Raw genomic sequence first — 202,561 nt, 5'->3', positions numbered from 1 at the left:
TAGTAAAGTGTTCATTCTTTTAAAGCCAAGAACTACTCCTGGACTTCCAGTTAAAGAGAGGAGAGTGTACATACCTTCATTCCCTCATGTAAGCCTCTAAAAAGAAAATAAAGAGATATTTCCAGATGGATTCAACCAATGGAGTTCAAAAGATCGGAAGAAGAGACAAGAGCAACAAAAAATTGAAACTGAAAAGTGATAGCTGATTGGTAACTGAATGAACAGATCTGGAAAAGCTGACTCCTAAGCCTGCAGTGTGGAAAATTGAGAAACAACCAGATTTATGTGACAGAACCATCAAAAGGCTCAGTAGCTACTCTGGAAATGAATGGGAAGATGAGGCTAAGATTAGGAGGACAAGCTTAAAGTCTATGTAAGAAGCAGTTAGAATTCCAGGTCCCCTTCCTTACTCTGTGTAACTGAATACCATCCTTTCCCAATCTCAGCAAAAGATCAGAAGTTTATTTTCTGGAGACAGGGAAAAAGAGAGTCTCTGGTTGAAGTCCAACAGCACGTACACAGTTGACATTAGAAATACCACACGGTGATACATGCCTGTAATCCCAGCACTTTGGGAGGTTGAGGAGGGCAGATTGCTTGATCTCAGGAGTTAGAGAACAGCCTGGGCAACATGGCAAACCCTGTCTCTGTAAAAAATATAAAAATTAGCTGGGCATGGTGGTGTGTACCTGTGGTCCCAGCTACTCGGGAGGCTGAGTTGGGAGGATCATGTTTGAGCCTGGGAGGTCAAGGCTGCAGTGAGTTGAGATTGTTCCACTGCACAGCAGCCTGGGTGAAGAGTGACACCCTGAATAAGAAAAGAAAGATAAGAAAAGAAAAGAAACAAAAAAGAAAAGAAAGGCCATGCTGAAAAAGTGAAACCATGCTTAAAGAGTGTTGAGATTCCCTATCCTTCTCTCCCAGCTTGGCTCTCGGAATACTGGCAGCTAGGCATATGTTCTCCAGGCAGAAGCTCAGTGTTTCTGGGGAATCTTATAAGCCTGAAATAAAATTCTAAAAATATTAACATGGTAGTTCCCCAAAGAAATGGCCCAACAAAGCGATCTGCAATGAAGATGGCATCTCAAGCCACACCAGGCACCCAGAAAGCTCAGTCAGCTTTCTGTAGCTTACTCTCACACATGAGCTGTTACCAAGGAGCACCAGAATTTTGGAGAAAACATCTAATATTAAAGTCAGGGACTACAAAAAACAGGAAAAAGTACCTTGACAGAAAAGAAACTGCTTAGATAAGGAAACTTTCTCTAATAAGGGTCACCAATACCCTCAGTAAGGTAAGAGGAGATGGTATATCTATAAAGCAAGAACACAATGCCAGGATAAAAAGGAACATATAGAGAACACCTGAAAAAGAAGCTTTTAAAAATGTAAACGTGAGAGCACAAATTTAAAAATAAACCTCACAGAAGGTTTGCAAAATAAAGTTAAAGAAATACCCTCAGAAATAGAGCAAAAGTGGCCGGGCGCGGTGGCTCAAGCCTGTAATCCCAGCACTTTGGGAGGCCGAGACGGGCGGATCACGAGGTCAGGAGATCGAGACCATCCTGGCAAACACCGTGAAACCCGGTCTCTCCTAAAAAATACAAAAAACTAGCCGGGCGAGGTGGCGGGCGCCTGTAGTCCCAGCTACTCGGGAGGCTGAGGCAGGAGAATGGCATAAACCTGGGAGGCGGAGCTTGCAGTGAGCTGAGATCCGGCCACTGCACTCCAGCCCGGGCTACAGAGCGAGACTCCGTCTGAAAAAAAAAAAAAAAAAAAAAAAGAAATAGAGCAAAAGCAAAGAAATGGAAACAGAGGGGGAATACATTGGGAAGATTGGCACCTGGTCCAGCAAATTTAACATGCAAATGCTGTAATAAAAGTCACAGGGAGAGAAAACAAATAGGAAGAAATCATCCAAGAAAAAAAATCAAGAAAATTTCTCAGAACTTTAAAACATGAATATCTTGACTAAAGACAAGGTGAGTACTTAGTAAAATGAATAAAAACAGACCCACACTAATGCATATTATCTTAAAAATTCATGACACCTGGGGCAAAGAAATGATCCTATGAATATCTAGAAAGGAAAAATACATATATGGCGGATCAACAATCAGAATGGAATCAGATTTCTCAACAGCCACATTGGAAGATAGAATACTGTGAAACAGTGCCTCGAAATTCTGAAAGAATTATTTCCAAGCTAGAATTCTAACTTGTTAAACTGCAAATTAAGTATAATGATGGAATAAAGACATTTTAGGTAATCATAGTCTCCAAACCTGCTCACCCATTCACAGGCAACTCCCAAAGGATGTACTCCATCAAAACAAGGGAGTTACCAAGAGAGGAGAGGACATGAGTTTCAGAAAACAAAGTAGAAGGAGTTCTTAAGGTGATGACATAGGGAGATCCCAAGATGACAGCTGTACAGCAGGTTTAGAGAACAATTAAAGTTGGAGTACTGACTAATAATTAAAACAATCAATGTTTTGCTTTTATTGACTACTAATTAAAAAGAAAATTATTTTTTGTTATATTCATTAACTACTGATGCATTAAAAACTGTTCCAAAATTAGTTGCTTAAAATAAAAAGCATGTATTTATTTCTTATCCATCCACCAGTTAACTGAGTGCTTCTGCTGATCTTGGCAAGACTCACTTGAGCATGATGGGACTCATGCATTTGGGTGTGTGATTAACAAACAGGTCAGCTGGAATCTGTCTGATCTCGGATGGCTTCATCTGGGATGATTGGGGCCTTTTTCCATCTGACTCTCACCTGCCTCCAGCTGGCTGGTCCAGGCCTGGCAGGGTTCCAAGTAAGAGCACATGCTCACAGGTCCTCTTGAGGCCTAGGCTCAGAACTGGTGCTCTGTCATTCCACCATATTCTATTGACCAATCAAATTACAAGAGCAGCCCAGATTTTAAAAGAAGAGAAATAGATTCTATCTCCTAATGGGAGAAGCTGCAAAGTCACATTGAAAAGAGTGTGGTTACCAAAAAGCCAACTATCAGGGCCATTAATGCAATCAAGATCTATGATAGACATGTTGAAAGATTCTTGTGCTCAAGGGCACCTCTCATGTTTATGCTTAAAATACACTCACCATGTGAGCCATATTGGCAATAGCATTAACTTAGAAAACCATAAACAACTTTATAAACCCCATGCTTTTAGAAAAGGAAGGAGCACAGTCATGTGTAAATGTGTTTGGGAGATTGCTTGGTATGGTAGAAACAACATGAGCTTTGAGATCAGACAAATTTTGAGTTTTAATACTGATTCTACCACTTACTTAACTATGCAACCCTGTTCACACATCTTAAATATTTTGAGTCAGTAAAGAGACAGTAAAACCTTCATAGGGTGGCTATGAGGATTAAATTTAATAAGCACCTGGCAGTGCTTACGGTATATTAGGTCCTCAAAAATATTAATTTCTACTTGCCATTGCCCACATATGCACAGTAGGTACTTAACTTCTTCCTTCACCATTTCCTCCAATGTTCTGAACTCTAACCAGCTTTTAAGTGTGAGTTGCTTTTAACTTACAGTGGCTGGAGACAGATTATTTCAGCATCTGAAGCTCCCCATGAAGAAAGCCCTTCAATTTTAGTCGAAAGGTTTTTGCTTTCAAAGCAAGGCTAACAAGCAGGGAGTCCTGGAAGCAAATAGCTGACATTCGTTGATCAAATCTTGGCCATCCAAGTTGTGGCTGCAGGTTAACCAAAGTTGGGCATCCACCCATGGCTTTGATTGTCACCTCCAAGAAGTTGTCTTGCCCCACCCCTACCCACAATGAGCTCATTTCTCCCTTTGTGGGTATACATCTTACCTTGTCCATATGTCATTGTAGTTCTTACTCTGCAATTTCATTAATCTGCCCATGAACCTGTCTCTTCTACTATATGATGAGCCTCTTCATAGCAGGATCTGCTTTGTGTATCCTATGTGCAACAGAAAACTCATCTCAACAATAGCCTCAAAAGTTACTGAGCACTTAATGAATGTCCGGGTTTACACATCTTTGAATTTCCCTTACAACCAATGAGGAAGAAATTCTTACCTGTTTTTAACAGGAGGGTCATCTGAGGGTACAGAGAAATTCATTATGGTCCCCCAAACCAAGTAAGCAGAAAGTGGTGGAACCAGGAATAGACCTCAGCTGTTTCCAAAGTCTCTGGCTTAATATGCCTGAATTGTCTATTGTCAGAAGTTTGGTAAACTGAATTTGCTGAAGTTAAGACATCATCTCCAAATGTTGCAAACCAGGTCTGTATTCCAGAGCTCTCTGTGCCTGGTGGAGCCAAAGGAGGCTTTCACAAACCACTGAAAAGATTTGGGGATGAGTACACTCACGATTTAGACCATATTAGCAATGGAATTAATTTAGGAAACCATAAACAACTTCATAGATGCTGTGTTTATTGGAAAGGGAAGAATCAGTCATGTGTAAATGTGATTTTTGCTGTGATGCCCTGGGCAAAGAAGGCTCAGTGGAGAAGAAAGTCTGGCTGGGCATCCTGGCCTCAAGCCCCATTTCGTGCCTGTGTTGACACCTGGTCTTGAACACCAGTAGTTTGCCTGTAAGGGCCGCCCAAAACCTGCCTCCTCAATCCTGCCCCATTAGGCTTCTAGACTGCTGATGTCATTACGTGGTGACTACTATTTTCCAGAAGTCTTGTTTAAACCACTTCCTCCTTCCTCTCTCCCTAAAGAGGAATAATAACCACCTCAGAAAAGGAGGCTAAGGTTTAGCTTTTAAAAGGTGATTTTTAAAATAAGACTCTCAGTTCAAATTCAACCTCTGCCATTTACTTATGTATAACCTTACGCAAATTATTGAACAGTTCTGTGCCTCAGTTTCCTCATCTGTAAAGTGGGAATAATAATCTCTACCAGAAAGAATGCTGGGAGGTTAAATGAGATAATATCTGTAAAATGATGGAATATAGTAGACCTACATAGGTTTCCCTCCCTCATTTCTGCCATCTTCAACACTTTCCTTGTGTGAATACACAGTAGGGACATAGATAGAATATGAACCATGATTTGGGAGAAATCAGAGGTGTTCCGAAAATTTCTGAACCTCTCCCAAACGCTTTTAAGCATTGGGGTCTGAAAAGCCTACCCTCTCCCACCCTAAGATTTCCAAATAGCATCAGAAAGAAAAAGAGATTCCCCCTCCTGTTTTCTGGGGGAAGGGTGGGATATGCAGGTTTATTATTGCCAACATCTGTAACACAAAGGCTCTGCCAGAGCCAGCCTTCAAGGTGGCCCCTTGATAGGGAGAGAGAAGAAATGAGATTGAAATTCCAAGGGCCTAGCTCTGGAGATTCTGAAGATCCTATACCTTGGGAACTCACCCACGCAGAAGTGGAGAGACAGGTTTTCAATAATAAAGGCTTAAGGGCTTCAAATTTCAGCTTGGGTTACTAGAGTTCAGTAAGAGCTTTACTTTTTATTTTCTCCTCCTCCAGGATTCTTTAAATCTCATTAAGAAATGAAGAGAGAAAGATGAAGAAAAGCTGTCAGAGGGGTAAACATTGTCAGAGGGATGCAAAGAAGAGTAAGATTTCAAACAATTGTTCTGAAAGAAAGTTAGTAGCTATTTAATAAGGACTGTCTATGCATATAGCAGATATTTAAATCACAATAGGTATAAAGTAACCTCAAAAGTGTCTCAATAAGGACAGCATCTCTCTTCCAAACCTCAGTGGGTTTTGTTGGCTGCATTTCCAGGGCAAGTTGTCTTGGCCACACTTGACTTCTCTTCCACTCTCTGAACCCCTTTCACTGGGCTGGGAGGCACAGCAGCTCAGAAGTACAAAGTCTGGCCCGGGCAGCAGAGTCATTGGCCGCGCTGTACTCTCCCTCAGGTCAGGTAGAGCCGGGATCTTTCTCAACAGGCGAGGGACCTCCGACTCCCTGTTTTAGATCACTTCCCCCTTAGACAAAATTTAGACCTTTGTGCAAAAGCTGACTGAGAAAAGTGCAATGTGTTCATCTGTCAAGCTAAGGATGAGAGTAATGGAAATTTTCCCATCAACGTTCACGTCCCTTGCAGAACCTTCGTTTTCACCCATCTTGTTGGCCTTCTCCGGCCCGTTGATAATGCGCCCCCTAGTGGATGCTTTACAACATCCCCTTTGTCTCTGTAGAAATTGAGTCCTTCCGCCTGACTTCAGTCCTGGAATCCTCAAGGTAAAACCAGAAAGAAGAGGGTAAAGGTGGGTATCCTTGCACTCAAGGCTTACTGGGGAGTGGGAATGGGAGTGGAACTGGGTTGCCTGAGTTGGAACAAAGGGTTGGGGAACAACTGAGGGTCCACGTTTTCTTTTTAATCAACATTTTGTGTTTTGAAAAGGATTTATAGATCATGAAGAGAGGGAAACGTTCATTAGTTGCAATTTAAACATCATTTACTGATTATCTACTATATGCCAGACATTGCACCATTGCTGCGCTACAGATACTTGTCTGAAGGACACTGATAATTGTAGCCAAGAACCTGCTATGACAGAGGGATAGGTAGAGTATTGATCTATAATGGCTGAAACTGAGCATTTGCTATCTACTTAGGTGCTGTCTTAAGCATGTTGCATGTGTTAACTAAATTATTTAACCTCTCTGCGGTTTAACAGGTAATCGTAGAACACAGCTTACAGAGTTATCAGAACTAAACAAGATAATATCTGAAAGATCTTAAACAGTGCCTGGTACAGACATGCTAAAATAAGAAAACGAAAATGATACTCTGCACAACCTTGTGATATAAAGTACCATATTATCTTGCATCTACAGATGGGGAAACTAAGGCAGAGGAAGCATAGTCACTCTGCTAGTAACTGGCAGAGCAGTCTGCCAATGTGAACAGCCCAGAGCTAGAACATGCTGTCTTAACTCCTATGCCACACTGCTTCTGCCTGAACATACTGACTCTTTAAACAGGAATAGTTTTCATTTCAGTTCTTAAAGAAGGCTGGCATCAACATTGGTGAGCTATTAAACAAGTGTCAAAATTATTGGGGACTCTAAATCACTTTATGTCTATTAGTTGATTCTAAGTGTGGCACAGATTACTTGTTCATTTGGTGTTTGAGGAAAAGTTCAATAATATGCCAAACCTTGGTTCTCAGTTTTCACTTATGATGAACTTCTTGGCTAACTAAATTTCCTGAAAGAATCTAAGACTACTCAAAGAAGAGACTGGCTTATTTTCTGCCTTTTATTGCTCCTTAAAAAGAATTCAACATTAAAAATACGAAAGTAATGGTCTACTTCATTTCTATAGAAAGGTAGACAACAAGACATCTGCTTTCTAGAAAATTCTTTATTCCCAGAAATTTTACACTGGAAATGTTTTCTGTTCCAAAAAATATCATCTAATCTTGTTAACAAACCACACAAAGGGATTACATTTTAAGTCTTATCGTTGTGACTGAATGAACTGAGACTTCCCCTCAGCCTCCAGGGTTTAGGGAGGTGCAACTTGGACATTCTTTATTGTCAAATAACAATGAGGTGTCTGATAAATTATCTCAAAGGCAAGGTGGAAGTGAATGCTCTTTTAGCATAATAAGTCCAGGTTATTTAATTCTGCTAGTAAGATTGTCAAAATGAGTAGGAGAAAATGGTATATGTCATACAGGTTAGAACAGAGTGTTTCTGAAAGAAATTAATCCTGGAGGTGGTGAGATGTGCTTGATTTTAGGTAACCCAGGGGAAAGCCAGTACAACCCAGGGTGGTAGTATCTTTTTGATGCAGCACCCCGCCCCCTGCCCCCAGTTCCCAGAGACAAACTCTCACCCTTGTGGACTCAAGTTATCTCTTCTCCCTGTAGAGTGACTATCACTTGAAGGAGGAGAAAAGCAGTTGGCATCCAATGTGGAAGGCTGGGAAAGCTGAGGGGACCGAAAAAGCTGAGACAGGCATGAGCTGGTTATAGAGGCTCCTGGACTTACAATGGGGCCATATTCCTATAACACATCATAAGAAGTCAAGAATACATTTAATACTGGCATAAACCCATCATAAAGTCAAAAAAAATTAAGTAAAACCATCATTAAGTTGGGGACTATCTGTATTTCTGTGGGAAGGGGTCGTGGGTATAAGGAGAAAGGGAGGGTTGTGGGGATACCAGAGATAGAAGAGATTAAAGGAAGAAAGATGCGGGTCAAGAATTAAAAGGAGAAGGATCGGACACGGTGGCTCACACCTGTAATCCCAACACTTTGGGAGGCCGAGGCAGGTGGATCACTTGAGGCCAGGAGTTCGAGATGAGCCTGGCAAACGTGGTGAAACACCATCTCCACTAAAAATATAAAAATTAGCTAGGTATGGTGGTGCACATCTGTAATTCCAGCTACATGGGAGGCTGAGGCATGAGAATTACTTGAAGCTGGGATATGGAGCTTGCAGTGAGCCAAGATTGCGCCACTTAACTTCAGCCTGGGCAACAGAGCAGGAGCAAGGCTGTCTCAAAAAAAAAAAAAAAAAAAAAAAGGAGAGGAATACCTCCTGGAAAGGTATGCACACACACACACACACCAGCTTGTGTGACTCAGGGGTAAGAAAACCTCGTCCCTTCCCCCTATTTCACCATCACTGTCATTATGCAAGGCTTTACAAAATCAGTAACTGAGTCTATAATTTTCACCTTCCCTGTAATGTCTTCTGCATCTGGAAGAGCACCTGGCACATGGATGCTCAGTCATGTATGTTGAACAAATGCACAAATAATAATAGTAAGAGATCCCGTAAGTGATCAAAAAAAGGAATTAACTCACTGGCTGTATCCCAGGGGCTCTTCCAGGGTATTTGAATGGAGATAAAATGTCTGCTTACTTCCTGTCTAAGTCATAGCCTAGAACTAGAGCTGATAATATATTCCTCAAGCCAGCTGCTAAATAGCTAGTAGAATGGTACCAAGGTGCCAACATGGACCTAGCCAGGATGTATATGAGTTTCTTCTAATGAGAGGGGGTTACTGGAGGCAGTTAAGCATTGGCCTGGAGCTGCTTGCTGGGAAGCAGCGTGAAGTGCTGCTTCCAGTTGAGAATGAATATTCCATCACAGAATTCCAGTTAAAGTCAACAGATTGAATATACTCATTATGTATTTTCCTTCCTAACACTCAAACGATCACAAATGCATCAAAAGAATGTAGACTCATGAAGAGATTGGAAGAAGGGACCTTAGCAGAAAAAGATACCAAGAGATTTTGGAAAACAGTAAATGGCAGAGGAATTCATGATCTAGCAGGTGTAGGAAGATGTCACCTAAGTATGAGCAGAGTGACAGCCTCTGAGTAGAGAGCCAGTTGCTCCAGCAGAACCTTGGAGATGCTTATGCCTTAGAGGCACCAAGCAGGCAGAGACAGGGATGAGGAACACAAAGAATTCTCCTGTCCAGGGCTTTGAATCTTGAGCAAATCACACACAGACAAGTGAGAGATGAAGAGAGATTCACAGCGGTAGTGACACAATGACTGTGTCCAGTGGCATAGCTACTGAATGGCAACTGTGGTGGCTACATCCTGGCAAAACTAATCTGCCTCCTAAACTCTACATATCTAAGAAAAATAGAGGCAGGCCGGCCTTACTTACTTACTGGACGCTATGCCTGAGGGCATTGTACTTGATATATTTAGACCTCAGTTTCTTCACTTGTAGAAATATGTATAAAGATGTGTAAATATATATAAAAATACACATAGACCAGTGCCTGGCACCTAATACATGTTCAATAACTGTTGAACAAGAGCGTCCTCAACTAGGCATTTCCCCGTTGCAAGAACCCAGCTGGACAATGGAGATTTCCATCTCTTCAGGGGATAGCTAGAGATCTATCCCATGGGGGTGGAAATAAACACGTAACATTAGTTTTTGGTCATTTCTAATCAACCAGTCCATTGTTTAACTTCCAACAACATAGCTATTTAAAAACCTCACTTTTAATTTGAAATTGGTGCCAAAAAAATGTTTTGCGATTCTGAAACTCTCTAGCCTCACTCTTAAGGAAACTATCATAACATTCTATCTTCAGAGATTGACTTTACGTATTCTGTCATTTCCTTCATCCTGCCTTTGGAAGTCTTCTTTAATGATCAAAGTCTTCACTCTTCAGGACAGTTAAACATCATTTTCATAGGGACAGTTTGTTACTAGCATATAAGAAGGGTTTTATTTTATTCCCAACTGAGGTTACACCAGAGAAGAAATATCTAAGCTGAAACACCAGAGCAGGACATAAATTTGCTTAATGTTTTCAGGCAGTTGTTTGCAGTACAAACAACTGCAAATTCTGAATGGCCTAAAATAATAAAAGTTTATTGCTCATTCAGGCTATATGCTCCTCACAGGCCACAGACAGGTTCTATCATCATAGTCACTCGGAGACCCTGACTAATGGCACAACTGTGATCTAAAAATGTCTCTATTACCTGCCAGAGGGGAAGAGCGACTTAAGAAATATAAATAGTTGTAGAGCTGGAAGAGACAATTGCTTCTTAATCCCCAACAATACAAGATGAAATAGAGAGATGCTTTATGCAATAAAAGCCAACTTAACCTCAGAGGCAAAATCAACTCAAGTGCTTGGTCATTACATACATTGTTAAAGCCTCTGCATGAACTAATGTGGCATCCAGGATATTCTTTCATTTTAAAAAATGGCCAAGGGAAAAATAAATCTAGGAATACGTCTCTCTGCCTTAAGCCTGATTGACTCAAGGTACCCACAATTAAGAAAAAGGAACATGTTTTTAAAAGGGCTGTGGTTATGACTGTTGGCATATATGGCTAATTAGAGTCAAAAACATAAAGGCCAGCAGAGATGTTAAGAGTTGTGATTGCAAAAAACTATGGAACTTAATTAGAAAACTCTGTAACTGTTCAAGTCTGAAAATGAACCTTAACTTTCTGTGAGCATAAAGCAGAGGATGTTGCTGAAGAAGAGATTATTTCCTAGTCTTCTCTTTGGATGCATCAACAAAGTATAATGGAAAAAGAAGGACTTCCTAGAAGGTAATATTAAGGGCCATGGGGGAAGACAGGGAGATGGACTGCGGAAGCCCTCCCAGGAGGCCAGATCAGAATCTAATAAAAGCATTTTCCTTATTGGCTGGGTGCAGTGGCTCACACTTGTAATCCCAGCACTTTGGGAGGCTGAAGCAGTTGAAGGGATCACTTGAGGCCAGGAGTTCGAGACCAGCCAGGCCAACATGATGAAACCCTGTCACTACTAAAAATACAAAAAATTAGCTGGGTGTGGTAGTGTACACCTGTAGTCTCAACTACTCGGGAGGCTGAGGCATGAGAATCACTTGAATCCAGGAGGTGGAAGTTGTAGTGATCTGAGATTGTGCCACTGCACTCCAGCCTGGGTGACAGTGAGACTCGGTCTCAAACAAGCAAAAGAATTCCTTATGTATAGTGTAAGGGTTCTGTAATGTCTGCCCATCAGGATTTCTGAAATGCTATGGCTCAGTGACTCATAAGTCTTCCAGGGGTCCCCTTTCCAGACAGGAGTATTTATGGTAACTGAACTCTTCCTGTTCCACCATTGGAGTGTGTGTACCAGGGAAAAGGAGGGAACGGGGCTGCAGAAAACATGTTATTTTCTGTTCATAAATTTTTGAGTCAATGGAAGCCACATCTGAACCATATGTGAAACCTTCTATTCATCTTGCCAAGTTCTTGGACTTTCACCTTGATGTCATGACTGGATGAAACTTTTATGTGGTGTCTTTGAAGAATTTTGCATGTGGGAAACAGTTACCGAATACTAGGTGATCAGAGAAGTAGACTGTGGTATCATATTTGTGCTGTTCACCAAATGTTTCTGGATCTCTCTCTCTCTCTACTCTCCAGTCCCTCAACATTCCCAATTCCCATTCTGAGAATGTGGTAGAATTGCATTTCACTATCCTTGAAGCTGGGTGGGATTATGTGGCTAGATTTGACGAGGCTAGTGGGTTGTAAGCTGAGGCGACATTTAACTGCTCAGGTAAGGACTTTACTAGAGCTCTTTCTCTCCACTGGCACATCAACAAAAGCCTGTTTAAAAATAGTAGTTGGTTGTCATCTAGGGTCCCTGAGTAACTACAGAGAGCAGAACCTTCTATTGACCTACAGTGGGACTGTGATGAGAGTCAATAATAAACTTATCTTGTTGAGACCATTGAGATTTTGATATTGTTTGTCACTGCAGCACAACTGAGCCCATCCTGATTGATATCTGCAAGGATGGCAGATATAAGACAAATATTAGTCACTCCCTCTTCCTTCTTCCTTTGCAGTCATTTATGATCATTTTGAATTCTTTCCTAATCTGCCCAAATAGTTTCTAAGAAACTTCCTCACTCCCAGTTGATTAGAGTTGACACTCAAGATGACACTCCTTGGCCTATTGACTTAGCAAATTCTTTAGGGAAAAGAATTTGTCCTAACTGGCTGGGGCCAACCAGTATGGGTACATCTATGGGTTCCAGTTATTTTTTGAGATCTCCTCTTTACCATACATGGATTTCATGATTCTAGGGGTCAGGCAAGTAGATAATGCAGGACCCTATGGGATAACAAGCATGACCAATCTTCTTTGAATGCCCTAAAGCCCCATGCATAATTAGGACTCCAAAATTAGATATCAAGGGAAGTTGCACCCAGCACAGAGGTTCAACCAACATAAGAAACTGATAATGTGACAATATATACTCTCTGGGTCATTTGAGAAAACAGAGGGAGTATAGTAGGAAGCATTGAAACTAGAAAGACTTTCAGGTCAGCTTCTTCTTAGGTGTGCATGTTTCCTTCTCTGAATCTCAATTTCCTTATCTTCAAAATGGGGAGAGTAATAGTAACTACTTCACAGAGCTGTTTTGAAGACTAAAGAACCTACATAAGAGCCTGCCACATAGCAGGCATGTGGGGAATGGGATATTTAGGAGATGCTGTTGGTGCTCTGCCCAGACATCCTTCCTGTATTGGTGCACTCATGGCCTAACTGCTGTGTTGACAGCTAACAACTTGCAGCTGGCCCCTCTCCAGCAAACGGCTTTCTGCAGATGGGAGCTGCCTCACCCTGGAGGTTATGCCTCCTTCCCATAGGTAGCCCACAGCCAATGACTGACTGATAATGAGTGCTCAAAGATAAGCCTCGTTTCCTCAAGGGGACAACTCAAAGTTATATTTTTCCTGAGACTGTCTTCCTGTACAGCTCTTTCCCTTCCCTGTCCTGCTCTCCTTGTGCCCTTACAGGCCCTCCTGAGAAATACTCCCTCAAGAAAATCTTGTGAATTTGAATTTTGTCACAGGGATCCCCACCTAAGACAATTAATAATTGCATTATTATTAATATTATTATTAATTGATTTACTATTAATAGTAAATAGCAGTCTTAAGGTTGTGGTGATGCCTTGAGCTGCTGAAAACTACAGAAGGCACCATTTTGAGATGATTCTAGCATAGCCACAGAGAAGCTCCCTCAACCTAAAAGCTCCCAGAAGTTCCTCCTGAGATCTGCTCTTGGAAGAGCAAGAACATTTGTGAAAGAACACAGGGCAAAGAATAAAGGGATGATGGGAAGGAGAGCTGCTGGGAATTGATCAGCTAAGGGCATTCTGGAGGGTCCTTCTGGGTGGGTACATTCCACAGAAATGGCCTTTCTCACGGAGTCCATCCAAGGCTGTGAGCTGGGGACTCCCCGAGGGACTCCACCAGTGAGTAAAAGAATTCTGGATGTCCTGTTTCCCATTGGAAGGGTCAGCTCAGGCTCCCATCTCAGTGAGAGGCCACTTGGGCCAGGCTGAAACTCACTTCATTTCCCTGAAGAAATGCAGTGCCTTCTCTCACTGCTAAGCCTCAAAAACTTGGCAAGTAACTGAAGACATTTGGAACATCAGATAATGCAAACTTGTAATGACCATGAAGCTCCTCTAGATGAAAGGTGGGGTTATCTCAGGCTAGGTCAAGAAAGCTCATGGTCTACTAACAAAGCTCAGATTGGGGGGAGGGCAGCTGAACTATGGGTTACATGCTGGTGTCCATGATATGGTTGAGAAAAAGGCCAAATTGGGAGAGAGGAGGCATGACTTCTTCCAGCTTGGTCACAAAGAGGTGGTGATTGGTAATGTTAAGGATGAAAACAGTGATGATGAGGAGGATGATGAGGATGATGGTGGTAACTATCACTGACTGAGCCCTTATTATGTGCCAAGTACTGCACTAACTACTTTATGAATATTCTCATATGAAAATCTCTATCTCATAGGCATGACTAGCCCCATTCCACAGATGAAGCAATTGAGGCTAAGTTAACAATCCAATCACCCACAGCTAGGAAAGGGATGGAACCAGGACTTAACCTTGGTTTGTAACTGAGTTACCTCTAGTTCATTTAAACTAAGATATCTGCTTCCTCATCTGCAAAAAAAAAGCACAGGCTGACAATCTGGCTTTACAATCTGGAATGATCTCTGCTCTCATCACCATGATGAAAGGAAAGTTTAGGATCAGGTGGAGAAGGAAGATGGTGTTCTGATGGAACTGTTCATTCAGAGGAAAGCAGTTGGGAAATTCTGCGGCTCCTCCCTTTGTGAGCAATGTGTTATTCAGGCCTGGAAAACATCTGAGAAGTGACAGAAGCTGTTCAAGAATTCCAGGGGAGTCAGGTCACTCAACAAAAGGAGTGAGGAACAGATGACTGCAATTCTAAATTTGTCTTTTTTTCCTTAACTGGAAGCCACTAGATTTTTCCAGACAATATTTGGAAGGCTAAATCTGATTACCCCAAATAACAGACATAAAAAGATGTTGAGATTTTACATATTCATTCAGTTGGTAAAAAGGAAAGGGAGAACCGTGAAATAATGTTTTATTTATCTGCTTCATGGAATTCTTCAGAGTTTAATGTCGCTGCTTTTAAATGTTTGAGAGTAAAAACAGGATTTGCATTGGATGGCTTTATTCTTTTTATATTCTTTTTGGATAAGCTGTGTAGACCCAGTCTACCCTCTGGAATTTGAGCCTGACTCTGTGGCTCAGTTTTTCTTAGGACAACATGGGAATTAAATATGGTCTTTCACTGCCTCGGTGGAAGAATGAATTAATTGAACTTTGAAAACTACCAGGGCGAAGAATTATTGAGCTAAAAACATTTGTGTTGTTGCCAGGGACTCCACAGTCTTCTCTCCTTGCTCAACCCATGTCAAACGTGTGGGCATCTCCACCCACACCTTCCTGTCTGGGCTGAAATGTGACAAGTGGGGAAAGCTTCTGATGAAAGCTTTCCTGGAGGTGCCGGAACCCTCTGTCACCTGTGGTTCTTTGCTATACAGAACACTGGCATCCTGTTTACGTCATTGTGCCTGGAAGGAGATGTCCACACTGGGGCCAGTGCCTTAGCTGGCAGGCCTCATAGTTCACCCTCTTTACAGGTATTGCCCTTTGTGGTTCTATAGTCCTCCATCACAGGGCAGGGGGTTGCATTGGACTGAATGTTTGTTTTTACCCCAAAATTTATAAGTTGAAATCCAAACCCTCAAGGTGATAGTATTAAGAGGTGGGGCCTTTCGGAAGTGATTAGGTCATGAGGATAGATTCCTCATGAATGGGATTAGAGCCCTTATAAAAATGACCTCAGATAGCTCCCCTGCCCTCTTTCTGCCATGTGAGGATATAAGGAGAAACTCAGAAGAGGGCCCTCCCCAGAAAACACCATGCTGCCACGCTGAGCTCACACTGCAAGCCTCCTCAACTGCAAGGCATCAATTTCTGTACCTGATAAAGCACTCAGCCTATAGGGTTCTCACAGCCAGAACTAAGTTGGGGATGTGGCTGAAGGGGCTCCTGGTGGTTCTTGCGATAGGTGGAGAGACCTTTTTGTGACTTCCTGTAACTTCCTCTGTTAACTGACAATTCACATCAAAGCAAATAGCCCACTGATGTCTGGTGGAGGCTGCTGGGCCTCACACATTATCGGTCAAAGAAGAGATCAAAGATGAAGTGGGCCCTGTTTTGCTCCCATTAGATTTGTGCTCAAAGGCCTCACCATTTGAGCCTGAGGAAAGAAGGCTTCAGCCTTGCAACTTACACTCCTCTCCTAAAAATGGTCTGGTTTTGCTTGTCTCAGTATCCATGTTGGGAAGATGGACCCATAATACAGCCAGTAATGTATGGATCACTAGGAGATTACTAGCAATGCATGGATCACTAGGGGACTAGTAGCGGTGCATGGATCACCAGGGTACTACTAGCAGTGCATGAATCACCAGGGGATTACTAGCAGTGCATGGATTATTAGGGGATTATTAGCAGTGCATGGATCAACAGGGGATTACTAGCAGTGCATGGATTACTAGCGGATTACTAGCAGTGCATGGATCAACAGGGAATTATTAGCAGTGTGTGGCTCACTTGGGGAATACTAGCAGTGCACGAATTACTAGGAGTGTCAAATGGTTCACAAGTGGACTCACTGATGGGGCTAAGGACAAATGGGCAGAAGATTTGAACAGGAACTTTTCAGTCACATACACATACTTTTTAAAAATTAGGACCACATGCACTAAAGCCTCCTGGGTCATACACACAGGAGACACAGATGACAATGTTCATAGCAGCCCTGCTCGACATAGAAAAACACCTGGAAAAGAGCACACACCCACTGTCCAAAAAAATGAATAAACAAAACATGACATATTCCACATGCTATCATATTATTACACAACCGTGTAATGAACAAACCACAGTTACTTGAAACAACATGGATGGACTGAGAAACAATGTTAAATAGAAAAAGAGCAGTTCAAAAAGACTACATGTGGTATTGCACTCTTTTTTAAAAAAAGCTCAAAAATAAGCAAAGCTGGTTTGGGTACACCTATGTTGGGGGTAGAACTATTTTTTTTAAAAAAATCAACAGGGGAATGATAAACACAAAATTGTAAGTAGCAGCTTCCTCCGGGGAGTAAAGCACAAGAACAAGGTAAGGGAGGAGCATGGGGTGAAGGAAGGCTCTATAGCTCTTGCACTGGGCTTTTGGGCTAGTATCTCATGTGGCATAAGACCCAGACACAGGTTACAGAGATTCTTTTGTAGGTATGAGATGTTATATTAAGACAGTAAGATTAGAAAATAAAAGTGAATCTGTAGCCATGATGACTTACCTAGGTAAGATCATTCAAATTTCACAGTCCAAAAGCTTAGAAGTAATCTACATGAAACCCCTAATTTTATGTACGCCAAGATGACTTCCAAACTGCAAAGACATTTGGCCACATTCGTATGACCCTTCAGTGACTGAGTAGAGACCGGAATTCCTGGGTCATAACTCTCAGTCCACAATTACACTTTCCCTACTTACCCCTGTAAATTCTTTTTTTTATTTTTCCTTTTCACGCAGTGGTAATTAAAAGCAACACTTAGCGGGCCCTCACAAAAGGATGGATTAAACACCTCTGATCCAGAAGAGCAGGGAAATCACATTCCCTAAGCAAGCAAAGTCAAGTCTCTCTCTGGCTGTGTTGCCTTTGGCAGGAGTGGCTGGTTTGGACCTAAGAGTATACATACTAAAGCATTAAGAAGTTTACCTTAACTCTGATTTGTGGCTATTTGCTATCTTAAAATAAAATGGCAGCTCAGATATTTACTAATGAGCATATTTTCCGTAATTAAGATCTTAAAAACATTTTGAATGTGGATAGGATGTAGACCTGGCTCCAAGGGAAGAATAAAACATGTCTTTTCAAATGAAGAGTCCATTTTCAATATTTTAAGAAATTACCAACAGTGGTGAAAAAAATTGTGATGTATTACATCTATGTACTTTACTTACTTAAAATAAAATATTTGCCTTCTTTTCCCCCAAAATAGAATAAGAGAAAACAATTCAACTAATCCAAGCCATCTACCAGTGGGTGTCCTAGAGTGTGACACAAGAGTCTGCCACTCTTTCTGTGGGTCTCTGTTCCTGGACATATACCTTTCAGTGCATCAGAATCTCACCATGCTGAGTGTGACCCTACTGTTGAAGAGCATGCATTTTATTTCTACAGCATCACCACTTAAGGCTTGCCCCTTACTTCCATGGTCATTATTTTCCCAATACTGGAGGAAAAACTTGCTATGTTGAACTTGTTGAGAAATGATATGTTTGTATACTATCCTTTATGAATGATTTAAGGGATTTCCATGGACTGATAGTCATTAGAGCTATTCACCAACTAGTTCCAGTTTTCTTCCTGTGAATCTGGTGAGGTTACACCTCCTTCATTTCTTGAAGTTAGATGGAGCTGTGTGAATTGCTTTGGCCCTTGAAATATGAGCAGAAGTGAGGTACATACATTCAGGGGAAGCTGTAAGAGCCCACGTAAGATTTGTTATGTTCCTCTTCCTGCACTGGCAGCTGCAAAAGCATGGAGATGGAGCCTCCCACATACATCCTGAGTGAGGACAGAACACAGCAGAGTCTCCCAGCCAACTGGTAACAGACATGTCACATGAATAAGAAATACACTTTGGTTGTTTTAAGGCCCTGAGATTTGGGGGCTACCCCATATTGACTGATTCATTGACAATATACCATTTTGTTCAACTTACTAATTTAGACTGCAAGATGTAACTCCAATATATATTTAGGCTTCCTAGAAAATATTCATTTTAACATTGTAGCCATCAATTCATAAGTTTCTGCAAAAGGAACACTACTATGCCACCAACAATTAGTCTAAAATGGGAATTAAAGAAGAGGCAACAACCAAAATAAATTGAAATCCACATTTATTGATGAAAGATATATACACGAAAGTTAAAACACTTAGTGAAATATTGGATTCACAGGTTATTTCCAGTATATAAAGAATATCCAGTTATTTTACACATGAAATGTTACAGTAATCAGTCCACATTGTAAGAAAGCTTAGAAAGCTAAAGGCGAAAACAAAAGACCTCAACTACCCAAAATGTGCTTCATCAACAAGGCATTTTTCTAGTACCATATATGAGAAACAATTCAAAAATTAGCTGAAGAATTTATCTTTTTGCATTCATTAGTCTTTAAACACTATGTGCTATAGATGCTCTGTGCTACATGACTTCAGACCAACGGGGATTGTGAATGTGAGGAATACAATTATTTTTATCTTTCATTCTGGACATACAAGAATTTTCAAAGAGAATCCTGCATAAAGCCCAGTTTTATTTCAGGAAGTATTCCATCCTAAATTTGAAAGGAGTTGAAAAAGTCACATTTTCAAGGAAAAATTAGCCTGTCCACCATATCTCTTCATATGAAGAAGCCACTGCAAATTAATGTGCTTCATGCCCCCTGATGATATTGTAGGCTTTACCCTTCTTGGGAAAAGAGTAGGGCACTCAGGGTTCCCTATAGCAATGACTAGTTCTTTTCTGTCCTTGGGGAGGAGAAAGGGGTTACAGAAATTATAGACCTCACAGCATTGTATTTAGTGACAATTATACAGAATGTATGTTTTAGGAGGCAAGTGTATATTTGCAACAGTTAATACCATCTTCAATAATTCAAAACATGCACACAGAACGTATTAGGTAGAGGAGGTCATACTCCCTCATATATGTGGGACCTGTGCTTCATCAGTTGCTCCTCTACAACCCCCTAAGCTGTACACTGACTATTCCTGTGCTTCTAGTGTTCTACATTGTTTTACAGAGAACTGTGAAGTTTATAGCCAGAACTGTGCTTTTGTGGGGTTTCACCTGCATGTTCGTTTGCAGTTAGTTAGTCAGCAATGTTTTTCCTGTACCCTGACTCAAAAATTCAAGGGCGACAAGGCTCTTCAGAACCTTTAAGTCATGAGCATCATGAGGAGTATTTGGCAACCAGAGAGACTGACCTTTCTCTAAAGACATGATGCTAATATGCACAGGGGCAGACTAACTTTTTGTCTCTCTGAGCCCAATCCACCAAGCAAAGGACTGTAGATGGACATTCTCATTCTAAACCTACCTAAGTCTAGGTAACCAAAAGTTCCACAGTTGTATTCACCATGTATTATACAGACATGAGATGACCTTTCACTAAGAACCAGGACACACACCCAGCCCATCCCTGCTCTGAATTGTGTATTTACAAAGGTGCTGGACACACACAGACTTTCAAACAATTATCAGTACAAAGGATTCACAGATAAATTCTTCACTCATATATATTCCCAAACCACATTGAGAAAGAGGAGAAATGATTCACGACTAGTTATCTAAGAAGGAAAAGAAGGATTTGCAAAACACCGATCAACGTGTCTACTGCATTTAGATGAATAGCCAAAAATAACATATACATTAAATTACAATACATCTATACACCATTTCACTGAAATTACACCTAGATCCCTACATTATAGCTACACAAAGTGCATAGGCACTGTTCTTCATGCGTGAACCAAGTGTCAGTGTGTATACACAAGAGCTTCATGCTTTGACAGCTAGCTGTACTTGAAAATAGATACAATTATTGCCAGTTGAGGGTACATCTAATCTGTTTGCTTAATGAAGAGCAGGTTCAAATACATACCAATACACTTTCTATGTAACTGACTACTTTTTAAACCATGGTAAAAATACTAGCCCTACAACCATCTCAGAAAGTGTATTTGGTGGAAGTAAGACACCTCGTCTTTGCAGTGGCTATTGTTTTACCTTTCGGGAAAGTTACATAGTCCGTTATTCACCTGAGGACAGAAACTACCTGGGCTTCTTCTTCAGTACGATTCTAAGCCCCTACTTCCAGCCCCCAGTGATACAGTATAGCCTCATAGCTGGTTCTAAAATTTTTTTCAAACTTTCTTTAAAAATATGTACTCAATTCACATAACAATGTGACATTTACCACCAATTTGCTTGACAAGAATTAACTGCAACAAATCTGTCCTGATTTCATCTCTAGCACTCATCCTCAGTCTCTGCTACTCCAAGTTTTCCTAAGCCAATTTTCACATAAACCTTCAGGAAGGTATGAAATATTCTGATCTAGAAATAATCCTACTATTAATACCTTGCCTTTGATAGTCTTAGAGAAAAGCAAAATTAGAATGCTCAGCTGGAAAAACAAGGCCTGGTGTCAAAAATTTTAAAAACCAGCACCATTCCTTGAGTTAAAAAGGTGAATTATTTAGATGCATATCCTCACCAGCTAAGGGATTTGAGCAATTCCTTGTTCTTAATGGTTCATTTTGTTTATTGCATCACTAAGGACTGGGTTCTTAAATTTGTCAAATGTGACTATATAGTCAAGAAACAATTGATCGCTCTAAATTGCTGAAGAAACTTCTTGTGCTCTAATTAGTTATAATTCTACATGTGTGGTTACATAGAAAATACTGTAAGAAAATATGTCTGCAAAATTACAGATACTAAATAGATTAATTCAGTCTACACTGAGTTCTTTATAATTTCTGAAGAATAGTTACAAACCTATAACATTATTAAAGGCTAAATTAATATTAAACATATAATATCCAGGTCTATAAATACATTTTCTAATGCTCTTTATAAATAATAGCAAACAAGCTAGGGGATTTGTTTAAAAAAATGTAAGACTGGGCTGGAGGAATTTGTGGATTTAGGGTGCAATACTGATCAGAGGGCAATATATTGTCCCTGGTAACACAGACTCTTACCAGGAAGCCAAAATATATCTGCTGGCAACAAGATCAAGTTAGATTCACAGTTTGCCAGCTCTTTCCTCAAGCTGTAGAAAACAAATAGAAAAACAATATACAAAATCCTCAAAAAAGTAGTTTTTTTATATACAAATCTCTATAGTGACCAGATAATCTGATCTGTGTTGTGCAACATGGAGATGCAATGTTGAGGTTTTTCCAGGAGAAGGAGAAAGGGAGGGAGTTAAGGTGATTTGTAGAAAAATCTAGATGCCAAAGGATGAGTTTCTATAACGGAAGTAACTTATGGAGTATCAAACCACCAGACAGCCAACTTTCTGATGATATATCTCAGGGAATTCGCTCCATGGGTCCATGGGGGAGAAACCTCAGAGATGTGTTGGACCAACTTCCTTGGCTAGTGTGTGTATTTGCCCCCAACCAAAGGCAACAGGCTGTTTCCAGGCAAGGAAAATGGTTGCCGTGAGAAGAAACAGTGCCCCAGAAGGAGTGAGTTTCCGAAAACAACATCTCCATCTCCAGGGGAGATGATGACAAGGCTAACAGTCAGTTGTCAGGTTCCAACACTCACCCAAGGATTGGGCGTGTCTCCAGAGAAACTGAGGACCTGTTGCTACCCATTCTTTAGGTCAACTGCTGACTCTACAAAGCAGTGAGATCTGTTTCAATAGCAGGTTTTATTCTCAGCACAAAAGGGCCTTGTGTAAAAACCAGAAGGACTTTGTAAAATATCAGAATGAATATTTGGCCTGGAGGTTGGGAAGTGAAGCAAGGCTGGACATAGGGAAAAACTGATCAGTAGTTACTCAGGATATTATTTAGGATAAATGAAATAGGAACTTAGGGGCATCTCTCACTTTTCTACAGGTTCTTATATGGGTCAATGAAGAAACTGTGTATATCTTGCTGCCCTTGCATCAGGTTTTTTGCACTAATGGAATAAAGCCGGCCAACAAACAAAACCCTGTCCTTTCAGTCCTAGCTTTACATTTTGCCCCTGCAAACCTAAAGAGCTGAAGTCTTCTCTGGCAATAAAGGAGTTCACAACACAGTAAATACCAACACTATTCTATTTAGCAGAAGTTTGGACAAAGAGCAGAGGTGCCAGCCATGGGCCATTGCAGCAGTGCTGGAAAGTACAAGAGGGTGTTTAAAGATCATGGCTGGTGATATGCACCTTGTAGACCATGCATTGTATCCCATCCACCCTAGAAACTCATCAGGCCTTGAAGAGGGCAAAGATAGTCAGAAAATTCCATTCTTGTAAGTTAGAGCATCTCTTCCTGCAATGTGATGCCCATGATAAAAAGAAACCAAGAGGAAAATGTGAAAATGAATTTGCGGGCTTACTTGTGAGTGGATGTGCATGTCTACATGCTGGCAGAGAAGAGAAGATATTTACAAACAGTTGCCGTGATTGTGTAAGTGTTGCACCAAATTTCATAAGAGTGTTCAAGGTTATTTGCCAAAGGCTCTCAAATTCCCACACTGGGTTGGCAATTAGAATTGTTGGAGAAAATTGTGTTTTTTGGGTGTTCAGAATGGGCTCTGTTGCTACAGCAGGAATGATGCAAGAGCTTGAGTGAGGCTGTAGGTTCATCCAGTCCTCTCATGGTGACTCTGGAAACATTTTTTTGTGAGCCAAATCACTACTTCTATTAGGAAGGTGAGTTTAGGTAGAGAGAACTTTTAGGAAAAAACGTGTATTGGTGTCTCAAAACATCCAACTGTGAATGAACATGGCCACCTTCCAAGCTTGTTATAAGACATAAAATGAATAGAGGCTTGAATTTAATTTCTCCCAGAGGGGATGAGAAAAATCTAAACTGATAATTCATTATTGTGGGCTCCTTCAACTTAAAATGTAAATAGGTCACATTTTATAGTAGGAAGCCTCTTAAGAAGGAAACAAAGCAGAGATCATAATACGTTGGGATCACAGGGCTGGAAGGGGATTTTAATCATTTAATCCAACCCCTTCACTTTTCATATGGGAGAAAATGGGGCTTGGACACAAAATGACTTACGTAAGTCATACAGCTAAAGATGGGCAGAGTTGAAATCAAATGTTCCCTCTACCAAACCATGTTGTTTCTTATCATCTCTATGTCATTGCCTGAATTAGCTGTGTTACGCTACAAAGTTGGATATTATTTAATCAAGATTCTCTGTTATCTGTTTTAAAACCAAGCCTCACACTAATTTGTGTGATGGCTTACTAAGCTGTCTGTTTGCAAAGCAGCAACAATAAGTGGAATGATAGGAAAGAAGGAGGAGGAGTAGAAAATTTGGTTTTCTTTTAGGGAAAATCATAAGCACATGTTTCATGAGCAACTGGAAACTCACTCTACACTAGGAGAACAATCTGCCTCTAGTGCCACCTGCCTGGGTTGGCACTCAGTGATCCTTCTAGGCTTAACCAGAAATTACTACAGATACTGAGACCATTTATCTTCTTTGACAACTAGACTTACAAAACTCTCACTCCAGAATTCCTTCAGGCTGTTTGCTTTAACTTAGTCTTCTTACACCTCCAGACTCTAGCATTCTTATTCAAGGAACAAGTATGATAATAACTGAAAATTTCATTTGGTCCTTTTTCTTGGCTTGGAATGAGTTCAGCTGGAGAATAAGTAAAACAAACCAGCAGCTCAGACAACTAGATAGCCGTAAGAGTTAGAGAGCAGCGAGGTGAGAAAAATCACTTCCACTAGGGTGTAACTGCTGTGCACTTTCAGTCATCAAACCAGGTGAGAGCTGATGAGACTTGTTTTTCAGGAGTCAGAACTATGGAGAATTCTCTCTGAGCATGGATATACCTACTTGAATTTATTGCTGCATTCCATGGGAAAATATTGCACCTGTGGCCGAAGCCTTGATTCTGACAAAAGTAAAACACTATAAGATAACTTTTGCTATTGAGAGCAAAGGGACGTGTAGTATTTGCAAAAACATGGCAGAATTGGGTTTCCTTTGGGGGACCCAGTAAATGAGTTTCCCAACCACTTTATTCCAAAAGGGCTTCTTGACTAGATACATTTGCAAATGACATATTTCTCCATGCACAAGTGGAAATGACCAGAGACTCTCTAATCAACAGGTCATTGGGATTCCTGGCATCACCTAGCAGGAATCTCCCCATGACTTGAATTTTTCCTAAGCCTTTCTCACATTCCATGAGTCTAAATCCAGAAGCTAGGCATTTTGGCACCCCTTCTTTCAGCTTTCATGAATATCCAGGCTGACTAGTGGTTCGAGAGGAGAAAGAAATATTTGTCTTTTACAGGGTATGGTAACTTCCACAGGCAGCAAAACCATAGGCTGTGTCTCTACACACTCAATAGGTAGTAAAAACTGAATCTGATAGCTCTGTGGTTCAGATGTCATAAGCTAGAGTCCTATGTTGAAGATCTGTGAGATCTAGATGATTGCCCTGATTTTCTGATGCTCTTTGTATGGGAAGCATGCCCTCAAAGAGCTAAGGTAAAGCATTACCTTGAAAGATAAGCCATTCTTCTCACCCACTGGATTTGATTGATTGAATTTGAGTAAGTAATTAACTGATGATTCCACTTGGGTTTCTCAAAGGATAAGAATGAGAAAGAGAAGAATTAAAGTCTACTTGGTTGGTTTTCTCCTGAAATGATTCTGATTCCTAAAAAAAGTGAATGAGTCTATAACAAAATGGCATTGCCAAAGCCCTGATTTACAGACCTTACAGGATGCAGTGTGTGTATGTTTCTGGCCTGCTGTAACTGTATATAAATATAACATTTATGCATTATCAAACAGTAACAGACTATTACAAGCATTCATATACATGTTGAACCAATTAGGATAAATCTACACATATAATTGACAGGTTAAATGTATTCTATTCAGATAAAGGTTATTAGAGGTATACCTTGGATCCATTTGTTCTGTTTATGGCACATATGCTGGGCAAAGAAAATCGCAAATGGGCATGGCATGGGAGAAATAAATGAGGCTTAAAAAAAACCAAAAAAAAAAAACAAACAAAAAAAAACAGAGGACATAGACATATGTCTACATACATTTTGGATTTTCAGGCTAGTCCTGAGTTCAAGAAATTGTTTATTTTTAATATGACTTATTGAATTTCCAGATAAGTATGATTTTCTATGATATTCTCATGAGACTTCCTGCAAACAGTAAGTCTCGAACCAGAAAAACTTGCTTTGTGAAGTTGTACACCTTGTTTCTTCCAAACACATTGTCTACTGATATATTTACAGGCTAATAGGATAGCTAGGAAAAAGTTGAAGACAAAACACACCAGAAAGGTTTCAGGCAGAGTTTTGAGAAGACAATCCTGTGATCACTCCTTTGAGAAACATGCCCATATATACAAATCCCAAAGTTGGCCTTCCATAGCAAAAAACAACAAGCTCCTAAACACTTTGCCTAGAGCCTCCAACTTACCATAGAAAAGCTCTTGGGAACACCACTTAAAGAAAATCCTAAACAGTTTCACAGCTAAACCCAAGAACTGTCTCCTTAACCTGCAACATTTGCTGTAAAGAATGCATTTTCTGACCAGGCGCGGTGGCTCATGCCTGTAATCCCAGCACTTTGGGAGGCCGTGGCGGGTGGATCACGAGGTCAGGAGATTGAGACCATCCTGGCTAACATGATGAAACCCATCTCTACTAAAAACACAAAAAATTAGCCAGGCGTGGTGGCATGCATCTGTAGTCCCAGCTACTTGGGAAGCTGACACAGGAGAATCGCTTGAACTAGAAAGGCAGAGGGTGCAGTGCAGTGAGCCGAGATCGTGCCACTGCACTCCAGCCTGGGCAACAGAGCGAGACTCCATCTAAAAAAAAAAACAAAAATGAAAAGTTGCCTAATACTGTTCAGTAGTGATCCGTATCCAAAAATAACTAGGGTTTAGGAGACAAAAACAACTGGAATCTCATGTCTCTTGTATGTTTCAAAGGTATCTGATTTAGAAGAGAGAAGTCACAAGGAGTAGATAAGAAAGGCTATTTGAGGTCCATAAGCACCCTCATCTCAGAGAATTTGGGTTCTATAAACCATGACTATCTCAGCATCCCTCTGCTGGTTTCATATAATACAGCCTACTCTCACCTATAAACAAGGTTCTACATACTTCTTAGAGTCAAATGTGCTTTATTTCTCAATGATTAAAGTCCCAAGCTTACTCCCAAACCCAACAACATTAGGAAAATACTGTGCATTATTCAATAAAAAAAGGATAGTAGAGACATTAAAAATTTTAGCTTGCATAACCAATCATTAAGAACTTGTTGGCTGCCTACTGCATGCAAGGCACTGTGCTACACCAATTATATTATTTATTCCTTAACACTTCACAGCCTTAAACAAGATTCCATCCATGAAGTTGTACAGAGCCATCCTTGGTTGCCACGTCATTGTTCAAGGCTGCCTGGACTCTGCCATAGGAATGTCACTTTTATAGGGTTTTGCACAGATGTTTGTTTTCTGTTCCTCTCTACTGAGAAGATTGAGGAGGAAGACTGGCTCTGCTTCCAATTGTGTCCTATAACTGGTTTTATGTGCTTTGATAGAAGATAACAAAATGCTTTCTACATATTAGATAAATACCAGTATTTTTGTTTCATCAAGAGATGACATTAAAAGAGGCACAGCCAACACAAGTGTCTTCCATGTGTGAGGACAGCAAAATGTCGAGGCTTTCTAGGATGAAGACATGATGACTGAAATAATTGACAGATTAAAAATGTCTTTGTCTTTAGGAACTCAAAAAATAATATTTTGGGTTAAACAAAGCAAAACATACACCAAATAATCTCACTTGATTTTACTACACCAGGTGAAGGCAAACCAAACATAAATAAATTTGAATATTTAACTCTGGTTAAATTTTATGTTGACTGTGCTCTCTTACTTTTGTCAATGTGTACAGTGGTTATATATAAAATACTTTCTAATCAATTATCAAATTTAGAAAGAATTATGAAGCATAGTTTGAAATTTCAACCATTGTTCTCATAGATTACACAGGGTAAGGCAGAGATGTAATAGGTTCTTTAATCAACTGCCTTTAAGAGCATGGCTCCCTCTAAAACTCTCTTTGAAACATTTTACTTAAAGAGCATATGGAAAATAAATTGTCAGAATTCCCTAAGACAGGTATTTGCTTTTAATCAGCCCATGTGCAAACTCTACTAGACATTTTAAAGGGAGTTACTTCTAGAGGCTTTTAATAGAATCTCTTGTGCATAACAAGGCGAGACATGGAGAACACTTTAAGGAATAACACACTGTGTGTTTGCTCATTATCCCAAGTCCCTGGAGTATACCACACTGCTTTACTCATGTCCCCTGGGAAAAGAGCATCCAGGGAGAAAAGTGAAGCTGGCAAGAACATGTCTTCAATTCAAACTGATTCCTCCAGCAGCATCCATTCAAATAATAATACAAGTGAGAAAATTAGACGGTTATAAAGCATTATTTGGCAAAGACACAGCACCGTGCCTGTCATCACTGACTCACAAGAGCTCCTCTAAGCCTCGGCTAACAGATTAAGTAAACATAGAAATATATGCATTTTTTTTCATTTTTTTCCTTTTTAAAGAAAGCTTGTTTAAATCATCATTTACCATAGGATACGCTGGGGAGTTTATTCAAGAATTTGCTGAGACTCATATCCTTATTTCTCACGTTTCCAAGGTTCTTCCTCAACACTGCAGTCGGCTGACTTTCCATTGGCTGCCAGAGTTACCTGAAAATAATTATCATCAACATCCAGCTTACAGGCCATGAACCAGAAGAAAGCCCTGTGGGTTATGTGGAGAAGCACCAAATCCAAGATTATATGACATGACTGAAATATTAGTTTTAAATGGAGTTCTTTCCAAATTGAATTTGAGCCTGTCTTGGGTTTCAACAGTGATCTGTGAATTTTAAAAATCCATATCTGGGCCGGGCGCGGTGGCTCAAGCCTGTAATCCCAGCACTTTGGGAGGCCGAGACGGGCGGATCACGAGGTCAGGAGATCGAGACCATCCTGGCTAACACAATGAAACCCCGTCTCCACTAAAAATACAAAAAAATTAGCCGAGCGTGGTGGTGGCGCCTGTAGTCCCAGCTACTCGGGAGGCTGAGGCAGGAGAATGGCGGGAACCCGGGAGGCGGAGCTTGCAGTGAGCCGAGATCGCGCCACTGCACTCCAGCCTGGGCGACAGAGCGAGACTCCGCCTCAAAAAAAAAAAAAAAAAAAAAAAATCCATATCTGCCGTGGGAGTATCAGTGTATTAAAGCTGCTTTGCAATTTGGGGAATAACTTCTACTATGTTTTTAGTGTTGCAGGGTGTCTAACTACCCAAAGATCCATCACACAATAACACAGTCCTTAAAATATAGTGCCCACGTGCTACTCCATACAACCACAGAGGAAGAAATCCAGAACTAGGTATCTAGTTCTACTCATGCATGTGAAAGATTCAGTTGCAATGACACCAGGTAGATGGCATACATGTCTAATTTTTATATCAGAAATCATGACGTTTCAGCTGTGCCAAATAAGCTATCCCAGCTTTAAAGATTAAAAAGAAAAGTAGGGAGAATTAAAAGTCTGAGATTGGTGACAATGTTTATCTAAATTACTTAAATGCAGACATTTAATAATCAGATATAATTACCATCTATATTATGCTATATTATTACCAGACCATCTATATTATGCTTCCCTGGCTCAAAGTGAACTGAACCTTTTTGCAGAATAGGAGGTTTTCCCCTCCACTTCTAAGTAGTTTTCCTAGCTTACCTTCTGTCTGTCCTCAACGTCATGTGCAAACTTAAACCCACGACTGATATTCCACATAATGGAGAGACTGGATTTATGAAAGCATTAGAATATGAAGACATGACAAACACAGCAATGTTTGAAAGAAATCTGACTTTCTTCTTACCCAAGTGGAAGTGAAATGCATGCATCATGACCACATACAACATGCTAGGAACAGAAAACCAAGTGCCCTTCAACGAATCAAGCAAAGGAAAATAAAAACCATTCATCCAATCCCCATTAGCCCCTCAATTTTTTTTTTTCCGAAAAACAGACCATGCAATTAGCAATGACAGCTCCACATGCAGTTATTCTGATTAAACTTGAAAACTATTGTGTAACTTCAAACTACTATTACCAGGCAAGAGTTTGAATACACAGACCAACGAGACATAACAATGCTTGAAATGGTTAAAGTTTTGACCAGAGCTGCAGCAAATTTGTTTCCCTTTCAGTGAACTGTCAAGAAAGACTGCCAGGGACAGACTGTCTGCCTGGAGAAAGTTGCCTGTTCACTATGATCTTGAATGTGCCTATTTGGCTCTCGGTGATGAACCACATCAATAGTGGTACAAAATTATCAATCACAGTGTGGTGCCTTTGGAAGACCAGACAGCACTTGGGGGGAAGTGTTTTTTTGTTTTTTGTTTTTTTTGTTTGTAAATACTGGGGCCTATGTTTCAAAGTATCTGGGACAGCAGCTTTTTTTTGGCATTTCCTTTCTTGGTTGGGCTAAAGAAAGCTAGGACTCCATTCCCCAATCCTCTCTGCTCCAACCACTTGGATAATAGAAAAGAAAAAGAGGATGGCATTGGCAGCAAGTGCTGACATCTCCCATCTCAGTTTTTAAAAAGTGGGAAATAGCGAGACAGAATTAACCATAAGGAAGCTCAAAGGAATAAATAAATGTGACCCAGATATCCTCAGAAAGGTGTAAATGTATCTCCATGGCTCTGGCTGCCTCCTTCCCACATCAGCGTCAACACAGTTAACTGATTTAGAGTGAGAAAAATCAACTTGCTTTACCTAGCAAAGGCTGAGGATAAAATAGCCTTCACTGAGCTGAACCCAACCATTTCATTAAAAATGTAAACAGCTGAAACAGTTGATAAACCAATAGAGCTATTTTCATCATCTTCAAGACCTGCTCAGCTTGACCACTGGTCACCTAAAGGCTAATTAACCAATGAGTTTGCAGATGGTTGGCTGACTGACCATTTATATAGAGATTGATCCACTATCTCTATGGAATGTCCAGCAAAAACATTATCTGAAATACAGCAAGGACTAAAGATGCTAAAAGGATACATTCAACAAATATTTATTGAGACCCCTACAACATGCCAGACACTATTTTAGGTGCTGGGTCACAGTAGTATAACTGGGGACAAAGCCTTACTGCTAATTAGCTTACTTCCTACTGATATGGATAATTCACAACATTTCCTTATAGGGCTTGAAATAGTTTGCTTTTAAAAATGAAGCAAATTGGCCAGGCACAGTGGCTCACGCCTGTAATCTCAGCAGCTCGTGAGGCCGAGGCGGGTGGATCACCCGAGATAAGGAGTTACTGACCAGAGAAATCCTGTCTCTACTGAAAATACAAAAAAAAAAAAAAAAAAAAATCCCAGCTACTCAAGAGGCGGAGGCAGAAGAATCGCTTGAACCTGGGAGGCGGAGGTTGCGGTGAGCAGAGAGCACGCCGTTGCACTCCAGCCTGGGCAACAAGAGCGAAACTCTGTCTCAGAAACAAACAAAAAGAAGCAAATTTATCCTCATGTGCTTGATGTCCTTCAAAAACAAATCCAGGAAGTCTGAAATCTAAAGATATCTCCACGTGCACACACCTTCTTTTTAAAAAAGTGTCCTACAAAATATTAAGAAGCCTCTTGAGAAACTCCAAAAGGGCCATACGCAATTAACCACTAGGATTCTTCTCAAATATAATTATGAAATTTTTAAAAAATTGTGATGTTTTGTTTTACATAACTTTTCCTCATATGGCAATAATTTGAGTTCAAGTCTTATCAACATTGTACATTCTTCTTGCTGTCCTCCAGTGCCTAATTTATGGCTTTATAGATAATAGGCATTTAGTAAATACTTGATGAATAATCAAAATATAGGATCTCACAGGAATGAGACAGGGACACTCAACTAAACCTTACAAGGCACACAACAAGTACTTAAATATAATAGAACATAAAGCCATTCACAAGATTATTGACCCTTGTTGATTCAAACTAACATTTTGACAGGGAATAATCCAGCGCATTCACTCAGATGTGGGAAACACCAGCTTTCCATGAGAATGCATCATGTCCTTTAGGCACATCTGAATTTCTAATAATTTGAATCATTTTCACTGAGTCAATTAATAAACTTGTGCAATTGCCTCTTGATGGATGGTTTCCCTCCCTAATTTGTTTCAGAGTCCTTGTTCACCCATGTATGTATCTTACATAGAGAGGACAAGCAAAAGCCTGTGCTAGTCCACAAGAATTCTGGACCTATGTTACAATCCAGTAAAGAGAATTATTTCTGTGACATCCTTAGTTGCCCAGCAAGAGCCATAGTATGTATTTGTAATGACCCAGAAGTAATAAAGGAAGAAATTAGTGATTAAATGTGACCTTGTCAACAGAAGTCAAAAAGGTACCAGAGATCTCTGGCTGGGTTCAGCTTGTCCTCAGCTGCTGTGTGGAATCATTTTAGAAACCAACCCCCAGAGTTGATTCTGCTCACCTGCCAGGGTTTCTCCAAGTTTGCTTTACTCTGGTCATGACACTCTGACTTTGACAATGTCAAATTAGTTACAATGAAGGCTAGACAGAGCCCATCAAGCTTGAAGAATTAGCACCCAACAGCTTGGAGGAGAGCCCAGAACATCCATGCTGCATGGCGCAGCCAGGCAGTGTCTGAGATGTAGTGTTTTTAAAAAGACATTTCTGGATAATTGTCCTGAAGGATACCTGTTCTCTACTTGAAATTGTTTACCCACTTTTGGAGCAAGGTACTCTCAGGTCAAAATTCACCTTTCCCACAAAAGAAAAAGATAGTTGTGTAAAGTTCTGTGGGCACATTTTTGACCAATATGTGATATATAGCAAGGACAATACTTGTGATAGGTACATCAGCTTGGGATTTCTCTTGATGTTTCAATTGAGGAATCAAATATTTGAAAGTCAGAAAAGCTCTAGTAACCACAAATTCTTGGGCAAAATATTCAAGATAACTGGTCAAATTAGTCAAGTGGGGTAGATGGGGGAATCCAATGGTTGTTTCATGTCACATGGACAAAATAAGCAACTGATTGACTCTTTCTCTGTCAGACTTGTTGATTTCCTGCCACGTTAGACACAGAATTAGATGATCTGGGACTCACAGAAGCTTGGGTTACATGATTCTTTAGGAAAATAAATGTGACAATAATACATGCAGGGCTTTATGGTTTGTTTGTTTTTTTTTCTTAAGAAATCGAGCATGCACTACTATATACAGGTCTCGATATCCATGAATGGGAAATGTACCTTGCACTCATCTACTATGACAGAGTTGTGTGCAGCATAGACACATTGATTAGAGTTGCTTTCCCTATGGTTCTTCATGTCATCATAAATGGATTGAGTCTTGGTCATTTCAATATCTTCATGCACTCGATGCTGGGAGTCAATGGTATCCAGCTCAGACTTGGAGAGGTGATAGACTATCCCAGCCCCAAAAGAGTCACCCACAACATTGACTGAAGTTCTCATCCTGTCCCTGAGAACAAAGAACAGAAAAGGTTCAGTGAGGAAGCAGTATTATGTGGTGGTTGAGAGGTCAAGGTCTAGAGTCAGAGAGATGTAGGGTTGAGTTCTGGCTCTACCTTTTCCCTCTGCTTGATTTGGGGCAAGTTACTTAACCTTCATGAGCCTTGACTTCCTTGTTTGTCAGTTGGAGATGATGCTTATACTTCTCTCATAGACCGTGTGAAAATTCAGTGAGATATTATACGTAAAGGGCTTGGTAAAATGTCTGGCAAATGGTAAACACCAATAACCAGTAGCAAAGGAAAAGGAGGAGGAGGAGGAGGAAAGAAAGGATTAAAGAAAAATAATGTGTCTAAATCAGAATTAGTACACAGGCTCCAGACACACCTAGCTGAGTGCAGCAACCACTCCTGATTTAAACTGTTCTGTTTTTGAAGACTCTACACTATTTCTGCTTATGTTACTTATTAGTTTTACTGGAAAAACTAACCATCTGTGAACTTTCTCATAGTAGAAAAGTCACTGTTTTTGTAAGAATGGGAACTAAGCCTTCCTTTCTCCCTGCACCCACTTCCCTCACACACAGACACAGCTGTTAGATAAGAAATCCAGCCATAATTTTCTCATTGACCAATATGTGTTATAACTGACTACTCGTCCTGAAAAAAACAAAATACTTTATCTTGCTCTATTAACCTAAAAAAAAATTAAATCTCCCAGAGTGTTTCTGGAATCAGGAAATATTAAGAAAATCCTTCTCCAAATCTTGTGTTGCAAGTTTTAACTTGAAAAAAGGATGGTTGATAACTCTCTCTCTCTCAGAAATTCAGTGCCAGGAAAGCTAATTAAATTCTTAAGAGTAAGTTTTCTCCTCTCATCCATAAGTTCAAGTCAAATCAGTGTGAAGAATCCTTTTGGCCATGTTTACCAGATATTCAAAGTCTTAAAAGGATGCTGAAAAACTACAAAAAATGTTTTAAAAAAATTAAAATGAAGTTGTTTACATAAAGATGCTGCTGAGACAGTCTTAGTCCAGGACATTGTAGCTTTCAATTCAAATAATATTAGTTCCAGGCAAAGCGGAAACTTTAACTTGTTCTTGGAACAAACTCTAAATAAATTCTAGTTGCTATTATTAAATCTATTTCTTATTAGAGAATAATAAGGAAGCTGCACTAGGAAGAATCAGGCCTGGCTCCCTTGCAAGGCCAGTTGTTTGCAAAGTATAAGCTGGTCGTCTTTCTGATTTCAACTAAGAAGAAAATGTGGGGAAAATTGTGATCAAAGCTGGAGTTTAACTCTTTTGGGCCTCTCTCCATCTGAGAATGCTCTTGCGCCTCTTCTGCTTTGGAGAATCCGCCTCAGGGTGATCGTGTCTACATCTGAACGAAGACTGGGTCTTGAGGTCATCCACAAAATCGGGCACTTGGAATACGTGGCTAAGAAGTCCCAGTGTATGGGTTTTAGGAAGGAATACATGACAGTAGTTAAGAAAAAGCACAGACTTTAGAGGCAGCCTGATTTGGATTTGAATGCCAATTTGTCCCTTGCCTGTGTGACAACCCTGATGATACTTGACATTTGAGAGCCTTAGTTGCCTCATTCATAAAATGAATATAATAAAAATCTCCAATACATAAGGTTGTGGTGAAGATGAAATAAGATAACAAAGTGCTTACATGCTTCCGGACATTTAATAGGAACTCAAAAAAATATTTAATCTATGATGTATAATTCTAATATTATTATAAATTGTATCAAGTCAATTCAAATATATTTGTGGCAACTTCTAGGTAGCTCATCCAAATATGGCTAGTTAAGTTACTATCACCCCCTGAAAACATTAACCCTATTTATAGCACAATTTCTATGGCAACACTCCCAACTAACTAGCTGACCTATTTGTCCATTATATGGTTGTGGTCTACTTTGGAGCTACTCCACTATACTTTCAGTCCCTCCTGGAATGTATCCTGAGTCATATATCTGTGAAAGGAAAGCAAAAACTCCAGCCCCCAATTTACTATGTCAAATGGAAAAAAAAAAAAGAAAAAGCCGAAAGTTGAATCATGCAAGAAACTGCCTTTCCTTCTGTTCCTAAGCAGATAGCTAATAGTTAAATATCTCCACAGGTAGCTACTCTATGTTCACCTTATCTTATGTAAAGTGCCAATTTACTGAGCACAAGACAAATACCTAATTATCTATTCCCCTACCAGCTTCTTTTCCCTGGCAACATGTGGATTCAGTAAAGTGACCAGACTCTCCCTCTTTTCCCTCCAGACTGCATTTCCCTTTTAAATATGGAAGCCCTCAAAATCATCTTTGGAGAAAAGTACCGGCTACAGACTGTTACTGTGATTCCATGTTTTTTTCTTCTGGGCATGTCTTTAACCTTGGAAAAATAAGCTTCTAAATTGATTGAGACCTGACTCAGATACTTTTTAGTTTACATATCCAATACCTTTGACCAATTGCAAAATTTCAAAGAATGCTAAAGTCTTCCAGAGCAATACTCTGAGTACCCACTCATCTCATAGCCCAGAATAATTTGCATTATTGGCAAAGAAAGAGACCAAAGGTAATGATGGTGGTGGTGGTGATAATGATGAGGACAATTAAATTTATATCACACTTACTATGTGTAAGAATATTCTTTATAGGCTGGGCATGGTGGCTCACGCCTGTAATCGCAGCACTTTGGGAGGCCGAGGTGGGTGGATCACCTGAGATCAGGCATTTGAGATAAGCCTGGTTAACAATACAGTACTAAAAGTACAAAATTAGCCGGGCATGATGGTGTGTGCCTATAATCCCAGATACTCGGGAGGCTAAGACGGGAGAATTGCTTGAACCTGGGAGGCAGAGGTTGCAGTGAGCCGAGATGATGCCACTGCACTCCAGCCTGTGCAAGAGTGAGACTCTGCCTCAAGAAATTAAAAAAAAAAAAAGAATATACTTTATAGATACTACCTTATTTAACCCTCACTATAACTCTGAAGAGGGATTATTATTCATATTTACTAGATGACAGAACTAAGGCCTGGAGAGATTAGTGGCTTCCCAAAGTCTCACATCCTAGTAAAGTCATAAAGCAAGTGTGAACACAGGCAGTACTACTCCAGAATCCAGCATCTGCCACATGTTGAGAAGCACCCTGGAACCACACAGCCCTGGTTTTGAATCTAGCTCAGCCACTTACTAACTGTGCAATCTGGATGACTTACTGCTGTGATCTGAATGTTTGCATCCCCCCCAAATTCATATGAAGAAACCTAATCTCCAAGGTGATTGTATTTGGAGACGGGACCATTGGGAGGTGATGAGGTCACATGGGTGAAGCCTTCATGAATGGGATTGGTGGCCTCAGAAAAGGGGCCCAACAGAGACTCGTTGGCCTTTCTACTATGTGAGGCTAGAGTGAAAAGATAGCTGTCTATGAGGAAGCAGACCCTCACCAGACAAAGAATCTGCCAGTGCCTTGATCTTGAACTTCCAAGCCTCCACAGAACTGTAAGAAATAAATTTTTGTTGTTTATAAGCCACCTGGTATATAGTATTTTGTTATGCAGTCTGAATGGACTAAGACACTTGCTCAACCATAATTTTTCTCTTGTAGCCAAAATAACTATTAATACTTTATAGAATTTGAGGAAGACAAATTCAGTTCCTAGCCCATAGTTGACACTCATTACGTGCTGGGTCTTTTTGGGGATAACTCCACTCACATACCATGTTTTGAACAAAAACACAAAATACTATGCTAAAGGGTTAACGACTTTTCCAGTTTAACAAATCCATTTCCACTCAAGTGGTTGACATAAGTTTACAAACGACTGCTTCTTCAACCCTTGACACCAAATCCTTGCTCTCCAGAAGCAGCCACTGAAGTAGTCAAGTTTTTGGAATAGGATTTCTGAGTAAGTTTTCCCCATATTTTTTCTTTTTACCACCACATCTCTTCCATGCCATCAGATCTCCCTGCATCTGAAAAAGAACTCTGGCCAATGAAATAGCCATTAGGACAGGAATGGATGCAAGACAGAGTTGTACAGGATAAAAGCAGACTGGCTGAATGCAGTGGCTCATGCCTGTAATCCCAGCACTTTGGGAGGCAGAGGTGGGTGGATTACTTGAGGTCACGAGTGCAAGACCAGCCCAGTCTCTACTAAACCCAGTCTGTACTAAAAATACAAAAATTAGCCAGGCGTGGTGGTACATGCCTGTAATCCCAGCTACTTGGGAGGCTGAGGCAGGAGAATCGTTTCAGCCTGGGAGGCGGAGGCTGCAGTGAGTCAAGATTGTGTCACTGTACTCCAGCCTGGGCAACAGAGCAAGACTCTGTCTCAAAAATGAATGAATGAATGAATGAATTTTTTAAAAACAATAAAAGCAGATTGATGCTTTTATTCTTTTGATGGAAAATCAAGATGCAAAGGACCCTGGATCTTGGGTGAGAACACTAACCCAGGTCTTCTGGTTCCCACTTGAGGAAATCACTTTTCACCTGAGCATGAAATAGGGAATGAGGCTAATACCAGCCTCACAGGAGGTTGTATTAAGTGGAATAAGAAAAATACTAGACATGCTTTAAGTACTCATTGTAGGTTACAGGCATACATGAGCATGAAAATGTTCCTTTTCTTACACCTGTTAATAGCCAAGTAGAAAGAAAAAGAAAACATCAACTCTAATACTTTGAGTTCTTTGTTAGTGAATTTATTTATTCAACAGATGTTTAATAAGCTTCTTAGAGTGTGTAAGGGCACTATGCCAATTGCCCAGGCAGCAAAAATCCTTCCTAAACTCCCTTTTCCCCAAGAACCCATGTACTGTTTATTTGTCTATCTCCTCCAGTAGAGTGAGATAAATGTTCAAAAAGAAATGAGTACAGAGTGCTACAGGGTCATATAGGTAGAACACTATCACACTTGCGTCATAATAAAAGCTTTAAGTAGAAATATCTTGAGTTGGCCCTAAGGATAAGTCCAAGAAAATGAGCTAGAGAGAGGAAGGAAATAATATGCAGGAAATCTAAGAGGTAGGAACACTTAGATGAATTCAGGATGGCTAACAAGTATAGTGAGAGACGCAGAAAATAAGAATTAACCAAATCATGTATCAGTCAAGTTCAGGGGTTAGTCTTTATCAGTCAAGTTCAGGGGTTAGTCTTTATCCCAAGTGTAATGAAGTACCATTGAAAGAAAAGATCATGTTTGTTCCATTGTGAAGAACAAACTAAAAAAAGATAAGCCTGAAAGAGTGAAATCCAGTTAGTGAGGATATGGTGGATTTGGAAAAAGATGGATTTGAGCAAGACTCAGGAGACAGAATTACAGGACTTGAAGACTGGTTATAGGGAATAAAAAAGAGTCAAAGATTCCTCTCAGGTTTCTGGTTTGGGCAACCAGTAGACAATGTAAGCACATGTAGGGAGTATGATGAGTTGGAGTGGAAAAGATTCTGGCTTTGGTTTGGAAACGTTGAGGGTGAAGCATATGACTCAGTTATGAGCAGATGCCCCACAGATGGCTGATAATATGGACTGACGGTCAGGAGACACATCTGAGATGCAGGTGATAATAGGATTCATCACATAGAGATGGCTGAGGATGCCAGAGAGGTGCTTAGTTAATCCTTGGAGAGAATGCAGAGTGAAAAAAGCAGACAGTCTAGGCTGGAACACTAAGGTCAACCAACATTTAATGAATGGGAAAGATAAGAGCCTGCAAAAGTGAAAGGAAACTAGAAGAGTTTGGTATTTCATAAGTAAATGGAAGTATGCTTCCAAAATAAGGGTGTGGCAAACAATGCTAATTATTATCTAAGGATCAGGTGAGATGAGGGTAAGAAGGTTCTTTGGGAGGCTGAGGTGGGCGGATCATAAGGTCAGGTGTTTGAGACCAGCCTGGCTAGCATGGCGAAACCCCGTCTCTACTAAAAATGCAGAAAATTAGCCAGGCATGATGGCGTGCACCTGTAATCCCAGATGCTCTGGAGGCTAAGGCGGGAGAATCGCTTGCGCCCAGGAGATGAAGGTTGCAGTGAGCTGCGATAGCACTACTGCACTCCAGCCTGGGCAACAGAGCGAGACTCCGTCAAAAAAAAAAAAATAAAGATAAAAAAGTTATTTTGGTTTTAACAACAAAGAGGTAACTATTGGCCTGGCAAGGGCAGTTTCAATACAGAGGTAGTGATAGAAGCCAGCTTACTACAGGTGAAAAATTGAATGTGAGGTGAAGAAATGGAGACATTATGTATAATCAGCTTATTCAAGATGATTGATAAGAAAGGAAGGAGAGGAAATGGCAGATGGAAATGGAAAGGAGATCAAATTTTTATTTTAAGAGGTAGAATATTTGAACATGTTTAAATAAAAAAGAGAAGACGTTGGTGGAGAAGAAGTAACTGAAGACACAGAGAAGGGGGAATAATTGATGAAGTTAGGTTCCTAGAGAGATCAGAGAGGATGGAAGTCCAGAGTGCAGATAAGGGCCATTTCCTTTGGTGGAGGGACTGTATTCCATCAATACAGAAGGGAAGGAGTAAAAGGCAAGGTTATGAAGATAGGTTTCTAAGTGAGAAGGCAGGACGTTAAAGGGGTTCTGTTAAACAGAAAGCTATTAATTTGGATTAAACTAGAATACAGAACCCTCTCATGCCAGGTTTCTCTGCCACAAGGCATTCTGGGAAGATTCCCAGGATGCCCAGCCAGGAGGTAGGTCATGGCTGCTCTACCTGGGTCTTCCTTTCTGAAAATGCTGCAAGGCAGAACACCCTTGAAGCTGCCAGGGGAATGTCTGACCAACTCTGGGGAAGTTTAACTCAGGCCCAAAGCAGGACATGGGAGTTTGCGGTTCATGTGTGGAAAGTTTCTCCACAGGCAAAGAGTTTCATTTTCTCTCACAATCATCCCTGACCACTCAGGAAACCCTGTCTTTCGTGTTGACCTCAGGAGCTTTAAGACTTGGTAAAAAACAACTTTTAGAGTGTGTGACGCCATCTTTGGGTCTAGAGGCTGTGTGTCAGGACTGAAAGAAGGGGATGAAGATGAAAGCTGATCTTGCATTTCATGGATTTTCTTTTTTTTTTTTAGATGAAGTCTCACTCTGTATCGCAGGTTGGAGTGCAGTGGCGTGATCTTGGCTCACTGCCACCACACCTCCTGCATCCTGGTTCAAGTAATTCTCCCGCCTTAGCCTCTCGAGTAGCTGGGATTATAGGCATGCGCCACAATGCCCAGCTAATTTTTGTATTTTTAGTGGAGACAGGGTTTCACCATGTTGGTCAGGCTGGTCTTGAACTCCTGACCACGTGATCCGCCCACCTCAGCCTCTCAAAGTGCTGGGATTACAGACGTAAGCCACTGCGCCTGGCCCATTTTGTGGGTTTTCTACAGATGACACAGCTATGCTTTAGAGGTCACCAGGAACCAAAAATGAGAGAGGGGCTTGACTGAGTTATTTCACACTGAGTCACTGGGTCTGGTTCACTAGAAGAAAAACAAGTACCAAGGTACTCTGTCTCATCTTCATCTCTCAGTTTATATCCTCTAGCAGGGAAATGTGAAATTGTCTGGAACTCCTGGTTCACAGAGAAGAACAGGGCTGAGGGAGCTGGGTCACCCACAATTCATCTGGTGTCTTGCATTGGATTGAACCATATGAAATTGCCATTTATTTCAATATAAAAAGGTAAAATATTGGCAATTTCATATGGTTCAACTTAATATTGATAGAAACAAAACATAGTGCCTGCCTCTCAGGATGCATGGTGTCAAGGGACTGTCTTTAGGGGCAGGGTGTGGCAGAGGGGTCACTTGAGGCCCCAAACCTGAGGAAGGCTGGCACAGCTCTGGGCATTGAAGGGCTAAAGTCACATGGGGTTAGGGAAGAAAAGGAGATCCATGTAAGCATTGGCTAAGAGTGTGAAGTCCGGATTCCAGCCTAGATAACAATCCCAGCTCCAACAGAAAAGATTTCTTAGCCTGTCCTGCTCAGTTTTCTCATTCATAACATATGGAGAGTGATACTCACCTGCAATCATGTTGAGAAGATAATAACTGCTAACATGTATTGAGTGCTTGTCAACCAAGAGGTCCTCCACCAAGGCTCTTTTATATAAAAGGCTTATAGGACCCAGAAGAAGCTTCTCCTTATATTACCATTTTTAGTCCAAGTGAAAACAGGATCAGAGCATTCTCTCTTTTATTCCTCCACTACATCTTATCCATTTCTTTTTGCACCTAGCATGCTCCATTGGGATTTCTTGACACATTACTAGACTATAAGCTCCTGAGGACTGAGACTATGCTTCATTTACTCATGGCATGGGCTGGGCAGGGGAGAATGGGGAGGCTGGTATGCGGAAGGGGCAGGACCAGGATGGATTGTGAGTTTAAGACTTGAAAGCAGATTAGCTCTAGAGACACAATTGGTTTTTGTTTAGTAAAATATCTAGTTGGATATTTTGGTGGTAAAAAGTCAGAGTGCAGGCCATGATCTAGAAGGATGAGGAAAGAGGCACAGAGAGCTCAGATTACTTTACAGATGAAAAGGAGAGAGGTGTCCAGAGAGCCGGGGAAAGATTCAAAGATGGAGAACAAGGAGGCCCAGGGGGAAATTCCCAGGAGTGGGGAATACTAAAAGATTTTTTTAAAAAGGAGATGCCTAACATTACATTTTTATTTTATTTCTGTCCTACCTGAAATTATTAACAGTGAAATAACACTTGAGATTCAACAGTAGGCGAAGGGGAGATGACTTCTTTTTCATTTTATTACTCTTTTAAACTTTGTCCTTCCCTTTTCTATGAACACGCATTTATTTTGTGATATATTAAAAATGATTTTGCTGCACAGAACTATAGCCCTGCCCCATCCTGCCTTGATCTGCAATTACGCTGCCTCAAGTCAGAGACACTTTGGCGAGGGAGGAAAGGACTTAGTGGAAAAGGGGCCACATTCCTTGGTGACGTTGATGTAGACTGGAGATAAGGTGTAAAAAAGAGAATTCAGTGGAAGTGGGAAATCAAAGCAAAAGACTAAGACAGACATAAGCCCCTAAAATCTTCAAAGAAAAGATTAATGTAGGAATTAGTTTTGTTTTCCACCAGCCATGAGTGGAGGGTAAGTCAGTCAGTTAAGTGTGTGTGTGTGTGTGTGTGTGTGTGTGTGTGTGTGTGGGCGCATACATGTGTGTGTCTTAAATTTTTAAAACAGCAGAACTCAGATGAGCACGCTGGAACACCCAAGGCTATCTAGATCATCTAGGTTTGAACCCCAATTCAGCCAGTTAATATCCACTAAATTGGGATAAGTTACTTCTCTCTGAACCTGTTTTCTCAACCGTAAGACAGTGATAATACTATTAGCTGCTTCATAATCTGCTGTGACTTTTAAACGAGCCCATGTAAAGTGCTTAGAACAATGTCTAACACTTAAGGGACACTCACTAAGTATTAGCTATTTGCATCCTGCATCCTTTCAATCTATTTTTCTGAATGGATGCATGAACTGTCAACTGTTACTCAAAAAAAAAGTAGAGGTGCTCATATACCCACAATCAGAAACTCCTGTTTTCCTTCCCTGTCTCTAGTTCATTGCTTCTGGAAGGGAGTCCCTGGAGACTGCACCAACAGAATCACCTGGGAACTTGTTAGAAATGCCAGTTCTCCAGCCCCACCTCAGATAAATCTCTGGGAGATTTTGGTGCATGCTCAAGTTTGAGAACGAATGCTCTATTCTCTCCAGAGAGGAATGCCAATGGGAGGAGCTTCAGAGCACTCCTGGAGGGTGGAGGCTCTTTGAGGTCTTCCTTCTAAGTGCCATCTCAACTATATTCCCCCATTAGCACATGTGAGCCCAGAAAAGATCTCACCAGCAGAGTCTTACGTGAGAATTGGGCCACAGGTCCACTTGGATTTCACTTTATTTTGATTTTCCTTTTCCTACCTGTAGCCAGACCCAGTTATTTATTACCTCTTCCTGGTATTGGCTCCCATTTATCACTCCATCCTGTCTCTGTCAGAGACATTGGGGTGTCAGCAAGGTCTCTTATAAATATCTGCCAAGGGCTCCTGACACAAAGAGCTTCTTGGACCCAGGGAAAGCTTCTAGTTTTAAACAGTCCCACCCATCCGGTGCTCTGGGACTCGGCATTTTTCAGGACTCCAGAATCTTGGTTTTCACCATGACATTTACAGAGCAGCTAAGCCTGCCTGTTGAAAACCATCCAGGGCTTAAAGGGCAGTAGCGAGGCTGGCTGGTCTCCAGCAGTTGGCAAACACTGTGACACATTAAATGTCACTGTAGGCTTTGTTTGGTTTTAAATGGAAAAATTGCTAGAGTTATGAAAGCTTACAAACCTTGGATAAAGAGAAAAAAAATTCCCCCTTTTCTTCTTGTCTGCTTTTCCTCCACAGGCTACTTATCTAGGGAATGGCCAGTTGCACCCCATCTCATCTTAGCCCCCACCACCACTTACACACTAATGAGCACCCAACAGTCACAGAGCCCATAACCAAGAGCTAGTTTCCGGAACTCCTCTTGCTGGTGAGAAAGAATGTGCCACCATTACTAATTCAAAGCAGATCCGACCTAGCTACAAACAGCTACACACATTTTCCCAGGATCCTCTACCCTTCCTTTTTCTTTTCCTCTTAAAAGGAATGCTCATGTTTATTTTTATACAAACATTCATCCCCAGCAGAATTCTACTCTAGGTCTTAAAACTAGAAGGGCACTCAAAGGCATTGAACCTAGACTCTTGCTTCCAGCCTGATAGGTTATTGCTCCATTTTACACATAATGTAGCTGAGGCTCAGAAAGTCACTTGCCCAAGGTCCTGTGGATAGTAAGTGCAGAGCTCTCAGACCCAGGGCTCCTGCCTCTTAGACTCTCTTTCCCTTCATCACACTCCTCCCTCCATTTGAGATCAGAGCCCTAGAACTAGATAACAGCTCTTCATTTGCCCCTTTCTTCCCACCTCCAGCCAAGGATAGAGTTTTCTCTTACTTGATTTCATCAATATAGTTAATCCAAATGTATCATCCTTTTTTTTTTTTTTTTTAAATTCAGCCAACTCCCTCCTGCTGACACACTTCAGCCCTGGAGTTAGGACGCTCTGCTTTCCTTTGCAAGTGTAAGCATGTGAGCACCTGCGTGGGGCGATCTGGGAGGACCTGGCCCTCCTATTTCATTTGCTAACATTTAGGTCAGAAGTAGGCAGGGTTTTGAATGTTTCATGAAGTGACTCACATCCAACAGGCTTGAGAACAAATGACTGCCAAGAAGGAACAGGGCCCACAATGGCAGACCCACTGGGGGTGGAGGACTTGAATTCTAAGAGTGGCTAAGACCTTGATTGTACCCCATTTGTCCTCATTGAGTCTATTTGTTATTTTCGTGCTGTGAGAAGAAAAAAATAGGTCAAAAATATTTCTCTGGTTAGCATGCAGATTCAGGTGTGTCTTAGTCTGTGCTGCTATAACAAAATACTTGAGATTGGGTAATTTATGAAGAACAGAAATTTATTTCCTCAGAGTTCTGGAGGTTGGTTCCCAATCTCCAAGATCAAGACACTGGCATCTGTCAAGGGCCTTCTTTCTGCATGATGACACAGCAGAAGGCAGAAAGGCAAAGAGAGAGCAAGAAGGGGCTGAACTTGCCCTTTTATAATGCACCAACCCCACTCATGGGTGAAGCCTTCATGACGTAATCACCTTTTAAAGGTCCTACCTCTTAATATTACTACAATGGCAATTAAATGTCAACATGAGTTTTGGACTGGACAAATATTCAAACCATAGCCCAATAGGAGGCCCTAATAAGTGTGTCTTCTCCAACTTTCCCAACTCTGGGCCTCTCTGCTCCTCCTCCCCATTGCTAGAACTGCTTAGTACAAATTAGGAGGCTGTGTAGAGTTGGGTGAAGTGCCCTGACCTGGCTATACAAGCTCTGCTGTGCATCAGGTAAAACACTCAACTCTTCTGATTCCCAGTTTTCTCATCTGGAAATACATCATAGGGCACCTTAATGATTAAATGGGGACAGATGTAAAGATATTGCAGTACCCACCAAATATCAGCCCCTTTTCCTCATTCCTGATCATATTAGTGCATTTTTTCCACTCAAAGGCATTTGTATTATAATGGGGGCAGCCTCTACAATAATATTTTTTAAAAAGATGAATCTCTAATGGTGGTTTAAAGCCTTGGAAATAAGCCCAAGAAAAAAGCGAGGTGATATTGTTGCAGCAGGCAAGGGACCCTCAATGACAACACGCATTGAAAAGACTTGACAGGCAAAGAGTCAAGGGTTTAAGTCAGCAACAAGTCACAGGGAAAGCCAGCAGAACTTAAATGGCTTCCTTCATCTTTCTTCTCATGTGGGAGGACCCTAATTATCACACAGCAACTATGTGGTTAAGAGTAGCACATATTTATTGAGCTCCTACTATGTGCTCTGTCTCTAGACCACTGCCAATGTCTTCATTTCCCCTTGGTCCCCCTTCCATCCAACAGCCTACCCCATTCCTTTGTATCCTTCATCCCCTTCTCTCACAATCCTTCCCACCCATACACCACCATTGACTCTCAGCTGCCTTGTCTGAACAGATGTCATGAGAAAGGCTGTCCCTTGGGGCCAACATAGGACACAGAGAACAACCAAGCTGGCAGGTAAGGATGCCACTACCACCACCTGAGAGACTGGCAGAGACAGAGATGAGGCTATTCTGTTTGCTCTTCACCTTCTGCTAAAGGTATTTCCTGAGCGTTTTCTGATGATGAAGGAGCCAGTCAAGAAGATCCATGGCCTTCCTTGCAGTCCTCCTAAGTTGAACTGACTCTGTTCAGGGAGCCACTTCTTACTTCTGCTTTTGTTTTGTTTTGTTTTGTTTTGTTTTGTTTTGTTTTGTTTTTTTCAGATGGAATTTCACTCTTGTTGCCCAGGCTGGAGTGCAATGGCACTATCTCAGCTCACTGCAACCTCCACCTCCCAGGTTCAAGCGATTCTCCAGCCTTAGCCTCCCGAGCAGGTGGGATTACAGGCATATGCCACCACACCCGGCTAATTATTTTGCATTTTTGGTAGAGACGGGGTTTCTCCATGTTGATCAGGCTGGCCTTGAACTCCCGAACTCAGGTGATCTGCCCGCCTAGGCTTCCCAAAGTGCTGGGCACTTCTTACTTCTAACCTAAGTCCTGTTGTCTGCACCAACAGCAGGCACATCTTATGGAGAGGTTGGGCTTCTTTTTAGCCTTCCCAGATGTCCTTCCTCCCTTCAGCCACTTGCATTTTCCTCTCTTTGGAAGGGTGGGGGTAGGAAGGAGGAACAAACTCAAGTCCACAAAATGTGGTTTCTGAGGCCGGGCACAATGGCTCATGCCTGTAATCCCAGCATTGTGGGAGGCCAAGGTGGGCCGATCACTTGAGGTCAGGAGTTTGAGTCCAGCCTGGCCAACATAGTAAAACCCTGTCTCTACAAAATACAAAAATCAGCCGGGTGTGGTGGCACATGCCTGTGGTCCCAGCTACTTAGGAGGCTAAGGCAGGAGAATTGCTTGAACTCAGGAGGCAGAGGTTGCAGTGAGCCGAGATTGTACCACTGCACTCCATCCTGGGCAACAGAGCAAGACTCCATCTGAAAAAAAAAAAAAAAAATGTGGTTTCCGGCTCTTAAAATCAATGCCAATAAATGTCAGAAAATTTGCTACTGGCAAGTGAGGCAGTTTGAAAAATAAGTGTGGGCACTTTGGCCTTGGGCCTCTGGGCCAGCACTTGTCACTCTGTGCCTCTGACATTGAAGACTGGCATTGCCGGAGGCCCTATCATATAACTCCAATGCTGGACAGGAGGCATCAGTGTATATCTCATAGAACGTCAAAGCCCAAGTGGGCACTTAGAAGGGATCCATTGCAACCCCCTTATCAAGGACCATCTGTTTAGACTTTCCCACCTTTGTGAATGGGCAGTGAGTTTTGTAAAGGAGGAAAATGTCCTTCACTGAGAAAGGTAGCTGAACTACTGTACTTGGTCAAGTTCAAGTTTCTCTGCACGACCTTTGAGGATGTCCATCTTGCTCACCTTTCACCACCCGCTGCCTCCAAGAGTACCAGACCACTCGTACATCCTCACAGTGCTATAACCTCAGTGCCTTTGTGTAGGCTGGCATTGACTGGAATGTCCTGTTGCCCCTCTCCCTACATTCACCTGAGAAACTTTTACCTGTTGGTTATGATTCAGCTCAGCTACCACTGCCTTTAGAAGCTTGAATGTGACCATGAACAAGAATTTGTCAGGCTCCAGAGACATGCTGACTGAGGGTCGAATATCTGTCCATTCCCAAGTCCCTCTACCTCTACAAACCTTAGTGTCCTCATCTATAAAGTGGGAATAATAACATGGAACTTTCAAGGCTGTTAAAGAGGGAGATAAAAGTGCTCAGTCTAGTAGCTGTTCACCTAGTGAACACTCAAATTCAGTAACCATTTTCATGTTTCTTGATATTCTCCACTCTGTCCTTCCATTCTTGACTGGGATGAAGGCTTCTCTCTATCACTGTGCTTTTATATGTGTGCTATGTTTTAATCACTTTATTGAAGTGTAATTTACATACAACAAAATGTACCCATTTTAAGTGCATGGTTTGAAGAGTTCTGACAAATGTAGACACCTGTGCATACCTGTGCATACGGAACATTTCTGTCACTCCCAAAGGTTTCCTTGTGTTCCTTCCCAGTTGATCTCTATTCCCCTATACCTGGCCCTAAGAAACCACTGATCTCTTTGTTCTTTCTTTTTTTGTTTAGGCAGAGTCTCACTCTGTCCCCTAGGCTACAGGGCAGTGGCACAGTCTCAGCTCACTGCAACCTCTGCCTCCCAGGTTCAAGCAATTCTCCTGCCTCAGCCTCTCCAGGAGTTGGGATTATAGGCACATGCCACTATGCCCAGCTGATTTTTTTGTATTTTTAGTAGAGATGGGGTTTCACCATGTTGGCCAGGCTGGTCTTGAATTCCTGACGTCAGATGATCCACCTCCCTCGACCTCCAAAATTCCTGGGATTACAGGCGTGAGCCACTGCACCCAGCCCCAACTGATCTCTTTCTATTGATATGTGTTACATTGTCTTTTCTTAGAGCTTCATATAAATGGAATCATACAGTACATACTCCTTTGTGTCTGGCTCTGTTCATTCAATATAATGTTCTGAGAGTCTTTGAATGCATCAGTAGCTGGTTCCTTATTACTGTACTTTTAACCTTGTGTCATAATCTATCTGATTCCTCCACTAGACTGTGAGGCCTTCAAATATTTAATCTTTTTCTTCTTTCGTTCTCAAATAGGTACTCAGTAAATGTGAGCGGGAAGGAGGAAGGAAGAGTGAGGGAGTTGCCATGGGGATTAGCTAAGATCTTGGTTGCAGCCTTGCTACCTGTCCATCCCTGGGAGGCAGTACTCACAGTCCCAGCAGAACCCCATCCACAGGCACTTACAGCAGCCAGTCCACAGCCACCAGCAGGCTGATGTCCTCTGTTGGCAAGCCCACGGCCGTCAGAATGAGGAGCATGGTGACCAGTCCGGCACTGGGGATACTGGCCGCGCCGACGCTTGCCAGGGTGGCTGTGAGGCTATAAGAACAGAGAAGTCCAGGTCATGGAAACGGAAAGAATCTTAGCAAAACCAACCCTGGCAATTTTAAGCTCTAATTTTCCTGCAGCCATAAAATCCCCACCCTCCCAACCCCCACCCCATACTCTCCACCAAGGAATAGAGAAATCTAAAGTACTAAGACCCAGGAATTAAGGATTAAGGCCTATTTGGGTTCTGCTCAACTATGATGTAAGCTTATAAATTCATGGATTGGAGCCTTATTCCCATCATGCTATCCAATTAGTCTAATATATCACAGGGCTCAAATAAGGTAAGCGTGGCTCTAAAAGCAGGCAAGGAAATACTAAAGATAAAAACAAATCGCCCTTAATCCTCCCATGGGAACACAACTGCATTCATTTTTGCTTACGCTTTTATGTCTCTGTGAGCACCAGAGGCTTTTGGACTACGTGGCAAGGGTCTGAGAAGGCCATTGCCAAGGTTAACAGGAGAACTCAGAATAGCAAATATCCAGACGCAACTGAGTTGGACATCAGGGGAACAAATCAACAGATTCCAAATGACACTAAGCGTCAGGCGCCTGGATGCCTCACTGTGGGCTGGAAAATACATTATTCAGAAGGAGGATGCCAAGAAATGATAATGAAAGAAAGGGAGGCTTTCTTTCTGAAGCATCTCATCAGTGCTTTCCGAACAATGCCAGGGCCACACCCAGCACCATTCTGAAGTTTGTCTCTGGGAGAGGGTTAATCTGGAGTTCCAGTGCCCTGTCCTGACACCAGGGAGTCTCTGCGGTCTGGCAAAGGGCAGTGACTCTTTTTCCTCTTTTCTGGATGCCATTTGTACAAAGCTGTCACATCAAAATATCATATCAAAATATCCAAGAGTACTTTAGAAATATGGATTCCTAAGCTGTTTTTGTGGGTACCAAAAGGTAAGGGGGACTGCTTTCTTTGTAGTCATAAAATCCTAGAAATTTTATGAGCTGAGAGGCAGCCTCTCAAATTGTTTCAACTAAATCCGGGCCATCAGTGCGACCAAGCACAGAATCCTGGGGTCTTATCATCGGGAGGGCCCTGAATATACCTAATCTTACGTTTGGGAGATTAAGTCCCCTGGAGAGCCTGTGGTTTGAGCTGTTTTTCCCATATTGCCATCCTTCCCAGGTTTAGGCCCATCCTTGCATAGACACTTCCCCTGGGTGTGATCTACAGACTCCCCAACCACACCCTTCCCCTCCCACTCCATGGTGTCAAGGCTCGGCGCACTCCAATTTCCTTGAATCTATCTGGGTCACAAGAGGTACAGTGTGGAGTGCTCAGCCGTGAAAGTTCAGCAGTTGAACAACCTGAGTTCAAATTCCAGCTCTGCCACTTAATAACCACGTGACTACAGGCAACTTAACCTCTCTGTGCCTTGATTTCCTTGCCTGTAAAAAGGAGGCAGTAATGGTATCTCTTTCATGGGCTGGTCAGAAGCTTTCAGGAGCTAATAAATTAAAATGCACTTAGAAGGGCCGGGCACATTCTGACCCATCCCCACCCCGCCCCATCCCGCCCAGTAAATGTGAATTGTTTTTCTTGTCAAGAAATCTGGATAGGACTAGGCTGCTTTGCAATGAAAACTTCCCTAAAACCCCGAGAGCTGGAAGAATGGAATTCTCAACCATTTCCCAAACAGACAGAACACCAGGGAAGGGGAACTCCCCAAGTTCCAACGGTCTTGACCTTGACTGTTTTATTTACAGCATCAGTTGCTCTGAGTCACTCTTGCACATCCCTTTGAACTGTGGTTAACATTAACATTATCTGGTTATCTTTCGGTTGTGTGAGACAAAGTCTTATAAAGATAATTCTTCCTGGAAGTTGCTTTCCCCTCTTGTCCTCCACCCTAATAATATCCTCACCCTCCAGTGGGCACAGTGTCTGCCTGTGGAATTCTAAGCCCTGCAAGAGCTCCTTGGGCAGTGATTTTCCCTGCATCCCTCATTGCTTTCTGCTTTGCCTGGTCTTCCACTCCCCTGGCTCACTTCTCTAGGGTTCCTGGAAGCTGTTAAGATACTAGACACACAATATCAGAGCAGAACCTCACAGTAACCCTGCAAGGGACTTATATGGTAACACCTGCTTTCACTGTGAGGAAAACATATATAGGATGGGTGGAGAAACTTAGGTCACACAGCTTGAACATGGTCTGCTGGGATTTGAACAACGGTCTACTTGATTTCAATGCCACACTGGTCCTTGATGGCCTTGATCCCTCCCTACATTGAAAATTCTATGAATTAATAAAATGCTGAGAATTTCTAATCACTATTTTCCTACATGCAGTGAAAGGAGAGGAATGAAGAATTTACTTGGAAGTGCAGCATGAAGATAGATTTGGCTATTTTCCTCCAAATAAACTGCAGGCATGAAGTATATCCACCCGTGGTGGGTGCCCCAGATGTAGCCCTTGTGGGGTCTACAATTCAGGAGGATTTGACTAAATTCACCCAGGGGCCAGAGATTTAAATGTGTATGGTCAAACTCATCTTTTGTCAACTGAAAATGCTCAGTAGTATCACTGTTAATATAAAACAAACCCTGTGTAGACAAATTTATAGAATTTAAGCATAAATTCAATCACTCACTGGTCCATTCTCCCATCTGTAAGTTCCCATCTAATAGTGCGAACTTAATGGAAAATATGGTTACCATCAAGACCAATTGTTGAGAGAGCAGAAATGACTTTTGCTTGGCAAAAGACTTTCTTAAGAAGCCCTTTTTGTCTTTGAGTTTTAAAGCAAGGGAGGTTAGCAGTCTTGTGATAATTGTTAGGACATAATTCTGAAAGACTTGATCTTCTGACCTGAAATATGTTTTCCATTGTCAGTAACATCATGGTACTCATGATGTAATGGCCACATTTTTCTTTAATATTCTAGGAGTGTTGTGTGTTTTATTAGACATCAATAATAATAATAGAAGCTAACATTTATTGACTGGTGCCTGGTTCACACTCATAAGAGACTATGAGCCAGGCACCATGTTCTCAGCCACCCTAGAATTTGTTATTGTTCCCATTATGCAGATGAGGAAACTGAGGCTCCCTTGTAGTATATAATTCATAGGGTGGTTGTGAAGATTTTATTATATGTATGTAAATTATTATTTTGCAACCCAACAGTATAATATAGTGGAGGCAGTGTGTGTAATGGTTAAAAACACAAACCCCAGAGTAAGGTGGTCTGGGTTCAAATCCCATTTCTGCCTCTTATAAACAGTGTGATCCTGGCCCAGTTACCTCATCTTACTGTGCCTCATTTTCTCCATCTGTAAAACATGGAACCCAGTATCTACTTTTTAGGGCTGTTTCTAGGATCACAAGTTAAATAAATGGAAGCATATGCCAGCATTTGGAAACTTAAATTGTAGTTGTTCCTCTAGATGGCTGTGTGTGATCTATTCTCTGAGCCTCTGTTTCCTTATCTAAGGTGAGATAATTTAGCAAGAGAGTCACTGGAAGACATTTCAGATGATACATTCTAGCTGATTAAATAAATGTGATTGCTATTTCATGTTTTCATATTGTGTGTGTGTGTATTAAACATGGTGAATTTTTCTTCTCTCTATTTGCTGAGTTGCTAAAGTGAACTCAGATGCACATGGGATATTCACTAAATCTTCTGGAATGGTTATAAGGATAAAGGAGAAAGCTGTGTTTTAACAAAAATGTCCTTGAGCTGGTTGAATACCTCAGAGCTAGACAGATCAAGCACAGGCTCTGAAGTGGCCATTCCATGGCAATATCAGCCCCTAGAACACATAGAGGACATGATTAGAGGAATTTTCCAGCACTGCTACAGATACTGGGTGGTCCCTTAGTTTGAACTTTTTAAAAATCTGAGCAGGTAGAGACATCAGACCCAAATGAACACTGCCTCTTAGGAGAGATCTCCTAAAATGGCCCTAGTCCACTAAAGGCCTACCAGAGAATGGACTGTTGAATAACATGAATCAACCAGACACCAGATTATTACCAAAGTTTCTAATATAGAGGTTGACAGTGCTGCCTGGGGGAGAAACTGAAGTGGGAGAAAGAGGCTAGCGCCTTAGCCTGAACCCAAAAAATATTGCCCCTTCTAATGCCCAATGGAAAAAGCCAATAAAAACACTATTCTAATGTCTGTTTTTGAGTCATAGTCAGAAAGAAGAAATGACTTGTGGTTGGAAGAAGTAAACTGTGGAATAGAAATTTGACTTGTGCCTCTGCCACCCATAACCATGAGACCTAGGTTTGTCACATAATTTCTTTGAGCCTCACATGCCTCCTCTGTAAAATGGGAATAATGACTATCCCTTCTCTTCAGGACTGCTGGGCATGTTCAAAGCAATATATGGAAAGAGTCTGCTACCTCAGAGGAACCAAAGAGTGGAGTGATTATCATCGTGGAGGATGAAAGTATATTCCAGTGTCTACCTCATTCATTTCCTAAAATGAATCACCCAGGCCTTGGCTATTCTAATATCTGGAATTCTCTTTCTACTACAGGTACATCTGTCACACAGAATGTGACCCACTTACTCCCTATGTTTTCTGATCACATAGAGTCAAGAAGGGAAATAAAACTTACACATTGTTGAGTCCAAAACTGACAAACTCCAGTGTCTTAAAAGACCAAGCTGCGGTGACAGGTGCAGCAGACCAGGCATAAGTAATAGGGTAGGCAGGGGAGACTGTAGGAAACTGAAGTGCAGCTGTCTTACAAGAGGATGAATTTCTAACCTTTTACAATATATTTCAAGGCAAACAAAGCAACACTCTGGGCTGGGAGTCCATCCATGAACTCCAACTTTTAGCCCCAAATTATGAATACCTTCCTTATTTATAGATGAGGAAATTGAGACTGAGAGTAGGGATATAACATAAGTTAGGGCAGAAATTGGCTTCTGGCTTAATTGAAGCATTTAGATGGGTTGAGAGTGATAATATTAAAATGATGATTGCAAAAAGCTTTATTTCATGCTATAATGTCAATATAACATTGAATGGGTTGAAGACCTATATTTTCAATGACTTAACCTATAAGCAAGAAAGTGAAGTGTTAGTTTGGCTAGTAGGTGTGATCTTTAAGTTTATGGTGAGGCAACACATTTTTAATGATCTCTTAGGAAAATGTTCTTTCTGAATTTTTAAAATGATGAATGCATTTAAATAAAAACAGTTTTAGTAAAAGCAAAACTATGTGCTATTTATTTGTAATAAAATCTTATATGTCATATTTAGGAATCTCTTCCAGTATTTTGTAATTTCTGCCGTTACCCTCTGGTGATAGAATATTGAACGGAGCATATTTTAGTGAAACAAAAATTGGATCCAGAGTCAGCTGATGTTGGCCTCAGTTACAGTCCTGTCAAATCATTACTGATGTTGGCCTTACTTACAGCCATGCTGTAGCCATGGACAAACTACCATGCCTCTTGGTGCCTGAGTTTCTTCGTCTATTAAATGGGCAAGGAAATTACCCTGCCTACATCACAGGATTGCTAAAAATCAAATAATATCCAATTTCTAAAGCAAGTTGACATGTGCAATACAAACAGGAGGCATTAATGAGAGTCTTCTTTCTTGTTGCAATCTTTTCCTTTTGAAGGCTGCCAATAATTCCTCTTCTTTTATTACCTTCATTGTCTTCCACCAGCAGAAATGAAATTCAAGTGGCCTCTGTCACATGGAGCTAGTGTGGAGGGGAAACAGGGTAGAACAACAGGTAGTTGTTTTTGTGTTTTACCTCACCCTCCTCACCTTACAGTCACAATCTGTCCTCCATCCAGGACAACACCATTCATTTGGGCTATAAATATGGCGGCCACCGCTTCGTAAAGGGCTGTACCATCCATGTTAATGGTTGCTCCAACAGGAAGGACGAATCTAGTCACACGTTTATCAATCCCCAGATTTTCTTCCAGGCAACGGAAGGTGACAGGCAAAGTTCCAGCACTGAGAACAAAGAGAAAGAGAGAGACAGGGTTATGTCCACTTTAGAGAAGCAGGACAATGCACAAACTGGAACGCCACTGCATCCTTAGTTTTTCTTGTTTTGTGTCAATCAAGCAAGGTGACATGCAAAAAAGCAGTATCTGGAGCCAGATTAAAAACTGGTGAGTTGGAGGCTGAAATTCAATCTTACTGAGATGCTAATAGGCAGCAAAATATTTTCGTTGGTTCTGGTTCTGGAGATACACTCAGAACTTGAAGATGTTTTCTTTTGACCACTGTTTCCATCTTGGATTCGATATTGAAGTGCATCTGATTGCCCATATTAATTAGGTTGCAAAAAAAAAAAATCTATGTCAGAAAAGAATCAGCTATCAACAGTGAAATGGGATGAGGAATTTTTGGATAACCCATAATTTCATGCTAGAAATGCTGTTTCCAATAAAATGACTGAATGGATCGCATTTAGCCCCAAGAAATTGCCCTGAGCTGGGCTTGCTAATTTCCACAACAATAAACATGTCCAGCACCCTTCAGCATGAGCTGAAGCCCTTCACTGGGGAACCTCACAGATAGTCCAACACCCTGATACATGCTCATCAGCCAATTCTACAGTCACTTCAATGACATGGAGCAGGAAAGCATGTGTTCAATAGCAAATCAGAGACTAAATATGAAGTGACTTCACCCCCACTCCTCCCAGGCCTGGGATGTGGATTCATGACCACATGATCCAGCCTCAAAGGCCAGAATTCCTGACATGTTCATATGTCTTCAAAATTGGAGACCAATAAAAAATAAGGATTGCTAAAGGCCAGAATATTATCTCCATGTGGATAGAAGGGCATGGGAGGGTGAGTGGATTTGCTGCAAGGTTTAAGTAATGTAGAAAGCAATGCAAAACACTCAAACTGCCATGGAAGTGCTTCATGGTCCATCCTCTTGATTTTTTTCTATTCAAACTTTAGCAAAGTGAATTAGAAAACCTGCAATGCAGACAACATTTGGAGGTGTTTTCTCTCTTGCACTTACAGCTTTTGTCAAAGTTTCCTCCTACTGGTCAGAATTAGTGACTAAGCTGGACATAGATCCCTGTAGAGGTCTTGGTTTCTCAGAGAGTGGGAGAAGACCATCTGCTCCAGGGAAGCTAAATGAAATGAAGATTCCAGGGCCTATCCAGAACCAACGAATCAGAAGCCCTAAAACTAGGGATGCCCAGATGTGCATCTTATCAAACCACTGGCCCACAAGCTCCTAAAACAACCTTAGGAGAGCCAAATTTCTCTTACCAGAACATTCTTTGTGATTTCAAGTCAGGGGTCTGTCTCATGCCTCCTTCTTGGTCTTGGGTAGGAAGAAGAAATGTTTGTTGGGGAACATTTCGTAACTAAAATCTTGCAAACCCAGGGCAAAGTTGGAGCCTGGCCTCATTTGCACGCAGGGGATGCCATTAGACCTGGCTTGCTGTCTTAATGCGAAGTCAGTGTCCCTTTCTTCCTCTTACCCCACCCTCTCCTGGGCCCTTTCGAAGGGTTGCCAGGACACCAGGACTGGTCTGAGATGACTGCTCAGTTGTGGTTGGTGGCCAGGATTCTCGATTGCAAGGATTCTCAAATCTAAGGACACTTCTGGGATTGCTAGAATACATTTATATTTATTATTGCATTCATTTTTCCAAACTGTCATCAAATGGTCTTTGGACAATTAAGTAGATTGGGAAAAATGATCGGTAAGTATAAAAATATCCTCTATTTCTCTACTGGACAGGCTTTCTTTGTGTCTTTAAACCCACCCACCCAATCAAACTAGGACTTGAGAATTTTAATTTCAAGCTTTCCTATGTGGACGGGCTGACATTCTGACATTGCTTTTTTGTCTCCTGCCTCAATGGCCATATGACAGCCTTCAAATGTTGCTAATAATAACAATTATTAATAAATAATAAATGTTGCTTCTTTTGTTTTTTATGTATTAGTTTTAACAGCCTGCACTGAAGTTGGAGGGCTGAAGACAAGCCAGTCTCAGGCCACCCCCCCTCCCTCTGCCCTCCCTGACACCAGCCTCTGGAACCATTGAGAAAAGCCGTTCAACTACCCTCAACATTTTTATTCTGTACAAGGGCCGAGGAGGCAGGAAGGATATTTTGTGGGCTGTTCCTGGGTTTTGCTTTTTTTTTCTTCTCTGTGACCATGATGGCAAAGAAACCTTCAGTTAATTCTCGGTACATGACTCATGTCACACAGCCTTTTAAACAAAGAAATTCCACATCCAGGCAAAAACCACATTTTAATGAAAGATTAAAACCACATTTTTTTTTTCAAATGAAATATAGGGTTGGGGAAGAAATCGGTCTAATATTTGCAGCCTTGGTTGGATAATCTGAGCATTTGTCTCTGATTTAAATACAAATTTGGGCCATGCAAATTCCCTTAAGATTCACCTTGTCTTACAAAGTTACTGAAATAATGGCCTAGTCATTCAAAAGAAAATAATACTAATATTTTTGAAATAGTTGAAAGATCTAAACCATAAAGGTATCGGAAGAAAATAAAAAGTCATATTGTATTAACTCGAGAAGCTATTCCTAAGCAAAATCTAAATTCTAAATTCTAAAGAAAAGTACTGATAGCTTTGACTAAGTACAAATTTAAAACTTCTAGAGGCAAAAAGCACAGTAACTTTTTAAGACAAATGTCAAGTGAAGAGAAAGATTATTTGCAACTTGTGACACATGAGCTAATATTCTTATACAAAAAGAGAGCTTGAAAATCAATCAGGGAGGGACAAATACCTCAACAGGGAAATGACCAAGTTCATGAACAATTCACGAGGCAGGGGAAAAGGGGAGGGGAAGGAGAAGTAAAGATATGCATATCCCATGAGATTACTTTTCACCCAATAGGACTGGAAAGCATTAAAGTGACCGGTAATATCCAGAGCTGGTAAGTAAGCGGGGATGGGCACACCCTCAAACCCCAGTTAACGGGAACATAAAATAATAAATTTTTCTGAATAGCAATCTGGTAACGTGATTCAAAACCGTCAATGTGCATACAATTTAACTCTGAAATTCCACTTATCCTGAGGGGATCATCATACAACCTTGCAGAGATGTATTTGTAAGGATATTTGTCACAGCCCTGTTTAATAGACATGCCTTAAATGTACATCACTGTGGCTAGGATGGGGTGGGGTTTGCATTGTAGTACATACAGTGCATTATTATGCAGTTTAAAAAATTGTAGTAAAGTCTATTGCAATAGATATAACTTTTATGATATGTTGACTAGTAAAAAAATAGCTATTTATAAAACAGCATATATATACATAGTAAGAACTTGAAAGATATATAACTAAAGACTAATTAAAAGGTTATGACCAATTATCACTGGGTGATAGAATAATTGGCAAAGCTCATTTTCTTCTTCAAAATTGTATTCACTGCCTGAACTTTTTCACAATGAGCCTGCAGAAATTTTATTTTATTTTTGTTTTCTGGTTATGAGCCAGGTATGAGATAAAGTATGAGATACCAGGCTTATAACCAGAAAACAAAAATAAAATTAAACCAGGTGGGTTTTTTTTTCTTTTTCCTCTTTTCTTCAAGTGGAGATCTGTATGGATAGAGATACTTAGTCATGGGAAATTTATAAAACCAAGAAGGAAATTTTGAAGTGTTTTCCTTCATCTTCGGAAAATGGGTGCAGAATCTAGATCCTCAAGATTGTGTATATTCCAGCTTGGTCTGAAACCCCATTTTCTACTAGCACTGAATCCTCATTGATTTGCAAGGTGGAAATTTAATTTGGTTTCCCAGGCATTATTGGTCTGTTAGGTCGCTTAAGGGAAACCTGACTGCCTGCTCAGCAGCCGTGGAGCAACAGGCCCTGCTGTGTCATGGAGTGCCACCTCACCAGCAGTGCATGGGCACAGGGTCTGCAACAAGGACCTGATGATGAGCTATGGGTTTCAGAATTTGCTTCCCTCCCTGTTTTATGATTCAGTCTTAGTTTTGTGACCCAAGGACATATGTGCAGATATAAAACAATGATTGCAAGCTGAAAGTAAAACACTAGTCTTAAAAATTCTCAATTGTAAGGCATTTCTTTCTTTCTTTCTTTCTTTCTTTCTTTCTTTCTTTCTTTCTTTTTTTTTTTTCCCACATGGAGCCTCACTTTGTCACCTAGGCTAGAGTGCAGTGATGCAATCTCAGCTCACTGCAACCTCCGCCTCCTAGGTTCAAGCAATTCTCCTGCCACAGACTCCCGAATAGCTGGGACTACAGGCACTCCCCACCGCACCTGGCTAAGTTTTGTATTTTTAGTAGAGATGGGGTTTCACCATGTTAGCCAGGCTGGTTTCGAACTCCTGACTTCAAGTGATCTGCCTGCCGAGGCCTCCCAAAGTGCTGGGATTACAAGCATGAGCCACTGCGCCCAGCCCAATTGTAAGGCATTTCTTATGTATTTCTTCTTGTTCATTTTTTGGGTTGTTTTTGTTACATTCAGTCCAAGATGATAGTCCAAAAACTGATTTTTCTCTGCATATCTCTGGGGTCCTCTTTGGCTTTCTAGGCACTGGAACTAGGTAATAAAGGGGGAACTGATTCTTCATCAATGCCAAGTTAACTCTGGGGAAGAATAATCCGTTAGAGGTTCATGTCGAGGTCAAAGATTTGGCTGAGCTTTGTTTGTTAGAAAAAGTCTCACCTAACATACCATTTACTTTGTAAAAGCTGCTTCTTCTACTTATGAAAATTTATTTACCAAAATCTTCAAAGAGTAATATTTTGTGATAGCATTTTCCAAATCACAGGTGAAATGTTAATTGAAAAACATCGTGTTAAACTTCCTTTAGAAAACATCTAAAACTAAACTAATGATACAAGTGGCAAATTAGGCATGCAAACAAATAGCATGCATTTATCTGAAAAATTTAATGTGAGATCATATTTCCAATATAGTTGCAAACCAGCAAAAATGTTCACCAGAAGGCTCAGAAGTTCCTAGAAGGAGACAAAAATTCAAAGCATTCGCCTTTTCCAAAAGATCTTAGTAATGTGTGCCAAGTGTTCTTATTGAACTTTGTGATGGGAGGGTTTTGAGAAATGAGAAATGGCAAAGAGGGCAAAAGAGTGAACAAAGAAAGAAAGAGAAGAAAGAAAGAAAAAAAAAGGAAAAAAAAGAAAAGAAAAGAAAAAAAAGTACCCTAGAACTTAAAGTATAATAAACAACAACAACAACAACAACAACAACAACAAAAAGAGGAGAAAAAAAAAAAAGAAGAGTGAGCAAAGAGAAAGGTGATTTCTTTTGTTCTCTACCTGGAAGCGGTGCCCAGGGCAGTGATCCAAGCTTGGAAAATGCCAGCAAAAAAGGAGAAGGGGTTTTTCCTGGTCACTACAAAGTAAATCAAGGGGAGAAAGATGCCCCCGTGGATGATGAGGCCTATGATCACTGTTACCATGTACATCCCCAGTTGCCTAGCAACCACTTCTAAGTCCTTGATTGCAATGATCTTCCCACAGATCAGGCAGGCGATACCCAGGGGAGAGTACCTGAAAAACACAAAAGGGAAAAACAGCATTGAAGAGATCATTATGGCATTCAGAACCTGGGCCTCCTCTGTACTGCACCCTGAGGAAAACACATGGCTCTTCTGTACAAAAAAAGACTTTTGCTGAGAAAAGGTCATGACATTCCATTGATGTTATTTTTTATTTTGGACCAACTCCCTTAATCAAAATCTGTTTTGTGGATCTGGTGGTGCCTGCTCTGATGAAAAGTCCAAAGGCAAATTTTGTCGCTTAAGGTGAGTTTTAGGGATAAAGGAGAGACATGCATTACCATCTTTTAGCTTTACCATCAAGTTCCAAGTTGAGAGACTCAGGCGTGTTTCTGGGAATCTTGTTTGATTTGTGTTCCTCAGTTCCTTCCTAGAAATTTGGGAATTTGAGCTTTTTAGAAAACCATAAGCTGGAATTTGTAAATTTGCATTGTTTTTACCTTGGAAGATAGGGAATATATTAAAATGAGAGAGAAAGAGAAAGAACAAGGAAACCATATGGGCCAAAATGTACATTTAGAGAAAAGTGGTTTTACGACTTCCAAGTCTGAAAGTAGTTTTTCCATACTTACTCTAACAATAATGCTAACTACTTTCATTTTGTTTTAAGCACTATGGTGAGAGCTGCACACTCATTCCCTCACTTCATGCTTACCACAACCCGAAAATCTAGGTGTCATTATTGCTACATGGCAAATAAAGAAACTGAGGTTAAGAAAAGCTAAATAATCAGCCCAAGACCAGGAAACCAGGAAATAAGAGAACAATCTCAGGTCTCTGAAACTCCCAACTGGGGGATTTTCCCAACCAAGACAAGCCACTTCTCTTTAGTGAACAATAAGCAATTCACCATATGCCAAATTTATCCTATATAAACTGATGTTATAGTTCTACCTTATTACTTTATAGAGAGTTTGGAAACTACTTTGGTCCTCACTCTTGGGAAAGCTATTTTGTCTCTCAACCTGAATATATTCTTCCCATATTTGGTAAAATTCTTTAGTATCCAGAATGATGTTGCTAGGGCATGAATTTGTTCAGCCTGTGACAGTTTCTGGCTGATATGAAAATATTTGTGGGAAGGTTGCTACCTTAATACAAATTATGAATATACTTGAGAGAAAGACTATGGGGAAAATGAAGTCCCTAGATAAGGCTTCCAGCAGGGGTCAGGGAGTCAGGAAAGGCTGCTGTAATTGTAAGATCTATAGAGACTTGTAATTGTGCCTGGAGCAAACACTTTCCTGAATTAAAGAAAAAATGTGAAAAGTAGATGAGACACATATATATGAATACTACGTAAGACATGGAGCTCATCTCGCCACTTATTAGCTATTAATATGTGACCATGGTTAGTGGCTTATTCCCATTTTACAGATATGGATGTCAAGGCTCAGAGCAGCTAACTCCAACCTCATGGAGATGCTGTGGGGATTAAATTTTTGAGCATGCATGTGTGTGTGCTGCAAAAAAGCCCTCTCGCATCTCTGTCAGTACCATTAATTCTCTGAGTCCTGACAAAGGAATTCCTCGTGGGTTCTGTTTTCACACATGTACCCCATGTCCTCCCACCACTCATGCTTATTAAGCCTGAGTTAGTGATGCTTTCTAGAACATCTCATGGGATACCCAATTGCAAGATGATTTTATAGCAACATATTCTCTCAAGAGAAACCTAATCTTGAAGGAACTGATGTGTAACTGACACTATTAAACATTAGCATAGCTGTTCTCTTCCCATATGAGAATCTAGCCTGAAGCTCCTACTTCTCCTTTCTGTGGGGTCCAGGCTGGTCAAGTCTGAGGACTGCTTCCCTAGACATTAGGGAGTCTGAGACAAACCTGTACTCATGTCATTAAACCCTGAGCTCTCCCACCGTTTTATATTCTGCTGGTGTGTCCATAGTCACAACATCTCATAAATTATCAAGGTAGTCTTGGGGACCAGCACTTCGTTCACTGAGACTGTAAATAAGCAGAATGAACCTTCCTATAAAGCAAAAAAGTATTTATCTTCATAAACCAAGAGATCAGTTCTTTCCCAAGCACCAAGCACCCTTGAAAGCTGTCCAGAAAAACACTACTATAAGCTGTTTTGGGTGCCATTCAATTTTCCTTCTCTCCTGGGACAAGCAATTTGTAGAATGGAGAGAAAATGCTTTCAAGGCTCTTTGCCAAAAAAAGACTAGCTATAGAGTCTCCTGGAGAATGCATTTGGGCCACTGACAGATGGACTAGAGAGAGGTAACAGTTTACCTCTGGGACACTTAGCCAGCTGGGAAAAGCATGAGCTCCCATTGTAAATGGAGAGTGTTAAAGGCCAGAAAGTGAAGTGTTAGCAAGCAGAAGCCCTTGCTAATCCAAACACCTTGATCTCTGGGAATAGTATGAGCATTAAGTAGAAGAAGGTAAGAATCTTTGTTCTATGAAGTCTTTCAGGGCCGTTACTTTCTTGTGCCTATTTTTATTTTATTTATTTTTTATTTTTTATATTTTGAGACAGAGTATTGCTCTGTTAGCTAGGCTGGAACTCAGTGGCACAATCATTGCTTGCTGTAACCTCGACCTCCTGGGCTGAAGCAATCCTCCCACCTCAGCCTCCTGAGTAGCTAGGACTACAGGTGTATGCCACCATTCTCAGCTAATTTTTGTTTACTTTTATTTTTGTAGGAGATCTCACTATTTTGCTCAGCAGGTCGCAAATTCCTAGCCTCAAGCAATCCTCCCGCCTCAGCCTCCTAGAGCACTAGGATTACAGGTGTGGCCAACCAACTGCGCCCATTTTTAAAACAAACAACTCAGGCCTTCACTCCAAAACTGGGGCTTCTGGGTTCCTGGGTTTCCATGTCAATGAATTACCTAATTGAAAATAATATGCCATGGAAAAGGATGGGCAAATGGCCAGCACCCAAGGCCACCACTCAAATCTTCTGAGATGAAGCCAGCAATCAAAACCACAAACCAAAGTGCATAAAGAGGCTGAGGGCTGCACGGAGAGTTCTGAAGCCAAATAATGCCCTGTGATTGTTGGTCCAGTTTCCAAATGAGAGGGACACGGCTAGAGAGCTGGGGAGAGGGAATGGCTCCCATGCTGCTCTTAGGCTGTTCTTGTTCTCTGTTTTCAGGGCCACAGATTCATCCAGGACTGGCCTGTGGAGTCTTTTTCTTACTGCTGTATCCATTCTAGCCTCCACCTACTTTGTCTCAAAGCCCTTGCCAGCCTAAGGGTCCCACCAAGATGCCCCTCGCAGGACTCCACAAACACACTCATCTACAGCAGGCAAGTTACCTAGAATTCAGTCGGTGTCCGGGTGTCAGAAACCACCGGCTTCCTGTTAACAATGCGATTCCCTGGGCTTACCACACACCTACAGAGTCAGAATGTCCTGAAGCTGGCCTTGGGGCATTTATATTTTAAACAAGCTCCCCAGGTAATGCTGATCTGTTTGAAAACCAGTATTTCGAGAAACAAAAATCTTAACTGCAACTGATGAAATGCAGATATTACTTGGTGACCTTTTGGAAACCATTTACCTTAGCTCCAATTTCTTCAGCATCTTTGAGGTCTTAACCCACTGGAATAATTCATTTGGGACTTACAGGCCTGGGACAGATGATGGGGCAGACACTGATGATGGGAAAGGAGGTAAGCTGAGGGACTTTCTCAGTCCTGCTGTGAAGCCCCTCTGGTGCTGTCCCACATATTTCCAATAGCTTGTCAATAGAGCTAAACACACATTCCAAGAGTAGCTGAAAGGTGCTGTCCACGCTCAGAAAGTATTACAAATCTTCATCTTTCCCAATCCATTTAGGGATACGTGTTCCAGCTACCCAAAGAGTGATTCTTGTTCAAAGTTACCATTTGTGATTAGAACTTTTCATCAAGACAGAGTGAAAAACAGTTTGTACAGCCTCTAGGCTTATGATTAAGGGACTTCCTTTTGCAAGTAAATGAAATTCCAACCCATCAAGGTGGCCTGCAGGACCCTGGAGGATCTGCCTACTGCCTACCTCTCCAACTGCACCTCCTTCTGTCCCCTTTCACCAACCACACTGCAGCTTCTCTAGACCTTTGTTCTGATCCTCAAAAGCCTTTCCCTGCCACTTCTTCCCCCGGAACATTCTCCCCTCAGTTCTTTACTAGGTTGCTTGGCTCACTCTGCAGCTCTTCATTAAAGGTCAACTTCCCAGACAGCACCATGTGGCCCAACACTTTTACACCATCACTCTCTCTCGCTATTGCACGGCACTTATGACTATTGGAATTAGTAATAAGTGCTACAAAGACAATCTGCTCCCATTTGCTCCCTTTTGGCTTTCCCTCTCTCCCTTCCCTAGGATGTAAGCCCCACGAGGGCCGGAACATTTCTCTGTCTTATTCAACATTGTATCACCAGTACCTAAAATCATTGCCTGCACAGAATAGAATATTTATTGAATGAAAAAAAAAATAGATGGATTGACAAAGATTCTTTGTTTGACCAAATTTTAGTTAGGCTTCGGAACCTTCTTCTGGCCTCTTCTGGGCTCTCTGCTAAACCTTATAAAATCCGGTTTAGCAAAACACTCGTCTAAGTCAGGTTAGCAAGAACCTCCGTCCTCAAAATCTGATCACCCTCAAATCTGATCAGGTTCTTCATCCTCCCCCGGATGATGTCTGGTCACCCTGTGGCCTTCAGCTAGAATCCTGTGGGGTTGGTTTAGCCAAAATACTCCTTACCCCAGACCATCCACTGCCCCCACCTTTCTCCATGCCTATAAATTCCCACTTGCCCATGTGTACTTGCAAGTGAGCCCAATCTCTCTCCCCCACTCCAAAATCCCATTGCTGTGGTCCCTGTGCTCATTGCAACGATCCTGAATAAAATCTGCCTTACTCTGCTTTAACAAGTGTCATTGAATAGTTTTTTCTTTAACAGTGTGGATGGATGGTGGTTTATTGGAAGAAGGAATTGGAAGAGTAGGCAGAGATTTTACTTCTCACTTATGTTTTTATAGGGGTAAGATTATGAAACATTTTACTTTCTGTTTAAGTTTTTCAAATTTTGAAAAAAATGTTTTAAATAACCTCATAAGAAAATGAGGATATGAAAATCATACAAAAATTGAGGGGTTTTCAGGTTTCTTAAAGAATTCATAAACACAGAGATACAAAGGATATGGATTGAATTGATGATAATATTGGTAACAGCAAACAGCTATTACTATAATACTAATCCATGTAAAGTGCTTAGACAGTTCCCAGCACCAAAAAGGTGCTTCACGACTGTTGGTCACAGTCTTAGTTCTCACAGCAACCTATGGCATGGATTCTAGAATCATCCCATTTTACAGATCAGAATATCGGGGCTTAGAATGTGTCTAACTTGCCTGAAGTCACACAGCTTGCAATAGGAGGATCCTGGATTCAATCCAGTCTGAAGTAGAAAAGAAATTGACATAGGTGTTACTTCTGTACAGCTCCATAATACTGGGCAAGTCGCCCTCTGTGCTGAGTTTTCTCATTTGGTAAATGGGTTAACAAAAGCACGTATTTTTGTGTTCAGTACTATTGTGAAGAATAAATGAGCTAATGCATGTAAAATAATTGGAGTAATATTAAGTATTTAGCAGGAATTTGGTAAATTTAAGTTATTTAATAATAATTGTTTCCTCAGTAATAAATGGGTTAGTACATGTACTATAACTGAAATAGTACTGAGCATATAGCAAGAAGTTAGTAATTCTAATTTATAATTTAATAACAAAAACAATTATTATAATATTTTCAATGTTACATTTTGTTATTATTACTATTATAACTGCTACATAGAAAAGAATACAAAAGAATTCTGATTTTTTAAGCTTTGAGGGGTCAGTTAAATAGTAGTTGACTGTTTTATCCAGAACCTTTTTACACACATCATTAGCAAATACTGATGCTGAGGAGGCAGTGAAAGAATTAAAGAAATGTGTAGAATTGGCATCTCATGTCACGTGACATCGTCCTGACTGTGAGCCTAGATGAAGTAACCAAACAGCTGTCAGAAATCATTCTAGGGTCTTACTCCTGCCTCACAACCACTTTTTACCTCCCAAGATGATACTAAGTATTTAGGAGTTCTGGTTTCAATGAATGGGAAACTTCTTAATTCATACCACCACCCTCCATCTCTGGGGAGGAGGGAGGCTACACTTCATCCCACTGACTCATCTGATGTCCTAGAAGATTCCCTTTCCTGCAAGGGTTTAGTGGAAATCACATTGGTATGGACGTAGGAAGGACACACACATTGTCCATGTTATTGGCATCATATTACAGAAATATGGGCTGCATATTTGGAGTAAAGATGCATAATCTGCTAGAAATTCTAGGAAACAATGGAAAATCCTAATGTTTAAGCAAGAGACTTATTCTGCATTTTGTGTTTTATGTACTAAACTCTCAACAGACTCAGATGAATCTGAAGGACTTAAAAAATACATTTTACCTCTGGGAGCGGTGGCTCACGCCTATAATCCCAGCACTTTGGGAGGCCGAGGTGGGCGGATCATAGGGTCAGGAGTTCGAGACCAGCCTGGCCAACATGGCGAAACCCTGTCTCTACTAAAGATTAACAAAACTAGCCGGGCATGGTGGTGTGCACCTGTAATCCCAGCTACTTGGAAGGCTGAGGCTGCAGAATCACTTGAACCCGGGAGGCAGAGGTTGCAGTGAGCTGAGATCGCACCATTGCACTCCAGCCTGGCGACAGGGCAAGATTTTGTCTCTCTCTCTCTCTCTGTCCCTCTCTGTCTCTCTCTCTATATATATATATATGTGTGTGTGTGTGTGTGTGTGTGTGTGTGTGTGTGTGTATGTATATATATGTTTTACACCACCACCATATTACCAAATCTTCATACAAAAGAAATATCCAGAAATCCAGCATTGCCTGAGAAGCTGAAGGATCAGTACAATCATGAAAGAGAACATGTTATTTCATTAGCATCCTTTCTGTGTTTTAAAAGCACTGTAAAACAATGATCTGAACAAGCCAGGTCTGCTAAATATGGTTCATGAAATAGTGAGGAACATCTTCTTGATCTGAAATCTTGGCGTTTTCAGCTATCCCACTCATTCCTAAAGTTTTAGTAACAATTGACTACAGGCACATCACCATGTTTGGTTCTGTGGAGATAAAAAATAAGAACAGATTTTTGTCCTTGTGAGGTGGGGTGGGAGACAAGAAAAAGAAGAAGAGAAAAAGCAGCTGGAATTTCCATGAAAGGCACCTACAGAAAAGTGGAAAAGGATCAGAAGAGGTTTGGCAAAGAAAGTGGGTAAGCCTGGAACATGCAAAGATGGGGAATAGGTAACCCAGAATTCCTATGGAAAAGAGAACACAGCTATGACTTGGTCTAAGAGTGGTTTTATTTTTTTCTAGGCAGACATACAGGACCATCCTAGGGATCTGAAACAAATGCAAGTAAAAAGCTTTCTGTCTGATGGATATGGGACACCAAAAGTTTCCTACGATTGAAGACGACAGAGCTTCCACGATGAGAGAGTAGATCCTCGTGCTCTCCTAGGCTCCCCTAGATTTCAGAGTCACTGACTATAAACACACGTGAAATCAAGGGGAAACAATATTGTTTAGATGATTCAAACCAAAAAACCTACCTGCTTAGGTATCAAGGATTTTGATACCAATATGAACTATAGCTCTTCCTCTACCTAGCTATAATAATCTTAGGCAAGTTAATTATTAAGTTGGTGCAAAAGTAATTGTGGTTTTTGCCATTGAAAGTAATGGCAAAAACTGCAATTCATATGTTGAATTCATATGTCCCCCAAATTTATATGTTGAAACTTAACTCCCAGGGCAGTGGTGTTAAGAGGTGAACCATCTGGGAGGTGATTAGGTGATGAGGGCTCTGCCCTCTTCAATGGAATTAGTGCTCTTAATAAAAGATGCTTGAGGGAGCCTGTTTTCCCCTTCCTGTGAGGACACATACAAAGGTGCCAACTATGAGGAATAGGCCCTCAACAGATACTAAATCTGCTAGTACCTTGATCTTGAACTTGTCAGCCTCCAGAAGGATGAGCAATAAATTCCTATTGTTTATAAATTACCCAGTCTAAGGTATTTTGTTATAACAGATGGAAAGACAATGACTGTGTAAAAAAGACCCCAGAGAGCTTTCTGAATCTCTTTTCATGCTGAGCGAGGTGGCTCATGCCTATAATCCCAGTACTTTGGGAGGCCTAGGTGGGAAGATCACTTGAGCCCAGAAGTTTGAGATCAGCCTGGGTAATATAGTGAAATCCTCGTCTCTACAAAAAATTTTCAAAAACTAGCTGGGCATGGTAGTGTGCACCTGTAGTTCCAGCTACTTGAGGGGCTGAGGTGGGAGGATCACTTGAGCTGCAGTGAGGGAGGTTGAGGCTGTAGTAAGCCATGATCACACCACTGCATTCCAGTCTGGGTGACAGGGTGAGACCCTGTCTCAATAAAATTATAATGAAATAAAATTCAAATAAAAATAAATAAATATCTTTCTAACTGTGGGTACAATGAGAAGTTGGTCCGCAACTTGGAAAAGGCCCCTTATCAGACCCAACCATACTGGCGCCCTGATCTTGAACTTCCAGCCACCAGAACCATAAGAAAGAAATTTCTGTTGTTTCTAAGCCACCCAGTCTTTGGTACTTTGTTATAGCAACCCAACTAAGACAGTTACATAAAAATATACAACCCATTCTCAACTCGCTGGCCATACAAAAGAGACAGTAGGCTAGATTTGGCCCAAGGGGCATAATTTGTCTACCCTTGTTTTAGGGGAAGCTCCAAAAAAGATATTTTCATCCCTTTCTCAAAGTCTTTCTGGAAAGACCTTTGATCAGCCTATGCCAACTTGTTCCTGCAGGGAGAGCTCCAGTATCCTCTGGGGACCCCAAGGCTTTCTCAACCCACGGCTAAGAAGAAGTAAGAACAAGGCCACTTACCACATGATCATGATCACTAACTTCATTACAATCTCATTCAAAATGTTGAAGAAATCCACCATCAGCTTGGCCTGATCTCCCATCTTCCCCATAGCGATGCCAAAAGCAATAAAAAACCCTATCAGACCTGTTGGGTGAATCACATTACACAGAAGGACAAATTACAAAGAATGTATTTTTTCTCCTCATTCTTTACCATTCCCAAATGTATGGAGCCATGTTCTCACTGCTGGTTACCCTATGAATTAGACATTAAAAGAAAAAAACCATTATATTTCATACTGAATGTAACTTTCCCCTGGATAACTATGGATTTCTTGAACATTTTCCACATGAGCAAGTTAAACTGTAAGCAGTGTTAGGTTCAGAAAAATGTATTCATTTTCATTCCGAACTAAAAGGTGCTCTCTTCTCCCTCCCCTCACTTATGAAGTCATGTGTAAGCAGATTCCATTATTACACAGATTAACGAGTAAAGGCTTGTTGGGACTTGGGGATTATCATGCAAACTTTGGAGCCAATATTGGAATAGCAGAGACCAATTAGCCAATAAATTCTTTGCTAGAGTTACATCTAGTTTGTTTTGGTATTATCCCAAGTCAACATATGGCTGGTATGTTTCACTCTTACAAAATCCTAAATGTAAAATTTATTTTTTATTACTACATACATAAAATGACAGGGAGAAAAAAATACTGAAAAATCAAAGGGAAAACAATAAGAAATCTGAAACTCCATTTTATCCAGTTTTTAAAAAATGTAATCTGTTATTTATGAATTTGTCACAATTCTTTTCATGACTGAAGTGGTTAGAATGCTTTCTTTTTTATTTTATTTGTTTTTTCAGGATCATAAAGACAGAATATAGATTCACTGTCAGATTTTGCTAGTTCCTAGTCTCTCCACTCTCTTCTTCCTTCACTTGACATTCTTGACTTGTATCTAAGTCCAGCCTCACATCAGCCTCTGGGGTCAATCCTAACCCCAGGAAGGATTTAAGGAGCTTCATCTCTGCCCTCTTCATGTCAGCATCACATTGCACTAGGTCTTGGACCAACTCCAATACCCAACCATGAGTCTTACTTCTGTGTTGGTTTCACCTCATCCCTATGCCTGAGGTCCTGGGAATCTGCCCTACACTTTAGTTCCTCCAAGGCTAGGCCTGGCTTTGCTCTTCCTACCACTCCTGTTGGTCCCTTCCATTCTCTCCCTTGGTATTTCATGCTCAGGCCTGGAGTCTCACTCCAATGCATCCAGGGACTGGGGTATACTGTGCGGCTTACAGGTGTTTCCAGTAGTGCCTGGGGGCTATCTGGATTTCTAATTGCCAATCCCCATGTGCTCCCTGACCTCTGACCCCTGATCTAGTATTGACAGTCTTAAGGTCTCAATTCTTACTACTTACATGTTCTATAAATCAATGTTACTATGTCCTTGGCTACAGGACTTTGCTTGCCCACCTGACTTGTTCTCTGACTCTGAAGTACGAGCCATCTTCTCTTTCCTCTTCTCCACACCTAACCTGCTCAATTCGGCAGTCCTAATTTCCAGTCCCTCCCTATTATATCCAGTTTCCTATGTTGTCCAGTTATGCTTAAAGTCTTAACCCATACTCAGTAAATTTTAGCATCATAATTTGATTCTCTTAGAAGGAAATTCCTTCTTTCTGAACCTTTGACTTTACCCTTTCCCTAGCCATCTAACCCATTAACCTCTTTACGCCAAACACATATCAACCCAGATTGTCTAACTACCCTTTGCTGGGTCCTTTCTATCTTCAGCAAAAAGAATCCATTACTTGCACTTGGGGTTGCTAATACTTCACATTTAGTATCTCCTCTTTTTGCTCTCAGCTAGAAAGCTTGACAAATGACTTCATAAGTGAGTTATTGGCCTGGGAAGACAAAGGCTTAGGGAAGATTAGATCCAGGACAGAGGGAACTAGTCCTGCAGCAATGTACAAAGTCAATTTCAAGCCATTCCCAAGTCCTTCTCTCAAGCCCATGGAGAGGAGTCTGCTAGGTGGGCGGGGAGAGAGAGTCAATCTGAATATTCTGGTTGAGAATAGCTCATATTACTTGGTTAATTTCATTTGAAATTAAGAAAAAAATGCCTGAGGTATCAAGGTCCCAAAGAACTAGAATAAAAAAAAGCTCCATTCAGTGTCAGCAGAAACTGGCCATACCTACGAGAGATAGGTTTTTAAAGGAAGAATTGGAGTTGATTTAAGCAGTTGGGAGAGGGTGGAGCCCAGAATTGTTTCTGGAGGATTCTTAGGAGAGAAGTGGTTCCTTAAAGAAGTGGGAGGCAAGAGCTGGGGTTGTATCTTCACTTATTGCAAGTGCTTAATCCTCGGGACTTTCCAAAGACAAAAAACAGAAAGACAGCAAAACTAAAAAATAAAAAAAGCCACTATCTCCACCCTCAGAAGACCATGGAAAGAACCTTATTTCAGCCATGATTTGTAAATGGGAAGTTTCTCAACAGTTTAACTTCCCTTGGCTTTCCAGAGCCTTGATCTGCACTTGGATGGAAACCATATTCAGCTTGTAATTTTTCTCTGTAAACGTTGCCTAATTGAAATTGCTCACTGAAACGGGGGTGTTCCATCTGAACAAAACCCTCTTGGACTTGGCCGCTGGGGTTACAGAGTAGTGAGTTGTGTTGAAACTCCCCAGTAGAGCCAAAGGTCCTGTGACTTCCCAGAATCCACCAAGACTCTGGAAACAACCAGGAAAGTCTTTGAATGATTCACTCCAAAGCCCTGGCCCCATTGTTCATGGCCTCAAACTCCTCCAGAGTATGGAGAAGACTGAGGAACACTTTGACAAAAGGGGGTTGGGTGTTTTAAGTTATGTCCCACCAGAAAGGACCACGGGGGAGTTAGGAAGGTCCTAAAAGGGACATAGATAGCTGGACAGTGAGGGAGAAGAGCTGCTCAGTGGTGGGTGCTGGGGATATTTGCAAAACCTCCCTAGAGGAACTCTCCTTCCTTCTCCTCGCTTCTTCCACCTCTCACCTCCCACTGGTTGTTAAACAATGTTTATTGATCTTCCATTGCCCAGCAACCTAGTCAATTCATCTCTTCCCTCACTCTCACTCACCCAACCTGCTTCCTGCCAGGCCAAACAAAAAAGATCCGCTTCTGCTTCTTGGTGACTATGCAATTCTGCTCCTTCTGCTCCCTCTCTCTCCTCTTTCTCTGTACCATTCTGGATAGCTAAGAAGTAGGCTTACCAAATTTGGAACAAACAAACAAACATGACACTCAATTACTTTTTGAATTTCAGGTAAGTAATGAATACTTTTTTTTTAGTATTCTTATGTCCCATGCAATATTTGTGACACACACTAAAAAACTATTTGCCTTTTATCGAAAATTCAAATTTATCTGGGCATTCTGTATTTTATCTGACAACCCAACTAAGGAGACAGGCCATGCGATCTTTTAGATGACAATGTGAAAGGACTACTGAGCTCATTCATCTCTAAGCAGCTGTCATCCAAACCTTTAGAAATTGTGCTTAGATAAATAAACATACTTCATCCATCCAGATTCACCATTTCTCCCAGGTTTTGGCCAAACGCCCCTATTTCCTGTCTAGGGGACACCATTCTAATGGTGGATGGAGGTTATGGAAGGGAGTGGACCCATTGAGTGGGAGGGGAGCAAACTGGGCAGACTAGAGCCGCTCACATGGTAAGAAACCTCTGTCCCTCATGGAGGTATGTCCCTCAGCTCTCCACCCACTTGGAATAATGATCAGAGCTCATATGGAGAGAGCACATGGCATCAGCTACTGTGTCCTATATGCACAATCACATTTCATCCTCACAATAATCTACTAAACAGATGTCAATCCCATTTCCATTTTACAAATGCGGCTCAGAGAAATGGAGTAACTTGCCCAGGGTCAGATAACCAGTTAAGTGGCCCATACTGGATCCAAACCCAGGTCTGCCCAACTGCAGAGCCCCAAAAACCTCTAGGATAGCATGCTAAGAAGGCACCAGGCTAGGAGAAAGAGCTCACTGGGATCCCAGAAAGTAAAACAAGATAATCTGTAAAGCTCCTTTGGTACCTACTCCAACACTTCACAGTCCTGGTAGCATTGCATTTGTTTGCAGACTACGAGAGCTGCGGTGGTCCAGCCTCCGCACCTAGCACAGCACCAGTACATGGGGGCAGCTTTTAAAAAATGCTTAAGAAATGAAAGCAATGGATGTGTCACTTAATAACATAGAGAGTCAGAGAAAGTGACTTTCTAACACCACACAGAGAGTCAGGGAATGTGCCCAATGATGGTAAGCTCCCTTATTTTTTTCCGATACCCAGCTTCTGGCTGCCCTGTCCCCTCATGGTCTCCTCTGCCCTTCTCCCTCTTCCTTAAATCGCTCAGCTCTCAGTCCCAGTGACCCTCAAATTGCTCCCCAGAGAGAGCCTCCTGCTCCACCTAGAGGACAGCTGAGTCATCAGTTTTCTGAAAAAGGAGTGCAGGAGAGCCCAGCCATAGACAGGGAAGCAGAATCCCGGACCACCAGCTGGCCTACCTAAGACGTTCATCCCGTCCTTGAACTCCAAGCCCTTCTTGATAACCATCTTAGTCTCCTCCGGCACCTCGGTCACAGTCTCGTTCAACAGAGACACAACAGCGCTGGTTGCGTTGGCCTCCTCGTCTGGCGGTGGTGCAACCAGGACTTTCTTTGTCACTGTTTGAATCTAACAGAGTGAGGGGAAAAAAGGCATAAAGTTGAGGTTTGGCCTATGAGGTGAAAAAAAAAGCCTGGCTACTCATATATTTTAAGGTTCCCAACAGGTTAACAATAATTAAGAAATGCCAAAGCAAGGTTATGAAAACTGGAGAATATTTTCTATGTCTATTTACAAAGCAGTGTTTTATTATACACAGTGAGATACAATTGTCCTAATCACAGATAATTACAGAATTTTTTATTTGTGCAAATTTATGGGGTACATGAGAAATTTTTTACATGTATACAATGTGTGATGATCAAATCAGGGCATTTAAGGTGTCTATCATCTGAGTACAATGCATTTTTTAAGTACAGTCATCCAACTCTGCTATCAAACATTGAATGAATTCCTTCTATCTTTCTGTATGTTTGTACCCTTTAAGCTACTTCTCTTCATCTTTTCCCTTTCCCCCACACTCACCCTTCCTAGCCTCTGTTATCATTTTTCCACTATTTTTCCATGTGTTCAAATATTTTAGTTCCCACATATAAATGAGAAATGCAATATTTGTCTTTTTGTGCCTGGCTTATTTCACCTAAGATAACGACCTCCAGTCTTATCCATGTTGCTGCAAATGACACGATTTCATAAGTATAGAATGTATAAAAATAATTTGCAAATGTACTATAAGTACTATGGTCAATAATAGGACACAGTCTTAAACTTGGGGGATAAATGTTTTCTTTCACTCCTACGATTGTAGCTCAGAAACAGTATGAGACATCTAACTTGGATGCTCTTCCCAATTGTGAGACCTAGTTAGATGGTCCTTCCAGTTGTGATGGTCCTTCCAGTTGTGATGGTCCTTCCAGTTGTGATGGGCCCTGGGTCTGGTTAGGAATAGAAAGCCTTGGCAGGGGTCAGATCAGCAACTCATGATCCACCTGTTTTCCCCCCAACCTGGTCCCCACTGGATAGGGGCATCACAGGCTGCCTCAGTTTGGGCTCCTTCTAGAGCCAGGCTCCGCTGGAAATCTCCATCTGGGCACCAAGAGTGCCAGCTGCCAGCAGCCACCATGGCAGGAGCATTTGCTCATATTTCAGATCCAAATTCAAGGTGGGAAGACAGCCGCTCCTTCTGAGCAGTGATGCCAAGCCTTGCTCAATGTTCCCCAAGCGTCTCTGTCAGATGACTCACAAGGAACCTCTCCCGCTATTCCTCGACATCCATGGCAGTGGTCCTATTTTTAAAGGTGCCAGGCACCCTACATGCAGAGTGCTATAAAAATCCACATCTGAGGCTAAAAAACACCACCTCCAGGGGCATTAAAATAGAACTCAATGCAGAATCCTAGAATGTCAGTGCCGGCATGTAGTAGGTAACAGATGGCTGAACCCTGAATAGATACGGAAGAAGATGCATAGGAAAGTCAAGTGACTTGTTGGACGTCATGGAGGTATGGGCAGAACTGGGGCTTCAACTCAGATGACCTCACCTCCATTGAGTTATTTCCACAGGCTGTGCTGTACGTTAAGCTATAGGGATCCAATCCTACTGTGCTGGGCTCCATAGGAAGCAAAGCTGCACTGCCAGTTATCCAAAATGGAAGGAAAGGGAGGTCAGTGTTCTCTGAGGAGAGGAGGGTGCTCTCTGTTCTAGCCTGGCCACATGTACTCGTGCAGGGAGAGAGGAAGCCTAGGGCCAGCTGTGTGAGGGAAGAACAGGCAGCCCACTTCTCCCCTCAATGTGGCCCCTTCATCTGGGCAACATTGGTGTGAAGAGTGAATGCAGGAAGGATCACAAGAGAAGCTTCTGTGAACAGCAGAGTCATGCTCCCAGGAAAGAAAAGGGGACCAAAGTCAACTGTCAACCTATCCTAAGAATGCTAAAGAAGCCTAAATTGGTTTAAAAGAGAAATACTCATGGATCTAAATGAATGGTGGCTGTCAGGATCGGGCAGGAGGCCAGCTGCTACCTGTTTTACATCCATTATGTCTTAGGTCAACAGTAGCCCCTCGACTCAAAGGCAGCTTGCTAGTTAGTTGCTGAGGCAGGATTCAAGATGAGTTATGCTTGACTCCAGAAATCCAGATTCCAAATAGCACAGGCCAGTAGTGTAAGTTGAAGCTGAGGAGATAGGAACATTGAACACAGGCCTAGTTCTCTGCCTGAGTTCCTGATTCACAGAACCTGTTTGGTTGCACAACTTCATGTATTTGCTGTTTTAGTCTGTTTTGTGCTGCTACGACAGAATACCTAAGACTGGATAATTTATGATAAACAGAAATTTATTTTTTCACCATTCTGGAGACTGGGAAGTACACAATGAAGGTATCATCATCGGGCAAGAGTCTTCTTGCTGCATCATTACATGGAAGAAGGTAGAAAGGCAAAGAGAGGCACAAAGGAGCCAAACTCATTCTTTTATAGCAGCATTAATCCCATCCATGAGAGCAGAGACCTCATGGCCTAATCACCTCCCAAAGGGTCCACTTATCAATATTGTTAAAATGGCAACTAAATTTCACCATGAATTTTGGAAGAGACAGACATCCAAAGCATAGCAGGTGCCAACTCCAGTCTCCCCGACCCTAAGCCACCATCATGTCTCACTGTAAAACCTGCAAAACCATAAACTTACCTACTCAGCTTTCTTCTTGTCTACATACAGTCTACAGATAAGTGTGGCTATCTATAGCCCTGTCTGTATCCTTAGCTTCCCCTGGCCCACCAAGTCATGCCTGAGCTGAGTTCACCTTCCTCCAGTCTCTGTACCCCCAACACTGGCCTCACACAGCCTCCTTTTTCTTCTCTGAGCATTATAAGTACTTTTCAGCCTCTGCATATGTGTGCCTCTACTGAGAAGCATCTTTCCCCAGCTCTTTGTAGGCCTAACTCATTCTGATCCCCTATCCTCTCAGCTCAAACATCTCCCCTAGTTACCACCAGCCTATCATCCTGCCTCTAGCCCTCAGAGAACACCTGTCTCAGTGTTTAAGTCTCTTCTGTGTTTCCCTGATGTTTATTTTGGTCTACCTCCCTCCCCTTTAACGTAAGTGAGCTCCTTGGGGCAGGGACCTCATCTCTCTCCTCCCCTATGGCATCCTTGTGCAAAGCAGACAGCCTGGCAGCCCGTCCTGCTCACAAGTATTGGCCGAGTGAACATACACAAATCATTGAATTTTCTGGAGGAAAAGAACCCATGCTCTTTTCCTTCAGAATTTAAACTTGAGATATTTTAAAAACAGGTGATTCTGGGTTTAATATTGTAAGGCCATATCTTACAGCCAGTTACTCTCTTGGAAATCTCACTTTAGTTCAGAGTAAGCCCCAAATAGCAAGCAGGAGACCTCCCTGCTCACAAAGACACAGGGACCTGACTTGGGCAAACCAGGCCCTGTCACCTGGGAGAAGGCAGTCTCCTCTCTGGGGGGAGCTCATCTTTCTCTTTACATCTCTGTTTCTAACTCTGGTCAGGGAGCCTCCTCCACTCAAGACAGGTTATTTTAAATCACTTCTAGCTGTACTCATGGACACAGATGTTTCTCATGCACCCTTTCTCTCTGGAAATGCCATGTCCCTTTAAAAGAGTTTCCTGTCTCAAGTCCTCCTCAGTGCCTTCCTCCCAGGCCTAAGGAATCTGTTCCCATTCTCTCCCTGAGGTGGATTCTACACCATTCTTCTTCAGGTTGTCCTAACCCAAAGGGACCTTGATCCTGAGCCTACCGGGGGACCAAGGCTCAGTCCTCATATGAATTTTGGCAAAGGAAAGTTGGGGTCAGGGCCAGTATGGGGAAGGGAATGGCTCATGTCTTTATTCCAGAGTGGCAGACAGCACCTCTCGCCATGGGCAGCTGCATGCAAAGACTGCCCATCCACCGTAACGCTCACCGAGTGTGAGTGTAGCCAGCTCCACAAAAGTTCACTCCAAGACCAGAGCAATAGCTCCAGGAGCCTGCCTGCTTCTTGGTCCTGCCTTCCTGTTCTCACAGAGCATGGCATGACCAGGCACAGAACTGAGTCCAAATCTGTCCTTCCCAGGCCCTCCCATGCTCCACTCTCCCCCAGTCTACTACCAGCTCAGCCTCCTGCAGCTGCGATCCCAGAACACTCTCTCCAAAACGTTAAGAATGGACAGCACCCAATTGTGTGTCTCACTCTAAAGCAAGTCAATTCATCTTTCTGAGCAGGCTGGCTGAGGGGCAAACATGCTATACAGATGGAGCCCAGTAAGCACCTTCTCCTCCAGCTTATTTCTATTTATTTCTGCATCCAACTTCCCTGGCCTGGAGTGGTTTCCTTTAATATAGGTCCATGCTACATGTACCACTAAAATGGTATCTGAAACTAGGGAACAGAGTAATCTGGGTTCAGCAATGGTTAAGGACTACATTTTGGAGACAGCTAGGAATACACACTTTTCTTCTAAGCTACCTGTGTCCTAAGCTCATTCTTCTGTGCTTGGAAATGGCTGAAGGAGACTGCTTGGTTTTAGCTTAGTTTCTACACAGGTTCATGGGAACTGGCGTGTGTGGAGTGTGTTCTAGCCTAAGCAGGCCTTGGGGCTAGAAAACAGGGTAGTGGATGGTGCCTACTCAGCTAACTCAGTGGCTCCACTCAGCAGAATCACCTATTTTTTAAAAATCCCAAGTTTAAAAAAATGTATAGGCATGTATGCAGCAGGCAAGAGTGTACATTGCTAAGGAATCTGTACCCACTGCTACATACTTTTGTAGTGCCATTTTGCAAGAGCCAGCAAACTCAAAATATAAAACTCCTGTCAGGGCATTTTTACTTCTAGGAATTTATCCTTTAAAAATATTATGCAATCATGAAAAAAGAAGAGATGACTTTAAAACATTGTTCAATGAAAAAGTCAAATGTAACATTTTATGAACAATGGAGTACCGTTGGGTTAAATTCTTGTTTTGTTTGTTTGTTTTGAGACAGTATGCCACTCTGTCTCCCAGGCTGGAGTGCAGTGGCTCTGTTCACTGCAACCTCTGCCTCCCAGGCTCAAGGAATTCTCTTGCCTCAGCCTCCTGAGTAGCTGGGATAACAGGCATATGCCACCACACCCAGCTAATTTTTGCATTTTTGGTAGAGATAGGGTTTCACCACGTTGGCCAGGCTGGTTTTGAACTCCTAACCTCAAATGATCCCCCTGCCTTGGCCTCCCAAAGTGCTGGGATTATAGGCATGAGCCACCACGCCTGGCCAGGGTTGAACGCTTTTAAAGATTATGCACACTTGTATATGTGGCAAAAGAAAAATATAGGGGAGGAAACAACATTCTCAACAGAAGTAGCTCTAGAGAAGGGAAAGTAGAAGCTTCTAACTTTTACTTTATGTACTTCTATACTTTCTAAATCTTTCATAATCTGCATGTATTACTTCCACAATTTAAAAAAATACCCAAGCTCCAGATTCATCCCTTGGAGATTCTGATTGTGTACGGTATTTGTATTTTCTTAAAAGTGCCATTGATGGTTTGGCTTTACTGCCAAGTTTAAGAACCCCTGTGTACTCTAGAAGGTTGTGGGCAAGGTTAATGAAAATATGCCCATGGATGACTCAAAGACACATTTCCCAGCCTCATGCACAAAAAGGAAAGGAAGAGATAGATATAAGGAGAGAGAGAGAGAAAAAAGGAGGACAATCCCAGAGCAAAAAGATATTAAGTGAGCTGGAAAAAAAAAAGGAGGTTTAAAAAAGTTAAAATCAGGAGACTCCAATCCCAAGATCCTGCCCTAAACCACCTCATAGAATCCCTGGGCCTAGACAGAGATAATTACATATTAAGAAAATTTCTACCAGAGTTGATCTGTTAAAATAGACTTTTTTATTTTTTTTTTTTTATTTTTTTTTTTGAGATGGAGTCTCGTTCTATCACCCAGGCTGGAGTGCAGTGGCCGGATCTCAGCTCACTGCAAGCTCTGCCTCCTGGGTTTACGCCATTCTCCTGCCTCAGCCTCCCGAGTAGCTGGGACTACAGGCACCCGCCACCATGCCTGGCTAGTTTTTTGTATTTTTTTAGTAGAGACGGGGTTTCACCATGTTAGCCAGGATGGTCTCGATCTCCTGACCTCATGATCCGCCCATCTCGGCCTCCCAAAGTGCTGGGATTACAGGCTTGAGCCACCGCGCCTGGCAAAATAGACTCTTAAGTTATCGCCTTGATAACTTAGAGAACTGGAGAAGAGAGAACAACTGAACTCTGGATTACCTGTTGAAAGCAGGCTTGGACAAGGTTTTCAGGGAAGAGATTTCGAATAAGGTCCAGGAAGGCATCCAGGCTGGACACTTCATCGTTCTTCTTTCCAGGCCCCAGCTGCTTCTTGAGCTTGGGATTCCCTGGATGGATAGCCAAGACCAGAATGACCCCCAGCACTGCGGCGATGATGGTTGTGGACATGTAATACACCATGGCTCTTGTGCCCAAGCGGCCACTAGCCTTAGCATCCAGGCCTGACAACCCTGGATTGAAAAGAAATGCAGAAGGATTAATTCTATTACATTTGTGCTAATGACCTATGTCTACATTTCTATGACATTGGCTTCATATTACTCAAATGTGTTAATGGCTGATTAAATCCCCTACTGTAGTCTTCCCTCAGTATTGATGAGGGAATTGGTTCTGGTACTCCCAACAGATACCAAAATCTGCAGGTCCTCAAGTCCCTTCTGTAAAATGGTGTAATATTTGTATATAACCTATGCATATCCTCCTGTCTACTTTAAACCACCTCTAAATTATTTACAATACCTAATACAATGTAAATGCTATGTACATAATTGTTATACTATATTTTTAAACTTGCATTATTTTGTATTTTTTATTAGTTTTTTTTCTCAAATATTTTCAATCCTCACATGAGGGACTCACAGATATGCAGGGCCGACTGGACTGAATATTTGGTCAATCTCATAGTTTATCATTCTATTTTCCGGGGAGATTTTCAAGATTTTACAGAACTGGGAGAGTTGAAGATTCTCCTGTTTAGAGTTTACGAATGGTCTGTGACAACTTTTTTGTCAGTCTGCAATAATGAGTTAAAATAAAGTTGAAGACAACCCATTTTTAATTCTGAGATTATGTTCTTTCCACATTTTTTTTTTTTTTGGTCTTAACATATCCTTTCTTTTATGAAGCAATGCGATGGTGCTGGTACATGCTAGTTTTTAACTTGTTTATTTATTTAGGTTTTAATGTCCTCACTTGGAAGACTAAAAAGTTAGTAGCTCTGTCCCACGCTCAAAATGTCTTTTGAATATATTACTGGTAACTGACATGGAGAGTCTGAGAATGAAGATTTCGCCCAGTCCTCTCATTTCTCCGAGGTGAAGCATGAAGATCCACGTTCCCAGCCTCATGCAGGGATTAGGGAACACCCTGTGAAGCACCCTGCCAATGGTGGGCACTTCATCTATACCTAGGGAGGTTAGAGGAAATTCCAAGCAAATTAACAAAAACTCCAGCCCCACTGGGTTTTTTTCCAATTGTTTCTTCAATGTGTCCACTTCCTGGTTTCAGTTCCTGCTTTTACCAGAAAGAGAGATTGAACCCCTTTTTGGGGGTCAGTCTTTTTTGCTGTGGGGGAGGAAGTTAGTGATGTGAGCTGCTCTAAATTAAGCTGACCTACGTATGACCTACTTCTCTTTACAAGCTAAAGTCTAATTCTAGCCAATGGGAGCTAGGTTTCCCCACCAAGTTGGCCAATGTATGATCTGTTAACAGGCCTAGAGAACATTTTATCTGGTTTAGAGAGGAGCATTCATGGTAAATGCACCATTTCACTCAATCTAGTGTTGAATGATAAGATCCCACTAAGCCCCTAAGTGCCTGATTCTGAGTTCCAGCATTTCAGGTACTGGGGTCACTGGTCAACCAGCTGAGGCTGTCTGACAACCCAGCTCAGCCCCTGAATCTCCTGGAGTGACCAGAGCCTTGCCAGTCCAGGGGGATAACTTCTCCAGATCACTTAGCTGGCTGGTACCCAAATTTGGACCAAAGCTTGGCTTCCTGCCCTTAACTCAGAGCTTAGTCTCCAAAGGGCACCAATTTATACCCTGTTTCAGCAATATTATTTGGTAAGGAGGAAAATATCAGTATAAGCCCACAGAGGAGGACCAAATTCTTTCAAATACAGTAATTAATTATTTTAGTCAAAAATAAGTGAACATGATGCCACATATTAGGAGTACTTTTGTTCTGAAAAACTCAGAGGACTTTCATACCTAGCATTTCATTTATTTTTAATGCCAACCTCCCTCTATTCCCGATTAAAATAGTAGAAAGTTTCCTTTTCCATTTATTACCTTTGTCAGTATCTGGACAAAATACAATTTAGAATGGTGAGAAAAGTAGACATTAAAAATTAAGGCCAGGTATGGTGGCCCATGCCTATAATCCCAGCACTTTGGAGGCTGGTGGATCATGAGGTCAGGAGTTCGAGACTAGCTTGGCCAATATGGTGAAACCCTGTCTCTACTAAAAATACAAAAATTAGCCAGGCATGGTAGCACACGCCTGTAGCCCCAGCTACTCAGGAGGTTGAGGCAGGAGAATCGCTTGAACCCAGGAGGCAGAGGTTGCAGTGAGCCGAGACTGCACCACTGCACTCCAGCCTAGACAACAGAGGGAGACTCTCCCTCTCAAAAAAAAAAAAAAAAAATTAAAACCACTAGAGGTATCATCACTTGTAACATGTGGCTGTGTTTCCTTTTCTTTTTTTTGCTGGAGAGAAAGACAAATAGACTTGACTAATTGATGGCAAGCTTTTATTTCTTTAGGGTTGATTATCCCCATTTCAGAGACAGGAAAACCAAAGCTCTGAAGTGAAATGACATAGACGATCACTTTCCCTCAACCAAATTGAGATTCTAGTCAATCCAAAAGCTGGGGCAGGAGTATGACCCATGTTAGCCAGGCACTGGTGAGGTCATCTTACCTGTGATTAAACTGGAGATGATTAGAGGGAGAATGAGCATTTTTAGCATCCTCATGAGAATATCCCCTGGGAAGGCTATTAACATAACCACATCAGGGTGGATGGGAGATGCCAAGCGAAGAAGCCCTCCACATACTGCTCCCAGGATGACACCTAAAAGGAAGGGGAAAACAATCTGAATTTGTTTTTTGCCCTCGTCAAATGACTAACTGTAGACACTTATTTCAGCAACATTGACCTTTCTCATGCTTCTGCAGTATTAGATGATGAGCAATGTGTAACAAAAACAACATTAGATAAGTGAAGCTAATTTTGTTGACTAGCGAGAAGACTTTCTATCCCTCCAACTATTCTAAAAAAGTCAACACCCAAAGAGTCAAGGAGAACCTTCTCAAGGCCTTATGAAAGTGCACACTGGCAACTTGACTCCAACTTCTTTGAGGCTATTTTTCTACTTGGAGCCAGAAATTGTCCATAGAAATAAACCATAAGGGGCTGGGCACAGTGGCTTATGCCTATAATCCCAGCACTTTGGGGGGCCAAGGTGAGTGAATCACCTGAGGTCAGTGAGACCGGTCTGGCCAAAACAGTGAAACCCTGTCTCTACTAAAAATACAAAAATGTAGCTGGGCGTGGTGGCGGAAACCTGTAATCTCAGCTACTCAGGAGACTGAGGCAGGAGAATCACTTGAACCCGGGAGGCGGAGGTTGAAGTGAGCTGAGACGGCACCATTGCACTCTAGCCTGGGCAAAAAGAGTGAGACTCCATCTCAAAAAAAAAAAAAAAAAAAAAAAAAAAAAAAAAAAGAAAGAAAGAAAGAAAGAAAGAAAAAAGAAAGAAATAACTCACAAGGACAGATATTGCTTCCTCACCCAGCCCAAGCTTGACCACATGGCATGGCATTTAATGTGTGTCTTCTCATTGTAACTGGAGACCAGATGAAAAGAACATTTAATTGACCAAGCTAGTGTGAATTCTATTTTTTTCTTCCTATCTATTTTCTTTGGCTTCCAATAATTTCCCCATGGCTCACTCTCAAGGCTTGTCCTTGACTTCTGTGTCCTTTTACATAGTTTTTAGATTGCTGATCTTATGGGAGCTCAAGAATGGAGTCTAAAATATTTAATTTTGGAGGAAACAATTTAGGCAGAGATGCTGGCAGGGATCTTTCACTTTACAGACTCAGATCTCAGAAGAAAAATTTTAGATCTCTGCAAATGGGTGGCCAACATGAATGACTCTTGCAGAAACCACAAGTTGAGTCAGTACCACTGGCCATAATGGAGGGAGGGAGTTCCAGGAATGCAGGCTACGGTGTTAATTCCATGGATGTAGAGGGAGTCATGTGGCTGCAAGCCTGACTCTTTTTCTTCTGCAGGTGAAAATCATACTCTCCAACTTCTTCAAGTCCTATGATGAATTAGATGTGGTTACATGGTGGGTAACCTTTGGAAAACCTAACCATGCCTGTGGTTTCTTATTAAGTGAACTTAGCTGTGGTGAGCTGGGCCACTGGCAACCAAGGCATCTATCTCAAAGGAAAGGTCATGGAATAGAGGGGTTCAGGTGGGTGTGTGTGGGTGGGTGGGAGGGTGGGAAGGACAGGTTGTTCATTGCTTCTCTGTGTAACCTAAGTGAGAGCTGAAGAACAAGGGAGGGATTGAAAAAGGAAATGGTGTGGTTGTCATTATAAGAAACTGTATCTCGCCCCATTTTCAATAAACCCTCATGGGAAACTTAAGACCAAGATTGCATCAACAGCCTGAGAACAACCATCACCTGGGTGAGGCCTGAAGCAGAGGAGGAGGACTTGCTACATGGAGCTGTATCAGATTAAGGCATTGGGGCAAACATCTTCCGCACTGACCTCATTAGCCAATGTGCCCAAATTACCTAAATTAATGATGTGTCTGGAGAAGCTCAGACCTTGGGAGCCATTTTAGTGTGGTTTTGTGCAATACTTGGGCTTATCTTGATGCAGGTGGTTCTCTAAACATGGTCCATGGACCACTGCTTTGGAACTGCCTAGAAGGTTTGCTGATATGTAGACTGCAGGGCCTCATTTCAGATGGCCCAAAGCAAAGTCTCCATGAGTATAGGAATCCACATGCCAACATTCTCACAAGATGCTTACTTGCAAAAAATTTAAGAACTACTAGAATCCAAAGGAGAACGAATGGCTAAAGGAGGTAAGGAGGAAAATTGTATCACTGAAGCCTGGGTAGACAGGACCCTAGGCAAACCATGTGGCTTCCTTTCTGGTGGAACGACTGGCTGCTGAGACCAGCTGCCCCACAGAGCCAGGAGAGTCCCAGAGAAGAGGGGACTGGGGGTTGGGTGGTGCAGATACCTACCAAACACCGTCAGAGTGAGCAGGAGATTCTTCCCCAGCTTGTCACACAGGCGCAGGCCCAGGTGCCGGTGCTTGGGTTCCTCCGAGCTGAGGTGACTGTCGTGCATTCGCACTTCCACCTGCTTGGGCATATTGTTGGCACTGGAACAGAAGTGAAGGCAGAGATTAGAAAGACTGGCACCTCCCCTATACAGTTTCAGGGGCTACATGAGGAGGAACCTCTCCAGGCACAGTTGGAATCTGGAACCATCTGCAGGAAAGTAAAAGTAAGTGTGACTCAGGGTCACCTATAAGCAGGACAGTAGGACACACTGAGAACTGATGTGGATCCTCCCAGTAAAGGAAAGGAACACTACATGCAATGGTAGGGTCTTCCAAAGAGTTGCCCCCCATAGTAACTTAGGGAAGGAAGTTACCATGTTACAGAGCCTTTACTTGAGTCTTGACCAAGGTTGCAAAGGCTAAAATAAATAGAGATCCAAATCCAGATAGGTCTGGCTCCAAAACCTGAGCTATTTTGTTCTTGTAACAACAGCAAAAAGGTGAGTCATACTTAAGTTACATCAACTTTAAAATGTCTCCAAGCTCAAGCCTTCCCCATCCTGACATGTGAAAGTCACAAATGTTGATCATCCAAGCTTTACCTCTGTTTTGGAAAAGATGGTTTACATAGTAAAAAAAAAAACAAAAAAAACAAAAAAAACAAGCAACCTATTGTGGCTTTTAAAAGGTCACCTACATTATCAAGACTACTAAACTGGCCAAGAGCTAATACCACTTAGAATCTAGAAGTATGGTTTTAAGAAGTATTTTGATCACCTCCAGCTATGGTTGCAGCCAAGCCCTTTTCTGGGTAAACCCCAGGTATGCCTAAGCCATCCTGGGAGTCTGCCCAAAGGAGCCCTTGCTGGGGTAATGGGCATACTTCGTCCTCAGCTTTGTCATTTCCCTGGCCAATAATATTCCAGATGTAAGCTTGGGGATTGCCATAGGGAGGCCAGTTTTTCACTTTCATATCTTAGGACATTTTTTAGCTGCTGTTTACAATCACCATCATTTGATAAAAGAAAAAAAATAAATAAGCCTTTCACACCTAGAAAGAGAGGTGTCTCTGAACAGATGACAGTGCCTTCAAGACAGGGAGGTGTTGCCCTTATCCAGATAGTCTTGTCATAGACTGGAGAAAATTTCCTTTGGAACCAACACCAAGCTGCAGACCTGTGTTTTGAAATAACTGGTTATAATGGAAATAGTGTGGGTTTTGGAGCCAGAGGGCCTTGGCTTCAAATCCTGACTCCAACTCTTGCTAGTTGTGTGGGGTGTAGAAAGAAAAGCCTGATGCCTACTTGATAAAAGTTAAACAAAAATATGCTAGCATAGTACCTTTCTCCAGTGTACACAAAGAAGAGACACTTAACACCCATCAGCTTCATGGCAAGGATGACATTTTGTTCAGGGGGCTTACCCACTTGCACTGCCATTCCAGCAAGATACCAAGACCTAAGCTTCCAGTCTCAGAGTTAAGACCTGGAACCCAAATACAACTACTTGCTTTTTCATAACAGGCTGCCTAATATACTCGCTACCCAAATGTTTTAAAATTAGGAATAACGTTGCATGATCAGATGAGAATGTTAGTCAAAATATAAGCTTCCTAGTCTCCCCTTAATGGCCGAATTTTCTAGTCATCTAGTTAATTTCTGAGGCAACTTCTGGTTTCCTGACATATGTGTGCACTAACAATCCCTCAGACCGTCTGAAAAAGAAAATAGGGTATGACTGCCCAGAGCAGGTGGGTGAGGGCCTTTCTGACCAGTGAGCAATAAATACCACTTCCTCCTATCACCAAGTGAAACAGACAGAAAATTCACTTTACAACACAGCAGGGGGAAATGATCAAAATGATCTTTTTAACATGGATAGACCATATTTCTATGTTTACAGTGGGATCTTTTTCCATTTTTAAACATGTCTCCAGCCAGTAATATGAAGCTCTAAAGCAGGAAATGTCGAACAAAGAATGGAGGTAGTATGTGTTCTGAAATGGTGAATGTATTTCCTTAGCCAGCTCTTGGCCAAACTCTCCAGTCCCCTTGAGATCATTAATCTCCTTGCCTTCTGCTTCATTTGAATCCCTCCTGCCATTGAAATGAGAATCAGGCACATGGTTGGTATTCAAGTAAAACTAGGAAGTATTTAAAGCAACCATTCCGGCAAGATCCATATGATGTAATGGAAGTGTCAGGCATCAAAACAGCCATGTCAAAGTGAAAACACACAAACAATTAGGTTAGCATATACACCCAACCCGGCAACATGGTTGGATGCCTGTGCCACACATTTCTTTGTTGTACAATATTGCTGCTTCTTTAATGGTTTGTTTTTTAGGCCATAACAAAATGTCCCTGAAGTCCTGAATCAAAATAGCCACATCAAAGTGACTACATCAAAATACTGTAAACCCACAAATATTTATTGAGAGAATTTCCGTGAGTTGCCCTCTTGGAATTAAACAGATATGGAAGACTTGTAAGAGTCCTTGATGCTTGCACATAGAAAATAATTTTAAAGGTAATTCAGGGACTCATCTTGCAGCTGGAAACACAGAGAGTCCCCCAAGAACTCTCTGTAAAAATTCTGACTAATCTAAAATTTCCAACTATTCTAATTAGTCTAACTAATCACTACAGCTCCCAGAACACAAAGAGAGACTGACATGGGAATTATCACGTAATATAGCATGATTATATAATGTATATAGAATATTATATAATATAGAGCTGCTTCTAAGCCTATACACCTTTAGAATAAGATGTAAGTTTTTAAAAATGTGTTCACACAAACAGCTATATAAATGCTGATTGCAAACACACCTGGTAACAGTGACAATAACAGGGATAACTTATATTTATTGAGTGTTCTCTATGTGTCAGATACTATACTCAGTAATGGGTATGGTACAATCTTTACTCTTAAAGAGCCTTTACTCAGAGAGAAAACATAAAGCACGTTGTACTGTAATTGTCTGCTTTATGTACAGGCCCTGAGCAAGCTTGCAAAGGAGTCTATGGGAAATCATAAGAACAATGCCTAACCCAGGTTCAGGGAAGAGGAAGGGATGTTCAAGAAGGGGTTCCAGAAGGGGCCAAGACCTGAGTCAGCTCTTGAAGGAAGGATTTAATTTAAATGCCTGCATTCTCCACCAGTCTATGAACCCCAGGAGGGCAAGATTGTGATCTTTAACACCTAGTACTGAGAGCTTAATCAATGTTTGCCAAGAGAAATTGAGAATTGAAAAGTAGCTCTAAAATGGCCCCGTGCTTGCCCCTGGGAATAAGGCCCTTCTGCAGACAGACTGGCAGCATGCCACTTCAGTCAGATTCTGACCATTCTTGCATTTATTCCACAAATTTCTAGTGGGCCCATATTACAGGCCCCATACTGTTGTCAATGTTAAAGATATTGCAATAAACAAAAAGAGCCCTTGATATTACGGAGCGTGCACTTTAGTGAGAGAACAAATACGTAGATAAATACATTTTAAGTAGTGAGAAGTGCTGGGAGGGGGGTTGTATTAGTTCATTCTCACTCTGCTAATAAAGACATACCCGAGACTGTGAAATTTACAAAGGAAAGAGGTTTAATTGACTCACAGTTCAGCATGGCTTGGGAAGCCTCAGGAAACTTACAATCATGGTGGAAGGGGAAGAAAACGTGTCCTTCTTCGCATGGTGGCAGCAAGGAGAAGTGCCAAGAAAAAGAGGGAAAATCCCCTTATAAAACCACCAGATATCATGATAACTCACTCACTATCATGAAAACAGCATGAGGGTAACTGCCCCCATGATTCAGGTATCTCCCACGGAGTCCTTTCCGCGACACATGGGGATTATGGGAGCTACAATTCAAGATGAGATTTGGGTGGGAACACAGCCAAACCGTATCAAGGGTGAAGGAGAAGGATAGTAGTGTGTGGGGAGGCAGCGTGATTTTGAAGTGTCCGGGGAAGGTGTCTATGATGAAGGGACATTTGAATAGAAACCTAGAAGAAATGAGGGGTCTCCTCAAGTATTTTATGCAATTTGTCTAGAGCTTAGCAAATAAATGGAACATACACAATTTGGAAATCTGTCTTACTACCTAGATCCAAAGCTCCCACCCAGATGCACACCCTGGGGTCCACGTGTTGATTTTTACATGGATTCAAATGAATATGTAATAAGTAATGCTGGGTCCTATCACCATCATGAATATTATGAGGGTGTAAATGACTATCCCAGCTCCCCCTAAGAGAAACAGTTACCAGGAAGAGGTGAGTTGGATATAGGTGGAAAGCCTAAGGTCACAGCAGCCAGCAGATTTGCTCCCATGGCAATAAGCAGAAAGTGCCAAATCTGGTCTGGGAAGTCCATCGGATACACAGTAAGATGTCCAGTGTGCACACTTACCCCTTTACTAATAGTCCCTTCCTACATCCTGTAGCTGTGCACACAGAACAAAGCAATAAAACCCAGGTGGGATTTGGGTCCACCAAATCCATCAAGGCTAGTGCTCTCTGACACTGCCTGCCGTCCGTGTTTCTACTTGAGTGCCTCCTGAATGGAGGAATATTAGCAATGCAATGCCTTAATGTTGGAAGTTCCAGTGCGCCAACTCAGACCGATCTCTCGAATGGCCTCCACTGCCCAACAAAGTAAGGCCATGTGGTGGGACAGCTGTTGGGGGATAATTAAAAACTTTTAACAATGAGCCTATAATTTCCTTCAGCCTTAGCCTCTCCATTGAATTATTTAAACAGCTGTTAATTTTGCAATCGTTGCCCAGTTCTTTCTCATGCAAATCCACGTGAGTCCTGTTTCAAGGCAAGCTCAGCTTATCGTGCAAATCATCCTCTGTGACTCAGAAGGGAACGTGTAATGGGGCTAACGCTAAGTTTTAAACTATTCTCAGAACCTGCTTTTCATTAGCATTCAATTTCTCTTGCTTTGCCAAGAGCCTCTAATAATAGGCTCATTAGATGTGGTGTTGGATTCAGATTTCCTGCTGCACACTTCAGTGTCGCCTTAGCTGGCACCAGACTCTTTTTTCCACCTTCACTGATTTGATGAGGTGGCAACAGAACACTCCCCAGGGAGCCTAAAAGCAACTGGTGTGTTTCTCCTGGAGGATGTGTGTGGGGTTTGCAATGGGCTTCACCCACCTGTCTTTCCACTGCTGACATCTAACCTCCCCTCTCTGGCCCCAGGCTTCAGGATCTGGGGAGGTACTGGGGAGCCAATGATGTCCAGAAATTGCCCTACTGGAAGACACTAGGTCACCCTAGTATCAAGAACAAAAACAGTGCTCGTAGCAGGGCCTCTCGCCTAAGACAGTTGTTGTATTTGGATAAGAAAAATGGAAATACCAGTGATGTCAGCTCGAGCACCAAGAACAAGGAGGTAGAGATTTCAGCTTTGATTGTCCCACATCCAGGATATCCCCAGCTCCCTGAAGAATGCCACCCCTGCTGTAAAAGGGCCTGAAACTCTAAGACTTTCTGGCATTTCCAACAACCTGCAAGTCCCTCCACCCTTCCTAGATCCTGTAAGACCTGCCTTAACTGTGTCAAAGATGCTTACCCACCAAGATGTCAGTCTCTCTCTGACAGATACTGTGTTGTCACAGATCCTGCAAATGAAACTTAAAGGGTCACAGCCTCTAAAGTCTCTTTCAGTCCCTTCTTCTATTCATTGTGTCTTCACAGTGTTCATTTGCAAAATCACAGAATTACTTTCTTGTCCTGCTGGTGAGGCACTCCAGACTTCACAAACCTCTTTTCTACAGCTTCTTTCAGTCCATTCGAGGGGCTGGTTAAAGAACACAGTTTATAGCTATCCTGAATCATGATGGTATTGGGCCAGGATAGGACTGGAAGTCAGGAAGTCTGTGTTCTAATTCCAGGACTGCTGCTCAATGGGTGTGTCAGGGGAAAAGTATGAGGATAAAATGGATGTAACGTTACCTTCCGTGATCAACAGACAGTAGGGTAAACTGCTATGAGATGGTAAAAACACACTCTTAATGTATGATATCAATAAGGTTTAAGTATCAATTTTGGCCCATTTTTATTTTTTAGGTCCCATTCTCTTAATCTATAAAATAAGAGGATCGAATTGGAAATTCTTTAACATTATAAAATTCTGTGATTCTCTAATTCTCCAGGGAGGGAAAAGGATAGTAATAGCATTCAGTTCCAGAGATGTGGATTCCATTCTAGCTACCCACGATGGAATAAGCCTAGAGATGACCATGAAGACAAGTCATTTCATTTACCATGAGATAGCCCAGTAGCTACACCACAACCCTCACAGGGAAAGGCAGAGATGAGAGACAAACCAACAGCAACCATAACAACAACCTTTGGCGTTCCTTTTAACCTTCCTTATGTCTGCTACGGAAGCATTGTTTTCCAGGGCCAATAAAGCTGGGTTGGGATGAAATTCAGCACACAATTCAGACGTGAGCATCTTCTAATTCCTCATCCATCCTCACCCATTCTCAGGTCTAGATTTCTAACATGGGCAAGTCAATGCCTTGGGAACAGTCAAACAGGTAAACTGGCATTGGGACCGGCCAACTGCTAAACTGACCACTAAGCCATTGAGAGACCACCTACATCAGGCACAGTCAACTTCTGTGGAACTGGTGAGGTGGCACTCAGAAAAGACAAGACGAGAAATCGAAGGAGAAGAGCCTCTTTTTCCATATCACTTCCTAAGTGCAATGGTCCAAGCCAGCTAATGCCATGAATGGCAGGTATACAGCCAATTGAGACTTCAGGTGTCTACACACAAACTGCAAAGACAAAGTAGCAGGAGACAAAGTTTTCAAGGGATGAATAAAAATTTTATTTGTTTGGCTCAGAAACAGATGTTATAACACCAGCTGTGATTAGCAACTGTCAGAAGGCAAGTTGGTGGAATACAATCACATAATTACATGGCCATTGATTCTTGGTTAAAATGTCCCTTTTCTGGCAGTGGCTGGGACAAGACATTTAGTCTTTTGGACAAACGATGCAACTCATTGCATCATTATAGAGCTCCAATAAGATAATATCTATGAAAGCACTGAGAGAGTATCTGATATATAGTAGATACTCAATTTTAATATCCTCTCTTTGTCTGAAATCCCTCATATGATGCAAAATGACCAGTAAGAGAGTTTACTCACTGTTGAGTTTTAGTAAATCTCCCTGCCAATACATTGGTGCTTGTGCCTTTTACAAACAGAAAGTCTCAGAGGGTCCAGAGTGGGTGAGGGTCTGGGAAGATCCCACTGCCATCAGCCTCCCTATGATGGAATGACTGAATAACCTCTCAAAGAACATCAGGAGTACAACCTTAAGGATATGGCCTCTGGACTTCTATGAAATCTTTCCCCAGGCAGAGACTTAGGCAGCTTTGACCCAACAAATTTCCTTATTTCCAGATAGACTCACCACCCCAAACAGAAATAAGACACCAAGGAACAATCAGCCTCCAGGGCCCAATGAGAGACTGGGGTGGGGTGTTTGATCATCTCAAATTGGGAACCTCTTCTAAAAATAAAGATTATGCCATGGCTCAGGAACACACTGGCCAGCCCAGTCCCCAAAGGCCTGTCAATTCTGAAGTAATGGCTACCCATTTCTGGTTCATGGAACAACACAAAAATACATGTGATAACTTCACACAACATCAACAAGATGAGGAAGATTCACGTGGCATGCACTCTGGCTTTTGAGCCAGGGGCAACTTGGCCCCTTTCCAGATGAATAAGCCAGCTTGTCTTGAAGCAAACCATGACTTCCCTCAGGAGCCTTTGATGACTTGACTCCCGAGTTTGCTTTGTAGATGTAGTTTGCCATGTCACCCATGCTCTCAAGGCATTTTTCATGGTTTACTCATATATTTTCCCCACTAGAACATAAACTCTTTGAGGACAAACCGTGTCTTATTTGACTCTGTCTCCACCATGCTTAGCATCCTCCTGGCACATAGTATATGCTAAATTAGTGTATGTTGCATGAGGGAATGGATGATTATGTTAAAAATATGTTCTTGTCACAGGTTCTTTGTGACACTCCATTATAAGAGGTAGTGGTCCAGAAGGCTAACAAATCTGAGAAGAGGAGAGAAATGAGAGAAGGAACATAAGAAATGGTTTCAAGTGGGGAAGTCCCATCCTGTAAAAAACAGGGGGGCCGGGTGCAGTGGTTCACGCCTGTAATCTCAGCACTTTGGAAGGCTGAGGCAGGTAGATCGCCTGAGGTCAGGAGTTTCAGACCAGCCTGGCCAACACAGTGAAACCCTGTCTCTACTAAAAATACAAAAAATTAGCTGGGCATGGTGGCAGGAGCCTATAATCCCAGCTACTCAGGAGGCTGAGGCAGGAGAATCGCTTGAACCCAGGAGGTGGAGGTTGCAGTGAGCTGAGATTACACCATTGCACTCCAGTCTGGGCAAAAAGGGTGAAACTCTATCTCAAAAAACAAAAAGAAAGAAAGAAGAAAACAAGCAGGGAACACCTGCATTGAGAAAAACAGTGTGTAGCAGAAATGGGCAGCATCTCAGCAGGGCTGGTTCTTTTCTGCTGGTGGTTGTGATCCAGCTGCCCTGACCAAGGTATGGTGGTCTCAGTGCTCCCAGCACTCTTGAGGGAAGATAGAACGAGGAACCACTCTAGGTTCCCCCAACAAGGCCTTTGGGGAAACTGATGAGGACCTGGGAAGATGCACTGGTCCCTGAAGAATCTCTTAGGACCCAACTACTAAGCATCAGCATCTCTAAATTGGACCCTCCAAAATGTGGTCCTACTGCCAGAAAGCATGAGTACTTATTCCCCTTCCAAGAGTCATTGGAACCCTGATCTTGAGGTTAAAAGAGCTCAAGATTTGGCCCTCAGGCCTGGGAGGTTCTTCTAGCCTCTGAAGCTTCTCAAACTGAGCCTTTCCAATCAGTCTGCCAGACAGGAGTGACTAGGATGTTGACTAAGAGGTGGTTCAATTAGCTGCAGCGCCTTCAGGCACTAGGCAGAAACTGGGTGAGGCGCTGTACACCTTAGCCGGGATTGGGTCTTTTGATCACACTTTACGATTGATTTTCTTCAGTGCAGCCTGTCTCTTTTTTCTTCCTTCTAGACTGAGCAGCCCACCACGCAATGTAGCATCAATCCCAAGCAAGAAGGCAAGTCACTATCATGACCTTGCAAATTGCAAGATTTACCATGGCAGGCATTCAAAATGCCACACAATGCTTTTGTGAGATGATTTTAAGGGCTTCTTCAAAGGTTCCCTGAAGACCTTCAAAGTCACCCACTTCTGGCTCCCAGAGACCCAAATTTTCTCCTTGAGAGAACTATCCCTTTTGATTTCACCCAAAGACCCAGATTTAAGCCAGAAACGTATGGAAAAAGCAACCCATTCACTGACACCACAGTGTAAAGGAGATTCTCAATCCATCCCCCAAAATAGAATTGTCTGGAGGAACCCCTTAATATAGGTCCTGGACAGAACTGTATCTGGAAGCCAAACAAAAGGAGATGTCAAAACATAAATGACGTAAACTTTTCCAACTGCATACCATTGCCAGGATCAGTCTCGAAGTCAACTATTGAAATTCTGAGGCCTCCGCAGCATTTCTTGAATGCTAGCAATTTTATTCTCCTTTTTTTCCTTTTTAATCCAGATGCTTATTTCACATGAGTGTTCAGTTTGTGGAAATTAATCACACCATTCACGTAAGATTTGTGTGTTTTTTTGTCTGAGTGCTATACTTGAGTTAAAAGTTGAAAAATAGTCAAATTAAATTATGGTGTTAGAAGTAAATACATATAGCGCATCTATCTTTGGCCCTAAATGGCTGATTCATACTGGTGGATTTCCCAGCAAAAGAACAGGTACTAATTTTGCCCAAAGAACACCTTATACTTTGGGAACATGTAACCATCTCCTTCAGATAAGGCAAAACAGCAGGGCCTTAAGGTAGTCCAGGTTATAACAGAGTGACCTGACTGGCCAAAGAAGTTTGTGGCCTTCATCTTCTTTCTACTCTTCCATGCCCATAACAGCAAAGAACTCTCATACATTTCCTTTCTTGTCTTCCATAACAGGAACCCAGGCAGGTTCTTCTTGTGTTCATCTTTCAATTGTAAACAATAACCAACATTTCATCAGTTTAACTTTCTAACAAATAAGCCAATAATAACATTTGTATTGTTTAAAAGGCATTTTTGCATTCATCAAGAGTTAATGACATTCCTGAGAGGGAAGGATTATTCTATCTTAGAAATGAAGAGACAGAAGCCCCAGAAGATTCTGAAACTTGCCCAAGCTCATGAAGGTTAGAAATAGCAGAGTTAAACCTGTGCTGTGGGTCTGCAGCAAAGTTAAACCTGTGCTGTCCTTTGCCTTTGAATCCAGTGTTTTATGGGCATACTCTTTCTAGAGGTATTTGCAGAGCAATGGACACGTTAGAACTACCACCTACACCAAGGCACTAGGTAGCTACTTATGAGACTTGCATCCTAGCACGTGGAGAGAGAAGATAGAGAGAGGAGGTGCTGCTAAACAAGAGAAAGAGCAAGTGAGCTCTGGGAAGCTATGGTCTTGTTGTCTGCCTTGGACAATCCATGCTGCTGGTGCCATGGCCCCAGATGTACCATCATGAGAAAATGGCATCCACTCAACTGACTCCTCCCTTCAGGCAACCAGGGCACACAGGAACCATCCTATTGCTGTTGACTTAGCCAGCACTTGCTGCTGTGAAATAACCTCAAGGGTTCACTCCAACTCTGGTCCTTCACCAGGAAGGACTTCCCCACCAGAAGGACCCTAATGTCTGGTAACTGGTAATGATAAGAATGATGATGATGACAATAATGATGACAGCAGCTAACATTTACTCACAACTAACTTCATACCAGGTATTTTTCTGTCTTCTTATGTATGAACTTATTTAGCTCTCACAATAACCTCAGGAGATAGGTACTAGTATCAGCAACTTTTACTGAAGGAATAACGAAGTCATCGAATGGTTAAGTTACTTGCTCAGTGTCACAAAGGTAATAGATGGTAGAGCTAGGATTTGATCCCTGTCAGTCCTGGACTTGGAAGAACCGGTCAGCCCACTCTCCCTCCAGTCTGAGAAAACTTGCTCTTTATATTAGGCAATTTCATGCTAGCAATACACGTTGAAACCGAACATTTGGCCAAAAAAGTGATTTTGCTGTTGGGGGATGGGGAGGATTCCAGAGAGAAGAAAGGTAACACCTAGTCCAAACCAGAGCCTGCTCCAAGAGCTATATGGAACAGTCATGGAATCCTAGAATTTCTGGATTACAGAGGCTTCCTGTCCCCTCTAAGCCTCTGGACAAATGATTATCTGGTCTAGTGGCCCCAACTCTGTCTCTGGTTCACTTGTTAAAAATACAGATCTCCAAAACTTATGTCCACACAAAACATTGCACAGGGATATTTATAGCAGCTTTATTTCTAATTCCCAAAACTTGGAATCAACTGAGACATCCTTCAGTAGGCAAATGGATAAACCACGGTACATGCAGACAATGCAATATTATTCAGCACTGAAAAGAAGTGAACTATCTATCCACAAAAAGACATGGAGGAAAAATAAATGCATATTACTAAGTGTGAAGAAGCCAATTTGAAAAGGCTATATACTGTATGATTCCAACTATATGACATTCTGGAAAAGGCAAAACTATGGAGGGGCATGGTGATGAATAGGTGAAGCACGGAGGATTTTCTAAGGCAATGAAAATACTTTGTATGTTACTATAATGGTAAATACATGTCATCATACATTTGTCCAAACCCACGAACATACAACACCAAGAGCCAACCCTAAGGTAAACTAAGCACTCTGCATGATAATGAGGTGTCCATGTAAGTTCATTGGTTGTGATTAATGTACCACTCTGGTGGGGGATGTTGACAGTGGAGTAGGCTGCGCCTGAATGTGAGCAGGGACATATGGGAACTCTCTGTACTTTCTACTCAATTTTGCTGTAAACCTAAAACTGCTCTTTAAAAAACAGTATATTAAACAAAAACAAACAAAACAAAACACAAAACAGATCTCCAAGCCCCATTCCTGAATATTCCAATTCAGCACATCTGGATGGGGCCTAGACCTCCGGACTTTTGCAGAAGCACCCAGATGACACTGTTGCAGCCAGTCCACATACCGATGTCTGGTCAATGCCTGAACAGTTGCAGTGCAGGGCAGCTTATCACTTCTACTCTAACCATCCTGCCGTTGGATAGCTTTGACTATTAAGAAGTCCTTCCTTTATGGTGAGCCTATATCTGTTTCCCTGCAGCTTCTATCCACAGGTTATTTTTCTACCCTGTGGAGCTACCTAATAATAACAGTTACTATCAGACAATGTACTGGATGCTTTACATATGTTATTTCATTGACTCCCCACAACACTCTTACAAGATAGCTACTATTATTAGTCCCTCTTTATAGATGAAAAACTGGAGATAAGAGAGAGGAGCGCGTTTGCTCCAAGTCAGGCAGTTGGTGAGTAGATGAGCTGGATGGCAACCCAGCTCGTCTTGAACAAGGTGCACACACTTAATCATGATACTTACAGAAAATGAAGCTGAATTCCTTCTCAATCTACCAACCTTTGAGGCATATGAAGTTTCTGCTCAGGGTTTTCTCTTCTCCAAGTTTGTTACTATCGTGGTTAAAGCACCTCAAGCTAATTACTTGCATGTGTCTCCTAGACCTGCACACAACCTTCCAGGTAAGGGCTGGCTACTTCCCCACTCCCCTAAGCCCATCAAAGACTGCCTTTTTTGCTCTCACCCTCCAGCTCATCAGATTCTACCAGAGCTGAGGCTTTAGCACTGCCTTTGAAAAACTGAAGGGCATAGGTAACTTCACAGTAGAGAAAGAAAGTCTAGGGAGTACTGGTAACGAATAGAACCATTTATTGACTTTTTATTCTGTACCAGTGATAGGCAGAGTAACGCCTCCACAAATGTCCATGTCCTAATCCCCAGAATCTGTGAATGTGTCAGATTACATGGCAAAGGGGCTCTAAGGCTGCAGGTACAAAGAAGGTTGTAAATCAGCTGACCTCAAGACAGGGAGATGTGCCTGGATTCTCCGGGTGGGACCAATGGAATCACAGGGGTTCTTATGCTTGAAAAGGGGAGGCAGGAAAGAAAGAACTGGAGGATGGCAGCATGACAAAGACACAGCCCAACATTGCTGGCTTTAAAGATAAAGGAAAGGGCCATGAGCCAAAGCATGTGAGAAGCTTCTAGAAACTGGCAAAGGCAAGGAAACAGACTCCTCATCTGAGCCTCCAGAAAGGAATGAAGCCCTGCTGACACCTTGATTTTCGCCCAGTGAGACCCAACTCAGACTTCTGGCCTCCAGAACCATACGATAATAAGTTGTCTTGTTTTAAGCCTCTTGATTTGGGATCAGTTGTTACTGCAACAATGAGAAACTAATGTAGTACCAGACCTTATGGTAAGTGCTTTCTACACTATCTCATTTGTTTTTTACAAAAAGCCTCAGCAGAAGGTGATAGACACAGAGAGTCTCCTATCCATACCCACACCTCTGCTGCTTCTAGAAATCTGCTCAGAGAAGCAGCATGCTCAGCCAGACACCGCTTCTCAAACCTCCCTTCCTGAGATGTAGGCTGAAGTGTTCTGCTCCTCCCTTCCTCACTTCTTCCTGCCCTACAGAAATGTAGACCAAAGTAACATCTTTCTCTCTTTAGCCGATCCTGTGTTCAAAAGGTTCAGCAACACCATGCCTCTAAATGGCTTCCATCGCTCATGGAAGCATTTCAAGGCCTCCCAGAGGACTTGTGCAGTTCCTTACTTTGGTTCCTTCGAATGAGCTGCTAAATCTGTGGTTATTGAAGTGAACTAAACATCCAGTCCCTGTTGATCCCAGCAGTCCAGTCAGCTTACTGACTGCCCAATCGCTTCTCAACTAGTTTGATCTGCTAAGTTTACAAGTGATAAACTGAGCTATCCAGTCACCCCTGAAAGGTAATGTTCTCACCAGGAGAATTTCTTCTAAAGAGAAGAATGTGTATTCTCACTCTGGTAGCTTGTGGAGACAGACTGGTTCACAGGGCTTTGTTCACAGGGCTTTGTGCTCCCTGGAGTGGTCTCATTCCCCATCCGCACACAGCTGATCAAGTATTCACTCCCCAAACAGGTCTCTTTCGCAGCTACTCCAAAAACGTAACCTTTGGCAGGGTGCAGTGAGTGGGCACAGTGGCTCACGCCTGGAATCCCAGCACTTTGGGAGGTCAAGGTGGGTGGATCACCTGAGGTCAGGAGTTTGAGACCAGCCTGGCCAAAATGGTGAAACCCCATCTCTACTAAAAAAAATACAAAAAATTAGCCAGATGTGGTGGTGCATGCCTGTAATCCCAGCTACTGGGGAGGCTGAGGCAGGAGAATCACTTGAACCTGGGAGGCGGAGGCAGCAGTGAGCCAAGATGGCGCCACTGCACTCCAGCCTGAGTGACAGAATGAGACTCTGCCTCAGGAAAAAAAAAAAAAAAAAAAAAAAAAAAAAAAAACCGAAAGCAAAAAGAAACATAACCTATCTATATTGTTACACTAAAAATAACAGACGTCACAGAGTTTATTCACCTTAAGGTAAGGATTCCTTTGCTTTATTGCTAAGCTAAATAAGCAGGAACTTTAACAATGTTAATGATGAAGAGTTGGAAATTTATTCTAAAACCCTTTAATTTATGGTAACATATTGTTAATCATTTAAGTTTTTCTTTCTCTTTTTTTTTTTTTTCCTTGAGACAGTGTCTTGCTCTGTTACCCAAGCTGGAGTGCAGTGGCACGATCTCAGTTCACCACAACCTTTGCCTCCCAGGTTCAAGCAATTCTCATGCCTCAGTCTCCCAAGTAGCTGGGATGACAGGCGTGCACCATCATGCCAGTTAATTTTTTTTTCTTTTTTTTTTTAGTAGAGACAGGGTTTTGCCATGTTGTCCAGGCTGATCTTGAACTCCTGGCCTCAAGTAATCTACCTACCTTGGCCTCCCAAAGTGCTGGGATTACAGGTATGAGCCACTGCTCATTTAAGTTTTTCTTAAGTAAATTTCAATGCACTTTGTTTCAGTCTTATTATTGAAAGTTACTAAAGGGTTTTGTCCACTTATAATTATGAAACCTAGATCCCTGAGTGGCAACAATCAGATAGAACTGAGAAGTGATTGTCCTTTAGATAGGCATGGATTTTCCAGTCTGCCACAGTCCCCACCATCCCTTATTGCCTCCTTGCCACCAATGCCAAGTGTCAATTACTATTTATCATCAGGTTTCCACTGCTGTCTTTCTGAAAAGAGTGTTAAGAGGAAAGTAAACTGTTTCCTGATTTCCTGTGCATACCTGCCTGGCTCTCATTAAGTTAGCAGCCCCCGTCCCTTTTGGTTCCATCATTGTACAGATGGGAGCTTTCTTCATATGCTTAAGTAAAATCTTCAAAAAAGGAATGAAAATTTATTCACCAGGCTACAAGTAGGCAGGGAGTGATTTAACAGAGCGAATCACGTTGTTGTTACTAAAGATGTCACATAATTTACGACTTTGAGCAAAGGTTCCCAGGGGACAGGTGTGAAAACAAAAGCAAGTGATGTGTCATATCACCTTCCTAAGAGCAGGCAGATACGGTGCTTTAAGAATAATTGATGACTCACTAGCAGATTACAGGGGGTGGAGGAGGGCTTCACTGTCTTCTCTGCATGGCCCCTTATTATCAGTAGCCCCAAGATTAGAACTCTCTAGAGTAATGACTCAGTATGTGCTCAAATGCTGAGACATGACTTCAGCCTTTTCTTTACTAGTCTACTTTGCAGGGCAGGATGTGGAGATTTGGTGAGTTGGACTCACAGCTTGTAGAGTCTGGCTGGAGAGCAGTTTTGTTTTGTTTTGTTTTGTTTTGCAACATCCCTTAAGACAGACATTTCGTACAATATGAGAAGTGACTGTTAGTCATTTCACAGATGGGAGAACAAAGTTAAGTAACTTTCCCATTGTCAGGTAGCTAGGAGGCTAGGAGTAGACAGGTGGAAATCACACCTTGGTCTGTCTTCATCCGAAACCAACTCCTTTTCATTACAATATGGCAGCTGCAAGAACCTGATACTTTAAGATGAGAATAACATTCTTCAATATTTCTTTATTTACAGCATCATAGACATAGCCTTCAATTGTCCAAAGTAGTTAAGAGTGTGTGCATTGATGGCAGGGAAGTGTGTGTATTGTTTTATATTGTTTTATTTTGCCACTCTCAAGTAAACTTCTCCTTCTCCAGTCTCATCAACATACCCAACCTCAACCTCATAGCTGCTAAATCTTCACAAATACCCATAAAACGTATTTACTGAAAGCTATATTTCCCCCAAGATACTGGCCATATAGGCAGCTTCAGGCCAAGTTCTTTCAAGCTTCAGCCGTAGCAACCATAGTTGCACAACCAAGGCCAGCTGTGATGAAGTCACTGGAAACAAATTAGCAGAGGTCCCAGTACTCCTCTGGCCTGTAATCACTCCTCATCACTGGCTCTCAGACTATGTTGATGATCCAGACCCTGGGCATGGCATTTAGCTGAACTCTATAGCTGAAGGAAGTGCTCAGGAAAGGATTTTTAATTTGAGATTTTCCTTTGAATAACGTGAGGATTCATTTTTTGGAGAAAGGAAGACAGTCTATCATGAGTTACTACCAGGGTCCTCACAACAATGCAAAGCAAAATCTGATCCAGTCTCACCCGGGCGCAGTGGCTCATACCTATAATCCCAGCACTTTGGGGCCAAGGTGGGTGGATCACTTGAGGCCAGGAGTTCAAGACCAGTCTGAGCAACATGGTAAAACCCTGTCTCCACCAAAAACACAAACATTAGGCAGTCTCATAACCCAGTCTTGAAAAAATTAAATAAATAAAATGTTTAAAAATTAGATTTAAAAATGTTTTTAAAAATCTGATCCAGTCTCTTCAGACTAAAAATCTGATCCAGTCTCTTCAGACATCCTCCCACAGAAGATGCTGAAAAAAGGTTTCTTACATGGTACAAATACACCATGGAATACTATGCAGCCATAAAAAGGAATAAGATCAGGTCCTTCAGAGGGGCATGAATTGAGCTGGAAGCCATTATCCTCATCAAACTAATGCAGGAACAGAAAACCAAACACCACACATTCTCACTTGTAAGCAGGAGCTGAACAATGAGAGCACATGGACACAGGGAGGGGAACAACACACACTAGGCCTCTCAGGGGGTGGAGTCGGTGGGGATAGAGCATTAGGAAAAATAGCTAATGCATGCTGGGCTCATTAATACTTAGGTGATGGGTTGATAGGTGCAACAAACCGCTATGGCACAGGTTTACCTGTGTAACAAACCTGCACATCCTGCACATGTACCCCGCAACTAAAATAAAAAATAAAATTAAAAAAAGAAGGAAAAAAGGTTTCTTCATGATCTCTATCTAGACCCCTTTGAAGGTGACCCAATCAATTCATTAATTGTATACTCTTGAATAGGTGCTTTCACCCAATGGGCTTTGTTATTGATAACAGTACTGATTATACTCTCAACATTTATGGAACATACTAGTTCCGAGATAAGTGATTTCCTTTGTTTGATCCTAACAACAACTCTATAAGCAAATAGGAGGAAGGAACAAACAGATAGAGTGCTATTATTATCCTCATTTTATAGACTAGGAACTAAGGCCACCAATGTGCCTAGAATGACGTAGTAAGCATCAGAATCACATAGCTAAACCTGCATTGGCCCAAGACTCTAGTTTGTAGGACTATGCTCAAGTAACTAGGCAGTCAATTCAAATACTCCATCCTCCGATTTTATATTTATAACTTATTAGCACTCACAGCAGAGGTCAGCAACTCATGGCTCTCCATATGGCCCATAAAGCCTAAAATATTTACTCTCTGGCCCTTTACAGAAAAGTTTGCTGACCCTTGACTTAGAAGAACAGTAAACCAAATCCCAAATTTTCCATTCAGTTGACTGAGGTCTCTGTAGTACTTGGGACCAGCAGATTCCATAACATTTTTTAACTCAAGAAAAATATTTATTTGCATTAATTTATGTAAATAACCCTGAGTGATGAAAGTTGGAAACAAATTTGAGGAAAAAAAGAGCTAAAGAGTTCTGGTTGTAAAATATCCACCTCCCAAATTACAACAGAGCTGCTGGTTAGCCAAAATGCAGGGAGGGTTTTGCCAGAATCATGAAGAATTTTATGAATGGGTCTACACTGAGTAGAGAGAAAAGTGCCCACAGGCCTCTCTGTATCCATGTTGATGGGGGATTAGAGGGGACTCCTCCTACCAACATGCAGCCAAACTGAAGACTAGCTGTTTAAATGGCTGCCAGCATGCTAAGCGAATAGAAATAGTGATACAGAGGGTAGTCAGAAAGGCAGTGAGTAACTATACATTGTTTTCAAACGTGGCGAGAGGTGTTTGGTAATCTTTGTGTAAAACAGACATCTGAGTCATCTCAGCAGCAGGGAGTTCTCATGAGTCATAAAACACATGCTAGTCCCAAATCAGGTCTTTCCACCAGCTCAGGAGTATTACCAACACTATCACCACACTACTCAGTATGGATCCAAAACTCAAGGAATATCTATCTAACTATACCTGCATGTTCAAATGCACTAGATGTACCATGGTATAACATAGGTACCAGTAGAGGTACTATAGACTCTACCTATAGGGTACAGTCCTTTAAGGTTGTAGAAGAAACAGCTGCAAACTCCAACACTGCCCCAGCTTGCTGTGTGAACGTGTGCATGTGCTGCCTCTTATCTGAGCCTAAGACTCATCTATAAAACGGGATGTTTGAGTTGGATGCCTCTGCCCTGCCTTCCAGCTCTATGTGTAGGTGGACGGGAAGTTCCACTAACAGTGTAGAAACAGTCCTGGAATACATTGCTGACTTATGACTCATCATTCCTCATATTATCTAATTAGTATTATAATTACTATCAATATTATCATTGTTATTATCCTTAGTATAGCATAAATAATAACAATATAATAATAGCCAACATTTGTTAAGTGCTTTGCTGTGCCAGATCTTATTTGTTGAGGTCTCTAGAATATGTAGGATAAGAAGATTGTAGTATCTTCATAGACCAGGAGTTGGCAAACTACAGCCATGGGCCAAATCCAGTCTGCAGCCTATTTTTATAAACAAGGTTTTATTAGAACACAGTGAAGCCTATTGTTTACCTATTGTCTATGGTTACTTTTGCACTCCAAGAGCAGAGTTGAGTAATTGCAACAGAAACCCTAAAATATTTATCTGACCCTTTACAGAAAACACTTGTTGACCCCCTTCTTTTAGACCCTACATAGCAAATCTGTTGTTTTTTGCCTCCCTAGTGTCTGCTTGTTACTCTTTTGGTTCTATCCTCTTGACTTCTCAGGGCAATACCCCTTCTTACTCCCATCCCTATGGTTTGGATGGAACTGACCCATGCCCATCTCAGGACTGGTGAATCAGAATACTCCATCCTCATAACCACATAGATTTGTGGGTGATCATGTAGACCAAGTTGGTCCAGTGAGATATAGTCCTAAGACTTTGGCTAGAAAAAGTGGGAAGGAGGAGCTCTTATTTGTTGAGGTTTCTTAGCTGTTAGGATGTGTTCAGAGCTGCCAGGAGCTTATAAGGGAATGACCTGCCTTTGTTCGAGGACAAGGAGATAAGGAAAGAGAATGAGATCTAATAAGAAGATTTTAGCTCCTAGATCCAGATATGCCTAAAGTTATCTCTAGACTCCTTGGTTAATAAGCTGATATATTCTCTAGTTCACTTAAGTCAGACTAAGTTAGGCTTCCATCACTGGCAACTAAAACAAAACAATCCTTTGAAATAGACATAATTACTTTACCCACTAAGACACACCTGATCAAGACCACATAACTAGTAAGTGGCAGAGCCTAGGACCCAGGTCTCCATTGAGCTTTTCAAGATGAAGAGGTCAGCATCTAGAGCTCTCTAGAAGATCTGGCTGGAATCAGGAACACAACCAACAGGTGATTTTCCTGTCTTTGAATTGCTCTCTAAAGGGCGATTCTTTGGGGATCATCCACTTTTCTACTTATGACTGTCCCATGGTAAGACCCAGTAGAGTACTGGCTTCTCATGCAGTAATTTGGGGGAAGTTATGACCAAGAGTGATGTCATAGCCATTGGTCAGCTCTTCATTCTTGCCATTTAACTCGGAAAAATTTTTGCTGGGGAGAAACTTGACCTCCCTCTGTTGGGATATTTAGTCATTCAGCAAGAAACATGTAATCAGGGAATCTCAATGTGGTGAGCAAGATTGTGGGTTGAGACCCTTCTGTGTCAAGGAGTAAGACAGGACAGATTTTGCTGAAGAGACTTCATAAAATCAAACTTAACTGGAACTACCCATTCCACAGGGCATCTTCTTACATTCTGCTTTGAAGGGGACAGACTCCAGAAGGAAACATGCGGTGCGGGGTATGGAAACAAAATCTCTCAGGGAGATCTTTGGTTAGTGTGTGGCTCAGTGTTACACCTTTACCAGCTGGAGGACCTTATCATAAGGACTTGGTCTCAGATAGGAATCCTGGCAACTCACAGGACCCTCTGTCAGGGGTCCACTGGTCTCAACACACCACATCAAATGAGAGAATGGATTCAAGCATTTTTGAATGATTTTCAACCATGAGAGTTGAGCATAAGTTGCATGGGCAGATGGATGGATGGAGGGATGGATATTGGATAGACAAAAGATTGATAAGCACAAATATATACACGTATAATTGTATATACAGAGATTACAAGTAATATTTCTGGAAAGATCACAGAATACTGCTGAGAGTGGTAGCCTCTGGGGAGAACTGAGAAAATGGGTATCTCAAATGAGAGGGTGACTCACAGATCACTGCATTCTCCTTAGCACTGTTTAAATGTTTTCCTATGTGCATTTATTGCTTTTTCAATGTTAGAATTAAAAATAAGAAGGAATTATCAAAAATATATTTAATGACAAAGCCCTCTTGGTTTCATCCCTCAATGACTCTAAAATTTAAATGACCAAAACCCCAATTCCTCAGGCTTTCTTGTTAAGCTTTTTTCCTTGAGGCTTTGTAATACCAGCCATGCAGACACATCGACATGAGCTCTCTGCTCACATGTCACTTCTCCGAGCAGAGAAAGGAAGTAATGGGACCCAGCTCATGTCAGGAAAATATGTTACATGAGACCTGTTCCTTTGGTGTCTGCCCCAACTCAGTGCCAAGCCAGAGGTGAAGAGCATAGGGTGACAGGAAGAATTCCAAAATACAGGCCACAAAGGCCTCTAGTCCATCTGGGCACAGCTGGAGCCAGGACAGGGCATCCCTGGCACAGAGATAAAAGAGCTGTCTGCAGTCTGGCCTCCAAGGAACTTGAAGTCCATAGAATGATCTGAACTCCCTATCTGCTTTAGTATAGTCAGTGGACGTTTATCACTTCAAAAGAATAGGACATGAAACAGAGCTATCCTGCACAATTCTGAATCACACACACATTCTGTAGGAAGAACCTGTGTCTTGCTTTAAAGCCTACTTCTACCCCTTTCTAGCTGTATGATCCTCAGCAACTCACTTTAGTCCCCGAGAGCTTCAGTTTCCTTGTCCATACCAAGGAAGAAGATTGTAGCGTAAATTAGACAGAATCACTTCTGTTAAGTGCCAGCTACAAAGAAGCAATCAGTATTGTCCTGGTTCCCCCCTCCCCTTTGGCATCTCAGAAGTAAAGGGAATGCTTTTTAAAAGAATTTATTGATTGAAAGAGACAACAGAAAACTGTCAAAATGAACTTTCTTAGAAAACGGTGCAGACACTGAAGTGAGACCCAGCTTCTCCGGACTCTTACGTAACAAGTTACATAAGGATCATCTTATTCCCCCAGTATGCCCTCTGGGATTATGGTGTGGAGGCTAAGGTCAAAAGGAAATTATGTAAGCATAATCCTGGAAAATTGACAAACAAAGCAGTGACCAGTTCAAGAAGCAAACCAGCAGTATGTTACTGTGAATCTCCCAGATGCCAGGAACTTACATAAAACACAGATTGAGTACCTTTGGTTGACAGCGGGGGAGGGAATTGTCAAAATAATTTTTAAATGGTATATCAATATGCCAAACTCTCTGAATAGAGGCTGGAACTGCATTAGAGCAGCCTCTGGAAGGTTCAGGTTTGCCCCAAAGTGCTACATACTAACCTTTTAATTGTTGCCTCCTAGGGAGGTCCCAGGACAGAGAGATAGAGGGGAGAAGTGGGGGTAATGAGACTTAAGACTGCGGAAAGTGAACTTGGGTTGGGACACCTTACCAACAAGTATTTAAGCATTTGCTACCTACCAATACAAATAAATGAAGGCATATTTTAACTACCAGCTGCACAGCAACCCTGGGGAAGAAGCATTTCTGAAATAGTCCTATTCACGAAAATGTTTGAAACCCTGTTAAAAACCTAATAAGGTATAGAGCATCAGAAGCAGCATGCAAAAAACACTTTCAACTACCTTAGCAATCAGGGCAGAGCAAGTGAAAATACCAATTTTTGCACATCAAACTGACAAAACATCTTTAAAAAGTTGACAACATCTGTGATTGCCAAGGACAGGTAAATTTAACATGGGAGTCCAAACCGGTATTGGATGTTGGGGGGAAGTTTGGCAGTTTCTATCAAAATTTAAGATATGCAATACCTTCTCACATCCCAAAATATTTTTCTTGACATCTATCTTGAGAAATGTGGATATATATTCACAAAGATGTCGATTCTTTGCAGAAGTGTTTATAAAAGTAAAAAACTGAGTAATAACTTAAATGTCATCAATAGAGGAGGGCTTAATAAATTCTGATATATTTTGATGCAATGAAAGTATATGTACCTGCTAAAAAGAATGATGCATTGCTATATGAACGATCATGGAAAAATATCTGAGATGTATCTAAGATGTTGAAAATTGCATGTGCATGTGTACATTTATAATGTTTGGAAAGAAATTCTGGAAAGAAAAGTTAAAAAAGGATAGGCAAGGATCACCTCTGGGAATGGATGAGGGTTTTTGAGACAGGTGTGTAAAGGGAGATTCTTATATATTTTTGTAGGGTTTTTGGTAGGCTTTCACTTTTAAAATAATGCATGTACATGTATCATGCTGTACAATTAAAACTATTTTTGAGAAATGGTGAATCAGCCATCTAAGATGTTTGGAAGAAGACAGTATTTGTTTTAATGAGAAAAAATATTAACTTTCAAAACATGAGTCTAAGAAGCTGTCATTTATAAGGAAGTTACTGAGGATGTAATAAGCTCTGTGTGAAGATTTACCTCCAAGCTCACCCGATACAGATACTGACAAACGGTAACTTTCTGCCCAAAATGATTCTGAGGTATATGCTTGAAAATCAAAGCAGTTTGTCTAGAAGAGACCAGAGTTTATTTCTCTCAGATGTAATGTACCTCTCAAATGAGTGTTTTGTTGTTGTTGTTGTTTTGCCTTGGTTCAAAAGGAGCCATAGCATAATAATTTCTAGGTATGGTACCTTTTGTTGCCTCATGTAAGATTAGAGAAAAATGGCTGGGTGTGGTGGCTCATGCCTGTAATCCCAGCACTTTGGGAAGCCGAGGTGGAAGGATAGCTTGAGTCCTGGAGGTTGAGGCTGCAGTAGGCAGTGATCACTCCCCTGCACTCCAGCCTGGGCGCGACAGAGTGAGACCTTGTCTCGAAAAAATAAAATTAAAAAATAAAATGAAATTTAAAAAGATTAGAGAAGAATGCACCACCTCTTTTCTAAACCTTAACCCTACTCATTCAGTAACAGAGGCAATTATATCCCATTCACACTCAAGTTCATGTATCAGAAAATACTAGCCCCAAGTTGGTCTTGACCACTATATTCAACTCCTACCCAGGACATCTTTTCCAGAATAGAACACTAATGGTTCTAGAGTGGAGCTGGAGTTGGCAAGTGGGACTTCTATCACTGTCCTGCTCTGATATATCGTGATGGTTCAGACAAGTCACAAAATCCACACTGGTGTGTCAGTAGTGAGACAGGAATAATACTGGGTGGTTGCAAGAGAATAGAAGCAGTTTCACAAAACTAGCAAAAAGGAAACTGTTGAAATAGCAGCACAGGCTAGGGGCTGATAAAAGACCCTGAAAAACAGGATGTGGCCCAAGCTGGCTAAGACCGACTGGACCCAGCATGGCACTGGATTTGACCTAAGTTTCACCTAGGACCTCATTATACACTCATTAACATACCAAATCACACACCCACCAGCACCATGACAGTTTCAGAAACAACCATATTTGGTGTAAAAATGAGTGGCACCACAGTTCTGAGAAATCTTCACCTTTTGCCAGGAATCTTCATGAATATTCCACTCCTTGGTTAAAGAAACTCATAAAGTTAGAAGCCCCAAACCCTAGTGGGCATGACTTTCTTGAGTACACACACAATCCCCTTTCTTGAGTGTATACTTTTCACTTGCAATAACTCTCCATACTTTCACTATTTGCCAGACTAGTCCTTGAATTCCTTCTCGCTCAGGTGTCAAGAGTCTGGATACCAATCAGGATAGAGGTCCCCTGGGAATTTGGGGACCTCCCTAGCCCATCGGTAGCAATAGTATTAGCACCCCCATTTTCAAATGGAGATAACCTATTATATATGCACCAGAATAATAATAATAGTATCTGTGCACCGGGACGTGCACAGACACACGCACACAGGCACACACACACATTTTTACCCAGACACACACACACAGGCACACACACACTCACAAATCTGGTGTATTCAAAAACAGAAATTAATAATGATGTACAAGCATTGTGAAATCCCTTTAAGACTTCTGCCTAAACATCTGTTACAATGTCAGGTGATCATTTCATAGCAGATGAAATGTCTGGAACCCAAGACACGTGGCTGAGAAGTGGCCCCACTGAGAACTCAGATCGTTTTTTTCCCATCATTAAAACTTTTTTTTTTAATATCCGAGACCTAAATATAATCAAAGTTGTTAATTTGTTCATGCATTTACCCATTCAACAGATATTTACTGAGCGTCTTCTATGGGCTTGGCATTGTTCTATATGCTACAGATACAGCAGTGAATACCATAGAGGCTTACATACTGAAAGAGGGAGGTAATAACAAACAATGTCATGTGGAATAAGCACTGTAAAGAACAATGAAGCAATGTAGTGGTGAGTGGGATATTTAATATAAGGTGGTCAGGAGGTGACATTTAAACAGTGGCTTGAAGAAAGTTACAGTGACCATGTGGATCTTGGGGGAAAGTATTCTGAGAAGGAACAGCAAGTGCAAATGCCTGACGCAGGAGCAAGCTTGGTATATGCTACGAATAGTAGCAAGCTCTCACTACACAGTGCATAGGTCAAATTCTGTGAGTGCATGTTTGATGGGATTATGGAACTCTCCCCCTGAAAATGCACATACAGACAAACTTTCCTTACAATTTCAGACTCCTGAAGACCTTTTCCCACAGCCCCTAGTTAAGATCCTTTGTTCTACTCCAACCAGTTGTTGCTTCTGACATGGCTCTGTGGTTCCAAAAGGCTGGGTCCTGGCTGCCATCCCTCACAGAGTGAAAGACAAAAAGAAGGCAAACCTCTTTCTTCAGACAATGTGCTCATTCTGAATTTCGAAAAGAACAGGAGACCCTTCCTGCTTGCTTTCTCAGCTTCAAGGACTAGGAAATTATCCTGGAGCAATGAAAAGCACAATCTTTGGCCTGCTCACTCACCCTCTCTGTAACAGGAAGGGCTTCTAGAGCCCTGAGCACCTGGATTGGATCAAATTCCATCCACTCTGATTTGGAAGCGAGCTAGAGAAGCTTTTAATCTCCAGAAGGTAGTAAGAGAATTGGACCAACCAATTAGGCTTAGCAGCTCTGATTCAAACAGTGAGCACATAACTGAGAAATATTTTTGGTTTGTCTCTAAGTGGAGTTTTGAATGCCCCAAGAGTAAAAACATATAGTCCTTTTAAAAACAATAAATTAGCTGATTTAAGCAGCATGCTGAACCCAAGCAACCCAGTTCATGACGCTTGGCCTGTTTCATGCCAGTATCACATATGCCGCCAAAGGACTCACAGTGCTAAGACCATCACACCTCATAACTCTTGCTAAATACCAGGGTTCCAATTACAGCTCCACCGTAAAACACTTCATAAAAAGTGCAGACCTTGCTCCTGCTTTTGCAAACCCAGCCTTGCCTTCCCTCCTTTCTCTCCTGGGTTCTGCAAATGGCCTTCCAGCTCTCGGAACTTTCTGCTGAGTTCTGGGGAAACAGGTCACTTGCCTGTGATTGCACTAAGGATCACATGCTCTTTGCAGAGGAACTGCTGGATGATTTCATTCCCTGTTCTCTGTGCAAGGCTCACTGGGCGTCAATCATTGCACCATTCCGAAAGGTAGACACCTCCACTGTAAGCATCTGACTGTTGGGACTGGAGGGGGACCAGTGATGGGGACAGGCAGAAGAGGGGGAGCTGAAGGTTACCTCCCCACACCAATCACACCATGAAATACCCACACAGTACATGGGGCAGAGGTTACCAGAGTTAACTATAACCCCTTTACCAACCGGACTCTTTCCCTGTCTCTTAAAAAATAATAAAAAAGATATTAAAAGAAGGTAAAGAAATAGTTTTTCAATATATTTTCCAGATGAGCTAAATAATATATGTTTTGTCTACAGAAAGCTACAATGATGAATATGAAAATCACCAGTAAATCCCACTGCCAGGAAAATCTAAGTAATAGCCAATGCTTGTACCAAGAATTATTTTAAATGTTTTATATTCATTTTAACTCATTTTCTTAGTTAAACCTCACAACCTCTCTATAAAGTTGACATTGTTTTAAGACCCATTTTGCAGGTGAGAACACCAAGTCACAGAGAAATTAAGTAACTTGCTCAAGGTCTCACAATCATTAAGCATAAGAGCTGCAACCATTTTATTTTTTAATATACTTTAAGTTCTGGGATCCATGTGCAGAATATGCAGGTTTGTTACATAGGTATACACATGCCATGGTGGTTTGCTGCACCCATCAACCCATCATCTACATTAGGTATTTCTACTAATGCTGTCCCTCCCCTAGACCCATGTTCTCAATGCATCTTAGCCAGGGCTGCTTTCCATTTGAGGCATCCATTTCCATCCCAGCTCCTGCTGTTCTGGGGTCAAGCATAGAGCAGGGACTTCTCCCTCCCTTAGTCTCCATAGGTTGCTCCTTCCCCTGCCAGCTGGGCAACGCTTTGGGAGCCTCCCCCAAGAATCACATACTCAAAAGAGTCACCAGCAAACCAGACAGGGAAAGAAGCTGCCTTTCACTCAACTCGGGATGTGTGGAGCATCTGGCATACCCACAGGATTGAGGGGATACAGTGACTGGGACTCAGCTCTTGACCACAAGGCATTCGCTCTAGTGGCAGAGACATGACCTATAAACAAGAGTAACTAATGATAGAAACGTAAACAGACCCCAGGCTCTTTGAGGGCAGGTTCACGTCATACACGTTGGGACTTAGAGGAGGCAGTCAATAACTGTTTGTTGAGTGACTCAAAGTGTAAGATAGTAAGATCCTCGGCTCATGGCACTTGTTATCTTCTGAAATCATAAAGAAGTCAGAAAGGGCTTTCTCAGTGAAATGGCAGTGAAGCGGAGACTCATAGAGTGGCTATGACAGACAAAACAGAGAAGAGGGGCAGGGCAGGGACATGTGTCAAGGCATGGGAGCAGGACTGCCCATGGGTACCCCACATCTCAGACACAGGATGGAAGAAGACCTCGTGCTCACAGCAGAAGTTCTGTAGGCAAGGAGCTGGGACTGGAGAGGGGACTGGAAAGATAAACAGGGTCAGATGGTGGAAGTGCTTCAGTGCCAAAGGGAGGAGTTTAGACTTTGGAAAAAGACTTCTCTGAAGATACAGATTTGAGAGTTAACTACTTTAAAAAGCTAGTAAAAGCTGAGGGAAGAAATGAGCTCTCCAACTGAGAAAACAGACAAGAAAAAAGAATTTGGGACAGATAAGAGTTTAACCTTGCAAAACAGCCACTTCTGAGGGGTATGAGGAGGAAGAGGAGTCCACAATGGTCAGACAGAAAGGAGCCATGAAAGCGAGAAGAAGCGTGAAGCAATGGTACAGGGCTTCCGTAATAGCGGTGTTACTTTTGGACACTCCCATGAGTGGAGTCTCCTCGTCTGCTCTGGACAGACACAGTAACTCAATATACTCGCTGTTTTGAGCCCCTGCTCCCCAATTCCAGTGGCATTTGGACCACTTTAAACACACACCCACACACAAAAAAAGGATCACAAGCAGATTTCATCTCATGGGCAAAGTCCAAATCAGTGATAGTGGCTGCTGGAGCAATGCTTTGAGAAGGATCCCAAGGCTGGATCTTCACCTTAATCCAGATTCAAAGTGAATGAGTTCTATGATTAATTAGCAATATCTGCCATGGACACAAAATTAAGAAGTGGACATATGCATGCCCATATTTGCCTTCCTTGCTTTCGATAGTTTACATTCATTTCATTTCTTAGAGATAAGCTTATTTAGAGCAGCAATCATATTTACCTCGGTGCCAAGCCCTGAGCCAGGCAGGCACTGGGAAAACAGAGATCACTGTGCTCAGCAATTTTTAAAAATAGAGATGAAGTCTTGCCATGTTGTCCAGGCTGGTCTCGAACTCCTGACCTCAAGTGATCCTCCTGCCTTTGCCTCCCAAAGAGCTGAGTTTACAGTTATGAGCCACCACACTCAGCCACACATGTTTGTTAAATGAATGCATTTGTTCCTAAGAAAAATGAGGACAAAGAAGCGGGTTGTTGTGAGCTTCAGGAATGCAGAAGTGGCAGAAGGGACCTCTTCCTCTCAAGTTACCTTCCCATTTTGCCCTTGCCTGAGGCCAAGCTCCAAATGACAAGTCTGGGCGGCACATGGGTTGAATTCAGGCCTTTCTTGTTCATGGAAAGTGCCCAGCCCACAGACACTATCCCCTTATTGCTCTGCAGGAGGAATTGTTACTAACGCAGCTAGATTCTAGAATTCATGAGGAGAGCCTCCCCAGGAACAGGCCTGTCAACTGGTGCAATGGCCGAAGCAGTCCTGGGCCATCTGTTTTTAATAAGAGACATGTGGAATGCAAGAGCCAGAGGCATGCTTTGCTTGCTCTCCCCTGGAGTTGGTGAAAAAACTGTCTAGAATTGGAGCAGGCCAATGGACACACATTTCTAAAGGTCTCACCTCAATTATTTATCGATGAGCAAACTTAATAATTCCTCTTTGTTTCTCAACCCTCAATAGGGTGCTTGCATATAGCAGATACTCAATAAATGAAGCAGAAACATTAAATTTAAAGAACTCCTGACATAGACGGGGAGGAAAGCAAACAGGTGAGAAGTCATGTCCAAGAGGTAGATAATGCCCTAAGCAGAGGGGAGGAAGCACATGACCAACTGATGTAGGCACACATCAGTGCTACTAGAATTGAGAAGACAGAGGCTAGGCATGGTGGCTCATGCCTATAATCCCAGCACTTTGGGAGGCTGAGGCAGATAGATCATCTGATGTCAGCAGTTGGAGACCAGCCTGGCCAATATGGTGAAACCCTCTCTCTACTAAAAATGCAAAAACTGGCCTGTCATGGTGGCTCACCCCTGTAATCCCCGCTACTTGGGAGGCTGAGGTGGGAGAATTGCTTGAACCCGGGAGGTGGAGGATGCAGTGAGCCGAGATCGCACCACTGCACTCCAGCCTCGGCGACAGACTGAGACCTGGTCTCAAAAAAACAAAAAAAAAAAAAAAAAAAGAAGAAGAAGAAGACAGAGAAATTGATGGAATCATTGGGAACAGGTTCCCAAAGGAGAAGGATGTGTGCTGAGTTTGGAAGACTATAGGTAGACTTTCTTTTGATTGGAAGTGGAAAGGGGAGAGGATACATCAGGCAGAGGAAATAGAGAGCAAAAGCTCAGAGCAGGATGGGAATGACAAGGTTCAAAAACAGGTAGACGTGGAGGGAGGTGAATCTGGCAGCAGTAATGAACAAAACTGGAGGCAGGGATGTAGATGGGGCCACTGCGGGAGCCCAGGCAGGGAGGGAGGAGGCCTGCATTGAGGTGTGGTCAATATAGATGAGATCAAGGTAAAAACCAGGGCCAAATCGAAAGGGACAATCACAAAAGAATCAAAAGTACAAAGGGAATCAAAGACCAACAGATCACAGAGAATAATAAATAAAAGATAATGACAGAGGAAGTGGTGATTTTCTATGAATCCTTGGAGGCATAGATTCTTTCTGTGCCCTGCAGACCACCAAACCTTGTTCAGCCAATGCCCAGGGCCTGCAAGCCAGGAATTCTGATGTGTACATCTTATGAACCCTGTGGTACTGTCTTCGTCATCTCAGCCCCACTTCCTCTGCCTTTTACTCCTTTCCCTTTGTGAGAAAATAAAGAGAGGGAAGAGCTCTTCCCCTCCAGATTTTCAGTGCCTTTCGCTGCCGCCAGCCACCCAGGTATCTGAGAAAGTCCTACTTTCCCATATCAAAGATAAGTATCTAGTGAACCTAGGTATATAAGAAATCAGGTACTTACTTTTCATGGGACATCTGCATTTTAAAGGAATCCTAACCCAGATTCTTAGATTCCCAGTAGGTGTCTCCAGGGTTTCCTATTAGCTGCTATTAGCTGCATGCCTGGGAGGGGATTGAGAGGGGAACACACAGTCTTTGGGCTCAGGGGGCTTACAATTTAGTAGTTGCAAAGGCCATTCCTGCCTGTTTTGTACTTATCTTTTCCAGCAAGGAGTAGAAGTCCTATATGGTTAGAGACCTATGTTTGCAGTAGTTACGAACATGGGCTCAGAGACAGAGGGACCTAGGTACCAATCCCAGCTCCACCACTTAACAGCTAAGAAACTTTGGGTGAGTTTCTTCATGTCTCTGAGCCCCAGTTTTTCTCCTCCATGAAATGAAAGCACTGTATGAGATCACCCATACAAAGGGTGCAGTACAGTGGCACATGGTATATATTCAATACCTATCTGCTAAGATGTGCCAGGAAATGCCAGAGGCCCACTACTGGTTTTTAGAAAGTACAGACTAAAACTCAAACAACAAGAAGACCCTAGAGGCTGAGTGAGCTTCTGCCTTTAATTTTCTTGTTCCAATTACTTATTTACAGATGAAGAAACCTAAGCATTTTCTTATTCTGTCTTGTTTTCTCTTGTAGGATATGGGGGATGGAAGATGGTGTCAACATTTATTGAGAATCTGTATTAAGTCCAGCATGGAGTTAGGCATTGTCATAGAGTTTGCCTCTTTTAATCCTTGCAACAACCTCAAAAGGTACAAATGTTTACCCCCGATTAGGGTGAGAAGGTAAAGAAAGGCTAAGGTTGTGAATCTTGCCCAAGGTCATATAACTAACAACATGCAGAGCTGGGATTCAAACCCAGGTCTCTCCAATCACCGTATGCTGCTCCCTAGGTCCTGGTTTGAGCCAGACCTTAACCCCAGGTACCTGGGGATCCTTCCATAAAGACACACCAAGATAAGATTTTATCTCAGCTTTTAAATTTTGGACTCTAAAAAGCTTGGCTGATGCAACAAACCCTTTGATGAATACTTAAAGCTGCAGCTGCCCCATCAAGCCTGATTAGGAAGATGCCTGGGCTGAGACTGGACCTGCTTATTGGTCTGAACCCAGATCTCCTATCAGGCACTGAAGTGTCCTCAATTCATGGCCTGGAAAATGAAATGGAAGGAGCCTTAAGATTTCATTCTTTTGACTTCCCTAAACCTTAAATATACCTTCTCTCTGAGAGAACATACTAATACTAAAACTCACCAACATTTTTACTTCCTTTTAAAGATTATCTTAAAGAGTGAACCCATCTACCCACTATCTTCATCCAATGGAATCAGCTGACCCAGTCTTTGTTGAGGAAATTAATAAAAATAATATACTAATGATAGCTAACATTCATTGAGTACTTACTCTGAGTCAGGTACTATCTTCCAACAACCCAGTGAAATACATAATACCATTAGTCCCACTTTATAAATGAGAAAACTGAGGTTTAGAGGATTAGGTAGGCTAACCATGATCAGGCAACTGATTAGTGCCAGAGACAGAATCCAAGCCAGGAATATTTTACTTACGAGCCCATGCTCTTTTCTCTGCGTGATGCTCTCCCCAGCGAACTTCCCACTCCTTCTCTGCCTCCCAAAATGACCAGAACATCTCTGCTTTCCCAGACAGCATGTCAGTTTCTCCTGGGACCATGGAGTCTGTCTGAAGAACACTCCAGACCAGAGCACTTTCCTACTGACATGGACATGTGTTCTCCCAGACATCTCACCCCACTCAGCCCTGGTCCTCAGGAGGTTTATAAGCTAAAAACAGTCTGGTTTTCAAGTAATATTTAATGACCCCATCAGATACAATATCACTGGGAGTACATTGTATGTACATTTAAAAGGTAAGACAGAAAACTGTATACTGTATATATTCTCTGATCATTATTTTATTTTTATTTATTTATTTATTTTTTGAGACAGAGTCTTGCTCTGTTGCCCAGGCTGGAGTGCAGTGGCACAGTCTTGGCTCACTGCAACCTCCGTCTCCCAGGTTCAAGGGATTCTCCTGACTCAATCTCCTGAGTAACTGGGACTACAGGTGCGACCACCGTGCCCTGCTAATTTTTGTATTTTTAGTAGAGACGGAGTTTCAACATAGTGGCCAGGCTGGTCTCAAAATTCTGACCTCATGATCCGCCCACCTTGTTCTCCCAAATTGGTGGGATTACAGGCATGAGTCACCGCATCCGGCCCTGATCATAATTTTATAAACGTTGTACACTCCATCGAGAAAACAGTGGGCACAAAATGTTCCTAACGGCCGTCTGTGAATGATAAGATGATGGATGTGTTTTTACTTCCTTATTGCTTCTTTTATGTTTCCAACTTTCTACAGCAAAAATGAAGCCATTTTTATAATCAGAAACAAAAAGTTGCTAAACTAAGCTGATTGACCAAAAAGGAAAAAAAGTCCATATGACTCAGAGTAAAAACAAAGAACTACTTAATCTAGAAGAAACTTTGTTGGCACATGTTCCTTTTTCTTACTACTTACATACCATGCCCTGGTTATGAATGTCAACTTTCATCTAGTTCCACTTGGTTTTCCAGCCTGCTTCTGACGCTGAGCGAAGAATGTCAGTGTTGGGAGTGAATTACCTTAACACATCCATGGTACCTTTCCAGTCCAAGCCACAGCTTTCTGCAGAGGGAAGGTTTAATTACCAAAAGCTCTGTGACACAGTTAGCACTATTTTTGGCTGGCAGGAGGGGCAGGTTAGCTCTTTATCCATCCCTGCCTTGGCTGAGCCCCAGAGGTCACAGAGAGAGAGCAATTTTCACCGTCCCAGGGCCAAGCCCATCTTTCTAGAAGCCATTCCAGTGCTGCCTCCTGAGAAAGCAGCAAGGCCCCAGCTCCCTTCTGCAAAGGAGTGGCACAGTTTCTCCTCCTGATAGTCTCACCCCTGTCTAGAATTCCAAGCTGTCTCAGGGCATGCTCACTGCACCGAGAGAGATCGCTGCCCTTGTTTTGTAATATACCTTACTGGATACATTTCAGACAGTTAGGTTGAGATGGTTGGCAGTGAGCTCATGTATGGCTAAACTATACCATGTGAGAAATCAATGTGAACTCAAGGGACTGGGAATCAAGGAGCTGGGAGGAAAGAGGGGAGGTTTGAGCAGGAAGCAAGAAATCCTATCAACATGGTGGGGAAGCACGTGCCTGGGCAGCAGAGATGGCCAATGAAAACTCTCCCAGCTGGTAGCAGTGACCATAAGAGACCTCAGTATAAAAACGATGACAATAATAGCAATAATCATTTCAAGACTGACTTTGAATTTTGATATCTTATGTCCTTGCTTTTAAGATAGGCTTTAAAAATATATATATTTAACGTTTCTGAAATTGGGGTGCATATTATAGTCAATACCAACATTTATCTACTATGGTACATCTCTTTTTACTTGAAAACTATTATTCCATTGTGATTGCAATTTACAATTAAGGGTGACTTAGAATGGAGTGAACGTGGCTGTTTAGAAACCTTCTGATAGAGACAAATGGGGTTGGGCTGACATTCTCCTTTTCTTGTCTCTTGGATCTTAAGGTTTCCACTCCCCTAACCATTCATACAAATGCATAGAAGCAATGTCTCAGCTTCTCTTCTTCACCTAGCAGACTCCTGCTCATCCTTCCAATCTTGAATCAAATTTTGTTTCTTCCAGGAAGCCTCCCTGACCTAATTGAACAAGTCTAATTCCCCTATTGATCTGTGTGATTGATGGATGTGCATCATCCCCCACTAGGCTGTACCCTTATCGAGAACAGAACTGGACTTTTTTTTCTCACTGCTAAGTCATCCACTAAGAGCACAATAGGGTTTTCAGTAAATTTTTGCTGCATTAAAATATGTGAGTCTCTAATAGAGAGCTCGACTACAAATGATTAATTCCCACCTCAGATGATCAAAAGTTTCTTTCAATGATCCTTGGCAAATATCCCTAATAGCAAGGGTGGACATGAGCTAGACCTTCAGAAAAGCAGAAAGTTTTGTCACTTTTCTACCATCAACAGACCATGTTGATATTTAATTAATTGCATGTTAAATAGTATTGAGTCATTTATTATTATTTGTGCCTTTGTCCCACTGGCTCCCGGTGACTCCTTATGCCTATTTCAATTACAAGCCTAAGCCTCCCTTGAAAGGATGTTAAGTGAATAAAGAGTATGACCATAGCACTTAGTGCAATATTAATATACATTTAAACTTTAAGGAGGGAGGATTTCAACAGACAGCACTGTTAGAATGGTACTACTGGTTAAAAATCCTATAATCCTGGCAACTACTGAGAATAGTTTCAAGCCTAGAAGAGTCCCTAGAAACCCTTGGGTCTGATCATTTTACAGATAGAGGACAAAAACACAAATCTATTACCAAATAACAAAGGTATCCTATTAGTGGCACACTGGGACAAGAGACCTTCTGATATAAAAAGAAAATCTTAGCTGGGTGCAGTGACTCCTGTCTGAAATCCCAGGGCTTTTGGAGGCTGAGGAGAGAGGATTGGTTGGGACCAGGAGTTTGAGACCAGCCTGGTCAATATAACAAGACCCCGTCTCTCCAAAAAATTAAAAAAAATAAAAAATTAGCCAGGCATGGTGGTGCACACCTGGAGTACCCACTACCAGGAAGTCTGAAGAGGAGGAATTCCTTGAGTCCAGGAATTCCAGGCTGCAGTGGGCTAAGATTACACTACTGTACGCCAGCCTATGTGACAAAGCAAGACTGTGTTTCTTTAAAAATAAAAATAAAAAATAAAAAATCCTGAAATCAAAGGATCTGTGTTGGCCCACCTGTTCCAACGTTTCTTTTTTGCCCTAACCCAGTGGTTCTCAGCCAGGGGCAATTTTGTAATGTCTGGACACATTTTTGGTTGTCACTACTAGAGGAAGAGGTGCTGTTAGTAAGTAGAGGCCAGGGATGCTGCAAATCATCCCCCACAACAAAGAATTATTTTGCCCCAAATGGCAATAGGGCCAAGGTCACACCAGGAGATTATACCCCACACGTGTCTTGGAGGGTTGCACGCCCACAGAGCCTCGCTCACTGCTAGCACAGCAGTCTGAGATCCAACTGCAAGGTGGCAGCGAGGTTGGGGGAACAGCGCCCACCATTGCTGAAGCTTGAGTGTAAACAAAGCAGCCTGGAAGCTGGAACTGGGTGGAGCCCACCTCAGCTCAAGGAGGCCTCCTGCCTCTGTAGACTCCACCTCTGGGGACAAGGCATAGCCAAACAAAGGCAGCAGAAACCTCTTAAATGTCCCTGTCTGACAGCTTTGAAGAGAGTAGTGGTTCTCCCAGCACAGAGTTTGAGATCTGAGAACGGACAGACTGCCTCCTCAAGTGGGTCCCTGACCCCCAAGTAGCCTTACTGGGAGGCATCCCCCAGTAGGGGCAGATCAACACCTCACATGGCCGGGTACCCCTCTGAGACAAAGCTTCCAGAGAAACGATCAGGCAGCATCATTTACTGTTCAGCAATATTCACTGTTCTGTAGCCTCTGCTGCTGATACCCAGGCAAACAGGGTCTGGAGTGGATACCCAACAGACGTGCAGCTGAGGGTCCTGACTGTTAGAAGGAAAACTAACAAACAGAAAGGACATCCACACCAAAACCCCATCTGTACATCACCATCGTCAAAGTCTAAAGGTAAATAAAACCACAAAGATGGGGACAAAACAGAGCAGAAAAGTTGAAAATTCTAAAAATCAGAGTGCCTCTCCCACTCCAAAGGAATGCAGCTCCTCACCAGCAATGGAACAAAGCTGGACGGAGAATGACTTTGACCAGTTGAGAGAAGAAGGCTTCAGATGACCAAACTTCTCTGAGCTAAAGGAGGAAGTTCGAACCCATTGCAAAGAAGCTAAAAACCTTGAAAAAATATGAGATAAATGGCTAACTAGAATAACCAGTGTAGAGAAGTCCTTAAATAACTTGATGGAGCTGAAAACCATGGCACAAGAACTACGTGACGAATGCACAAGCTTCAGTAGCCGATTTAATCAACTGGAAGAAAGGATATCAGTGATTGAAGATCAAATGAATGAAATGAAGCGAGAAGAGAAGTGTAGAGAAAAAAGAGTAAAAAGAAATGAACAAAGCCCCCAAGAAATATGGGACTATGTGAAAAGACCAAATCTACATCTGATTGGTGTGCCTGAAAGTGATGGGGAGAATGGAACCAAGTTGGAAAACACTCTTCAGGATATTATCCAGGAGAACTTCCTCAACCTAGCAAGGCAGGCCAACATTCAAATTCAAGAAATACAGAGAACACCACAAAGATACTCCTCGAGAAGAGCAACTCCAAGACACATAATTGTCAGATTCACCAAAGTTGAAATGAAGGAAAAAATGTTAAGGGCGGCCAGAGAGAAAGGTCCGGTTACACACAAAGGCAAGCCCGTCAGACTAACAGCAGATCTCTCAGCAGAAAGTCTACAAGCCAGAAGAGAGTCGGGGCCAATATTTAACTTCTAAAAGAAAAGAATTTTCAACCCAGAATTTCATATCCAGTTAAACTAAGCTTCATAAGTGAAGGAGAAATAAAATCCTTTACAGACAAGCAAATGCTGAGAGATTTTGTCACCACCAGGCCTGCCCTACAAGAGCTCCTGAAGGAAGCACTAAACATGGAAAGGAACAAGCGGTACCAGCCACTGCAACACCATGCCAAAATGTAAAGAGTATCAATGCTAGGAAGAATCTGCATCAACTAACGAGCAAAAGAACCAGCTAACATCATAATGATAGGATCAGATTCACATATAACAATATTAACCTTAAATGTAAATGGGCTAAATGCTCCAATTAAAAGTCACAGAAGGGCAAATTGGATAAAGAGTCAAGACCCATCAGTGTGCTGTCTTCAGGAGACCCATCTCACGTGCAGAGACACACATAGGCTTACAATAAAGGGATGGAGGAAGATCTGCCAAGCAAATGGAAAACAAAAAAGGCAGGGGTCGAAATCCTAGTCTCTGACAAAACAGACTTTAAACCAACAAAGATCAAAAGAGACAAAGAAGGCCATTACATAATGGTAAAGGGATCAATTCAACAAGAAGAGCTAACTATCCTAAATATATATGCACCCAATACAGGAGCACCCAGATTCATAAAGCAAGTCCTTAGAGACCTACAAAGAGACTTAGACTCCCACACAACAATAATGGGAGACTTAACACCCCACTGTCAACATTAGACAGATCAATGAGACAGAAAGTTAAAAAGGATACCCAGGAATTGAACTCAGTTCTGCACCAAGTGGACTTAATAGACATCTACAGAACTCTCCACCCCAAATCAACAGAATACACATTCTTCTCAGCACCACATCACATTTATTCCACAATTGACCACATTATTGGAAGTAAAGCACTACTCAGCAAATGCAAAAGAACAGAAATTATAACAAACTGTCTCTCAGACCACAGTGTAATCGAACTAGAACTCAGGATTAAGAAACTCACTCAAAACTCAACTACATGGAAACTGAACAATCTGCTCCCAAATGACTACTGAGTACATAATGAAATGAAGGCAGAAATAAAGATGTTCTTTGAAACCAATGAGAACAAAGATACAACATACCAGAATCTCTGGGACACATTTAAAGCAGTGTGTAGAGGGAAATTTATAGCACTAAATGCCCACAGGAGAAAGCAGTAAAGATCTAAAAATGACACCCTAACATCACAATTAAAAGAACTAGAGAAGCAAAAGCAAACACATTCAAAAACTAGCAGAAGGCAACAAATAACTAAGATCAGAGCAGAAGTGAAGGAGATAGAGACACAAAAAAACCCTTCAAAAAATCAATGTATCCAAGAGCTGGGTTTTTTGAAAAGAACAACAAAATTGATAGACTGCTAGCAAGACTAATAGAGAGAAGAATCAAATAGACACAATAAAAAATGATAAAGGGGATATCACCACCGATCCCACAGAAATACAAAATACCATCAGAGAATACTATAAACACCTCTACACAAATAAACTAGAAATTCTATAAGAAATGGATAAATTCCTGGACACATATACCCTCCCAAGACTAAACCAGGAAGAAATCTAATCCCTGAATAGACAAATAACAGGTTCTGAAATTGAGGCAATAATTAATAGCCTACCAACCAAAAAATTCCAGGACCACACGGAATCACAGCCGAATTCTACCAGAGGTACAAGGAGGAGCTGCTACCATTCCTTCTGAAACTATTCCAATCAATAGAAAAAGAGGGAATCCTCCCTACTCATTTTATGAGGCCACCATCATCCGGATACCAAAGCATGGTAGAGACACAACAAAAGAAGAGAATTTTAGACCAATATCCCTGATGAACTTCAGTACAAAAATCCTTAATAAAATACTGGCAAACCAAATCTGGCAGCACATCAAAAAGCTTATCCACCATGATCAAGTGGGCTTCATCCCTGGGATGCAAGGCTGGTTCAACATACACAAATCAATAAACGTAATCTAGCATATAAACAGAACCAAAGACAAAAACCACATGATTATCTCAATAGATGCAGAAAAGGCCTTTGACAGAATTCAGCATTCCTTCATGCTAAAAACTCTCAATAAATTAGGTTTTTATGGGACGTATCTCAAAATAGTAAGAGCTATTTATGACAAACCCACAGCCAATATCATACTGAATGGGCAAAAACTGGAAGCATTCCCTTTGAAAACTGGCACAAGACAGGGATGCCCTCACTCACCACTCCTATTCAACATAGTGTTGGAAGTTCTGGCCAGGGAAATCAGGCAAGAGAAAGAAATAAAGGATATTCAGTTCAGAAAAGAGGAAGTCAAATCGTCCCTGTTTGCAGATGACATGACTGTATATTTAGAAAACCCCATCGTCTCAGCCCAAAATATCTTTAAGCTGATAAGTAACTTCAGCAAAGTCTCAGGATACAAAATCAATGTGCAAAAATCACAAGCATTCTTATACACCAATAACAGACAAACAGAGAGCCAAATCATGAATGAACTCCCATTCACAATTGCTTCAAAGAGAATAAAATACCTAAGAATCCAACTTACAAGGGATGTGAAGGACCTCTTCAAGGAGAACTACAAACCACTGCTCAACAAAATAAAAGAGGACACAAACAAGTGGAAGAACATTCCATGCTCATGGATAGGAAGAATAATATCGTGAAAATGGCCATACTGCCCAAGGTAATTTATAGATTCAGTGTCATCACCATCAAGCTACCAATGACTTTCTTCACAGAATTGGGGGAAAAACTACTTTAAAGTTCATATGGAACCAAAAAAGAGCCCTCAATGCCAAGATAATCCTAAGCAAAAAGAACAAAGCTGGAGGCATCATGCTACCTGACTTCAAACTATACTACAAGGCTACAGTAACCAAAACAGCATGGTATTGGTACCAAAACAGATATATAGACCAATGCAACAGAACAGAGCCCTTAGAAATAATACCACACATCTATAACCATCTGATCTTTGAAAAACTTGACAAAAACAAGAAATGGGGAAAGGATTCCCTATTTAATAAATGGTGCTGGGAAAATTGGCTAGCCATACGTAGAAAGCTGAAACTGGATCCCTTCCTTACACCTTATATAAAAATTAATTGAAGATGGACTAAAGACTTAAATGTTAGACCTTAAACCATAAAAACCCTAGAAGAAAACCTAGGCAATACCATTCAGGACATAGGCATGGGCAAGGACTTCATGTCTAAAATGCCAAAAGCAATTGCAACAAAAGCCAAAATTGACAAATGGAATCTAATTAAACTAAAGAGCTTCTGCACAGCAAAATAAACTACCATCAGAGTGAACAGGCAACCTACAGAATGGGAGAAAATTTTTGCAATCTACTTATCTGGCAAAGGGCTAATATCCAGAATCCACAAAGAACTCAAACACATTTACAAGAAAAAAACAAACAACCCCATCAAAAAGTGGCCAAAGAATATGAACAGACACTTCTCAAAAGAAGATATTTATGCAGCCAACAGACACATGAAAAAATGCTCATCATCACTGGCCTTCAGAGAAATGCAAATCAAAACCACAATGAGATACCATCTCACACCAGATAGAATGGCAATCATTAAAAAGTCAGGAAACAACAGGTGCTGGAGAGGATGTGGAGAAATAGGAACACTTTTACACTGTTGGTGGGACTGTAAACTAGTTCAATCATTGTGGAAGACTGTGTGGTGATTCCTCAAGGATTTAGAACTAGAAATACCATTTGACCCAGCCATCCCATTATTGGATATATACCCAAAGGATTATAAATCATGCTGATAAAAAGACACATGCACATGTATGTTTATTGCAGCACTATTTGCAATAGCAAAGACTTGGAACCAACCCAAATGTCCATCAGTGATAGACTGTATGAAGAAAATGTGGCACATATACACCATGGAATACTATGCATCCACAAAAAAGATGAGTTCATGTCCTTTGTAGGGACACGGATGAAGCTGGAAACCGTCATTCTGTGCAAACTATCACAAGAACAAAAAACTAAACACTGCATGTTCTCACTCATAGGTGGGAACTGAACAATGAGAACACTTGGACACAGGAAGGGGAACATCACACACCGGGGCCTGTCATGGGGTGGGAGGACAGGGGAGGGATAGCATTAGGAGATATGCCTAATGTAAATGAGGAGCTGATGGGTGCAGCACACCAACATGGCACATGTATACATATGTAACAAACCTGCACATTGTGCACATGTACCCTAGAACTTAAAGTATAGTTTTAAAAAAATAGGGCCAAGGTCGAGAAACCCTATCCCAACAGATGTCAGTGAGGCAGAAGGAGCCAGCCATGGGCAATTCCTCACACTTTTCACCCCCAGCCGCCCCCACACCCGTCACCCAAGAACACATCTGAGACTTTGCACCGCATACTGAAATATGTGCCTACTCTCACGTGGACACAAATAGATACCAGAAGCCTGGCCCAGCCCCAACAGAAACATGACACATCTTCCACGAGCAGCAAAATCTTCCTGAATTTCCTCAACTCTAATTATACATTTTCCCATATTTCAAGTTTTCTGAAAATAGAATGTGTCTCATAATGAATGTAGTTTCCCTTATCCCAATGCTGTTATAAAATCAATAGAAACTCCTATAAATGATTACATTTATAAGAAAGTTACAAAGAAACATGGTAGTTTAAACCATAATGTTTACACAGAAATACAAACAAACAATAGAGCATGATGTAAAAATTTGCTTGGTTTCCAAGGATAAAACACAAGGTTTCAAAGAATTTTTCCCCTGTGGCAGGCCCCTTTGGCCAATGTGAGTTCAAACTCTTCCACCTTGTTGGTAGAGAGACCTAAAGCATTATAGAGTTTACTCTCAGGATGAAAAAAGGCCAAAGGTAAGAGGGTCTGTGAATGAGACCAACCATGGTGAGCTCACTTTCAGAATCTTAGCATCAGAGAGACCTGATCTCCCTCCTCCCAACCTTCACACCCTCCTCCTGCATCTTCACTCCAATAATCCTATATGGCTTTTTTTCTGTATTTTTCCATAATTCACACCATTTCAGATGATTAGCACTTGTGAGTGTACTGGAGCTAACTGGGAAAGAAAGCATCCATAGGTCGTGCCTGCTGACTGCCTTGTTTCGCTGCATGTCTGCGCAAAACAGCAGGAAGTGGTCAATGCACCAGCTGTAGAGGGAGTGAGGCCAATTATAGATCCAGTCTTAACATCTTAGCTGGCTGGGCATGGTGGCTCACACGTGTAATCCCAGCACTTTGGGAGGCCGAGGTAGGCGGATCACTTGAGGACAGGAGTTCGAGACCAGCTTGGTCAACATAGTGAAACCCCTTCTCTACTAAAAATACAAAAATTACCTGGGCATGGTGGTGTGTGTCTATAATCCCAGCTACTCGGGAGGCCGAAGCAGGAGAATCGCTTGATTCTCCAGGAGGCAGAGGTTGTAGTGAGCCAAGATCATGCCACTGCACTCCAGCCTGGGCAATAGAGCAAGACTCCATCTCATGTCAAAAAAAACAGTCTTAGCTGACGGTCTCCTTGAACAAGTTAGGTAACTCTGTAAGCCTTGGTTTTCTCATATGTAATGCACAGCAGATGGATAACAACACTGTCCACTACAGAGCTGTTTTTTCTCTTTAGTTACAAACAAAATAATTATGTGAAATAATTATGTGAAATAAATGGTATATAGCCAACTGCCCATGAAAGCTGGTATGGCCTTCTGAGCAGGTTATAAGATGTCTAGCAGTAATGATTCTAAAGATTCTATAGCTTTGTACTTAGATACACTTTGAGAGTTCCTGAATGAATTGAATACCATCAAATACACCTAGACTGGGGGACCCCATGATGTTTTTTTCCAGATTCATCTTCACAAACTTATAATCAACCCATACAATAGCCCTAATTGATTTTGAACAGTGATGTTATGGGCAGGTGTGTGTTTGTTCTATAAAATTTCTGGGAATAAAATCCTTCACCTCATTGGTGTTCCCAGATGGTAGAAAGACTTAGTTGAAAATCTGCTAATGTTCCTGGGCACCTCTGACCATGCGTCATGGCACTGCACTTGCTCAGGTGGCTAAGACTCAAGGCAACTCCCAGCACTCCCCTAGAACGCTGGGCAGAAGGCCCTTGGTTGCAACGTAGGCAAAAATGGGGTGCATTCCAAGACACCTTCTTTTTGTCAAGAATATAACGTATCTTTTCTCTGGGGCAGCAAACTTCAAGGATCCTTCTCAGACATTTGAAATTATTTCTGAGGGTCTAGAATATTCCTTTGCTCTTGTCGTTTAGGCTTGTCTTGAAACAGACTCAGTAGGTGAATGGCATTGACAAATGTAAAATCTCTGACAATTTAGAGAGAATATTAAGAAAAATGAGGGAAATGAGAATAAAAGCAATCCTTATTCTTTCAAATATAAAGTCTTGATGTGAATTTTATTACATAAAAATGTAAAACTAATGTTCTGATAACACATTATTTAAGTATTATTATTTCTGGCAATAATTAACTTTTTACTCATTGAATTTGCTCATTTTTATGGCAAGCATTGTATCTCTTATTATAAAAAAGTAAGAGCTTTTAGGCCGGGTGCAGTGGCTCACCCCTGTAATCCCAGTATGTTGGGAGGTCGAGGTGGGCGGACCACGAGGTCAGGAGATTCAGACCATCCTGACTAACATGGTGAAACCCCATCCCTACTAAAACTACAAAAAAAAAAAAAAAAAAATTTAGCTGGGCGTGGTGGCACATGCCTGTAATCCCAGCTACTCAGGAGGCTGAGGCAGGAGAATTGCTTGAACCCAGCAGGCAGAGGTTGTAGTGAGCCGAGATCATGCCACTGCACTCCAGCCTGGGCAACTGAACAAGACTCCATCTCAAAAAAAAAAAAAAAAAAAGGTAAGAGTTTTTAAAAGTAAATTCAAATCCATTAATTTTAGATCTCTATTAAAGGCAGAAAATCTAAATCAATGACTTAAATTAGACAGGAGTAGGGCTTTGTACAAACAAGTACATTCGGAAAACATGGGTAGCAGTATGAATCAGGCTTAATCTTTCTCAAAATGGGTAAAAAGCATTATAAATCTGTTTATGTTCATGAACTCAGTAACTTCATTTTGGGAATATGGTGCCTGGAACAATCTCTAAGTAAAATAAATGCAATACAAAGAGGGTCATTTGCAGCACTATTTATAAAATAAGAAAACTGGAAACGACCAAGTCCAATTCCTGCAAAATACTTATGCAAATGACACCACAGCAATAGTGAACTCTAACAGATAAAATATAGAATTCCTTACCCATATTCTCATATGGCAACCTACTGCATGTACATAAAGCTGGGCATAGTCAGGTCCTATATATTGTCACACAACATAAGAGTGACCATTAGGACAAAAACCAAGGCTAGAAAAGAATTTACAATAATAATTTTATAGGATATTAAAACGGTTTAAGTTCTTTTTCTTAAAAAAGGCAGGGGAAAAGCAGGTGCTGTGGCTCATGCCTGTAATCCCAGTGCTTTGGGGGGCCGAGGTGGGCAGATCACCAGGTAAAGAGATTGAGACCATCCTGGCCAACATGGTAAAACCCCGTCTCTACTAAAAATACAAAAATTAGCTGGGTGTGGTGGCAGGTGCCTGTAGTCCCACCTACTTGGCAGGCTAAGGCAGGAGAATCACTTGAACCGGAGAGGCGAAGGTTGCAGTGAGCCGAGATTGCGCCACTGCACTCCAGCCTGGCAACAGAGCAAGATTCTGTCTCAAAAAAAAAGAGGGGAGAGTGGCAGCCTAGAAAACAGACGTAAAGTACGTAACATAATCTCAAATACGTATTGATGTATGTTATGACTAGAAGGGAATACAACATTTCAACAGTGATTATCTCTAGTTGAAGAAATTGCAGGTGATTTTTCCCTTCTGCGTACATTTACGTTTTAATACTTCTCTGCAATGAGCATGTAGAACTTCTATGATCATAATATTAATCACCTTTTTAAAACTGAAACTATAAACAAATGAACTTGAAGGAATTCATTTTAAACAGTAAGGAGAGGCCGGGCGCGGTGGCTCAAGCCTGTAATCCCAGCACTTTGGGAGGCCGAGACGGGCGGATCACGAGGTCAGGAGATCGAGACCATCCTGGCTAACACAGTGAAACCCCGTCTCTACTAAAAAATACAAAAAACTAGCCGGGCGAGGTGGCGGGCGCCTGTAGTCCCAGCTACTCGGGAGGCTGAGGCAGGAGAATGGCGTAAACCCGGGAGGCGGAGCTTGCAGTGAGCCGAGATCCGGCCACTGCGCTCCAGCCTGGGCGACAGAGCAAGACTCTGTCTCAAAAAAAAAAAAAAATAAATAATAAAAATAAAAAATAAATAAACAGTAAGGAGAAATAGGCCAAAATGTGAACAGAATAAGTAATTTATATTATTGTAGCAAGGAAAATTATCAGGTTCTTCACAACTTTGTATCATCCACATTGCCAAGCAAATACAGAAAGCCCTTGCTCAAATCCAATTTTTCCAGACTTTCTTGATGTTTTCTGGTTTCCTGAGTAACTTCTCTTTGCAATTTCTGTTTCATTTGACTTCTTTATTTTTTTTTTAATCATCATCTTGAACTTCTGAAAAGAGAAACTAACATGTGAAAGAATAGAGTACTGAATATTGTCCCACTTCTGGTAAACCCTAAAGCTGCACCCAGAACCTAGTGAACACTGAAAAATGTGTTGAGAGAATAAAGAAGTACTAACCACTTTTTTCCAATAATGGAAGAAAAGAGTAATTTGAAGGAATAAATAAATAGCAAGTAGGAGGCGGTGGTCATTGTCACACCCACACTCTATGTTGCAAGAGGAAAGAGAAATACTTAACAAGCACCCAGAGTGTAACATGGGACCAAATATCTTATGCATTTAGTACTATTAAAAAATACCTTTTTCACCACAAAAGCCAGACCTGCTAATTCTCTCACCAAATACAGGCAGCAGTGCAACATCGCTGACACTTTTGCTTTAGACTTTTGGACCCAAGAGCTTTGACAGCAGGGTAAACTGCTTGACAATAAAATCTTAATTAAAGTCGCTTGCACTTGCAAGTGGAAATACAGCTATCACACAACAGATCACACAACAGGGAAATGGCACAGCTAGAATTCTAGAATTTTCGTTTGTGTCAATTTCTTCACAGTGATGGCTGAAAACACTAACACTAGAACCTGTAGAAAGAACATGAGGCTCAATGTAGAGCACATATCCATTAAGGACAGCATCACACATTTTTGGGTGCTTCAATTCTTCAAGATGCAATCATGGATGATTATTTTGATTTTTTAAAAAAATACAGCTTTTCCAAGTCACCACTCACCTGCCATACTGCAGAGAAAAAGCTGTCAGCTGCTTTAAAGTTTTCCTAGCCAGTGTTTCGACCTCAAAGACATCAAAAACTGTCCTATCGACTGCTGTCATTTGACTTGGGAGGCCAAGGTAACTGTTTGTTTGGATGTTGTGTAATCATGAGAGTAAAGTCGTCATCGGTATCATGTAATTAATATATTATTTAAGCAGTCTTTTAAAGGGGAGTAACTGGATGTGGAAAGATAGAAATAACTGATTCTTCCATTAATTCATTAATTCATTAATTCATTCAACCTAAAAAGTACTTGACTCACTACCAGGCACTGGCATGCAGAGACCTGTGCATTTTATTCAGCATCCTAAGACATTTCAGAAACCAATTGTTTTTCCTGAAAATCAGATTACACTTCCCAAGTCTTCTTCCTTTCTCTGAGCCTCAGTGTTTCTAAGGAAGATCTCATTCACAGGAGGGAACTCACATTATTTCAGCCCCTGGGAAAACCAAGTGTCTTTGCCAAATACCAAAATAGACTCTCAGCAGTGTCTCATAATAACCTATTTTTCTGCCTTCTCGTTTCTCCTCCTTCTGCAGGAATGCAAACTGATTCCTCCCTTCTCATCACCCCTCACAACCCACCCTTATCCCATCCAAGATTTCTGACCTGACCATTCTCTCGGCTCCAGGAACGTGCTGGTCACGTAGTGCTGGAGTGAGCTCTGCCTTCCATCATCGTCCTGCTACACCACAGAGGAAAAGCTGTCAGGCACTTTAAAGTTTACCTACCCAGTGTTTTGATGTCAAAGACGTCACAAACTGTCCTATTGACTTTTGTCATTTCGTTCGAGAGCCCAAGGTCACTGTTTGTTTGGACGTTGTGTAATGATGGGAGTTAAAGACATCATCAGTGTCATTTTTGGCCTTTGATGTCCCTTTTCTCTCCTTAGGCAAGAACCATGGCTGTTTCCTTCCCATGTTTTGTGAATTTCTACTTGGTTATCCAGCAGTTCACGGGTAAGCCCCTGAGCCTGTTGGTAGCTCTGACACCATATGGTCCTCCCTGGGTACCTACCTTCACTTCTCTAATACCATTCTTCCAACCCCAGTGACCATTAACCATTTCATGCCTGGAAGACTTGCTCTTTGACATTTAACCCTGACCCAGTAAAGTCATTAGTCTTTAACTTCTAAATCCCAATGTGGAAGAAACTAGCTCATTTTAAGGCCCAGAGATGTCCCAGCTTCTGATCTTTTCTTGATGCTTAAATTCTAAATGTTCCATAGCTTAATTTACTCCTGGATTTTGTGGAAAGACCTCTCTTTGTTTTCTAATTAAATATAAAATGAAAGGTCAACCTGTTGTTTTGAGGTAGGTTTGGACTCTAGGCTCCATGTCACCTTCCATGGCTTCCATAAATCATAGCACCATTTCTCAAATGTGCCTCTCAGAACACTAATCACGTAAAATGTTCCTGCATTTATTTTATTTATTTAGTTATTTATTTATTTGAGCGTCTCACTCTGTTGCCCATCTGGAGTACAGTGGTATGATCTCGGCCCACTGCAACCTCCATCTCCCGGTCTCAAGTGATTCTCCTGTCTCAGCCTCCTGAGTAGCTGGGACTACACGTGCCCACCAGCATGCCCAACTAATTTTTGTACTTTTAGTAGAGACGGGATTTCACCATGTTGGCCAGGGTGGTCTCAAACTCCTGACCTCAAGTGATTCACCTGTCTCAGCCTCGCAAAATGCTGGGATTATAGGCATGAGTCACTATGCCTGGCCTGCTCCTACATTTTAAGATGAAGAGAGTCACATCAGATTGGACAGAGCTGCCCTTTTTTGGAGGCTAAGAATGTACATTAGTTTACTAAAGGCTCTGAGAAATTCTGCAGTGAAGAAACATTCAACTTTGCTTAACCAAGCCATAGCCAAAGTTACCCAAAACATGTTGACTTTTTGTTTGTTTTATTTTTCTTACATAAGAGCTATATAGATGTATGGATTTATTGATCCAAGGAACATACTCTGAAGCAATAGTCTTCTATATAAAGATCAAGCTCCCTAACGTAGCATACAAGGCCTTCTATGTCCAATCTGGCCTACCTCAACTTCTGGAGAAGTCCTTTGTTACTCGTTCCTCCTTTCTGCTTCCCCCAACCCTTGTCAGGCATCAAAATCTCCCATATCATGGCAATCCTTTAGGTTAAGAAGAGGGGACAAATGGGTGAGAACACAGAGGACCCTGGGTCTAGGCTACAGACTTGGATTTAGTCTTATGGTAGAAAGGAATAAAGGCTTTTGTCGGCTTCGTATGGTGGCTCACGCCTGTAATCTCAGCACTTTGGAAGGCTGAGGCAACAGAACTCCTTGAGCCTAGGATTTCAAGACCACACTGGACAACATGGCAAAACCAAGTCTTCAACAAAAATACAAAAATTAACTGGGCACGGTGATGCATGCTGCAGTTTCAGCTACTCCATGAAGTGGAGGATCACCTGAGCCTGGGAGGTCGAGGCTGCAGTGAGCCATGGTCACACCACTGCACTCTGGCCTGGGTGACAGACATGGTAAGACCTGTCTCAAAAAATAAATAAATAATTAAAGACTTTTGTCATCATATTGGTAGGATTCAGGCTGCTATATAGAATTATTAATCTGACTAGAGGTTAGCACAGAGAATGGAGCTTCAGTTCTCAACTGGGATAGGCAATAGTGGGGATCAGGCCAGGGGACTATCCAAACTACCATCTACCCCAGACAGCAGACGCCCAAGATGTTTTGCAGGTGACCTGATGCAGAGGTCTACTCTGCACAATCCCCACAGGTGTCTGAATCACCTAGACACACTCCTCACCATATCTGTGCCTCTTTCATAGCTGTCTCTGGCCCCTCTCTGGGCCATTTCAATCCCAGTCTGAAATTTTCACAGGAGATAACACATCTGAGAGAGGACTGTTCTTCCATCAGTTCCTAATAGCAGCCATAGATAAATATGTCAGAATAAAGAGTCGCGTGGCCTGCAGTGGACATCTTTTGGAGCTCCACCTGAGATTCCAACCCTACTTTCAACACTCATGAGCTGTGTGGCCTAGGACAGATTATCTAACACCTGTGAACCTCAAATACTTCATTCATACAACAGATGATAATAATAATAACTATTCACGGGACTGCAGTGAAAATTAATTCCATCGATACATGTGAAAATGCCTGGAATGTGGCATGCAACACATGGTAACTATTATGATTATCCTTACTGTGTTGTATTTGTTCATTCCACAAAAATTTCTTAGGCAAAACAACCACTGACTTTATGAGCCTTTAATGGCCTTTGAGCAACTTTGCTTTTGAGAGTCGCCATGGGAATCCATGGCAAATCCACAGCAAACTAGATTTTCAGGTCTCATGTCGTAGCAGCCTGACTATATCCAACTTCTAGTTGCAGGATCTACTCCCCCTTTTGGTGGCATTTATCACTTTAGGACAATGATACTAGCTAACCTTCACTGAAGACTTACTATGTGCCAGCCACACATTCTAAGTGCTTCACATTTGGCATGTTTGAATCATTCAAAAACCCGATGAGGTAGTACTACTATTATTCCTATTGGGGACAAGAAGAAGGCACAGAGAGGCTGAGCAACTTGCTGAAGTTCAAAGCTGGTCAGTGGCGGACCCTCAAAGTCGGACTCCCGAGCCTACGCATGTTACTGTTGCACACCCTGCCTCTCACTGGAGAGGCTTACTGTCTCTCTAGAGAAGGGGAGGTGTGCAGCGTGAATGTCATAAAGGATGGAAAGTGGAGGAAGCCAGGGGTGGCTGCAGGTGAGGCTCAGAAAGCAAAACCATCTTTTGGGTATTATGTAGAGAAAATAACCAGTTAATCAATTAGCCCCAGCCTGAGCAGCATTAACATCCTGCCCCAGACGACAGTTTTGAGGTTGCTCCAGACTGTGGATGTCTGAGTAGGAGGCAGACAGCAGGCTGTTGCCTGCAGTGAGGAAGGAAGAGGGGACAGCCTGGAGCTTGGGACCCAGCTAAAGTTGCTACAGATGCCTCTTCTTCTCAGTTGCCAAAGGTTTTGTAACTTACAAAATAGGGAGCTCATCAGAGGGTTTCAAATCTCATTTGGGATCCAAGACCAGCGCATGCCTTCAGATCCCTCCAGGCTGTGGAATTCTAGGATGCAAGTTCCCCCAGGGACATCTCTAACACATCTGTCTTGGTCTCAAAATGACAGAGGAACCAGCACTTAGAGCACTTTCTGTCAGCCAGCTGCTTTATACTGAGTTCTTCCAGCAAGTCTCTGCACAGAATTATTATTATCTCCATCTTGTTGATGAGGCAAAGAGAGAGAAAATAACTTGCTCCAGGACACGTGGCTGACAAGGTCTGGAACTAGGACCTGAGCCAAAGAAAGAAGGAAGAAAATGATCCTGGGTGTAGTACTTGGTACTCAATACGTGTTTTGAACAGGAAGGGCATCATACCTTTTCCTCACGATTGGTTCTCATTCAAGCATCTACAAAGGACCAGGACACAGAGGTACACAAGGCAGGCTAGGTCTATGCCTACACTGAGTGGTACTTCCTGTTCCACCAAAGACAAGAGCTTAGTAGGTGGCAGGGGCACGGGCTGAAGGAGGATGACCCTCAGACCCGGGGACCCTGCACTGTTTTCCATTGCTGCCATCTCATGCACAGAGGCTGGATTGAAAAGCAGCTCTTGGAACAGAGTCTGCTCCCTCTGACACTAAGAACACCATATGTGTCCCTGCCACAAAGGGAGAGCAGACACTCCCTGCTGCTCTGGAGGTGGCGTCCGGGAGGCTGGCAAGCAGCCTCTTGGCATTTTATTTCCATAGCTGAGGGTGGGGGTTGTGGAGAGAGTTAAGCAATGGAAAGTTTTCCTTTGTGCTGCCCTCACAGGCATTTCTGGAAAGGGTCAGTTTGGGGTGATTCATCATCTACCCATGTAGACTCACCCTGAGAAGCCGGCTCAGATACTATGCTTAAAAATACATCACTGCTCACCTACCTTCTTATTAATACTCTGTAAGGGGGCCTCAGTCAATAGTAAAAAAAGTTCATTTACCCAATAGTAGCTACATGGGCTCTAATCATTTGGTGAATGTAACTATCTACCTAAAGACTTGATTTTCTTTTCAAAGAGCTATGGTAAAACGCCAAGCAGTAAACAATCCAGCAGAGCAATTACTTAACAGTCTGCTGAAGTTTGACTACCACTCACTAACTGCATACATTAGGTAAGTGATCAGATTTCCCTGAGCCTTCGTTTCTTCACGTGGAAAATGGAGATAATCAGAATACCTACTGTAGTCATAGGTTAATACATACACACCCCCATGATGGTGCCTGGAATATCACCTGCACTCAATACAAGTTAGCTATCATTATGCACACTCAACCTATTTCTTAAGATTTATGATAACAACTGTCCTTTATTCTCTTACTGTGTGTGCCCAGGTGCAGGGCTGAGGACTCACAGACATCACACAATTCAGTCCTCAAGACAACTCTGTGAGGTGGGTATTAAGCCCATTTTACAGATGAGAAGATGGAGAAAAAGAAGTCCACACCTGGTGGATGGCAGAGCAGGGCAGGTTCATCTGAATGCACAGCCATTGCTGTGTAACTTCATTGTCGGTTTAGAGTAAGACTGTGAAACTGGCAAGAGAGAAAACATTGTGATCTCTGTTTAAGAGGTCAAGAAACTGAGGCAGAGAGATGTTAAGTGACAAAACCACATCCAGTTTGTTTGTACAACATATGGAACAAACATCAAAGTAGATGGGTCAGGAAATGATACTGAGGAGGCCAAAGAATAAGCTGGCTTTCTCCCTTGACTAAAATAATAGAGCAAAGGTGCTTCTGCCTCTAGGGCTGGGTTGCATCCATGCCATTTGGCAACTCCTCTAAGTGCCTCCAAAGCCCTTGACATTGCTCCTTACATATGATCAATGCCACGGTAAAGCCGGTATAACTACCGTCCTGCCATCAGCCTGGCTCTGAGGTCAGCATTTCCAACATCAGTCTCAGGGTAGCATTCCCAAATCTCCACAATTACCAAAGATCATAAACAGTGTGATTTGAATCCTTGTCGTAAAATCTGCTCCTAGGAACCCAAACCAACACAGAACCAAAGTAACACATGCCATTTCCAAGCAGAAACATTAACTTCTACATGTGGGATCACTCATCTGAAAAATTCCTCTTCATCCTTTAAAACCCTGCTCTGTTGTCTCTGTCTCTGCAAAGCCTTCCCTGACCTCCCCAGCCTGCAAAAAGCGTGATGTTTACCACTCCTGAACTATTTCTGTTTTCTTTACATATTTCAGATTGTTGTTACCCAGGGTGGACTGGCCATTGCAGTTTATATGTCTGTCTGTTTGTCTGTCTCTCCCATCGGGCTGAGTGCAGCTGCATCCAGGTAGCCACAATTTATTTCAGTTCCTTGGGAATTAGCAATGCATATGTGGTCTACATCAGTGGCTCACTACAAGGGTGATTTTGTCCCCCAGGAACACCTGGCAACATTTGGAGACATGTTTGGGTGCCGCAATTATGAGGTGAGGGGAGAGAGGCTATGGGCACCAAGTGGGCAGAGGCCAGGAATGCTAATAAACATGCTATAATGCATAGAACAGAATTAGCCAACCCCAAACGTCAATAGTGCTGAGGTCAAAAACCCTCGTCTGGATGGTAGCTCTCAGTTAACCATCTATTACATTTACTGTGTCAACTAGAGTTTACTACACTTTTGAATCAGGGCTCGGTGCCTGTTGCAAATTATGTTTTGGTTCTCAAGTATTTGCTGCACCTCTGTGGGAGGATTACACTTCTCTATCCCTGAAGACGTCCTTTGCCACGTGAATTCCTTTGGACAAAGAAATGTGAGCATGTCTCAGATGCTCTCAGTGCCCCACCCATGTCCCTCCTCCCTGTCCCTCTAATGCACTCCAGCCAGCTTGCAACTGCCAGCATCTATCTCTTTGTCTGAGTGCTTTCTCAGAAGCTAGAAGGCTACTCTGTGTACACACAGGCTGGAAGTGCTGGGAAATTAAAACTCCTCAGGAGTAGCCTTCAACCCATGTCTGGAAGGTTTGGTTGTGTAAATATACCAGCTCCCTTATTCCTTAAGAAGGTAATTCTAAGGCACATGATTTGCCCTGTTTTCCAGAACTTCTCCATGGGACTGAACTGGAGTTGCCCACAGTGGTAGCTAGCTTAATAACGCATGTTCTCCTGACTGCCTTTCTTATCTCATTTCTCCATTCCCCAACTGGTGTTTCCTGTATCTCCCTAATAATCCATGAGTTCGAAGCCGTGTCCTAAAATCTGCTCCTAGGAACCCAAACCACACAGAACAGAAGTAACACATGCCACTTCCAAGTAGAAGCATTAGGAACTTCCCCATGGTTCTGCTATTGCTCTTTTCCCCTCTGCTCTAAGAGAGGTGTGGCCCTGGCTGCTTCTTCAGCCTGGGTCCTAGATGAAGAAGCTGTGGTAAAGTATGCAGTTGGCCTGCAACCAATGTGTAACAGACACAAAAAACAAAGTTTTATCGTTGGAAGTCACTGAAACATGGGAGTGGTTGTTACTGAAGCAGAACCTGGTCAAAGCTGACTAATACAGGGCTTCTCACTCCTGGGAGGACCTTCCTAACTGACTCTATTATGGCAGACTTGCTACTTACCTTCCAAATGATACTCATCTAAGGCTAAAAATCATATAGTATAACCCTATCAGCTCCTTGAGTTTGAAGACAGTTATTTACTTCCTTCTCTTTGTGGAAGCATTTCTTTGTAATGCATGGTGCTTTGTGCAGTGCCAGCACATTGGTGAGCACCTACGACTGGTAGATTTGACCCTGAGCTATCTGGGTTTTACATGGGCCAGTTCATGCCTGGTGGCTGTTGTGGGAAACAGAGACTCAAGATAAGGCACTTGATCCAGAAATGGATGAAAACATTATTCACACTGCAGTTGCTCTCAGCCAGAATGACCTTGGGGAAATGCCTTCTGCATCTGGATCCTCATGTATCTAACACAGGATCTGACCCTGAGCCTAAGTTCCACCCCCAGCACTCAGCTTCTATGGTTCAATGAAGACCAAAGCAAACTCCATTTTCCCGAACCCCTGCTTTACCCATCAGCCTTCAGAACAGGCTAAATTCATACCCAAAATGTCAGAGGAAAGACTGTTTCATCTAGTTCATAAACAGCTCATTTCTTTTCTCCTATTAAGAGATCAGAAGAGAGAGTTACATGTTTCCTTCACTCTGTCCTTGACGTTTATTATGATCCACATGCTACCATCAGCTGAAAACTGCTCACAGGCTATCACAGCATTTCTCATGCTTGACTCATTCATGTTCAGCTTCTGCTATTTTTGCCCTATCTGAACACTACCTCTAGTATTATTTCTGTAATAGTGTTGAAAACTGACTGATTCTCCATACTCCAATAAGTGTATTCTAAGACAAAATTTTACATCACTCTATCAATAAAAATCCAGTGTCACCTGCCATCAATAGAAGGTGGAAGTGAAAATGAATATGACCTAAAACCATTTTTATTGAATACTAGTTAGATATTATTGTCTGCTAAGCCTCTGCTATCTGCTCTCTCTTTGTTAAAAATGGAGGTTAAAAAGTATTAGACAGTGTTGAAGGCACAACATCACTTAATCAAAGTTTAATCCTTGTCATACTCAGAAAGATTGAAAGAAAATTTAAAAAGGAATAATTTTCTCACCCCATGATAGGACATGATTTAATCCCTCATCAATGCACCCCCTAATCATCTAATGTGCCCCCTACAATCATCTTTCAATTCATCGGAACGTTCATTTCACACTTGGAGTAAAGCTGTATGATTTCCCTGAATCTTTACTCAGGTATGGTTGAGCTACTGACAACACAGAATTTACAGCTTGTCAGCTGCAGGTTTGAGTCCTGCTTTACCACTTCCTCGCTGTGTGATTTTTGGAAAAGTCACTAAACCTCTCTGAGCTTCTCTTTCCTGGTCTGCAAAATGGGAATAATCATAGTCCCTACCTCCTGAAGACTTTCAAAAAATGCTTGGCCTGAAGTCATGCTCAATCAATTATGGCTGTCATTATTATTGATTATCATCAAATCTATATGGTAGGTATTTTGATATCCATTCTACACATAAAGAAAGTAAAATCCAGTTCAGTAATCTCTCAAGCTCACGTAGCCTTGCTTTTCCCACTCTACTAAACAACTGCTGCAAGGAGCAGCAAGAGTTGTCATCTCTATTTTAAGTCAGAGGTATTTATTCTTGTCTTGTTTTATTTTTCCTAGCTATGCAGGCTTGCTTAGTTGCCTCACACTGAAACAATGAGATACAGAGAACAATGATGCATACACATAAGCTATCAGCTGGGGCAGATTCAGGCCCAGTCGTGAGGTCCCTGACACGTCTTTGGCCCCCAGAGCATGTCAGCTTGCCCTGGGATATGCCATTTTGTGTAGGAAAGCAGATGAGGACAGAGGTCTTGTCTAGCACCACTTGGAGAAGCAACATGAAGTGCAGAGCCCTGCCACTGACATTATGACAGGGGTGGGGATGGACAGTGCCATTACTGTACCTTTCTATTTTTAATGTTCCATTTCTACACCTCTTGCCTGATTTTAATTAAGCTCCACTTCAAATCACTGCCTAGAGAGAAGACATTAAAATTATAGAAAAGCACAAGTCTGGGAGAGTGCATACTATACATGCTGCTTGCTTTCCCATCCCAAGGCTTCTCCCGGGTCTTAAAACATCAAGTCCTGCTCTGGAGTGGATAGTGTGTGGGCAGCAAAAATAATGCATCCCAGAATGGACTTTTTTCCCCCACCACCTTCCCAGAGACTGGGGGCTCTAGAGATCAAAGTAATAAAGAGGCCCTTTTGTCATATAACTCAAGGTGAGGGAAGGTGAGAGATTGAACACTCTTTCAGTATAAAAATTACAAGTTATATTTCGGCATCACTCATGAGGTCTGATAGTGTTGTACCTTTCCATCCTCATGCTAGAAGCAGCTTACCAAGCTCCAGGTTCCCCACCAGACACCTTGAGGCTCTCTCCTACTCCCAAACTGAAGCAAAACAAAATGTGTAAAGAATGAATGGAGGCCGGGCACGGTGGCTCACGCCTGTAATCCCAGCACTTTGGGAGGCTGAGGCGGGCGGATCACGAGGTCAAGAGATTGAGACCATCTTGGCTAACACCATGAAACCCCATCTCTACTAAAAATACAAAAAATTAGCCAGGCGTGGTGGCAGGCACCTGTAGTCCCAGCTATTCGGGAGGCTGAGGCAGGAGAATGGCGTGAACCCGGGAGGTGGAGCTTGCAGTGAGCTGAGATTGTGCCACTGCACCCCAGCCTGGATGACAGAGTGAGACTCCATCTCAAAAAAAAAAAAAAAAAAAAAAAAGAATGAACGGAAACTCATGCTGGAGGTCGGAAATAAAAAGCCATGGGGCCTTAGGGATAAAGAAGCTAAATGGTCTAACATTTTGTTGATGCTTACCAGAGCATTGTCCCAAACATGAGATCTTCAAACCTACCAGAGAATGACACAGCCACATATACATCCCTATAAGGAACTTGGAATTTCTACTTCAAGATTCAGTACATGTATTCTGAATTTTTATTGACTCCCTCCTATGCTCTGCCTTGCCAGTGACACAAAGCTGACCTTGCCCTCTAAGAACCAATCATCATCGTCGATGAAAAGGTGTATGTATTCAGGCAGGAGCTGGGGCAGGATAGCATGGCAGTAACTCAAAAACATAACTGATGCTAACAAAAATCATAATATAAGGATCCCTAGCCAGTCGAGTAAGAAACAGTCCATATAGGAATAAAGTATCTGGTGGTCAGAAATCAAGAATTTGGGATAAGGTAAAGTAAAACTTACCAGACTCACAAAATTGGGTGGAAGAGGTGAAGAGAGAGGATGCTTCAGGCAGAACAATGTGGGCTAAGGCATGGAGGGAAAAGTATACGTGACCCTCCAATAGCCTGTAGCACAGGTGTCAGCATAATAATTGTTAATGCTTATGACGCACTTAACCATCAGCCAGGCAAGGGCTTTATACAGATCATCCAATTTAACCTGAACAACACCTTGACATGGAAATACAGTGTAACTTGCCCAATTTTTCAGTTGAGGAAACAGGCTTGGCCTTGCTGAAGGTCAAGCATGTGATCCTCTAAGAACTGGGGCTAGGTTTATGTGATTCCAGAGCTCACTCTCTTTAGGGAAAGTGATGAGGCAGGAGTGACCACAGAATATTCCTCTACCTCTTCCTAGGTACCTTTAGTGGCGGCACATTGTCAGTACCTGGTAAGCGTCCTCAAGGAAGGAGTCAAATTGTTTCTTCTGAAATAACTACCTACGTTGCTTCAGCTCTCAAGTGAACAAGGACAGTGGTGACTGGGTAACTGTGCCTCACCAAGAGAAAAGAAGACTGGGGTCTTAGCAAATACTCAGCAGCCTGACAGAGGGTACATATGCGTTGGAGGAGAGGCCCAAAGAACAGAGTGAGTGTTATAAGTTGTACTCTGGTTTCACAGGAGGTAGAGAGCAGCTCCCGCCCAGAGCTAACAGTGAAGAGGAGAGCTCAGCAGGGGGAATGAGAGCAGGTGCAGGAAGAGGTGAGAACTCTTTCCATTTTATGTGAGAGGCTGTCTCACTGGAGGCAGTGTCTGGAAGAAGAACTGGATGGGCAGGAAGTGAAATTCCCATTGCTGAGTATCCCTCCCCAGCATCACAGCAGCCAGGTAGAATTTCCATGACCTCCCAGGCCAAGAAAAGCATGAGCTGCACATGCTGAGTGTCCCAGGGAGAGAAAAGATGGCTAAGATATATGCAAGAATACATGAAATATATGAAAACTTGCCTTGCTTATTGGGATAAATCATAACATTTCTGCCAGGGTACAGAGTCCCAAAGGGTGGCATCTTCCACTGTCATTCATGGGGTGAGTTTTGAGCTGTTTTCTTGCAGAGACGATGGGTGGAGTTGACTCATCTATGTTCACTTTGGTCTACCACCTGTAGGCCAGGTGGCTACCCTCAGTGAGAATCCTTTGCCTCATTCATCCTAAAGCAACCCACCTTGTCTCACCCACCGCTGAAACTCCCAACTCCCAAGCCCCATTTCCTTGCTTCCCATTGTTTCATTTGCCTCTTGTTTATGAGCTCCCCTCATGACTTTGATACGGCACCAACTTGGCTCCAATCCATATTCCCTCCCTTCCTAGTGACACAGGCAAGTATCCACCAGGGTCCAGCTGGGCCCTCAGAACCTCCTCTCTCAGGTTTTACTGGTTATTCACATTCTTCATCCCCCTGCCACCATCTGTCAACTACAATGACTTTGGTGACCAGTGGCTACTGGGCAGTCTACAACAGTGGAGCAAAGTGAAGCTGATGGATCCCCTGAGAATTGAAACCTGCACCTGTGACTTCGTTTCCCTTAGTACCACCAGCGGTGGGAACACACCCATGACGCCTTGAGATCTTTGCAAAGGGAGACTCTGTGACCTCATTAGGTGATTCTTAAAACACATGAGAGTTTCAGTAAGAAGCACTATTCTACCTGATCTTGAAACTCAACCAGGCTACAGGTCTGAAATTGTTTCCATTGGAAAAGCAAATGCAAAACAAAGTGATAGTAGCCGAGAGTTCTGAAGCCACTAATACTCCTGGACAGTGCATGAAGAAGCCTTGGGGTCTGGCCCAGCAGCTGGCTCCCCCATCAGTCATGGTGCCTTCACCACTGTCTGCAACTATGAAAAGGGGGTGCAGTGTAAGACAGAAGGGAGTAAACAAAGAAGTCACTTGGAGAGAAAGCAGAGAAGCGATGAGGGCAAGGGAAGGAAGTTTGCCTGGTAAAGAGAACTACAAGGGCTGCCCCTTGGCCTCTCCTGTCTTTTAGGATCAGATGCATCTTTCACTCATTTTTCAGCTGGACCCAGACCCTCCTCACTTACAGAGCCTTCATCAACAACTCATGCCATCCAGTTGATGGCTTCATTCTGCTCTGCTCTCTTATGGCGTCATCATGTGTATTGGTCCCCTCTCTCCTGCTTTGGTGGCTCTGGGGACTGGGCATTTAGCCACATGACAACTCTCAAAGCCAGATTATTAACTTTTCTGCTTCTTTTAGTATCTCCCAAGTACACACTCCATATAATTTATTTGAGATATTTATCCTCAACTTCATAGATGATTATTACAAACTTATTCTCAATAACCAGGAAGGGCCTAGCATAGGACCAGCCACAAATATGAGTATGATGCTTTGGGTGGCCTCAATAAAGTCTCAGTCATAGTAAGAATTATAATCAATAACTTATTATCATAGCAATAATTATCATCAAGGCAATTACAATAGTTTATAATTATAACCAATGGCACTTATAAACAATAATAAATTATAATCAATAACTCAAAGCAAGAATCCACAACCAATAATTATAATCAATAATTCTTGTAATTATAATCAATAACTCTTAGAATTATAATCAATAACTATTTTTCATCAGGAAACATTCTAAGCCCTTCATTTGAATTCATTCATTTAATCCTTAAAATAAGTTTGTGTGGTTGGTATTTTTAGGGATCTTCATTTTACAGATGGGGAAACTGAGGCACAGAGGATTTAGGTAACTTGCTCGAACTTGTTTAGCACATGGTAGAAGCACTGAGACCCACCAGAGCAGGACCTGAGCCACGTATGGGACACTGGGGCACCCTCTCTAGCAGATTTCCAAGACCCATGACCAAGTGCTGCTGTTTCCATAACCGGGTTGGGCCCCCTCATGAGTGGGACAAACCCAGTAGAGATGCCAGTCACGATCATCCACCCCTAGACTGTGCCAAACCACAGGTCCCAGGAACCAAGCAAAGGGCTGGGGAGCAGCTGGTTGAGGGAGGGGGTGAGGCCAGGCTGTGGGTGAGAGCAGAAGGTAGAAACAAGGGTGACAGAAGCAGAAGCAAAGGTTGAGGTACGAGGTAAAACTAAATGGGAACACAGGAAAGACCCCAGAAAATGAGTAGATGTGAAACAGGGAGAGGGCTGCAGGCCGTGCTGCAACAAGGTGAGGGCCTTTGGGTGCCTCATCTGCTGGGCAGGAGTGGTAGGGCTAACGCAGCATGGGCAACGGGGATACTTGTCTGAGAACTGGGCAAGGAGCCATTGCCACGATACAGAGCACTGGGTCAATGATTAACACAGCATCCCAGAGTCATAGATACCAGGAGGCAGAGGAAACAGAAATCAGATCATGGGATTAATATAGCTCAAGTTCAAAGTATTAACTCTGAGCCAGGCACTTTGCTAAGTACTCCACACAGATTACCTTATTTAACCTTCACACGTAGTACCTAAGAATGTCAGCTCCAAAGCCAGGTTGAGTTTGAATCCTGACTCCTCCATGTCTTAGCTGTGTGATCCTGAGCAAGTTATTTAAACTCTGTGTTTCTCAGCTTCCTCATCTGTGAAGTGGCATCATGTCAGTAGTTATGTCATACAGTTGTGATGAAGATTAAATAATATAATAGAGGTGACATTTAAAGTAGTGTCCTGCAGGTTAGGGCTTCACTGCCCTGTGTCCTCTGCTCGGGGAGGCCTAGGTGATTCTGCCACAGCCCCCATTGCTCTGTGACCTGCTGGCATTGAAAGATTTATAACTAAGACTTGAGGACACCCCTGAAGCCGAGAAATGGAACTCTTAACATTCAGGGATGTGGCCATAGAATTCTCTCCAGAAGAGTGGAAATGCCTGGACCCTGCCCAGCAGAATTTAAATAGTGATGTGACGTTGGAGAACTACAGAAACCTGGTCTCCCTGGATCTGGTCACCTGTCCGGAGCAAAGAAAAGAGCCCTACAATTTGAAGATAGACGAGACAGTAGCCAAACCCCCAATTTAAAGAACGAGTGTCCAAACTTTTGGCTTCCCTGGGCCACAATGGAAGAAGAAACATTGTCTTGGGCCACATATAAAATACACTAAAACTAATGATAGCTGATGAGCTAAAAAGAAAAAGGGTTTGTGTATAGTTTTCATGATATTCATCACCACAGATAAGCAAAAAAGTCCTCTCATTCAAAGGGTTGGTTGGACACCGCTGGTTAAAAGTATCTACTCACCTTCTAGATTTTTTTAAATGCCCTTTGTCATTAATGAGCTTAGAACACTGCTAAGCAAATATTAAGCCATCTATTATCTTATTTTTTAATAACTATTACCTTATAATTCTGTCTTATACTTAGTAGGGAGCCTGCTGGGACTGTGTCATTGAGATATATCTATATATATATATAAATGTGTAAAGTGATACACATACACATACCTATATAAATCACATATGTGTATAGTCAGTTCTTAATGTCGACAGGTTCTTAGAAGCTGTAACTGTGAGTGAAGCAACATATTGCTTAAGAAAATGAATTTTACCATAGTTTAATTGATACAAACAAAAGGTATTTGAATGGCATATAGCAACATTGTTTCATTTTTTAAAAGCTGCAGTTTTCAAGAACCTATTTTGAACATTAAGTGAGGACTTACTGTTTGACTGTGTTTGTGTGACACGGATTTTTCAGATAAATAAAAATTGTATAACAAAAAATAAAAAATAAAGTAGTACCCTGCAGAGAATAAAACCTCATTACATTTAATGATATTTACTGTTACTATGATCAGCCTCTTTTAGATACCAAGACGCTGAAGCACAGACTGAAGCTGAATTACGGCTGAGAAGCAAACCCAGTCAGTCCTTCCAGAAAAGCAGAATGCGTCATCATCGTCGTTCCCTGCTTCACGTCAATTCAGAGGAATGAGGGAAAGAGGGGAGACCCAGGTGAGAGGACAAAAACCCCCAGAACAAAGTGGTCAGGAAAGCAGAGTAGAAGAAGGGGGCCTGGGGCGATTTCTGAGTGGATCTCATGACTGCAGGTGCAGGTTGCAGGATGTGGGTGGCTGGTGAGCTGAGCACAGCAGGAGGCCCTGGAGACAGAACCCCCGTGTGGTACCAGCATCCAAGCTTTGGGCCCTCCATTTGAGGTGGCTATTTCAGTTGGGCCATGAGAACCATGTCTAAAAGCCCCAGGGCCTTGATGCAAAGTCATCACTCTGGTCAGAGCCACACAAGTACTTGCAGACCTGGGCAGTGGCATCAGCAGGTCACTGAGCCTGGACTGGGATGGCAAGGGCCACAGAGGAGGGTGAGCAATGGTAACAGCTAAGACATACTGAGTGATCACCACCTGTGAAAAACTGTTCTACACACTTCATACTTCCACTTGATCTTCACTGTGACCCTAAGAAATTGATTCCATTATTATCCCTAATTGGTAGAGTAGGACATGAAGGCACAGAGAAGTCAAGTAACATTTGCAAAGTCACACAGCAGGTAAGTCACAGAGCCAGGAGCGCAATCCAGGCTGTCTGGCTCCAAAGTCCATATTCCTAACCTCCAGTATCAGTAATACCCAGCCTGGCTAGTCTCAGAAATATCTAGACAATTTATTAGGCCTAAAACCTCCTATTTGTCACTGGATCCTTGACCTGAACAGTAAAGTATGTTTAGTGCAGTCAATTAAAAGCTAGAAATGGAGAAAATATTAGACAATCCCAAACTGAGAGGTATTCTATTTAAAAAAAAAAAAAAAAACACCTGATCAGTCCTCTTTGAAAGTATCAAGATCATGAAAAGACATGGAAAGACTGAGGAGCTATCTTGGATGGGAGGAAGCTACAGAGACATGACAACTAAATGTAATGCAGGACCCTGGATTGGATCCTAGAACACAGAGAGAACATTATCAGAAAAACATGAAATCCAAGTAAATTCTAGCAATTGTTGCAAAGTTAATTCCTTAGTTTCGATCAATGCTCTATGGTTATGTAATACGAGTGAGGAGAATTTGGGAACTGTATGTATTATTTTTCCAATTCTTCTATAAGTCTAAAATCGTCTGAAATTTTTAAAAATTTTTAAAAGACAAAAAATACAAATGACAAAAGGATCAAAGCCACTGCCATTCTCAGGTTATAAACCAACATGTTTATCTTTATAATTGTAACCAAATTATCCTGTTTCCACTTGTGTATGTGAATAATTAGTCATCTTGATTTAACATTAAATCTGCTTTCAATTGTGAATAATGATTTTTTTTAAAGCCGGCAATGGTTACATTTAGACACCTGGATCTGCTTCAGAAAGAAAGAAGCAACAACAGAAACAAGATGACTTCCACGTGCTTCAAGATAGGAATCTATCATCTCTCCCTCTCTTTGACTCATATCCTCAATGTCACATTCGACAAATTTCCTCAACCCCTGCACACTGATGGCGGCTGCTAGGAAAAGCCTGGATCACTTGGAGGTTGAAGGTCACTTTGTAGCCAGGAGTGAGCTTCCAGAAATGCAGCTGGTACTAAAACCACTGAGGAATGGGCAGGTCAAGTGTCTGCATGAAGATCGGAATAACTGACACGCAGAATGATAAAGCAGAAACAGGTGTATGTCCCCCCTTCCATTGTGCAGGGCACTGATGTAACACTCTATCCTCATTAACTCATTTAACATTCACTACACCCTTAGGAGGAAGGAACCGTTAATATTATTCCCATCTCACAGATCAGGAAACTGAAGGTCAGAGGGGTTAAGCAACTTCCCAAGGTTGCACAGCAAGTCAGCAGTAAAGTTGGGATATAGAATGGAAACCATGTGTCTCAGGAGACTGTAGCCATCTTTTTCCTTTTCAACCTTCTTGTTTCGACCCATATTGGACTGGCTATCTCTGTCAAATCATCCCTGGTTTGTTCTCAACTCGGAGAGTGGGCTGCAGGTCAGCCAGATGAATGCCACAGAGCACGCACTGTGTAACAGATGCTCTACACCCGCCATTCCATCTGTTTGTTACCAAAGGGGGATGATGATCAACTCTATTTTCGTGAGATAACTGAGGCTCAGAAAGGCTAAGGAACTTGTCCAGCACCAGAGAGCTAAGTGGCTGTGTCAGAACTTAAGCCCACACATGCCTGATGGCCAAGGTCTGTGCTCTCTTCGTTCATTCTCTTTCCAGGGAAGACTCGCAAGATGAAAAAAAAATCATCGAGTAGGTACCAAGAAAGGAACCCCTCAACAACCCCTAAAAAGTAAGCTGCAAAGATAGGCCTGAATAGGCATATTCATGCTGATTATTCAGTTGATTTTGCCTGTTGTATTTGTCAAATCCAGATAATTCAGACCCTAAACGAAAAGAATCGTTTTTGTTCTGTTTTCTCCTTTTACATACTGACATGTTCTAACTTATCTAGAAAATTGCAAGCTTTCTTTTTCTTTATCCCAGTGTGGGCTTTTCTTTAAGAAACACAGATTCACAATCTATTTCACTAACTGGCCATTGTTAAATAAAAATACTTGCACATGGTAAATGGAAGCAGCATTGTGCAGGAACTTGGAGGTTCCTTTAGTAGTTTCAGCCAGAAGAATAAAGCCATACAGAGCCACACGACCTCCCAGAAATCCAAGCCTAGTTGATTGATTCTACACTTGGAAACATAATCAGCAACACCTCTGCCTCCCATCCCAAAAGCCCTTCCACAGTTACTAACTCCAAATTCTGAAAGGGAAAAGCAATATGCAAATTTAGAAATAGGCAGAACCCCCAGATCCTAAAGCCCAGGCTCAAATCGCAGTGGCATGATGCTTTGCAAAACGTTACTTTAGGGACTGATTATTCTGAAACGTTGTTTGGGTGATGATACACAAGACACCAGGGCCCTCCCTCCTGGGAAGACAGCAATATTAGCTTGTGGCTGCAGACTAGACATCGTTCACCGAAAACAGAAGAAATGCTAGATAGATAGATAGATAGATAGATAGATAGATAGATAGATAGATAGATAGATAGATAGATAGATATGTACATACATTAGATAGATACATTAGATAGATAGATAGATAGATAGATAGATAGATAGATAGATAGATAGATAGATAGATAGATAGATAGATAGATGCTAGCTGGTCTGAAGCAACTTAAAACTGTCACGAACCTGCGCTGATTTGTTAAAATCTTTATCTCTGAAAGCGCTCACCCTTATTCACATCAGCAATTTGTGTATTTAGGAATAACTAAAAATCCACTGCCCTTTTTCATGAAAACTAAGCACCACCTAGTATAAGATTAAGAACCTTTCCAATGCATTGGAGACAAGAAGGACAGGGTGAAAAAATAAGTCTGCCTGTAACTGAAGCTCTCAATTGAATTGATAAGTCTTGTGCCTCGAACTTACTGCTCACAAAAGCAACAAGAGTGTGACAAGCAAGAGTGTCTCCAGACTAATGTTTAACCTGTGGTTCTCTTCAGTTAAGCCTATGAAAAGTTGTCTATAAGGATGCAGTTAAAGTTGGCAATACCTGGCCAGCTTGGAAAGGATGCATAGCCAATGTGGCTAAATGTAGCTCACAGAATGGGAAGGAGAAGATGGAGGGGTAAGTCTGAAGTTCCATTGTCTGTGAATTAAATCCACTAAAATTTATGACACATAGCCAGGCATGGAGGCTCATGCCTATAATCCCAGCACTTTGAGAGGCCAAGGCAGATGGATCACCTGAGGTCAGGAGTTCGAAACCAGCCTGGCCAACATGGAGAAACCCTGTCTCTACTAAAAATACAAAATTAGCCGGGCATGGTGGCACATGACTGTAATCCCAGCTACTCAGGAGGCTGAGGCAGGAGAATCACTTGAAGCTGGGAGGTGGAGGTTGCAGTGAGACGAGATCATGCCATTGCACTCCAGTCTGGGCAACAAGAGCAAAACTCCATCTCAAAAAAAAAAAAAAAAAAAAAAAAACAAAATATTGCGACACAGAGGGCAGTGCCTGGCACATAGGAAGTCTATGTAAATGATAGCCTTTGTTGTTGCTGCTGCTGCTGTTATTACTAATAAAATTTTTAGACTGCCCCGATTCACAAAACTATTCCAAATCCTTTGCCACGTTTAGGCAATGCAATTTCAATAGGCAATACAGATTTTTTTTTTTAAGCCAGACATGAAATCCTGGGTAAGCAAACTCCCACCCACAAAGAGCATGGCACCCCTGCCTTGGACATACTCCTTGGGAGAGACCACCTAGCAATTTGGGAGCTTAGAAGTCTTTGCTTCAGGCTTGAGAACATGCCAAGGACTCTCCATGAGAATCAGTCTAGGGAGAGAGGAAGACAGACATTTGATCACCTTTCCCAATGAAAAGCATATGTCCGGGGCACACAGGCTTCCTCCACTCATGTATGGATGGAAACAATGTTAAGCACATTCTGTCCCAAGAACTTACCTATGCTTATCCTTAAGGCTTAACTTTTTAATTTAAATCCCAGGATCCCGCCATAAACCAGCCAACTGAAAGGTTGCTCTGAAAACAACTTCTGGGCAATCCATTACTCACATGGCAAATCCCAAAACAAATGTTGTCCAGACATCCCCAGAGTTGGTTAGAAGCTATGGCCTTTTTGAATTCTCCTTTCCATGATTATCACTAACAATATCTAATAAATTCCATTTAACCACCAACTGCAAAGACTTTACTTGCACGCTGATACTGGGTCAGGTTCATTATGTTAAGCAGACACCTGATTGTTCCAGGCAATCTATAAAAGGTCGTACCTATTATGATTCCCATATTTTCACAATCCATCTGATTTTATCATTTAATCCCTCAGCCTGCTTTTGAGAAACCCAAGAGCTCACTGGTTTGATAAGACAACCAACATTAGGCAAGTTCTCAAACTGTAAATGCACAGCATGCAATGCCTATACCCTCGGCTCCGCAGTCCTATGAAATGAAACACCTCCTTGACATAAGAACCCTGATGCCCTGGGTGGTTTGACTCCACCTAAGGATTCCACGGAAAAGGCCTTGGCTTTTGCTTTGCTTTTGAAAAATAAGCCAGGTTGTAGCCCTGGTCATTGTGAGCACTAACCTTCTCCGAATGTGGTCCTTGGGCCTCTTCATGGATGCATATGTGAGAGTTATTCTAGGTGATCTCTTGTTAAAGAGTTTTATTTTAAATCCCAGCTAATCTGTGCTGCTCCCTAGATTGGTCCGATCTCTTGATACATCTTAGTTCAGGTCTACAGCGAGCTGCAAAAAGACAGTGCAAACACTTTTGCTGTTTGTCTCCCTCTTTCCCTTTCTTCCAATCAATTCTGTCCCATCAGGAACCCCTCATCTCTTCTGCATAAAGAGGTATAGAAATCAAAACAAAATAAATAAATAAATAAAAGGGCTGCCTGAGTTGCTGGCTCTCCCTATATTGACAGCGCTAAGGCAATTTAAAGAGGCGAGCATGTGGGTGAGCACGGGCAGTGCCTCAGTGCTTCGCTGTTTGTTTTGAGTGCCTCTGGGTATTTTTAGAATCTGTAGGGAGAAGTTGAGCTGCCCTGGATGGCTTTTTGCTCCTAATGACATCCTGGGCTTAAAGAAACAGGATTTACAGCGACTGCTAAAGTTTCAGACGATAGAACACAACATCTGACAAAATTACAACGTATGTGGGGATGGAGGTAGAAGAAAAGAGAAGGAAAAGAAAACACCTTGACAAACTAAGTTGGAATGAAGTATTACAGAGCTCAGATGTAAGTTACTCAATTATGAGATTTTTTAAAGAATTTGCAGTAGCCACATATATTTTCCTCCTTTCATTCCTTTGTTTCTTTTCTCTTATTTCCATCATTTGGGCATCTCTTTGGGCAGCCACCTTTTCCATGTCATCCCATCGTGTGATCATCATCACACGGTGATCCAGACTGGCCAATCAGAGCAATCCTTTCCTACAGTGGTCAGCCTAAGAGTGGGTGTGGCTGAAGCCCAGCCAATGAGACTCTTCTCTGGGCCTCTTCCTGTAAGTATCAGAAAACAGGCACTTTCCATTGCTGAAATCATTTGCTCTGAGGATGCTGTAAGCCTTGGGCTGCCAAAACCCATCACTGCCTGAAAGAAAGACAACCCAGAAAAAAACCCAACTGAAAGATGGGGAGAGGAGCAAAGTCTAGATAGCCTTTCAGCCCTCGGTCCACTGTATCCAAAGCCTGCTGAATGCCTCGACATCCCATTTACCTTACCCATAAAGATCCCCCCTTCTTTCTCTTTGAGTTTGAGTCCTACCAAGAACAGCCAAAAAAATCTTCATGTAGAATGATCAATAGCTGTCAATTTTTAAAAACATCAGAGGGACATTAAAGTACAAGTCACAGCCTGTCCACTTATGCCTACCCTGCTGGTTCAGAGGACACCAGCCCCCTCAGCAGGCCCCCAAACTGCTCTTGTCTGCCTCAGAAGACAGGCGGGAAAGTCCAACCTGATCCTACTTTGTACTTCAGGAAAACAAAGGCGGGTATGTATTTTTCGTAAATGTTGTATTGCACCTTTTCATTTATTGTCTTTCCCAGAAACACAAAACTATGATGATTTTGATGTTCTGCAACAGTGAATACTGATCTCTTATCACATAGTCCCCTTCCACTGAGTGAAGTGATAATGAAGAAAATGATGATGAAATTGTAAAAATACAGTACACTGCCCAAAGCCATCAAACAGTAACTACTCCTGTACTTACATGATTGGTTAGATTCCCACAACAACCTTATGAAGCAGGTATGATAACATGCCCATTTTATAGATGAAGATACTGAGGCTCAGAAAAATGGAACAACTTGTGCAAGATGACACAGCAACTAAGAAATGGAATCAAACTCAGCTCCATGTTCCTACAAGGCCTGTGGTAAACCACTGTGCATTGCTCTCTTTTCACTGAATCACCCACCACTTGTTGGACCTTTACTTGCCATATATTTCATACTGTGCTTTCCCTGTGGTCCTTGTCAACCTCTCAATATTTTCACGATTACAGAGTTTCTGTTAAACCTATTTGGTTTCTTCCTGATCCTCTTGTGTTTCGTTGCCCATCATTCCACAGAGTACTTCTTCAAGATGGGTCACAGGGGCAACTAGACCAGTGAAATCTTTGTTTAGCTAACTCATAATGGAACATCATGAATCCATTTCATAGGAAGAAGATACATGATATTTCCAAAAGGACAAATCATAAGTTTTAACATTCCTCCTAAGGCCGGGTGTGGCGGCTCATGCCTGTAATCCCAGCATTTTGGGAGGCCAAGGTGGGTGGATCACTTGAGCTCAGGAGTTCAAGCCCAGCCTGGCCCACATGGTGAAACCCGGTCTCTACTAAAAATACAAAAATTAGCTGGGCGTGGTGGCAGGCACCTGTAGTCCCAGCTACTCGGGAGGCTGAGGCAGGAGAATCACTTGAACCCAGGAGGCAGAGGTTGCAGCGAGCTGAGATTGCACCACTGCACTCCAGCTTGGGCAACAGAGCGAGACTCAGTCTCAAAAAAAAAAAAAAAAAAAAAAATTCCTCCTAAAGGGTAGGTGAATGATCTAGATGATGCTTTACACCTTTAAGGTATTATTGTTTCTAGCTCTCTAGGGGTAAAAAAAAGTTTAAATGCTTCTTTTGAACCTGAATCTGAAAACTTATCCTGCTTTTCCCACCTGCACACTACAAAAGTCAAAAGCCTACCACAATCTAAGAAAATTATCAGACATAAAGAAAAAATATATATGCAAAGATGTTCACAACAGTGTTATGACAGAGGAATGTTAGACATGTCCAGGAGTAAGGGATCAGTTAAGTCAATTGTACAGTGTGATTGAAAAACACTCAAACTGATAGGGTATTTAAAGTTACGTCAAAAAAGAATATAGTGGAAAAACTCTGGCATAATCCTAAAAGAAAAAAGCATGCCTGAAAACACCATGTTAGTTTGACACAAATAAGGACATAAACTAAAATGACAACAGTAATGGGGCCTGGGTGAATTAATTTTGTTATGTGTGTTGCCTTTTTTCTGCCTTTTTTGGTCAAAAGTATTTTTTGTTGTTGTTATTTTATAATGGTTATTATGAAAGAAATAAGCCTAAGAAAATTCTATATGGTTTAAGGAGATAAAGATGTTATGGGATTATCAGAGAAAAGAAAAGTACAAGCAGAATGTGCCGGTGGGAAGCCCAACTCGAACTGACTGCTTCTGCTGAGTCTGCTCCTCTGCTTGGGTTTGGATCCTGGTTCCGCTCCTCACTAGCTATGTAACTAGGGCAAGTTACCCAGCTTCTCCGTGTTTGAGTTTTCCTGTCTATAAAACAGGGATGGTAAGAACAACCCAACTCATGGGGTTGTTCTGAAGATCACACAAGCTAACATACGTGAAGCATTTAAAACAATGCCTGGCATAGAACAGGTTCTATATAAGTTGTTGCTATCATTATGGAATAAACCACCCAAGAGCAAATACCCTGTCTTTCTCATCTCTATAGTCCCAGCACCTATCCAAGTGTCTGGCTTACAGGAGATGCTTGATCAAGGTCATCTGGGTGGATTTTGGAGGGCAGTGCCGATATTTTGAGGAACAGCCACCACGATACTATCTCACTCAGTACATCTATGGTGTGACATCTCCCTCCAGATCCCTTCCATGGGGTTTCTTCATGCTGAAGGGATGGCAATTGTTCTACTCGCTTGTTTGGAGTATTGGCACTTAACAAGATAAAAAGGACAGAATCTGTACTCCACAACACAGCAAAGTGTAGCAATGGCCTGCCATTGCCTCCTCTGTTCTGGTCAGGACTTTTTTGGTTGCTTGAAAGAGAAATACATTTGCCCTAGTGCAAATAAAAGAGGAGAGTATCACGTTGCTAAGCATAGATATCTCATGGAATCCAAGAACAAGAAACAAAATAGTAATAGAAGCTGTCTTGCCACATGTAACTTAAACCGGTGAGTGGGTGATTCATCAACGAAGTCAGTGAGATCTGGGTATGACTTTTTTAATGATACCATAATTCTATAAATATTTTAACTGAAAATACAGATCCCATGTGGAATACGGACGATGACTATTCTCATCCACGCAGGTTGCTCCTGGATTGTCTGAGTTCTGATTTCATCATTTAATCCCATGAATCTTTAAAAAAGTAATGTACAAATAATGAATGTGACCCTCCTCCTTCTTGAATAAGGAAGACCCACTCAGAGGCCATCTGCAAAGCAGATGGCCATAATTCAAAATGACAAGTACGTGTTAGATTTAAGAATCCTAAATGAATGTCAGACAGTTTCAGCTTTAGGCTCAGTGGATTAGAAGATACTGATTCATCACTGAAGATTATTTGCTCGTTGAAGTTACCCATGCAATTGCCCCGTGGCATATCCACCAGTATCCCAATTTCCGAATGTTCAGAAGATTCACTGGCTTTAGGGGAAAGGAGTATCATCACAGAAGTTTGGCCACTTATACGCTTGTTCTATTGGACAATTACACAAAGACTTCGAACCATAGAATTTGGAGAATTTAGAAGGATTTTAGAAACCAAATAATCAACCACTCTAAAGCCTAGAGAAGTGACAGTAAGTAAGATGCCATGGGAAGCCCATGGTCTCAGAGTCTCAGTGCAGGATGGGTTCCCTCCACAATTGTGTACCCAAAAAGTAACCATCTGCCTAAATATGGTACCACTTATAGAAAGGCAGTTGGTTAAATTTCCCAGATATATGTGGTTTATACAAAGATAAACTAAAGAAGTGATAAAAAATGTATTCACATGCTGACAACATCATACTATATCTAGAGAATAAAATTTCTAGAGGCCTCAGAGTGACCCAGTGAGACAGTGAAATAGAAATATTCAAAAATAAAAGCTTTCCCCTCACTGCATTCTAAATTGTCATTGAGAAAGGCCGGAAAATGTCCAAACTCAAACCATCCCTGCCCTTCCCTCCTTTTTATGAATTAGGGTAATAGATGGCTTTTTCAGTACATTGAAGAGAGGTAACAGCTGTTGATAATCTATGACAAGCACATGACAGATGGTTTTTCCATTTCATCCTTATCACAACCTGAAAGGGAAATATTATCTCCCTTTTATCAGGTGAGCAAACTGAGGCTCAGAGAGGTTAGGCAATTTCCCCAAGGTCACACAGCTAGTCTGTCTATTTCTAAAGCCTACAAGTTTTGTAGTGTTTTGTCTCCCATTCTCCCTAGGGGCAGAAGAACCTGCAGAGGGGCCTGGGTAGCAGTCAAATGTTCTTTTTCAGAACACCTTAAAGCGACAGGGTTTGGAACCTGTAAGTTATCTCAGAATACCAATTCCACAATGAGCCAGGCTGGCCATCTGCTCTTCTGACTTGATCTTTCCCCAAGATGTGCTACAACCAAGATCTAGAGCTTGGTTTTATTTTTCTCTGATTGCCTGTATTCTCCTTAGCATCTTCTAACCAATCTTATATCATCATATATTATTATAATAGTATTTTTCTCTTGAGCCTGCAGGTTCTCTGGGTGAAACTTTGTGTGGAATTTCTCTCATCAAAGTTGGAAGAATTTAGACAAAGGACACAGGAGCAAGGAGCACAGCAAAACTTTAAAAATAATGACAGTTGGCCAGGCGCGGTGACTCAAGCCTGTAATCCCAGCACTTTGGGAGGCCGAGGCAGGCGGATCACAAGGTCAGGAGATCAAGACCATCCTGGCTAACACAGTGAAAGCCCGTCTCTACTAAAATACAAAAAATTAGCTGGGCGTGGTGGCGGGCGCCTGTAGTCCCAGCTACTCGGGAGGCTGAGGCAGGAGAATGGCGCGAACCTGGGAGGCGGAGCTTGCAGTGAGCTGAGATGGCGTCACTGCACTCCAGTCTGGGTGACGGAGGGAGATTCTGTCTCAAAAATAATTAATTAATTAATTAAAAAAATAAAATAAAAATAATGACAGTTTTCTTTTCTCTGAACCTTAACCATGTTCCCTGCTATATTTCTTTCACACTCTCAGGTTTTTTTCCATGGAATATCTAAATTCTTAGGCCTATCTTGTCTTCTCTCATTCCTCACTCTTTTATTGTGCCAGAAAAAAAAAGATGTCTTTTAAAATAAATATGGTTTCCAGATACCTGTAGATGTTGACACCCTCAGTCACTGTTGTAATGAAATTCAGGGATGTAAGTGTAAATCAACAATCAACTGAAGAAAGGCGCTGATGAAAAGGCATCAAATATCAATCACTCAGATGGCGATTTCAAGCATTTTCTTTTGAAAGAAATCAAAAGAATATCAATTTATATTTTTGAAAAGTCAAAAAACCCATCAGTTTAAAAGGTTGTATTTTGAAATCATAACAGATTTCAGGTGATTCAACCTTCAAGAAACATCAATATATGGTTTAGGGATAAAATCATTTTATAAGCAATAGCTAACATACTAAGGGGCTTAATGTGTGCCAGGAACTTCTTCATATAGTTCCTATGCATTTATCCTCACAACCACCCCTAAATAATGTGGTTCTACTATTAAACCCATTTTACAAACGTGGAAACTGGGACTTAGAAAGCTTAAGTAAAATTCCTTAAAATTACCTTGTCTGAGAAGCTTGGTGACTAACCTGCAGTGCTTTTCATTTTTAAAAAAGAACAAGGGGCAAAATTTTACATCTTTTTTCCCCTTTTTTATTTGTTGTAGAGATGGAGTCTTGCTATATTGCCCAGGATGGTCTTAAACTTCCAGACTCAAGCAATCCTCTTGCCTCAGCCTCCCAAAGTACTGGGATTACAGGCATCCACCACACCCAGTAACCTGCAAAAACAGACCTTCTGCCTTTCCCATCTTCTGGTACCTCCCCTCACCCCCTGTGGAACTGGTATATGTACTTGATCCTGGTCAATCACTGAAGATGGCTGCCTTAATGTGTGGGAGAGAATTACCTAAGAAGAAGTGGGTCAAATCATTCTGGGGTGGGTGGGGGAAGAAATGCCTCAAGAAGCTGCTTCTAGAAAAGTGACTCAGAGAGGGGCCCAGCTTTTTATGCAATCCCAAAATGGCAGGAACGTGAGGTCTCTGGCCACTGAAGAGGCTCCCATGTGAATGGCTGGCTCATTTGGGTCTTCCCCACACTGAATGAGGAGGCAAGAACATCCCCTACTTTTCCACACCGTGACCTTGCTTGCTACAAAAGCCATATTACCTTCCCCTGGAGAGTAACGGGTGTGTTTTCTGACTATGCCCCAGACAAAGCTCATTAATAATTCGCTTCTGAATAAATGACAGGAGAGTGTTTGGTTGCCATAGTAACAACTGCAAGGCCTATTTGTTTTTTGTTCTTTTTAAAAATGATATCTGGGCCATTTTTTTGTGAATGTTGAATTCCTGATAGAAACCATACATGTATAAGACAGAGACATGAATGGGTAGAGAAACAACATCTTAAAAATGCAGTCGGTAAGCCATTAAGCATCAGGACCTTAAAATAAGGGAACCAAAGTTCCTTTCTCAGCTTCCCACTGCACCCTTCTGGAAGGAGGAGGAAGTGACACACACACAAAAAAAGAAAAAACAAACAAAATCATTTCTAGACTCAATTAACTATGTGATGAAAACTTATTCATACCAAAAATTCATATGTAAAAGCATTTTTCACACTTGAACTTTTTTCTTAATTAACATATATTCTCGCAACTAATCGTTACTACAACCTTATGAAGTCAGCATTATCATACTCATTTTATGGATGACAAAGCTGAGTCTTAGAGAACATGGCCTAAGCCTCATAGTCTTGAAGTGGTAGAGGCAGAATTTATACCCAAGTCTGCCTGAATCCCAAGACTGTGTTCATTCTACGTATCAGCCCTCTGGGAAAGGAAGAAATGGGATCCTATTAGGGGAGTGGGGTTTACCCAGAATTTATTTCCAGAAAATGGGCCTTAAATGATTTTTACTGAAAAGAGAAAGACCTAAAGAGTCATAGATTTATTTAAAATGTCTTTCATCACATTGCTAAAGAGCAGGGGGGAAAAGTGAGTTTCATCAGTTTCACATTTTCATCTTTTATGGAACTACATACCAGACTAAACAAACTCTTTTTCAAAGCATTCTAAATAATTTCAGACATGTTTGTTTTCATTTGTTTGTTTCTGTTTTGTTTTGTTTTGATACAGGGTCTTACTCTGTTGCCCAGGCTGGAGTACAGTGGTGTGATCACAGCTCACTGCAGCCTTGACCTCCCAGGCTCAAGCCATCCTCCTGCCTCAGTCTCCAAGTAGCTGGAACTACAGGTGTGTGCCTCCATGCCTGTCTAATTTTTTGTACTTTTTATAGAGACAAAGTCTCTCTATGTTGCCCAGGCTGGTCTTAAACTCTTGGACTCAAGTGATCCTCGTGCCTCAGCCTCCCAAAGTACAGAGATTATAGGCATGAGCCACCATGCCCCACTCAGACATGTTTTTATGGAAAGACAACACCCCAGACTGCGAGCATGTAGAGCCTGTGCCTCCTTCACCTTTGTTTCTCAGCACAATACACCTTCAGATGCTCAGAAAGCATGAGCAGGTGGAATTACCCTAAATGAACTAATTCAGAAACAGAAAACCAAATATCACACGTTGTCACTTATAAGTGGGAGCTAAACACTGGGTACACGTGGACATAGAGATGAAATAATAAACACTGGGGACTGCAAAAGGGGGTGGGAGCGAGGGTTGAAAAATTACCTATTTGATGCGATGTTCACTATTTGGGTAACAGGTACACTAGAAGCCCAGTCCCCATCAGTATGCAATATACCCACGTAACAAACATGCACATGTACCCTTGAGTACAAAATCTAATTTAATTTTTTAAAAACCTAAATATGTAGATGACCAAAAACTGAGGGAAAAAAATATTTGTAGAAGAATCAATAAAAGAATCAGTGCTTTAAAGCAAAACCTCTTTAACTTTTATTTCATATATTCAAATATTCCAAGCAAAAAAATGACTCAATACTTAAATCACTGGGTGAATTGGCCCAGTTTCCCATTCACGTGCACAGGTAGAGAGCCCAGCAGGTAAGGAGCTCAAGGCTAAGTTCTCCTCATTCTCGTTCCAAAACGACTTCCCAGGTTTTTGGTCTTTTTTTGTTTTTGTTTTTAACTATAGGTTTTTTTTTTTTTATGAGATGGAGTTTCACTCTTGTCACCCTGGCTGGAGTGCAATGGCATGATCGTGGCTCACTGCAACCTCTGCCTCCTGGGTTCAAGCGATTCTCCTGCCTCAGCCTCCAGAGTAGCTGGGATTACAGGCATGAGCCACCATGTCTGGCTAATTTTGATATTTTCAGCAGAGACAGGGTTTCACCATGTTGTCCAGGCTGGTCCTGAACTCCTGAACTCAGGTGATCCACCCACCTCAGCCTCTCAAAGTGCCAGGATTTCAGGCGTGAGCCACCACGCCCAACCTCTTTTTTATTCTTAAATTTTTTTGTAGACACCTGGTCTTGCTATATTGCCCAGGCTGGTCTCAAACTCCTGGGTTCAAGCGATCCTCCCACCTCAGTCTCCCAGAGTGTTGGATTACAGGCATGAGACACTGGGCCCAGCCAAGGTTTTGGGGTCTTGACTTAAGTATTTCACCTTTCCGGATTTCTGTTTGCTATCTATAAAATGAGCGTGCTTTAAAACTAAGAATAGAGATAATAAAGTTTAAAGTTGGAAACTTTGGTTTGTATTTTTATAATGGTCACTATGACATTCAGCAACTGGTTTAGCTGGTTTTAGATGTTTATTCAGTCAACAGCACAGCCTGCGTGAAGCAGCAGCTAAACACCCCAGTCAGCCTCTGCTCTAAAAGACAAAAACACAAACGAAAAACCCATTTGACCTTAGCACGTACAGTAACGAGTTTCAAACATGTTTACCTGCAATCCACAGTAAGAAGTAGATGTCTTCTTTTTCTCATCTTGGCTCAGCGCACACCCACACACAGGCATGTGCACACACAGGCATTCACACACCGAAGTACAAGAAACAGCCCATGTCCTTCCTACATGCAGTGTACTTTTGATAGTTTCTATTCTCCTCCATTTCATTTTTAAAATTTGAGTTTTTTTTTTTTTTTTTTAGTAAGTTGCTATCTGACCCACTAAATTTGGTTTTGGAGAATTGTTTCTGCAGTTTGAGAAGCAATATTGAGGTTGCGTTTTACTGACCACTTGAAATGCGACCAGTACAAAATGAGATGTGTCCTAAGTTTAAAATACACAACAGATTTTGAAAATGTTACCAAAAAATAAAATGTACCATCTCATTAAGGAATTTTTCATATGAGTTACAAGTTGAAGCAATCATAGTTTGGATATATTGATGTAAGTAAAATCTATTCTTTTTTTTTTTCGAGATGGAGTTTCACTCTTATTGCCCAGGCTGGAGTGCAATGGCACGATCCTGGCTCACTGCAACTTCCACCTCCCTGGTTCAAGCGATTCTCCTGCCTCAGCCTCCCAAGTAGCTGGGATTACAGGCATGAGCCACCACACTTGGCTAATTGTTGTATTTTTAGTAGAGACAGGGTTTCGCCACAGGTGATCCACAAGTGATCCACCCGCCTCAGCCTCCCATAGTGCTGAGATTACAGGTGTGAGCTACCACACCCGGGCATAAAATCTATTCTTAAAACTAATTTCACCTGTTTCTCATTCCTTTTTTTAGTGTGGCTACAAGAAAATCTAATATGCTATCTGTGGCCACTGCTATATATCTACTGGACAGGGATGATCACGAGCAGGGTCAGTCAACTACGGTCCACAGGTCAAATCCAGCTTGCCATCTATTTTTGTAAATAAACTTTTATTAGAACACAGCCTTGCTCGTGAATTTACATATTGTCCGTAGCTGCTTTTGTGATGCAATGGCAGAGTTGACTCATTATGATACAGACTGTATGGCTCACAAAGCCTAAAACATGCGCTATCTGGCTCTTTGCAGAAAAACTTTGGGGAACTCCTAAAATAGCATTAGGTACTTATCACTGCCAGTCACAATTGTGTGAGAGTTTTATGACGCTGTTTTACAAATAAGGTTTTGGGCGATTAAGTAATTTGCCTGAGGCCACCCAGCTGGGCAAGAAGTCACAGAGCTGGGATTTGAACCCTTGCCAGTCTGACCACAAAGTCTGTGCTATCATCTCTACCCCGCGTGTACCTTCCCAAACACCCTCCAAAACCCTTCCTACCTCGATACAGCACTGAATTCTACCTCTATAGCAGGCAGAACCAATCAGCCCACCTGACCGTCAACCAGTCTAGAAGGAAATGGGAACAGGTTTGGTTGGGGAAGAAGGAATCTCCTCAGGGAATTTAAAGGTTGTTAACTGCTGTTTTAGTTTTAAGACAAATTACCAGCCTTCTCACTGCCATGCAAACAAATACAGCTCAGGTGTGAGCAAAATTTAAGCATCTTATATCTCCCCTAGCTTCAGTTAGGAATCTTCATTAAAACAGCTTGCTTTTCTCTTTCAACCCTCATACTGAAGGACTTCAAACCCTAGATTTGATAACTCTGGATATCCAAAGTCACTGTGGGAAAAAAAAAAAAAAAAAAAAGTGTAGGAAACATTGCAAATGTTTACCAGGGCTATTTTTAAGTGAAAAAGCTAATAACAAAATAGTTTGCAGAATACCTTATCTTGATAAATAAATAAAAATCACTCTTACCATTCCATTCCGTGTGTGTGCACGTGTGTGTGTGTGTTGAATATTATTCTCACAGGGTATTTGGAATTCTTTTTGCTTACACCTACTTTTAAGTGTTTGTACAATTTTAAAAAGTATTGCTTGAGTAAGTTTTTGTTTCCTGGTTGAAGGTGCACATTGTTGGTTTTATTTTCTAAATACGTTGCTGAGCTTTCGCTGATTTCTACGTAAGGAAGACACAGAGAATGTGAACTCACCCAGATACAGAGGAAAATCAGGATCTTTCAGGGCTCAGGCGAGTAGGGCATCCAGCAAAAGTGGGGCTGCAGCGCCCCCACGTGTCTAGGGCAGTGGAAGTCACCAGGAATAGGAGGAGGAAGCCGGCTTCGGCTTCTGACGCTTTGGAGGAAGGCGACCTGCCTTCTCTATTGCGAATACTATTGGGAATTCCCAGAGCCAATCAGCAGTTAAACGCTTACAGAGTTTCTTATTCATACTCCATCTTGCCAGACCAGAAATCGGAGACAGCTGGAGCTCCCAAGGCCCACCCTTTGGCTCCCTAAATTAAGGCTCGCGGGGTTCCCACACTCTTTTTCCCAGTGGCTATGGAGGGTCTTGGGAAAACTGTCTGGAGGCGATGCCCCAAGTCCCTCCCAGTATCTTGGGAGGGCCTGGCACCCTTAGGACCTCCCCTTTTGGAAGATTCAGCAGTGCACGTGTGTGCTTGGAGGGGGAGGGTGGATAAATGTGGAATGAACCCATTTGGAAGCTTTTATACATCTTGAAGTCTCAACTTTAGGTGTTTCAGGGGGTTATTGAGCACACGGGTGCTTAAATCATAACATATTTCAAAATAGCCACCTTTTTCCAAGCACCTATATACTTATATGTTCCAGCATTGGTCACCTATATACCTATATGTTTCAGCACTGGTCAAATGACAGATGACCATCATTACAACCCTCCAAGACAGGTGCTATCATACCTACTTTATAGTGGGAGTCTATGAGGAATCTGAAGCTCTGAGAGGCCAAGTCATTCATCCAGTAAGTACCTGGTCCTAAATTCAAACATCTCTATCCTCCTTCTTGGTGCCAGGTGTCCCGTGTGAAGGTTTGGGTCAGAGTGTGGTGCTAGCAGGTGGCAGAAGCCCAAGGTGCCTCATCACCCAGAGTCTCAGGCTGCTGGGCTCCATGCAGCTGCCAGATGCGGCTGTGTCTGTCTCCCAGAGGGCTGTCCTTAACGCGGAGCGGAGAAGCAGCCTGTCTGTAAGGAACTGTTTAATGCATGAATGGCACCGCATTTTATTGCAGCTTGAGCTGGTCCCAGGAGACTCTCCTGATTTCTAAAACTGCCACTTTGAAGACACAGGCCAGCCCAGCTCCTGACCTCTCCCCACAGTGAATGCAGGAGGCCCTTCCCCAGTCATTTCAAAGCTAGATGGCTGCAGGTGACCCACAGCACCCACAGCCCCCATTGTGGGGCATCTGACAGCCCCCTCTTCACTTCTTTCCACTGCCCATTGTCCTGAGCAGAGACGGCAAAACCATTCTAAACTGGTGTTCATTGCTAAACCTTTAATCAAATTAGGATTTGGCAACCGGCAAGAGGCATTCAGACAAAATGTGAAAGGATGTTTTACAAATACGGGGAAAAAGTCACCAACCACTTTTCCTCCCAGCTTTGAACATTTCCTTCAGGGATTTGTGTCTCCCCCAATCCCCAAAATAGCCAAATAAAAATGTATAAAAATCAATAAAGCAAGTATCTTAATGGTGGTTTGCTCAAAATGCTCTGGTTTTAAAGAATGGGAGAGAACAGAGACTCCCTTTTATCACTCTGGGCTTCTTTGCCCCCTTTCCTCTTCTTCCCTGTGGCTTTCGGCTGGTGGGAATCGCTAAAGAAGGTCCCACGGCCCTTGGGGCTCTTCTGTAACCGTGATAGAGCATCCTCCAGTCCCCTCCTAAAGGAAAAAGACTGCTCTGTTCAACTGAGCCCTTCCTTCCTCCCTTGGCAATTTTCAAGCTCCCTCCTTTCTATCACCTCCTTTTGTCCCAGCCCTTGAACAAACCCCAGCCCCAACTCTAGGGTCTAACTTTTTATTTTAAGGAAATTCCTCCTACCCACCCGCCAGCTACAGGCAGCAGGGGAGACCTGGTTTTCTCATGATGTTGCAGCAAAAGCCTGAGGTCCACACTCTGTCTCCTATGTGCCTTTAGCCATGTGTGGAGGGATCAAAGACACATCAAAACAGGTTTCCAAAGCCTCAACCTGCTGCTCAGGCACCGTAGGGATCTGCCCCATTGCTCTGGGTGGCTGTGATGTTGGTGTCCATAGATGCAGGGGGCACACCGATTTGGTAGCCTGAACCTGCTGGAGTGAAAGACCACTTTTCAAAAATATGGAAATGCAAATAGCTCATTTAACTCTCCTGATGAAAAAAAAAATCCCTAACTTTGGTCAAAAGAGCATGAACTTTGGCCTTTAGAAAGCGACTGAATGACCCAGCCAAAACAGGTACGCTGACCCCTTCTGTTTCCTAGAGAGTTCACTCCATTGCCCCACCTTCAGTTTCTCCTAGTCCGCTGCAAGGCCACCATCCCACCAGCCAAGGATGGGATGGAACCACAGGTAAGCAAACCTGTAGGTCTGACCTAGTGAGTGCGAGTGGCCAGAGCCAAATGGCCTGGAGGCTTGGAGAGGCACAGTACTGGGTGCTGAGTCCCATTTCTGTTGTACTGTTATGCCGTTGGGCATGACATGGAAGCTGAAAGATGAGAAAAGGTCAAGGCACAATAAAGACAACTGTTCTTTTGTGGCAGACAGAGGATACAGCTGCAGGTATGTTGCCTTCTAGAAAAGCATTTCTCTACTTGGTAGGTCTGGAAGGCAAGTGTCCTCAGGGGTGTGTATGCCCTGTGTGCTAAGCGTGGGTCAATGCTCAGAGGATCCCAGAGACCCCCGAGGACAGCGTCCTTCCCACTGGTGCTCCTGGAAGTGCTATCCATAGTGATTAACTCAGACTTCAGGAACAACCCCCAATGAACAACAATGGGCTGTCCCTGAGTAGGGAGGGCAGTGGGGATCCACTGTGAACAGGAGTGGGAGTTTGCCCCGTGGAGGACTGAAAGAGGAGCACTTACTCTGAGGAGGACGGACCTCAAGCCAGGCACCAACACAGAGCTAATCTCTCAGGTGACCTCCTGTCAAAAGCTTAGGAGTTTGTTTGTTTGTCTTTTCTCTTAACTTCTGAGAATAGCTATTTTTAAGGTTCTCTCTCGCTCTCTTTTTAATCTTTGATAAAGTCCTTGTATGTGTGAAACTCTGGGGAATTAAGGGACAGGAGAGCAAAGGGAAGTGTAGCTCTTCCCACCTCACCCCTCCACTAAAGACTGTCCAAGGGAGCAGCACAAAGTCAGGAGAAGGTGAGAGACCCCAAGACCCCAACAGAGCCAGCACCCGGAAGGAGAGGCCCAAGAGGAGGAGACAAACACAGGTAAAGCAGGCAGCAGGCAAGTCTCCTAAAGCTTCCATATTGGGTGGAAAGAAGCAAAGCTCTGAATACACCCGAGCCACGTCTTAAATGCTAGGTGGGCTGCTACGGACTGAATGTTTGTGTCCCTCCAAACTTCTTACGTTGAAATCCTCACTCCCATGGTGATGATATTTGGAGGTGAGTTTTTGGGAGGTGATTAGGTCAGGCAGGTGGAGCCCTCATTAATGGGATTAGAGCCCTTATAAAAGAGCCCCAAGAGAGACCCCTCACCCCTTCCACCAGGTCAGGACACAGTGAGAAGGCACCATCTATGAGGAAGTGGGCCCTCACTAGACGCCGAATCTGCCAGCACCTCGATCGTAGACTAACCAGGCTCCACAACTATGAGAAATAAACTGTTATTTTTAAGCCACCCAATTTATGGAATTGTGTGACACTAACACAAACAAAGACATGAGGGAACTCCATTTTCTTCTTTCTCACAGTCTTTAAAACTCAAAAAGCGTATTGTGAGATATGACAGAAGGATTGCTGGTCCAGCAGCCAGCAGTACAGGCAGGGCTAAAACCTGGGTCTCTCAACATGCTTTGACTGTGGTCCTCAGGATAACAAGGGGGCTGGAATATCCTGAGTCCATTCACAGTGATGACAAGTAGAGAACCATATTATCCCTCACGAGACATATAAGCCTACTTGGCTTTCATTTCCAAACTTCACATGCACTGGCCCCTTTCACTTTTGAAGGGGATAGAAAAAAAGTATGATCTGACATGGAATTGACCTAGGTGCCCATCAATGGTGAAGTGGACAAAGAAAATATGGTACATATACACCGCAGAATACTATGCAGCCATAAAGAGGGATGAAATCATATCCTTTGCAGCAACATGGATGCATCTGGAGGCCATTATCCTAAGCAACTTTAGGCAGGAACTGAAAACCAAACACCACATGTTCTTCCTTATAAGAGGGAGCTAAACATTGAGGACATATGGACATGAAGAAGAGAACAACAGACACTGGGGTCTACTCGAGGGTGGAAGGTGGGAGGAGGGTGAATATCACAAAACTACATATCAGGTACTATGCTTATTAACTGCATGATGAAATAACGTGTATACCAAACCCCTGTGACATGCAATTTATCCATGTAACAAACCTGAACATGAACCCCCGAACCTAAAATAAAAGTTGGAAAGAAAAAAAATACATATGGCCTGAGTTTGATCAAGGAAACACAGCCCAAACTTGAAGCACTACTAGGAAATGATCCATTCATAGGATACTAAGCCTACAGCAACACCACACTGTGTTAAGACTGCTCAAATAAGTATTTGGGGTCCACAGTTTATCCAGGAATAGAAAGTCGTACCGCTGCCCGACTGTGTCAGAGAGGCAATGTGAAGAGGCTTAGCCTCCACTCCATTTGCTCAGCTCTGGTGCTGTGAAACACATGAGAATAACCAGAGGGTGTTTCAGCAGCTTCCTGAATGGGAAGGAAGGATAATACACTAGACCTTGCATAGGCTGCCTATGGCTGGGTCATTAGGGATTCTAGGAGACACTTCATTTGAGGGAGTTTATTTGCATCACCCTGCAAGTTACTCACAAAATAAAAATGTTTGGCTTGCAATCTATTCCTATCAGCCTGGAAAAAGCAAGCCTACCCACAGATGCCTTTAACATGTCCTTCCTACTCTTCCTTCCTCTTCATCTTGCCCCTACTGTGCTGTCCTCCCAATTTAGTCCCGCTTTATCCCTAAGGAAGTCAAGAGTTGGTCTTCACCAACACTTAGCCTCCTGCAAATACCTCCTAAGGCTCATGGGAAACTAAAGCAAGCATAGTTAAGTACTCTAATTATAAACATCTTGAGCTTGACTTACCCAGATAATGAAGCCATTTTGTATGATTTTCCCTGATTGATTTATCTAAAAGATTTCCTGCTCTCCATCGCACTTTGTTATGTAAATGAAGACCCACCATAGAATGTAAATACAAAATCTAGATTGCCACAGCAGGAGGTAGAGCTAGGAGGAGGAGGAGGTAAGGGTGGGTCTTAAGATAGTTACGAACACGAGAATCAAACCTGGTAATGGTGATGGCTGCGGATATAGGATGCCTTTTCCATTTGTATGTGGAATATTCGATCATCTATTCCTACTCAAAATAGAGGGGATATTCAGCTCTTTCCATCTGCAGGGCCAAAAAGAAGGAACCAGCCCTGAATAAAGTCGGGAGTCACCATTTTAGAGAAAGTACTCAGTAGAAGAAAGCAAAGTTCTTAGAAATACAATGTGAACTCTGCACAATTACAGATAACAAAATCAGAGAATGTGCTTCAATTTACATTTTTTAAATGACAATTTCAACATAGGGTGATGTGGGATGTCAGAGAAGGTTAGGGAGATACAAAGAGCCAACCTAGGAACAAAAAATTCACCAAATACAGAAGAAAGATTTTGTTTAGCCTAACACTGGCTCAAGATTTTGCCATGTGATGAAGAATTCAAAGTCAACCCCAGAGCCCTTCGATATCACAGCTGCAAGTAAGAGACACAGCGGTGAGGGCGACTCAAAAAGACAACTGCATTGGAGAATCTCCTGCCCCTGCAGACACTGGCTAATTGGCAGCATGTGTCAAAATAATGAGTATGAGTGCCATTTGACCTGGCGATTTCCCTTCCAGCAACCTACCCTAAGAAATAGTGAGACAGGTCAGCATAGGTGTACATGCAAGATATTTATAATAGTGAAAATTAGAAACAAGCTAAATATCCAACAATAGGAGATAGTTTGTAAAAGTCATGGTAACTCCAAAAAATGAAAACTATATACAGCCACTAAAAAAGTTTACAGATTCACTTATTAAGATATGTTCACAACACATTGCTAAGTAAAACTCGTAGGTTGCAAAAATCTGTAGGCTATGCTCCCACTATAAGAAATGTATTGACATGTGTATATGCATCTGAAATAAAATATACCAATGTTAAAGACATTTATTCCTGGTTAGTGAGATAAGTATTGTGGGGTTTTTGAAGATCATGCTTGTGTCTAATTTGTATGGATTTCATCTATGATGAAATCATAGAGAGTTATGGATAAACTCTCCACCCTTACAGAATGGTGCCTTAATATGGTTTACTTCAGCCACATATAGGTATATCCATGAAAAATCAATCCCATGAAAATTTATAGAGAGATAATTTTTTTTAAGTCTAACTACTTGATTCTCCTGAAAAAATAATCAAATAGAAGTCTTTTAGTGCTTGCTGGTGAAAAGTATCAAACTGTGTAAAATATTTGAGAAGATCTGTTCTGAGCCAAATATGAGTGACTATGGTCCATGACACAACCCCAGGAGATCCTGAGAACATGTGCCCAAGGGGGTCCGGCTATGGCTTGGTTTGTTTACACATTTTATATACTTTGGGGAGACATAAAACATCAATCAATACGTGTAAGATGCACATTGCTTCGGTTCCAAAAGGCAGAACAACTGGAAGCAAGGAGGTGGGTAGGTGAGGCTTCGGTGTGATAGGTAGGTTCAAGGATTTTCTGATTGGTAATTGGTTGAAAAAGTTTATTTAAAGACCTGGAATCAACGGAAGGGAGTGTCTGGGTTAAGATAAGGGGTTGTGGGGCCCAAGGTCCTTATTATGCAGATTAAGTCTATAGGTAGCAGGTGTCAGAGAGAATGGACTATACGTGTTTCTTATCAGACTTAAAAATGTGCCAGACTCTTAGTTAATTCTCTCCTGGATCAGAAAAAAAGACCTGAAAAAGGAACAGGATTCTCTACAGAAGGTAGATTTTCCCCACAAGAGACAGCTTTTGCAGGGCATTTCAGAATATGTTAAATATATATTTGGGGGTGAAATACTTTGATTTCTTTCAGGGCCTGTTATCTGTCATGTTGATATCTTATTGCTACAAAGAGTCTATTTTGTCTGTCTTAAGGTTCCTGTTTAAATGTTAATGCTGGTCAACTGTACCTGAATTCCAAATGAAGGAGGGTATAACGAGGCACGTTCAACCACCCATCCTCATGATGGCATAAACTAGTGTTTCAGGTTTGCTTTAGAATGCCCTTGGCTGAGAGAAGGGGTCCATTCAATTGCTTGGGGAGCTTAGAATTTTATTTTTGGTTAACACATCCTAGCTGCATACCACTTTTTTAATGTTTTATTTTGGAGATGAGCATTTTTTTTTCTATACCACATGGATTACCTTTACCCACGTACCTACTCACCTGCTAATTGTACCATTCTGTCACAGGTTTCTCAGTCAAACTCATCTTGGCCTTTGAGATGTTTTAAGGTGTTGGAAACCTTAAAGCACCATTTTGGTGGGGGTAGACCCTCAGTGTTAAAGGAAACAACAGTCATCCAGTCCATCCCCTCCTTCCAAGGCTCGGGGTCCTCTATGATGCCCCTGCCTAGTGGCTGCCTGTCCTAGGCTTGAAACATCTTTTACTTCCTTTCCCCCCACCCAACATCACCGAAACAATCAGTTATATTTTTAGAAAGTTTGTGAATGAATGAATGAATGAATGAGTGAGTGAATGAGTGAAAAGTCAGGCACTCCTTGCTTGGGGAGACTTTGATATTATAGGGCTGTGATACAGTAAAAAATAAATATTTGGTCTTTGTCCCAAGATCCTGGCACATAGCTAAAACCTTTGAGTGACTTTTGTATGCAAATGAGATGACCAGTGGCTGGGGGCCCCTAGATAGCTTCAGGATGGGGACTGCTCACCAGAAAGACTAAGAATTAGAACTTTCAGTGCCACCCACCAACCTCCAGGGAGGGAAGAGGGGCTGGAGGATGTGTTAATCACCAATGGTCAATGATGAATCATACCTACATAATGAATGCTCCATAAAAACCCCTGAACAGTGGGGTCTGAGAAACTTCAGGTTGGTGAACACATCCAGGTGCTGGGAGGGTGGCCCACCCAGAGAGGCATGGGAGTTCCAAGCCCTTCCTCGATACCTTGCCCTATGCATCTCTTTCACTTGGCTGTTTTGAGTTGTATCCTTTATAATAAACTGGTAAATATCAGTAAAATGTTTCCCTGTGTTCTGTAAGCTGTTCTAGGGAATTATTGAACTTGAGGAGGGTGTTGTGCAAATCCCCTGAAATTACAGCCTGTCAGTCAGAAGTACCAGTGACAACCTGGGACTTGTGATTGACATCTGAAGCGAAGGCAGCCTCATAGGACTGAGCCCTCAATCTATGGGCTATCCATAGTCCAGGTGGATAGCATCAGAATTAAATTGACTTGTAGGACACTTGCCTGGTGTCGGGAAAGACACCATGCATTTGGAGTCAGAAGTGTTGTGAGTAAAAACAGTTATGGATTAAATGCACATAAGAGAAAAAGCTTCAAACAACCCTTCGCTAGTGCAAACACGGCACTCAAATGATCAAAGAAGCCCAGGGTCTACTTTCTAATCTTATCACCTGTGTCTCTGTGGAAAAGAATTAGCAAACATACCTGTGGGTATGCAGCAAATGTTAGCAGCCTAATGTGCAAAGTCAAGAGACTGAGGGATAACCCCATCTAAGTTCAACAGACTAAAAGTAACACAGTAATGTTATTCCAAGAAGAACAATGACAATCACCATTATGGGTATCTTCCAGGTCCCAGGCACTAATGCCGAGTGCTTCACACACATCCTGCCTTCATCCATTGCAAAACTCTATCAGGTGGGTGATAATGTCCTTATTTAACAGACAAAGAAACTGAGTCTCAAAGAGGCTAATTAACTTCTCCAAAGTCACACAACTAGTGAGTGGTGGAACAGGAATGGTTGCCTAGGTCTTTCTGAGTATAAAACACTTCTTTTTAACTGCTGTGCAACACTGGCTCAGAAGTTGTTTTATGAAAGTATCTCCTTATGAGAATATTTCAGTGCACTGCCAGAAGGCAGACTGTCTCAAGGTCATCTGTCATCTTTACCATGTTCACTGTCACTGGTAAGAGGATTTCATACAAGCCTGCACACATGTGGCTTCCCTGTAGGACTGGCTACATAATGTGTGGGTCTGCACGTAATTTGTGCAAAATGAAATCTTGAGACCCCTTGTTCAAATTAAACATTTCAAGATAAGAGCAGAACATTAAACCATGGACTGCCCAAGTCGCATATCCATAAAGCAGGTCCTGCTTCCCAGAGTTCCTATGTTTATGCCCAAATAATCTAAGATTGCCTTGAAGGAGAAACCAGAAATTCTTGAGGTAAAGAACTCATCCAGTGAGCTCTTCAGCTGCATGCATTTATTTATTCAACAAATATCCTGTGATCTTATGACATGAGAAACTCAAGGGTTAATTTAAAAAGCCCCCTAAATAGACACTAGAGCCACAGCTGGACAGAACCCTGATTTTCCTTCTCCCTGAAAACAAGGGAACATCTTCATCTTGCTGGCTTGGCTCAGCAGCTTAGCAAAGGGGGAAAGTCCTCTTTTTTTTTTTTTTTTTTTTTTTTTTTTTTTTTTTGAGACAGAGTCTCAATCTGTGGCCCAGGCTGGAGTGCAGTGGTGCAACTTCAGCTCACTGCAACCTCTGCCTCCCAGGTTCAAGCGATTCTCCTGCCTCAACCTCCCAAGTAGCTAGGACTACAGGTGCTCGCCATAAATTTTGCCCGGATAAATTTTGTATTTTTAGTAGAGACGGGGTTTCAACTGTTCGCCAGGCTGGTCTGGAACTCCTGACCTCATGATTCACCCACCTCGATGTCCCAAAGTGCTGGGATTACAGGCGTGAGCCACCACGCCGGGGGGAAAGTCCCCTTTAAGCAAACATATGGAAGCATGGATCAGTCCCTGCTCCATCACAGCCGCCTCAGCTACACAGAATCCTGATATTCCTGCTCCCAGGAAAAAAAGGGAACGAACATCTTCCTCTTGCTGGCTTGCCTCGGCAGCTTAGCTCAAAGGCAAAGAGGGAAAGTCCTCTCTAAGCAAACATATGGACACGTGGATCAATCTCCGCTCCTCCACCGGTGCCTCCTAAGGCAGTGTGCCCTTTCCCAAAACACAACGTTTTCATGCCTATTTTAATTGTGTTGCTTGCTTCCCATTGGGTTGAAAGCTAGACCTTGGGGGTGGCTGATAAGTCATTCTGAAAAGATGAATACCTGTTTTCACACCTCCATTCTTGTGTTGTTGATTTTGGGGCCTTTCCAACCCTTTCCAAATGTTTTCTCAATCCCTCGAGTGTCTAGGCTTCCTGCTTTAAAGGCCTCCCTTCTAACCCAGGGTTGCTCCATTCCCCTTAAAACATTTTTCAATAACCCAGAAAAAACCAGGCTGAACATACCCAAGCTCCGGAAGCAGCAAATCTTGTTCGAACCCCGCTGATGACTCCCAGGGGAAGCCAAGAGGACAAAGACAAGGATGAGGACGAGGACCCAGGACCCGCTGGTAAATGGCAACTGCTGTCAACTCACTTTCAACCTCGGCCAGTTGTCCCAGGTGTAGCCTTGGCCTCCAGAGAGCTGGTCCCCGGTTGTTACTCCAGGTCACTTGGAATGTAAACAAAGTGGTTGGGCTTTCCTTCTTGGAAACCAAGACAACAGCTGGTGCGGGGCATGGGAAAGAGGTAATTTGCCCTCTCGCTCTTGCTTCAAAGCAGCAGGAAAATCACCATGACTCAGAGGTGTGGCTCCACAGTGCTCCCTGCTGGACAAATTGTTCCGGTCTGTCTGACCACTGGACAATCACGTGTGAATTTTGTGTTGAGATCTGGAGTTTACTTGCCTTGAACCCCATTGAGTGTCTTCAGAGGGAGAAAGAAAGCAAATAAGTAAAAATGAAATCTGTATATGCTTGGTTCTCCCAACTAACAATGGCTTCCCTATCAGAGTAGACGAGAGAAAACCCAGCATCGCGGTTTTGACTCTACTTTCACTTCAAAAACAGCAGTTTGAGTGCCCTAGCTCTGAATCTAGGAGGATTCTAGGATTTTCCGTAAGGATGATGAGGATAGCTTCAGCTGAAGACTTTCCCATAGGGCTCAGGAGGGGATTTTATAAACTGATCTTTCATCCAATCACAGGACTGGCACTGTGAGGACTCACAGAGTCAAGAAAGATGCCAGCCATAGTTTTTCTTCTCTTATCCCACCAGGATGCAATAAATATCCCCCAACATGTCCAGTCACCAGAAAACTCCAGAAAAGAACTCCATTTCAGGAAATATAAGAATAGCTAACATTTTTATTTAGGTTACTGGAAAACACATATACCAACTACAAGGTATTATTTCTAGACCCGTGGAAAACCAGAGTAAGGGAACTCTATTGAGACTGACTAAATATACTAATGTCTCTTTAATAGTTAAAAGATCAATTTAACAACAATGTTGTCTGCTTGTGGTAACTTTTCTTTTTCTAAATCATTTTTCAAGTGCTGTATTTTTTTTTTAACTAATGCAATTGAAAAATCAGCTTTTACTTAAGAAATCCCTTCTTTGTATCTGAATATCAAATTCATTCTAGCTTCTCCTTGTTTTCTTTTACAAAGAACAAGGGAAGGGAATAGACAGACATGATTCTGAGAGGAGGCAGGCATCTTGGGAAAGATAGAGGAAGGGCTCAAAGACTCTTTTCTGATGAAATTTCATTGCATTTTAAAAGAACTGCAGATACAGGAGTTTGTAATTTTCCCAGACAGTGGCATGGGGACATGAGTGACTGTGACAAATACATTTTTGGCTTCACAAGATGAACTGCTGCCCAACTGATTATTCTTGTAACCTCCTTGAACCCTATTAACCCTTAGCAAAGGGTAATTATTGACTGGTAGGCGGGAATAGGGATGTTCAATTGACCACCAGAACCTTACCAAGATGACCATGCCCCAACAAGCAAAAGGAAATGTTTTCTCAACCTTGGATCTGTTTCCTCCCACACCTGTTCCCTTCTGTCGTCTCTATGCCCTTGCATATCTCTTTTGCAAGGCAGACAATTCAATTACACTAACATTCATAGTGATAATGGTAATAAGATGAGGCACAAAGAAATTAATGTAACCCTGATCCTCAGAGAGATACCAGGATAGTGAACAGGCAGACAAGAAAACACTTAGCACACTCTGTTATGATGAATTGCTATGAGAGAGCTCTGAACAAAGTGTAATAAGGACAGACTCCCTGAAAGAGGCACAACTCAAACATCATCTCTTCTGAGAAGCCTTCCCTCCTTCTCTAGGCTGACAAGGATGAGAATTCAGCCAACAAATGCTTACTGAGTGCATTGCATTAGGATCTAGGAGGACGTGATGATAAAGTAGTACTCAAAGTGCTTACTTTGTAGATACAAACAGACAGATGAATAAAATACGTAAAAGTTGTAACTGATGCAGTGAAGGAAGCAAACGGGGGAATGAGGTAGGACTAGGAAAGAGAGACCTATTTTGGGTGGAATGGGAAGAGGAGGCCTTTCTGGGAAACATCATTCAAACTGAGGACCAAAGCATGCTCCAGGATCAGAGGGTGCCAGTCATCTGTGAAATGGCGGTAGGTGGAGGGTAGAAAGTGGTTCTGGAAAACAGAATGCAAATGTGGACAAGACCATGGGATATCTGAGGAACTGAGGTAGAAATGAGTAAGCTTGTAGGTTGAGGCTGAAGGAAGAAAAAAAAGTCAGGGATAATACCAACCTTTCTGTCTTTGAATCTCTAAACAGAATTTACTGAGATGGGGAAACTTGGGAGTGGGTACAGATGAGTTTGTACGGGAAAAAAAAATCAAGAGTTCCATTGTACTATGATAATTTCCAGACATCTATGCATTGCACAAATGGAGACATCAGTTAGGTTGTAGGATATATGAATCCAGAACCTGGGAAAAGGCCTGAAATAGAAACATACATTTGGGAGTTATCAGGATACATGTGCTATATAAATACTCAGGAAGTGATTCAAAGGGAATGCAGAGCCCAAGAGAAGATTGGGATTAAAACTGGGTGCAAGAAAATTTTTACAAACTATGCAAGAGCATAGATGATGAAGGGTTAAGGGAGGAAAGAGAAGAATTCCAACTAGGGAGACTTAGAAAGGATTAAAAAGGTAAATTTAAAAAAAAAAAAGCAAGCACTACTAAAATATATCCAACTCTAGCTGGCTGACTAATGAGGCTATAGAAGTAAGGACAAGCTGGCTGCCCCATCTGTCACTCTATGGATGACCAGGGTTGACCATGTGGACTTGACTGTCTAGGCAGGCAGCCATTTCCTCACTGTCCCTTCTGGGCTGTGCTCCCCTATACTGTGGGATCAGTCTCACAGAGGCACCCTGCTCTTCCTGCAGGAACCCCCAAAGCGAGCAATGAATTAGCCTCAGGTTCTAACTCTTTCCTTCATCAGTATCTTCCACAGATAATTCAAGACCTCATCTTCATTAATCAAGCCTTTCCCTTAGCAGATGAACAGGCTTATAGCACACCCAGCCTAAAACTAAAACAACCCAACATATAATCCTGCTCTCGCCTTACCTGCTTTCCTAGTACCATCTACCTCTTACTACCATTTATGGAAAAAAATAATTTGTATTCATTTTCTCTCCACCCGTTCTCAACCCATGCCAACATAGCAGCAGCTGCCATCAGTTTGCTGACCCAGCTCTGGCAAAGGCCAATGATCGCCTTGAAATTGACTAATCCAATGACCACTTTTCAGTCCCAGGATTTGACCTCGCCATAGCATGCGGCACTGTCGGCCACTTCAAGTCACCTGCTCACTCCTGACTCCCCTCCTTACTTCTCAGCACCCTGCACCCTGTGAATCACCTCCCTCTGCCCATCCTCAGATACTAGAGCTTCCCAGGATTCTTCTGTCAGCCCAATTCTTTTCTCTAACTTCATGCTCTGTGCAGGTGAGCTCCCTTACATCTGTAATACAAATAGCACTCCATAAAGTTCCTGGCTTCTCGTGACTTTAACTGCCCAGTGAGCATCTCTACTGATATCCCATTCGCCACAAATGCTAAGCCAGTATACTGAACCAAATTCACTGTCTTCTTCAAATTTAATTTCTCTCCTGAATTCCTTTTCTGCACTTACCTCACCCCCATTTGCTTAATCTAGAAGGCTGAGAGATGGCTTTAAGCCCTTCCACCTGCACTTGGTCACCAAGTCCTTCTAAATATCCTTGGAATCTGGTAACCTATGTTCATTTCTATGCCTTAATTTAGGTCATAATCTCCCACCTAAATTATTGCTGCCATCTTCTAACTGGTCTCATTCCCCTTGATATGGTTTGGCTCTGTCCCTATCCAAATCTCAACTTGAATTGTATCTCCCAGAATTCCCATGTGTTGTTGGAGGGAGGCAATTGAATCATGGGGGCTCGTCTTTCCTGTGCTGTTCTCGTGATAGTGAATAAGTCTCATGAGATCTGATGGGTTTATCACGGGTTCCCACTTTTGCTTCTTCCTCATTTTTTTCTTGGTGCCGCCATGTAAGAAATGCCTTTCACCTCTTGCCATGAATCGGAGGCCTCCTCAGCCATGTGGAACTGTAAGTTTAATTAAACCTCTTTTTGTTCCCAGTTTCACGTATGTCAGGTATATTTAAGGATTTAAGGGTTTTGTTTTTATTGTTAATAAAGTCATGTTTTTGTGTTATGGGAAAGGAGCCACTGGTCCAGAGGACAAAAGGTTAAAAGTTTTTGTTAAAAATAATTTCTTTGACAGTGAATAGTGAATCATTCATACCCTTTGATTTGGCTGTTACATTCTATGTGCAAAAATGTATTTCTTAAATGTAGAGTGAATGTAATCAGTGACATCTTTACCCATAAACTGGAAATATGCACAATATCGATCTGCCATGGTAAATAACAGGCTTGTAACTATTAAAAACAGGTAAGGAAAGAAAAGAAAGGCAATTGCCAGTGAGATTTGGTTGGATTGCTCTACCTTCTATTGCTCTACAATTGAGTCACTGGAATTAATTTGTTGTGCTGGTAAAAACACAAACACAATGATAATCAATGTCTTGGTCTCAGAAAGCAGAGTCAACAGATGCAAGAAAATAAGGGAAAACACTCACGAAGATACAATTTGCAAGGCCTTGGGTTGTGTGAACAAAAGTGTTCTTTCACCTCTGAACATATTTGCCAGTGGAATAGAACAGAGATATGTCAACATATACGTACCTTTGGCTTGAAGTTGACAGAATACCTGACTTCTTGAATCAACAGAACAATGCAGTGGATATTCCAGAAAGGATTTATCTAATTCATTGTTCACTTTTCTCCAGGTAAGGACTCCATGGGAAATAACTCTTGCAGGAGTGTGAAAATGGCTGCTGTCAACACTGAAAATATCAATAACAGCTACACTCTTGTTCCCAATATATTTATTTATTATTCCTTCTCACCCCTTCCATTATACTCACCACTCTAGATAGAAATTAGATTAATATAACTAATTTCTCTCTCTAAAGCAGGACTTTCAGATAACCATCTTTCCATTGGACGTGGCACCCTTGGAAGGACTGGAACGAAGAGAAGGCCTTCTGTCATACGTACTTGGTGACTATGTGAGACACAGCTAAAACTGAGGAAGATGGATAGGCATGGTGGTTCACGCCTATAATCTCAGCACTTTGGGAGGCCTAGGCGGGAGGATCACCTAAAGTCAGGAGTTCAAGACCAGCCCGGCCAACATGGTGGAATCCCATCTCTACTAAAAATACAAAAATTAGCCAGGCATCGTGGCGTCTACCTGTAAACTCAGCTACTCAAGAGGCTGAGGCAGAAGAATCACTGGAACCCAGGAAGTGGAAGCTGCAGTGAGCAGAGATCATGCCACTGCACTCCAGCCTGGGTGACAGAGCAAGACTCTGTCTCAAAAAAAAAAAAAAAAAAAAGAAACCTGAGGAAGACGATGACCTTGAATTCTCCCCAGCCTGCCCATCAGAATCCACTTTCCCTGTCTTAAAGGGCAGACAAAAAAAATGACTCTTTCTGGAGAACAGGATTGGGGCAGGAGATAGTCTTTTACTTTTTTACTTTATGCCATTTTGTGATATTTAAGATTTTTATTTTTTAAGATACAGCTTTATTTATTTACTTATTTATTTCTAACAAATAAAAGTTGTATGTATTTATGGTATACAACATGATGCTTTGATATACACGTACACTGTGGAATAAAATAAATCAAGCTAATTAATGTATCCATTACTTTACATACTTATCATTTTTTGGTGGTGAGAACACTGAAAATCTACTGTTCTCCCAATTTTCAAGTACACAATCCATTGCTGTCAACTCTAGTCACCATGCTGAACAATAGACCACTTGACGTTATTCCTCCTGACTATCTGAAATTTTGTATCATTTGACCCGCAAAGTATAGCATTTTATTACAGATGATAGCTTTGTGGATGCCTGAATATTCTGATCACAAGCAACCAGACTCATTATTTTATTATCTTTCAAACATTTGAATTTAGAAACAGTGGTGGATGCTGTGACATGCTACCCAGATCCCTATCCCCCCACGTTCAGGACTGAACGATTCATTTGCCCAGCTGCTCGGCATGTTGATAAGTGACAGCTCTTAACTATATTCCCCCCAACCCCAACCCTGTCCCCTGTTCCAGCACAGCCCCATTCAATGGCTGGTTAATGCAGGGGTAGAAAGGCCCGACTGTTTTCCTCAATTCAGGATCATTCTGAAGGGTCATCCCTGTTCCAGAGCTCCTTGTGGGTGGGCAGGCTTTGGTGCGACTGTTTCAACCTCTCCCTCTGCCCACCCTGGTTTCCCTCATTCCTTCATAAGGATTTATGCTGAAAGCTCCTCCCAATAAACTCCATGCACACAAGTCTCCATCTCACAATTTGCTTCCTGGGACCAACCAATGTCACCTCAACCCCAGTGTATCAATATCTGTGAAAAGAATCTAAAGTTCAATGCTCTCAGACTAATAGATAATGAGTTCTCCATTTGAAATGTTAGCAATTAATTATGATCTAAAAATCAATGATCCTTCAAATGCTAAGATTCTATGATGATTTTATAAATATCTGCTGATTGATGGGATTGAGTTCCATAAAAATACTGGGAAAATAGATTCAGTCTATAATTCCATTACTCTCTATTCTTAGACATTAGTCCAATATTTATTCTTTATACTTTTTCTAGACCATATGTTACATATAAATAGAAAAAATGATAGCTGAACCAATCCCCCAGGTACCATCAGCCACTTTTGAATATCTGAGATGTGTGTTGTTGGTTAATAACCATCCATTTCACTCTTGAACAAGTTTGTCTAATTGGGTTTTGTTCATGTTGATGTCCATCCACTTTCCTAAGAAATCTATCCAATTTCAACTGTTCTTTCTTAATTAATTTTTTTAGAGACAGGGTCTTGCTATGTTGCCCAGGTTGGAGTGTAGTGGTTATTCACAGGCATTGTGATAGTTAGCTCACTGCAGCCCCCAACTCCCAGTCTCAAGAGATCCTCTCGCCTCAGCCTCCTAAATAGCTAGGACTACAGGTGCACACCACTACGCCCAGCCCAACTGTCCTTTTAAGTAAAGATTGAGATTAAACACAATCTTCAGCAGTTAGCTTTCCATGATATCTAAGAGAGAAGAATGATTTTCTTCCTTTATCTGTTTTCTTCTACCTATCTCCCTTCGTGTACTACTCCTTCTTCCATTTAAAATTCTCTTGTTTGACATCTACAAATAGGTCCGACAATCATTTTGAATTACCTAAACTTATTCTCACTTTTTTATGGTGACACTTTCTTTTGAATGTTACATCTCCACTCAAAGAATGACTTCTTTCTGTAACAATTGTTGTCCTTCTTAAGGCAGTGCCTCTTAAATTCTTTAAGATTCTTTAAGAATTTAAGATTCTTACATTATTTTTTCTTCAGAGGCACCTGGCTATCTTGCTTTTTTTGAATGAAATTATTGAAGACACCCACTGGAACAAAAAATAAAAATAAAAAAAAAGCAAAAGAAGGATCCATGAAATTTTAAGGAAATGTGGATTTATTGAAAAATATGGATAATACAAAACACAGTACAATTAGATGACAAAAAAAAAAAAAAACTCAGTAACAGCATAAAATCAAAACTTCTCTAAGTTTCAGTTTTTTCGTCTCTAAAATGAGATAATATTCCCTAGGGGATTTTCAAGGATGAAATGAAGTCATGTATATATAGCCACATAAGCTTGGCTGATCCTATTTATATTTGTTTATGGTGATATTGAACACTGTAGATATATGTCATTGCCTCACTCTTACCAAATTCTATACTTGGTGGAGAAAGCTTTTATAATCAAAAGAGAATGAAATGCCATGGAAATTGGGATTCCCTAAGGATTGAAGGGCTTCCAAAGGGAGTCAGACCACCACCAGTGTGGACCAAGTGCTGACATTTACTGCCATCTGTTGGGTGATGAGCAAACTGTTCCACTCTTTAAAACACACAGAAATTTGCTTCTGGAAGATTTCTTCCTCAATTCAAAAGGCATCCCTAGCTCATCACTGTTTGCATCTGCTGTGAAATAAACATCAGCCCCACTCATATAGAGACAAGACCAGTAGCTGTTTCAGGAAAAAGCGTAAGTTAAGTCACAACCCTAAACAGCCACACCTGAAGGCTGCAAAAGAAAAAAATAAATTCCAGGGGCTGCTATATGCTCGGCTACATTTACCACTACAAAGCACATACCCAAGGCTCAATTCAATATCCCAAAGGTTGGAACCCATGTGGTCATGCCCTGGGCTCTTTCAAAGCACTGCCTCTAGACTAGACAGTGCTATTGGCTTCCTGACAACCAAACCAATAATCACAAAATAATTACCTCTCCATTAAGTACAACCTGGAGCAAAGTTAAAGAAAATAACGAGCAGTGCTTGGGTGGGGGTTGGGGGAGGGGAAGGTAGCTTGAATGATCTTTCCTTACCTAGAAATGAGATTTTGAATAATTCTTCAAATCCAAAACCACTAGGCAATGGTATATACCAAGAGGATGGAACGCATGCTTTCAGTCTCTCGATAGCTTCCTTGGAGAGGTAAGGGGTCAAGCAGGTAACATGAGAAAAGCAGTCCCAGAACAGACTGTGTGCAACCTGAAAGGTATATGCCCTATCTCAAGAGACAGCCATTCCTCAACCCCAGTTAACCCCTGCCCTGCTGGCTAAGAGGTGTGGCCTAGTAACTACGGGCATGGATCCCAGAGCCAGGATGCTTGGGTCGAAGGCCTAGCTTTGTCACTCACTGACTGTAAAATATTGGGCAATTCACCTACTCTTTCTGTGCCTCGGTTTCTATACCTGTAAAATGAGGCTAAGAGTCACTCCTGCTGCATCATATTGTTGTGGGGATTAAATACATTGATACACATTAAAGTGTTTAAAGCCATACTGGGATATAATCACTCAATAAATGGTACCAAGATAAAAGGAAAGGTTGTTTGTCATCAGATCTCCCAATTTTTAAGAGAAGCCAGAATTGGGATTTTTTTTTTAAGGTAAAACATTTTTAAGTATAGGTGAACAATTAAAACATGTTCAAAATCCTCTGTGAGCCTAAAAGAATATACCCATGGGCCACATACAGTCCACAGGCACCCAGTACCTCACATCCAGTGCTGGGAAACAGGCAAAGCAGGAGGCAGACAGGTCTCAGCCTCACTTCCAAGTTCATCACCAGCTCTGTGATCCTGACAGCACAGTGGCTGGGAACTTGGGATGGCAGAACCACATGACAGAAAGTCCTGTGCCAGATTACAAACAGCAAGTGACAGATGGCCCTCCTGACCAAACGTAAGAGAAAAAAGTACTCTCAGTGATATAAGTGACGCCTCTAATATAGACGGGGCATGGGGACAGCATCTCCCTCCTTGACCCCAAACTCTTCATTCAAGGTCTTTAACATTGCCGTCATCTATCCTAGAGACCAGGATTGACACAGATCAAGTCCAGCCACCAAATCGAGTTCATTCTTTTCATTCCATTTTCAAAGGACAGTTCTTGCTCAGTGAGTCCATACTCTAAAGCAACTGTCGAGATTGCCAAAAACACCAAACGGCAGTTCCACAAACAGTGGTCATATCTGCTTATCCAAGTGAGACATTAAATACATGAATGAAAAATAAATAAATACCAACATCATTGAGAAACAACACTTTTTAAAAGAAAAACCAAAGCATTAAGAAAATGAGGTCTTCTTTTTAAAATTTTAAAGATCTTCCTTTCATTCTCCTTTAATACTGCAGGCCCATTGTCTTTTCTGACATCATTTAAAGACAACCAGACAGATTTATAACGAGATGCTAGTCCTTTTCTATTCTACCGACAAATATGTGGCCCATCTGCCTCCAGTCAATGATGGAGCACGTGGAGATGGAGCAATGAGATATTTTTAAACATTCCTTTAATTAATTCATTCCAAGGAGTTGGCACTTGGAGAGTTGCGGGGTGAGGGGTGGGCAGAGGGAGGAGAGAGCGAGCTCACGATCACGGTAAATAAAGAGATTTGCCATAATCTGGATTCTAAAACCCTTTCTATGCAGCATCCTGCTTGGCCCCCAACAAGCTGTTAAGGGCATGAAATCAAAAGCTGCAAGCAAGGCAGTGTCTGGCGTTTGTTTGTTAGATGTTTCTTCAGACTGCGAAAACAAGTTCTTTAAATGCAAGCAAAACTAAAATTTTATCTTCAGAATAATGCTTCTGCTTACTATTGCTAGAAGATTTAATACTATCAGTGTGTTAGTAGATTAAAATAATTGTAGTAGATGATTGAAATGAAGAATAGTTTCAGCTCATGCCAAGAGGCAAGCCAGTCCAATGGGGGAAAAATTCAATATGAGAAACAATTCGGTTTGCCTTTAAAAGGGGGGAAACCAGACATCAGGGCATTGTGTGACACAGCCATGGAGGAGGGCAGGGAGGGGAGGATTTACATTGAAATCACTCTGTGTTGAGCTTCAAATTATGAAAAAGCTTTGCAATTCTGGAACTGTAGGATTTATGGCACACTGACCCAGAAATCTCACACTTAGCTGTTAAATATATTGCTCGTTTTTTGCAGCTGAAACATCATTGCTTAAGGACTTTTCCTTGTCTGACACATCCTTTAAAGCCAAAGCCAAAGGAGACACAAAACACCTAACTGTGTTGCATGGAAGAGGAAAAGAAGTGGCCATTGATACTGATGAACAGATTTGTCTTTTGGTTTTTAATAACATGGAGTTTCCGCCTCACAAGTTTCATCTGGATTTAGAAATTATTTCCTGAGAATTAAGCTTTCAATTACTCACAAGCGACTGTCTTAGTAAACATGAAATGGTTTTCTCATAGCTCTCCTAATATCTATTTTCCCCAAGGAGGCTGATTTCTATATTATTGAAAATGAGAAAAGAAAATTCCAGCCAAGCCTGAGGCATGCAACCTGCAAACCCCTCTAGACCACATAAGCCCCGTATCTTTCACTCATTTGCCAATAAGTCCACTCTGTGGGCTCTTCCTCCTGCTGACCTCAGATTCATTCCCAAGGGGAAAAGCAAGAGGACAATGGTTATGGTTTGCTTTGATTTGCTTGAAATAATAAATTCAAGGGGTCTCCCTTGCCAGGGTTTTTCCACTGTCAGCAGATTTCTGTTTCCCTGGCTCTTTAAGTCAAACTGAAGCACAGGCCCTCATGGCTGGCTTTCGCCCTGACCCCTCGGCTCACGGGAGCTGATCAGAAGACAGATTGCCTTGGGTCTCTGACATACAGAGCGACCTGGCCACCCCCCACCTCCAAGAAGATATTTCTAAAATGCCTGCCTCTTCAGCATCTGGGCACTCCACTGTGACCCAGTCTGTAATGGACACTAGCCTGGCTGCCACCAACTACTTATAATCTCTTTCCAATTTGGGTCAGGGACCTAAAAGCCATCTCCATAATTCTAGCCATGACAGGGAACTCAGAAAGAAAGAATGCTCAACTATTAAATTCGACCTTGCTTTGCAGGAAAATATCTCTCAGAACCTGGGAACTACCAAAGTGTCCACTATTGATTTTTATAGAAACCGGATGCTAATAATCTCAATTCCAAATAATCAAAGCTCTCAGAAAACCAGACTGTGGTGGCATACGCTCGCACAGGCAAAGACCAATGCACAGGTTACAAAGAATATCCTAAAAGGCAATTTGCAGGATAGGTATGCCAAAAGTTTGAGAGAAAGCCAGTAATCTGCACCAGCCATGCCCAGCACACATCATTTTCAGATGATAACCCCAAAGCTTTTCCAAGTATTGGAATCTTTCTGGAAAGATGGTATTATATTCTCTATGTATAATTTTATCCTTAAAGTCTATTTTTGTTGGACTGCCTACTTCACAGAGTTACTGGAAGAACCAAATGTGATGAGGTACACGAATGAGCTTTGAAAGTGAAGTGTTAAACAAACATAAGATGTCATTATTGCTTCTAATAATTCTTTAGAAATTGGTAATTAACACGTTCTGCTGCTGTTAATGACATCACCAAATAAATGTGAACCAGAATGGTCAGTTTCCCATATTACCCTATTCCCCAAACATTCTGGATCAAACAGAGTTGAACTGAAAACATATAAATTGAAAGCATATAACAATATTGCTATTTTTGCTTCCTTCTCAGTAATGTGTTTCAAGGAAACAATTTCAATATTGTTAAATGGCAAAAGCCAACAAAGGAGACAGCCTGAGGAGTCTTAGTAAATTTTTCTTTACAAGGCACATTAATCAAAGATGTTAGAAGGGGCAAGAGATCTCATGAATCCACGTGAACAATTTACTAATAAAAATCCTTGACTGGATGGAGCTAGACTTCTAAAAGGCAGATCCCAGACTGTTTCTGTATCCCCCCAACTCAGAGTTCCTCACATGTGAGTTCCACCCAACAAGTGCTCATAAATGCTCCTGGAATAAAAGAAGAGAAGAAGAAAGGAAAGACCAGGGCCTCTGAGAATGTCACCTGCTCATCAGTTACTGCTGTTAAATAATAACGGATCATAGATCTTATATTTGTTTCCCAGCCATTCAAGTTTTTTTCAATTCTTTCATCTCTTAAATATAAATTCCTCTGATGACTCTTTTCTTAACCATAGCCGGTGCAGAAGGATGGGATTAATTGGATGGGAATCTTTCTAAAATGCTGAAAATCACTTTGGCTCTATATTGAATGTCACATCATTTGACAGCTTTCATTTAGGACAAAGGTGAAATAAACATACTCAGTTTGGGGTTGTTGTCATAACTTCTCCTCTATCTGGCCATCAAAATAGGGAGTAAGCTGGATGCAGGATTTGGAAAACTAATATCATCCATCTTTTTCACAGATGTTTTCCACCCTAGCCTTTACAAGCAAGGATAAGTCTAGAAGGTCCCTGAAGGCAACCAGAAATGCTTTCATCTTTTCTCATATAAAAGCCTTTTTAATTAAACATGGGAAGGCACTGATCTTGATCAATATGGGCTCCTACTATCTATTTCTAGAGATCTTTTTTTAGCACAAGGTACCACCCTCCTTGTACACAGATGTCTTCCTGAAACATCTTTTTGGAGAAATAATAATCAAAAAAGTCCAAACTGCAGAATGGTTAGGGCAAAGGGAGAGACAAAATTTCATGCAATGACAAGATGCCAGATGCGTTTGGAAGGACTCTGGGGGACAGAAAAGGAAGGAATTCCTTCTCCTGGACACAGAGAGACAGTTTTAGAAATATTTTCCTTCTATTGGAGATTGCAGTCTAGAGATCTGGCTTTGGATACCAGCTCTTCACGCCTGCTTAGAGATCCATTCCCCTAAAACAAGCCTGCGGAGTTGGTAAAATGTCTTAGGAGAAACTGGAAAATGCCAACACCACCACTTGAGCCCAGAGAAGTCCCTGATATTTGCTTTTCACATAACATGGATCCTGTGATCGCTTGCAAGTGAGTAAGTGCAATTTTGGGAATTAACCAAAGGGCTGAGCTGCCCAGTCTTTTCATTGCCACTCAGGTTCTATCAAGCCCCAAAAGTTTTCTGAGAGATACTGGTCCAAGGATTCTGTTTGTGGACCTTTTCTTTGATGTGTGAGTATTCAAAGAATCCTTTTGCCCCCTGCAGCCCCTTCTGTCTCTTGCTAAAGACAGATGTCTTTAATTATCACTGTGAGGGAGCTTTCCCCATGCCAACTGCAGTCTCGGGGAGGCAGGACACGACTCCAGACCCTCGGGCTGAATAGGGAAGCCAGTGCTATCCCCGTCCGCTGGAGTCTGGCGACTCCTGCCCTTGTCCCAGACCACACGTTTTCCCGCCTCCTCCCGGGAAGCACCCAAATCTCTTCCAGCCTTCCTTAGAGCTAGCCAGGGAGATTCCGCCTTCCAGGGACAAGGAGCGATCGGAGTGGGCCCAGCATCTCCACGGCGACTCTGCAAACCTGGCGTTCAAGGCCAGGCGCGCTGGTCCTTGCCCCGCCCCAAGGCCCGGTCTTGGCTCATTCATTCCGGGCCGGTCCCACCTGCAAGCCCGCGTCGGGCCTGCGGCGCCGCGCTCCAGGCGCTGCTACCCCGGTGTCTGCTCACACTGTGCCCAATCCCCTATTGTTTTGAAATCTCAAAAGTAACCTCAGGAGGATTTCTTCCTCACACTCTCAAGCCCCCAGCGCACCTTACCCTTTTAATCAAAATACAACAACCCTCCGCCTCTCGCATTTTCAAAGGATTAAGCAGCAATCTCCAGGAAAGAAAATCAATCCCCTCCGCACCATCGCATCCCCAGCCAAGCCACTGCTCCGCCACCATCTCCCAGGCCCGCCGCCGACGCCTCTCTGTCCCCATCCCGGATAGGGGCACCACCATCCCGCGCGCGACCCCGCTTTCCCGCGGGTACAGCTAAAAATCCCCTCACCCTTCCGTGGATGCCATGGTCTGGGGAACGCCCCCTCCTCTTCAGCACTATCCGGCAGCTGTGGGCGAGGGAGAGAGCGGGCGCCGGGGTGAGCGCGAAGTGCTGCCGGGAGCGGTATTTAAGAGGAGCCTCTGCCTGCCCTTCCACCCGCCTCCGGGGTAAGCCCTTTAGCGCCTCAACGGGCGCAGGAGGCTCCTGCGGGCGCTAATCCGCGTCCCGGCTCTCCACGGCGCGCGACCCGCGCTCCCCTCCGCCAGCGGGGATGGCGCTTGGCGTGAGCTCCGGGGGCTCCGAGGGTGGCTTCCCTGAGAGAGCGATGCACCCAGGGCTGCAGGAGGGCGCACGCCGGAGATGCGCCCTGCAGCCGCTGCCACCTGTGCTTTGCTGCGGGGCTCGCGGGTGCGGCGAGTGGCGGGAGCAGAGAGTGGTGGCAGAGGACGGTGAGCGTGCGTGCGCGTGTGCGGGTGTGTGCGCGCCGGGGGAGGCGGTGGAGGCCGCTGCGCCCTGGCTCGGCGCCGGCCGGGGAGGGATTGCAAGGTTTAGCCCCGCCGGAGCTGAGGATTTGCAGGCGATCCCTCTCTATTTTCGTCGAGAGCTGACATCACCCGCGCCGCCGCCTGGGGCAACTCCTTTAACCGCCGCCCCCCGCCCCCAACTCCAGACGCGGTCCCTCCTCTGCCATCCCTCCCCCCAGCCTCTCGCCATAAATTAGCCAAATAAGAAAAGAGGCCCCGCCGCTCGTCCGGGAAGGCTTGGGCAGCCGGTGGCAGAAGCCCAGGATCTAACGAGTCGCTATTGTTTCCCCTGAAGCCCGCGTGGCCCCGGGTCACCCCGTGAGGGGTGAAGCGCAGGCGACGGCGCGGAGACCCGGGATGCCCCTCCGTCTCCGCCTCCCTGGAGCAGCCCGTGGCGCTCCCTCCTCACTCCCCGGGGCACCCGCTTCAGCTCACACTCACCCCCAAACTCACAGGCGGGCACACCCACCCCATCCTCCCACGTCTAGGGGTCCCAGGCCCCGCGGAGTCGAGCGGCTGAAACACGCGGGTGGTGCAGCCCAAACGCGGCCCAGCTGCGCGCCCTCCCCCGCCGAAGCTCGAATAAATCTCCGGCCTTCAATTATTCAGCGAGATTAATATTAATGCAGCTCCCTGGGGGCGGCGGGCGGGGTGCAGGGGAGGCCGGGATTTTTTTTTTTTTTTTTTTTTTTTTTAGGCCGAGAGAGGTCGGCCTGGTGGGTGCGGGCTGAGAAGGCGCGGAGAGTTGGCCGAAGTGAGTGGCGGCGGACGCTTCTCCACCCACTGGGCGCTGCTCGCCGCCTGCTTCCGAGCCCCGGGGGCGGCGCACAGAGACAGATGGGCTTGTGTAAGGAAGAGTTCGAGCCTTCCGGATGGCTTTGCATAAAAATGACAAGACCTGTGCAGCTTTGATTATCTCTGGAACACAGCAGGAACCTAGGGTCCCGCTACCTGCCGACCCTGTGACCGCAGAGCAGGCAAAGCCTCACTTTCCTCGTCTAGACAATGGAACCCAAAAGAACTCACTTGGAGGGCCACAGGAAAATTAAACAGACTCTCTTTTCCCCCAGGGTAGACGCTCTTCGGATTTGCGCTGTGCTGGACCTTGTTAGACGATGTAACGCTACTGGCCACGTGCAAACTCTCAGAGCAGGTCCTGGGGATGGTGCCAGAGGAGCCGGGGTCCCAGCAGCACGATTGGTAGTTAAATGCCGGGCGCTGATATCCGGCGCTGATACCCGAAGGCCTGAGTTCTTCACCACATTCTAGCTGAGTAACCGAGGGCAAATTCCTCCATCTCTTTTTTCATCCCGCCTGTAAAATGGGACTATCTTCTCCCACTTCTCTGTGCTAAGAGAACTAAATGAAATGGAGAAGATGTGTAAAGTTCCTAAACTGGCGTCTGGCACCCAGTAAATCCTCCAAAAATGTTCAGTGCATTCTCAGAGTCCTTAGAAGATAGTTTATTGGACAAAATATCCAAGTATGAATAGACAGATGAGAAAAATAACAAGAAAAAGAGGGAAAACACATTAATAGAATTTAAAAAATAAATCTCAGCTCACCTCCTTCCTTTACTATGCTTTACAAAATCTGAATCCAAACGTCTTCCTCCATCCATGCCTTTCTCCATCTCTCCCCTCCCCTCTTCTCTCTCAATCCTGTCTGCACCATTAGAATAATCATCTGTATCTTACTCATCCTAGGATCCTTCAGAACTACTCTAACTTTGTATTTTCTTTATTTAAAAAAAAAAATACCATAAGCATCCTTCATCTTAGGGCATTTGACTTTGGGTACTCTCCTCTTCCAAAAAATTATTGTTTACCCTGATAAATGTGTTTAAAAATAATTTGTAGATGAAAAGCTACCTTCTTTCACTTTGGTATTATGTTTGACACTCTCTCCTCTTAAGCCCCGTCAAGGGTAAGTGTGTGGCTTTGTATCTGAAGTTGTCACATATACAAACTTTACAGTCTAATTGTCTAACTTTACAATTTAGGCATTTTATTTCCCTTTCTGCTGAGGTGGCAACTGGAAAAGAAGCCATCTCCATCTCTCCCAGGCCTAGATATTAATAATCCCAGGGGCACTACTCTGCTATTAGCACCCCCCTTAACATGAACATGAATGAACTACTCCATCACAATCCCTCAGTCTCTACACACAGGCTTTGGGGGCTGAGCTGTGCCATTCATTCATACTCACCGCCAAGAGCAAAGCACCTGGTGGTACATAAATACAAGGTAAAAAGGAAACAGAAAAAGGGATGGAGTTGTTTTCACCTTTTTAAACATTCAATTTAAAAATTCTTCATTATGTTTTCAATGCTCAAGACATGAGAGAATCCAGGTGAATCATCCAGCATGGCCGAATTAGATGGAGTCATCATTCCAGTTTGCCACTTTCTCTGTAAGCCCTGACGTCCCGTTCTATACTTGAGAAACATTTGCATTCAGCTGCCCTGGAAGACCAGGTCTATTAAGTCACATGGAGTATGCCACAGATAATTCTGGCTAACAAACATTAGCTAGAAGAAACTGGTTCTCTTTCTTCGTGCCAGAGGGCTTTTGCCAATATTCACACCAATTATTTTTTAACAAACTGGAGCAGTTATTTTCAACACTGGCTGCCCATTAAAACGTTCTGAGAGAGCCTTTTAGAAAATAATAATACTCAGGCCACCTTTCAGAGATTTCTGGTTCATCCATCTTGGGGGTTAGGCGGGGGCTGACTTGGGTATTTTTAAAGGACTTCCCCAGGTGATTGAGCCCACTGTGCAGCCAGAGTCAGGAAGTGCTGGACTAGAAGTGGTTCAACAACATAGAGTAGGGTCTAGAATAGGGCTCCAAGAAGTAGTTGGAGCATGATACATTTAGCCTTTGGAAAGAAATTGCTAGGGAAGATATGATATAGGGCTGATCCTCTTGCCTTTAAAGACAGGGAATAAAAAACTTTCCAGGCAAACAAACACTTGTATGTTATTCGAGAAAACCAATGTGAGCAGCTACAAAAACATAGAGTTTTCTTCTAATGTTGTGCACACACAAAGCATTAGGGGTTAGCTACTGTACAGCATGCGACCATGCTGAATAAAAACTCAGCTCTAGGTCAGACAGTTCTGCCTTAAATACTATCCCTGCTAAGTATTAGACTGTGTGTTACCTTATTCTGGGCACAGGATCTTAGCTTCCTCATCCCCAGGGATGTGTGGGAAATGCTTACATCTTTTTCATGCTCAATAGAGAACCATCCTAGACACATGGGAACAGCAGCATTCACCCAGTGTAATTTACAGCGAGAACCTAGCCTCCCCACCTACCATGTGACTTCAGGGTCTCCTTTTAATCTTCACAGCAAACTACAAGTCTCTTAACCAGCAATAAGTTAATAGAACGTTGGAAGGAGAACAGAACAAGGCCAACCCCACAAGCTGCAGGAATACTTATGAATTCCTCTCATAGGCATCTCTCAGTCTCCTCTAGGGATCCCATAGTCATGGCGAAAGCAGAAGACTGACATTTATGTATAGATTTACCTTTCTTAAGTCTAGCTAATGGGTTCTCGAACTTCAGCGTCAACAAGAACTACTCCGCAGGACTGCATACAAGAAAATCAACTGTACTATACTCTGATAGGTGATGTAAGGGATTCTTAAAAATGAATTTTGATCATAAGGGTTTTTTTTATTTGTTGCCTTATTGATTCTTGACTGAAACTTAACCCAAGTTCCCAGAAGCGAGTTACTATAGCTGAGTTAAGGTAGTGTGTGAGCTAGAACTTCGTGGTAGTTGTATGAGCTTAGCATTCCCCTAGTAATTCCTATATGCATAACGTACTGTACCTTATGTATTGTATCTTGTTTGGTTCCTAAGATGACCTTCTGCAGAAAATATTATTAAACCACCTTTTTACAGAGGAGAAAACTGAGGCCAAGAGGAATCAAGGAATTTGCCCAAGGTTGTATTTGTCGGAGTCCCAACTTAAAAAAAAAAAAAAAAAGAATGGCATATTTAAATTAAGTAAATTGTGATAAGTTTAATAAAGGAGTCATTTAGAAGGGTGTGGGAGGGGGTAGAGAAACTCTAAGGGATAGGGCAGACTCCCTGGGCTACTAATAGTAGGGAACAGTTGCCCATCCTAAGCCAAAGGGAGAGTCCTGCATGCAGAAGGCCACTTGACAGGAGCTGAGACTGTGGCCATAACAGCCTGCTGGAAGGGGGTCTGGGAATAAATACCCCAATGCCCACTTTCCTCTAGTCCTTCTTTTCCTTCCGGGACTCTGTACTGGCCAAAGCCAGATGGAAGCTTCAGGGCAGGAGAGTCCACTGAAACAATTCACATGCAGTCCTTACAGTTCCATCTCCCTGAGAAACAGAGGATGGAGAAGGGTGAAGAATGGCTCTACAGGGCTAATGGATGAAGGCAGGGTTTGCGTTTAGGCAGTCTTCCTGCAGAATCTTGCTTTCTAACCTCTCTGCTATGCAACTTGGAGTGACGATGTTATCATTATTGGAACAGGTAGCCCCCATAACATGTGGGACCTCTCCACTGTGGGGTTTTCCAGCAGATAAATAGACTTAGTCAGACTATTTACTAGAAATCAGAAGAAGGTATATTTATACTATGGAAGAAGTCACAACATGGCCTCAAATTTTTCAGTCCTAAATGCTACAATTCTCAACATTCTTCAGCAATTATTGTAGGAGCTTAGTTGGACCAAAGAAGGGACAAAGACTCCCTTATATTGGGCTCTTCTAAGGGATTCATCCCATGTCTTGGCTCTCCTGCAGAATGCTTCAGATTGGTCATTGCAGCTCCACATAAGGGAGGTGGGGTGGGAGTGAACTCCTAATATAGAAAAAAAAAAAAAAAAAAAAAGTCCTACATTGCTTTCCCATGAAAGGCTGCTGAATAAAACCATTCCCCCTCATGATGACAACAAAGGAGAAATGTTTCAACATTCAAAGTTTATCAGAAGAAAGTGACCTAGAGAGAGAAATAGCCAAGTGACCCAAGGGTTATCCACTCGAAAGTCACTGTCATTTAGTAATGTCTGAGAAATATGAATTTGACTTTTCCCCCCATGTGTAATTACTGTTTCATCTGCTTTGCTTTTTAAGATTATTGATGCCCTCCAAAACTTAGTAATGAGAAAACTATCCACCATCAGCTCGTTAGGTGGGGTATTCATATTTGTGGTTCTTTGCAAAGTCAGAACCACTCTGGGAACAGATTTGTCCTTACACTTTCCACACAGCTGTTCTTGGTAAAGTAAATCTAGGCAGGACTGTATTCAAATCCCACTTTCTCCACAACTGACATTGAGTGGGTCACCTAATCTCTTTGAGCCTAAACTCCCTCCTCTATAAAATGGAAATAATCCTTGTAGCTTCAAAAATTATATATGTAAAGCAGATATCACAGGTCCTGGCATGTAGTGTGAATACACTGTTGGTATACAATGTCCTCTGCCTGCCTAAATAACCAAGGAATTACAAGCTGTGTGTCTGGATCTATCTGTAACACGTTGACCCATTCATTAACTGTAAGACTAGATACCTTAATGTTTTTTTTTTTTTAATTAAATAAAACAGAGGACACAGTAAGGGCTCCTTCATATGACAACTAATACGAGTTTGCTAGTTTTCAAAAATATGAGCTATTTTAGGATGAATGAAGAACCTGAATGGAAAATTATTATATAGTGTTCCAATTTCAGAGGAAAGATAGTATTCTCTGACAGTGTTGGTTCTGAAGCCAAGAGCATGCAAGAGAGAAACTGGAGAATCCTGAACCCAAATTGAAAAGATTTCAGAAAGATAAGTGGGTTCAGAGCAATAAGTAGCAGGAGGAGAATGTTCACAGTGGCACCACCAGGACATTTAATTAAGAATGCTAATGTGGCCACAGAAGTTATAACAGTCTTCCGAATTAGACCAACCTGGGAACCATCCATCTTGAACATGTTTGGAGCAGTGAGATTCAAATTGAGTTCATCATTCTTTCTTTCCATTTTGAGTGACCTTGAGTAAGTTATTTAACCCTCTGAGCATCAGTGGGTATAGTAGTGACCCCATCCACTGGGCTTATATGAGAACTGAATGAGGCTATGTCACATAAAGCACTTAGCACAGTTCCTGGCACACTGAGCTGTTATCATCTTTATGACGTCAGCTTCCTAGCTGCTGGCACTCTCATCACCCAAAAGATCGGTGGTAATGCTTTGGTTTCAACAACACAGTACAGCTACAGATGAGCCAGTCCATAGCCCTGTCAGTCTGGTGGTGGTCACTGAGTAGACTCAAGGGAATCATCTGTCTTAAGGGTGGTTGGAGCTGTAAGATACAAGCTGAGTTCATTCACTCTTCTTGTTAATACACATTAGCAAAAGAGAAGTCTGGGAGTTCTATTTTTACCTCACTCTCTTAGCTGATGAGAAAAAAGATATTACTTCATAGAAATCTCAATTCAGACTGAGAACTTGGTCTAAATATAATCCATTCTGCAGGCAGAAATTGTCTCATTAAGTAGAGGGCTCGGGAAGGCTCAAACAGTGGATAGCTATGCTTACTGCCTGATGAATTCTAACGGAAAGAGTGTGAATTCATCCCATTTGTTTAGTATAGGTGAAGGAAGGAGACAATGGAAAAAGATGAATTGTGAGTTCTCAGTATATCATTCCCTCTGTCAGCATTTCTGCTGCAAGATGACTTGAGGCTAAATGTCAGGGGTAGTGCAAATTCTTTATGCCCACCATAAAAACCGTAACATTTTGAATTAGAGCAACTGTCTTTTTTTTTAGCTGCTTGATCCTGTATGAAGCAGAAATACTCTTTGAGAGTGATTACTGGTATTTTAATTTCTACCCCCAGTTTCTCCTAACCTGGGCAATGATTGCCAGTAATGCCTCCATCTTCCCTCTTCCCTTTGTTCTGCTGGGACATTACAATATTCAGTAGTGACAGCCTCATGAGGAACAAAAGAATGGAGAGTTTTTTTTTTTTTTTTTATCTTTGGGGGGATTTCTTTGCTGAACAGCAGCTCACTGTGATTAAATGCTAAGTGATTTGGATAAAGGACTGAATCAAGGACCCAAGCCAGAATCTGATGACCTCAGAAAATCCAGCGATGTTATTCTTGTTCTATTTTATCTGTTCACTTCTTTATGAAATTCCTTGGTCATTCTGAAAGAGGCTGTGTATCACATCCCAAAAGTATTTTTCTTATAAAGCAATTTTCCTTAATAAGAGAAAGACAGAGAGAGCAACCAGGTAATTTAGTTTTAAATTGAGATTACAGATTCAGAGTTGTTGTTGTTTTTTTTTAATCAAAGACTAAAGGACTAAATTATGCCTTTTCGTAACTGCAGTGAATTGGAAGTTATCCCAGTTCACTCCGAGGTTTCATTTCATTAGCACCTGGACACAGCTTCATTTGTAACACCCTGTTCCCCTTTCAATGGAAAATAAACAACTTTTCCTGAATTGCACATATTTAAGCACAAAGGAAGATCATTCTTTCCTTCTCTCTTGTGTGGAATTACTTTTTCCTAGAAACCATAAGTTCAGGAACATAACAGTGGTTCGTTTTTCTCCAAGAATTCAGTCTTGAATGTATTCCTCACCTGAGAAAGCTATTCCCTAATTTTATCTACTGACTTTTTTTTTCTTTATTGACAAAGCTCTCCATCAAACCTAGTCCAAGCTTCTGGATAAACACTCAGTGAATTGGAATACAAACGTGAAGTGAGCCCTAAAAAACTCAGCCATTGAGACAGTCTTCTTAAAATGCTGGGCCTCAACAGCACATCCGGGCAGAGCTCTGCCAGGGAAAGCAAGTCCTGCTGCCAAGAAAAGCAAGGAGAGACCACAAATTGCTACCAAGCCACTCCAAAATGTTCTTTCCAACAGCCCTATCTTTCCAACAGCCCTGACAAGATAAACTTCCCCAAGCCCTAGGGATCCAAAGTATTTCACTTGAAATTTTCACAGGATACTAAAGAAGGAGAAAAAATAAGGCAGGAGTAAAGATATGTGTCTTACTTCTTTGGCTCATCCATTGGCTGTCAGCTTTCTTCTTTTAACTCATCTGATATCATTTAAGAACAACATGCAGTTGTGTCAATGCAATGAGACTCAAGGTCTTTATTCATGTCCAGGTTAGGACAATACAAAAGCCCAAATTCAGGTCAGGCACGGTGGCTCATGCCTGTAATCCTAGCACTTTGGGAGGCCAAGGCAGGCAGATTGCCTGAGCTCAGGAGTTCGAGACCAGCCTAGCCAACACAGTGAAACCCCGTCTCTACTAAAATAAAAAAAAAAAAAAAAATAGCTTGGGCTGGGAGCAGTGGCTCATGCCTACAATCCCAGCACTTTAGGAGGCTAAGGTGGGTAGATCACCTAAGGTCGGTAGTTCGCGACCAACCTGACCAACATGGAGAAATCCCATCTCTAACCCCGTGTTTCATCTTACGTATTTTCCAAACTCACTCCTTACTTACAGCATCTTCCTTTCTTCCTGTCCATCATGCCAATGACTTGATTGAAGTTCTAACTACCTGTGAATGAAAAGTTAACAGTCCTACTTGAATTGCCCCTTCCTCTCAATTTCTTTTGGAGTTTACATAAGAAAATACAGAGTGAGTTGACTACCCAGTCACTCATGAAAAGTCCATTTAGTGTATAAACCTGATCACTCCCAAGGAAAGTAAGTCTTGTTTAAATCATACAGATTTTACTTAAAGTTTGTGTACCATATGATTAAATGTATGTGATACGTAAAATTTAAGTAAAATCTGTATGATTAGGGAAGACGCTTATATACATACAGAGATGCTCCTCAGCTTACTGTGGGGTTCCATCCCAATAAACTCATCATAATTTGAAAACATCATAAGTCAATAATGCGTTTAACATACTTAACCTACTTAACATCATAGCTTAGCCTCGCCTTCCTTAAATGTGCTCAGAACACTTACATTAGCCTACAGTTGGACAAAATCATCTAACAGCCTATTTCATAACAAACTATTAAATAGGTATCTCATGTACTTTATTGAACACAGTACTGAAAGTGAAAAACAATGGTTGTATTGGCACTTGAAGTACGATTGTGCTAAATGCATATTGTTTTCCTACTATCATAAAGTCAAAAAGTCTTAAGTCAAGCCATTGTAAGCCAGGGAGCATCTGTATATGTATGTGTGTGTTGCATCTGTATATGTATATGTGTGTATGTGCGTGTATATATATGCATGTATATGTGAATATATGTATATATACATATAGTATATATACACATATATATTATATATGTATGTGTATTTTATATATATATAGTCAATGCCTTCCAACCAAAGACCACTGGAAACATACCCGTAATTGAACAAGTGGGATTTTTTGCTCTTGCAATGAGGTAGGATGCACATCATGGCCAACTATGGGGTGTCTCATCAAGAGTGTGTTAGAAAGGAGTTACAGGATTTGAGTTTCTATTAAGTGATCTTAGGTTTCAAAGCGGGGCTTTGTTCTGGATTGGATGGGAGTAATTCTATAATTGGCCATGTAATAAATCTTATCTAAAAGGAAAAAAGACTATAAAGAGGCTACCACTGTAATTGATGAAGAAGCAGCAGTCACTCATACTAATTAGCAGAGGGGGATATTTAGCACCTTTGTAGTTTGCATAGTCACCTGGCTTTTGTCTGTTATTACAGAAGTTATGAAGTGGTCTTGTTTGGGTCTTGATCCATCAAAGTCGCAGAATAATTCTGACGATATTGGCATTCTGTGAAAGTATTTATCTTCAACAAGAGAGCATCACAGTCTCATTGGGAGTGCCAGATCAACTCCTGGGCACCAAAGCCCAGCTGGTATAATGTCAGATGTCAGGGGCTACATGGATACATAAAAAAAAACAAAGCAATCATCACAAAAGAAATCAGAACCAAAGTACTCTGGATGAAGCAGGAGCCTTCTCTGGTGCTCCCTGAAGGTGTCCTCAGTCGACAGCCACTTTTTCAGCATTAGTATTCCATAACTTGTGACTGCTTTGTTCCGTGTCAACTTAGGGAAACTGAAACTAGGTTGCAGAATTCCCTTCCCTGTATGGTTCCAGGTTAGTGAGCACAGGAGAAACTGACATGAGATTTGGAAAGGAGAGTGAAGCAATGCCTACTTTCATGCTTTGGGAGTTGTTTAAGCACATAAGACTCTGTGGCAGCTCACACACAATGTCACTATCTGTCAGCTCACCTTGTTGGGGTGAGACAGCACCCAGGCCCACAGCTCTTCCAATGCCTGCTGAAAATCCTCCTCTGGCTTCCCCGAGTCCTGGACTGGGTGATTGTGCAGCTATGAGCAAAGGGCACCCGCTTCTACTACAAGTCACTCACATCATGGAGACTGGAGGCAGCAAGAGACAAACACAGGTTTCCATTTGTCCTTGCTTTGCTGACTTCACATCCAGCTTTCCTTCCTGACCACTGGTGTGGTTGATTTTAGATCCAACACCAGAAACAAAGGCAACAGTCTTGCACAGACTTCTCCATCAGTGGTCACAATTTTGTGTGGTTATCATAATCTCTTATTCTATAGGACTGTTAAAAGTTCTGATTCTCTGAAAAGCCCCTGACTTATATATGCTCAAGATTTCTAGCTTTAGAGTTCTATGCTAGGAGGCAAGGGCTATGTTACAAAAAGAGATGGACAACATTCTGATAGCAGCCAGATATGGCCAAGGGACAAGCTTGGATCTGATCCTCTTTGCCTGCCTCAAAGTCTTAGGTGAGTGTGATCGAGTGTTCATAGCCCACAAGAGCAGTGCTAGGGTAGGAAGATCTAGGGGTGGTGGCAAATGGCCATGGAGCTATTAACCAAGCAGCGTGGGATGTCATTACCAAAATTTCAGGCCAGATTCAGCTTCTGAGGGGGCCAGAGTCATAGCTAAGATGATGTACATGTGAACCAAATCTGAGTAGTAAGACAAGAAGAGAAAATAACACAAGTAGTAAAGAGAGCATTAAAAAGAAATAGAGAACATGATATTCCAGGTGGAGGGTCAGGACACAGTCAGGAGACGGAGGGTGTAGGCACGTATGTGTGGAGCACCTACCGAGGCAGTTGTGGAGCTGTGCTTAGCTGAAGAGCACTGACCCTGCCGGGTATATCATGTATTATGTTCATTGTTTTACACAACATCTCACTTAATTGTCACAGCTACCACAATAAAATCTCAATATTTTATTATGCCAACTTACCAGATAATGAAACTGAGGTAGAGAGGCTAAGTACTTGCCCAAGATCACTTTAGAAAAGAAGTTAAAAGACAGGAATTTGCATTCAGATCTATCTCTTTGATCCAAGTTCCATTACACCTTTTAAGATCCAAGCTTTCTAGGCTTAACAAAGAAAAACCTTTGAGTGACCTGATAAATATTTATAGAATCAAATCCTCCAGCCTCCGTCAAGGCTTCGGTTGATGACAACCTCAGGTTAAGCTGCTCACCAATTCCTGACCCACTGACACTGTGAGAGAATAAACACTTACCATTTAAGCCACTAAGTGTTGGGTAATTTGTACTCAACCATTGATAACTAACACATCCCTCTTTGATTAAGCCAGGAGGATGGGCATGGAGGGTTGAATGAAAGGAGGAGGATGTGACTTATGGAAAGCCCCAGGAAAGGCTGACAAAAAGAGAAGCAGAAGAAATTCTCTTGTGGCTCAAGACCCAGACATGGGGGAAGACAGGTTGAGAAACAAATAAAATCCTCACCTCCTGTCTTGGGCTAAAGTCCTTGAGCTTTCTGAGATAGATTAAGGGAACAGGGGAGTTCCTGTTTGGGTCTACAGAAGGCAAATGTCTCCCAGAAAGCTCTGTAACAAGCCTGGGCTCTCAGCTGTCATGTGGTATGGAAAAGACCAACAAGTTCCCCCAATCACCCAAAGGAGGAAGAGGA

General features: G+C 42.1%; 1 protein-coding gene across 7 annotated transcripts; it reads right to left on the bottom strand.

Moving 5' to 3' along the window:
* Window positions 1-23,595: 23,595 nt before the first annotated feature.
* SLC1A2 (solute carrier family 1 member 2) lies at window positions 23,596-190,690 on the bottom strand. 7 transcript variants are annotated; one of them, XR_013403161.1, is made up of 12 exons: window positions 190,084-190,690; window positions 85,364-85,503; window positions 83,009-83,161; window positions 80,284-80,534; window positions 73,912-74,080; window positions 69,361-69,487; window positions 60,151-60,384; window positions 54,636-54,830; window positions 48,731-48,865; window positions 33,013-33,244; window positions 28,296-28,417; window positions 23,596-26,503 (listed from the first exon to the last, which is right to left on the bottom strand). XR_013403161.1 is itself a non-coding variant. In NM_001261669.1 (11 exon segments), coding segments are annotated over 11 exon segments (1,725 nt in total). In that variant the 5' UTR covers window positions 190,101-190,689; the 3' UTR covers window positions 26,508-28,345.
* Window positions 190,691-202,561: the final 11,871 nt, after the last annotated feature.

This window comes from Macaca mulatta, chromosome 14 (genome assembly GCF_049350105.2).
Source record: "Macaca mulatta isolate MMU2019108-1 chromosome 14, T2T-MMU8v2.0, whole genome shotgun sequence".
In the NCBI taxonomy this organism is placed as follows: Eukaryota; Metazoa; Chordata; class Mammalia; order Primates; family Cercopithecidae; genus Macaca; species Macaca mulatta.
The sequence above is the reverse complement of the archived record's forward strand: the minus strand, read 5'-3'. Positions and strand labels throughout refer to the sequence as shown.

Coding starts and splice junctions, on each gene's coding strand:
- SLC1A2 (XM_015114491.3), bottom strand. Junction 69,488..73,911: donor GGACGGGATGAACGTCTTAG/GTAGGCCAGCTG, acceptor TTCACCCAACAG/GTCTGATAGGGTTTTTTATT. Junction 48,866..54,635: donor GGACAGATTGTGACTGTAAG/GTGAGGAGGGTG, acceptor CTGTTCTTATAG/CCTCACAGCCACCCTGGCAA.